The following is a 288,358-nucleotide window of genomic DNA, read 5'->3' as shown; positions in this document are numbered from 1 at the left end:
GTACGATCTTCAGGTCATCACATGGGCGCAACGGGCAGGCGGGTAGGAGAAATTTGTTTAAACCTCATCCACGGTCAGGATAAGAGGAGTCAGTGGGGTTGCGAATGTGCTCAGTCAGATATTTATTTTTGAAAGTTAATGATACTTGCCTGTGTGAGCAGAAGTACTTCAAACCTCATACGAGCTGCTTGGACAGGACTCACAACCTTCAAGTCAGGACTCTACAGTGAAGATCCTTTTTGGGCCCTGCAGGTTTCGGGAAGCCTTCCCTTAGCCTGGGAATGGGAGTTGTGCTTTCCACTGGAGGCACCTCTGAGGAGGAGGAAGGGAGGGCCAGAAGTGCACATTCAGCCTCCAGGGGAGCCACCTTTGGGAGGAGAAGCATAGGCTCAAGGGGCACAGGGTGAACAGGAAGTCCAAGGTGGAAGGGGCCACAGAAGACAGAAGACTGCTGCCATGGTTTACAGGCAGCGAAGTAGCTACCTCAATATGTCTGAGGTGCAGTGCCGAAGGAGTTTCCATCTCTCAAGGGATACAGTCGACTCTATCTGTCAGATGATAGATCCTGAGATCTCTGCAAACTGTGTGGGTAGACATCCCATGCCAGTGGCTCTTAAGGTCACAGCTGCCCTCAACTTCTATGCCTCGGGCTCTCTGCAGGGGTTGGTGGGTGATCTTTGTGGTGTCTTCCAATCAGCTGTCCACAATTGTGTCAAGCAGGTTACAGACACTCTGTTCAGGTGTGCATTGACTTTCATCCACTACTGTTGGGACCAGGCAAGCCAGATACAGTGAGCCAGAAGCTTTGCGGCCGTTGTTGGCTTCCCCCGCATCCAGGGTACAATAGACTGCACACATGTGGCCATCAAGGTGCCAGCAGGTGAGCCCGGTGCCTTCATCAACAGGAAGGGCTTCCACTCCATGAACGTGCAGATAGTGTGTGATCACAGGATGCTGATTCTGCAAGTCTGTGCAAAGTACCCAAGCAGCTCCCACAACGCCTACATCCTCAGACACTCCCAGGTGCTGGGGCTCTTCAGTGCTCCAGCCCGGCTGGATGGATGGCTGCTGGGTGATAAGGGCTATCCCTTCAGAAGGTGGCTTATGACGCCTCTCCGCTATCCAAGAACAGAAGCTGAGCAGCACTACAATAGGAGCCACACCTCCACAAGGTCTGTGGGGGAGAGAGTCATCGGTCTTCTCAAGATGCACTTCCGATGCCTCGAACATTCATGGGGCGCATTCCGGTACCCCCCTAGATTGTGTGCCGCTGATAGTGGTTGCATGCTGCGCTCTCCACAATCTTGCGCTGGGAAGGGGGGATGCTGAGAATGAAGAAGATGTAGTTGGAGTGGCTACAACTGCACATAATGAGCCCAGCAGTGAGTCTGAGGTTGAGCATGCATTGACCCGGGCATACTCCAGGGAGGCAGGGACACCCAGGAGGCTTTAATCCAACGAACCTTCAGCTAGCACAACACAGATGGACCTCCAACAAAAGCCTATGCTGCAGGCTCCATACTCGATACCTGAGTGTTAAATCTGCCTGGATAGGAGCATTAAGCTTTATTGACTTGGCCCTTAGTTAATGTAACAGAACCCACTCATAACATTATGGGTAACTATCCAACTGCAGAGGAAAGGAGGCACCCTCAGCCATGGTCAAGTGTATAAATTTAATGATATCACAAAATGATCTTAAGTAAACAAAATGCCAAAGGTATTAAGCTGCACATCAACTAATCATGACCGCATTGAGGGTCAACACAAAAGCACCAGTGAGAAACCTGTGGTGTGCCTAAGGTGCCTTAAATTTAGGCTTTTTGGTGCTATGTCTAGGTGCTGTCCCCTTGCTGACACTGGCATCTGAGACAGCCTGCCCACTGTGCTGTCCTGTTGGCCGCAATGACCTCTGGCCTGTGGAGCCTATGCTGGCCCTGCCTGGGAGGGAGCGGCGGCCAGTTCCACAGCTGGCATCCCCCCAGTTTTGCAGCCTCATCAGATGCAACAGTCACTGGCAGAGGAGCAGAGGAGCTTCTGCCCTCACCTGGAGCACCCTGAGAGGACCATGCAGAGATGATAGGCAACTGCTGCACCAACGTGAGGTCGCTTCGGACCTCCCTGCTCACCATAGATGGATGAGCACCGAGCTGGGAAGCTTGGTGCCCAGACCATCTCCCACACTGGCATGGACCAGCTGAAGTCAATGCTGATTTGAGGGCTTGCTGGTCCGCATGCATCCCCAGGAAGCCCTGACTGGTCTCCAGGAGGAGCCTCTCCATGAGAGTCACCACTCTCTCCATGGAGGAGGAATGGCGCTCGGTCATGAGGATCATTGCATTGGCGGGGGTCCGCATTCACTCCTGCACCACGGTGACCAAGCCAAACATAGCCTCATGTATCTCCACCAGATCTTCCCGCACACCCTGCTGGACTTCCAGCGTTTGCTGCCTCATGGACGACTCCAGATGTACATCACCAGCCATCGATTGATGTGCCTGTGCCTGGTCCCCTGCAGTCCTCCGACTGCTTGTACTATGGGCAGTCTCTGTCTCCACCAGCTCCTGCAACGACTGTGAAGTGCCCTCACCGCTGTGCACCAGGACACAAGCTGATATCTAATTCCCACCGAGATGCTCATATCTGCGCTGGTGCCTGCCTGGCAGAGATAGTTTGACGCTGGTGGGTCAGAGACTTCAGGACCCTCAGGTGTGAGAAGGGGCCTCTGCTGCTTCTCCTCCCAGCCCTGCTCCACTGATGCTGAAAGGAAGAACAGGACAGTGGATCAGTTAATGTGGAGACAATGTCAATCTTCATCCCTGTCCCCCGGATCATTATGCGCTCATCCTTTCATAAGCAATGGTCAAGCCATGTTGCAAACTTCAAACACTGAACATTCAGCAGTGCCAAGGCTACTGAGACACTGATGGTGACCTCAGTGCTGGGCTAACATACCTGCCCGTGGCACCCCAGCCTCACTGACACAGATGGACCTTGGCGCATGGCGCCTCTCCAGACTGAGGGCCTCCTGCTCGAACCTGGAAATAATGGCCAACTGTGCCGGCCTTCTGCCAGCCCTCACATGCTCAGTGGTACTATGTGCATTCTCCTGGAAAGGAGAGAAGAGCATTGATTAGTGCTACTTATAACTGAAATCTCTTCGCTGCCGTCCCACCCCAGCCAGAGTGGGACATTGCAGGCTCTAGTGCCTCCTCACCCTGCAGCTGTCACACAATCAAACAAAGATGCCAGGCATGTTCCCCCACCCACCCAGCCATATTTCTAGAACCAGGGGACATAGATTCAAGATAAGTGGCAGAAGTTGTAGGGGAAATGAGGAAGAACGTTTTTACACAGAGGGTAGTGGGTGTCTGAAATTCACTGCTCAAGTTGGTGGTAGAGGCAGAAACTTTAAACTCTTAAAAAATACCTGGATCTGCACCTAAAGAGCTGTAAGCTGCAGGGCTATGGGCCGGGTGCAGGAAGGTGAGATTAGAAAGTGCACCTGGTTGTCCTCGGGTTGGCATGGACAAGATGGGCCGAATGGCCTCCTTCTGTGCTTTAACTTTCCTATGACAAAAACAAAAACAGAATTACCTGGAAAAACTCAGCAGGTCTGGTAGCATCGGCGGAGAAGAAAAGAGTTGACGTTTCGAGTCCTCATGACCCTTCGACAGAACTTGAGTTCGAGTCCAAGAAAGACTTGACATATAAGCTGGTTTAAGGTGTGTGTGTGGGGGGCGGAGAGAGAGAGAGAGAGAGAGGTGGAGTGGGGGTGTGGTTGTAGGGACAAACAAGCAGTGATAGAAGCAGATCATCAAAAGATGTCAACAACAATAGTACAAAAGAACACATAGGTGTTAAAGTTAAAGTTGGTGATATTATCTAAATGAATGTGCTAATTAGGAATGGATGGTAGGGCACTCAAGGTATAGCTCTAGTGGGGGTGGGGAAAGCATAAAAGATTTAAAAAAAAAAAAATTTTTATTTTTAAAAATTTTTTTTTTAAAAATAATGGAAATAGGTGGGAAAAGGAAAATCTTTATAATTTATTGGAAAAGAAAAGGAAGGGGGAAACAGAAAGGGGGTGGGGATGGGGGAGGGAGCTCACGACCTAAAGTTGTTGAATTCAATATTCAGTCCGGATGGCTGTAAAGTGCCTAGTCGGAAGATGAGGTGTTGTTCCTCCAGTTTGCATTGGGCTTCACTGGAACAATGCAGCAAGCCAAGGACAGACATGTGAGCAAGAGAGCAGGGTGGAGTGTTAAAATGGCAAGCGACAGGGAGGTTTGGGTCATTCTTGCGGACAGACCGCAGGTGTTCTGCAAAGCGGTCGCCCAGTTTACGTTTGGTCTCTCCAATGTAGAGGAGACCACATTGGGAGCAACGAATGCAGTAGACTAAGTTGGGGGAAATGCAAGTGAAATGCTGCTTCACTTGAAAGGATTGTTTGGGTCCTTGGACAGTGAGGAGAGAGGAAGTGAAGGGGCAGGTGTTGCATCTTTTGCGTGGGCATGGGGTGGTGCCATAGGAGGGGGTTGAGGAGTAGGGGGTGATGGAGGAGTGGACCAGGGTGTCCCGGAGGGAGCGATCCCTACGGAATGCCGATGGGGGGGTGAAGGGAAGATGTGTTTGGTGGTGGCATCATGCTGGAGTTGGCGGAAATGGCAGAGGATGATCCTTTGAATGTGGAGGCTGGTGGGGTGATAAGTGAAGACAAGGGGGACCCTATCATGTTTCTGGGAGGGAGGAGAAGGCATGAGGGCGGATGCGCGGGAGATGGGCCGGACACGGTTGAGGGCCCTGTCAACGACCGTGGGTGGAAAACCTCGGTTAAGGAAGAAGGAGGACATGTCAGAGGAACTGTTTTTGAAGGTAGCATCATCGGAACAGATGCGACGGAGGCGAAGGAACTGAGAGAATGGGATGGAGTCCTTACAGGAAGCGGGGTGCCTTCGCCTCCGTCGCATCTGTTCCGATGATGCTACCTTCAAAAACAGTTCCTCTGACATGTCCTCCTTCTTCCTTAACCGAGGTTTTCCACCCAAGGTCGTTGACAGGGCCCTCAACTGTGTCCGGCCCATCTCCCGCGCATCCGCCCTCACGCCTTCTCCTCCCTCCCAGAAACATGATAGGGTTCCCCTTGTCCTCACTTATCACCCCACCAGCCTCCACATTCAAAGGATCATCTTCCGCCATTTCCGCCAACTCCAGCATGATGCCACCACCAAACACATCTTCCCTTCACCCCCCCCTATCGGCATTCCGTAGGGATCGCTCCCTCCGGGACACCCTGGTCCACTCCTCCATCACCCCCTACTCCTCAACCCCCTCCTATGGCACCACCCCATGCCCACGCAAAAGATGCAACACCTGCCCCTTCACTTCCTCTCTCCTCACCGTCCAAGGACCCAAACACTCCTTTCAAGTGAAGCAGCATTTCACTTGCATTTCCCTCAACTTATCTACTGCATTCGTTGTTCCCAATGTGGTCTCCTCTACATTGGAGAGACCAAACGTAAACTGGGCGACCGCTTTGCAGAACACCTGCGGTCTGTCCGCAAGAATGACCCAAACCTCCCTGTCGCTTGCCATTTTAACACTCCACCCTGCTCTCTTGCCCACATGTCTGTCCTTGGCTTGCTGCATTGTTCCAGTGAAGCCCAACGCAAACTGGAGGAACAACACCTCATCTTCTGACCAGGCACTTTACAGCTTTCCGGACTGAATATTGAATTCAACAACTTTAGGTCGTGAGCTCCCTTCCCCATCCCCACCCCCTTTCTGTTTCCCCCTTCCTTTTTTTTTCCAATAAATTATAAAGATTTTCCTTTTCCCACCTATTTCCATTATTTTTTTTAAATTAAAAAAAAAATTTAAAAAAAATTTTTTTTTAAAAATCTTTTATGCTCTCCCCACCCCCACTAGAGCTATTCCTTGAGTGCCCTACCATCCATTCTTAATTAGCACATTCATTTAGATAATATCATCAACTTTAACTTTAACACCTATGTGTTCTTTTGTACTATTGTTGTTGACATCTTTTGATGATCTGCTTCTATCACTGCTTGTTTGTCCCTACAACCACACCCCCACTCCACCTCTCTCTCTCTCTCTCTCTCTCTCCGCCTCCCACACACACACCTTAAACCAGCTTATATTTCAAGTCTTTCTTGGACTCGAACTCAAGTTCTGTCGAAGGGTCATGAGGACTCGAAACGTCAACTCTTTTCTTCTCCGCCGATGCTGCCAGACCTGCTGAGTTTTTCCAGGTAATTCTGTTTTTGTTTCTGTTTTGGATTTCCAGCATCCGCAGTTTTTTTTTGTTTTTAACTTTCCTATGGTTCTTTATGCTGCCTACATCACATCTGGCACCACACAGTCCAACCTTGCAAAGCAAGGAGGCGCAAGCATGTGGAACGCTAAGGGCAGCAGATGGATCGGTGCCACATCACATGGAAGCTCCCCTTCCAGCATGTCAGCACCCTGACTTTGACATGTTTTGCCGTTCAAGCACTGCGCCTAGTGCAGATCCTCCAGGTTGCCTCCAAAACAGTCATGTGGGTGTCACTGTACCACATGCTGCAGGTGCAGAACCCATCTCATCACCACCCTCTCAGGGTGACCTTGGCAAGGCCAATACCTGCTGGCCCACCCAGCGAAGGACACATGCTGTCAATGATTCAATGCAGTAACTGCACTCAGAGTTGGGGGGTGGGGCGGCGAGGGGGTGAATGCCTACCTGCTGGGTTCACTGACCAATGGCAACATGGTACTCAGCTTTCCAGAGTGCAAAATGCCATTAAAGCGAGTGTGGCACTAGATCCAGGTGCGCCGCACCACGTCACGGGAGCTCACCACCTCTGCCACCTCCTCTCAGGCACGTTTGGTCGTGTGGAGGGGCCTCCTCCTCCCGCCCCTCAGAACAAGGACCCCTCTCCATACTGACACTTCCTCAAGGAGCTTCGCCAGGCAATTATCTGAGAAATGAGGGGCGCAGTGCCTCCCTGCCCTATTATCCTACCTGGCCTGCTCACCAGTAGTGCTCTGGGGAGCCCTTCTGTTGGCCATATTTCACAGCCTTTGCAAGGCTGCAGGAGGACTACTAAACAGGCAGCCGGGTCGTCATTGGACCCACCGGTCATAACAGTCCTGTCACCGCCCGCCCACTCCTGCTGTCCTCGGGAGCCACGTTTCATGCTGGGCAAGTCTTAATTGGCCAGCCCACATAAAATGGCACGGACCTGATTGCGGGCAGTGATTGGACTCACGCCTGGTCCCGCACAGCCCACCTGACAGGCAGAAAATCCTGCCCCAGATGCTGCGTGACAAATTAATTTACATTGGAATAAGATTAAAACAAGTTCAGTTAAAGAAAAGAATCAATTGCCCAACACTAACAAAATTTTGCACTGCATATGCCAAACATACACAGGAAATATTAGTGCAGACCTTTACTGCTGCATTTTAAATACTGACAGAGTAGAGAAAGAAAGGAGGAAGAAATCAAAAATTCATTTTACAAAAGCTTTGAATAGAGGTTACTGCTGCTCTCTGCACTTTTCTCAGACTGTCTTGCTGTGAAGATCGTGTCCACTGTGCCTCTTGATGGATGGAATCCACATTGTGACTTTGGTAGGAGCTCTTCAGCCAGAAGGCGATTGAGAATGACTCTTGCAATGACCTTTCCTGTGGTGGTTCAGCAAGCGATACCCCTCTATAGTTACCACAGTCAGTCTTGTCTCCTTTTTGGGCCACAATTACAGTATCTAGGAGACCCCCTGGCATACTCTCCTCCTTCCAGATGGGGGAGATTAGGTCATGTATTCATGTCAAGAATACTTCGCCGCAGTAATTTAATGCTTTGGCAGGGATTAATCTGAGCCGGCGGCCTTGTTGCTTCTTAGCTGTCGAATGGCCTTTTCAACCTTATACTGGGCTGGGATTGAAACAATGACATGCACAATAACATGCAGGCGGCTACCAGGAGGGCAGAGGAAATGTTTCAAGGATGCCCTCAAAGCCTCTCAAAAAAATGCAACATCCCCATCAATTTGTGGGAATCTCTTGTTTGAGAAACCCCAAACTGGAGAAGAAGTATCCACAAAGGTGCCAATCATTTTTAATGGAGGCCCAGCACAAACAGCTGAAGGAGCGTACCAAAATCCGAGCATCCCACCCAACTGCCTCATCACACACTACCTGCCCCAACTGTAGCAGTGTGTCTGGATCCAGCTTTGGACTTTTTAGTCACCTCAGGACAGCCCTGGAGTGGAAGAAAGTCATCCTCCATCTCGAGAGACTGCCTAAGAAGAAGCAGTAAAGGTGAGTTGCTCTTGGAAAGAGCCGGCATGGGCATAGTGGGCTGAAAGTCCTCCTCCTGTGCTGTAACCGTTCTATGATTTCCTGATAGTAGACTAAATCCTAGAGGCAGTCTCACATTTTCTTGCTTCAGTATTTTCAGAAGTCGGAGCACCTCCTGACAACAAGTCTCACTGCCTGTTTCATTGTGATTTGTATCAGTTGGAAGCTTCGTTTTTTGGATGAAATGTAAAGTTGAGCCCCAGTCTGCTCTCTCAGGTGAATGTGAAATTTTGAAGAAGGGCAGGTGAGTCATTGGTCCTCTCTGGGTTTATTGAAGGCTTGGGGCTTGCAGGAGGCTTCAAGGGGGCTCAGACCAGATCTCAATGGGCAGATTGGCTCCTGTGGGAACTGAAGATTTATTAGAAAACTGCTCTTTGGGCCTTAGGATGGACTGCGAGTATCATTGATGAAACTTCTTGGGAACTAATTCTGTGCTTTTGACAAAGTAACATCAGCAAAAGAGGAGCAGTTCTGAGGAATTTCCTGGCCTATGATTTTATCATTTAGAATTTCATAATCCACTATCAGAATGTAAGTGGTAGCAGAATACCAAACTTATTCTACCTCCAACTTTGGTTGGGACTTCACAATGGAGGTTTTCTCGCTCTTGTTGGAAGCTGGATTGTTTGCTGTTGTCCATTTTGTTATCAGCTGTTCAGCTGGTTTTGTTGTCGATGTTGATAATGTCTCTGTGTGAGTTCCCCAGCTGTTGCTGTAGTTGATGGCCCTGCCTGCCAGATTTAGATCTTTATCTGGAAATTTCCAGTTCACGGGTTATTGGCTGAATCATATATCCAAGAACTTCACAGCTGTCTTGTGAAGATTGCCAGTGGCTTGATAGCTATAAAACAAAAATGATCAAAAAGCATTTGCAGCCCATTCTCAGCTGTGAGAAAGAGATGGCTTTATGATTGAGTAATGGAATAATGATACCCTGGATTTGATGCATCTTAGTGAGAAATTTGAAAGTTGTGTGTTTAAAAACCCATGATTCCATGACAATTGAAGGATGTTTCTTAAAATGTTGAAATATTTTTTGTTGGCATGTCACGATCAGAGTAAGGGTTCAATGAAGTAGTTCTATAAAACCCAAAACACTGGTTGTCATGGAATCATGGGTTTTCAAACATACAACTTTCAAAGTCCCTACATGCATTTGTAACATACATACCAGCATGGTCAGACATAGCAGAACTGAATAATAATTAGTGACCCCAGAGAGGATAATTTTTGGGCTGCTGTAAAATTGTCTCAAAAGCCTATCACAGCCTATATCGATCAAAATGTCAGCTGCTACAGTCATTTTTACCTGGGTATGCAATTGCAGAAAGTCAATGGGATGGGATCCTGCCAAACTAATTAGATCAACTATACATTCAATGTTGTTAATAACAATCATATATGAATTTTGTTTTGTAATTCATATTAGCCAGCAGTAATAAAGAAACTGAGTGATTGACAGAAGAGAACATTCACCATAATAAATTTAACTTTGAGATTCTGACAGTAACATTTGAAAACATTCTCACAAATTGAAATATACTTCTCAACAAACTGCAGGGATACAAAATAATGTGCCATATTCACTCTTTTTTGAAGTGCAGCAAATAGCTCCTTAACATGTTTACTGTCTCAGCCCTTCCCTGTCCACTACAACCAGACTCTCAGGTGTTTTCTTTTTGTCCAGTTTTCATTCACATGGCACAATACCATAATATATGGAAATTCAGGAGGAAAATGTAAGAACCTCTGGATGTCAGGAAATAGCAAAATAATAATCAAATTATTAAAGAAATGCAGAGTACAGAACTAATGTTCTTTTTTTTTGCAAAATGGCTTCATTACCAGGCTCAATTAACAAATTCTCATGAAATTTTCAGAAACTCTGGTTTTCAAATGTGCAACATTGTGACTTTAGTAGTAATGGTGAAAAAATAAAAATACTACCCAGTCATGATGTGCACATAATAATGACCCTTTAGCTATTCTCCAAATGATAATAAGCTATTTTCTCCCTATAAATAACTTAATAAGTGGTGGAGAGTGTAATTGTTGGAGAAAATAGACTAGAGACCATATTTTCCCAGTGCCGGGACGATTCCAGAAAACTTTAAAAATGCCTGGCAAGACCTGGATATGGGAGTACCGTTCCTATTTCTGTCCAATACAATTTTCACCGGTAAGGGAAAGGGAATGAGATGTGAATTGCACAGGTGTGAAACACAAATCTGCTGGGTCATTTGAAAATGGTGCTGAGTTTAAACAGACCCAATTTTCACTGTTCCTTACCCCACAGTATGGGAATCATAAATTTATGGAGGAGGCATATGCACTGTTGAAGGGCTGGTAAGGTTTGTTTAAGTGTCATAATCTGAAGTTATTTAAATCCCTAGCCCTTTAAAACTGAAAAAAAAAATACTAGGCTGGAGCTGTTAAGAGTAAGCAAAAACATGCTGCTGGAGTGCATTGATTGACAGGTCTTTGGATGTAGGCTAAGGAAACAACATTACCACCCATCCCTGAAGTCGCAATAGATTTCACTGTTGTCATTTCACAAAGGCTGTTATTACAGCTGAACCCATTATGAATGCATGGCTGAATTTCAAAAGCTCCAAAACCACTTATCTCAGCAGAGGGGCTGTGTTTGCATTTTGATTGACAGGTTTGATAGGCTATTAAAGGATTCGCTGTCTTTGATATGATTAATGAATGGAAATATATTTGTTTTTATAACAGATTGATCACTTGAGGTGATTTAAAATATTTTAGCAGGTTTTATGAATGAGAAATTTTTTTCTGCATCAAGTGTGTATGAATGAGACCTCTAGTATATTGTTGGAAGTTTAATTCCTTTTCATCTCCAATTGGCTCCCGAGGTCTGCCTTAATGGATACAGGGTATGTGGCTATGGAGGTGAAACAGGGAGTATGAGTTGGCATGGAAGGGGCATGAGAGTTGTGAGCATGGGTAGTGGGTGCGGGGATTGTTGAGGGCAAGAGGGCCTAACAGCTTCTGGAGGTGGCAGGCCACACTTGGTCATGCCCCCCACCTCCCCAGCGTACAAATTGCCTGTGGCGGGGCTCTTTATATTGAGCTGGGTCTGCCAAGTTGGGAAATTCCCCAACTTAAGCTGTCTACCTCGGTAGCGAAAATCTGGCCGAAGGATTTCTGTGCTGGCCGCACCTGCACACAGAGTGAACCACCACAACACAAACCATTGTCTCACAACATGGAAGGTTACCATAAATGCACTTTCACTAAGATTAATGTAGGGAGTCATTCACCCAATGCACTGCACAATCCTCTCTGAATTTCTAATTTACACCACCCATTCTACAAAGCTTTCATCTATGGTGTGAGCTGCCTATGAGGGAGTCATGAGGAAATATTGTAGAAAATCCTCTGGTACAGCTTTTTAAAGATATGCAGCAGCAATTTAAAGGGAAGATGCTTTGAAGGGAATAACATGCTAACTTCAAAATGTTGTCCAAATACCGTTTTAACTTGCTCCGAACATGGCCAGCACCTTACTGCTGCTAAAGGTACCCAAGTGTTTAGCTAACGTTTTCCTCCACCTACCCAGGTGTAGAGCTGCTTGCACAGGCAATGGCCTACCTAGAGCTTGTCATATAAGCTGAGAGCTAGCAACATCTTTTGTTTTCTGCCCACAATCATTGGGTGGAATCATCCCAGATTTGCACTAAGTGTGGTAGTGGGCGGGAAAAAGAACATTTTATCTGCTAGCTGCAATGGTGGCTTTTCACGCTGTATCATCCCAAACCTTGTTAATCACACATTCCTGTAAAATATGCTGAGTCACTGGAGGGCAGCCTCTCATTCACCTGCCATGCTGTGACCTCATTGCTTCCTCACTCCAGGTGCCATAGTTAAAGTGCAGCCATATGCACACCTCTCAGTGCTTCCAGCCCAGTGCTGCTACAAAGAAGACATGGCCCTGAAAGACAAGAAGGCTGCAGCCCCTCCCCTGATTCAGTCTCACATCTCTGGAATACCTTTTGGATGCCTTGGGGACCTGTTGTGATGTCCAGTACCCCCTGCTCTGGCCACAGGAGGGACAGCAACATCACCAATTTAGCTTGGGAGGCAGTGGCAGTGGTGGTCAGTGCCAATGCCCTGCAAAAGAGGACAGCCACCCGGTGCCACAAGAGGATGAATGATCTCCATTCTGTCAGGGTAAGTCATTCTTCTCATCACTTCCAAATCACACACTTACTAACCCATCACACATCCACAGGGCCCTCACTCACTGCCAGTTCAAGAGGTATCACCATTCACTCTCTCACACACACATTCATTGTCCTCATCCTGTTCATGGAACCACTCACCACCCACACATGCCAGGCATACTTATCATCTGTGTGCCATGCTTCCTGCTTACACTCTCTCCATCTCTATTCATGCAGGACAAGCTGGCACACAACAAGAGGGAGAGGTTGCAGACAGGTAGAGGAATGCCTGAAATCAAGGTCTTCACCTTGCCAGCGATGACCGGGACCGGTCCTGTCCTTACAGTGAGGTTGGCGCTGCTCAACCAAGTGAGGATCCAGCAGTGCAACATCCATCAGACAACCATGCTGTGAGGGATGTGTCCTGTTTCACAGTCTACTGCCATGCAACAATTAGCACTCCTTCCTTTCATAGACACATCTGGTATGTCCTTGACTCAAGCCCCAAAGACATCTCAGAAGAGGAATCTGTTGAAACCCTAACTGAAGGCCCATCACAGTGCTCACCAAGACTCTCCACCAGCACAGAGACACACATCTCAGTGGGACCTAGCTTTAGAATAGCTTCGGGGTTACAAGACGATGAGCACATCACACTGTCTGATCCACAGCAGGTGGCAGCGGGTTTACAGTTTCTAAGGTCTACGGCACTTGGAGGACAGCTGGAGGTCAGAGCATTACTGAGTCCAAGTCAGGGCTTGGTCAATTGGTGGAGCTGCATAGGCAAGCTCAGGAACATCAGAGGGGATGTCCGCTGCACTCCTCAGATTGCAAGGTACAATGGAAGAGTCCGTCCACCTTCAGTCCAAGGTGATAGCGCCAGCATGCCAATGCACCAATGTCAACACTGGTAGGATGGTGGCTGCTATGGAAACCTTGATCCAGAACATTAGTGAGTCTTGCCCACATCCCACCATTGCCTCAAGGAGGGGAAGCCTCCCCGCTTCCTTCTCCAGCCAGCCCAGAAACGATGGATCGAGTCCAGGAAGCATTCACTGTCGAGGCGCAGGTTATTAAAGTGCCAGTACGCAGACCCCGTCCGAGCGCAGAACGGAGCGAGCTCTGCTCACACCAGACGGTGGTCCATGCACGGAACCTGCTGCACAGAAGCTGACAGAATGCAGGACACAAATGCCTTGGAAACATAAAGGGTGTCGAGTCTAGACCATCCGACTCCAGGTGACATGAAAGTGAAAACACCGGGCCAGGATTTTATTTATGGCGGGCTGGTGGAGCGCATGCGGGTGCGGAGCCAATTGCCACCCGCAACCGGCTGCACGCCGCCATTTTACGTGGGTGTGCCAGTTAAGGTCCTCCCAGCATAAGACTCAGCGCTACCTGTGTGGGCAGGGGTAGGAGGGAGAGTGAAAGAGCGCAGCAATCTCCCGGAGACATGAGCTGCCTCGTGGAGATTGAACAGAGAATGCAACGTTTTAATAAATGATGTAAAAATTGATTTGAACATGTCTCCTCATGCGACAGTGTCACATCGGTTGGGAAATGTTTGTGAAGGTGGGAAAATTAATTTATTGATTTTATAAAAGCTTCCAGGAAACCTCATCTCGTCCATGGATGAGGTTTCCTGAAAAAACGTGAAGGACGCTTTGGCTTTTCAGCTGCCCGCCAACCTTAAGGTTGGACAGGCAGCGTTCTTAACTAGTTTAATTAGTTTCGTAATGACCTTAATAGGCTGTTGACATTTCAGCAGGCGTGGAGCTGCCTCTGGCACATGCCCACCAAACGAAAATTCGAAACAACGCATCATTTTATGCATCAACATGTCGGGCCCACTCCCACATGCCAACTGGAAGATTTAGCCGCTGGAGTCAGGATGGCAATGTCATCAGACGCCACCAAGTCAAAGGACCCAACCAGGTCCCTCAACTTACTCATACCTAGCAAGCAGTGCTGGGCACCATGACAGTCACTGGCCTCCAGGGTGCAGTTGAAATCCCCCCCGAGGATGATGCACTCACCCGCATCAATGGAGTCGAGATGAGTGGACACTTCCTCAAAGATGCTCGCTTGCTGCTGCGAGCCCAGAGGAGCGTACACATTCACAAAGTGAAGCGCCGCGCCCCCCAGGCGCACAGTAAGGTGCAGCAACCGGCCTGGCACCGACTCCTTGAACCCCAAAATCTCCAGCTGAAAATGTGGGACCAACAAGATAGCCACCCTGCCTGAATTGGAGTCTAGGTGACTCATGTGGATCCCCCATCCCCACCCCAGGAGCCACGTAGCTTTGTCTCCCAGAGCAGTATGGGTTTCCTGCAGGAAGCACACCGCCTACTTCCCATCCCGGAGGACCGAGGAGCTCTGGAGTCTGCGCTGTGTGTCCCCGCTGCCAATGATGTTGAGGCTAGCTTTGGTAGTCTTCATTGTCAGAAGTATGTGCTACCATCACCATACCTAGTGTGAGAAGCAGAGGACTATTTTAATCCTTCCTCTCCTTCAGGAGCTCAGCGGGAAATGTGTGGACCCTCCTCTTAGCATTCCGGTCCAGCCCAGGGGCCTTGAGGACCTTATGGGTGGATCAGAATACAAGAAGAATGGAATGCCATTGGTCCAGACCCATCTCGGGGACCGCTAAAAAATCCTGGAGCTCCCGTAAGGGGATGAGAGGAGAATCGGTGGGGGGCACCAGGGGATCCACCACCTAACCTGACCTGACAACCACTCTAAGTCTTCCCCGGTGCTCACCACAGAAACTCCGTCCTCCTCCAGGTCTTCGCCTCCAGCTTGCAACCCCTCCCCTGAATTGAGCACAGGGGCTGGTGTGGAGCTGCCAGCCAGCTCCACCTCCACATTCACCTCGATCCCACGCCCAAGAATCAAGGGCAGAGGGGTCTTCTCTGGCCTCCTCTTGGCGATGTTGGCCTGTTGGCCAAAGGGTGGCAGCAGCAACCCGGATCTAACCTCCCCCGGTTGGTGAAGGTGGTGGAGGAGGAGTTCACTGGGAATGAAGCCCAGTAAAACAAGCCTCTCTGCGGTGGCCTCAAGAGGATCCACCGCCAGATCGGTCCCACCTATAATGAGCCCCTTGGCCAGGGCCAGGTACACCACCTGCTCAGACCTCAGGAAGAACACGCCTTCCCATACATGCACGAGGCTGCAACAACAGCCCAGGGGCCAACAACCCTGGCCAAAGCCTTCACGCATGTTCCTACAGTCATCTCGGGGTGAGTGTAGCTCTTTACCCCTGTGGCCCTGGTCAGGAGGTGGGACAGTGACGAGGCCGCGGGAGCAGCGGAGGCCACGGAAGCAGTCACTCCCACATAGGTCCTCTTGGCGTGCCTCCGCCCTGGTGATAGCTCTGCCTCCACAGCTGCCCTGGAAGGCCCAGCCGCCGGTGACTGCGCGGCAGCCATTGGGGGATGAGCCAGACCCACCTCGAGCTCTGTTGGTGGTAGCAACAGCATTTATAAAGGGGGAGAGGGGGAAAAGAAGGACTACCCTCTCCCTCCCGATGGTGTGTACAGACAGAGGGCAAGGAAAGAGAGAGGGAAAAAGGATAGGGAGGCACCGACAGGGAAAGGGTAATGGATGCAGGGTGGGTGGAGGAGTGGAGCAGGCTGGTGGGGGCCTAGCTGTTCTTCTCATAGTGGGAGGGTGACGTCTTCACCAGGCAGCCGGCACTGCCTGGCACATGGAAGTCAGGTCCATCCCTGTTCACCAGGCAGCACCTGCGACCTGCACTTGAACACGGGTGGGGCAAGAAGGCTGGAGCGGGTGGCAAGATGTTAAATAGACACATGCACACATCCCTCCTCCCTGAGTTCCCTCAGCAGTCGTCTTCCTCCCCCTACAAAGCAACAAGGTCTTCACAGCCCCCACCAAACACAAGTCCAGACACCCACCGCAAATGTAATAAAAAAAATCCTTTCCTCCCGGCATCCCTGTCTTGCAGCACCTCCTCTCTCACTCTCTCTCTCCTCCAGTTCTTCAGGCTTCAGGCCTTGCAAGCTCCAGGCCCCTGCAGTCCCAGCAACAATACCAGCAGTCGGCTTCTAGTGTCCTTTGGGCAGCAGCAAAACCAGAGCAGCTTGTAAAAGTCCAGAGGATTATGTTGGAAAAACAATAGTAGCAGCAGGGTGTACCTCTCCCAGTCGCCGCAGCACATTGCAGACAGCAACAGCTCCAACTTGGGCAGGAATGAGCTGCTCCTGAGACCAATCAGGAAGCACAGCCTGGGCACGGATGTTGATCACTTGTACACACTGTTCATTATTGTCAATAAACTCCCGAGAATGTCTCCTTGCCTGTGGCTCCTTTTTTTGATGAGCAGTGTTTGTGTCGCTCAGATGTGAAACCTTGATCCCTGCATGATAAAGGTAGATGTCTCAGTCCAGGGCCTCCTCCCTGTGCTGTGTACCACCTTCCCAGCACACTGATGGCGCACCTTCACACTCACTGGACACATCAGTCATGCCTGAACCTCGGTGGGGCTTATCATTGCTGCCAGAATGTCATTGACCGGTGGGACAGAATTCTTTCATTTTCTCTGTGCACTCCCAGCATCTTTGAGGTGCAGCTGGCCCCCGATCCCATCAGCATCTGTGTCCGGTGACAGTGTGGTCCTGAAGGGTTCAGCTGACGGAGGATACCAGAGGATCAGGAGAAGTTAAAGTTTCCCCACTGCATCTCCATGATATGACCCTGTTTACAGAGCGCAAGCGAGCTGCCATCAGCCAGACAGAATTCAGGCATTCACGTATGCTGTGTGAGGATCTATGGAGTGTCCCCACTCCATGTCGTCATCATCCACATGGAATGTAGGGACTATGGGCATCTGCTTCGTTTCCATGACGGGAGTCTTACCACGACAGAGAGTGTGTGCGCTGCCATCAGCCAGACTGGAGTCAAACGTTCAAAGATGCAATGTGACGATCTATGGTGTCTCCTCCACAGACATGTCTTCATCATCCTTCATGAATCTAGCAGCTGTGAGGGTCTCCCGAGCACATCTGCCGCATCTGGCCAGTGCAATGGCCTCTTTGCCATCATTGTCACCTTCGAGAACCTCCCCACACACATCCTAATCGATGTCCTCCTCATTGAAGGAGGTGTGCAGCTCTTCCACTCCCTCTCAGCCAGCTCCTCCCCCCATTTCAGCACCGGTTTGTGAAGGGCGCAGCAGGCGACGATGATGCGTGACACCCTCTGCGGATTGTATTGAAGGACTCCACCAGACTGGTCCGGGCAACGGAAGCGTATTTTCAACATCCCAATGGTCTGCTCCACCAAGTTGTGAGCTGCTGCATGAGCCTCATTATACCTTCACCGTGCTGCAGTCTGAGGCCACCTCACAGGTGTCATCAGCCACGGCCTCTGTGGGTAGCCCTTGTCCCTGAGGAGCCATCCCTGCAGTCTCTGTGAACCCTAGAATACATCAGGGATCTGAGGCCTACTGAGAATGTAAGAGCCACGGACAGTCCCTGGGAACTGTGCACAAACCTGCAGGATGCACTTGTGATGGCCGCACACCAGCTGCGCGTTCAGCAAATGGAAGCCTTTGCGGTGACATAGTCGACAGTTTGTTGCCACGGAGATCTGAGCGCCACATGAGTGCAGTCGATGGCACCCTGCACCTGTGGGAAATCTGAGATCTGGGCAAATTCCCGCCCGCTTGCTTCCTGGCATTCCTGATTGCGGGAGAAATGCACAAAGCTGGGTGCCTTCACAAGGATAACATCCATGACCTCATGGATGCATTTGTGGGTGGAGGCTTGCAATTTCCCACAGAGATCACCTATGGAGCCCTGGAAGGAGCCACTGGCATAAAAATTCAGCGCCATGGTCACTTTCACAGCCACTGGCAGTGGATGCCCTCCATGTCCCTCTGGTGCCAAACCTTGCAGCAGGTGGCAGATGCGACCAGTTCCCTGGGCATGCTTAGTCTTCGGTGACACTGGTTCTCGATCATCTGCAGGAATGACAAGCACCATCTATAGACCCTGGGTCTAGCTAGGCACTGACCAGCGATGGCTTACTGTGGCTCTTCAGTAGTAGGTCCGGGTCCCCATGTTGACCCTTCTTCCTGAGCATGCTACTCTTTCTTTTACCCAGCCAGACACCTCCATCACTCTCCTCTCCTTCGTCTCTGCCCTCTGTATGCCATAAGGCATACAGTTAGGTCACCAGGCTCCATGCTCTTGATGTGCTCCTCCTGAAGACATGTGGGTTAACTTGGGTGTACTAATAAACTCTCTTTATTAAGCCTGAAGGCCCCTTAACACATCTCAGAGACTATTGGTCACCACTTGGATGGCCAGAGTTTAATGTACTGCATGGCTGCCCGAAATCACCCACCCCCACCCCACCTCCACCTTACTCCACCTGACCGATTGGCAGCAGCTTTGCCCACTGGACTGCATGCTGTGCTCTCAGCTCAGGCACAAGCATTCTCCTAACCCGCGCTGCAAGCCTGCACTGTTAGCTTGAACTACAGGGAGACTGGTCCAAACCTGAATGATGACATTGCAAGGAGCTGTGAGCACCTCTGCCAGTGGCTGCTCCATGGTCAGCTTTAGCAAGGAGTTTGTACAATGTGTCCAATTGTTCTGCAGTCCACTAAAATGCTCATTATTTTGAAGTCTGTGCCCGAGGGGTGAAAAGCTCTGGAGCACTTGGTGGCACTTTTATGTCTCTGTGATGCTTGAGTGGGCAGATAAACTAGAGGCCCAATTCCATGCATGTCAATGTGGCTGCACTTGAACTGTCTCAGCTGCTGAGGAGTGGTCACTTTATACAAGGTTTCCCTGATGCGTGGCTGCTACTGACCCATGCCCCCCCTGCCACCCCACACGTGCTTGTGCTCTACCAAAAACTGCAGTGCAGCCCTTGCTACATCCAAACCGCCTCAGCCGCAGTACAGCCCTTGTCCCGGCACCGCACTGTCAGCTGGTCAGGAAAATGCGACTTGCCTGTGCCATCACCTGAACACGTGGCGCCTCAACTTTGTGGTCCAACAGGCAACTCTCACGAGCACTGCACAACGTTACTGTGCAGTGACCTCCGAGTCCCCCTTGATGTGCAGCCCGCCAAGTGCACATGTTATATATACTGTTGTGAAACACACCGATGTGCTCAGATGATCCAGTGTGGGGGATGATTCCGATGAGCAGAGCTTATAATGATATGTAAATGTATTACAGTGAAGTTCCTAATGTGTAGTGGCAGGAAATGCGGCCCGCCATTGAAGGGTGGAGCGGACAATTGCAAACTGGTTTCAGAATGTTGTGAAATTTTTGGCTTTCCTGCCATATCGTCCACTCACATTTGCTATGACACCCTATGCCAGTGGGCACGGAAAATTCCGCCCGTAGTATCATAGAATGTAACAGCACAGAAGGAGATAATTAGGCCATTGTGCCAGTGTCAGCTGTTTGATAGAGCTATCCACTTGGTCCCACATCTCTACTCATTCCCTAAAGCTCTTTGAATCTTTTTCCTTCAACAAACCTGGCACCATGAGGCAAAAGACCACACAGGGGCTACAGCAAGGTATAGGAAAGCATTAATAATTGGGGTTTGATAGTCAGAGGAGAAAGACATGTCGTGTTGTTACTACTGACATGAGACGCGTATGGTATTTTATGTCCCTGATAAGGGGCATCATGGGGAGGGTGCAGAACATTTTGTGAAGGAAAGAGGAAGGACCAGAAGTCATAATCCATGTCAGAACTAACAACACAGGGAGGAAGAGGGCTGAGGTTGTACAGTCAGTGTTAAGTTTGCTAAGGATGTAAAAAGCTGAACCTCAAATGTTGTAATCTCTGGTTTATACCCTGTGCATGTGCAAATGAGAGTAGAAATAGGAAAATATGGCAGCTTGAGGCATGACTACAGATATGAAGCAGGAGGGAGGGCTTCAAATTCATGGCAGGTGGGATCTGTTTGATGTGGATGGATTGCACCTGAACAGAGCTGGGAGTATTATTCAAGTGGGCAGATTAACTAGTGATTGGGGACAGTTAAACTAATTCAGCAATGGGAGGTGGTGGCATAGTGGTATTGTCACTGGACTAGCAATCCAGAGAGCCAGGGTAATGTTCTGGGGGCCCGGATTCAAATCACACCATGGCAGATGGTGAAAGTTGAATTCAATAAAAATCCCGAACTAAAAGTGATGACCATGAATCCATTGTTGATTGGAAAGAAATCTGCCATCCTTACCTGCCCTGGCCTAAATGTGACTCCAGATCCATTCCATAGCAATGTGGTTGAATCTTAAATGCCACTCAGTTGAATCAAACCGCTAAAAACAAATCTAAAAGGAATGAAATTGGACGACCACCTGGCATCAACCTAGGCACCAGAAATGGCAATGGCAAAGTCTTCCTTACTAAGATGTGGGAGAGCTGTCACACAGACTAGTCAAGCAACAACCTAACATAGTCATACTCACAGAATCATACCTTACAGATAATGTCCCAGACACCAGCATCACCATCCCAGGGTATGTCCTGTCCCACTGGCAGGTTAGATCTAGCAGAGGTGGTGGCACAGTGGTAGACTGTTGGGAGGGAGTTGCCCTGGGAGTCCTCAACATCGACTCCGGATCCCACAAAGTCTCATGTCATCAGGCTAAAAATGGGCAAGGAAACGTCTTGCTGATTATGTACTGCACGTACTGCATCCCCACTACCCCTCTCAGCTGATGAATCAGTGCTCCTCCATTTTGAACAGCACTTGGAGGAAACACTGAGGGTGGCAAGGGCACAGAATGTACTCTGGGTGGGGACTTCAATGTCCAGCATCAAGAGTGGCTTGGCAGCACCACCACTGACCAAGCTGGCTGAGTCCTGAGGGACATAGCTGCTAGACTGGGTCTGTGGCAGGGGGCTGCGGAAACCAATAAAGAGAAAAATACATGACATCGTCCTCACCTACCTGCCTGCCGCAGATGCATCAGTCCATAACAGTATCGGTAGGTGTGAGCACTGCACTGTGTTTGTGGAGACGAAGGCCCCTCTTCACATTGAGGATACCCTCCATCGTGTTGTGTGGCACTACCACCATGCTGAATGGGGTAGATTTCAAACAGATCTAGCAACTCAAGATTGGGCATCCATAAGGCACTGTGGGTCATCAGCAGCAGCAGAATTGTACTCAAACACAATCTGTAACCTCATAGCACAGCATACCCCCCACTCTACCATTACCATCAAGCCAGAGGATCAACCTTGGTTCAATGAAGAGTCCAGGAGGGCATACCAGGAGCAGCAAATTACACTTAATTTTTAGCACCACTAAAAATGAGGTGCCAACCTGGTGAAGTTACCACACAGGACTGCTTGCGTGCCAAACAGTGTAAGCCGCAAGTGGTAGCCAGAACTAAACGATTCCATAACCAACGGATCAGGTCTAAGCTCTGCAGTCCTGCCACATCCAGTCATGAATGATGGTGGACAATTAAGCAACTTGTTGAATGAAGAAGCTCCACAAATATCCCCATCCTCAATGATGGAGGAGCCCAGCAGATCAGTGCAAAAGATAAGGCTGAAGCATTTGCAATAACTTTCAGCCAGGAGTGCTGAGTGGATGATTTATCTTGGCCTCCTCCGGAGGTCCCCAGTATCACAGATGTTAATCTTCAGCCAATTCGATTCACTCCACGTGATACCAAGACATGGCTGAAGGCACTGGATACTGCAAAGTCTATGAGCTACGACAATATTCTGGCAATAGTACTGACATGTGCAGCAGAACTTGCAGCACCCCTAGCCAAACTGTTCATGTACAGCTACAACGCTGGCATCTATCTGGCAATGTGGAAAATTGCCCAGTTATGTCCTGTACACAAAAAGCAGGACAAATCCAACTCAGCTAATTACCGCCCCATCAGTCTACTCTTCATCAACAATAAAGAGATCGAAGAAGGTCAGCAACAGTGCCATCAAGCAGCACTTGCTTAGCAATAACCTGCTCACTGATGCTCAGTTTGGGTTCTGCCAGGGCTACTCAGCTCCTAACTTCATTACAGCCTTGGTTCAAACATGGACAAAAGAGCTGGACTCCAGAGGTGAGGTGAGAGTGACTGCCCTTGACAGCAAGGCAGCGTTTGACTGAGCGTGGCATCATGGAGCCCAAGCAAAACTGAAGTCAATGGGAATCAGGGGCGAAACTCTCTGGTGGTTGGTGTCATTCCTAATGTAAAGGAAGGTGGTTGTGGCTGCTGGAGATCAATCAGCTCAGTTCCAGGAAATCACTGCAGGAGTTCCTCAGGGTAGTGTCCTAGGCCCAACCATCTTCCACTGCTTCATCAATGACTTTCCTCCCATCATAAGGTCAGAAGTGGGGATGTTCGCTGATGATTGCACAATGTTCAGCACCATTTGCGACTCCTCAAATACTGGAGCAGTCCATGCCCAAATGCAGCAAGACCTGGACAATATCCAGGCTTGGGCTGACAAGTGGCAAGTAACATTTGCGCCACACAAGTGCCAGGCAATGACCATCCCCAGCAAGAGATAATCTAACCATCGCTCCTTGATGTTCAATGGCATTATCATTACTGAATAGTCCACTATCAACATCCTGGGGGTTACCATTGATCAGAAACTGAACTGGACTAGTCATATAAATACTGTGGCTACAAGAGCAGGTCAGAGGCTAGGAATCCTGTGCCAAGTAACTCACCTCCTGACACCCCAAAACTTGCCCACAACCTACAAGACGCAAGTCAGGAGTGTGATGGTATACTCTACACTTGCCTGGATGAGTGCAGCTCCAACAACACTCAAGAAGCCTGACACCATTCAGGACAAAGCAGTCTGCTTGACTGGTATCTCATATCACAAATATTGAGCTCCTCCACCACTGAAGCACAGTGGCAGCAGTATGTGCTATCTATAAGATGCACTGGAGCAACTCACCAAGGCTCCTTAGACAGCACCTTCCAAACCTATAACTGCTAACACCTAGAAGGACAAGGGCAGCAGACACATGGGAACACTGCCATTTGGACACTCCCCGCCAAGCCACTCACCATCCTGACTTGGAATTATATTGCTATTCCTTCACTGTTGCTGGGTCAAAATCCTGGAACTGCCTCCCAGACAGCACTGTGGGTGTCCTTACACCACATGGACTGCAGCGGTTCAAGAAGGCAGTTTACCACCACCTTCTTATGGGCAATTAGGGATGGGCAATAAATGCTGGCCTAGCCAGAGATGCCCACATCGCAGGTGGTTGGGCACCGAGATGTAGTATTAAAAGTGGAATCAAGGTGCACAGCAGACTTGGAGAGACTGTTAGCATTAGAAATAATACATAATTAGGCGGGATCATAGAAAATACAGAGTTAGGTTTGTAGTGATGTGGGTAACTGCAAAGCATGTGCTTAATAAGTTTCAGTTATTGATAGCCACATGAGAAGATGATGCGGAAGTGATAATTAAGTCTGGGATTTTCCAGCCCCGTTGGCGTTGGGCATCATGGTAGGAGCGAGTTCATAGTGGGGGTCAATATGGCGAGACGGCCAAAAATCAGTTTCACACTGTCATGAAACCAGTCTGTGATCGTCTGTTCCACCTGTCAATAGCAGACCGAGTTTCCTGCCACTGCATGCCGGGAACCTAATTTCAATACTTTAGCATCTCATTATAAGCCCTGCTCACTGGAACCATCACCCCCCACCGCCCCACACTGGATCATCCGGGCATTTTGGTGTGATTGTACACTGACACGTTTCACAACTGTACTTAAGTGACGTACACCTGGCGAGCTGCACTTCACTCAGGACTTTGAGATTTGTTTGCCTACCTGCTTCAGGCAGCACTTGCAGCCATCTCTGCCATTGCCTCCCAAGCTGGAGTGGTGAGGCTGATGGGCGTCCAGCCACAGCATCCAGAATGCATCCCAGGGATGAGTCACTGAATCGGGCGCTGTACTCTTCTTGGCTTTTGGCGGCCATGCCTTCACTGGAGCAGCCCTGGGCTGCAAGCATTGAGAAGTGCCCGTGCAGCTGCAGTTTAAATATGGGGCCCTGTGTGAGGAAGTGGCAAAATAATGGCTTGGCAGCCAAACTGGAGGCCAACTGCCAGTGGGATGGTGTATTTCCTGTGGCTGCATACTCAATGAGACAGAAATGGGATGATACGACGTGCAAGCCTGCCATTGAGGCCAGTGGGTAAAATTATATTTTTCACACCCGCTACCGCACTTTGTGCAAATCTGGGATGGGGTTCTGCCCTAAGACTGGCTGAAAAAAGGTGAGGGTTTGATTCCTAACATTTAACATTCCTGGGTGCAAGGTATTCAAGAAATATAGTGAAGGAAAGAAAAAGAGAGGGCAGCAGTGTTCAAAAAGGAAAAATAGCATGAACTGCATTTTGTAGTCAGTGGAGAAGAGATATCATTCATCGCTGATCTCAAAGAAAGCTGCTCGCGAGGATTTAGCGAGCTCTGTGCTCTGAGTTTCATCTCTCCTGATGTTAATTTCATTCCCGTATAAGCTGTAGATCTCCAGACTCCAGCAACAATGATGTCATCAACAGACTAAGCAGCCAATCACTTTGAAGAATTCTCATAGCGCCAGGGAAATTGACAGGCCAAATGACGGTAGGTGTCTAAGGTAAGTAGATAGGATTTGGTGGTTGGAGGTGTCCCATTCGGGGGTTGGGGGGTAGGGGGGAGGAGTCCCCTGGTAGGGGGGAGTCCTGTTGGGGTGTGTGGAGCCCTGGAGAGGGAGGTGACATGCCATGGGGGGGATTTCCGGTGGAGGGGTGTGTCCCATGGGAGGTGTGTCCCGTGGGAGGGGAGTCCCATTGGGGGGAGGAGGGACTCCCGTTAGGGAGAGAGGGGACTCCCATTGAGGGTGCGCAGTGCTGTGGGGGCAGTCGGGATTGGGGTCAGGGTCCGGGGTGTGGAGGACTCCCGTGTGGCTGGCCTGGACCTTTACAATAATTACTCAGAAGTTACAAGAGGTTTTAATTCTTCTAACTTTGTCTGGGTAACTATTGGTATAACCCCGGCGGAACCATCCGAAGTTTGTGATTTAAATTGCAATTTCAGATGGTTCCCAGAGGAAGTGTGCACTTCTGGGCAATTGTCATGCAAACCCTTACCAGGGAACTTTCCAGATTGATTCCCCAGCGCATCTTTAGGGTACCCCCCCAAATCCGATGCTAGGGCGTATGGAAGTTACGGGCCAATAAAGATTGGGGAATGCACATGGGATTAATGTGGAAGTTAAACAGGGCCAAAGGGGTTGTTCAGCAATAATTATGTCAGTGCACTGTTAAAACACAGTTACACTTATTCAACAAGGAGTAATTTTTTCAATTGTTTTTACAGTGAGACTTAGTAGAAATTTGCATTTGTTCAGTGATATCAAAGAGGTCAACTGTGACTCAGTTGGTAGCACACTTGCCTCTGAATCACAAGGTTCTGGGTTCAAGTTCCACTCCGGATCTTGAGCACAGCAATTCAGGCTAACACTCCGGTGCAGTACAAAGGGAATACGGCACTGTTGGAGGTGTTGTCTTTCAGGTGAGATGTTAAACAAGGTCCCATCTGCCTGCTTGGTGGATGTAAAAGAATCCTTGATGCTATTTCAAAGAAGAGCAAGGGAGTTGTCCTTGGTGTCCTGAGCAATATTTATTCCTCAATCAACATCACAAAAGCAGGTTATCAGATTCGCCTTCAAGGAGCCCTTAAACCTTAATCTTGACACAGGCAGTGTCTAAGTTTAAATTCTGAATAAATGACCACCTTAGGGATTTTATCATCAGTCATATGTACTTCATGTCCATCCTATCTGAGCTGGGCTCTGATGACGAGTGTTTCAATTCCAGGCATTTCTGCTCTTTTAAGTATCTCATAATCCTCCCATTTGTTGCCCATGTTGTTCCGAATGCATCTCGTGGGACTGTCCAACTGCTTAATATGGCTGGAGTAGGTAGTCTATTTCTCACAGGCATTTGGAGGGTAGGCATTACCACAATTTTGTACACAGCAAGTTTTGTTGTAAGTTTGATACTTTATTTCCTCCAGAGTCTCTTGCATAAACAGGCAAATGCTGAGTTTGTTCTGGCAATTCTATGTTCCATTTTGTTTTCATACAGATCTTTCTGGAAATTGTGCATCTGAGATAGGTGAAAGTATCTACAGCCTTCCAGTTTGTGTCATTGATAATTATAGTAGCTGGGGTAAAGTCAGAATGTGGTGGTGATTGGTGGGGTGTCTCTGTCTTTCTTAGGGTTGCCAAGTCCAACTTAATGTATAAAAGCAAAAACTGCGGATGCTGGAAATCCAAAACAAAAATAAAAATACCTGGAAAAACTCAGCAGGTCTGGCAGCATCTGCGGAGAGGAACACAGTTAATGTTCCAAGTCCATATGACTCTTCAATAGAACTTAGTAAGTTACTTATTTCTGCTGAAGAGTCATACGGACTCGAAACATTAACTGTGTTCCTCTCCGCAGAGGCAGTCTGACCTGCCAACTTAATGTATTCCTGGAGGTTTCATCACATGACTTTCCACCGCACTTTTCCAAGACCAAGCTTCCACCAAGACTTATTCAATGGCCAACACATCCATTCTTGTGATGTTGTGATGCACTGCCTTCCTGTGCCAATTGGGAAGCAAAAAGACTCATTACCTAATTTCAGTATTTTTATATCTGTTAAAGAGAAGAAAATGAAAAGAAAACAATTTTTTTATAGTCCTGATGATTTTTCTTCAGGATTGCACACATCAGTGTCCTGGAGATTGATCTTCAATTCCTGGAATCTCCAGGCCAATCTTGGAGGGTTGGCAAACTTAGTCTTTCTTAAGCTGATGGTTAGCCTATAGTCATCAGCTGCTTTTGAAAAACAGTCCATGGATCCTTTGAAGGTCATGCACACAGTGTGACATGAGGGTACAGTAATCAGCGAACAGCAATTCTCGCATCATCATCTTTGATACTTTAGTTGAGGATTTTAGTTGTCTGAAGTTAAAGAGATTTCCATCTGGTCTGAATTGGATATATATTCCATCAACATATCCATCAAATGCCCTAGAAAGCATGGCAGCAAAGAATACACTGAATAGCACAGGGGCCATGTACACACCCTTTCTTCATACCACTTGTTATGCCAAAAGAATGAATCAGTGTATTGTTGTGAAAATTTAGCTTATAACTTGTATGTTTTAGAATATAACTTTTGTTTTAGGAATATAACTTTAAGGTTCAAGGTGGATGCACTTGGATTTCCAAAAGGAAATTGATAAGGTGCCACATCAAAGGTTGTTACACATAATAAGAACTCATGGTGTAAGGGGTAACATATTAGCATGAATAGAGAATTGGTTAGCTAACAGGAATCAAAAAGTAGGAATAAATGGGCAATGGGCAATTTTCAAGTTGGCAAGCTGGTGGTGTGGGCTTCACTGTTAATCGCTGACCAATAGCAGAAATTAACAGGGGGACAATTCTTGGTTAAGTATCTGGATAAGTATCAGGTAACATGCCTAAGCCTTTGACACTGACCTCAGTGTCAGAGACATTTTCAGAGGTGCCCGGGCAGACGTTTTAACTTCCTAGGCAATCACTGCGCATGCGTATGAGTCAGGACTTCCAAAAAATCCCGATGGGCAACAGTCATCGACATTCACCGCTGTTGGCATTGGAAGATCAGCTCCAACATCTTTCACAACCTCAAGATTTCTCAAAGCACTTTACAGACAATGATGTACTTGTGAAATACTGTTGCAGTGTAGGAAAGCTAGCAGCTAATTTGTGCGCAGCAAAACTTCCACAAACAGCAAGATGATAATGACCAGATTGTCTGTTTTCTTGTGATGTTGAGTGAGGGATGAATATAGGCAAGGACACTTGGGATAATTCCTCTGCTTTTGTTCGAGATATTGCCATGGGATCTTTTAAGTTTACCTGAGAGGACAGGCAGGGCCTTGGATATCTGGGAGAAAATTAACAGCCACTTGGACAAGAATGAACTAATAAAGGAGAGGCAGCTTGGATTTGTTAAAGGCACAGCTCCTGTTTGATTAGCTTCATTCAGTTTTTTGATGAGTAACCTAGAGGGTTGATGTTGTGTATGTAAACTTTCAAAAGGTCTTTGATGAAGTAACACCTGTAGACTTATTAGCAAAATTGAAGTCATCAGATAGAAAGGGCAGTAACAGCATGGATGCATAGGATAAGGGATAGAAAACAATGGCAGGGAATGGTTGTGAATGGCTATTTTTTTCAGACTGAAGGGAGGTCCACATTGGAGTTCCCAAAGTTTAGAATTAGGACCATGGTTGTTGTACCTTAAATGACTTGGACTTGACGGTACAGAGCATAGTTTAAAAATCTGCTTGTGACATGAAACTTGAATTTGTAGTAAACAGTGAAGAGGGTAGAGTGTAAAACACGACTATAAAAAGGACATATGTTTTGCTGTTGTCTGTTTTGTCACCACTCCAGCTGAATCTTTAGATATGAGATATGGTAGATTTCACTAATTGTCATACCAAGGTTACGTCTTATAGGTAATACTCGGAAAGTAAATATCAATTATCCAAAGTTGATAACCTGATCAGTTTAACATTGGCAGAACTTTACATCTTGCAGGCGGGCACGCGCCAGACCTGATCAAGTGTAAAATAGCACAGGAAGGCATCGGGCGAGCGCCCTGACGTCATCTCACACACGCACAAACTTCAGGTCAGCGGACACATGCGGGTGTGTCAAGCTGGTGACAGAAGCTCTGTTCAGGAAATTACTGACATTTAATCATTTCCGTACAGACGAGGCCGGCCAGGCTGAGTGAGCTAGAGGGTTTGCAGCGATCGCTGGGTTCCCCCGCATCCAGGGTGCCATCGACTGCAATGTGGCCAGGTCAGCCAGGTGCCTTTGTCAACAGTAAGGGATTCCACTCGATGAACATCCAGATAGTTTGTGATCACAGGATGCAGATTCTACAAGTCTGTGCAAGATACCCTGGCAGCTCCCATGACACTTACAGCAGACACTCCCAGGTGCTGAGGCTATTCAGTGCTCCAGTCTAACTGGATGGATGACTGCTGGGTGACCAGGGCTATCCCCTGTAAAGGTGGCTATTGAAGACTCTCTGCCACCCAAAAACAGAAGCAGAGCAGCGTTATAATAGGAGTCATGCCTCCACAAGGGTGGATTTGGAGAGGACCATAGGTCTTCTGAAGATGTGCTTCTGATGCCTGGACCATTCAGGAGAAGCACTACAATACCCCCCAGAGCAGGTGTTACTGATAGTGGTTGCAGGCTGCACCCTCCACAATCTGGCACTGGCAAGGGGGGAACCATAGGAGGAAGAGGATCTTGTTGCAGTTCCTCAGGCCACAGAGGATGAACTGTAGTGAGTCAGAAGAGGAGCATGGTGAGGAGAATGCTGAGGGCATGGAAGCAGATCTCTGTATCCTTCAGGGAGGGAGGGACACCAGAGACACTTTGATCCAACGCTCCTTCAGCTAGGCTGCCAAAGATCTGCTTCCACCTTATGCCAGGGCTGCCTCCTCCATCCCAGATGTCTGAAATGACCCTTTCCTTTGAGCCCAAAGCCTGTGCAATAAAGTTTAAAGCTACCCACATCCAGCATTACATACTGGAGCACCCAGCACCAAAAAAAAGGTGAAGCATACTCAAACCATTCTGACAAAAACTAACTTTTTGCAATTTTCACAGTCAAAACAAATTAACATCACCATCTCTGGTGTTCATTTCCACACCAGTAAACATATAAACAAAACATTACAGAATAGAGGATCAGCCATGACCAGTCCCTTTTGTGCACATGGTTCCTTAAACTTACGTTTATGGGTGCTACGTCTTGGTGCTGGCAGCAGTATTGGAGACAGCCTGCTCACTCTGCTGTCTCGTTGGCCTTGATGACCCTGGTGGTTGTCCTCTGGCCAGTGGAGCCTGTGCTGGCTCCGCCTGGGAGGGAGCGGCCAGTGACACGCTGGCATCTCCCCAAACACCACAGCCTCATCAGATGAGATGGTCACCGACAGAGGGCAGAGGAGCTGTTGCCCTCATCCGGAGCACAAGCAGCTCGTGCGTCAACATGAAGTCACTCTGGGCATCCCTGCTCGCCATTGATGGACGGGCACCTAGGCGGGATACTGGGTACCTCATCCATCTCCCACACTGGCACTGACCACCTGAGGTTATTGCCTGTGTGAGGGCTTGCAGGTCCAAACACAACCCCAGGAGCCCCTGATTCTGCCCCTTGATTTGCCTCCATGAGATTCGCCACTGTCTCAGTGGAGGAGGCACTGTGCTTGACCATGAGGGTTAACACAGTACTTATGCTCTGCATGGACCCCTCCACAATGGAGACCATAGCACACAGACCCTCATGGATCTCCGCCAGATCCTCCTGCACATCCTGCTAGGCATCCAGCATCTGCCGCCTATTGGACGGCTCCAGACGTTCATCATCTGCCTTCGATTTAGCATGATCATTGCTGTAATTATGGTTTATTTAGTGTGCAATGCACTTTTAAGAATAATGCTTGTTAAGGAAGATCACATGATCTATAGTAATGAATCGGAGAGTAGCACGGGTTACCTCAGCAGTCAGTGCAGAGATGGGGTTGATGTTTAAAGCACACGTATAGTTGCTGCTGAGTATATTGTAAATAAATGTATTGTTTCCACCCAAGAAGTGTCTGCAGATCAACTCTACCACCAATAGAACAACTCGGCCACCCCACAACAAATTGGCGATGAGTATAAAAAAATTTTGAACAGAAGAAATCAAGTTAAAAAGAAAGCTGTCGCTTTAGGTTAAAGAAGAAACAGTCCCCAATCCAAATGGCTGAGAAATCTCCTGGAGCACTCCTGACATTGAAAAAATAGTACAGGGGGTTGTAGGACCCCTAGGTGAGCAAAACATTGGAAAAGGGAGAGGATCTGTACTTGTAGATTGTAAAATAGGCGGCAGCCCCGTAGGTTAAAGAATCTGGCACACAGCTTGCAAGTGTTTTTTTAAAAAGCAGCAATCAGAGCAGAAAACAGTGTTCCTGTTTTTAATTTAAAAAAAACGGGCCGATTGGACCATGAGGCCGCTGGGCCTCCCGAAGTGAGGGACATCCAACATCAAAAGAGCTTGCGGAGTAAAAGGGAAAAACCCTGCAGAATCACCCAGAAAAAGGAGAGGAAAACGCTGCTGTGTTTTTTTTTCTGAACGAGAGCAAAGTCTTATAAAGTTAAAAGAGGAGAAGACTCACAATCACGGGGATACCATCAAGACTGGAAAAGCACGGAAAACACAACACAGAAAAGTGGAGAGCCGCAGAGACAGCCTGAATTAACAAAACACAGTGACTGCTCTTAAAGTGGCAACACATTTAAAGTGGTAAATATAAGGAAAATGGCTGTGGACAGAAAATTAGAAGAGACCCCAGAGTGGGGGCAACTCTGCCAAAGGGAATAAGACCCCGGAGAGAGGGCAACTCTGCAGAAGGCAACAAGAGACCCAGAGAGAGGGCAACTCCACCAAGGGTAACATATGACCCCAGATGGATGGCAACAAGAAATTTAACAGTTGAAAGAACAGATGATTATCCTTCAAGATCAAATGTAAAAGGAATGCGTAACCATTCAATATAATAAAACAATAGAATGGAAGCATGGCAGAAGAAATGCAAAGAGGGCTCAGGGGAAGCCATGGTGTTTGGAGAGGGCTCAGGAGAAGCCATGGTAATTGGAGAGGGTTCAAGGAAAGCCTTGGTGATTGAAAGGGCTTAGAGGAATCCCTAGTGATTGAAGAGGGCCCAGGAGAAGCCCTGGTAATCAGAGAGGGCCCAGGAGAAGCCTGGTAATCAGACAGGGCCCAGGAGAAGCCCTGGTGATTGGAGAGGGCCCAGGAGAAGCCTGGTAATCAGAGAGGGCCCAGGAGAAGCCTGGTAATCAGAGAGGGCTCAGGAGAAGCCTGGTAATCAGACAGGGCCCAGGAGAAGCCCTGGTGATTGGAGAGGGCCCAGGAGAAGCCCTGGTGATTGAAGAGGGCCCAGGAGAAGCCCTGGTAATCAGAGAGGGCCCAGGAGAAGCCCTGGTGATTGGAGAGAGCCCAGGAGAAGCCCTGGTAATCAGAGAGGGCCCGGCCCAGGAGAAGCCCTGGTGATTGGAGAGGGCCCAGGAGAAGCCCTGGTAATCAGCGAGGGCCCAGGAGAAGCCCTGGTAATCAGAGAGGGCCCGGCCCAGGAGAAGCCCTGGTGATTGGAGAGGGCCCAGGAGAAGCCCTGGTAATCAGAGAGGGCCCAGGAGAAGCCCTGGTAATCAGAGAGGGCCCAGGAGAAGCCCTGGTGATTGGAGAGGGCCCAGGAGAAGCCCTGGTGATTGAAGAGGGCCCAGGAGAAGCCCTGGTAATCAGACAGGGCCCAGTAGAAGCCCTGGTGATTGGACCCAGGAGAAGCCCTGGTAATTGGAGAGGGCCCAGGAGAAGCCCTGGTGATTGGAGAGGGCCCAGGAGAAGCCCTGGAATTAGAGAGGGCCCAGGAGAAGCCCTGGAATTAGAGAGGGCCCAGGAGAAGCCCTGGTGATTGAAGAGGGCCCAGGAGAAGCCCTGGTAATCGGAGAGGGCCCAGGAGAAGTCTAGTAATCAGAGAGGGCCCAGGAGAAGCCCTGGTAATCAGAGAGGGCCCAGGAGAAGCCCTGGTGATTGAAGAGGGCCCAGGAGAGGTCTAGTAATCAGAGAGGGCCCAGGAGAAGCCCAGGTAATCAGACAGGGCCCAGGAGAAGCCCAGGTAATCAGAGAGGGCCCAGGAGAAGCCCTGGTGATTGAAGAGGGCCCAGGAGAGGTCTAGTAATCAGAGAGGGCCCAGGAGAAGCCCAGGTAATCAGACAGGGCCCAGGAGAAGCCCAGGTAATCAGAGAGGGCCCAGGAGAAGCCCAGGTAATCAGAGAGGGCCCAGGAGAAGCCCTGGTAATCAGAGAGGGCCCAGGAGAAGCCTGGTAATCAGACAGGGCCCAAGAGAAGCCCTGGTGATTGAAGAGGGCCCAGGAGAAGCCCTGGTAATCAGAGAGGGCCCAGGAGAAGCCTGGTAATCAGACAGGGCCCAGGAGAAGCCCTGGTGATTGAAGAGGGCCCAGGAGAAGCCTGGTAATCAGAGAGGGCCCAGGAGAAGCCCAGGTAATCAGAGAGGGCCCAGGAGAAGCCCAGGTAATCAGACAGGGCCCAGGAGAAGCCCTGGTGATTGGAGAGGGCCCAGGAGAAGCCCTGGTGATTGAAGAGGGCCCAGGAGAAGCCCTGGTAATCAGAGAGGGCCCAGGAGAAGCCCTGGTGATTGAAGAGGGCCCAGGAGAAGCCTGGTAATCAGAGAGGGCCCAGGAGAAGCCCTGGTAATCAGAGAGGGCCCGGCCCAGGAGAAGCCCTGGTGATTGGAGAGGGCCCAGGAGAAGCCCTGGTAATCAGAGAGGGCCCAGGAGAAGCCCTGGTAATCAGAGAGGGCCCAGGAGAAGCCCTGGTGATTGAAGAGGGCCCAGGAGAAGCCCTGGTAATCGGAGAGGGCCCAGGAGAAGTCTAGTAATCAGAGAGGGCCCAGGAGAAGCCCTGGTAATCAGAGAGGGCCCAGGAGAAGCCCTGGTGATTGAAGAGGGCCCAGGAGAGGTCTAGTAATCAGAGAGGGCCCAGGAGAAGCCCAGGTAATCAGACAGGGCCCAGGAGAAGCCCAGGTAATCAGAGAGGGCCCAGGAGAAGCCCAGGTAATCAGAGAGGGCCCAGGAGAAGCCCTGGTAATCAGAGAGGGCCCAGGAGAAGCCTGGTAATCAGACAGGGCCCAAGAGAAGCCCTGGTGATTGAAGAGGGCCCAGGAGAAGCCATGGTAATCAGAGAGGGCCCAGGAGAAGCCTGGTAATCAGACAGGGCCCAGGAGAAGCCCTGGTGATTGAAGAGGGCCCAGGAGAAGCCTGGTAATCAGAGAGGGCCCAGGAGAAGCCCAGGTAATCAGAGAGGGCCCAGGAGAAGCCCAGGTAATCAGACAGGGCCCAGGAGAAGCCCTGGTGATTGGAGAGGGCCCAGGAGAAGCCCTGGTGATTGAAGAGGGCCCAGGAGAAGCCCTGGTAATCAGAGAGGGCCCAGGAGAAGCCCTGGTGATTGAAGAGGGCCCAGGAGAAGCCCTGGTAATCAGAGAGGGCCCAGGAGAAGCCCTGGTGATTGAAGAGGGCCCAGGAGAAGCCCTGGTAATCAGAGAGGGCCCAGGAGAAGCCTGGTAATCAGAGAGGGCCCAGGAGAAGCCCTGGTAATCAGAGAGGGCCCGGCCCAGGAGAAGCCCTGGTGATTGGAGAGGGCCCAGGAGAAGCCCTGGTAATCAGAGAGGGCCCAGGAGAAGCCCTGGTAATCAGAGAGGGCCCAGGAGAAGCCCTGGTGATTGAAGAGGGCCCAGGAGAAGCCTGGTAATCAGAGAGGGCCCAGGAGAAGCCCTGGTAATCAGAGAGGGCCCGGCCCAGGAGAAGCCCTGGTGATTGGAGAGGGCCCAGGAGAAGCCCTGGTAATCAGAGAGGGCCCAGGAGAAGCCCTGGTAATCAGAGAGGGCCCAGGAGAAGCCCTGGTGATTGGAGAGGGCCCAGGAGAAGCCCTGGTGATTGAAGAGGGCCCAGGAGAAGCCCTGGTAATCAGACAGGGCCCAGTAGAAGCCCTGGTGATTGGACCCAGGAGAAGCCCTGGTAATTGGAGAGGGCCCAGGAGAAGCCCTGGTGATTGGAGAGGGCCCAGGAGAAGCCCTGGTAATTAGAAAGGGCCCAGGAGAAGCCCTGGTGATTGAAGAGGGCCCAGGAGAAGCCCTGGTAATCAGAGAGGGCCCAAGAGAAGCCCTGGTGATTGAAGAGGGCCCAGGAGAAGTCTAGTAATCAGAGAGGGCCCAGGAGAAGCCCTGGTAATCAGAGAGGGCCCAGGAGAAGCCCTGGTGATTGAAGAGGGCCCAGGAGAAGTCTAGTAATCAGAGAGGGCCCAGGAGAAGCCCTGGTAATCAGGGAGGGCCCAGTAGAAGCCCAGGTAATCAGAGAGGGCCCAGGAGAAGCCCAGGTAATCGGAGAGGGCTCAGGGGAAGCCCTGGTAATCAGAGAGGGCTCAGGGGAAGCCCTGGTAATCAGAGAGGGCCCAGGAGAAGTCCTGGTAATCAGAGAGGGCTCAAGAGAAGCCCTGGTGATTGAAGAGGGCCCAGGAGAAGTCTAGTAATCAGAGACGGCCCAGGAGAAGTCCAGGTGATCAGAGAGGGCCCAGGAGAAGCCCTGGTGATTGGAGAGGGCCCAGGAGAAGCCCACGTAATCAGAGAGGGCCCAGGAGAAGCCCTGGTAATCAGAGAGGGCCCAGGAGAAGCCCAGGTAATCAGAGAGGGCTCAGGGGAAGCCCTGGTAATCAGAGAGGGCCCAGGAGAAGCCCTGGTAATCAGAGAGGGCCCAGGAGAAGCCCTGGTAATCAGAGAGGGCCCAGGAGAAGTCCTGGTAATCAGAGAGGGCTCAAGAGAAGCCCTGGTGATTGAAGAGGGCCCAGGAGAAGTCTAGTAATCAGAGACGGCCCAGGAGAAGCCCAGGTAATCAGAGAGGGCCCAGGAGAAGCCCTGGTGATTGGAGAGGGCCCAGGAGAAGCCCAGGTAATCAGAGAGGGCCCAGGAGAAGCCCAGGTAATCAGAGAGGGCTCAGGGGAAGCCCTGGTAATCAGAGAGGGCTCAGGGGAAGCCCTGGTAATCAGAGAGGGCCCAGGAGAAGTCCTGGTAATCAGAGAGGGCTCAAGAGAAGCCCTGGTGATTGAAGAGGGCACAGGAGAAGTCTAGTAATCAGAGACGGCCCAGGAGAAGCCCAGGTAATCAGAGAGGGCCCAGGAGAAGCCCTGGTGATTGGAGAGGGCCCAGGAGAAGCCCACGTAATCAGAGAGGGCCCAGGAGAAGCCCAGGTAATCAGAGAGGGCCCAGGAGAAGCCCAGGTAATCAGAGAGGGCTCAGGGGAAGCCCTGGTAATCAGAGAGGGCCCAGGAGAAGCCCTGGTAATCGGAGAGGGTCCAGGAGAAGCCCTGGTGATTGGAGAGGGCTCAGGGGAAGCCCCGGTAATCAGTGAGGGCCCAGGAAAAGTCCTGGTGATTGAAGAGGGGCCAGGAGAAGCCCTGGGAGTCATGTGTAGTTGGATACAGCCAGGAGATAGGATAAACTCCAAGGCAGTGCCAGCTCAGTGAACCTGGCTGTCTTACAAAGAGCTGAAGAATCAGCTAACTGAAACCAAAGAGGCTTTGGGAGCAAAAGTTGCAGAATTTCCCAAGAAGAAGACAGATAATGTAATTTTGGGAGACTCAGACAAGTTGAGCTTGCATTTGAAAGAAGCCTGACAAACAGTGAAGTCAGAACGAAGGCCAAGATTAAAGTCTGTTCTTGAAAGAATAAGGCACAAAGAAAGAATATACAGAAATACTAATAGGGCCTTCACCCAGTTGAGGAGGAAGTGAGGGCCATAAGAGAGGGACCTGTGCCAAAGAACACCTCAGATCTCAAATCATTCCTAGGAATGATCAACTATTATGGGCGATTCTTATCCACTTTGCCTACAGTACTGGTCCCCCTGCAATCCTTCTCAAAAAGAACCAACATTGGCCTTGGGAGACACCCCAGAAAGAAGCTTTCATAGCAGTGAAATAATTGTTGCACTCATCCAATCTATTAGCGCATTATGACCAGACGAAGGAATTGGTGTTGACATGTGACGCACCTCCCCATGGAATGGAAGCACTGCTTTCTCATCAGATAGATGATGACACGGAATGGCCAATAGGTTACGTATCAAGAATGCTCACAACAGCGGAAAAAGGCTACGCACAGATAGAAAAAGGAGGCCTGTCCATCATCTTTGATGTCAAGAAATTTCACAGTATGTACACGGCTATCATTTTACAGTCATTTCAGACCACAAACCATTACGAGGGTTATTTAGTGACGGCAAGGCTACACCACCCATAGTCTCAGCAATAATACAATGATGGGCTTTAATTCTGGCAGCATATGAATATACTTTCCAACATAGGTCTGGCAATCAAATCGCAAATGCCGATGCGCTTAGTCGATTGCCTTTACAAGAAAATGATGAACAGATCTCAGTTCCACAGGAACTTGTTTTGCTGTTAAATTTCTTAGATCCCTCACCGGTATGTGCTCGACAGATCAGAGACTGGACAAGTCGTGACCCAGTCCTATCTCAGGTATGAGAACAAGCGCTTCATGGTTGGTCACAGGAGCCCGTATCTGATGAAATGAAACTACTTCAACAGAAGTCATGAAATAGCCAGCCAGGATGACCTCTTATTGTGGGGGGATGAGTGATAGTTCCTCCAAAGGGAAGAGAGCCACTTTTAATTGAACTACACTGTACCCATCCAGGAATTTCCTGAAGGAAGACCATAGCACACAGCTATCTAGGGTGGCCTGGGATGGATGGCAAAATAGAGAGTTTAGTAAAGCACTGTGTGCAATGTCAGCAACTGCAAAAGTTTCAGTGACAGCTCCGCTACACCCATGGGAGTGGCCAGGTAGACCCTGGGTGCGGTTACACATTGACTATGTTGGACCTTTCCTGGGAACAATGTCTCTGCTCCTTGTTGATGCCCTTTCAAAATGTTTGGACATATATGAGGTGAAGTCAACAACATCAGCTGCTACAGCTGAGAAACTACGTCAGAGTTTTGCCATTCATGGACTACCAGAAGTAGCTGTTTCCATTAACAGTACGGCATTTATGAGTGCTGAGTTTCAACGATTTATCATCCTCAACAGTATCGCTCATGTGAAAACTGCACCGTACCACCCATCGTCAAACGGACTGGCCGAAAGGGTGGTTCAAACATTCAAGGCAGGCATGAAGAAGCTTACTGGCAATTCCTTGCCAACCAAGCTAGCAGACTTTCTTTTTCATTACAAGATTACCCCTCACACAACAACAGGTATCACACCTGTGGAGTTATTGTTGAAACGCTGTCTCAGGGTGAGACTGAGCTTAATAATGCCAAATGTAGAGGGGAAGGTGGAAAGGACTCAGGGAAACCAGAAAACTAGATACGACTGGCATAGCTGCAAGAGAATATTTACCATGGGAGAGCCAGTATATGTGAAAAATTTCCGGGAAGGACCAAAGTGGTTACCAGGTGACCTCTATCTTACTACGTAGAGGTGGAAGGCTGGATCATCCGTAAACATGTGGACCATTTAAAGAAGAGAGAGACAAATCACCAAGATTTGATTCCACCAGTGATCATGACTGGATGAGTTTCCTGTTGAGGATACTCAGCCCAGGACAGACACGTCTGATGTTCCTGTGAGAGTTGAGGACACAGAACTGCAAGACCCCACTGGAGCACCTGATGTTCAGGCAACTCTGGAAAAGGAGGTTCCTGACAAAGAATCTATAGTTGTGGAGCTGAGGCATTCCACATGAATCAGGAAACCACCTGAAATAATGAACTTGTAAATTCCTTACCCAGTGTAAATATTATGTTGCCTTGAGAAATATGTAATTGTAAATATATGTGTATCTGAATTAAAGGGGGAGGAATGTAGTAATTATGGTTTTGTGTAGTTTGCAATGTACCTTTAAGAATAATACTTGTTAAGGAAGATCACATGATCTGTAATAACCAATAGGAGAGTAGCGAGGGCTCCCTCAGCAGTCAGTACAGAGATGAAGTTGAAAACACATGTGTAATTGCTGCTGAGTATATTGTAAATAAACTTAATGTTGCCACCCAAGAATTACCTGTGGATCAACTCTATCATTAATAGTACAACTTGGCCACGCCACAACAGCCCTGGTCTCCAGCAGTCCTCTGACTACTGGTGCCCTGGATACCCTCTGCTTTCACCTGCACCTCAATCAAGTGTGAAGTGCCCTCACCACTATGCACCAAAATTCTATCTGAAGATCTACCACCCACCAACGTGCTGATATCTGCACTGGTGCCTGGTTCAGAGAGCAGGTGTGATGCAGGTGCAGCTGAAACCCAGCGGTCCTTTGCTTTCAGGGGTGGTTCTTCAGGGTCCTGTGAATGAGTGTGTGCTGGCGAATCTAAGGCAGAACAACGACTTGTCATTAGTTAAAGTCATAACACTGTCACTGTGTGTGCCAGGCACCTCATGAGACAATAGAGATCTGCATCATGGTGCCATCGTCTTTCAATGGTCAATGGGGACTCCAGTTTTGAGGTTCCCATCCATGAAGAGACTACACAAGAATGTTTGCACCATCTGAAACACTCACCTCTGTACACTGCACTCTTACCTTCATCTGATACCTCAGCCTCTCCACGACCGGCTGAATGAGGTGCATGTCTCCTCTTCAGCTCCAAGGCGTCCTGCTCAAATCTGGCCATGCCTGTCCATGACCTCTCAATGTTGTTGTGGGTTGTCTGCTCCTGAAAAAACACAGCAGCATTGATTAGTCCACTCTCTACCTGCAGCACCATTTCAGTCTGGAAAACCCCAGCTGAGGAGCCCTTTGCTGGGCACATCTGAGTCATGCCCCTCAAGCCGCAAGGCACTCAGCCCAAGCAGCCAAGGCTGACCCCCTTGGCCAGCACCGGCATCATTGACAGTTGATACTCAGACTCTCATACCCCTGAGCTATATGGGGGTACAGCCAGCCATGGTGATCCATGCCAACATGGTACTCACCTTTCTCAAATACAAGAGGTTGTTGAAACTTTTGCAACACTGCACCCATGTTTTTTTATTCATTCACCGGATGTGGGCTTCACTTGCTGGGCCAGCATTTATTGCCCATCCCTGGTTGCCCTTGAGAAGGTGGTGGTGAGCTGCCTTCTTGAACCACTGCAGTCCATGAGGTATAGGTACACCCACAGTGCTGTTAGGAAGGGAGTACCTTTTGACCCAGCAACAGTGAAGGAACGGCGAAATATCTCCAAGTCAGGATGGTGAGTGACTTGGAGGGGAACTTTCAGGTGGTGGTGTTCCCATGTATCTGCTGCCCTTGTCCTTCTAGATAGTAGTGGTTATGAGTTTGGAAGATTCTGTCTAAGGAGCCTTGGTGAATTCCTGCAGTGCATCTTGTAGATGGGACACGCTGCTGCTACTGTGCGTTGGTGGTGGAGGATGTGAATGTTTGTGGATGTGGTGCCAATCAAGCAGACTGCCTTGTCCTAGACGGTGTCAAGCTTCTGAGTGTTGTGGGAACTGCACTCATCCAGGCAAGTGGAGAGTATTCCATCGCACTTCTGACTTGTACCTTGTAGATGGTGGGCAGGCTTTGGGGAGTCAGGAGGTGAGTTACGTGTCGCAGGATTCCAAGCCTCTGACCTGCTCTTGTAGCCATAGTGTTTATATGGCCAGTCCAGTTCAATTTGTGGTCAATGGTGAGCCCCAGGATGTTGATAATGGGGGATTTAGTGATGGTAATGCCATTCAACATCAAGGGGCGATGGTTGGATTCTCTCTTGTTGGAGATTGTCATTGCCTGGCACTTGTAAAGTGTGAATGTTACTTTCCACTTGCCACTTGCCATCCCAAGCCTGGGTGTTGTCCAGGTCTTGCTACATTTGGACATAGAAATCTAGAAAATAGGAGCAGAAGTAGGCCATTTGGCCCTTCAAACCTGCTCCACCATTCATCATGATCATGGCTGATCATCCAACTCAATAGACTGTTCCTGCTTTCTCCCAATATCCTTTGATACCTTTTGCCCCAAGAGCTATTTCTAACTCCTTCTTGAAAGCATACAATGTTTTGGCCTCAGCTACTTTCTGTGGTAACGAATTCCACAGGCTCACCACTCTCTGGGTGAAGAAAGTTCTCCTCATCTCAGTCCTAAATGGTCTACCCCGTATCCTCATACTGTGACTCCTGGTTCTGGACTCCCCCACCATCGGAAACATCCTTGCTGTATCTACCCTGTCTAGTCCTGTTAGAATTTTATTGGTTTCTTTGAGATCCCCCCTCATTCTTCTGAACTCCAGCGAATATAATCCTAACTGACTCAATCTCTCCTCATACATCAGTCCCACCATCCCTGGAATCAGTCTGGTAAAGCTTTGCTGCACTCCCTCTATAGCAAGAACATCCTTTCTCAGATAAGGAGACCAAAACTGCACACAATATTCCAGGTGTGGTCTCACCAAGGCCCTGTACAGTTGCAGCAAGACATTCCTGCTCTTGCACTCAAATCCTCTCACTATGAAGGCCAACATACCATTTGCCTTCTTTAACACCTGCTGCACTTGCATGCTTACATTCAGCGACTGGTATATGAGGACACCCAGGTCTCATTGCACATTCTCCTCTCTCAATTTATAGCCATTCAGATGATAATCTGCCTTCCTGTTTTTGCTACCAAAGTGGATAACCTCACATTTATCCACGTTATACTGCATCTGCCATGCATTTGCCCACTCACTCAGCTTGTCCAAGTCACACTGAAGCATCTCTGCATCCTCCTCACAGCTCACCCTCCCACCCAGCTTTGCATCATCTGCAAATTTGGAGATATTACATTTAGTTCCCTCATCTAAATCATTAATATATATTGCGAATAGCTGGGGTCCCAGCACCAATCCCTGCAGCACCCCACTGGTCACTGTCTGCCATTCAGAAAAAAGACCTGTTTGTTCCTACTCTTTGTTTCCTGTTTACCAACCAGTTTTCTATCCATCTCAATACACTAACCCCAATCCCATGCACTTTAATTTTACACACTAATCTCTTATGTGGGACTTTATTGAAAGCTTCCTGAAAGTCCAAATGAACCACATCCACTGGCTCCCCCTCATCAACTCTACTAGTTACATCCTTGAAAAGTTCCAGTAGATTTGTCAAGCATGATTTCCCTTTCGTAAATCCATGCTGACTCTAACCGATTCTGCCACTGTTTCCCAAGTGCTCAGCTATTAAATCTTTTATAATGGACTCTAGAATTTTCCCCACTACCGACATCAGGCTGATTGGTTTATAATTCTTTGTTTTCTCTTTACCTCCCTTTTTATATAGTAGGGTTACATTAGCTACCTTCCAATCTGTAGGAACTGTTCCAGAGCCTATAGAATCTTGGAAGATGACTACCAATGCATCCACTATTTCGAGGGCCACTTCCTTAAGTACGCTGGAATGTAGATTATCAGACCCTGGGGATTTATTGGCCTTCAATCCCATCAGTTTGGCCAATACCATTTCCCTACTAATACTGATTTCTTTTAGTTCCTCCCTCTCACTAAACCCTGTGTTCCCCAACATTTCTGGTATGTTATTTGTGTCCTCCTTTGTAAAGACAGAACCAAAGTATGTATTTAGTTGGTCAGCCATTTCTTTGTTCCCCATTATAAATTACCCTGTTTCTGACTGGAAGGGACCTACATTTGTCTTCACCAATCTTTTTCTCTTCACATACCTATAGAAATTTTTACAGTCAGTTTTTATGTTCCCCAAAAGCTTACTCTCGTACTCTATTTTCCCCTTCTTAATCAATCCCTTGGTCCTCCTTGGACTGCTTCAGTGTCTGAGGAGTCACAAATGATGCTGAACATTGTGCAATCACTAGCGAACATCCCCACCTTTGACCCTATGATGGAGGGAAAGTCATTGATGAAGCAGCTGAAGATGGTTGGGCCAAGGACACTACCCTCAGGAACTCCTGCGGTGTTGTCCTAGAGCTGAGATGACTGACTTACAACAACCACAACCATTTTCCTTTGTGCTAGGTATTACTCTGCCACCTATCTTCCCACTCCACCAATTTGTCTATGTCCTCTTGAAGTCCACACTGTCAACCTCACAGTTTACAATGCTTCCAAGTTTTGTATCATACCCAAACTTTCAAATTGTACCCTGCACACCAAGATCTAGATAATTAATATATATCAGGAAAAGCACGAGCCCCAAAATAGACCCCTGGGGAACTCCCCAACCTGCTCTTAATTGTCCTACCAATGGTGGCCATGCCTTCAGCTCCCTAGGTCCTAAGCTCTGGAATTCCCTCCCTAACCCTCTCCACCTCTTTACCTCACTTTCCTCTTTTAAGATCCTCCTTAAGACTTATTTCATTGACCAAGTTTTTAGCTGTCTTCCCTCAAATTGCCTTATGTGGTTCAGTGTCTAATGTTGTTTTACAATGTTCCTGTGAAGTTTCTTATGATATTTTATTACATTAGAGGCACCTGTAGTAGAAAACTTGAATATTGCTGAAAAACGAGACGTGTTGCCAAAGGTTTTCCCCTTGCGCTCATCAGGACAATTCATCATCAGGCTCATCAATCAGGATGGAATATTACTTCATGAACCTATCATTCCATTTTCCAATGTAACTTGGCTGGGGAGGTGAAAAGTTGGACAGGAAGCTTTCCTTTTGGGTTTGCAGACATTTCTGCTCAACAATGGGTTGGTCTCATTCAATTACGGTATTAATAATGAAGTGATATTATATTTTAATTATACAAACAGTTGCTTGGTAGTATAGACTTGAATATTGCTGAAAAGGGAGACATGTTGCCGAAACGTTTTGTCTCGCGCTCATCAGGACAAATGCAAGAATGTTCAATTTCAAACAATCACAACAATTTATACTACAGGAGAAAAGGTGCTGATTGTGACTTTGATTGGCTGAGGCATTGCCATGGAGAAAGCAACGGGGAACTATAGGCTCCCAAACTCCCGAGTAATTCAAATAAGGCACAAGACTTGAATGTATTCCTTTCTTTCACAGAGAATAGGTCCCTGCAGATAAATGTATGTTATTTCTAGCAAGTGTAAATGAGCCACATAAGATGGCTAAACATGAGCAATGAGATTCAGGACCACATCAGCCAGTGTAGTACTTGTAATGAAAATCAAACTAAGCAAGTTAAAGAACTGTCATGATTCAAAGCATCCCAGACAGGCCATGGATGAAGCTTGGTGTAGACCTCTTCACTCTCACTGGATCTGATTACCTCATCACAATTGACTACTATTCCGACTACTGGGAGTTAGATCAGCTGGTGTCAACAACAACCAGTGAAATTTTAGAATTCCTGAAAGCACATTTCAGTTGTCACGGCATTCCAGACATTGTGATGAGTGACAATGGCCCTCAATTCATGAGCGAGGGATTCAGACAATTCATGAATGATTGGGAAATTCAACACCACACATAATCTGTGCATTATCCCCAGTCAAATGGGAAGGCTGAGGCAGTAGTGAAAATTGCCAATGGGATCATCAAAGGGTTGACTAGGTCCAGCACAGATGTGGAACACAAGGTGTGGAGAAGCACATAGCTGAAGACATGGAAAAGAGTCCAGTCCAGCAGCTAATGTCACACTGCACCGAGACTACCTACACTTCCAACACCTAAAAAAACTACAGAGGTCAGAAGCAGTAACAGGAGCAAATTCCTTTGACAAGGTCAAAGTGAAATGACAGAAAACCAAAGGCCTGAATTTCTGTGGAGCAGCAATTGTCATTCCTCTCCTAGTTTCTTACCTGGAAAGCCAGCCATTCCTCTCTCGCCCGACCTTCCAACACAGGCCAGGCAAGAGCTGTGTAGTGCAGTGAGTTCCTGAGGCCTTCAGTGGAGGGGTGGAGAGTCAAAGGTATGGAAGCCATGCCCCCTTTTTTACAGCACTACCTCCCATAATGCAGGTAAGTTTAAAGTCCAGCCACTTTCAGAAGCCAGGGAGAAGGAAGGTTTGTAAGGTAAATGGTTAGGAATTGGGGTTGCAGTGGGGGTGGAGGGACAGAGTGGTGGGTGAGTAGAGGGGGTGGGGTCAGCTGGCCGGCAGGTGTGGGTTGGTCGGAGTTGGAGGATGGTGGTGGGAGGATGGGTGGGGGGCGGGGTTGTCTGTTGGTTGGTCGGAGAAGTCACATGGTCAGTGAGGGGATGGGAGTTGGGTGGTCAGTTGGGGGGCATCAGGAGGTCAGGGATGTTGGGTGGTCAGTGGGGGTGAGAGTTGGTCATTGGGGGAGTCAGGTGGTCAGTGGAGGGCATTGGATGGTTGTTGTGGGTGTGGGGTCGGGTGGTTGATGGGGGTGGTCAATGGCGGGGGTTGGTTAATGGGGGTGTCAAGTGGCCTCATGGGGAGGTTGGAGGGTGTCTCGTGGGGGTTAGAAGTGGTTCTAATTTTTCTAACTTTTTCTGAGTAGCTATAACTTTAAGACAGTCGGAACCATTCAAAGTTTGCAATTTATATTGCTTATATCACAATTTATATGGCTCTCAATGCAGGACAATTGTCCAATGGAAGTTTGAACTTCCTGGGCAATTGCCAGGAAATCCTTAACTGGGGACTCCTGTGGGATGTTCCCTGGCACACCCTTGAGGTACCTCCCAGTTACAAAACCCCGGAAGTTATGACAGAAACCTCACTTTGATAAAGCTGCCAAACCATTGCCAGAGGTCTTAATGCACCCCACCCTCCCTTCCCAGTGCTGTGTCTCTTGAGGATTACCTCCACTACCCCACACCCAGGAGCCTGTAAGTGACCCTGTATCAGTTTGTTTGTGATGTTCCCTATTAACTGGGTTAATACCAGTTAACTTAAGTGCCTCAACTGCTGAACAGGAAGTCTGTCCATGGGTCTTCCTGCCATGGACATAATCAGGGTGAAGGTGGTGGGGTCCCCACCCGCCATCCTCCCACCTGATTAACTGCCTCCCTGCCACCAAACTCGCCATGGGGGAGGGCATTAAATACCACCCGATGGGTGTAATGCATGTGTTTGGACAGAAAGAATTGGAACAGATTAGAAAGGACAAGCAGTTTGTTTGCTCAAACGTGTTTTTTTGAATAAATTATGTATGTGGAAGAACTTTCAAATGATGATGCATGCAATTTTTTTCTATTTTATAAGAAGGGGAATATTTGGATAAATACCTTTGTAGTTGCCATATTCATGCAACCTCTAAGGTCATGGTACATAAATAAAGGCTTAAAGTTGTAGCCATTTTAGATACCACATGGAACACAGCCTCCAATCTGTACTAGTCCATCATTTCTTCAGCATCCTCTCCCAAGTCATCAGGCCCAGCATTGAGGTGTTAATCGCTCCAAACCAGTTCCGCTGGGCAGGACATGTCAGTCGTATGACTGACACCAGACTCCTGAAGCTACTGCTCTAGTTAGAACTCAGTCATGGCAGGAAACCCCCAGGAGGACAGCAGAAACACTTCTGGGATGTTCTCAAAGCAATCCCGTTGACTCACAGAAATGCCCGGCCTGTGACTGTTCAAAATGGAGAAGGCTCCTTTGGAAAGGCAATGAGAACATCAGGAGACTTTATCAGGAATATGCAGAGGTTTGAAGTGGAGGTATTAGAGACAGCAAGCAAACCTTCAAACAACTCATCTACCCGGCCCTTCAAGCACCAACTGCCCCTAGTGTGGCAAAGTCTGCAGATCACATATTGGACTTATCGGCTATCTCTGAACCCATCAAACTGGAGTGGAAGAAAGTCATCGTTGACCCCAAGGGACGGCCTAAGAAGAAACAGAGCTCACGTCCATTATTGTTCATTTTAATGTAAAGAATGATCATCTGATCCAATGAGACATGGTGGATGTATTTTTAACAGGGACAAATTGCACAATAGAAAATAGCTTCTCATATATTTACCATATGCTCAACATGATCAAAACACTTTATTCTATAGGAACATAAGAACAAAAATGTTGTTTGAGGGGATAAAGGTCAAGGTCCATGTAGTTCACCTTCTACCATCCTTGTAGTTGCATGACACAACAATAATGGAACTGTTGATTAATCATAGCAATTAATCTCTATCAATTAGTCTACAACAGAGCCAGATATAGCTCTAAAGTCACCTGTTCCTCCCAAGTCAACCACACTTCCCATATGCTGTGTCTCAAATTACTTAGATATTGCACCCCAAAATATAATATTGTGAAAGAAACGTGCCTTTTGTAAGAATACTATGGGGATCTGATTACCTCACCTGGCTAGGCAGCTAACATGTGGATCTGATTTAAGCCAACAGCATGGATTTTGATCCCCGTTCCAGCTGAAGTAAACTCAGGGCCTGCCTCGTCACCCTACCCATAAATAAAAGCCACAAAACTTTGCCGTGTTTTGTCGAATAATCGTCAAGGACCTGCCTTTAGCAGAGAACTCAAGCAGAAGAAGTACCAAAACTATCTATTTCCACCATTTCCCCTGTTCCAGAGATTGGCCACTCAATCACTGAAATAGTTTCTGCAAACCAGTTTTGAATTTACCCTCCCTGCACCCACCCCACCCCACCCCACCTCACCCCACCTCACCTCACCCCACCCCAAACCAAACCAAACCAAATCTTCTGCTGCAAGAATAAAGGCAAGTATCCTCAAAAAAGGGGTCCAATTTAACTCATTCTTTCATGGGATGTGAGGATCACTGACAAGGCAAGCATTTGTTTCCCATCCCTAATTGCCCTTGAACTGAGGGGCTTCCAAGGCCATTTCAGAGGGCAGTTAAGAGTCAACCACACTGCTGTGGGTCTGGAGTAATATGTAGGCCAGACCAGGTAAGGACAGCAGATTTCCCACTCTAAAGGGCAGTGGTGAACTAGATGGGTTTTTATGACAACCATGGTCACTAGCTTTCAATGCTAGATTATGAATTGGATTTAAATTCTGCTAGCTACCACAATGGGATTTGAACCTACATTTCGGGACCATTAGCCTCAGCTATTTTGTACGAGTCTAGTGATGTTACCACTATGCCATTGTCTCCCCACAATGAGTGCAATATTAATGAATACACAATGAATCCATCAAGAGCAAATGAAACATCCCAAGATATTTGTATCAGAGTCCCAGATAGATGAACACTTTCTAACATGCAGCCAAAACTAAGGATAAACAGGACCACTCGTTCTTTAGTAGAGGGCACACTCTTCAAGGCTGGATGTTTGAGCTGTTAGAATAGAACAATTAGCATTATATTCAAGTGCTTAAAATCAAAGGGAATGCATGAATAAAGGTAAGGTTTTCTTTTGGAAAATACAGTTCATCCAACAAACTATTCCTTTAAAATATTTTGTATGAAGCTGAATGAAGAAATTATTTCCATACGATTGCAAAACCGTTTGATGCACCTGTGTTTATGATTTGTACTCATAAACAATCTTCTGAGGACACAGATACACTGTAATACATGTACCTCTAAGGAGGGCAATGTAGGCTTCCTTAGTATAAATATCACTGTGAGTGTGTTTATACAACTGAAATACATTTTCAAACTCACATCTATCATCAAGCCTTTGAGAGCAGAGAATCCGTTAATCATCAGGATTTATGACAACATTGGATTAGCCAAAAATAGTTAATTTCTCCTTAGAAGCATGTATTTCTGTGATTCAATAGAATTTTTGTTGAAAATTGAAAAGGCTCTGCAGAATACGAGGTCAGAGAAAGGTGAAGTTATTATGTGGAAACAATTCCCGGACTAAGGAATTCACTCATAATACAGAATTAATTACCAGGATTACCATAATAAAAGCTGTGAGTTCAACAAAATTATGGGGATCTAGGAGGTAATGGGAACCATCCAAACCAACTGAGTGTCTTTGGTAGTGCTCTAAGATGTAATCCCTGTCACTGAGGCTATAAGTTCTGATGACTTAGAAAAACAGACAGGGTGTTAGCAGCCTAGCCATCTGGTAATGTTTCTCAAGCACAGCTGTGTTAATAAAACATTTTCAAATGCAAGATAAGGAGCTTCTAAATTTTATAATTTAGAATTCTTCCTGAATAATTTGTTAGATAAAAGCACAAAAAAGTCAAGTTAATTTTTTTTTGAAGGCATTAAATAAATGGCTTCTAAAGAAGTGTGTTTGGAAAAATTCCAGTGCCTGCCAGTATGATTGTTTTAGTCTCAGTTTATTGTTGGAAACCTGAATGGTCAAATTTTAAATGTTATCATTAAAAAATGGAGATTCCACTTGATTGCACCATTTTTGTCAGTTCCATTTGCCCAAAATTAGCCAACCAAGCACACTTTGTAGTGTTTTTAGAGGTGTTGTGGTTCATTGCTGGATTTGATAGAGAGTGTTGCTGCCTCTACAGCGGGAGGGCAGGAAATTTGGTTGTCTGTCCACACAAAGGTTACATCACTTATGGGAGTTGCAGGTACAGTGCTTCTGGGTCAACAACACTGCAGGATATGGAGGAGAAAGGGAAAGCTCTATGCTTGCCCTCTATCATCTTGAAGCCAGACTTATCCAAGCACTTTGATAGTGACAGGAGGCTGTCTGTCGGTCAATGCACCCGACATCTTACTGTACAGGCTCATCAGTGTTCTCCTGTATGCCACCCCATTGAGTTTTTCATCTGAATCCCCTGTCACAGAACTCATCTGCAACCTCGCCCTCTGATGAGCTGAAAAATAAATCACCCTTCAACCCTGGATTGGTTGCAGCCCACTCATACCTGAATGCCTCACCATGTGTTGATCCCAACTCTCCACTTGCCTTTAAGATACATGCAGTACCAATATCTGAGCTGGTGGCAGTGAGTGTCAGATCAAATGACGCCGGGCGGAATTTTTGCAGAATTGCACTAAGTCCTGTAGAGGGGGAGTAAAACGATGTTTTACCTGCTGGCCACAATGGCAGACTTTCAGCCATATTGTCCCCAATCCGCTTCATTGTTTATGCATTCCTGGGAAACACACCGTTTCCATGGCTGGTGGGCTGTCATTTGCCCACTGGCCATCACCTGATGGCACATCAATTGGTGGAGGGGCCATGTTTATAGTTCAGGTGCAAGCACAGTGCTCATTGCTTCCAGGTCACTACCACTGCCTGGGAGACACGGCCAGGAAAGGGAAAAAGACCACAGCTCCCCGCTTCAACAACAGGTTCCTTGAGTGACTGCTGGCTGCTGTGGAGGCAGGAGGGGCAGCAACATAACCAAGCCGCTTGGGAGGTGGTGGCAGCGGTGGTCAGTGCCAATGCCCTTCAGAAGAGGACAGCCACCCAGTGCCGCAAGGGGAACAATGATCTCCTCCATTCTGCTAAGGTAAGTCACCCCTCTCATCACTCTCAACTCTCACACTCACAAACTCATCACACATCCACAGAGCCCTCAATCACTGCCGGTTCAAGGGACATCACCATTCACTCTCACACACACTTTCATTGTCCTCATACCGTCCATGGGACCACTCACTACCCACACAGTCCAGATATACTTATCATCTGGCCTGGCAGGCATCTTGCTTACACTTTCTCCATCTCTATCCATGCAGGACAGGCTGGCACTCAACAAGAGGGAGAGATTGCAGACCGGTAGAGGAATGCCTGAAATCAAGGTCCTCAGGGACTTTGAAAACGGAGCCATTCAGCTGGCCAACCATGATCTGGACCGGTCATGTGCTGACAGTGAGTTCAATGCTGCTCTACCAAGTGAGAATCCAGCAGCAACATCCATCAGACAACCATGCCGTGAGTGATGTTTCACAGGCCACTGCCATGCACTAATTATGTCCCCTTGCTTTCACAGGCATATCTGCCAAACAGCTGACAGAGTCCATGACCAAGAGCCTCCAATCAAGTCCCAAAGAAAGCTCTGAAGAGGGATCTGGAGGCTCCCTCCCTGAAGTCCCATCACAGCGCTCACCCACATCCTCCACCAGCGCAGAGACACACATCTTGGTGGGACCTAGCTTTAGAGTAGCCTCGGGACCAGAGTCTGGTGAGCACATCGCACAGTCTGATCCAAAGCAGGTGGAGGCAGGGACTTCCCAGGCACTCAGAGGACTTCTGGAGCCAGAACACTTCTGAGTCCAAGTCAGGTGACAAGCCTCTGGCATCGGTTATGTCACAGTTGCTGGAGCTGCAAAGGCAAGCTGGGGAACATCAGGAAGCGAGGTCCGCTGCACTCCTCAGATTGCAGGGCACGACGGAGGAGTCTGTCTGCCTTCAGGCTGAGGTGATATTGCCATCATGCCAACACATCGAAGTTGACACTGGCAGAATGGCAGCTGCCATAAAGACCTTGGTCCAGGATGTCATTCCTGCACTGCTGCGTAGGCTGAACTCCATCGCTGATACCATAGTTGGCCTCCAACAGTGTGTACATGAGAGGAGTGCCAGGCAGCTCAATCTCACTCCAGCTACCCCTGCTTCTCAAGGACACCTGGAACCCATAGGGAACAGGATCAGCAGGTGCGCACTCCAGGCCCATCCATCCAGGTGACACAGAGAGTGTCCAGCCAATCCAACTCCCCTATCCTTGTGAGTTCAGCAGCCCCAGCTCTACAGGTTGAGGAGGATGCCACTGCCACACAGCAGGACCCTGAAAGCCAGGTGGGGCCTCCAAGTCTGGGTCCTCCAGAGGAGGCCCACCAAAGTCATCACAGACAGGTTGTCACAGTCAGCAGGCTGCCTCCATCTCCGCTGTGGATGTCCAGGGAGCACCAAAGCATAGCAGCAGGGTCAGGAAAATTAACGGGAATTAGTTGCACAGCCTGAGCATGGTTGTTAATCACTTGTACATACTGTTCACTATTGTCAATAAACTCCCAAGAATGTCTCCCTGCCTGTGGCTCCTTGTTCCGATGAGCAATGTTCTTGTCACTCAGACGTGAAACCTTTCTGCACAAGATAAAGGCAGGTGTCTCATTCCAGGGCCTCTTCCCTGTGCTCTGTGCAGCCTTCAGACCAAAGTGATGGTCTGCCCTCACACTCCCTGGAAACATTACTGATGCCTACACCTTGGCCATGCTGGTCATTGCTGCCAGAATGTAGTGGGCAGGTGCCGCAGTGTTCTCTCATTCTTCTGTGTGCTTTCAGTACCTTTAAGGAGGGGCTGACTCACATCTCTTCAGTGTCTGTGGCCACTGATGCTGTGCTCTGGCTCCTGAAGGGCTGAGTGGGGAAGGCGGACACAGCATCAGAACATCTACAATTTCATGGTTGTGTCTCTATGATATGACCCTGATCACAGAATGCAATCACACTGCCCCTGGCCAGACAGGAGTCAGACATTCTCATCTGCTATGTGTAGATTTATGGTGTGTCCTCACTGCATGTCATCATCATCCTCCTGCAATTAAGCAACTATTAGGGCCTCCACTGCATCTCCATAACAGGAGCATTCTCACAGAGGGTATTCATGCTGCCATAAGCCAAGCTGAATCAAACGTTCACAATTCGATGTGAGGATCTATGGGATCACCTCACTGCATGTGGTCATCATCGTCCACAAATCTAGAAGCTATGAGGGCCTCCTGAGGTCGCATAGCAGCTGCACATTCAGCCCTTGTGGTTGATGAAGTTCAGCAAGTGCAGCGACGGAGACCTGAGCGCCAAATGGGTGCAGTCAATCACACCCTGCAACAGCGGGAAGCCCGAGATCCGGGAGAATCCAATTGCTCTGGCATCCTGGCTTTCACAGTACCGGGCAAAATGCACAAAGTTGTGTGTCCTCGAGAAGATGGCATCCATGATTCATGGGTGTATTTGTGGGTGGCAGTTTACATTATCCCACAGAGGTTACCTGTAGAGCCCTGAAAGGAGTCACTGGCATAGAAATTGAGTGCTGCGGTCACTTTCACAGTTGCGAGCAGTGTCCTTCATGTCCCCTTGGCGCCAAGTCCTGCAGCAAGTGGCAGATGTGAGTGACCAGGTCCCCAGACATGTGCAGTCGTCAGTGACACTGGTTCTCAATCATCTGCAGGTGTGGCAGGTGGTGTCTATAGACCCTGGGTGTCGCTGGGCACCAACCAGCCATGGCTCACTGTCGCTCTTGGGCAGTGTGTGCGGGAACCCCTGTTGCCCCTTCCTCCCGAAGTTGCTGCTCCTGCCTTTGTGCGGCCAGGAGTCTCAGTCACTCTCCCCTCCATCTTCTCCACTCTCTGTAAGCCATCAGGCATCCAGCTAGGTCACCAGGCTCCATGATCCTGATGTGTCCCTCCTGCGACATGAAAGAGAAACAGAGACGTGGTTAGCGTGGGTGTACTTGGCACCTTTCCTGGCCCTGGGTGGTGGCCCCTTAACACTTCCCAGAGAGTGCTGGCCACCCCTCGGATGGCCACAGGTGAGTGCGCTATATGGCTGCTCCTAACCGGGATTCTGAGATTGCAAGTGGCTGTGAGAGTCTCCAGCAGTGACTACTACATGGCCAGCATTGGTGAGGAGATTGTACAATGGTGCAGTCCAACTGCTCTGTAGTCCAGTAAAGTGATTGCGGACTTGCAGTCTGTGCCATGCAGCAGGGGGGTGGTGGTGGGGGATGGAGTGGGGGGTATTGGGGCTGGGGGATGCAGTGGCTGGGGGGTGTAAGGTCTGGAGCAGTTGTTGGCACTTTGCTTGCATGGGAGGGCAGACCCCAATCATATCACTATGGCTGCGCCTGAAGTGCCTCAGTTGCAGAGGAATGGTCAGTTTATACAGTGTATAACTGGCCACTTCCCTCACCTATCCTGCCCCCCACCTCGATTTCTTGTGCACGGGATCCAATGCCAGGGCAGCAGTTGCCCCTTTGCCCCTGCCGACAACAGTTGGCCCCAGACACCCTCCGACAACAGTGGCTTCAGCGGCTGGACAGGAGTTTTCCCTGGAAACCACCCCCCCAACAACAGTGGCCTCTGTGGCAGGCTGGCACTTCACCCCACCGCCCCTCTCCTCCCCACCACACACACCACCACCACCACCAACCCCGCCCCCTGCACCCCCCCCCCCCCCCCACCGCCCCCCACCCCAGATGCTCCTGAAGCCTGCAAAGCAACAGGCGATCCTGACGAACTCTGCAGGACGATGCCGTTCACTCACCTTCAGTTCCCCCAAAGTGAAGGCCACCAAGTGCATGTCACCTGTGTGCTGTTTGCTGTTGTGAAACATGTGGACATGCTTTCCCGCCGACGTGGACAGATGATCCAGTGGTGATCCAAGGGCCTGGCCTTTTAATGATATGCTGAAGTATTACAATGAGCTCCCTGACGACCGTTGGTGGGAAATGCAGCCCCTCGTTGGCGGACTGAGCAGATGATCACGACCAGCCTTCCCACCATCGTGAAACCGATTGCGCCATATTGTCTGAGCATGCCGCCTATCCCCAGTGGGCACAGAAAATTCAGCCCAATGTCTCTTCATCAGTATGAATAAAATATTCTCAAAAATGGTGCTATAGTTGTTTGCCAAACAGACTCCTACCTTGCTGAGGTTGAACAGCAAATCTCTGACATTTCCTCCTACCTCTATCTTTACAATGACCCTACCACTAAACATCACACCATCATTTTTGTGACCATCATTGACCTAATCTACTCAGAAGATCATCGCTCCACAGCCTCCACCACAAAGACCCCAAACCCTGCACAACCTACTTCTACTATCTTTCAAGATCCACAAATTGGACTGCACTGGTAAGATGCATTATTTCAACATGTTCTTGCCCCACAGGACAGGTCTTCCTGATTTGACCCTATTTTTCCTTTGTCCAGTTTCCCTTCCCACCTACAACCATGACTCTTCCAATACCCACAGACCACTTTAGCAGTTTATGTCTTTGCTCTATCCATCTCCACCTCCCTCCCTCATCTGGGTGGTGTGAGGACTTGCCATTCCTTCCTTGAATAAAGACCCAAGCAGTCCCCATCCACCACCATCCTCTGTCAGCTGGCTGAACATGTACTCACATTTGTCATAATCTCAGTTAGAGACCAGTAACTTTTAAAATAAAAAGTAGAAGAAATCCAAAATCTCAGTTATTTACAAAAAGAATGAAGCTTCAACATTTCATGGTTTGAAACAGAAGATTTTTTACTGTACAGGAGTCAAACAAAGCAAACACTAAATACCATTTAAAACTTAAAGTCAACATTAGTTAAACATCAATTAACAGACAAATTATGATCACTTTTAAACTATAAATTACACATTAAATAGCAGATACAACTAAGACAGGTCTTACGAATTGGCTTGGCAGTCTACTCAGCATATAGGTCATTAAGCTCAGTCACAAAGTCCTTCAAAACTCCGTCTTCCTTCCAAAGAATTTCAGCTCTTCTTCTCCTAGGAACCAGTTTGATCCCCAGCCAACAGCAGTGCACAACCAACTTGAGTTCCATGGGTATGAGCTTCACCAAAAATGGCACACGCCTGCAGAACTCCTGATCTCAGTCTGGATGGTGCAGATCCACCAATGTTATCTTCAAGTAATAGAAACAGCTGCAGTAACTGTGTACTTGTTTATTCTCAGCTTCTGGGTCTAGAGGGTTTAGACTAGGTTGAGAGAGGTGTGGAAACCTGAGGGCAGGTTCAGATAGGACAAATTCAGAGCAGGGAATGGGCGATAGAAAATTAACAAGTGACTCTAAAATAAAGAAGAAGCAAAGGTCAAAAGGTTTACAGCACAGAAATTTGGCAATGTCAAAAGGTATTTAATTAAATGCAAGGAGTCTAGCAAACAAAGCCAATGAGCTGAGGGCACAGATAGACACATGGAAGCATGAAATAATTTCTATAATGGAAACATGGCTTAAAGAGGGGCAAAAATGGCAGCTCAAAATCCCTGGATATAGGCTTTTCAGGCAGGATAGAGAGGGGGATATAAAAGATGTGGGTGTAGCCTCACTGGTTAACAGAACAATTACAGCTGTGAGGAGGAATGATATGCCAAATGAATCATCAAATGAGGCTACATGGGTTGAGCTCAGGAATAAAACGGGGGCAACCAGACTACTAGGAGCGTACCATAGACCCCCAAATAGTGAGAGGGAGATAGAAGACCAAACATGTAGGCAAATCTCTGAGTGCAAAAACAATAGGGCAATAATAGTTGGGGACTTCAACTACCCTAATATCAACTGGGATACGAACTGTGTAATAGGCTCTCACGGCACAAAATTCTGGAATTGCATTCAAGAAAACTTTTTTAGCCAACATGTAAGAGGGAGTGCAATTGTAGATTTAGTCTTAGGAAATGAAACTGGGCAACTGGATCAAGTAGCAGTGGGTGGCCATTTTTGAAGATTGTAACCATAATACGGTTGGATTTAATATAATCATGGAAAAGGATAAAGATATAATAAAAGTTCTAAATTGTGGAAAGATAAATTTTATCAAGCTGAGAGGTGATCTGGCAAAAGTGGGCTGGTTGCAGCTACTTGAAGTGACACTAGTGGGAGGCATTCAAAAGCGAGATTCTACGGACACAGTGTAAACATGCCCTCACAAGGAAAAAGGGCGATACTAGAGCCCCTGGTAATCCAGAAGCATACAAGGTAAGATAAAACAGAAAAAGAAAGCTTATGACAGTCACAAAAAACTTAATACTGTAGAAATCCTAGAGGAGTGTAGAAAGTACAGGGATGAAGTAAAAAAGGTAACTAGGAAAGCAAAGAGGATACAAAAAAATATTGGCAGGTAAGTTCGAAGAAAACCCAAAGATGTTTTACCAGTGCGTTAAGAGCAAGAGAATAGCTAAGGAAACATAGGGCCTATCAGAGATGTTCATAATAACTTGTGGGTTGATGCAGGAGATGTGAGCAGGGTTCTCAATGAGTACTTTGTCTCTGTCTTCACTAAGGAGAGGGATGATGCAGAAATATTAGATACAGTAAGCATTGTGAGAGAGGATGTACTGGAGGGACTGACATCCTTGAAGGTGGATAAATCACCAGGGCCAGATGGATTGTATCCCAGACTGTTAAAGGAAGCCAGGGAGGAAATAACGAATGATCTGGGGATCAGTTTCCAATCCTCACTAGATACAGGTAAGGTACCAGAGGATTGGAAGTCTGCAAACATTGTACCATTATTTAAAAGGGGTGTGAGGGATAGGCAAAATAATTATAGGCTGGTTAGCCTGACTTCTGTGGTGAACAAATTATTAGAATCAGTTCTGAGAGACACGATAAACTGCCACTTAGAAACTGTTTGATCAGGGATAGTCAGTATGGTTTTGTTAGGTCATGTCTTACTAATTCAATCAATTTTTTTGAAGAAGTAACAGGAAGGATTGATAAGGGTAGTGTAGTGGATGTTGTCTACATGGGGCATTTGACAAAGTCCCACATGGCAGGCTTGTCAGAAAGTTAAAAGCCCATGGCGAGTTGGATTCAAAAAATGGCTCAGCGACAGGAAACAAAGGGTAATGGTTGATGGATGTTTTTTGCAAACGGAAAACAGTTTCCAGTGGTGTTCCACAGGGCTCAGTGTTGGGTCCCTTGCTGCCTGTTGTATATATTAATGATTTGCCCGTAAATGTGGGTGGCATGATTGGGAAATTTGCAGATGACAGAAAAATTGGCCATGTAAAGGATAGCTGTTGTCTGCAGAGAGATATCAATGGTTTAATTGAGTGGGCAGAAAAGCAGTGGGTGGAAACCAATCCAGAGAAGTGTCAGGTAATGTATTTGGGGAGGGCAAACAAAGCAAGGGAATACACAATAAATGGGAGGACATTGGGAGGGGTAGAGGAAATGAGAGACCTTGGTACACATGTCCAAGGTCCTTGAATGTGGCAGGACAGGCAAATAAGGTGGTAATGAAAGTATGCGGAATGTTTTTCTGTATTGCACGAGGAATAGAATACAAAAGCAGGGATGTAATGATGGAACTGCATAAAACGCTGGTTAGGCTACAGCTGGAGTTTTGTGTATAGTTCTGGTCACCACATGACAAGAAGAACATAATTGCTCTGGAGAGAGTACATAGGAGATCTACAAGAATGTTGTCAGGACTTGAAAACTGCAGCTATGATGAAAGATTGGATAGGCTGGGGTTTCCCTTGGAGCTGAAGAGGCTGAGGGGTGACCTGATTGAGGGGTACAAGATCTTGAGGGGCCTAGATAGAGCAGAGAGGTCAATTACCAGGAGGCACAGATTTAAGGTGATTGATAGAAGGGCTAGAGAGGACATGAGGAAAAACTTCTTCATCCAGAGGGTGGTGGGTGGAATTCACTGCCTGGTTTGGTGGTGGAAGCAGAAACACTCAGTTCATTTAAAAGGCACCTCAATCTGCACCTGAAGTGTTGCAACCTATAAGGCTACAGACTGGAAGCTGGGCATTGGGATTAAAATGGGCAGCTATTTTTTCTTTCTTTCTCAGGCTGTGCAGATACTATGGGCTGAATGGCCTCTTTCTGTGCTGTAACTTTTCTATAGCCTATGGTTCTATGGTAGACTGTTGCCTTTAGCCTGCCTGTACTGCACCACTGGACTCATCAACTTCTCCAGAGCTTGGTTTGACCTATGTCCGTTGATATGTCTGAACCAGTTTCAGGCTCCCCAGGAATTTTAGTTTCAAATCTCAGTTACAGATTTTGTTCCCTTAGAAACTGGGAGGGTCAGTTTCCTTTCTCTATTTCCTTTTTCAATTTCCCTTTTCAGTCCCAAAAAATTAAGCTTTGTCCGCAGTTACCTTCACACATTGAACAATACCTGTCAACCAGTCATTTCAATTTTCCAACCTACTTGCACCCTGACCTCTTTGGCCTCAGCCTTCTGCAATGTTCCAATGAAACTGACATAAACTCAAGGGAAAGCATCCCAGGGCTGGGGTTGGTCTATGCCAGCAGCATGAAACAAGCCCAAAGTGAATTGGCAGCTGATTTTGCACCGTGCCTAATCTTTCCACTGAAGTTCACAGAATGATAGTTCAAACACTTTTTGGAAACTTGTTTCTAAGTCTCACTATTGCTCTTACTTGGCAATATTTTCTAAGTCAGTGTAAAATAAAAACAGGTGCAGTGTATAACAAGCTGCCAATTCATTATGAGCCCGCTTTCTGTTGCTGACATAGACTCATTTTACCATCCTCACTTTTTGATTAGTCACTTTGCAGTCTTTCAAACTCAAAATTAAATTCAGTAACCTCTGGTCATAATCCCTGCTCCTATTTCTCAGAAAGCAGTTATTGGTCATGGTTTTGCCATGATCAGTTACAGCTCCTATTTGTTTCCTTACTTGTCCCTTTACAATTCCATTTTGCCTTGCACCATCATGCCTTTTGCCATCAAAGCAATCCAGCTTTCAGCCCTATCACAAATCTTTTTATTCTTTCCTCCCTTCCTCTCCCCACCACTTTTATAATTTGTTAAAAAAAACTGTTTCATCTCTAAATTCTTCTGGTTTCTCATTTTGAATGTTCCCAGCATGTTTCCTCCGTCAATGTGGCGAGCTCCCACATGCATGCATCCTGCCAGCAATATTCGGAACTCGGTCCATTGGTTAGAGCCAAAACACAAGCAGTATGTGATTGTATTGTTTATAGGCCAGAGATTGGCAGTGAAAGGGGTGATAGTGAGTGGGACTGAACGTCATGAGGACATGAATCAGGGGAGACATTTTTAGGTCGGTGGACGGGTGCGATCATTGGCTGGGATTGACCAGGGAATGGAACGCCAACCACGATCGGCCCCGACCACAATTTCATGCTCACGGGCCAATTAACAGGTAGCCAGCACGAAAAGCATGCTGAGAAGCTGGGGACAGGAGGAGGGCAGGTGTTGATGTCATCGTGGGTGTGGGCATATGCGCAGTGAAAGCTCCCTGCAGGCAGAGAACTGCCTCAGGCAGCTGAAGACCTGAAAAGCATTAAATAAATGTTTTAAAATCAGAAAAAAATGTGCAAGCATCAAAATCAGTCACCTGAATACACACATGATAAAATTTCAGTCCATAGATTTTTCTTTTTCTTTCATTTAATAAAGTAAACTATACTGGGTGAGGTTTCATGAAAAATACAAATTCCGCCTGACCAATTTGCTCATCTGCCAACTGTAAGGTTGGACGGACCATGAAAAATCAGAGACAATTGCACCTTTAATTACCTTAATTGTCCTCTTAATTGTCAGCGGGCACCCATCCGACTTTTGCACGTGCCCGCTGACCGAAATATCGCGTGAGCGTTAGATGACATCGGGACGCTCGTCCAACGTCACCTTGTGCGATTTCGCTTACCATCAAGCTGGGCATGTGTCCACACCCACACGCCGACCTAAAAATTCTGCTCAGAGTTTCTAATGGCAATGAAAACCGATGCAAACATGATGGGCCAAATAGCCTCCTTCTGCACCATAACAATTCTGTGATTCTGTAAAATGAGATAAGGACCAAGGGTAGAAATGTAGATGTGGCAATAGGCAGTCTGTATTTGGATATAGGGTTTCTAACATGGGTCCAACAAGGCACCAAAGTTGCACACTGTCAGATTAAGGCTGATTAGCAACCAGCTGAGAAGGGGAATGGAATTGAGAGAGCTTCTACCACTCAGAATACTCAGCTGGTATTCATCTGCTTTATCCTCAGCAAATAGTCACAGAGGAGTTGCACATTAATGGAGTGAAAGCCCTCGCAGTTCATGACACCTCCACTAGTATATGTAGCAACATTCAGAATTGTATCTGTGCAATGAATGACACTCCAGACTTCGGCAAATCCAGCAATCTGGACTAAAGCCAGAGCTCTGTTATGCTATTTTCAGTTTAACTGGTGAACTTATTGCTCTGGCACAGTCACATGCTTTAAACCAGGGACAGCATCTTCCCGCTTGCCGATGCGTAAAATGACGCGGGGTACGTCGGGTGTGCATCTCGATGTCACCCTGCATCATTTAGATTTGCAGTACGGCGGGCGCGCAGCCGATTCAGCTGCGCAATCGCTGAACCATCAACAGCCTATTAAGGCCATTAAAAAACTAATTAAAATGATTAATGGATCTGCCAGTCCAACCTTAAGGTCGGCGGGCAGGCCGGGAGCTCTGGCTGGCTTCAGAAAATACATGAAACCTCATCCACGGTGGGATGAGGTTTCATGAGTGTATTTAAATTTTTATGAAATGTTTCAATAAAAGTTATGGACATGTCCCAACTCATGTGACAGTGTCACATAAGGGGACATGGCAGGGAAATTTTTTTATCGCCTTTATTTGAAGTTTTCAATCGAAGCCAATCTCCTTGAGGTAGCATTTGCCTCAGGGAGATCTGTGCACTTCCAGCTGAGGGAATCCACACCCCCCACCCCCCAACCGCCGCTCACACAGGGAGCGCAGACGTCGCGCTGGGTGGGCCGTAATTGGCCCACCCACATAAAATGGCAGCGCCCTCCTGACCGGAAACGCCGATCGGAAGGCCACCCGCCTGCACCTGCACACCTCCCACTCTTCCCCCCGATGGGGGGGGAAATGTTGCCCCAGATAAATGCACATAGGCTGGTGTGACTGTTATCCCCAGGATAGTCTGAAGGTGGAGGCAAAGACAAAAACATTTGAAGGATTCAATGATCTTTACAGCAACAGGCAGTGTTTTTGCTCTGGAGGTGGACAAGTCACCCCTTCGGGTGTTATGTAACTCCAACACTGCCTCCCTGATGAAGCATAACCTCCTCATGTATTGCTCTGTTAATGTCCATAAATGTCCTCCTTTTCCCATATACCTACATACTCAGTTACTCATTTTCAAGAAAAGGGCAGGTAACAGCAGACCTTCTACTACTGAGTTAAGTTACCAGAATCCTTGCATTCTTCATTTTAATTAAGCCAGGAGGGATTTCCATTGAGACCACTGTATTCCAAGGGTCTAGAAGTAGGGTCACCAAAAATAGTTCCTACAAACCCCCCCCCCCCACTCACATGCACAGTGCAGAAAACTCAAATGTATTCATATGAACACGAAACACCATTTAATGGGAGCTTGTACCTATAAATTCTTTGGTGCTCAAATGATAGGCCATGCAGTTATGTTTATATGGTCATTTGATTGTGAAAAGCAACAAGTGTAAATAAGCTATAAATGACCTGCTCATTTCCATGTCATTGTGAAATTGGCACCCATTTTGAATGAGAATTCCTGCTGACCCACCAGAAACTTGAGTGGCTGAACTGCTGATTCCACCCATTTTCACATTCCATTGGCATCTATTTCTTGGGTGGGGGCATGGATTATTGGCCTTGTTCAGTGCTAAGGCAGCTTATTTGGTTACCAACAAGACAGCTTTTCAAAAGGGATATTTACATTTGGAGGGCTGGGCTACGTGAGAACTGTTCACTGTCTTCCATTTGATTCCGATGTTTAACTCCATCTGTTTGTGCAAATTAGATTTTCTACTTTACAGCAGGTGTTTTCCAGTTCAAATCCTTTGACTTGCATTTACATTTGGGATGGAGATGCACCATGGCCTTTTTTTGGACACAGTCAATGGTGTGCTTTCAGCGCACCCATGGACAAAGATCAAGATTCAAAATTTGTCTGAATTCAGTCTCAGGTCTTTTGTAATGATTGAAGTGAGTGACTTGTGCCACAGAAGCAACTTACTCATTTCCATCCCTCCAATTTAGGCTGCTTACCTCACCAGCAGCAGCCCTTACATAAGTCCCAGGTAGGAGGAGAAAAGGAGAATATGATGAAGCCATTCACAGCTTGCACAGGTTGTCAGGGGTGCCTGTAGAGCCAGAAGGAGCATTTCTGTTCCTCTTGGCTCCACAGAAAGTTTATTTAAGTTTACCTCTTGTTGGTTGCTGCATCGACAAAAGCCAAGCTGAATAGGCTGGAATCCAATATGCTGAGTGCCATCTGTTTTCAGGAAGGGGTCCTAAAAAATACATTATGCTTCCCATTTACATAAGCTAAAGGTCTAAAGTCTGTTTTAGGTGGCTGCTGGGGATGCACAGTGAACAGTGTAATATTTGGCCACTGTGATAAATGTTTAATCCAGTTTGTCATAAATGGACTGGACTGGAATAACGTAATAATGTTAAAAAGTGAAGTTTCAGTAACATTTTTCTATAATGTTATATTTTTGTCTATAGTCCCCTGGTATCACTGCCAGGTATTGCAGCAATATCCTAACAATTCATTTTTAAAAGCATTTTTTGCTTAATCTCATCATCTTTGTAACTAAAGGAAAATATTATGACAAGCATTTTGTAAGATTGACTAAGCAATGGGTATTTAAAAAGAAAATGAACTTCAGTGAAAGCTAGGAAAAGCTTTAATTTTTGAACTGTCAGGGTGCCAGCATTCTGAGCCATATATTGTTTCTCATAAACTGAGTACATGCCCTATAAATTGTCTTTATTCCAAGTTTCTTCCTGTGTTTTGTGTTGGTTTTGCAGTTCTGCAAGAATTAATGTGACATTTATACTGGTGCATTGCCTTTGGAGAAGATCCACTCCGTGTGAGGTAAGAATGGAGGTGAACATAATTGTTGACAAGATTATAAACTCTCCTGGACAGTTTGCCAGTAACGCATTCCAGAATCAGCACAGGCTTTGAGTGGATCTGCAACTTCTCAATATCAACTTCTTCACTTTCAAAATTATTTAGGAACCCAATATTAAACATACATATTGCACACAGAGAAACCAAAATGCAAGAACCATATAAAACACAATAACAGTACAACATAAAATCAGAATTATAGCTGGAAAAATAGGGGTCTCGCAGTTGACAGTGGGATTCATTTTAACCCCTTATCATAGTCCATAAAGTAAATTCAAACCTATAATTATATTTTATTGATATCAAGTTATTTTCTTTTTATTCATGCTTTGATCTACACTGAAAAACAAGGTGACAGTTACAAATAAAAATGAAACAACAACTTATTTAGCACCTTTAATGTAATGAAACCAACTCAAAGTGCTTCACATGAGCATTATAAAGCAAAATTAAACATCTAGCCACATAGGGCAGATGGCCAAAATCTTGGTCAAGGAGGTATGCTTTAAGGAGCATCTTAAAGGAAGAAAGAGAGGTATAAAAATTTAGGGAGGAAATTCTAGAGCTTAAGGCCTACATAACTAAAGGCATGAGCGCCAATGGTGGAGCAATTAAGATCAGGGATGTTCAAGATGCCAACAAACATGACCCCAGATATCTTGTAGGGTTGTGGGACTGGAAGAGATTACAGAGAGAGGGAGAGGAAAAACCATGACAGTGTGATGCCAGGTACATAGGCCATGCTTCCCAATGAATAGTGGTTTATATTAAACAGTAGGTTCTTCAGCTATTCACAATAGACAGTGCACTGATTATGCTCACATGCTTGCAAAATTCAGAGCATAATGTCTAACATTAGATGTGATTCTTGGATAGCAATTGCTGAACAATCCTGAATGTGCTAAGATTTACACTAACAACCAACTTAAGATTATCAGTTAGGCTTGCAACATAACTCACTTACGCTTGCTAGAAGCTACACATATTTAGATACAGAGACCTATCCTCTGCAGTCAAAAGCAATATGTCCAGGTATTGCATCTTTTTTGAATAAACAGAAGCATGGGGGTCAATAGCTCTCTGGTGCATTCACCATGGCAGCATCTCGACTGATGAGAGCTGATTTGCCAACCAATCAGCATCCCTTGTCTCTTGCAGTATAAATTGTTGTTCCCTTTAAAATTTGACATTGTAACATCTGTTCTGATGAGTGAAGGATGAAAAGCTTTAACAATGTGTCTCTTTTTTCAGCAATACTTGGGGTCTGTTTGCTGTCCAACCTGTACTCAGTTAAATAATTTCAATCAAGGTGGCAGCAGAGATACATTCAACCTCATCGCACTCAAACTAGGAGGGAAAAAAAAACACCTAAGACTTCCCATTCCTAATTGTTCTTCATAGAGCTCCTGCTGGGAAATGCCCAAACATGTATATTGGATCAGGACAAGGTCCCACTCAGCAGTGATACCCCTCAAAGGTAAATTGCCTGGAAAATTTCACTATCAGTGCACCATATGAAAAATAAACATATGATCTAGCTATTGTGAGACTGTTGATGCCTGTTGAACAATGAATCAAGCACTTTTGGGATAAGGCAGGGAGTAGGGATAAAGGATTTGTTTTCTGATTGGTGAGATGTGTGAAGTAATATTCTCCAGGGATAAAAACAGCCCCCTCAACTTTTCATCATTATTAATGATTCAAATGAAATTAAGTGAGTTTTACAACTAAATTTGCAGATGATACCAGAATAGGAGGAACAGCAAGCTGGACTGATAGTTACAAAGAAACATAAATAACCTAAGTGAGTGGAAAAAACTATGATAGATGGAATTCAATGTGGGATACAATAAGGTCCATGGAAGACAATTGAAATATCTTCATAACGGTGAGAACCTAGGAATGATGGAGGAGCAAAGGCTTTTAGGTGCCCATGTATACAAATCACAAAGTCATGACATGTACAATGGGCCTAGAATACAAAAGTGAATAAGCAACGCTTCAGTTGTGCAGAGCCTTGGTCAAACCCCACCTGAAATACTGCATTCAGTTCTGGACACCAAACCTCAGGAATGATAAATTGGCCTTGAAGGGGTATAGTCCAGATTTACCAGATTTAAAGAGCTAAATTATGATAACAGGTTGCATAAACTTGATTTGTATTACATAGAGTACAGAAGGTCAAGCAGTGATCTAATCGAAATATTTAAAATGATTAAGGAATTCAGGAGGATACATTAAAAAAAATGATTCCTTTGATGGAAGAATCCAGAACAAAAAGACACAATCTCAAAGGTAGAGTGAGGCTATTTACAAGTGAAATCAGGAAGCACTTACTCCATGTAAATGGTAGAGAAAATCTGGAACGTGCTCTCCCAAAATCCTGTGGATTTGGGGCCAATTGAAATTTTCAAGACTGAGATTGACAGGTATTTGTTAGGTAAGGTATCAAGGGATGTGGATCAAAAGCAGGTAAATGGAGTTTAGGCACAGTATAGGTCAACTATGACTTAGTTGAGTTACTTTACAAGCTACATGGCCATCTGCTTCTATGTTTCTCAACTAGATAATGCTACAAAGTTTAAGGTATAGTATAGTGCGAGCACCTATTTTGTGTAAAAGATAGGACCAGATAAGCCATATGAAATGCCTCTATGGAGTACATACATTTATTTGGTTGAACAATCTTTAATTGCATCTATTTCCTCATTTAAAGATATGTAGTGACGACTAACAATATTTCTTATGTTGGCCTCATTGAGACGTACTGATAGATCCTCTGCACTGTCAGATCCCCTCAAACTTTCCTTTTGACACTACTTTTGACTAATAAATTAATAATGTGCTGCAGTTCTAGGATTTTCTACAATCAGTGCTGATGATATTCAGGGTGATTTTCAGTTTACACTGTTATTTCACAATTTCAAAGCCTCTTGCGGAAAAGCTACAATCAACAAGTAGAAGAACGTCCAAGAAAATTCACCCCTCCCTTTCTGCTCTTTATATTTCTCCTAGATCCCTAGTTACAGCTGAATGAAAATCAGTACCATACTGCAATGAAAGACCAAATTACAGTTCCTGTAAAGAATACGTATACCATAGCACAGACAGAATTTACATCACTGGGTCATTACCCCCAATAATACATTTAGCATATTGTCAAGTAATTCTATACAATCTTAATTGTTATTTCTGAATAATTGCACTTACTTGAGAGCTATAATGCTAGAATCCAAGCACACAATGCCTAATGCAGATTCATAAAACCTGGTCGACATTACAACAGTTAAAGTAAATACAGCTTAGCATGTACACATTTGATGTTGAATATAGCAACACTTCTGCATTATTGTGCTTTAAATAACTTTTCTTGCATTTTTACTCAGTTATGATGGATGTAGAACCACTAAGCAGGTCAATTTAAACTGAAATTTAGACAGAAACACTGCACTTTTGCATTACTCATCAAATATGTGTAGTATTATTTGAAGACCATCCTATACGGTACATTTATGCTCAGCTTCATCATGGGAAGTGTCTGTACTATGAACTTATTCTGTCTGGTTGAACAACATCTGCTTAAACCCTTGATCCCAGTTTCCACCCACCCCGGCCCCATTTTCTCTTGTTGCCTTTTGACTGTTGACTGTTTTATTGAGAGAACTCTTCCTGGTCCTGCTGTTCTGTCTCAGAATGAATTCCCATTTTTTGACCAATGAGCATAAGAAGCTCATGCTGCTTCTGCATTGTTGCTGAAATATCCCTCAACCTGCAGATTTAACAAGATGAAATGAATCAGCATAGCAAAGTAAGATTTCAATTAAATATATTCTGAATTTAGTATAGGTGATTATGGACCTGTGCTTCTGTTTCTCCAGTTGTAATTCGAGCTTTTTGTGATCAATTCCACTATTCTTCACGTCAGAGGCTGTGTTAGGGATTTGTGATCCTGAAAAACTCCAGACCAAATTCTGCAATGAGAAGCAAGTTTGAACAATATTTTCCCACTGCACTTCACTTTACAATAACAATAAAAACTACAAGTCACATTGCCACTCAAGTTGCATTCCCATTTGGTTTGCAAGCCACAAACTACTTTCACCCAGGTGAACATTACAAAACATTAATACCAGTCATGTTATTTGAACAGAATTGTGCACCATTATATTAGGCAAATAAATTCAGTGAAACTTGATTGTAATAGATAACAATGGACAAAAATTGTGCATAGAACTTGAAGCTTTATGTTAATGAATGATGACTTTATGCATAATTGCTGAGAAAGTGTGCAAACTGCTCTATAAAAGTATTTCATTCATGATAAGCAGCAGTTTCTGCTTAACTGATGATGAAATTCTCTTCCTACGCACAGTCATAGGAGAGAGATAATTATGAATGCAGGCTCAGACAAAATTTGACACCAAACCACAACAGCAGATAGTAGGACTGCTAATCAAAGACTTGATCTAAAAGGCAGGTGTTAAGGAATATATGAAAGAGAGGTAGGGGGGAGGTTTACGGTGAAAATCCCAGAGCATAGGAGCCTTAAAGCCACAACCACATGTAATGAACCAAAGATAATTGGGTTGCACAACAGGCCAGATTTGAAGGATGCAGAGTTCTCAATGGGTTTGGAGGTTGGAGGGGTTACAGAGATAAGGGGTGGAATTTTTCATGCCTGCTGGCATTGGGCATGATCAATAGCATGAGCAGACAATATGGCGTGATCGGTTTTACAATAGCGGGAAACCATTTGGCGATCGCCCGCTCAGCCCGTCAATGGCAGGCCATGTTTCCTGCCATCAGACATTGGGAATCACATTGTAATACATCAGCATATCATTATCAGGCCAGCCCGCCGGAATCGTTCCCCTCCCCACACCGTTGGTCGTCTGTCCACGTCAGTGGGAAAGCACGCTGACGTGTTTCACAACAGCACATAAAAGGCGTGCGCGTGGCAGCTTGCACTTTGAGGGGAGCTCAGAGGTGAGTACACAGTGATGTCGTGCAGTGCTCGCCAGGGTCGCCTGATAGACTTCAAGCTTCAGGGGCATCGGGGGATCGGGGTTAAGGGCAGCCCTGCCACTGAGGCGACTGGTGGCGGGGGAGAGATAGTGTTAAGGCAGCCCTACCATTGAGGTGACTCATGGCGGCGGGGGTGGGCAAGGGCAGCCTTGCTGTTGAAAGTAGCGCACAGGCATTCAGGGTGGGGCGGTAGGGTGGACGAGGGAAGTGCCCATGTATTAGGGAAATAAAGTGACCTTTCCTCTGCAGCTGAGACAGTTCAGGCGCAGCCACATGGATATGATTTGGGTTGGGCTCCTAGCTTATCTGGCCCTCAGCACAGAGGCAGCAAAACGCCACCAAGTGCTCCAGAGCTTTTCACCTCCCCCCATCCAACCGCCAGCACCCCCCTTCCACCCACCCGCACCCCCCATTCCCCACTACCACCCCCCCACCCTGCCCTCCACCCTGCCTCAAACTGCAAATGCATGAGCATTTTAGCGGACTGCAGAATAGTTGGACGACTGCACATGTTGTACAATCTCCTTGCTAAAGCGGCCATGGGGCAGTCACTGCTGGAGGTGCTCACAGCCTCTTGCAATGTCAGCATCCCGGTTTGGGCCAGTCGCCCCCATGGTTCAAGCTAACAGGACAGCCATGCAATGCACTAATCTCTGGCCAGCACTCTCCGGGAAGCATTAAGGGGCCATCACACTGAACCAGGACAGGTTCTTAGTACACCCGTGCTAACCATGTGTCTCTCTCTTTCATCCTGCAGGAGGAGTACATCAGGATCATGGAGCCTGGTGAACTAGCTGTATGCCTGATGGCCTACAGAGCACAAAGATAGAGGAGAGAGCGAATGAGACTCCTGGCTGTGCAGAGGCAAGAGCAGCAACTTTAGGAAGAAGAGGCGACTGGGCTCCTGCACACATTGCCCAAGAGCCACAGAGAGCCATCACAGGCCGGTACCTAGCTAGACCCAGAGTCTATAGATGCTGCCTTTCATTCCTGCAGATGACCGAGAACCAGTGTCGCTGAAGACTGCGCAGGTCTAGGGAACTGGTCACTCACATCTGCCACCTGCTGCAGGATTTGGCACCACAGGGACATGGAGGGCATCCACTGCCAGTGGCTGTGAAAGTGACCGTAGCGCTCAATTTCTATACCAGTGGCTCCATTCAGGGCTCCACAGGTGACCTCTGTGGGATATCACAAGCCGCCACCCACAAATACATCCATGAAGTCATGGATGCTTTCGTTGTGAGGGTACACAACTGTGTGCATTTTGCCTGGGACCAGGACAGGCAGGGTGCAAGGACGTTTGGATTCACCCTGATCTCGGGTTTCCCCTCAGCTGCTAGGTGCCATCAACTGAACTCATGTGGCACTCAGACCTCCATCGCAACACATTGTGGATGACATAAACCACAAGGGGTTCCACTCACTGAATGTGCAGCTGATATGCGACCACCAGAAATGCATCTTGCCGGTCTGCGCACGGTTTCCAGGGAGTGTGTATGATGCCTACATCCACAGTCGGTCACAGATCCTTGGAGTCTTCCAGGGTCCACAGAAACTGCAGCATTGGATCCTTAGGGACAAGGGCTACCTGCAGAGGACGTGGCTGATGACAGCCCTGCGGCAGCGTCAGACTGCAACAGAGTGACACTATAATGAGGCTCATGCTGCAGCTCACAACTTGGTGGAGCAGACCATCGGGATGCTGATGATGCGGTTCCGGTGCCTGGACCAGTCTGGTGGAGCCCTGCAATACAATCCGCAGAGAGTGACATGCATCATCGGCATCTGCTGCTCCCTTTATAACCTGGCTCTGCAACAGGGAGACGAGTTGGCTGAGGAGGAAATGGAGGAGCTGGAGGTCTCCTCATCTAATGGAGGGTAAGGAGGTCCTCGGAGGCGACGATGATGGCGATGAGGCCCTCGCACTGGCAGGCACGCCCGGGAGGCCCTCATAGCTGCAAGATTTGTGGGGGATGACGATGACATGCAGTGAGGTGACCCCCATAGATCCTCACATCGCATCTGTGAACATTTGAATCTAGGTTGGCTGATGGCAGCACAAATATCCTCTGTGAGAATGCTCCTGTCATGGGGTGCAATGGAAGCCCTGATAGTCACTCGATTGCAGGAGGATGATGATGACATGCAGTGAGGACACTCCATAGATCTTCGCATAGCCTCTGTGAATGACTGACTCCTGCCTGGCTGAGGGCAGCTCACTTGTGCTCTGTGATCTGGGTCATATCATAGAGACGCAGCCATGAAACTTTAGAAGCATCTAATCCTTTATCTACCTTCAGCATCTGAGCCCTTCAGGAGCACAGCATCAGTGGTCACAGCTGCTGAAGAGATGGGGGCCAGCCCCTCCTTAAAGGTGCTGAGAACACACAGAGAGATGAGAGAACACTCTGTGGTGCCTGCCCATTACATTCTGGCAACAAAGACCAGCACTGCCGAGGTGCAGGCATCAGTAATGTTTCCAGTGAGTGTGAGGCTGGACCATCACTTTGGTCTGAAAGCTGTACAAAGCACAGGGAAGAGGCCCTGGATTGAGACACCTGCCTTTATCTTGTGCAGAAAGGTTTCACATCTGAGTGACAAGAACACTGCTCATCAGAACAACAAGCCATAGGCAGGGAGACAATCTTGGGAGTTTATTGACTATAGTGAACATTATGTACAAGTGATTAACACTATTGCTCAGGCTGTGCAACTAATTCCTAACTTTCCTAACCCTGCTGCTACATCTTGGTGCTACCCAGACATCCACAGCGGAGGTGAAGGCAACCTGCTGACTGCAACATCCTGTTTGTGATGGCAATAGTGGGCATCGTAGAGTCATAGAGTTTTACAGCATAGAAAGAGGCCCTTCAGCCCATTGTGTCTGTGCCGGTCATCAAGTCCCTATCTACTCTAATCCATTGTTCCAGCACTTGGCCTGTAGTCTTGTATGCTATAGCATTTCAAGTGATCATCTAAATACTTCTTAAATTCCGTCCTCCATCACCCTTTCAGGCAGTGAGTTCCAGATAACCCCAACCCTCTGGGTGAAAAAAATATTTCCTCAAATCTCCTCTAAACCTCCTGCCCCTTATCTTAAATTTATGCCCCTGGTTATTAACCCCTCCACTAAGGGGAAAAGTTTTATCCTATCTACCCCATCTATGCCCCTCATGACTTTGTAAATCTCAATCAGGTCCCCCCTCAGCCTTCTCTCCTCTAAGGAAAAGAACCCCAACCTATCTTGTCTCTTTTCATGGCTGAAATGGTGGGTTTTCACAGCATATTGTCCCAAACCTGTCACATTATTTATGCACTCCCAGCAAGCACACCATTTCCATGGTGGATGGACTCTCAGTCAGCCATGAAAATGCTCATGAAAATTTCAAAAGTAAGCAATGACTTTCCATTGTTATTATAGGGCTCACCAGTTCTCCTCATAGCGGATACAGGAAAAGTGCTTCAAAGACTCAACAGATCTCTGGATTTTAAATGAATCTGAAGATGAAAGCATAGTGTCCACTTGACACAATAAAGTCAGACTCTCAATAATGTTAAGTGCATAAAGCACTTTATGCACTGGTAATATACGCTCATGCAAATGAACACTTATACAATGCTAGTCAGTTTAATGGCCATTTACCTTTAAAGGACAGAGGCCCGTTATCAATCATTGCATTAAAACATGTTTAACTTAAACAGCATCTAATAATGACAGTTGAAGTGAGCAATACTTTTTGAACTTACCTGTTAAAAGATTCCCAAATCTATAACAGGCTCCACCCATGGTCCATGACACCTCTGAGGTGCCATGAATCATGTCTTCTAACAAAATGAGCCCAGATCCATGGAAATAGTGGGGTGTCTAAAATGCCTACTGCCGAAATGGAGTAGGCAAGGGAAGAAGGATTGCTTAGTGCAGCCTCGCTACCTTCACCCTTATCCCAGGGCCATAAAAATACCACAAGGTGGGAATGAGGGCAGGAATCCTAGAATCAGGTCCGGTCTGCCATTCTTAAACCCCCCATTTCTGTTCCAACATGGACAGATGCATGAAAATCTGGCCCATTGACTTTAGGCTTCCTAATAATTAATTGGAGGAAATTTCTGTTTGCCAACACTGGATTCCAGCCAAGGAGCATCTTATCATTTCTCTCTGAAATGTCTAAAAGCATTTGTACTACGTTAAAATGCAATAACTGTTGTTTCATGGACTAATTATTTAGTGCTAATTCTTCACAAAGTGATGATGAGTTTGTGTGCTAATTCAACCAAATCCAATGTCTATCAGAATCATTAATGCTTGTAAACTCATAACTTACCCAGATGCACCTCAGTGGCAAAAACCAATTCCTCGACAGTGCATCAGCTCTGTTTCTGAATTGGTCACTAGTCTCTAAACAGCTCCAACTATCATGCACCAGTGATGTTTACTGTGCATACAAAAGCCAGTTCCCAGGTCCAGATCTATCTTCCTCCCAGCCTGGTTCGGCTCTAAATTTTGAACAGGCTGGTTGCTGTGGGATGCCCATCCATGACATGGCAATGAACCAGGCATCCCACCAGCACCATCAACCAGCTGGCCAGTGTCTTCCACCAGTCAGTCACCCAATAATTAATAGCTACCCTCATTTGCTTTGATGTGGTCCTTCTATCTATGTGCAAACAATGGAATATTGCAAAGTTCAGACTGTAGTTTCTCTCATCCTCACTTTAAAAATATGCTTATAGTTTAGTAGGATGCAGCAGAATTCAAGTGATCCTGTCCTGGGACTCAAATTGACATTTGAGGCAAATTAGGGTTACATTATATCATGTAATAAGTGGAACATTTTAATGAAGTATTAGTGTATGTGCTCACTCTATATAGTTTCCATAGCCTCTGGCTTGCATGGTCAGAAATATTTGCATGGAAAGAACAACCAGTTTGAAGAAACAAAGAAATGCAAATCTTTTGTTTAATTTTATACAACATAAATTTTGCTTAAGAATTTCCTTTTTGGATTTCAGCTGTGCAATTATTAAAATTTACAGTAAATTTTCAAATTGTACATCTTCTGGTATTTCATTGCAATCTACTGTCTGTTGATTTCTCTTGTGTTGTGCACCATAGAAATGAGCATACTGCAAAAATATCGAATGAGTTATTCATTGTGTGTGAAAAGCACAGTACAAATGCATCAATGCACTGATTAACATCATCAGAAAGTATAGTGTTATGTTATAATGCTGAAGACACCAGCTCTACCTCCCCATCGCTTCACTCAACTCTTCTACCGCTGCTAAATTATCAGACTACATTTCTGGCATTTCTGATGGGCAGAAATGTACTCCAGTTAGATATTGGGAAAAATTAAGTAATTTGTCTTTGGACCCTAATCCAAACTCTAACCCCCAGCTACTGACTCCATAAGAATATACGAACACGAACATATGAATTAGGAGCAGGAGTAGGCCACTTGGCCCCTCGAGCCTGCTCTGCCATTCAATAAACCATGGCTGATCTGAATGTAACCTCACCCCCACATTCCTGCCTACCCCCGATAATCTTTCACCCCTTGTTAATCAAGAATCTATCTAGCTCTGCCTTAAAAATATTCAAAGGCTCTGCTTCCACTGCCTTTTAAGGAAGAAAGTTCCAAAGGCTCCGTTCCCCTCTCTGGCACCTGCCTTGGACTAAACGAGGCTGTGTGTAATCTTGGGTCCATATCTGTCCCCAAGATGAGCTTCTGGCCACATATCAATGCCATCTCTAAGAATGTCTATTTCCACCTCCATACCATCACCTGACTTCACAACTGCCTCAGCTGATCCAAGGCTGAAACCCTCATCATGCCTTTGTTACCTTTAGACTTGATTATTCAAACCCACTGGTCTCCCATATTCTACCCTCCATAAACTTGAGGGCATTCAAAACTCTGCTGCCCATGTCCTTATTTGCATCAGGTTTCGTTCTCCTATCACCCCTTTGATTGCTGACCTAAATTTATTCCGGGTCAAGGAACGTCTCAATTTTAAAATTCTCATCCATATTTTCAGATTCCTCCATGTAATTGTTTTCTCTCCCAATCCATGTAATCTACTCCAGTCCCTCAATCCTCCAAGGTATCTACACTCATCTAACTCTGGCCTTTTGAACATCCATGATTTTAATTGCTCCAGCATTGATTGCCATGCCTTCAGCTGTCCAAAGGCCCTAAGTTCTGGAATTCTTTGCCTAAATCTCTCTGACTTGCTACCTCTTTTTTCTTTAAGATACTTCTTAAAATCTGTCTCTTTGACCAAACTTTTGGTCATCTGGCCCAATATCACTTCCTGTGGTTTGATGTCTAATTTCACTTCATAATGCTCCTGTGAATGCCTTGGGACATTTGATTATATTAAAGGCACTATATAAATTCTTGTTGTTGATAATCCTGAAATACTCACGTGCTCCTTTCTCGGAATATGCACAAAATCAACAAGTATTTAATTAATAATATTATCAAATGGAGTTAATGGATTTTTGCTGGATAAGTTTTATATTAGTTGTGACAAAAGCAGCATCTTCATCTTGAGTCAAATAGGGAAAGATGTTATATTTTTTGTACTGCATTCCTGAAATGATTAGGATTTAAATGAAACAGTCATTTCTTAGTAAACTTCAAGATAGAGGATGGGCTCAAGGCTGGGTGATATTGGTCTTAGGTTGTGGGGGGGGTAAAGTGAGTAATTCTGAATTGGCAGCTCGTATTACCCCCCACCTGATTTTCTTTTCTATTTGCTTCAAAAGGAAGTCAATTCATTTGAATGAAAATTGGCAAGTTCTGCCAGATTATCTCTGATGCAGACAAAAATTTATGCCAAAGTCATTGGCTGCAGCGTTTAGAATATTTGCATCTTCAGGAATAAAATTAAGCACATTTAACCACCTCCACACTTTCTCTCAATTCTTTCACCTGTCCCGTGTAAGATCAATTAATTAGTTGTAGTTTTTCACATGCTTACCTCAATGACAGAACCACTTGTCTTGTTAGGGTAAACTATTATTTTGTTTTGGTCAACCCGATTAAGAAACCAGTAGGGAAGTTTCTCCTCCAAACTGGTATGAAGAGAAATCTGCAGAAACAAAATTTATTCAGTAGAAATATTTGCATCATAGGCTTGAATTTTTCGGTCGTTAGGCTCGGACAATCGACGGGCCGGGGACTGGATGGGAAATGGGCCACCAGCCGCGATCAGCCCCCAACCACGATTTCATGCTGGCCTGCCAATTAATGGCCAGCCAGTGTGAAACACGTGCTGAAATTCTCAGCACAGCCGGGGTGGGGGGCGGGAAGAGGCCGGGTGATGATGTAACCTCTTCCAGCCCCTACTGGCAGTGCTGGGCCCTTCTCAGCACGTGTTTCATGCTGGCTGGCCATTAATTAGCCAGCCAGTATGAAATTGTGGTCAGGTTTCAATTACGGTTAGGGGCCCGTTTCCCGTCTGCTCCCAGGCACCTGACCAGCGAGAAACTCAGACCTGGGAGAATGGCCCGTCTGCCAGCCCTAAATGTGGATAGGCCATGTAAAATTGCTGTTGATTACATAATTAATGGGCATAATTGCCCACTTCATTATCGGCGGGCGTGCTTCCGACTGCTGCACACGCCTGCTGAGCAAAATATCATGCAAGTGCGCATTGACGTCGGGACACTCGCCCAACATCATCTTGCACTACTTCAAGTCCATGGAGGTCAGGCACCTGCCCGCAGGACGTACAACGTTGGCCATAATTGCATTCTTCAGAAAGATTGAACAACTTCACTGAATCATAAAGACTAACCTGCATTGCAATCCTTTTTAAGGATGCAGTTTTCTGGACTTCAGCTATGTCTCCCACTGCTAAACCAATCTATATTCAAAATAAAAGATACATCAGAAGTTGTGCGGACTCTCTTATCAATATTTGTTTTCCAAACATGGACTGTGCATCAACTTTCCTACTTTTGGTAGCAGTTTCAATTATACGATTATAACTTAAAATCATTACTGGCTTCATAATGTCTCCTTTGTTTTCGCTGCAGAGTGAGAAAAATCAAAATGATAGATTTGCAGAATTGACACCACAGAAGGTCCCTGTGATCGTGCTAATTGGAGTTATTTACTTTGCTCCCATTTACCTGCTCGTGTGTCATATTCTTTTATATTCTTCATTTTCAAATACTTGTCCAATTCCCTTGTAAATGATATTACAGTCTTTAGGGAAGAGTTTCACCTAGGTTGCTTCGGTTTTTCCCAGCATGATTTGCCCTAACTCAGCTAAACCAGTGCAAAAGATCAAGGAATTTCATGTCCAGCTTTTATTCAAACAGCGATTTTAAAAAATCACACTGGAAATCGGCCCTTATTTTTAAAATGGGCATAACCCCCAGTTTGAGCTGAGTTTCTATTAATTGAACCCAATTGTAGGTACTTGTTGAAGCTCTTAAAATTAAGTTAGATTTTAGGTACAAGGATATTAATAGGCCTTTGAAACACTCAAAAATTTATAAGAATAATTTACTAAAAAACTGACTAGTGTATACCAATAAATCAATAAATGATTCGGTATAGCTTTCCAAAGTTATTTTCAGTTATTTAAAATCAGGTTACTCGTAGGCGGCAGACTAGGCACTCTGATTAAAAATAAGCATGCTTATATTTTGTGATAAACCCATTTACAGCTATATTAATAAAACTACACTGGATCATCACTCATAATTACATTAAGGAACATTACTTAAGTAAAAAAAAATACATAGCTTGGCATGGGGGACCATAGAGGATGGGAGGGGGGCATGAGGTGGCATGGATGGGGCTTGGGAAGTGTCTGAAGGTTGAGAGATGTGATGGATGAGGGCTGGGAGACCTTCCTGTTTTTATTATAACTGGGATGAAATCCCACAGCATCGAGGTGGGCCTTTTAAAAAGCCCCTGGCAGACGCTGTGGCTGTCTCCGAACTTTCTCCAGGGTTAACTGGTCTGATGGCAGCCTTGTAGGGTTGCCCTCTTTTCCCTCAGAGACCCTTCTACACCCAAGTTTGTGAAACCAGATTCACGTGTGTGTGTATGGCTTAAACAGAATAACCAGTGAGGCAAATTTCTTCTGATAATTCACAATTACTGAATCACTCGCAACCCCACAGTACAAAACCACAAAATTTAAAACAACCTGTTCCCTGTACCCAACACGGAGTCACCACAACTCTGGCTTAAACTTATTAAAACACCATGTTTTTTTCCGGAAGCTTAAGAAAAAACACTCAGACCAATATTGCCAGGTTATAGCTGAAACACGTTACCGGCACAAAACACTAAGCTTTTGCCCCAAACCTTCACAAAACCCAATGTTGACTGTAGGCTTGAGTCAAGGTTACCAAACTCAACCCTTCTTCTTACTGCAACCCAAAACCTTCAGGCCAATTTCACCACGATATGGCTAAAAACACTTACAATCCCCAAGACAGATGGTCTGTCTGGTGTAGAATGTAGGCCTGAGTCAAGGTGAGCACCCCTGACCCTCCTTCCAACTGTAGCCCAGATACTCAGATCTGCTCTTATTTTATAGCAATTTAACACAGACATGTCAAAACATATTTTCTGTTGTTCCAATGTCCATTTAGTTGATTCCATGCAAAGTTGAGACAAACGTCATCAGCTCCTGCTGGTTGAAACAATATGGGATTTTCCATGGAAGATATATTCAGATGGATATAATCAGCTCTCATTGCATGAACAATTCTCCTGCTATTTGAGGTGGCACAGTAATATCATCCTGGCTCCAAAGTTAATGAGGGTTTGAATGACCCTTTTTCCAGTACTATTGCCTGTGGTACAGACCTTAGTTGCCTAATTCCTTGAGTATATTGTATTGATGATGTGCCCTTTGTGCCATTGTATTGGGTAATTAGACTCCTGATTGCATTAGTCAAGGGCAGGTAATGGTAGTCAGTCAATGTGCAAATCCTTTTGATGAGTCATTGGGCAGAATTTTTCATCCCATGGGCAGGCACACACCCAACCCGGTCGGGAGTAAAATAGTGTGCAATGACATTGGGCGAGTGTCCTGACGTCATCACGCATTCGCATGATATTTTGGTCAGCGGACTCGCGCAAGAGTCTGCAGTGCGCCTACCAACAATTAAGAGGCTTATTAAGGCCCTTAAGCGCATAATTGAAAGCTATTATGTGCTACTTGTCCAACCTTATGGTTGCCAGGCTGGCGAATAGGCCAAGTGGCCTTTGCATTTTTTATGAAACCTCATCCACGGGTGGGGTGAGATCTCCAACAGTAATTAAAAAGACAATAACATTTTTTAACATAATTTTTAACATGTCCCTCTTCATATGACTGAGTCACATGTGGGGACATGTTTATGTCATTTGTAAAATCTTTATTTTTGCATACACAACCTTCAGTGTTTACCCTCTTCCTGCCCCACCCCGGCAGTGCAGAGTTCTTCAGCACGCTTTCACTCTGGCTGGCCACTAATTGGCCAATCAGCGTGAATTTGCGGTTGTGGGCTGATCATGGGCAGCAGAGCTTTTCCTGGCTGTTCCCAGGCCTGCCTGATGAAGGGAAAATTCTACCCACTGTTTTTTAACTACAAGTCCAAATTAACCCCTTGCTGCCTAGCTGTGTACAGCTAACTGCAGCTTGCCTTTTGTAATTTATAGTTCCATTCATGAGGTCAAAACAGGGTCATGGATTTCCCAGTTGGAGGGGATTCTGATCCTAAAGCCTGCACCTGTGCCCTCACACTTCTAATGATGGGCTAGCTAATGGGGCTCACTATTGAAACTAAAAGTTATAAACCTGTCACTGAGAGCTGGATTCCTCCCATTTGTCACAGATAACCACATAAATCAATGCTGCAATGGGCAATGTTGTCATGGTTGGATCTGTAGTGGGGAAGTTATCAGTGCTCCATTTGGCAATGTTGCAGGGGTTTCACTGGCCAACTTGCAGCAGTATCTCTGTGCACACTCGGCAGTTCCTAAGCCTTGGTTCTGCCAACCTGTACTCAAGCTGTCTTGGCCTTGGTATGTGGAATATATCCTTATATTCTCCTTATAGGGAGAACACGTGCAGTCCATATTAGCCAAACAAATCCTAAAGTTGATGTAGATTTTTAAACAGGTTAGAAACTCATAAACAAAGGGATGGACTTCTTTTTTACCAGATACCCAGTAGTCAAAAAACACATATGAAATTTGGATTTTATACACAGGAACACTAAAAAACTTGATGTTAAATTTGTGTAAGACATTGGTCAGGCCACATCCCTAGTATTGGTTAAGCCAAAATTGTGTACAGGCCTGGGCATTCCAGTGTGGAGATAATATTAGAACAAAGATTGTATAGCCTGGTGTATCAGGGATAAAAGTTATTAATGAAGGCTCAAAAATTGGGGCTTTAATTGTGGGAAAGGAAAAGGTTGAGAACGTTGGATAGTGGTTTGAAAATTGAAAGATTTTGATGGGCTTAGCAGTGAAACAAGATGAAATTTTAACCTCCATGCATGGCCAAAAACAGGCAGAGGTCTGTTTAAATAGATTGGGGAGCTTAGCCCACTTTTACCTAGATTTCTCAGCAAGGACACCCGCTCAATGCTGGCAAGGTTCTTAGTAAATATGCCGTTTGAGCTGATGACAAAGTTGGTGCTTGACTGATATTTTTACACACTGCCTTTGCAGGGGAGCAATGGTAGATGCCCTGCCAAGCCAACCGTGCTAGGAACAGGAGCCAGGGCCAGGACACAAGCTTCAAAATATTGTTCCTTTGTGCTCCTTTGGGTCCCTCCAGGATACCTGGATTAGGATTTTACTGGCCATGAGGTGATGGGCTGAGAGGCTGGTGGGTCATTAAAATGCTGGGGGGCTATGTCGGGACTGCTCCATGGCTGCAGTTGTAGCTGCAGCAGGAGGCAGATTTCAGTGAGGCTGTGCTTAGTGAAAACCAGAATGGTCTGACAGACTATTGTGTGCTCAGGTTGAGGCAGGGGGATTGGTCCTTGAATATCTGGGTGGATATGGCATTTTGATGACAGCGCTTCTGCCCCTCCTGCTTCTCCCTCTTCCAGCAGTTTGTCCTGCACTGTCAACTCTGCTAATTTTCCCTATCATGCTGCTGACCAAGGCAGGTGAAAATTACTGCATCCTTGTCTGGGAGCAAGCGGTTTGTGCAGAATCCTTGAAGTCAGGAAATAGTCCTGCTCTATGTGCCACGGCAACCGTAAGCAATTTAAGAGACAACCAACACTTTTACAATCGCAGCAAGAACTAGTAGCAATCAATCAGCAAATAAACTGAAATTAGCTGATGGTCCCTTTAACTAGTGCTGTTGGGGGTGTTCTTCCTGTTGCTGAATTCACATTCGGCTGTGCAAGATTGAGACATGGGCAGAATTTCACCCGTGTCGGGCAGGCTTGGCGGGGGCAGACGGCAGTGGTTGGGAAGCCTACCGCTGCCCGTGATCGGGACCAGAGGTTTCATGCTGGCTGGCCAATTAAGGCCAAACCAGCATGAAACATGAGCGGCAGCGCTCAGCACTGTCTGTGCGGGTGGGGGGAGGAGTGCAAGCGGAGCGAGCACAACCTTTGCACACGCAAGCAAGTAAGCGCTTCATAATCTCCCTGAGATACAGAGCCGCCTCAGGGAGATGAAGAGTTATAAAAAAGACATGAAGAAAATAAAAATATAATAAAACATGTCCCCTCATGTGACTCTGTCACATGAGCAAGGACATGTTACTAAGTTTTAAAAATTTTATTTTATTTTTATTTGCTTTAGGAAACCTCATCCTGCCCGTGGTCTTTTCTATCTCCTGGGCTAAGGCCTCCAGAGCCACATCAAAGAAGCAGGAACCCTATCTCTGACCGAATGCTACATTGGTTCTCTTATTCGCCAACCAATACACCTTTGGAGATGGTTCCACTAGTTGCTGCAGCCTGAATCACCTCCCATTTAAGAGGTGCAGACAATATTTAAGAAGTAGAGGCTAGCTGTAACTCAAGCTGGGCCTGCTGCTGAGTGTGCAACCATTCAGCAGCATGTTTAGCAGTGATCTGCACACTCTAATTTTAAATGAGCAGGTAGCATGAAGTTTACATTCTGCCTGTATCACTTCCACCAGGTGCGGGGTAATAATGCCTCATGTTCCCCATGCCTGAAAACCGGTACCAATGAATTGTCAGTTTCATGTGCTTTAGTTTTTATAGGCCAAAATTTTCCGTTTGGTGGGCAGAGCAGGTGCTGACGCCGGGGGGACACGGTTCCAGGCCCGATCGCCACCCATGATCGGGGCCGTGCCGCCATTTTGCGTGGGCAGACCAATTAAGGCCCACCCAGCATATTTCCGACTCCCATGGAGAGCGGGAGTGTGAAGTTTGCGGCGGGCGTGCACAGACAACCGGATCCAATGGCGACCTGGCAGTCCATTTAACAGAAGTCCTGGCAGCCTCCTGTAGGCTGTTCGCTACGGCCAGCTGCAGGTCCTGCCACAGGGGGTCAATGTTGAGGGAAGGGCAGAGGAGGAGGGAAGCTGCAGGGTCTGCCCCAGGAGTATACCAGGCTGCAGGTTAGGCCAGCGGGGGGGCCCCTCGCTTTTTGGATGATTGCCTTGCTGCCCTCCTCGAGGAGGTGGCAGCATGGCAGGAGGTGCTGGTTCCCCAGGATGGGAGGAAGAGGCCCCCCCCACATGATGAAACGTGCCTGGAAGGAGATGGCGGAGGTGGTGAGCTCCTGCGACGTGGTGCGGCACACCTGGATCCAGTGCCTTAAGTGCTTCAATGATCTGTTGCCCTCTGGAAGAGTGAGTGCCATGTTGGTGTTGGACATTTAACCCAGCAGGTAGCCTTAGCCTTTGAGGGCTAACCCCACCCAAGTCTTACTGTCATGACTGCATTGAATCATGTTGGGCATTTCTCGTACACTGGGTGGGCAAGCAGATAGTGACGATGCTTACATCAGCCTCAGTGGCTCATGAGGAGATGGGTTCTCCCCCGCACCATGTGTTGCTCTTTGTCACACATGTCTAGTCTGGGGGCAACCTGCAGGAGATGCAGCTAGGCGCATACTCAGAACCCCAACGCATGTCCTATTCACAATGATGAGATTGTGGAAGGGGAGCCTCAAGGTCTCGTGGCCAAGAGCCATCTGCTGCCCTTGGCGCTGCACCTAGTTGTGCCTCCTTGCATTGGGAATGATGACCATGTGTTTCTTAAAGTGATAGATGCAGAATGTGTCCAAGGTGGCATTGCGGGGGAGCAGGGTTGGGAGCAGGCATACAAAGGTAGCATGGAGAGAAGGCACTGGAGGTCTGAGATGGGCCACTGTGGTTGGGGTGCAGTGTGCGTGTGCAGAGTCCATGTGCAATTAGCCCCAATGAATGGTCTTCTCTGTTTTGCAGGAGAAAAATGCGCACAATGCCTCTGAGCATTTGTGCACTGGAGGCGGCCAGGCCCAGTTGCTGATTTTGAGCCATTTTGAGCAGGAGGCCCTGGAGCCTAAGAGGCATCATGCACCCAGGTCCACAGTTGTCGGTGAGGCTGGGGTGGTGCGGCCAGGTATTTGAGGTCCAGAGTGACATCCGCTCTGTCTTCCCACCATCCAAAGCACTGATGATTGTTGGAATTGTTATTGTAGCAACACTGCTCATTCACAGACTGATAGAGTCAGAGGTGTGGGTCATAGACAAAGATCCCGCGGCTGTTCGAAGATGCACGTGTTCAACACCTTCTAAAGTCACCTTATCCCATTTCTGACCACTATCCCCATAGCCTTGTGCAACTGCACATCCAAATACTTATTACATGTTAGGAGGGTTTCTGCATCCACCACCCTTTCAGGCAGTGCATCCCACATTACTGTGTGCAAAAGTTCCTCATCACCTGACCTGTCAACCGCATGCCCCTTGCCTTAAATCAATACCACCAGGTTACTCATCCCTCTGCCAAGGGGAAAAGTTCCTTTCTGTCGACCCTATCTATGCCCCTCATAATGTTATAAAGCTCATTAATGTCACCCCTCAATCTCCTCTGCTCCAGGGGAAATATCCCCAGTTTATGCTATGACTCCTCATAACTCCAACTCTCCAAGCCAGCCAGCATCATGGTCAGTGACCTCTGCACTCTCTCCACTCCAATCACATCCCTCCCATGAAGCACTGATCACAACTGCACGCAGAACTATAGCTGTGGCCTAGGCAGCATTTACTGCACTTGCAACATGACCTCCCTGTTTCTACATTCTATTCCTCGGCTAATAAAGGCAAGTATGGCATTTACCTTCTTAAACGCCTTATGTAACTGTCCTGCTACCTTCACGGGCCTGTCGGCATGCCCAGTACGGTCCCTCTGATCCTCCTTACTTTCCACAGTCCTACCATTCCTCGTGTATTCCCGTACTTTGTTTGTCCTGCCCAAGTGCATCACCTCACACTTATCCACATAACATTCCATTTGGTATTCCTTAGGCCAAATGACCAGACGGTCTGTATCCACCTGTATTTTGGGCCTCCTCCTGACTATTTGCCACCCCACCAATATTCATTACTTTAGGTTCTGGAAGGTTGAGCGCATAATAAGACTGGGGGAAAGCGATGAAGTGTGTCAGGGTGAATGCTAACTGATCCACTGTCCTGGTTGTTATTTTCAGCATCATCAGAGGCTGGTAACCAGACTCGATTGCAGATGCCCCTCTCACACCTGAGGGCCCTGAACTGTCACCTATGTCACACCATTTCTGCAAGGCAGGCACCAGGGCAGATACTAACACATCGGTGGGAATGCAACATCAGCTAGTGTCCCGGGACACAGTGGAGTGGGAACTTCACAATCGCTGGAGGAGATGGCACAGACAGAGAGTGCCGGTGGTGCCAGCAGCCGGAGGACTGCAGGGGACCAGGCACATGCTGAGTCGGGGCGTGATGATGTGCCTCTGGAGTTGTCCGAGACGCAGCAGCTGTAGGAAATGCGGCTGGGTGTGCGGAAGCATCTGGGAGTGTTTCATGAGACTATGCTTTGCTTGGTGTCCATGGTGGAGAAGTCCACGCGGACTATGAGTAATGCCATGTGCCTCATGTCAGAGCGTCATGCTTCCTCTATGGGGAGAGTGGCGACTCTCATGGAGAGGCGCTTCCAGAACAAGCAGCTTCTCCTGGGGTTACGCTTGGACCTGCGAGCCCTCACAGCGCCAGTGACCACAGTTAGTCATTGGCAATGTGGGAGATGGTCTGGGCACCAAGTTTCTCAGCTCGGTGCCCATCCATCCACGGTGAGCAGGGAGGTCCGAAGCAACCTCACATTGGCGCAGCAGCTGCCTGTTGTCTCTGCGGGCACCTCTCAGGGCACTCTGGATGAGGGCAGCAGCTCCTCCGCCCCTCTGCCAGTAACTATTGCATCCGTTGAGGCTGCGACGACAGGGGAGATGCCAGTTGTAGAACTGGCAGCTCCCTCCCAGGCGGGGCCAGCACAGGCTCCACGGGCCAGAGGACATCCGCCAAGGTCATCGAGGCCAACAGGACAGCAGAGTCAGCAGGCTGTCTCACAAGCCACTCTCAGCAATGGGGCTGCACCTAAACGTAGCACCCATAAATGTAATCATAAGGCACCTTAGGCACACCACAGGTTTATCACTGGTGCTTTTGTGTTGGCCCGAGATTAGGGAATTATTATTTCTTGCTGCTGTAAAAATGTTTTGATTTCATTTTGTTGGACCATATAATGAATAAAATTAAATCCAGATTTGTTACCATGGCTGAGGGTGGCTCCTTTGTGCTGCATTTATATGTTTTACAGACATGTCATGAGTGTTTGAGTGGACATTGAGGTTTATGCCCAAAGCCCTTAGTTGCAGCTGATGAAGTAGCAGATGTAGCATTTAAGTACCGCGTATGGATACGCCAGGCAATGCTGGTCCTCCTGATCCATTTGTGTGGAGCTAGCCGAAGGTTCATTTGATTAAAGTATCCCTGACTCCTTGGTGTAGTCCCGGATCAGCGTTCAGCCCCTCATCATTCCCCTGTGCTTCCTCATCCTCCGAATCTCTGCTGGACTCATTGTGTGCAGCCGCATCCACTGCATCAATGTCTTCATCGTCCACTGCATCCCCCCTTTCCAGTGCAGGATTGTGCAGGGTGCAGCATGCTACCACTATCAGAGAGACGCGATCTGGGGGTACTGGAGTGCACCCCCTGAGTAGTTCAGGCATCTGAAGCACATCTTGAGAACACCAAAGGCTCCCTCCACCACAGCCCTTGTGGCAGTGTGGTTCCTATTGTACCGCTGCTCAGCTTCTGTTCTTGGATGGCAGAGAGGTGTCATGAGCCATCTTCTGAGGGGATAGCCCCGGTCACCCAGCAGCCATCCATCCAGCCAGCTTGGAGCACTGAAGAGCCCCAGCACCTGGGAGTCTCTCAGGATGTAGGCATTGTGGGAGCTGCCTGGGTACCTTGCACATACTTGTAGAATCAGCATCCTGTGATCACACACTATCTGCACATTCATGGAGTGGAAGCCCTTCCTGTTGATGAAGGCACCAGGCTCACCTGCTGGCACCTTGATGGCCACACGTGTACAATCTATTGCACCCTGGACGTGAGGGAAGCCAGCAATGGCCACAAAGCCTCTGGTTCACTGTGTCTGACTTGCCAGGTCGCAACAGTAGTGGATGAAGGTCAATGCACACCTGAACAGAGCATCTGTAACCTGCTTGATACAAGTGTGGACAGCTGATTGGGAGACATCGCAAAGATCACTCACCAACCCCTGGAAGGAGCCAGAGGCATAGAAGTTGAGGGCAGCTGTGACCTTCAGAGCTGCTGGCATGGGGTGTCCACCCACACAGTTAGGGGAGATCTCAGGGCCAATCATCTGAAAGATGCAGTGTACTGTCTTCCTTGACAGCAGAGCCTCCTTCGGCATTGCACCTCGTTCATATTGAGGTAACAGCTTCTCTGCCTGTATACCCTGGCAGCAGGATAGTGGCATCTTCTGCAGCCCCTCCCACCTTAGACTATCTCTTGGCCCAGCGCCCCTTGTGCCTGCGCCTGTACTCCCAAAGGTGGCTCCCATGGAGACTGATTGTGCACACTTGGCCTCTTCCTTATTCTAGCCTTCCCTTCCTCCTCAGATGAGCTGCCTCCAGTGGACATGTCAGAAGCCATACCCAGGCTAAAGAGAGGCCTTCAGAAAGCTGCAGGCCCGATAAAGATTCCTGACTGAAGAATCCTGAGCTGAAGGTTCAAAGGACAGAGAAAGCTGCTGGAATTCGTTCTGAACTGCTACAGATCACACAGGCAATTTTAAAAAGCTTTTTGCAATAAATACTCACTGACTAGATTGACTACTCCACTGAGCCCTCTTATCCCGCAGGTGGATGAGTTTTATTATAAAGTCGCTTACCAGCCTGCCCACTGCACCTGTGCACCGAGCCGAGGATCGCATGGGTGCCTGAAAATCGGCCTCGATTGCCGATTGAAGGGCCTTAACAAGCCCATTAAGTAATGGCGAACATGCATTGCACTTCATCGCGTGCCCGCCCAGTGAAATATCGCCATGGCGCGCAGTGCGAGTGTCCTGACGTCACCGCGCCTCATTTTACACGCTGCCCGCCCCCCGCCCCATACGTCACCCAGGAAATTCTGCCCATAATATCTTTTAGGTATAATACCTATCAAACATCATCTAAAAAGTCATATATAAATATCTATTTTCCCATGCATTCTGATACCTTGAAAAATGATCAATTAGTCAAGCTAGATCTGCCCTTTCCAAAACCATGCTGACTGTCTCTGATGAAGTAAACATTTCTAAGTATTTACTGTTTTAGCTCATATCATGGACTCAAGAGATGTAACTTTACAAAGCTGCATTCTCAAAATGGAGCCTTACAAATGGAGAGCGCATATTGGGAATTAAAATATATGTGTCAAAGATTTGCAGTAGGTGAATCTTCTTCCACAAAAATGGTTTTATAAAATTATTCTTTAGAGGTTTACTGACAACTGAGGGAAGATTAACTGATATATAATTTTGCTGACATTTATGGGTTTGTTGTAGGCTAATTGATAGAGAGTGCTCTGATTAGCCATCAACTCCATTATCATTGCATGGCAGAAGGCGAACTAAATGAACTTTGGTCTTTTCTCATCTAGCTATTTATGTTCCTATGTCATTCTGTTCCTCATTATTGGATAGGGATGTAATGTTTGTCACCTTCCAGCCCCTTAAGCTCAATTTCTATTTTAGACTGGAGGTGATTGAAGGCCCTTTATTTGGCTTGAGCCAGGATGTCCACCCTTCAACAAGAGAAAGTGCCACCTCAGAGAGCTGCTGGCCAATCAGAGGGATCTCTTGTTCCAGCAGTGCCATCACGGGTGGTGTCCACTGCTGGGACTGCAGTCTGTCCCAGAGGAAGGCGCTTCAGCTTTGGATTCAGAGGGTGAGATAAGTGCTAGGTTTTGCTCAGGCCAGGCTGGCAGGCCATGATGAGACGGTGGGTGGGGGGGGGCGGTTTGGGGGGGGAGAGAGAGCAGGGGCATGGTGTGAAAGGGCAAGAGGGAACGTGCGAGGGGTTCACACCTTTTGTGAAGAGCTCTAATGGGCAGGAGGTGCATTCTTTAATTATGAATTAGCAGTTATTTTTATGATGTCTTGGATGTATTGAACTGATGGGCCCACTGGGAGTAATTTTAACTTATATTACCGGACAATAAACAAATGATAGTGAATTTAAATTAAATTTATTTAATGTCCTATCACATATTTGAGCAGCAAATCAAAGTACTTCATTCAAGTGACTTTTGTCATACAATCACTGTTGCAATAATTGTGTTTTCATCAGCAGATTTACACATAAAACCTACCAGTAAATTCATGAGGAGCAGTGGTATCAGCAACAAAAAGATAATTAGCATTGCAAAAGTCATCACAGGGTACCGCATCTTGTCTGTGCTATATGGAACCAAAAAATTCTCATTGTAGTTAATATCCCCTAACATCATTGCAAGCGTCTTCATCAGGGAAAGAATAGGAGTTCCATATGCCATCTGAAAGGAGAAAATGGAACATCACAGTGTCTTGTCAATCAATTTTAAACAAATACATCAAATAATCTTGGTTCAAAAGTGTATTTTCTTCATATCTATTTGAAATGCCTTGGGACAGTTCTCTACATTACAGGCAGTATTATATATTTCTTTTGCACCTAAGACCGGCAAATTTTAACAAATATTACTTAACAGGTATTATGCCATATGCATATATCTCAGTATATCTAGAAATTCCTCCCCATCCAAATTCTGATCATGCTTTACTATTTACAGAAGGAATTATTGTAAATTACTGCTTAGCAAATGGTAAAATTTTGGATAATGTTTCTAAACCCAAAGATGCATATGTTTTCAAATTTTCATTAATAGATCAGCATATAAACTTTGTAATCATTGTTCATGAGTTGTAAGTACCTGATCCATGAAACTTTTTACAGCAAAAGTTGTCATACGTGTTGTACAAATTAGGAAAAGATACACTTATGTTTTGAAAATAAATGGAAAGAAAATTGAAATTTATGCATCGGTATTTATGTTCTCAATGGCAAAGTCAGCAGTTATTGCCTATCCCTAATTTCACTTGAACTGAATGGCTTGCTAGGCCATTTCAGAGGGTAGTTAAGAGTCAACCACATTGCTGTGGGTCTGGAGTCACATGTAGGCCAGACCAGGTAAGGACAGCAGATTTCATAGAATCACAGAATCACACAGTGCAGAAGAGGCCCTTCGGCCCATCGAGTCTGCACCGACATGTGAGAAACACCTGACCTACCTAGCCTAATCCCATTTACCAGCACTTGGCCCATAGCCTTGAATGTTATGACATGCCAAGTGCTCATCCAGGTCCTTTTTAAAGGATGTGAGGCAACCCTAAAGGACATTAGTGAACCAGATGGGTTTTTACAACAATTAATGATAGCTTCACGGTCACCATTACTGTGACTAGCTTTCCATTCCAGATTTGTTGATTGAATTTAAAGTCCATCAGCTGCCATGGTGGGATTTGAACCCATGTCCCCAAAACATTAGCCTCTGGATTATTAGTTCAGTGACATCATCACTATACCATCATCTCTAAAGCATCAAGCTTTATTTTCATCAGCAATTAGAATATTGAGCTAAGGTCAAACAGGAGCTTCTCATCTCCCATAAAGAAAATAATATTTCAAAAAAAATCCAGCTGTGCTTAACCTCACTTATTTTAGTTTTAATATAAAAGTTCTATTGTTTCACCAGTAGTATTTAAAAAGTATACTTGTGTTACATTTTCTCTGCGGAATTCACGGTATTCCTTTGTAATATGGAAAATTTTTTAAAAATCTGTCACTGATGATGAAGAAGGTAAAATCTAATCCAAAATGGCAGGTCATGTCCAACAGAATATTTTAAACAATTTCTCAAACTACACTAGTGCATGCTGCACCAAGTAATAAGATTGTGGGGGTGGAGCAGGGAGCTTACTGGATATCAAAATACCCTGTTGGTGTAATTACATTCATCTATTTGTAGTTCAAAGCCCACTGCCACTCAGGTGCTCAAAAGTACTGTTTTCATATATTTGATTATGAATTCCTAACAGTGGCCACACCTACCTGCTCATATAAAAGAATGTAGAAGGTCAATCCAAAAGCCAGGATAAGGAAGAAAAACAGGACCATAATATGAAACAAGGTTTTCAGAATCTCCCCAAACATTACGACATAGATTCCACAAATATCGAATCTGAAGGACAGGCACAAACATAGCCATAAAACTTGCACCAAGGCTAAATGAAAATTTGCATAATTTTAACTTTGTCCATTTTATTTGTAAATCACACTACACTAAACAATGCTTCCAGAGTACAAACAGAAATAAACAACTTTCTGCTACTGAGAGCTACTGGGTTTCATTTCGCCTTGAATTCCAGCACTGAAGAAAAATATTTACAGAAATGTAAAAGTTGGTCTTGGCTTTCCAGCGTGTGTATTAGATTTCTCATGGAAAGACAGGGACAACATCTGGAGAAAAGAGGAGTTGTTTCATTGGGAAGGCTCATACTTAAACCCGGCTGGGAACAATGTCCTGGCAAATCACATAACTAGGAATGTAAATAAAGCTTTATACTAAAAAGGGATTGGGGTTGGGAGTCTTCTAGTAAGGGGAGATTTATAAATATAAAAAAAGTCAAGGCCACAGACCAGTGTACTTTTTGGGTAAAGATAAGCAGAATGTGGTAGGAAGAGACATAAATTTAGTGGTAATAGTTATCAATGAATAAGGTCAAAAAGTTAAAATTCAAGGTGCTTTATCTAAATGTACAAAGCATTTATGACAAGTTAGATGAATTAATTGCAGAAATAAAGATAAAAGGTTTCAATCTAATTAGGGTACAGATCTATGTGGGCCAGGATTTTGCCTCCAGGATCAAAAACTGAAATCTGTACCATTTCCAGTTCCCAACTCTGGCCCTGGGGGGATGTAGCCACAGCCCACAATTTCTGCAGAGGTGGGCTACTAATTGGCTAGAGGGTGGGTTGGGCAACCAATTAGCGGCTGTGGATGCAGGCTGGAGACAGGACTCTGAAAGCATGGGCCCAATTTAAAGGCATCACAGCAGCCATTTGAAAGAAAAAAGCCTAGAACCTGGGGACAGGAGGAGAGGCAGAACCTTGGCACCTGGTACAGGGTCACCCCTCACTTCTCCGATACTGAACTCAAACTCCTCCAGGAGACTGCGAGGGTGAGGAGGGTGGTCCCCTTGCTGGAGGGTCACTGGAGAAGGTTAAATGAAGCTGGCATTGCTGTAGGTGGCTGAGACCATCAGAAGCAGAAGTGCATAGGAACTGGGTCCAGTGCCGTAAAAGGTTCAATAACCTTCTTTGCTCTGGCAAGGTTAGTGCAATGCCAGACCATCAGAACAGGCCTCTGGATATTCAATGTCCAGCAGAGACTTCAGGTGAGGAGCCTGAGGGTGCATGCTGCTCCTGAATATGGGAGAAGTGTGTGCCCATGGTTCTTACTGATCCCTCAGCAAGGCTCAGAGCCATAGAACTGTTGAGAACTTAACAAACAGATATATGCAACTGCCATGTCAATGAGCCACTGGCATTGGTCTCAGAGCACATCAGAGACTTACCTCTCTCCCCATTTTGTCCTTGCAGGAGAAAAGGGATAATGGCAGAGACAGGGCTCTGACTGTGGGAGGGAGCCATGAAAATCGGCGGGGTTACCCTGCAGGACCATATGGGGGGTGGTGAGATGGGACTACCTGGAGGAGAGGGTAAAAAGATATTGCAATCTGTAGATAAAGGGGGTGGGGTGCACTACTCCCTGCTGGACAACATGCCAAAGACTCAGCTACATTGGGAAGCCTCAGCACTGCACAGGCTTCTGCTGTCAAAGGCTAGCTCCCAATATCTCCTTCATGTGTCTTCCAAAGGTCCTAGTGATGGATGAAAATACCTGTGTCCTGTCGAAACACTGAGACTATCACAAGAGACTGAGACAGCAGAGCCAGCACTGTCACATCTTACAAGCACATCCTCCATAGATGCACTCACATCGGTGGGTCCTGGCATGCTTAGAAAGGGTAGCACTGGATAGGACTACCCTAGTGAGCAGGTGGTGGTGAAAGGGGAAGAGGGAACTGTGGATAGCCCCTGCCCCACCACCCCCCACCCCCCCACCTCTCAGAGAACAGAGGATAGACACAGCCAAGGTCAGCTGGGTCCAGATGCAGGGCCTCAGGAGTCACAAGAAAGAAGGTTCTACTTAAAACAGCAGAAGAAGCGTGCACCCACATATCAGAGTTCCCTGAGGCAATGCAGGGTCATGGCCTATGAATGGTGGAATCCATTCAGCTCATGTATGCCACCCTAACTCAAAAGCATTGAGCACATGAGCTCCTCCTTTAAGAGAGTGGCCAACCTCATGGGGAACCATATGTGGCAGCACTCAGAGTGGATGCAGGAGCAGCTCGCTGAAATGAACTGAATGCATGCAACACTGTAGCATTGACCAAGCAGTGGCACTGCTAGTGCAAAGATGGATGCCAGTGGCACCTCACCTAGTCCCGTCCAACCATTCGGAAGGCCATCCAAGGGCTGAGACATTCACTTATGAGGATAAGAGTGCTCCCCTCGCAGAATGCCATCATCATCATTGGCCTCTTTGCATCAATGACCATCAATGTATCAGGACCCAGTGACGTGGGCTACCCCTAGATTGATTCCAGTGCGGCAGCCTCTGGAGATGCCCCCCTGCACCTCCATGATGTGGATGATGAACACATATACCTTAGCTAGAAGCTGAGACAAATAAGCAGGCTGTCTCCGTCTCATCTGGGGCCATAAGGGGGAGCACAATGCAGAAGTGGCCACAAGCAGAGGCCACCACTTCGGGCAGAGTGCTGAGTGGGTCACTGGTGTTTGCTTCATTTGTGCACGTGCAGTTTGTAACTTTTGGAACACAAAAGTAAATATTTGACACATGACCCCAGATATATGAGTTTCCATTCTTTAATGGTAAAACTGGAAATGATAATAGTAATGGAGAACCCCGGAACTAAAAGTTGACAAATCCCCAGGACCTGATCGTAGGGCTCTAAAAAAGGTAGTTGCAGAGATAGTGGATGCACTGGTCATGATTTTCCAAAATTCCCTAGATTCCAGAACTGCCTCAGTGGATTGGAAGGTAGCAAATGTAACACCACTATTAATGAAAGGAGGGAGAGAGAAAACAGGCAAGTTAGCCTGCCAATGGTCAGTGAAAAAATGCTGGAATCCATTATTAAGGAAATGATAAAAGGCACTTAGAAAATCAGAATATGATTAGGCAGAATCAAGATTCGTTCGATGAAAACAATGAGGTAAACCAGAAACTAATGGAGGAGAAACATCAAACGGGATTTTCCGGCCCTGCCAATGTCAATGGACTTTGGGCTTGGCCTCTGAACATCCCATGGCGGGCCCTGCCATGACTGGGCTGGAAAATCCCAGCCATTCTCTCTACAGAGTTTACCTCAAAGACAAGTCATCATTATCCAAGCAGGACACAGAGCCAAACATCCACAGGGTGGTCCATTGCAAACTCAGAATGATGCAAGACATTTTGCTGAATCAGAAAGCAGACAAACTTCAGTCATATGCAAGGACAAAGACTGGTAAAGATTCAATGGGCACCAGTCCAGCAGTTCTTCACCAGACCTCAGAGCTGACAGTCAACCTGCTTCCAGAAAAAGCCCAAATTCTAGAAAGATGGTTAGATCACATTAACCATATTCTCAATCTGCCTTCATTCATCACTGAAGAAGCAATCAACTGCTCTCCTGATGACCTGTCCATGGTGTTACAAACGCCAATCAAACTCCTATCCAGCGACAAAGCTCCAGGAGCTGATGCTATCCCTGCTGTGGTCTACAAGGCTGGAGGATAATGCCTTGTCAAGAAGCTCACTGAACTCTTTCAGTCTATATAGGAGCCAGGAACTATTCTGCAAGAACACAAAGTTGCCTCCATTGTCCAACTGTACAAGTGGAAAAGAACTTACTAATCTTGCCAGAATCATAGAGGAATCTCACTCCTCTCCATCGCCAGCAAAATCTTTGTCAGAATGCTTCTGAATTGCATAGTACATACGAACATATGAATTAGGAACAGAAGTAGGTCACTCAGCCCTTCAAGCCTGCTCTGCCATTCAACAAGATCATGGCAGATCTGATTGTAATCTCAATCCCACATTCCTGCCTCCCCCAGATAATTTTTCACTCCTTGCTTATCAAAAATCTATCTAACTCTGCCTTATAAATATTCAAGGACTCTTCTTGCACCGCCTTTTGAGGTAGAGAGGTCCAAAGACTCACAACCCTTTGAGAGAAAAAAATTCTCCTCATCTCTGTCCTAAATGGATGACCCCTTATTCTTAAACAATGGTCCCTTATTGCAAAATCTTGACCAGAATCTGATGTGAGAAAGTCAGTGTGGTTTCAGAAAAAGTCAAAGAGCCACCAATATGGTATTTTGCAGTTAGACAGTGGTTTGTTGACTTGTCAGCACGAGGGCCTTTGGAAGGTACTGGAGAAATTCAGCTACCCTAAGAAATTCATCACAATAGTTTGACAGTTCCATGACAGCATGCTCACGTGTGTCCCAGATGATGGTGAGCCTTCTGACCCATTCCCAGTCATTAATGGACTTAAGCAGGGCTGTATGCTAGTGCCAACTTTCTTCAGCATGTTTTTCTCTGTCATGCTCTCAATGATTTCCATAATGGTGATTCTGGAATCAAAATCAGATATTGTATGGATGGGAAACTTCTCAATCTGTGATGACTCCAGGCAAAGGCCAAGGTCTCTGAGGACACACTTTCTGGTTTCCTGTTTCTGATGACTGTGCATCAGCTGCTGATTCAGAGCTGGACATGCATAGACTTGTTCTCCAAAGCATATGACAACTTCAGTCTTATGATCAGCACACAGAGTAATGTACCAACCTGCCCCAGGAAAACCCTTTCTCAAGCCCAAAGTTCCTGTCCATGATCAAAACCTGTCAGTAGTGGATAAGTTCACTTCCCTCAGCAGCACACTTCCTCAAGCTGTCTCTATTGACAACGAGACACATGCATGAATTGTCAAAGCAAATATAGCCTTTAGCAGACTTTGAACATCAGTCTGGGAATGAAGAGGAGGAAGTCTACCTACCAAACTGAAAGTCTATAGAGCAATAATCCTGCCCACTCTGCTCTGTGCATGCGAGACTTGGTCTGGGTACCTGCAACATGCCAAGAAGCTCAACCACTTTTACTTGAGCTGCCTTTGGAAGCACCTGAACATAAGATTGCAGGACAAAATACTGGTCAAGCATCCACATCATATTGAGACAGTCACAACTGAATTGGGCTGGTCAAGGGCAATTGCCCTGAACAAGGGCAATTTGGGATGGGCAATAAATGCTGGCATTGCCAGAGATGCCCACATCCCATGAATGAATAAAATAAAATGTAGCCAGAATGCCTGACACTCACTTACTAAAGTGAATCTTCCATAGAAAGCTTGAGTCTGGGGTGTGCTCTCATGTGGTCAAGGAAAGCGCGACAGGGACACTGAAAGCTTCACTCAGGAATTTTGATATTGACTTTGAGTCCTAGGAGAAGCTCGCCAGGGATTGTTGCATCTGATGCAACCAAATAAAAAACAATGCGCCCTCCTTCAAAAACAGAACAGGTCAAGGTCGAAGCACATATCAGAGGAAGAGAGAAAATGCAAGGAGAGGAAATCCTGAGCCAGCAACTCATCCAAAGTTCAATCCTCTGCAGTATCCTGTCTTGTTTACTGTAGAACCTTTTGGGCATAGATTAACCTTAGCAGTCACCTATGTACCCACCAGAACTTTGCCACCTACCCCAGATGATGAACATGATCATCTTCACCTTGAAGGAGGAACAAGGCAAGATCCTCATTCCCATTTTGAACAATATCTATGCTTGTCTCAGGCGGGGACCTGGCAGGTTTAGCAGTGGCCTGTGCACATGTGTAAATATGGATATGGTCTTCCCATTGTCGAATTTATTGTTCTTCTGCTCGTTTTACACTGATGAAGTGGACAGAACGATATTGAATTTCAACCCCATAGTTCCTAAAAATGATAAAGAGCTGCATACATATGTGTTCAGAAAGCATGCTCTCTATACCAGTACTGATCAGCCAAATGAAATAACAGCAAAAAACTGTGGATGCTGGAAATCCGAAACAAAAACAAAAACAAAAATACCTGGAAAAACTCAGCAGGTCTGACAGCATCTGCGGAGAGGAACACAGTTAACGTTTCGAGCCTGTATGATTCTTCACCAGAACCTTGCCGTTCTTAAGTGCAACATGAGGTGTCAAGGATTGAGGTAAGTAATTCCTTAAAGCTAGATTATAGTTTCTATTGTTATATCCCTGTATGAGCCAAGGACATAACAATAATAAATTAAAATAATGTTAAAATGTTTAATTACCTTACCTTTGGAGGTATAGCAGAAAATTCAACCATGTTGCAAATGCACAAAAAGTACCACACTCCCATTGTATTGGAATTCTGACATGGAAAATCCAGGGAATTACGAAGAGAATGGATGCCACATATATAAGCCAGTCTAGCAGATTGGTTGAATCAAGCAGGTACTGCCACCTCTGTTTGTTCAGACAAAAAGAAAGTTAACTTAGTGGCAATTAATGCAATCAGAGTAACAGTTACAATATTATTTTATTCTTTCTTAATTACTGTAGGGATTGATCAACATGAGATGTGTTGCCATCTATAGTACTGTCTTCCAAATGAACTCTTTTCTTAATCTAGCCAGGTGGGTACTGTTTCAAATTTTCAAATACTTTGGTTTGTTTTAAATTCTATTGAGCTGTTTTGGGTAATTCCTCACCAGGAGTCAGTGAAAATGTATCTTTAGAAACTGTTTAGGACCCTTCTTGCACTGCCTTTCCTGACTGTATTCGTGTTTCTTTAGTAAGTTTAGCAAAATCTCACTAATTAAGATAAAATGGCTCAACTTAAAGACAATTTATAAACATTTTGCCAACCATTTGTTGTATGCAAAAGTGGCATGCAAAAATGTAGTAACTCACACTCTTCAATTTAAATAGCAAATTGATCTGAACCATTGTTCATGATAGGAAGGAACCATAAGAAGAAGTATGTTACACCTAGATTGACTTGTTAGTCTCATCTCTGATTAAGCCAGCCTAACCCTGAAAAGAAGACATTGGGGCTGATCAGAAACCAGCATAGTTTATCTCCTTCACTTTGTCCTTACCAACATATCTCATCTTTTTATTTGTACATGGAATGTGGGCGTCACTGGCAAGGCTAGTGTTTATTGTCCATCCCTAATTGCCCCTAAGAAGGTGGTAATTTCTTGTTTAGCTCTGTATGGTGATGATGCTCCCACATTGCTTTTAGGGAGGGTGTTCCAGGGTTTTGACTGAGCAATGGTGAAGGAACTGTGATATAGTTCCAAGTCAGAGTGCTGTGTGACTTGGAGGAAAACTTGTGGGTGGTGGTGTTCCCATTCACCTGTCTTCCCTGTTCTTCTAGGCATCAGAAATTATGAGTTTGGAAGATTCTGTCAAAGAAGCCTAGGCAAGTTGCGGCTGTGCATCTTGTAGCAATAGTGTGTGCAGGTGATGGATGGGGCTCCAACCATTCAGGCTGCTTTGTCCTGAATGATGTCAAGCTTCTTGAGTATTGTTGGAGCTGCACTCGTCCAAGTAGATGGAGAGTATTCCATCACACTCCTGAAATGTACCTTGTAGAAAGTGGGCAGGCTTTTGGGACTCAGGAGATTAGTTACTTGCTGCAGAATTCTCAGCCCAATCTGCTCTTGTAGCTACAGTATTTATGTGGCTGGTCCAGTTCAGTTTCTGGTCAATGGTAACCCCCAGGATATTGATAGTGTGGGATTCTGCAATGGTAATGCCATTGATTGCCAAAGGGAGAATGTTAGACTCTGGTGGATCATTTACACTGGTGTGACATGAACGTTATCTGCCACTTATCAGCTGTAGCCTGGGTCTTATTCAGGTCTTTCTGCAGAGACAGCTTCAGTATCTGAAGAATTGTGAATGGAAGTCAACATTGCAGTTATCAGGAAACATCCCCATTTCTGACCTAATGTTGGAGGGAAAGTCATTAAGGTAGGTGAAAATGGTTGGGCCGAGGACACTACCCTGAGGAACTCCTGCAGTGATGTCCTGGTGCTCAGGTGATTGACTTCCAATAACCACAGTATCTTCCTTTGTGCTAGGTATGACTCCAACCAGCAGAGATTTTTCCCCCTGAATCCCATTGATTTCAATTTTGCGAAGGCATCTTGATGGCACACTTAGTCAAATGCTGTCTTGATGTCAAGGGCAGTGATTCTCTGGAATTCAGACCTTTTATCCATGCTTAGGCCAAGGTTTTAATGAGGCCTGGAGCCGAGTGGTCCTGGCAGAAACCAGAGTGAATATCAGTGAGCAGGTTATTGCTGAGTAAGCGCTGCTTGATAGCACTGTTGACAACACCTTCGATCACTTTCCTAATGATTGAAAGTAGACTGATGGGCTGTTAATTGGCTGACGTGGATTTGTCCTGCTTTTTGTGGAAAGGATATACCTGAGCACTTTTGCTCTTTGTTAGGTAGATACTTGACACAGAGACATCTATTCATGATAGCATTGTAGGTGCAACTGCTACATAGACCTTGTGAAGCAAAAATCTCAACTACACTTCGAAGACACCCTCTGTTATATAATGTGGTATTACTAACATACTACATTAGATAGAAGACAGAATGATCTTATGCTCAAAAGTGGGCATCCATGAGGTGTGGGCCATCAGCAGAAGCAGGATTGTATATTACCAAAATCTGTTATCTCACAACTCTGCATTACCCTCACTCTTCTATCACCATCAAGCCTTGAGACCAACTCTGGTTAAATGGACAGTGTCAAAGGGTGTGCCAGGAGCAGCATGTCATTGTATGAGACAGCAACTTGGTGAAAGCACAACAGATGGATAACTGTATAAACACCAAAAACATCAGGCTATAGACATATCTATGCTGTCCACAGCAAACAGATCAGTGCAAAAGTTCTACAACCCAACCACATACTGTTGAGACTGATAATGGACAACTAGGCAACTAACAGAAGAAGGTAGTTCTAGCAACACAAACACCTCAATTATGACAGATCCCAGTACATGAATGCAAGAGACTGGCTGAAGTATTTGAAATTGTCTTAGTGCCAAGTGAATTACTGTTCTCTTCCTGAGGTCCTCATCTTCATCAATTCCAGTGTCTAGTTAATTTAGTTCATTCCATGTGATATTAAGAAGTGGCTAAATGCACTTGGCACATTGAATGCCAGGGGTCATGACTATATCCTGGCATTCGTGCTGAAGACTAGCACAACAGAACTATTTACACCACTAACCAAGTTAGTCGAGCACAGTTACAGCATGAGGATCTGATTGACAATGAGGAAAAGTGCCTAAATATGTCCTAGGAACATAGGATCATAGAAGCAGGAATAGGCCATTCAGCCCCTCTCCCTGCTCTGCCATTCAATCACACCATGGCTGATTTTCCACCTCAATACCATCTTCTTGCATTATTCCTGAATCCCTTGATCATTGATACATAGAAATCTATCAACCTTTGCCTTGAACATATTCAATGACTGAGCCTGCACCTTCTGTACCCTCTGGGGTACAGAATTCCAAAGATTGAACACCCTCTGACTGAAGAAATTCCTCCTCATCTCCGTTTAAATGGCCTACCTCTTATTCTGAGAATGTGTCCCTTAGTTCTTGACCCACCAACCAGGGGAAACAACCTTCCTGCATCTACTCTGTCAAGCCTTGTAAGAAGTTTATACACTTCAATGAGGTCACCTCTCATTCTTCTAAACTCTGGAGAATACAGGCCCAGTCTCCTCAATATCTCCTTAGGGGACAATCCTGCCATTCCAGGGATTATCTGGTGAACATTCGTTGCACTCCCTCTATGCCCAGTATATCCTTCCTCAGGTAAGGAGAGCAAAACTATACACAATACTCCAGGTGAAGTCTCACCAAGGCTCTGTACAACTACAAGATCCCTTGCTTCTGTATTCAAATCCCCTTGCGATAAAGACTAACATACCATTTGCCTTCCTAATTGCTTGTTGCACCTGCATGTCAGCTTTCAGTGACTTAGAAAAAAGAAAACCCATGTCCCTTAGGACATCAACTCTTCCCAATCTCTCCCAATTTAAGAAAAACTCTGAATTTCTGTTTTTCTTACCAAAGTTGATAACTTCACATTTTTCCATATTATATTCCAACTTACATGATCTTGCCCATTCACTTGACCTGTCTAAATCTCCTTGAAGCCACTTTGCATCCTCCTTTCAACTCACATTCCCACCAAGTTTTGTATCATTAGCAAATCTGGAAATATTACATTTGGCCCCCACACCCAAATCATTGATATATATTGTGAACAACTAGGGTCTAAGCACTGATCCTTGCGGTACCCCACTAGTCACAGCCTGCCAACCTAAGAATGATCCATTTATCCCTACTCTCTGTTTTCTGTCTGTTAACCAATCCTCAGTCCATGCCAGTATATTACCTACTATCCTATGTGCTCTAATTTTGCTCTTGTAGAACCTTATCGAAAGCCTTCTGAAAATCCAAATGCACCACATCCACTGGTTCTCCCTTATTTATCCTGCCAGTAATATCCTAAAAAACTCCAACTGGTTTGTCAAACATGATTTCATTTTCATAAATCAATGTTGACTCTGCCTAATCCTAGCATTATTTTCTAAATGCCCAGTTATCACACCCTTTATAATAGATTCTAGCATTTCCCTAGTATTGATATCAGGCTTAAAGGTCTGTAGTTCTCTGTGTTCAATCTCCCTCCTTCCTTAAATAGTGGGGTTACATTTGCCACCTTCCAATCTGCAGGCACCATTCCAGAATCCATAGAATTTTGCAAAACGGTCACCAATGCATCAACTATCCCCACAGCGACTGCTATCAACATTCTGAGATGTAGATCAACAGGTCCAGGAGATTTATCAAATTTCAGTCCCATTAACTTTTCCAGCATATCTTTTTTCACTAATTTCTTTCAAGTCCTCAGTCTCACTACTCCCTTGGCTCCCCAATATTTCAGGGAGGTTTTCGTATTTTGCTTTGTGAAAACAGACACAAAAGGGGAAGTTTTTCCAGATTTGCATTAAGTGCGGTAGCGGGTAGGTCCCAAACCCGCCACATTATTTATGCACTCCCAGGAAATGCACCGTTTCCCATGGTGGGCAGAGCTCTTTTACCTGCCTGCCATCACCCAGCCGCTGCATCATGCTGGGTGCCATATTTAAAGTCTAGCCACAAGCTTCCAGACCACCACTGCTGCACGGAAGACATGGCCCAGAAACTGAAGAAGACTGTAGCCCCAAGGTTCAGTGATGCACCCTCGAGCACCTTTTGGATGCCATGGAGGCCTACCGGGATGTCCTCTACACCTGCTCTGGCCGCAGGATAGGCAGCAACAGCACTAACCCAGCTTGGGAGGCGGTGGCAGCGGTGGTCAGTGCCTATGCCCTTCAAAAGAGGACAGCCACCCAGTGCCACAAGAGGATGAATGATTTCAGTTCCACCAGAGTAAGTCACTCTTCTCATCACTCTCAACTCACAAAGTCACAAACCCATCACACATCCATAGGGCCCTCACTCACTGCCAGTTCAAAGGACATCACCATTCACTCTCTTACACTCACCTTATTCACACAGGCCAGGCATACTTATCATCTGGCCTGGCAGGCATCCTGCTTACATTTTCTAAATCTCTATTCATGCAGAACACGCTGGCACACAAGAGGGAGAGCTCACAGACCAGTGGTGGAATGCCGAATCAAGATCTTTGAAAACAGAGCCATCCAGCTGGCTGGTGACAATCTGGACCGTTCCTGTGCTGATGGTGAGGTAGGCGCTGCTCTACCAAGTGAGGATCCAGCTGTGCAACATCCATCAGACAACCATACTGTGAGTGATGCGTCCTCTTTTACAGGCCACTGCCATGCACTAATTATCTCTCCTTGCTTTCACAGGCACATCTGCCAAACAGCCGACAGGGTCCACAACCCAGAGCCTCCAATGAAGACCGAAGAAGCCTCTGAAGAGGAACCTGGAGGCAGTCTCCCTAAAGTCCCAGCACAGCACTCACCCACACCTTCCACCAGCGCACAGACACACACATCGGTGGGACCTAGCTTCAGAATAGTCCCGGGATCACAATCTGGTGAATGCATTGCAGCGTCTGATTCATAGCAGGTGGAGGCAGAGACTTCACAGGTCCCCGGGACTCAGAGGGCTGCTGGAGGCCAGAAAGTTGCTGAGTCCGAGTCAGATGACACGTCTCTGGACTTGGTCATGTCACAGTTGCTGGAGCTGCAAAGGCAAGCTTTAGGACATCAGGAGGGGATGACACTGCATTCCACCCCTGGGCACCCATTGGGAGGAGGATCAGCAGGTGCACACTTTAGGTCCCATGCATCCAGTTGACTCTGGGAGGGTCTGGCCCATCCGAATCCCCTCTTCCTGTGACCTCAGCAGATCCAGCCCCACAGGCCAAGGAGGTTGCCACTGGCACACCGCAGGACCCCAAATGCAGGCCGGGATCTTCCAAGTCTCGACTCTTCAGAGGACGCCCGCCAAGGTCATCACAGGCAGTGTGTTGCAGTTAGTAGGCTGCCTCCACCTCTGCTGTGGATGTTTGGGGAACACCAAGAAGCAGCAGCAGGGTTAGGAAGGTTAAGGAGAATTTGTTGCACAACTTGGGCACGGGTGTTAATCACTTGTACATACTGTTCACTATTGTCAATAAATTCCCAAGAATGTCTCTCTGTCTATGGCTCCTTGTTCTGATGTGCAGTGTTCTTGTCACTCAGATGTGAACTCAGATCCTGCACAAGATAAAAGCAGGTGTCTCAGTCTAGGGCCTCTTCCCTGTGATCTGTGCAGCTTTCAGACCAAGGTGATGGTCTGGCTTCACACTCCCTGAAAACATTACTGATACCTGCACCTTGGTGGCACTTAACATTGCTGCCAGAATGTAGTGGGCAGGCACTACTGAGTTCTTTAATTCTTTCGGCATGGACTCAGCACCTTTATGGAAGGACTGGCTCCCATCTCTTCAGAATCTGTGTCCACTGATGCTGTGCTCCAGCTCCTGAAGGGCTCAGGTACTGAAGGCGGACAAAGGGCCAAATGCTTCTGAAGTTTCAGAGCTGCATCTCTATGATATAACCCTAATCACAGAGCGCAAGCAATCTGTCTTTGGCCAGACAGGAGTCAGACATTCTCAGAGGCTATTTGAAGATTTATGGAGTGTCCTCACTGCATTTCGCCATCATCCTCCTGCAATTGAGCGACTATTAGGGCCTCCACCATGACAGGAGCATTCTCACAGAGGGTATTCATGCTGTCATAAGCCAGACTGGAGTCAATTGTTCACAGATGCAACGTGAGGATCTATGGGGGTCACCTCACTACATGTGGTCATCATCCTCCACAAATCTAGCAGCTATGAGGGCCTCCCGAGTGTGCCTGCTTCGTCTAGACAGTGCGAGGGCCTCATCCCCGACATCGTCGCCTCCGAGGACCTTCTCACTCTCATCCCCATCGGCATCCTCCTCATTGGAAGAGACCTTCAGCTCCTCCTCAGCCAGCTCATCTCCCCGTTGCAGCGCCAGGTTGTAAAGGGCGCAAAAGGCGACAACAACGTGTGACACCTTCTGTAGACTATATTGCAGGGCTTCACCAGACTGGTCCAGGCACTGGAACCTCATTTTCAACATCCCAATGGTCTGCTCCACCAAGTTGCGAGTTATAGCATGAGCCTCAGTATACCATCACTCTGCTGCACTCTGAGGCCGCCGCACAGGTGTCATCAGCCACGGCCTCTGCGGGTAGCACTTGTCCCTGAGGATCCATCCCTGCAGCTTCTGTGGACCCTGGAAGACTCCAGGGACCTGTGACCAACTGAGGATGGAACGTACACGCTCCCTGGAAACCGTGTGCAAACCTGCAGGATGTGTTTCTGCTGGGCGTACACCAGCTGCATGTTCAGCAGGTGGAACCCCTTGTGGTTCGCCGTACGTTGTGACAAAGATCTGAGCGCCACATGATGGCACCATGCATCTGTGGGAAACCCGAGATCTGGGCAAATCTCTGATGCTCCTTCATCCAAGCTATCCTGGTCCTGGGCAAAATGCACAAAGGTTTGTGCCCTCGTGAAGTTGAAGCTGATCTCATGGATGTATTTGTGGGTGGCAGATTGTGATATCCCACAGAGGTCACCTGTGGAACACTGAAAGGAGCATAGAAATTGAGTGCCGCAGTCACTTTCACGGCCACTGGCAGTGGATGCCCTCCATGTCCCTGTGGTGCCAAATTCTGCAGATGTGAGCAACCAGTTCCCAAGACATAAGCAGTCTTTGGCGACTGGTTCTTGGTCATCTGCATGTATGAAAGGTGCCGTCTATAGACCCTGGGTGTCACTAGGCACAAGCCTTTGATGGCTCACTGTGGCTCTTGAGCAGCATGTGTGGGAGCCCCAGCCACCCCTTCTTCCTGAGGTTGCTGCTCCTGCCTCTGCGCAGCCAGGAATCTCAGTCGCTCTCTCCTCCATTGTCTTTGTGCTCTGTAGGCCATCAGGCATACAGCTAGTTTACCAGGCTCCATGATCCTGATGTACCCCTCCTGCAGGATGAAAGAGAGAGACATGTGGGTTAGCTTGGGTGTACTAAGAACCTGTCCCACCTTAAACCAGCTTATATTTCACCCGTCTCCTTGGATTCACCCAGTTCTACTGAAGGGTCATGAGGACTCGAAACGTCAACTCTTTTCTTCTCCGCCGATGCTGCCAGACCTGCTGAGTTTTTCCAGGTAATTATGTTTTTGTTTTGGATTTCCAGCATCCGCAGTTTTTTGTTTTTATCGCATGGTTGTCCTATTAGTTGCAACCATGGGGGAGATTGGTCCAAACCAGGACATTGCAAGAGACTGTGAGCACCTCCAGCAGTGACTGCCCCATGGCCGCTTTAATGAGGAGATGGTATAACATGTGCAGTCGTCCAACTGTTCTACAGTTCACTAAGATGCTCAGGCATTTGCAATTTGTGCCAGGGGGTGGGCGTGGGGGGGAGGTCTGGAGCACTTGGTGCCCTTTGATGCCTCTGCATTGCTTGATTGGGCAGATAAGCTAGGAGACCAGCCCCAATCATATCACTGTGACTGTGTCTGAACTGCCTCAGTTGCAGAGAAATGGTCACTTTATACAGGTTTCCCAAATACGTGGCCAATTCCCTCACCCACCCTACCCCCCACCCTGAATGCTTGTGGCTATGTTCAACAGCAGGGCTGCCCCTACCCCTCCACAAGTCATCTCAATGACAGTGCTCCCCTTAACCTTGACCCCCGACACCCCTGAAGCTTGAAGTCCAACAGGTGACCCTGGCGAGCACTGCACAATGTTACTGTGCAGTCACCTCTGAGCTCCCCTCAAAGTGCAAGCCACCAAGTAGGCGTCTTTTATGTGCTGTTGTGAAGCACGTTGGTGTGCTTTCCTGCCAATGTGGATGGACGATCCAGCAGGAGTGGGATGATTCTGGTCAGCTGGACTAATAATGATATGCTGATGAATTACAATGAGGTTCCCAAGGTCCAATGGCTGGAAACGTGGCCTGCCGCTGCGGGCTGAGCGGATGATCGCCAACTGGTTTCCCACCGTCGTAAAACTGATTGTGCCATATTGTCCGTACATACCACGGATGACTCCTGACACCAACCGGTATTGAAAGGGCGGAATTGTCCCAGATTTGCACAAAGTGTGGTAGCGGGTGGGAAAAAAATAATTTTACCCACTGGCCACAATGGCAGGTTTTTGCACTGTATCATCCGATTCCCACCTCATTAATTATGCAGCTGCAGGAAACACGCCCTCTCGCTGGTGGACAGCCTCCAATTTGCCCACCACCATGTTACCTTGCTGCTTCCTCAAGCAGGGCACCATATTTAAACTGCAGCCATGTGCATACTTCTCAATGCTGAAGCCCAAGGCTGCTCTGGTGAAGACATAGCCTTAAAATTCAAGAAGAGTGCAGCCCCCCCAACCCACTCACCCCTGATTCAGTGATGCATCCCTGGGATGCCTTCTGGACACGGTGGAGGCTCACCATGATGTCAACTACTCCCCTTCTGGCTGCAGGAGGCCCAACAGTCTCACCACTCCGGCTTAGGTGGCAGTGGCAGAGGTGGTCAGTGCCAGTGCTGCACATAAGAGGTCAGCCATCCAGTGCAGAAAAAGGATGAATGATCTCATCCGTGCCGCCAGGGTAAGGCAACCATTTCATCACTGTAAACTCACACATTCACAAGGTAATCAGAGATTCACTGGCATCTCACTCACTGCCAGCTCAAGGGACATTACCACTCACTGTCTCACACACCCTCATGTGTCCATCTGGCCTCATCTCCTCTGGAGATTGTCTCCTCAGCTCTCACCCTCTTGAGGCACTTTGCATAGATCAACATATGCCCCCCACACACCCTGGGATACCCTCCTTCTCCGGTACAGCCCTCACCCTGCTGCCTCTTCCCTTGCCTGAGGCCATTTCTCCCCACTTCCCCAAGAAAGGCATAGCCCTGCAGCTGTTGAAAAGCCACCACTGCCTCACGCCTGGTCTGGAGACCTACCTGTGAGTCCCCTTAAAAGTGATGTGGTGCGCCTGCTAAGCCTGGTGCTGATGGCCATGAGTACTGCCTGAAGCAAGGTAGGCAAACAAATCTCGAAGGCGTGGGGGGGATGATTCCAGTGAGCAGGGCTTATAAAGAGATTTTAAAGTACTGAAGTTAGGTTCCCAACATGCAGCGGCAGGAAACACAGCCCACCATTGACGGGCGGAGCAGATGATTGCAAACTGGTTTCACAATGGCCTGAAACCGATTTTTGGCCGTCTCGCCATATTGTCCCCCGTGCCCGCCATGACCCCTGATGCCAACGGGGCCAGAAAATTCTGGTCAAAGTATTCAGCCGGGATTTTCCAGCCCTGCCAGCTGCCAGGTTCTTCCAGTCCTGCCAAAAGTCGATGGACTTTTGGCAGGCCCACCACATCCCCCACGGCGGGTCCCACCATGGCATGGCCAGAAAATCCTGGCCTTTGTTTAGTTTCTCTGCCATTTCCTTGTTATCCGTTATCAATTATCCATTCTCTGCCTGTATTGGGCTTACATTTGTCTTTACTAACTTTTCCTTTTTATAAACCAATAGAAGTGTTTACAGTCCATTTTTATGTTCCTCGCTACTTTACCTCCATATTCTATTTTCTCTTTCTTTACCAATTTCTTGGTTCTCCTTTGCTGAATTTTAAAATGCTCCCATTCCTCAGGCTTATTACTCTTTTTGCCTCTTATATGTCTCTTCCTCTGATCTAATAGAATCTTTAACTTTTCTTGTTAGCCATGGTTGGATCACTTTTCTTGCTGGTATTTTGTGCCTTCAAGGAATGTAAATATGTTACAAACTGTGTATTAATTCTTTAAGTGCTAGCCATTACCTGTCTACCATCAAACCTTTTAAAGTAGTTCCCCAATTTACTTCAGTCAACTTGCCTCACATATCTTCATAGTTTCCTTTGTTTAGATTAAAGACCTTAGTTTTGGATTGAACTACATCACTTTCAAACTTCATGTAAAATTCAATCATGATATCGTCACTCCTCCCTAAAGGCTCCCATATAACAAGGTTATTAATTAGCCCTTTCTTATTGCACAATACTAGATCTAAAATAGCCCATTCCCTAGTTAGTTCCTCAACATACCGTTCTAGAAAACCATCACATAATTCCAGGAATTCATCCTCTTCAGCATTAATATTAATTAGATTACCCCAATCTGTATGTAGATTGACCTGTCCAGAAAAAGCACAATTTAACCTGGTCAACTTCCAACATATCAGACTCTGCTTGGTCATAAGCAAAGCGATTGAAGTAGTCATAAATTGTACCATCAACCTACTTATAACCTTCTTTGTGGTGCTCAGTTTGGGCTTCACCAAACCACTTATCTCTAGACCTCATCACAGTATTGATCTGGACATAGATTTGAGAGCTAAATGCTGATAAAGGGTTGAGAGCATCAGTGCTCAATATCAAAGCAGCATTTAACCAAGTATGACCAAGGAACTCAAACAAAGCTGAGGTTAATGGGGTCAGTAGGAAAATCCTCCAGTGCTTAGAGTCATACCTAACACAAATAAAGGTTATTCCCTTTAATTTTATAAGCGATTCAGCACGGTCCGAAGACATCACTGACAAGCTTCCTCAAGGTAGCATATTTGGCCTTGTCTTCTTTAGTTATTTAAACAATGGCCCTCCTTCTGCTAAAAGGTCAATTTGTTGATGATTCTAGTGTTCTGCTCCATTCACAACTTCACCAATAGCGAAGTAGTTCATATCTCGAGCAGGACTTGGTCAACATTTAGAATTGAGTTAACAAGTTGCAGATAACATTCATGCTTTGCAAGTGGCAGGAAATTATCATCTCCAATTTGGAAAGGCCCTACCACCACCCTCTGACTTTCAGTCATAGCAACATTACCAACTTGACTGAAACATGTAAGATCCTGATGGATCATGACAGAGTCAATATGGAGAGGATGTTTCCTCTTGTGGGAGAATCTAGTACTAGGAGCCACTGTTTAAAAATAAGGGGTCACCCATTTAGGACAAAGATGAGGAGATTTTTTTACTCTCAGAGGTTTGTGACTCTTTGGAAATCTATTCCTCAAAAGGTGGTGGAAGGACAGTCTTTGAATATTTTTAAGGCAGAGGTAGATAGATTCTTGAAAAGCAAGGGAATGAAAGGTTATGGGGGTAAGCAGAAATGTGGAGTTGAAGTTACAATCAGATTAGCCATGATCTTATTGAATGGCAAAGCAGGCTTGAAGGGGGCGAGTTCAGGCCTCAGGGGGAAGGGAGGATGGGGTGTTTCTGTCACCAGTCCCATTTTAACGTCGGGCGGCCCCCACAAGCAGGTCTGCAGATCTTCCCTCCCATGCCCCCACCCACATCCCCACCCACCACCCCCCCCACCCCATCCCAGCCTCTCTACCAACACCCCCAGCACCCTCTGCCCACTTCCCTGGGTCTCACCTCTCCTCCCGGCCCTCAGACCTCCCAAAACTTATTGGTCCTGAACTATTGGGACTTATGCTCCAGGGACTGCACACAGTTCCAGCTGTGTCCAATGCAGCTTCTGGCACTGCAGGGTTTAGAGAGCTGCTGGCCAATCAGATTTGCTGGCAGCTCTCTGAGGCGGGACTTCCTCTCGACTAAGGGGCAGAAGTCCTGCCTTTAGCCAATTAACGCTTGTTGGAGTGTTAAATGACTGTAGGGCAGGCAGTATCATCAGGGGTGTGTTCCCTGCTGACTACTTGTATGGTGGGAAGGGATACCCCACCATCCTAAAAATCCTGTTCATGGGACTCTACACTTTTAGACAACACAAAATGTGGAAATGATTTGATCGAATTTATCAGATGATGATAGGATGGATTGGTGCTTATGTTGAAAGTTTGCTTCACTGAAAAACGGAAGGGAGATTCAGGGGTCACAATCTCAATTACAAAGAGGCAGAGCTAGGTGAAGTTTCATTGCACACCTTCTGTAACTGTCTTATGTAAAACTTCTGGTATTACTTCTCTGCCATTCTTAAACATAGGCTTTCTTTACAAAGCAACCATTCATCTCCCAGAAACAGCACAAATACAACTTTGCAGTCTTACTTTTTAAAAGGAACATTTAGGGGGAGATGGTTGTGTAGCAGTACTATCACTAGACTAGTAATTGAGAGGCCCAGACTTAATGCTTTGGGGACATAGGTACAAATCCCACCACAGCAGCTGGTGGAATTTAAATTCAATTAATAATCTGGAATTGAAAGCTAGTCTCAGTAATGGAGATGACATTGTTGATTTTCATACAAACCCAGCTGGTTTGCTAATGTCCTTTAGGGAAGGAAATCTGCACTCTTACCTGGCCTGTCCTATATGTAACTCCAGACCCACAATGATATGGCTGACTCTTAACTGACCTCCAAAACTCAGTTCAAGGGAAATTAGGGATGCTGGCCTTGCCAGTGATGCCCACAACCCATGCAAAAATAAAGAAAAAAAAATAAGTAAAAAACAGTAATTTCTTACTGGTTTCTGAGAATCTTCCCAAGGAACAGAAGTACTATTAAATTAACTTCAAGGTTTGTTTATTTCTGCTGATAAAATCTGGTCATATTCAAAGGTCAGATGATGGTATATTGTGAGCTAAAGCACAGGGGATACTTTCATTTAATAAGGACAATTGAAACAAGAAAGACTTAAATTTTCACTGGCTTGGCCTGATTTATAAGAATCAACTAGTTCATTCCAGTTAATTGCTAAAAATTGAAAGTCAGTATGTAGAAGAGAACTGTGCTCCAAATTTCCTTTATGCACATCTTACCTGTTGTAAAAGTTGATAAACCTCCTTACAAACACCAAGAAGGCTCATGACAAATACAGCATATGTGCATAGTTTATATAAAAGCGATTCCTGTGGAAGAAACCAGAAGTTGAAAATAGGCAACTATTCTATTCCAACTGACACGTATGAATAACGCTCATGTATTTAAAAAGGGTTTAGAAATCCCACCCAATTTACAGTAGGAAATTATCATATGTTGGGTGGGAGTGGACGGATTTGGGTTGGAACCTGTTTCTGCCCTGTTGTGAGGGATTTTGACTGCCATTAGGAGTAAGGCACAGGAAGAATAGAAGAGTGTGTATTCAAAATTCTGAACTATAGAGTCTTAATCAGCCCAACAGTGTCCCAATGTTCTCCCTCAGCAAGCTGTTGTTTTGAAATCTCAGTGCCCCATTGGTGCAGGCACCCAAGTAATGCTGCCATTTTATAAATGCTTCCATTTCCTGGATTTGGCGTGCTCGAGGCCTTGGCAGACAAGTAGATAGAAGATTCATCCACTACACTTCATAAGTGCAACAAGGTTTCCAGAATTTCTAGATTAGTTTTATTTGCATTTTTCACTCAGAGGGCAAACTTTTCCAAGGAAACAAAATTTGGCATGATGGCAAAAGTCAGTTTTCCACCGGCAGGAAAATAATTTGTAATTTTTCCCTCCCGATCTTCATGGCGGGACGGGTATCCCACTGCTCCATGTCGGGAACCACATTTGCATCTCATGAATGCTCATTAAAAACCCAGCTTGCTGGAATCAGGTTCTCAATCCAAATCTGATTGTCCTGCCACTGGATAATTAGTCTGGTTTGATTCACGCCAGATATAAGTGGATTGCACCTGGTGACCTGTGCCTCACTCATGATTTCAAGGTTTATATGTGCAGCATTTACCTACCTTTCAATATGCTGCTCTCTTGGCTGTGCCAATTCAGTGCCAAGGCTGCTCAGTGTCACCCAAGACCAGTAGGAAGGGAAGGGGTGGAAGGCAGGTGCAAGACTGTTGGTTGTGGGGGTGGGGAGCAGTGAGAGCCCAGGAGGGAAGGGGTGGACAGAGACACATGAGTAGGGGGGATTTGAAGAAAGAGGTTGGAGAAGTGTGAGTCAGTCCTGGGGCAGTGTGCAGCACAGTGTCGGAGCCAGGATTTAAAGGCATTTCTGGGGCAGTGCGGACCATGCTACGCCTGGCACACATGCCTTGGTCCCAGTCCAGGGGGAGGGAAGGGCTGTCTATGCAGTCTCAGTCATGCACAGCATGTTGTTTAGGGCATGGTCAGTCATTCACGAATGTGGGTCCTGGGGGTTGGTGGCTTGGTACTAGGTTGCAGATAGCACAGTCACAGTCAGGGAAGGCATTTACAGCCTGTAAATGGAGAAATGGTAAGTCAGAGGGGGTAAAGGATGGTCTCATGGCGGGGTGTGTTGAGGAAGGGTGCCCTGTAGGTTGTGCATATGGCCTCAAGATGGGGAGGAGTGAGGTCGACATGGGGCATGGGGACATCGACAGAAAACGTTTGCGGGGGGAGGACAGGAATAGTGGCTACAATGACAATGGGCTCCATGGTTAAAGGGAGAATCAGGAGAGTGATTGGAGAAACAGAAATTTGCACATGATGAGCATGAGGAGGATAAAACAAATTTGGACAGCAACAAGAGGGGATTGGAAGCTGGTCTTGAAATAGAATCAAAGCAGCAGCATCTTGACAGCCCGATGGAATGACGTGGTAGAAAAACAACCTTGGGAAAAAATCACCGGGGAGGAATCTGAGGGCCCATGGGAGGAGTTGATTTTGGGCTGATTGAAGGGGCACCCTCATACTTACTGGTACAGGACATCAAGACTCAGCTGAGGAATGTTAGGAAGAGTCAAATGCCAACTGAAGGATTTTGGGCACCTTAATTCATTATGTGCATTCTTGCGAGAATCCATTAGGGCTTGGGACAAATGTAGGTTTGGTCTGATTGACCATTTGTCTGTCACAGAGGGATGTTAAAATGTCAGAGGATCAAACTACTAAGGGGCTATGGCTGCAGTACATATGCAACATGCTCCAGACAATCCTACACATTGCAGTTGGGATGTTCAAGGCTTAAAGGCGTCAACGCTTGCAGTCATTAAATTAGTGCAAGGCTGGGCTCTAGTCTGCTCCAGAGGAGACAGCCTGACAGGGCTTATACTTGGCTCACATGGCTCTTACATTTTGAGTCACTCATAGGTGGCACAGATCTTTGAAGGCCCTCAGCATATTTAGGGGTGGTTCACTGGTGATAAAGGCTACCCACAGAAGACATGGCTAATGATGCCCCTTTGGCAGGAACAGAGTGCTTCAGAGGGGTAATACAATGTGCTGAGATTGTTAGCACATGGCTGTAATCACCCAGATCCAATTCTCTTTGTAAATACACTGTCATGCCTGGGGCGGTGGGGGAGTTGGTTGGGATGGTGGAGGTTGGGGGGAGTGTGGGGTTGGGAGCTCAGCTGCCTGTGATCCTTCAGGATGTTCTTCGGCTGCAAAGGAAGGAACGCCTAGAATGAGGCCAGCCTAAGGGCTTCACAATGACTCCCTAGCTTGGTGATGGAAGGTATTCCTTGCAAGGTGAGGTGCAGTCATGTCTCTCATCTATTTTTCCACAGATCCAAGGAGGAGTGCAGAATGCAGGCTGCAGGTAACGCTGCCTTCTTGATGGCTTTGATGCAACTGAGGAGGAGGAGGGCCCATCACTGTCTGGCAGGGTTAAGGGAAGAGTCTCATCCTGAGGAACATGGGCCAGTGGGGGACCCATGAAGACTCAGAAGCTGAGGAGAGACCAATAACACGGAGGCATTTGGCATAACCCAGGATGTGCCGAAGATGCGCCTCAACCTTGGAGATGAGCAAGAGGCAATGCCATAGGTGTCTTTGCTTATCAAGGGATGCGGTGGCTTACATCTTCCACATTCTTCAGCAGGAACTTCAGGAACTGGGAGGCCATCCATTGTCAGTGGCTTTAAAGGTGGCTGCCTCACTCAACAATTTTACAAGCAGCTCATTCCAGAGCTCCACTGGGGATCTCGATGGAATATCACAATACTCCATTCATAAATGCATAAGGGAGGGCACTGATGCCCTTTTCAATAAGGCACACAATTACGTCCAGTTCTCCCTGGATGGAACCAGCCAGGCTGCCACAGCAGCGAGATTTGCAACAGCCTCTGGATTCCCACAACTGCAAGATGCCAATGTCTGTGCACATGTGGCCTTAAGAGCTCCCTGGCAGCAGCCAGTGAGATTTATCAATAGAAAAGACTTCCACTCTCTCAACGTGATCTGTGATTATCAAAAGCAGATTATGCAGGGCTTATGCTTGGCTCACATGGCTCTTACATTTTGAGTCACTCATAGGTGGCACAGATCTTTGAAGGCCCTCAGCATATTTAGGGGTGGCTCACTGGTGATAAAGGCTACCCACAGAAGACATGGCTAATGATGCCCATTTGGCAGGAACAGAGTGCTTCAGAGGGGTAATACAATGTGGGTCAATATGCAACAAGCTCCTTAATTGTGCAGGCTATTGGCATGTTGAGGATGCAGTTCAGATGTCTGGATCAATCAGGCAGAGGGTGAGTGTCCCACATCATCATGGCTTGCTGCACAGCCAGATGGAGAGATGGAGGACTGGATGTCTCCTCCAATGAAGAGGACACCAAAAGGGATGACATAGAAATGGGTGAGGATGATGATGCCCCACAGGTAGAAGCCATTACCAGGGCAGACATGGCAAACATACCTGTGAGGCCCTTATGGCGACAAGGTTCCAAGATGATGAAGAAGACTAGCTCATACGAGTGCATTTCTCTTGTCTCTTTGATGCAGGGTGGACACAAGCATCTTCTTTGTTATACTCAACATGTCAATGAAGGACATCAATCTCAGAATGAGTAGTCACAATCGTGCATAACAATGGCCTCATCTGAGAAGGCTAGGCAGCCTATGGAGCATGTGGACATTCTGTAATGGGATAAAAACTTCACCAGAGCTCAATCTGCAGCAAGTAGACATGCTGAAGTCCTTCCAAGCACCAAACAGACATTTCACTGCCTATGGCAGCCTTCAAGAGACAGGAGCAGCACTGCAAACATCACTGCACTCATGGTATATTGCCTGGAGCATTGCAAGGTGCCTCAAGGAGAACAATTATCAGTCACTGGTTATCACTTGACCGTCTGAGGACTGATCTAAATCCAGATAGTGGCATCTCTCCAAATGCCATCTCTCACGCAAGAATAATGTTCAGGCCTCATCCTGATACTCAGCCCCAGGATGAGATTGCTCCTCAGCATGCTGTGATCTGTCACTCTACAGCATGGAAGTGAGCCTGTGAGTCAGGTTACCTTTGTGTGTACAGAGAGTGCTTCAGCAGGACCATCGTGCGATTATTGACAAGTACTCATGACCCTGCGTTCTTCAGGAGCTTCCCAAGTTCACGTCCAGCATTGCCATGGACTCTGAGAGCAGCATGGCTTAGTCAGTCTCGACACAGATTTAAGAATTACTTAGTGTCTTCATTTATACTAGAGACCACACAACAGATGTACTGCAGCTCACTCTGATTCCCATTACAGTCCCCACATATGTATCAGGAAGCCCAAAACACTGATGGCACTGTCACAATCAGAGAACTTATGAGAGCAAGCACAGGGATTATGTCGTCAGGCTTGCCAGACCTTCAGGTGCGAACTAACATCCTCACACAGAATAGACTGGCATCATGAGACTAGGCACACACCTATAACATCACATAGTCATGACTGTCCAGCAAACATTTCAAGAGTCGTCAAGTGCACCATGCAGGTGGAGAGTGAGAACTAATATAGGGGCAATCTTTAAACATGGTCACAAGTTAACGCTGCAGGCTGGCAGGAAAGGCTAAGATTCCCAATGATTACTTAAACTGTGGCCCACACCAAAACCTACCAGTAATTACATGGAGGCCATTGAAAGTGCGATTGGTTGGAATGACTCCAAGGTGGGTCACCATTAAAACCTCTAACATCCACAGAGAACAGACTACAGTGCAACAGCATCAGGAGAATAAAAAACTTTCCCAGATCTATACTTATGAGGCCACATTACATGATCATCTGACACAAGGCTTATGCATGCATTGCCCAACCACCATGTTTACACAGGAACTGGCTTTTGATGTCTCTTCTGTAGACATAAAGGTGACTGACTGAGCTGAGATTGAGTGAGACACCATAGACCTGAGGGACACGATGGGGGATACTTGAGGAAATGGGGGGGCAGGGTGGAAGGGAGCATCTGCTACACTTGGATGACCTTGGAACATTTCATCACATGAAGGAGCCATTCACTAGCTGAGGCTTTAAGATAGAAAAGTAAAATAGATTTACACATGCGCAGAGTATATACAGTGACTGATCACCTGTGCCAACCATTGTGCTCTCAGAATTTCTTAATTTTTCTTATCCTCCCACTATGTCTAGGTGCATCCCAGACAGCCACAAGAGGTGGAGGCAGCCTGCTGACTGCTACGCCCTGTTGTCTGAGGTGATCTTCACCTCTGGAGGCCTAAGGCCTGGAGAGCCCCATCTGCTAACAATCTCCTGCTGTGAGGTGCGTCTTCCTCAGCCTGACCTGTTGGAGTGGATAGGGTCACAGGCAGAGGGCATTTGGAGTGGCTGGACACCTTTGGAGTGTCCTGTGTAGAGGCCCCTGGAGTAATGCTTCTGCTCCCTGTGGTTGCCCCAGGATCTCTCTTTGATTCCTTAAGGAGAAGGGGGAAACTGGAGGGAGGTCAAATTGCCCTGTTCCCCTCTTGCTTAGGCATCAATGGATCTCACTCATGGCTAAGGCAAAGCTGTGTAGGTTCAAGCATATATCCAGCAGAAACTGCTGCACCAGGGTCTCCATGGTGGATGCCACCCTTCCAGTTGTGACTTTGAAACACTCACAGCTCGGAGATATGACATTAGACAGAATGTGGGTGAGCCCCTCTATCCTTTGTTCTAATCTGGTGACAGCCTCTGACAATCCTGCCTGCTGTTCCCCTGCCTGTCTTTGGAGCTGCAACATTTCTCTGAGGGCTGATTCCAGAGGCTCGTCATTGGCCTTGGACTGAGCAGGGGCCTGGCCTCCAGCCATCCTCCGAGTGTCAGAGAGCTTGGCTGTCATTGCCCCTACCTTCAGTGGACCCGCTTCTGTGCTGTGCTCACCTGATAGTGACCCCAAACCTGCTGTAGAACCCGGTCTCACTGAGATGTGTGTCTCTGCGCTGGTGGAGGGTACGGGTGAACGCAGTGATGGGTCTTCCTCAGATGCTTCCTCAGGATCCCCATCTGAGGTGCTCCAGGGGCCGGGGCTGATGGGCTTACTGGTGGTGTCCCTCCACTGTTTCTTGCTGGTGGCTGTAATAGAGAGAAGAGATAATTAGTGATTGGCTAGACAGTCACCTACATTAAAGAACACTCACAGTGTCTGTGGGTGGCTGATGACTACTGCATGAATGCTTACTGGTTTGTTGGGAGCTGCCAATCTCACCTTCCGCCCAGGACCTGCCCTCAACAGCCAGCTCTGCTGCCTGCTCTTTGCAGTGGGCGAGTGGCCTCAACTCCAACATTCCCTCTCCGGCCTGGGATTTCTCCCTCTTGTTGTGGGTGATCTTGTCCTGCATAGGTACAGATGGACAAACTGTGAGCACCATGGATGAAAGAGCAGGTCATACCTACTGTATGTGCTGAGTGGTCCCCAGCCAGGGCTGAAGATATGACTTGTGCAGGATGTCACAGGAGATGGTAATGTTACAGTGTGTGTGAGAAAATCAGTGGTGATGTCCCTTCTGCTGGTAGTGTGCGAGATCCCTGTGGACTATAACCTTTTGCATACCTGATGGCCTTATGAGAGTGTAAGTTGTGAATGAGGAGAAGGTTGACTTACTCTGGTGGAGCAGATGAGATCATTCATCCTCTTCCTGCACTGCACGGCGATCCTCTTCTGTGTCCTACATGTGCTGACCTCTCCAGCGACCTCCTCACAAGGCAGTGAGGTGAGCTTGGAATATCTGGGATAGAGGACCTCCCGCCAGTCCTGGATTGCCTGGAGGATTCTCTCCATGGAACTGTCACAGAGCTTCAGGGCAGAGAACTTGTTTCTTCTGGGTGCCATCACTTGTCACAACAAGCCCTGGGCTGCAGAAAGTGGATGTGTGTGTGGGTGCTATTTAAATTGGCGCCCAGACCTTTGACCCCATGAGGTAATGGCAAGGTTGACGAATCCCAGCCCAGCCTGCCACGAGATTTGATGAGCTGCTCATTGATGCATAAATAATGAGCTGAAAAATGGACGATCTGACATGAGAACCCACCCCGCCGCCCACCAGGAATAACACCGATTTTCCAGACACACTTAGTCTTCAGAACAGAAAATTCTGTGCACCTTACCCAACTTTTCCAGAGGTCGAAGGTCCAAAATTGAGAGCTACAGAAGCCAGAGGTCCTCCCAGGGAGACACACATGCCTCCATCTGCTCTGAAATAATGTCATGCATGTCATGCATGTTCCAGAAACTTTCCAATCGGAAGATCAGGACATTGAACAGCTGTACTGGCTGATTTGACACACAATTTACAAACTTGGACCACACAGGTCCACTCAACATATTTGCTTGTCACTCGTCTAAGAACATGCACACGGCTGCAAGAGGATATCCAGCAACGAATTTATTTAAAGGGCCAGGCACTCAACTTGCAGGTCAGGTGATCTACATGAACATCTGCTGTTGCAAAGTCCTCTGGAATGGAGTGTTTTTGGAGGTGTTGTGGTGAGATGTGAGATTTGGTAGAGAGTATTACTGCATCCTCACAAGGAGGTCAGAGGAGTTGATGACCCTTCCACACAAAGGCTGCAACATGTATGAGAGCAGCAGTGCCTCTGCATCTACAACACAACATGGAGATAAAGCAAAGGCTATGGAGAGGAAAAACTCTATGCCTTCTGCCAATGTGGAACCAGCCTCCTCTGTGCTCCTTAACAGGAGGCTGTCTGGTAGGCCATCCAATGCACCAAGCGTCTCAGTGTGTGCCCTCATCAGCATTCACCTCAATGTCACCCCATCAAAGCCATCATCAGAATTCTCTGCAGAAGAACTTGTCTGTGACTTCATCCTCCAGTGGCTGTTAATTAGACCATTCTTTCCCCCTGGCCTGACTGCTGCCCACACTTGTCTGCTGATTCACCACATGCAGATCCCAATACAAGCCTCCAAGGTATGTCCAATGCCGTATCTGACCTGGTGTCTGTGAGTGTCACATCAAGTGATGGGGCAGGAAGTATGCATTGATGCCCATGAGGTCCATGAGAAGCTGGGTCACATGGAGTAGTCAGTGTTGCTGGTGGTGGAAATCCTTGGAGCAGATGCCAGCCCCGCCCCAACTGATGTCCTCTACCAGGCACCCAGCACACCCTGCAAGGGCCAAGAATGTCATGGAGATCAGCATGGATGCCCCTCCTTATGGTGCATTCTCATCATCCTTGGCCTCCTTCACCCCTCTGATTGAGGGACCAGATGTGCAGCAGTGTCCACTGACAGGGACAGGAGCAGCAGCCCCTCGAGGTGCCCTCAAGAGAACATCCATGAAGCAGATGACCGCCAAATGCATCTCAGCCACAAGATTTGCAGCAGCTGTTTAATAGTCTTGTTCAGTTTTAGAGGTATTGACTGAAAGTTCATAATATACTGGGGCATGACATGTGTTAATGAACAAATCAAGGTTTGCAAATCTACAACATTTAATATCCTTACCTAAGGGGATTTGCGCACATCTAATTATTCGCAAAAGCCGAACACTGTAATCTTGACTTGGAATAAATAAGCCACAATCACCACTCTATGAATGGCACAGTGAATGTTACTAAAATGAAATATTGAGGCTGTTATTTTTTCCATATGCTATGTCTTAATGTGTCTCAGGGTGAAACCATTATACTCCGTTGTGTATGGTCTTGAACATTAAACCGCCACCCAACATGTGATTGTCTTAGAAGATCAAACTTACATTGCTCTTACACTAGTAAATGCATTTCTTAAGCTGGAACTGAATCTAATGGATGTGGGAAACATGAAATTCCAACCCCAGCCAATGCTGATTTAGATGATCCCAGTGAGTCAATACTTCAATTGACTAGAGAGGGGAGAAATCATCCAGGATTCCTTTCTATTTGCTATCTATCCAATGGCACTTGATGGAAAGTATATATATGTGTGGAGGTCATATAATGATAGAATCATCCATGGCTGTGGTGCCTACTCACTACTTAGGCTCACACATCTGAATGGCAACTTGACCAAGATATCAGCAGGCAGAGCCAATGGGAACTCATCCCAGTATGTGTCACTGAGGTAACTTTCAACTTTGGTGGGGGAAGAAAGCTAATAGTATTGGATCAGCTTCTCAGAATACACCCAACCCAATTTCCAAATACATTATTGGGTGAGAGGGCAGGGAGGGGGCAAACTGTGATCTCAGCAGTCATCTGCCCATGCTAATGTCAAAACTGTCCTCAGAATAGGAGAATAGAAAATTGGACATATTTTCCTTCAACAAGGAGCAGGTTATACAATCAAATAGTATTTATCACAATATGCTAAAAGAGGAGTAAATTAGTAAGGCATTGGGAACTGAGGAGGTAACCTGTACACTGGAAAATTTGGAAAAGTCTAATGTGGTGCTCATGATCAGAAATAGTGACAAAATAGACACAAGCTGCTACAAACTCACTCGACTCAATTTCATGCCATGTAAAATAATGGAAAAGATGATCAGCAGTAAACTTGAGATTTACTCACACAACAATAACCTACTGCAACATCTACTTATTAGAAAAATGTCATAGTGGGAGGAAGAACTGGGATCACAACTAGTTCTAATTTCATTAAATGACTTGGATTCAGGAAGTCAATGCAAAGTGAGCAAATTTGAAGACGATACTAAACTTGGAGAGGGTGTTGAATCAAAGAGGCAATGAAGAAAATACAGAATAAGCTGGGCAAAATATGCAGATATTTATGAATTATATCATATTGTTGACTCATCAGGGCCTGGGAAAAATTAAATGATACATTAACAATCTCTATCTTGCATAAAGAACTAAAGAATGGCTTTCCCATGTACAGACCTGATATTCCTTCCAGGGCCCTATCACTGTTTGAGTAAAATTGAAGGTATTCGGTTCTTCATTGTCAAAAGCATGTCCTCGTGAAACAATAATGAGGAACGTTAATGATAGAAGTAATACTGAATAGAGAGCCATGTTAATGACATGTGCTCTAAGTCCATATGCCTGCCTATTAAGGAAAGAAGTCAAATACATTAGTCTTTTGTAAATATCAAAACTAACCACAGAAACAAAACCATCCTTTCCCTCGAATGGAGATTACTAGGTAACACATTTATATATGTGCATGAGGAATTAAACTATGATATTTGTAATTCATTTTGTAATTAGACAATAATTGTGATCAAAACTGTGAAAAGGACATTCAACTCTAATGGTATTGGTCTGATCAGCAGACTAATGTACCAGAAGATTATTGGAAAAACAACAATCTGTTAGCAAGACATGTTGTTATTAATGAGCTAAACATCCAGCAAGTTCAGAAGATTGAGAGATACGCTAGGATTTGTGAATTTCCAAAACCTTGTTTATGCCACTCTACCATTTGCTAATTGCACAAACTGCATTCAATCTTAGCCTCCCCATTATTTCCATATTCATTGTCCATTAAACTTGTCACAGATTGTTAAATCTGGCAATTAATAAAGTGTCTTTTTAACAATGTGATGATTAGTCACTTGGTAGTACAGAACTTAAGTATTGCTGAAAAGAGAGACTTGTTTGTCAAAGCTGTCTATCATCAGGACAATTCACAAGAATACCAAATGTAAATGGAACAACAATTTATACTTATGAGAAGAGAGTGCAAATTGGTTGGCAAGCGGACTTGATTGGTAGAGGCGTTGCCATGGAGAATGCATCAGTTGATGGTAACTGACAGTTCACTGCCAGACATTGTTTGAAATTTAAACCAGGCAGCCTGACTCTGATTGGTCAAGGCATTGCCCTGAGGAATGAACAAGCGAATGGCTATCACTCATTTTGTTTAGCTGAAACAGGCACAATGTGTTTATATGTTCTTTCTGTCTACAAAGAACAGGGCCTTGTGTATTAATACCTGTAGCTTACAGTATACACAAACACACCACAGAGTGAACCTGAGTGACAATATTAAATTGGTTGTCAGCATAATTCACTGAGGATTATTTAGAAAATGTATTCCAATCTTAGAATAACATCTAATGTTGGACACTGTGGTGGAATTGTCCCAGATTTGCAATAAGTGTAATAATGGGCAGAAAAAAAAAGATGTTTCACCTGCCGGCCGCAATGGTGGCATTTCATGCCGTATCGTCCCAATCCCACCTCATTAATTATACATTCCTGGGAAACACGCCATTTCAATCTCAATCGCCCACCACACCATACCTCGCTGCTTCATCACGCCAGGCCCCATATTTAAAGTACAGGCACATGAATACTTCTCAGTGCTTCCAGCCTAGGACTACTGCAAAGGAGACATGGCCCTGAAAGGCAAGAATACTGCAGCCTCCCCCACCACCTCACCAAGTTTAATGACGTGTCCCTCAAGCACATTTTTGGATGCAGCGGAGGCCCTCTGTGATGTCCTCTACACCCGCTCTGACCACAGGATAGGCAGCAACATCACTAATCCAGCTTGGGAGGTGATGGAAGCGGTGGTCAGTGCCAATGCCCTACAAATGAGGACAGCCACCCAGGGCCCAAAAAAGAATGAATGATCTCCCCCATTCTGCCAGGGTAAGTCACTCTTCTCATCACTCTCAACTCACACACTCACAAACCCATCACACATTCAGAGGGATCTCACTCACTGCCAGTTCAGGGGACATCACCACTCACTCTCTCAAGCACACCTTTATTGTCCGCACCCCGTTTATATGGGACCATTCACCACCCACACATGCCAGGCATACTTATCATCTGGCCTGGCAGGCATCCTGCTTACACTCCCTCCATCTCTATTCATGCTGGACAAGATAGCACACAACAAGAGGGAGAGGTCAGAGACTGGTGGAGGAACGCCTGAAATCAAGATCCTCACAGACTTTGAAAATAGAGCCATCCAGCTGGCTGGCGAGGATCTGGACCTTTCCTGTGCTGATGGTGAGGTCAGCTGTGCTCTACCAAGTGAGGGTCCAGCAGTGCAACATCCATCAGACAGCCATGATGTGAGTGATGTCTCCTGTTGCGCAGTCCCCTGCCTTGCACTAATTATCTCTCCTTGCTTTTGTAAGCAAACCTGGGAAACAGCCAACAGAGTCCTCGACCCAGGGCCTCCAGTCAAGCTCTGAAGAAACATCTGAAGAGGAATCTGAAGGCACCTTCATTGAAAACCCATCACAACGCTCACCCACACCCTCCACCAACGCAGAGACACACACCCCGGTGGGACCTAGCTTTAGAGTAGCCTCAGGATCACAATCTGGTGAGCACATTGCTCTGTCTGATCTATAGCAGGTGGTGGTAGGAACCTCCCAGGTCTCCGGCACTCAGAGGATTGATGGAGGCTAGGAATCTAGCTGAGTCCGAGTCAGATGACGAGCCTCTGGACTTGGTCACACATTAGTTGCTGGAGCCGCAAAGACAAGTTCGGGAAGATCAGGAAGGGATGTCCATTGCACTCCTCAGGTTGCAAAGCATGATGGAGAAGTTCGTCCACCTTCAGACTGAGGTGATAGTGCTGGCATGCCAATGCACCAAGGTCAAGGTAGGATGGCGGCTGCCATGGAGACTTTGGTCCAGAACATTGTCCCTGCACTGCTGTGCGATCTGAACTCTATGCTAACACCATAGTTGGCCTCCAACAGTGTATACGCAAGAGGCAACCCAATCTCACTTCAGCCACCCCTTCTCCCAAAAGAGTCAGCCAGGTGCCCTCAGTCACCCATTGGTGGGAGGATCAGTGGGTGCACATCTTAGGGCCATCCACCCAGGTGACTCTGGAAGTATCCGGCCCATCCAAATCTCCTCTTCCTGTACCCCAGCAGCTCCAGCTCCACAGGCCGAGGAGGGTGCCACAGCCAAACAGCAGGACCCCAAAAACAGGCCGGAGCCCTGCTGGTCTCGGCCCTCCAGAGGACACCCGCCAAGACCATCACAGACAGGGTGTGACAGTCAGCAGGCTGCCTCCAGCTCCGCTGTGGTTTTCTGGGAAAGCATCAAGATGTAGTGGCAGGGTTAGGCAGGTTAAGAAGATGTAATTACACAGCCTGGGCATGGGTCTTAATCACTTGTACGTGATGCTCACTATTGTAAATAAATTCCTAAGAATGTCTCGCTACCTATGGCTCCTTGTTCTGATGAGCAGTGTTTGTGTCACTCAGATGTGAAACCTTGGTTCCTGCACAAAATAAAGGCAGGTGGCTCAGGACCTCCTCACCCTCATCCCCACCAACGGCCTCCTCATTGGAGAAGCCCTCCAGCTCCCCCATCTCCTCCTCAGCCAGCTCCTCTCCCTGTTGAAGTGCCAGGTTGTAAAGGACACAGCAGGCATCGACAATGCATGACACCATCTGCGAGCTATATTGCAGGGCACTGCCAGACCAGTCCAGGAACCGGAACTTCATTTTCAGCATCCAGATGGTTCACTCCACCAAGTTACGAGTAGCAGCATGAGCCTTATTATACCTTCACTCGGCTGCAGTCTGAGGCCATCGCAGGGGTGACATTAGCCACATCCTCTGCGGGTAGCTCTTGTACCTGAAGAGCCATTCTCTGCAGCCTCTGTGGATCCTGGAAGATGTCAGAGATCTGTGACTGACTAAGAATGTAGGAGTCATGGACACTCCCAGGGAAATGTGCGAACACCTGCAGGGTGCATTTGTTGTGGTCGCACACCAGCTGCACATTCAACCAGTGTCCACTTGCCAACAAATCAGTGCTCTCTTCTCATACAGCATAAAGTTGTTGCTTCCTCTGACGTTGGTATTCTTGTGATTGTCCTGATGAGTGCAAAACAAAAATCTTTGACAAAATGTCTTTTATTAGCAACACTCAATTTTGTGTTTAATGATAGTTCTAAGCTTCAGTTAAGAACCTCCAATGCATACATGCTAAAGAATTATACCAGGACACCTTGATAAGCTGTTCTTAATCCAACCCCCTGCATACCATTTCATTTTAAGAAACTGTGTACAAACTGGATGATTCAAAAGTTCTCCTCGATTGAAGTGTATCATAGCCTAAAAAATAAAACAGAAGCACCTCAACAAAATCAATTTTAAAAATTAATAACCAGCAGTTACCAAAATGGCTGTTTAAATAATTAGATGAACCGATGCAATTATTCTCTATGATTCATGCCCTGTTTGCCATGAAAGATATGAAGTGTTTACATATGTGACCCATAAGATAAACCTCATATGTTATGCTTGAACTTGCTACCATTACAGATGTAACAGTTATATTAAGTTTGTACTTTCAGAGTTGATTATCAATGATGATGTGATAAAGAAAAAATTAGATTTCTTGCATGTTTGAAATTTTTACGTAAGATGTGATTTGGTATATTCTCCAGGTTTACCTGCGAGGATCTTGGGCCAACTGCACCAGCTGTGAAATTCTGGTATGATGTTATGACAGCACAGTTCCAGGTGAGGCAATGCCACAGCGCAGTCGTAAAGTTTGGTTTTAACATCATGAGCTGAACTTTCAGGCCCCCCCACCAATGTCAGAAATGGAGGCAGATGCGGACTGAAAATTGTAAGGCCGGTTGGTGTACTGGCTTCCTTACTGTATTCACTATGTCAAGTGTTTGGGTCCCAGGAAATCCATCCATGTCCAGGCAAGCAATTAGGCTCATTATGAGCCTTTTTGAGCAGCGATTGAAAAGGCTGACTGGAGTTTTTACAATCGGCCTCCAATTTCCCAATGTGTCAAGGGGCCCAATTAACTGCCTTGAGGCGGGCACCTAGGGATAAGCTGGAATGTCAGTGCTCCTGGCAGGCCTCCAGAACCTACTCGCAGTAATTAGGACCTATTCAGGTGAAAACCTACAATTGATTGGCACAGCCAGTTGTGGGACAACACTAGTAACTAGCTTGTAAGCAGATCTACAGCCATGAATAACAACTTTTTGCCTACGGGAATTCAGCTAAGTCTTAACCCATTGTAGCATCTCCCCCACCTCCATCCCCCCCATCTCCGCACCCCTCTGATTCGATAAGATTTTCTAACTTGTAGCGAAAACAATTGTAAGGCACCTTATCAAGTTTTGCTGAAATCTAACTAGACAATTTTTACTGGGGTGCACTCATTCACTAATTATTATACCTAACTACCAGATACAAAAAGGCACACTTACATTTAAAGCTGTTAGTGGGGTGTATTGAATATTTCTTTCCTCTTTTCGCTGTTTTTTGTATTTAAGTGGACATTGTAAATATCTGAAATCGTATTCAATCTGTATAATAAAATAATATGAAGTCAAAGGTATGTCATGACGATGGGAAATTGTGACTGAGTGAGATCTACCTATATCTTCACCAGCTAACCAAATACACATTGAACTGTTTAAGAAGGGCCTGTTTTTTTTTCAATAAATCCAAGAAGTCACAAAAATAGCTGCCACAAGTCACCTGATGTCTGAAATTATAAGTTGACGTTTTCTGGAAAGTTACTATATGGATTGCACTGCTGACATGTTGCTCGTGAAATTCCACACCTAGGGGTGTAAAGGTCCATTTCAAAAAGGGACTCTTGAAAAGAAGGTATTAAAAATGCAAAGTGCTGGATTTTAATCAATTGTAATTCAAGACAATGGGAACTGCTAACCAGCTTAACTTAACAGACATACAAAAGCCCCTGTGGAAGAAGAAATAACCCCATCTCCTGTTGGTTCCTACTATGTTGAAATGTGTCAAAAGTTTCTGAGATGAAAAATCAAAAATGTGATTACTTGTTCTACAGCAATGACTGTAGGACATGTTAATCAAATTTTTTTCTGGGAGTATACAGACAGAAGTTTTAAGAACTGGTTTTGCCAAGCCAGAAACGGAGAGAAAAGAAAAGTCATCTGGAAAATCTGCTGAAGAGAGCAGTAAGGACTCTCTCTATCTTTTTCTCTCTCTCTCTTCCTCTAAAGCCAATATTGTCTCCAGTGAAGAGCAGTTATCTGACCTTCAATCCAACTCTAGGATTTTAAAGGAAATCAGCTTACTTCAATAGCTACAATGTTCAACAATCTACGCCTCAAGGACAAGCACAAGACTTATTCATATATTCTTTTACCTTCTATTTGGACTCTAACATTTCTTACTTCTGAGATCTGTGTGTGTCGTCACATTTTTAATTATATTTTCTCGACTCAAGAAAACCTGGTTTGCTTGGCATATTATTAACAAGCAAATACATTTGGATTGGAAAAGGAATTTATGGGGAAAATAATTAAAAAAAAAACCTTTGTTGCAACCAACTGAGGGAGCTGAATAAAGAGGAACCAGTTCACTGCTCCTTACCCGATATGGCATCATAATATAGCTGGCCATAGATTCAGGTAAGATGCACACTTACTGAGAAGTTTTTGCTTTTCCTGTCTTCTGATGATTCTGTCATGCATCTGTCCAAAAGGCCCTTAAAATAAATGCAAAAGTCTCCTAAAAAAACTGTAAAAATTTCAAGGTAGCAGCATACAATTATACATGCCATGAGTAACTAAACTGTTAGAAAGATTAGAGCAATTAGTTTATAAATGAAAGCAATATAAAGAAAGAATTCTAAACACGTGTGATTTTGGGGGAGGAAGACAGTTCAATAGGGTGGATAATAAAATAGGAACCTTAGACAATGTTGAAGTTGAGTAAGAAGAAGAGAAAGGAATGATTAGAATATTATATATCTCAGATAGAGTCAATTGTGTCAATGTCACAGAACCACAAAATAGTTTTAATAGTTTGTATTTGATTCATCTTCAGCTGCTTCAAATATTCAAAACTCAATTATGTAGCACAAAATCAAAATATGTATCAAATATGTCCATGATGGTTCGCAAATTAACCTTGAAGCTAATCTTTGTGAAATAAACTAATTTGATAATTTAAAATATTTTAAAACACACTTTCTATACAATAATTGTAATTGAATTGGAACACAGAACATATCCCAATACAGAAATGTTTCCTTATCAAGTCCATTCATGTGTCAAATCGATACCATTCTTTGATTCCTGGTTCGTCAATGCATTAAATTTAAAATTTGTGTTCAAATCCCCCCATGGCCTCACTCCTCCCTATGTCCATAACCTCTTCCAGCCCTACATTCCTCTGTGATCTCTATACCCTTCCACTTCTGGCTTCTTGTGCATCCCCAATTTCCAAAAACCCATCATTGGTGGTTGTACCTTCAGCCGTTTAGGCTGTAAACTGGAATTTCCTTCCTCTGTTGCTTTACATCCCCTTTCTCCTTTAAGACATTATTCAAACCCTAATGCTTTGACCAAGCTTCTGGTCACCTGAGATAATATTACTTTAGTAGCTTGGTGTCAAATTTTGTTTGATAACACTCCTGTGCAACACCTTGGGACATTTTACTACTTTAGAGGCACTATATAAATGCAAGTTGTTGTTCTTATCAGCAAGATTCCTGCCAGACATAGACCCCACTGAGAATCCAGCCCTGAGAATCCTGGGTTGGGGTTAATTACATATGCTACGTTAGGACACAGTGGTCACAAGTCTGTTGTGCAGCACTGTATCAAACTCCTTTTGGAAGCCCAGGTATACCACATCAATAGCATTTCCATCATCAGCCCTCTCTGTTACCTCTTCAAAAGACTCCAGCAAATTAGTTAAACATAATTTTCCCTTAACAAATTTATGCTGGCCTTCCTTAATTAATCCAAATTTGTCCATGTGACTATTAACTTTGTCCAACCTATTGTTTCTAAAAACACCCTTTTTTGAACAAGGGTGTAACATCTTCAATTCTCCAGTCCTCTGGCACCATCCCTGAGTATAAGGAAGACTGAAAAATTATGGTCTGTGCCTCTACAATTCCCACTGTCACTTTCCTCTGTATCCTTGGGTGCATCTCATCTTGTCCAGGTGCCCTATCAACTTTAAATACAGATAACCTATTCAATACCTCCTCCTTTTCAATGTTAATCTCTTCTAGTGGGTGCCTGGACCTGTACCCAGGTGCCATGGGGCAGCTTGATTTGAGTCTTTACCTTATGATATGCCGCTTCTCCAACAGTGCAGAGGAAGTAACATTGATGTGTGTTCCTTCTGAAATCCCAACAGAGAGGAACAAGAAGCAGCAGAACTTGGCAAACAGTAACAACTAGCTAACCCTGGCATACATACTATCCAACTTCCAAAAAGAAAGAATGTTGCATTTCTTCCATCAAAACAATGTCCCAGAAAACAGTGGAAAGAATGAATGGAAGGAAATGTGAGATTGCATTAATTCCTGCATGTTGTGTTTTTATAATGATATAAGCCACAAGCACTCATGAAGGATTGGGTAAACACATTGTGGATTCATTTATTAAGACTAGGCACATGTAAACAGAAATACAAGGAGAGAAAACTTGACAACATCAGAACTGTGTATTGTGATGTACTGAAAGCAAAAGTGAAACCAAGGTCAATATTCTCCCCCCATTGGGGGTGAAGTGCAGGAACGGGCACGAGCTGGCACACTTCTGATCAGTACTCCCGACCGATAGCATGCCACCATTTTACGTGGGCTGGCCAATTAAGGCCCGCCCAGTGTGACATGCGCCAGGAAGTGCTATGCCTTCCCTGTGCGGGTTGGGGAGATTCCCTCATCCGGGAGTGCGCTCTTTCACACAGGTGCACGAAAGAGCATACAGATCTCCCTGAGGCAAAGTGCTGCCTCATGGAGATCGGCACTGATTCAAACCTTTCAATAAAGATTAGAAAAAAATTTCCTTGCCATGTCTCCTCCTGTGACACTGTCACATGAGCTGGGACATGTCCATAACTTATATTGTAAAAATATTCTGCATTTTTTAAAATCACTCCTGAAACCTCATCCCGCCCCTGGATGAGGTTTCATGTTTTCTGATAAGCCCACCTGGGCAGGCCCATTAATGAGTTTAATTTGTTTTTTAATGACCTCAGTAGGCCGAGTCAGATGCGTGCCCACCAAACTGACAATCTAAATGACGCGGGCTGATGTCGGGATGCACGCCTGATGTCAACCCGCGTCGGTGAGTGGGCCCCGGCCATGCTTGCTGACCAGAAGATGCTTGCCCAAGACTGGATTGCATGACACACTTCCTTTCTAGTGATGTAATGCTGCAATCCCTTAAACGCTTATTACAACACTGCACACACCCTGCCATGCACACATAGAGGAGAAGGCCAAAAACATATGGTGCTATCCAGTCACAAGTGGATGTGGAAGGTAAATGGAACATTTCCAATAATTTAGTGGATGGCCATTCCATGCCTTTTCTATCCTTTACAAACCAAGACTTTATATAAATGGACATAGTCCCATAGACCAATGCACTGAAGGGAGAAGTGACATATCATAAGGTAAAGTCTCAAATCAAGTTGACCTCTTGGCACTGGGGTACAGGTCCAGGCACCCACTAGAAGGGTTAAAAATTGAAAAGGAGGAGGTATTGAATAGGTTATCTACTTAAAGTTGATAGGGCACCTGGACAAGATGAGATGCACCCAAGGATACAGAGGAAAGTAACAGTGGGAATTGTAGAGGCACTGGCCATAATTTTTCAGTCTTCCTTATACTCAGGGATGGTGCCAGAGGACTGGAGAATTGAAGATGTTACACCCTTGTTCAAAAAAGGGTGCTTTTAGAAACAATAGTTTGGACAAAGTTAATTGTCACATGGACAAACATAGATTAATTAAGGATGGCCAGCATGGATTTCTTAAGGGGAAATCATGTTTAACTAATTTGCTGGAGTTTTTTGAAGAGGAGCAGAGAGGGTTGATGATGGAAATGCTGTTGATGTGGTATACATGGACCTCCAAAAGGAGTTTGATACAGTGCTGCACAACAGACTTGTGAGCAAAGTTATAGTTCAGGGAGTAAAAGGGACAGTAGCAACAGAGATACGGAATTGGCTGAGCAGCAGAAAACAGAGAGTAGTGGTTAATGGAAGTTTTTCGAGCTAAAGAAAAGCTTGTAGTGAAGATCCCCAGGGCGCAGTGTTGGATCCTTGCTCTTCCTGATATATATTAATGGCATAGACCTTGGTGCATAGGGCACAATTTCAAAGTTTGAAGATGATACAAAATTCTGAAACATTGGCCAGAGTTTTGACGTCAGGATGCGGGGACAGGCCCGACACGTAAGTGCGTAAAATGATGTGTATGCGCATGAAAGAGCACAGCCCCCGACTCTCCCTCCTCCCCCCACCTGCACAGGTAGCACTGATCGCTACTGGCCATGCCCACCCACATAAAATGGCAGCACGCAGCCAAACGCAGGCAGGGATCGGCTCCATGCCCCCCCACCCCCCACCCCCCCCACCCCCCCGCCCCGTCCACTCCTGCCAGCCCGCCCGACACGGGTAAGTTTCTGGCCATTGTGAACTGTAAGGAGAATAGTGTAAAACTTCAACAGAACAATGACAAATTGGTGGGGTGACCGAGCAGGTATTAGATGAAGTTATATGCAGAGAAATGTGAAGTGATTCACGAAGAAACATAGGCAGACAGTATAAGATAGGGGTACAACTTTAAAGGAGGTGCAAGAGCAGAGGGACCTGGGTGTATATGTGTATAAGTCATTGAAAGCAGCAGGATAGGTTGAGAGCGCGGTGAATAAAGCAAATAGTATCCTGAGATTTATTAATAGGGGCATATAATACAAAAGCAAGGGGATTGTGTTGAACTTGTATTAGTCACTAGTTCGGCCTTAGCTGGAATATTGCATCCAATTCTGGGAGCTGCACTTTAGGAAAGATGTGAAGGCATTGGAGAGAGTGCAGAAAACGTTCACGAGAATGGTTCCAGGAATGAGGAACTTCAGTTATGAAGATAGATTGAAGAAGTTAGGCCTATTTTTCTTGGATTAAAGAAGACTGAGAGGAGATCTGAAAGAGGTGTTCAAAATTATGAGGGATCTGGATAGTAGATGAATAGATAGGGAAAAACTGTTTCCCCTTGTTCAAGGATTGAGAGTGAAAGGGCACAAATTTAAAGTAATTAGTAAAAGAAGCAAAAGCGACATGAGCAAAAACTTATCCATGCAGCGAGAGGCTAAGGTCTGGAATGAAATGCCTGCATCTGTGATGGGGGCAGGTTCAACTGAAGCATTCAAAAAGGAATTGGACTTATTTGAAAAGAAAGAATGTACAGGGTTACTGGGAGAAGGTGGGAGCATACAGCTAGGTAAGTTGTTAATTCAGAGAGCTTGTGCTGACACGGTGGGCTGCATGTCCTCCTGCATCGTAACAGTTCTGCGATTCTGTGATACTTAGTCCGTTCACATGGTGACAACCCCAATGACCCTGCATAATCTTTCATGGTCATTGACCAAGATCAAGGCTCTGCATAACCTTAACACAATGGCGGGACTCCAGCTCCCAAGCAATCTCACACTCATTAATCTTGTGAATATTGTAAGGCATGGAAGAATTTAGCATTGAGATACGCATGCAAATTTTTAGCATGCATTTTATTAACTAACTAAAACAATTTGGTACTTACAGAAGAAAACCATGCTCCACCTTTGGGGAACCAAAAGCAGCAACAAAGCTATCTGAAATTCTTTGTTAAAATCATTACAAACAGCCTAACCCATATACATTGTATTTCTTAAAACCATTACAGAAATTAACTTACTCTGAAAGCTTCTGGGAGGTGTTCAATCAACTCCAATACTGGGCATTGCATGGGGGAGCCATGAAGAAAGACTGCCGTAGCCTCAGCTAGTCTAAACACAAAGGGTTAGAACATTAATAGTTAAGTCCCTGGCAGAATGTTAGGTGTTTTATGCGCACCTTTGAGTTTATTTATCAGAGGATGGTTTTGCTTCACCTGCCTGGAGGGACATATCTCATGAGACTCCTGTATAAGTTCTTGTAGCATCTTAGTTTAGCCTCGGTGCTATCAATTATCCTTCCCTCTCCTCCCAATGCTCTCTTCCAGTCACAATGAAATACTTTACTGCACTACATTCTACTTGCAAGATTTTCAGCCCCATATGGGACAAGCACAGAGACTGGTGAGAGCAAAATTAAGGGCCACTGGCTAGCATGCTAGTTTGTTAGCTCTATCCTGCCCCTGGGTTATTTTCCTACTGACAGGGCTACTTACCTGCAAGTGATGGGTAGCCAATTAAGGATAGTTCAAGCCTAAAGAGGCCTATTGTCAGAGACCGACTGGACTAGGCCAGCCCCTTTTACCTAAAATGGCAGGCTGCTGGTTCTTCCAAGCTGGAGGGCCTCCTATTAGTCCCCCAGCTTCAGAACCTGTCCACCATCCTTAATTGGGCAGGGGACCCACCCTCTGGTCAATTCTAGAAAATCACTGCTGGGTGACATTTTCCCCACACAGTGCAGAGTTGTGAACTCCATTTGACACTGAACCGGAACCCTGACACAAAGGGCAAAGTCCTGCCTATAGCTTCTATGCCTCTTCATGCACTCTCTGATAAACTGCTTCATATGTTTTCAAAACCCTTCAACTGGGTACGCACTAAACTGCTTCGTTTTTCTTGCAGAAAATGCTGGCACGGGATCAGAGAGAGGCCTCAAATAGAGGAGGAGGACCTCCCACAGCACTACTAAGTCTGGAGGACATGGCCATCAACATCATAACAGCGAAAGAAAAACAGCACTATATACACTGAGGTTGGCACAATACCATCATTGTGTTAATTGTTTATTAAATTGAATGTTTAATTGTATTCAGGTATTGGGCAAGAACTGAGGATTCGCATAGGAACAGACTAAAACTATGGATGCTGGGTTTATTTTCTACTTTGTTTTCTCTGTTACTGTGAGGTGCAAATTCGTAATGTGTGTCCCTGAAAATAAAAGCTTATGAACTATGTAAAGATTATAGTCCAGTCCTATCCTTCATCACCTGGCTTTCTAGAATAGAACATGGCAGCAGAGGATGGCTGCCTGAAGGTGAAGATTGGAAACTAGGTAACATATTTTTCTGCTCTCTCGATCATCAACGAAGTGATGGAAGGTGTCATTGACAGTGCTAGCAAGTGGTATTTACTCTACAATAACCAGCTCACTGATGTTCAGTTTGGGTTCTGAAGGACCATTCAGTTCCTGACCTCATTACAGCCTTGGTTCAAACGTGGACAAAACAGCTGAACTCAAAAAGTGAGGTGAAAGTGACCCCCTTGACATCAAGGCACCACTCGACCAAGTGTGGCATCAAGGAGCCCTAGTAATACTGAGGTCCATTGGAATCAGGGGCAAAACTCTCCATTGGTTGGAGTCATACCTAGCACAAGGGAAGATGGTTGTGGTTGTTGGAGGTTAATCATCTCAGTCCCAGGACGTCACTACAGGAATTTCTCAGGGTAGTGTCCTGTAGGCCCAACTATTTTCAACTGCTTCATCAATGACCTTCCTTCCATCAAAAGGACAGAAGTGGGGATCTTCTCTGATCATTGCACCAAGTTCAGCACCATTCGTGACTCTGCAGATACTGAAACAGTCCATGTCCATATGCAGCAAGATCTGGATGACATTCAGACATGGGATGGTAAGTGGCGAGTACCATTTGTGCCACACAAGTGACCATATCCAGTAACAGAGAATCTAACTATCTCCCCTTGACATTCAATGGTATTACCATCGCTGAATCCCCCATTATCAATGTTATCATTGACCAGAAAATGAACTGGGCCAATCATATAAATACTGTGGCTTACAACAGCAGGTCAGAGGTGGGTAGCTCACGTCATGCCCCTCAAAGCTGCCCACCATATACAAGGCACAAGTTAGGTGTGTGATGTTATACTCTCCATTTTCCTGGATGCGTGCAGCTCCAACTGGAAGCTCGACACCATCCAGGACAAGCAGCCCACTAGATTGGCATCCCATCCACAAACATTCACTCCCTCCATCACCAACACATAGTGGCAACAGTGTGTACCATCTACAAGATGCACTGCAGCACTAACCAAGGCTCCTTAGACAGCACCTTACAAACCTGTGTCCTCTAACACCTAGAAGGACAAGGGCAGCAGATGGATGGGAACACCATTACCCGCAAGTTCCCCTCCAAAACACATACCATCCTAATCTGGAACTATATCACTGTTCCTTCACTGTCATTGAGTCAAAATCCTGGAACCCCCGCCCTAATAGTACTATGGGTGTACCTTTCCACATGGACTGCAGCGGTTCAAGAAGGCAACTCACCATCATCTTCTCAAAGCTAATTAGAGATGGGCAAAAAATCTGGCCTAGCCCACATACTGTGAATAAATAAATTTTAAAAATTTTAAATCAATGAACAGTCATCAGCCTGAAACTTTAACTCCTTCAAAGTCCTTCAAGCACCAGCAAAAATGTTTATTATTTGGTATGGATAGTGTGTTCGAGTGATCAACACACTGATTCACAGAGCACAAGTGAACAGAAACAGACACAGGTGGAAAAATAAACCAAAAAATAATTCACCAGGTGACATGCTCACATCCTAGCTCTGCTAAAGAGGACAGAGGTGTACTCTTTACGGAGTCATTTTTTAAGAGAAAGGTGCTTTCTGGACATTGCCATTTATGCAATGTATTCCGGGAGCTGCACGATATGTGAGACAATGTGGAAGAGTCAAGTATCAACTTGTGATGGCTTTGCACTCTTAGCATTAAAACTCTGGAGTCAACCATTGAGTGTGTAGGTACTTCAATAGATGCTGCATTCTGATCTTCTTTGCAGCAATCACTGGCCCTAGGGGAGCCATGCATGCTATGGACTCCACACTCCACCTTTAACAGGCTGGGAGACTGAATAGATCTGAGTTTCAGGTCTAATCATGGATGTTATGGAGTTTTTCTGTGGCTCAGATGTGTTGAACCAAAGGGTAGTCATGTAATAGAAGGGAACGTGTTGCTCTTTCTCAGGATAATAGATACCCTGCTTAACTAATGTCCACCCTGGTGTCAAATATGACAACTGGCCCAGAATGATCCGTCTGATGGCAAGTTACTACAGTTTGCAGCCAAATTCTCCCAGGTCTGAGGTCCTTGCGGTTGCCAACCTTGTGCATCTCAAGAGCCCTCAAATGAACTACAGCAGCACTTCCATCTTCCATGGTTCAGCTACTGAGAAATCACCTCATTGGTGCATTAGAATATGTAAAGAGCACTTAAGATGGGCACTAGAGCTTCATGCCAGGCTGTTGAAAAATGCGTAAGTAAAATTATTCTGCTTTTTAAAATCTGTGTTTGTCGAGTGTTCCAGTAGTAGCAGGTAGCATTGCAATATCAAAGAAAGAAAGACTATCAGATGACATGAATATAATACTGATCTCTGACTGTTAATGAGGAGGACCAGCAATTGTTCAGCTTCCCAAGAGCTCCAGTCACAGGCAATCATTGGAGCCTTTCTCCTTCCTTGCTATTGTTTTATTTTCATCTCTCTCACGATTTGAAGGTCCTTCTTGAAGGTGGCTCCATGTGTTAGTTCCTCAACAAAGCAAAGTTATGCAGCACACTGCAATGTCATGGTGCAGCCTGTATTTCTGGGAAGCCACCAGTCTGTCCATGGAGTGCCATTGTTGCTAGAGGGCTCAACTAATCTGCTCAAAGAGGACTCTAGCGGACCCTTGCATCTGATTGTAGTCCTTTTCAACTACTTAAGCAGGTTCCTATGAGGAGTCATGAACCAAATATGCAAAGAATAGCCCTTGTCCTCAACTAGTTAACCTGTCACAGCTGTGCAGAGGCAGAGAGGGAGGATGGCACAATATAAAGATGTCATGACAAATGTTGGGAAGGTATCTAACAAAACTGCATGACACACTGCTAGTGACCATACAACACTTGTACAGTAATGGAGTGGAAGCCCTGGCAATTCATGAAGTCAATATGGGTGCAGTCATTAAGATCCTAGCCCGCAACTTGAATGAAAACCACTGCCTTAATCTTGGTCATCTGCTTAATGGGAACATGGACTACAGCCTGATTGATGTTACTGATCCCCAGTGACAGCCTGGAAAGAGCTTGAGGCAAAGAAATTCAAGAAGTGATGTTGACTGCAACAGGAAAATGAGTACTCTGCCAACTGGCTTCAGGTTTGTTGCAGAAGGAGACACACCTCCCAGCACCACAACTTTTACCACTGAGAATAACAGTAGAAATATCATAGGAGTACCATCTTCATTATTCCTCATCATCCTGATGGACACATGTTACTATTCCTTCATTATCACCCTGAAATTCCCTCTTTATAACCATAACAGAAGCACTGGAAATGCTACATCAGTTCAAGGAGAAGGCTCACCACCACCTTCAAGGTGATTAGAGATGGAAAACAAATGCAGCTTTGTTTATATCACCCACATCCCACATAAAAACTTTAAAAATTTAAGGATGGGCATTCATTAAAGAATTCTGAAACAGAATTCAGAAGTGTTTGATTGGCTAACAGATACTTTTTTAAATGTATCGAAGAATAAAATAAACATCAAGCAATATTTCAAGCACTGCATAACTTAAGCACATTTGTCAATAAATAAATAAATAATGTACTGCTTCAGTATCTGAGGAATCATGAATAGTGCTGAACATCGTGCAATCAACAACTGAACATCCCCACTTCTGACTTTATGATAGAAGGAAGATCATTGATAAAGCAGCTGAAAATGGTTGGGCCTAGGACACTACCCTGAGGAAGTCCTACAGCAATGTCAAGGGGCTGAGATAATTAACCTCCAACAACTACAACCATATTTCTTCTGTGCTAGCTATGACTCCAATTCGTGGAGAATTTATCCCCTAATTCCCACAGACTTCAGTTTTACTCAGGCTCTTTGATGCCATACTCAGCGAAATGCTACCTCACTGTCACCTGCCCAAATTACTGCAACCATTACTTTTCTGTAGGTACTATTTCAAAAGTGCCTTAGTGCAGGCATATGTTCTGGTTCTATCAAAATTACAAAATGACGCTGAGCATGAAGTTACAACTTGACAATATTGTTGAGTTTGTTGATGTTGATAGAGTTAGCATTTAAATCCATCTCTCATTTTGTGCATGCAGCGCGTTGATAATGCTGATTTGTGACTAGTGTCTATAGACTATTTCAACTCATAGCAGGCAGGTCAACAAGATAGGTGACCAAATAGTTTGACTGTGCTGACGATACCATTCCACTCAAAACGTCACTTGTGTTGCTACATGACTGGAATAGACTGTGAGGAAAAGTAAAAGGTAGTCTGCATAGTAAGGTAAATAGAAGGTACACAGTCAAGCTCAGCCTGTACCCACTACAGCCAGAGTTACTTGATAATGATGAAGCTCAAGTTAAGTTAGGAGACTGGTGTCTTATCTGCTGAACAAAGACCTGCAGGCAAATGAAACATTAATGCAGCAGCTCCACCACAAGAATTATCAATGACCATGAAGCAATGCTTCAGTTATTTTGCCTAAGCAAAGGTTCCTTATTTCATCATCTCAATATTTAGAACGATCGCAATCTGGTACGTTCTAAACAAATTTTGTCTTCAAAGAGGTTTGACCATGGAGAAAAAAAGAGTAGAATCCAGAACGCATGATAGAGGAGAAGGTCAAAGTGAGGAAATTCAACTATGGGGACGTCAGTGTTCTTCAGGTCAACCCCATGAACTCCGTGAAGAGAAAATCTTCAAATTCAATTAATTTTCAAGTGTTATCTGACCTGAGCAATAGCCTCATGCATACTATTACTCAGGAGGCAATGTCTTCTTTGTCTGACATTCCACATTGCCCACAAGAAATAAAGAAGAAATGTTGGCTGGAGGTTTCTTAGTTGAATAGAGCTGAACCCGTGCTTCGATGGCTGTTGATCCCATTGAGAAATGTCATAACATCAGACAGCATCTAGGCCTGGATGTCAGAATCTGTTCTCTGTAACTTATCTGTCACTGCCAACTTCAAAATAATGCATCATAAAAGACTGTGCACAACCTTTTCCAAACAATGTTTGAAACGGCACCTTGTGGAGGGGACTAAGTTCTCAACTTACATTTGTGCCATGCATGACAAACCCTTCAAGGAAAATGAATAAAATTAAAGAGTGCCATTACTTTTGGCATCCTCCTGATGTCAACAGTCTTGTTCCTCCTATGCAAATAGGTAAGGAATAAGGTGATTCCATTGGCTCAGTAAGTGAACTCCTTCCATGCAACTTGGACCTTGAAATTTTACTGGATGATGGCCTTCCTACCTAAATAGAATGAACATTATTTGTTTCACAACACAAAAACAAAAACAGAATTACCTGGAAAAACTCAGCAGGTCTGGCAGCATCGGCGGAGAAGAAAAGAGTTGACGTTTTGAGTCCTCATGACCCTTCGACAGAACTTGAGTTCGAGTCCAAGAAAGAGTTGAAATATAAGCTGGTTTAAGGTGTGTGTGTGGGGGGCGGAGAGAGAGAGAGAGAGAGGTGGAGTGGGGGTGTGGTTGTAGGGACAAACAAGCAGTGATAGAAGCAGATCATCAAAAGATGTCGACAACAATAGTACAAAAGAACACATAGGTGTTAAAGTTAAAGTTGGTGATATTATCTAAATGAATGTGTTAATTAGGAATGGATGGTAGGGCACTCAAGGTTTAGCACTAGTGGGGGTGTTTTTTTTAATTTGTTTTTTTTTAAATAATGGAAATAGGTGGGAAAAGGAAAATCTTTATAATTTATTGGAAAAAAAAAGGAAGGGGGAAACAGAAAGGGGGTGGGGATGGGGGAGGGAGCTCACGACCTAAAGTTGTTGAATTCAATATTCAGTCCGGAAGGCTGTAAAGTGCCTAGTCGGAAGATGAGGTGTTGGTCCTCCAGTTTGCGTTGGGCTTCACTGGAACAATGCAGCAAGCCAAGGACAGACATGTGGGCAAGAGAGCAGGGTGGAGTGTTAAAATGGCAAGCGACAGGGAGGTTTGGGTCATTCTTGCGGACAGACCGCAGGTGTTCTGCAAAGCGGTCGCCCAGTTTACGTTTGGTCTCTCCAATGTAGAGGAGACCACATTGGGAGCAACGAATGTAGTAGACTAAGTTGGGGGAAATGCAAGTGAAATGATGCTTCACTTGAAAGGAGTGTTTGGGTCCTTGGACGGTGAGGAGAGAGGAAGTGAAGGGGCAGGTGTTGCATCTTTTGCGTGGGCATGGGGTGGTGCCATAGGAGGGGGTTGAGGAGTAGGGGGTGATGGAGGAGTGGACCAGGGTGTCCCGGAGGGAGCGATCCCTACGGAATGCCGATAGGGGGGGTGAAGGGAAGATGTGTTTGGTGGTGGCATCATGCTGGAGTTGGCGGAAATGGCAGAGGATGATCCTTTGAATGCGGAGGCTGGTGGGGTGATAAGTGAGGACAAGGGGGACCCTATCATGTTTCTGGGAGGGAGGAGAAGGCGTGAGGGCGGATGCGTGGGAGATGGGCTGGACACGGTTGAGGGCCCTGTCAACGACCGTGGGTGGAAAACCTCGGTTAAGGAAGAAGGAGGACATGTCAGAGGAACTGTTTTTGAAGGTAGCATCATCGGAACAGATGCGACGGAGGCGAAGGAACTGAGAGAATGGGATGGAGTCCTTACAGGAAGTGGGGTGTGAGGTGCTGTAGTCGAGATTTCTGTGGGAGTCGGTGGGTTTGTAATGGATATTGGTTGACAGTCTATCACCAGAGATTGAGACAGAGAGGTCAAGGAAGGGAAGGGAAGTGTCAGAGATGGACCACGTGAAAATGATGGAGGGGTGGAGATTGGAAGCAAAATTAATACATTTTTCCAAGTCCCGACGAGAGCATGAAGCGGCACTGAAGTAATCATCGATGTACCGGAGAAAGAGTTGTGGAAGGGGGCCGGAGTAGGACTGGAACAAGGAATGTTCCACATACCCCATAAAGAGACAGGTATAGCTGTTTCACTCAGAAGGAGCCGGTGTTATCTACAGGTCTGCATTATGGTACTGTGAACATTCAAGCAATTGTCAGTCACCACCACAACTTTCCTTTTAATGGCAGGCTGTGTCCTTTAACAGCCATTCTACTGCTGGATTTAGTGAGCCCCAGCCAAGTGAGCTACAGTTAAGCTCTCTGGAAAAGCTTTTTCTGTACTTGCAGGCCCATTCATAATAGAGAGAAGAGCATATAATGGAAAGATTAGTGTGTCTTGCTCTCTGCTCCATGGCTACAGATCTACCCAAAAGTCTGGTCAGCTGTCATGAAAGTATAATATTTTTCATAATATTTTGCTGGTTTATTGTAAAGTAGGTTTATGAGGTATACTTGGGTCTGTCTGTCTATGACTTAATTACATTTGGAGTCAAGTGGACTGCAAGCTTTAAAATCATCAAAAGAATCTAGGTGCTTGACATGCTAATGAGTAAACATGGATGCTGGCTTAGCATATAAGGTATGAAGGGAATTTGCATTTTTAGATAGATGAAGGGATATTTGGATTTCAAAGGAATTTTAATTTGTTTACAACTAGCCAGATAAGCAGGGCTAAGGAATGTGTTCATTTTCCCAAGGGTTACTGACAATATATAGCGGCAACATTAAAGTTTTTATGTTATGAGGGAGATATGGTTTCAAAGACATATGGAACAATATAATTTACATATTAAAAGAGAGGGAAACAGATGTAAAGGAAAATGAGGCAGTGTGTCAGGAGAAGGCTTTGTGAGATCTAACAGAAGTGTGTGAAGTAGCCTTAATGAAGCCTCCAGTGTTTGTGCATAAGGCTGCTGTCTACCTAAACTAAAGCTAGAGAGAAGCATTTGGAATTCCATTGTCCAGGGTGTTGTGTTAATTTGCTGAATCTGTTTAAAATCTAAAATCTATTTTTGGGCTGTTGTCTTAAAGGGGTATAACTGGGAGTGAGGTTAATTAGGAATTCTAGGAATTATTTTAGTAGTAATTGTAATCTTATGTATGTGCTTGATAACTTTTATCTTGTTAATAAATGTTTTAATTTATTTTTTTAAATCTCCTTAAGTCTTGGTGGACTTGTTGCTTCTGAATTCAGTGCATGCATCTGGAAATAAATACAAATTGCAAAACCATTGTGGTGGCAGGATCAAGTTTCCCTCGTTGATTTGGTCCACCTGGCACACGTCATCTGCCACGTCATAACATCAGCTCAAGTTCATTTTTTGGAGGATTACTTTGGTCTACAGAGTCTGCCGTGCATGGAAAAATGCTTATCAAAAAAAGGTACAAGTAGAGTTCCCGGGGCCATAAATGTCAACAACCCCTGCAGGGACGGGAGCCCCCACAGCAAATAATTAGCTGTTGGATGGGCCTAAAATGTGATCAGAGTCCCCCCAAATGGCCGAGATGGGACTGTCTCAGGCTTTCAGGCCAGTAATCGTAGCTCCCAGTACCCTAATAAATTCCAGCCCTGGAAAGCTGAGCCTTTCTACAATTATCTAGTCCCAGTAAGTACTGTATGTTTGTTTCATGCAGATATATTATCTGCTGGGTTCAACATGGCAAGAATTTTTTTAAAGTTCATTCTCCGAATGCATGTCTTGTTTGCAAAACCAGCATTTACTGCCCATCCCTAGTTTCCCATGAGAGGTGAGTCTTCTTCTTGATCCATTACAGAGAAAACATTCCCATCATGCTTTCTTCAGCTGAGGTTTTATTGTAAATATGTAAATAACTTGCAAGTTTTTATATGGACAACTGTAGACATTCCCTCTAACTGTGGCAGATAATATCATGTGACAGCATCTTACATATTGCAGAACATAAAGGGACCTATATTTGCACTTCAACTTGCTAACAAAAACATAATGCAACAAATCTTTGTGTGTGATATTGGGTTGAATTTTCACTTTGGGGCAGGAAACAGGCATCTGAGCAGTTTTCTGGTCTCAAACCCGTACCTGGGGAGAAACTGTTACTCTTTAGGATGTTGATGGAAGTCTCCCCCCACCTTCCCCCCAACCCCACCCAATCCCACAGTTTAATTGGCATGGATACCATTCATTTAAGGGTGTTGATGGGCAGGCCTTCGAAGCTGGAAGGCCAATTAGAAGCCTTCGCCAGTTTAAGAGGGGCAGTAGCCTACAGTAAAATATAAGTAAATGAGAGGGTTCTTCAATACCATGGTGCCTTCTCACCAACTTTTTAAAAATTTTAATTATAAAGCAGAAAAAACAGCCAGGCCCCCACAATGAGATGTGGGGTGGGGGAGCCACTCTTACAGGAAAATCTTTGACCCGCACCCAGGCAGGAAGGGAAGACCTCTATAACTGCCTGGAACACTGCCCCCTCCCCATTCTGCTGCAGGGTGCATACCTTCAGACACTTAAACTGCCCCCTTCACTCACCCCCATTGCATTGAGAAACTGGATTGCCACCTGGAAAATCCCATTCGGCCAAGGTTCTTAATGAGCTTAATTGGCTACCTGCCTCCTGAGGGTGGGTAAGGCTGCTGGTCCCAAATCCAGCTCAGCAAAAATGGCCAACACTGGCAACATGGTCAGCAGGAGGGCATTCTGGCAGCATCGGCATTTTGAGGCCTCTTCCACCTCCATTCCAGGCCTCAGCAAGCACTGAAAATTCAGCCAACCATCCAGATTTCCCATCATTCCCTGTTGGCATACAGCCTAAAATCTGTCTGGATTGATTCATGATTTAACATTTAAGAGATTTTCACATAATTAATTTGTTGACAATTTTACATTTGTCTTTTTTATGTATGGTCAATATATTGTGAGTTTAATCCTACAGACCTTTTAAGTAGTAAAGCCTCTTCCAGAAAATATATCAGAGCTCACTTAAGTACAGTAATAGTTGCAACATGCTAATCATACCTGTCACTTTGAATAATAGCTAAAATAGCATCCTTTCTTTTATTGTGAATTGCCTCATGGAAAAAGGAAGCTTCATTCTTATTCAGTGTTAGAGCAGCTCCCTGGGATAGCAGTAGGCATACAACATCACTGTGTCCTTCTCTTGCAGCCAGATGGAGGGCAGTGTTCTTTGGAATAAATTACAAAAGAAACTTCTGACAGACAGTTCACCAAACATGAGAAAAACTCAGACCTACATTTCATAACTTGAATGAATAACTGCTTTGGGTTTATAAAATGCTTAAGGCTTTTATTTGATGTACCATAAATTGAAAGCCTTATGTTGTTTTCTCCCCAAGTCTCAATAATAGCTACTGATGGTCAAACTTGAAATAATTGCATCCTGCAGGTTTATTGCTAATAAAATCACGTTAACTCCATTTGTGACAGCACTACTTTGACTCAGCAGTACACAGAATACTTGTGTATTTTTTTAGCGCCTAGACTTAATGTTGGGGCTGAAACTGACCCTTCTGTGAATCATTAACCACATTGGCAGAGGGAATAAACTGTATGGCTAAAATTATTGTCAGATTGATTCAGTAGAAAAGGAACAGTAAGAAATCCACAGAGATTTTAATCACACTTTCAGCCTGTTGCATTAAGAGGGCTGTGTTAAAATCGCCTGTTGTATCTCAACATGCAGGGGATTTAAATATAATTTAACTCTTTTATTTAAATTAAAGCAACACCTTTGGTTAAATACCCAACATACCGAAACAAAAATAATCACAAATCAGTTTATCTTTTTTACATGAGATGTAAATAAATTATAACTGGATGCATTAAGAACAAAGAAACTGTGCTGGAGTTAGAGTTCTGCCATAAGCACTGTGATATTTATATCCACAGCGACACGGTTCCATTCTTCAATTAAAAATCTGGTTACTTTGACCACTTGCTGATTTTATTTTACCCCTACTTAATCAGTCAATAACTGAACACACTGCTAACAACATTAATGTAAGTTTAGTTCATTTAGATTACATTTCTTTGTTAGCCAAACAAGTGGTTATTTATGCTGTTTGTGCTAGTATTTAAATAACTAACAAAGCAATGTCAGATGAAGTCATTAAGTGGTTCTTAATAGCGCCAATACTAATTCTGGCCTCATGCCACCTTGTAAGAATAATACCATCTTATTATTTGCTTCATCTCCTTTGAGGTATTGGCGGCATTGTGAATGAAAAATGAAGGCTGTGATGCCAGATGCAACACAGGAAGAGGAATAGGAGGAGGGATTGCATCTAGAAACATAGAAAATAGGAGCAGGAGTAGGCCATTCGGCCCTTCAAGCCTGCTCCACCATTCAGTGTGATCATGGCTGATCCTCTATCTCAACGCCATATTCCCGCATTCTCTCCATACCCCTTGACACCTTTAGAGTCCAGAAATCTACCTATTTCTTTATTAAACATATTCAGTGACTTGGCCTCCACAGCCTTCTGTGGTAGACAATTCCACAGGTTCACCACCCTGAGTCAGGAATTTTCTCCTCATCTCAGTCCAACATGGCCTACTCCAAATCCTAAGACTGTGACTCCTTGTTCTAGGCCACCCCCCAGCCAAAGGAACCATCATCCCTGCATCTTGTCCAGCCCTGTCAGAACTTCATATGTTTCAATGAGATCTTATTTTATTCTTCTAAACTCCAGTGAATACGGGCCGAGTTGACCCAAGCTCTCCTCTTACGACAGTCCTGCCGTCCCAGGAATCAGTCTGGTGAACCTTCACTGCACTTCCTCTATGGCAAGTATATCCTTTCTTAGGTAAGGAGACCAAAGCTGCACACAGTACTCCAGGTGTGGTCTCACCAAGGGCCTGTACAGCTGCAGTAAGGCATCCTAACTCCTGTACTCAAATTCTCGTGCAATGAAGGCCAACATACCATTTGCCTTCCTAACTGCTTGCTGCACCTGCATGTTTGCTTTCAGTGACGGGTGTACAATGACACCCAGGTCCCTTTGTATGTCAATGTTTCCTGTCTTCCACCATTTAAATAATACTGTCATTCAGTTTTTCCTACTGAAGTGGATAACTTGACACTTATCCACATCATACTGCATCTGCCATGTATTTGTCCACTCACTCAACTTGCCTACATCACTTTGAAGCCTCTTAACATCCTCCTCACCACTCACATTCCCACCTAGTTTTGTGTTGTCAGCAAACTTTGAAATATTACATTTGGTTCCCTCACCCAAATCATTGATATATATTAGGAATAGCCAGTGCCCAAGTACTGATCCCTGCAGTACACCACTAGTCACCACCTGCCACGCCGAAAAAGATCCATTTATTCCTACTCTCTGTTTTCTGTCTGCTAACCAATTCTCAATCCATGCCAATATATTACCCTCACTCCCATGTGTTTCAATTTTTCCCACTAACCTCTTATGCGGGACTTTAACAAAAGCTTTCTGATAATCCCAATACACCACATCCACTGGTTCTCCTATTCTACTAGTTACATCCTCAAAAAATTCTAGCAGGTTTGTCAAACATGGTTTCCCTTTCATAAATCCATGTTGACTTTGTCTAATCCTGTTGATATTTTCCAAGTGTCCTGTTATCACATCCTTCATAATAGACTCTAGCATTTTCCAGACTACTGACGTTCAGCTAACCGGTCTGTGATTCTTTGTTTTCTCCCTTCCTCCTTTTTTGAATAGTGGGGTTACATTTGCCACCTTCCAATCTGCCAGGACTATTTAGAATCCATAGGGCTGAATTTTCTGCCTACTGGGCTGACGGGCCCGACCCAATCTTCAGCGGGTGGGGAGCCGATCCCCGCCAGAGAAGCGGGCCCCGCCGCCATTTTAAGTGAGCGGTTCCGTGAGGGTGGGGGGGCTGATTCCCCAAGTGCGAGAGTGTGCTCTTTCGCACATGAGCATGAAAGATCTACCTGAGGCTAGGTGCTGCCTCAGGGAAATCGCTGAAAGTTGTACAAACATTAAAAATAGAAAAAACAATCCTTAATCAGCTATGCCCCCACCTTCCTGAAAATTTAAAAGGGGCGGGATGACATCGGGGTTCCCCCCGACGTCATCCCGCGTCATTTTGCGTGTTGGCGAGCAAGCCCCGCCCCCTACTCGCCGATGGTAAAATTTAGCCCATAGGATTTTGGAAGATTACATCCAAAGCATCCACTATTTCCCATGGATACCTCTTTTGGTACCCTGAGATGTAGATTATCAGGCCCTGGGAATTTATCGGCTTTCAGTCCCATTAATTTCTCCAGCACCATTGTTTTACTAATACTAATTTCCTTAAATTCCTCCTTCTCCCTAGATCTTTGGTTCCCCAGTATTTCTAGGAAGATATTTGTGTCTTATGCCATGAAGACAGAACTAACGTAGCTATTTAATTGCTCTGCCATTTCCTTGTTCTTCCATTGCAGACTATAAGGGACCTACATTTGTCTTCACTAATCTATATCTTTTTACATACTTATGGAAGCTTTTACAGTCTGCTTTTATGTTCCTTGCAAGTTTACTCTCATACTCTATTTTTCCCATCTTGATCAACCTTTTTGTGCCTCTTTGCTTAATTCTAAACTGTTCTTAATCCTCAGGCTTGCTGCTTTTCCTAGCAACTTTATATGACCTCTCTTTGGATCTAACACTTTCCTTAAATTAGAGATAAAAACAAAAAACTGCAAAAGCTGGAAATCCAAAACAAAAACAGAATTACCTGGAAAAACTCAGCAGGTGTGGCAGCATCGGCGGAGAAGAAAAGAGTTGACATTTCGAGTCCTCATGACCCTTCGACAGAACTAGTTCTGTCGAAGGGTCATGAGGACTCAAAACATCAACACTTTCCTTAAATTCTTTTGTTAACCATGGTTGGGCAACTTTGCCTGTTGTATTTTTGAGCCAGGAAGGAACGTATAATGTTGCAATGCTTGCATTTGTTCCTGAAATGTTAGCCATTGCCTATCTACTGCCATGCCTTTTAATGAAGTTCCCCAATCTATCAGAACCTCCTCACCTCTCATATCTTCGTGGTTTCCTTTGTTTAAATTTCAGATTGGACGACTTCACTTTTCATCCTAATGAAGAATTCTATCATGTTATGGTCACTTTTCCCTAAGAACTCCGTACAACAAGAGCATTAATTAACCCCTTCTCATTGCACAATACCAAATCTATGATAGCTTGTTCTCTAGTTGGTTCCTCAACATACTTGTCTAAAAAACCATCTCGTGCACAACTCCAGGAATTCATCTGCCACAGTGTTATTGTTAATTTGGTTTGCCCAGTCTATATGTAGATTGCTGTAGCACCCTTGTTACATGTATCTCTAATTTCTTGTTTAATGCCACCCCCTACCTTATCTCTACTGTTTGGAGGCCAGTAGACAACACCCACTAATGTTTTCCACAACTTGTTGCTTTTTAGCTCCACCCAGACTGATTCTACGTCTTGATTTTCTGGGCCAATATCCTCTCTCTCTATTGCACCAACTTTATCCTTATCTAACAGCGCCACATTACCTCCTTTTCCTTTTTGCTTGTCCATCCTAAATATCGAGTACCCTTGGATATTCAGTTCCCAGCCTTGGTCACCTTGCAGCCACGTCTCCATAATTGCAATCACATCATACCCGTTTACATCTATTTGGACTGTTAATTCATCTATCTTATTGCAAATGCTCCCTGCATTCAGATACAGTGCCTTTAGACTTATCTTTTTAACATTTTTACACATTTTTTATATTATGGCCCTATTGCTGCTCGCCCTTGTTTCCTCTGTCTTCCACTTTTGCTACTTACTTTTCTAACTTCATTTTGTTTCACCCTCTTGTGTCTCCCTGCTTAGGTTCCCATCCCCCTGCCACTCTAGTTTAAACCCTCCCGCACAGTACTAGCAAATACCCCTGCAAGGGTATTGGTCCCAGTCCTGCTGGGGTGCAATCCACACAGCTTGTACAGGTCCCACCTTCAGCAGATCCAGTCCCAATGCCTCAGGAATAGAAATTCCTCCCTCCTACACCATCTCTCCAGCCACATCTCTTCTCCTATTCCTGATCTCGCTACTATGCGGCACTGGGAGTAATCCTGACAGGTAATCTTTTGAGGTCCTGATTTTTAATTTATTTCCTAGCTCGCCATATTCTGCTTTCAGGACCTCATCCTTCTTTTTACCTATGTCGTTGGTACCGATATGAACCATGGCCTCTGGCTTTCACCCTCCCCCTTCAGAATGTCCTGCAGCAGTTCAGTGACATCCTTGACCCTGGTGCCAGGGAGGCAACACACCATCCTGAAGTCACATCTGTGGCTGCAGAAATCTCCAATTGTTTCCTTTACGATAGAATCTCCTATCACTATTGCTTTCCCACTCTTTTTTTCTCCTCCATTGTGCAGCTGAACCACGCATGGTGCCACAGACTTGGCTGTTGCTGCATGTCCTTGAGAAACCATTTCCCTCAGCAGTATCCAAAATGGAAAATCTGTTAGATAGGGAGATGGATCCAGGGGACTCCTGCACTACCTGCCTAGTGGTGGTCACCCATTCTCTTTCCGCCTATGCACTCTTTACCTCAGGTGTGGCCACCTCAGAACCTAACTTGTTGAACAGGAGATTCAGGTCAATGTCAGCTTGGACTATGTAGACAAGGAATTCAATAACTGAAGAACTATTGGTTTTACAGAGCACAGGCAATGGTCAAATAACCCACCTGTTGAAATGAAATGTATTCACCTACCCCATTCTCGTCCACCCTATCAAGCAGTGTTACATTAGTTTGTAATAATACTTCCATTGTCTGAGTGTGTCCTCCAGAAGCAGCGTAATGTAAACTTGTCCAACACTTATAATCCCTTCAAAGATTAAAATGAAAAGTGAAAGACTAATTTTGGAAAACTCCTGGACTGAATTTATATCCATGTAACATATTGACCTCAATATTTACAGGGAGGTGCAGGTGAAGCCGGGGACTCTGAAATCCTGTAAATTTTAAATGGCAGGACATCACTAACATCTTGTGGCTCTACCTTCCACTCAGCAGCCAGCCAATTAGACAGCCTGGCCAGAGGGTGTGAGCAACACCAGGGACAGGAGACCATGGTCGGTGACTATTGGTGGTGGGGAGCTATGAGCAATTGGGTGGGGGCACGGGGAGTTCCAGTCAGAAACTGGGAAGTGGGGAGGTAGGCAAGTTCCAATTGGTGATCAGAAGTCAGGAAGGCCTGCAACAGGGAAGTCTGGAGGGTAAGGCTCCAGTTCAGGTTTGGGGGCGGCGATGGCTGCCATAAGGGAGCTGTGGGGAGCACTCTTGCACCTCCCGGCCCACGAGGCTGAAAGAGCCACTCAACTTAATTCTTAGCCAGACTGCCAGTTGAACTGTGGGAGCCAATACAAATCTTTTAGCAAGTGCCCTATCTCTCTATGGTGGCACATTTAGACAGGCCAATACCCTGCACAGTATAGATGGTGAAGAGTGCAAAGGAGATGGGGTCCACAAATTTAATTTTTTAATCCTCGTGCCCCAGCTCTCTCCTACTCATCATGGGGATATCAAAACACCTTTGTCAGAAAACAAGGGAATTACTGTAAATTACTTTCTTCCTGATGATGGAAAGTGACCTATTCCTCCACAAAGACATCTTTTACTGAGTTCAACAAAAAAACAAGTAAATAAATGATAGGCCCTTCTGTGATCCTTTCTACAAGTAGTAAGCGATTGCTTGCCTAAGCTACAGAAGAAGTTACATAAGCAAATAACAGTGAACAATCAGAAAGGCTTAAATAATCCATGCAAAAACATTCTTGGTGCTCATACCGCATAAAGAGAGCTCCTTTTCTGAGGAGCAATTGAACCACTTTAGTGTAACCGTTCTGTGCTGCCAGATGTAGTGGAGTCATTCCTTTCTCATCTCCTTCATTCAGCAGCTTTGTCTCATTTATGTTCTGCAGCAGTAGCTTGCATGTTTTGAGTCTGCCGTACCTGTGGTTAAAAATAAATTGGTTCCCAGTTTCCATCACATTAAATTTAGAATTCTCAACCTTGTGTATAAAACCCTCATGACCTTGTCCAATCCTGTGTATGTATCTAGTGGAATGCCACAGGGATCAGTGCTGGGGCTTCAACTATTTACAATATATACCAATGACTTGGCTGAAGGGACTGAGTGTATTACAGCTAAATTTGCTAACAATACAAAGATAGATAGGAAACCAAGTTGTGAGGAGTACAAAAATAGTCTGCAAAAGCATATTAAGTGAGTGGGCAAATATTTGGCAGATGGAATGTAATGCAGGAAAATGTGAGGTTGTCCACTTTGGCATGAAGAATAGAAAAACAGAATATTATTTAAATGGAAAGAAACTGCAGATTGCTGCAGCACAGAGGAATCTAGGTGCCTTTGTAAATGGATCACAAAATGTTAGCATGCAAGTACAGCAAATAATTGGGAAGGCAAATAAACTGTTGGCCTTAATTGCAAGGGGGATGGACTATAAAAGTAGGGAAGTCTTGCTACAAATGTACAGGGCATTGGTGAGACCACACCTAGAGTACTGTGTACAAGTTCGGGATGCTTAATTAAAGAGAGTTAAACCTGCATTAGTTGCAGTTCAAAGAAGGCTCACAAGGCTAGGGATTTGTCTTATGAGGAGAGAATGAGCATTGGGCCTATACTCATTGGAGTTTAAAAGAAATATATAGGATTCTGAGGGGGCTTGAAAGGGTAGACGCTGAGAGAACATTTCCCCTCATGGGGGATTCTAAAACTTGGGGACACAGTTTGGAAATAATGGGCAGAATATTCCACGGGCGGGATGAGGTTTCCTGAAGGTTTTATAAAATTAATAATTAAACTTTACTTACTGCACAAACATGTCCCAGCTCATGTGCCACTGTCACATGTGGGGACATGTTCAAATAAATTTTCACTTTATTTATTAAAAAGTTTTCACAACCATTCAATCTCCCTGAGGCAGCTCCGTGTGCGCGATAGAGCTTAGGCACCGACTCTCCCTCCTCCCCCGCTCGCACAGGTAGCACTGAGCGCTACTGGCCATGCATTAAGCTGGGCGGGCATTAATTTGCCCACTCATGTAAAATGGCGGTGATCGTCTCCACACCCGTCCCTGCCCGCTCCCGCCCAGCCCTTGCCATAGGAAAAATTCTCCCCAATGGGTCCCCCATTTAAGATTGACATGAGGAGGAATTTTCTTCTCTTAGAGGGTTGTTATTCATTGGAATTCACTAGCCCAGAGAGCAGTGGAGGCTGGGTTATTAAATATATTAAAGGCTGAGTTAGAATTTTGAGCTATAAGGATTAAGGAAGGGGAGGTGAGGGAGGGCCAGGGGCAATCTGGAAAGTGGAGTTAAAGTCATCGTCAGGTCAGCCATGAACTTATTAAATGATGGAGCAGCCACCTCTGCTCCTATTTCTTACGTACTAACATTCTTATATTCTTAGATGCTCAAAGGAAGAGAAAGTACCAGAAGGTAAGGGGATCATCATAAAGTGGGATCTGTTGATAACAGCCACACAGTCACTGCAATGTTCTTGGTGGGCAAGTGGTGGGAGATGTAGCCAGGCAGGGAGGCCTGGGAAAAAGCTTGGAAAAGGGGGAAAGCAGCATTAATCCTCAGTCAGATTTACATTAAGGCAATGATATCCAATGCAATCATGGATGGCCAGGGCCTTGTCCAGAAGTGAATGGACATTCTGGAGAGAAAACAAAACAACAAAAAAAAGTAAACAATGAGCAGGATAGTAACAAGCCGGTGAATTGGGCAGAGGCATGACAAATGCAATTTAGCACAGAGAAGCATGTAGTGATATATTTTTGGCAGAGGGATGAGGAGAGGCAATATAAACTGAATGGTACAAAGTTAAAGGGGGCGTATGAACAGGGAGACTTGAAGATGTATCTACACAAACGTTTGAAGGTGGCAGGGTAAGTGGGGAAGGCCATTAAAAATGACATTTCAGTTATCTGGTTAATGTGGGGAAATACCTGAAGTCAGTACAGAATGTCCGTCAGGGGCTTTTTAACCATGCCATTGCATTACCATACCATTTCCAGGTTTCCCAATCAATTAGGGCCAATGACCTGCATGATAGGAACAGTAGCACTGTAATAGTAAAGTTACTGCATTTGCAATCTGAAATAAATAAAAACAAAAAAATGCTGGAAATACTCAGCAAGTCTGGCAGCACCAGTGAGGAGAGAAACAGAGTTAACGTTTCAGGTCATGAGTTTTCAAAATTTTTGTATTGATAATCCAAAGGCCTTGATCAATGTTCCAGAAACATAAGTTCAAATTGCGCCAGGCTGCTGGAGGAATTTTAATTAAATTAACTAAATACATTTGGAATAAAATGCTAGTCTCAATCATGGCCTAGCAAGCCACTCAGAGATATCAAAACGCTGTGGAAAAGACAAATAAGAGTAAAGCCCAATGAACTATATACGTCAATCTAGCCTTCGGGTATGACATAGGCACAACTAGCCCAGCCGACTCTGCAAAGTATTAAATCCTCTTCCCAAAAACTGGGACATGTGGCAAAATTGGGAGAACTGTCCCACAGACTAGTCAAGAAACAGTCTGATAACATGGTCACCGATCATACCTAACAGCCTAAGTCCTTGACACCTCCATTGAAGAATTCTGCTTTGGACAGCATGAAGTAGGCATTGTAGTCTTGAGTATATGAACAGCAAGTCCTTACTGACAGCTCATGACTATGTACACATTTACAGTAGAGGGTACAGGTGTGAAGCTGACTCCATTCTAGGTCTTTGCCCTTCTTTGTCCATCTCTAGACTGACCCTGGCTCTGGGTCATATCTTCTTATATCACTGTGTGGGTGGAACAGTCCTGAGTCCCAAATTAGCCTTTTATATACCAGACCCCACCTCTACACCTCCCCAAAGTCTTTATCCCATGGATATAATTACTTTAGTTTACTTCCTAGTCTTACATTGGAAGATTCAATTATGTCTTGTGCATTAACTATATTGTTACAACATTAATAGCATTCTAACATTTTTGCTACTACAGTATTAACATTAACAACATTAACAGCATTCTCACTACCCCATTTCCCCCCTTCAAGTCCTTTAAGTTAGAGGTTCAGGAGGTCCACATCTCATTACCATTTTGTCGAGCAGTGGTAGGCTCTGTAATTGAGCTTGTAATTAGCTTGACTGACATCGGGTATGGTTTCATCCGTTTCTGCCATTGTTTGGCTGGTGTGGCTGGTTTGGTGGTGTATGGTTGTTGTTACTCTTGATCTTTTCTTGCAGGGTGGACAGGGTATTTGTCTACTTGGCAGTGTTTTTTCTTCTTTTTTTTTCAGTTTGGACCATTGGGAAGCTCTCTGAGGCTGAGGAAGAGCGCTGCTGTGGCAGGAAGAAAATTAGTAGCATACTCGCCTCTTGGGCAGGTTTTTCCAGTTGGCGAGTGGGGGTGGGGCTCACTCGCCGACATGTAAAATAACGCGGGGGTATGTCGGGCATGCGTCCCGACGTCACCCCGCATCATTTCGGCTACGCGCCCGCCGAACTGTCAACGGCCTATTAAGGCCATTAAAAAACAAATTAACCTCATTGATGGACCTACCCGTCCAACCTTAAGGTTGGTGGGCAGGCCGGGAGCCCTGGCAGGCTTCAGAAAAAGCATGAAACCTCATCCACGGGTGGGATGATGTTTCATGAGCGTTTTTAAAATTTTAGCAAATGTTTCAATAAAAGTTATGGACATGTCCCAACTCATGTGACAGTGTCTCATAAATGGACATGGCGGGGAATTTTTTTATTACCTGAAATTCAACTTTTACATTGGAGCTGATCTCCCCCTCTCTGCCTGCACAGGGAGCGCATAGTGCTTCCCGATGGACGTCACGCCAATTAAGGCCCGCCCATGCAAAATGGTGGCGCACCCCCGACTGGGGGGAAGATGTTGGCCCATGTTTTTTTGCTATTAATGGTGCGAGACTGCTATGAGATTCCAACATTCCTTGTGGTTCTGGCACACTGGCAGGAGGTTGTTGGGTGTGTACAGCTGTTGGTGTGACTACCAACTGTACCATCATCATAGCTGGAGGTAGAGGCTCCTCAGACTGTTGATCTTTCTTTGGTACCGCTGGTGCAGGAAGTGCAATTGTAATCTCGTGTATGGGAGGTTGGTCTGACCATTGAGGACTTTCTGGGATCTGGGATGATGATGGGCAAGCCTGCTCTGCAAAAAGAGATCACAGGCGAAATCAGAGTCTGAATACTCTTTAGTGTCTGTGGACTCAGGATTGTGCTGTGCTGGCCAGCTAATGACTGCGGTAGTCTTGACATCTTCTGCCGGCTGGAGAAGGTCGAGAGCTACGCAGGCATCTCGATTCAGAAGAGAAAAAGGCTGATTGTGAACGACCTACATCAGCTCAAAGATTTGTTCGTCACCATACCTCAGTGGCTCAAGATCATGCTGATAACTGCGAGTTAGGCTCCCCCTGCTCCTTACAGTGGAGTGTCTATTGTCTGAATCCAAAGGCCTTGGAGCCATGGTTCCTCGTCTGACAGGACTGTCACATTGGCACCTGAATCTAATTTAAAATTTGTTAGATGACCAATTTACAGGATATCAGCATTCCAAAACGAAGAAGTGCATTCTCTAATGTCCCTCAAGAAGATGGCTGCTCATCTTCTGGGTCTTTAGTCTCGACCTCGTGGATTACCTTTGGGAAGTATGTGCAGTGCTGGACTTTCACAGTTTACCAAAGTGTTCCTGGCAGTTGCAGTGGAAGCACTGGGCAGTGCTTGCAGGACACTGATCTTCCTTGTGAGGATGCTTCGCACCACAGTGCTGGCAAGGTAGCTCTGCTGGGTGGTTCAGAGATTGTTTCCCCGGGCTTGGGTGGTTCCTGTGTTTTTGTGACCTGATTTGGAGGACTGAGGGTTGGTTTCTATCCCATGAAGCGTTCTCTTTCCTCAGGATGGTCCTGTGTGGTTCACATAGCTCAGACAGTGTGGCTAGCTGCATAGCCTTGTCGAGGGTAAGGTCATCTTTAACTGGTAGGAGGTCAGAAAGTGAATCTACTGCAACACCCACCATAATTCTGTCTCGGATGAGCTCAGACTTTAAATTGCCATATTCACATCTTTCTGCCCTCCTATAGAGATCGTTCATGAAGGAATCAACAGGTTCCGCAGGAAGCTGGATGCCTTTGTTAAATTTAGTTCTCTTCAGTATTTCATTGGATCTCAAGTTGAAATAGATGTCAAAAGATTTCAAAACATCAAATTTGGAAGATAATTCATTAACAGCTTGTCGTGCCAAGATGTCATCTGTTATCAGCCCAATCGAGTAAAGAAGCATACTAACTTGCATTTAGGACTGCAGCAACGCTATATCTTAAAAATCTTCTTCTCCAAAGGCTCCAGTTCTGTTACTGGGCTGGGCCGTGGGTGACTCTGGTGGAGTTGGAAGTGTAGAATTGCACTCCATCTTTGATGATTTTAAAAAGAGTGGGTACAGCTTTAAGAGACTACAGGCTTCCAAGATGGCAACACCGGTTACTGCTGAGCAAAGGATCTTCCTGTATTTGGCAGGCTTTTCAAAATGTAGGGGCGCACTTCTGTCTGAAGAAGAAGGGACATCAATGGCAGTGTTAAGTCGGCTGGCTTAAGTCAATTCAATGATATCATGTTACAAGTCTGGACTCTTGGAAAAGAACCACGGGCTTGCTGTTTCTGAACTTGGACAGTCGTGAGGTACCCAGAGTGGAGGAAACTAATTATTAATAATGATTTTTTTTTGCTGGACTCGGAAGCCATGTTTTGAGACTTGGGGTCTGGGATCTGGTTTAGGGATGGATTGCTTTCAAATGATGCTTCTGACTGAATGACTTAAACGGGTGTCTCAGGACTAGCTGTCCTGGAATTTAAAAATTTCAGGCACAATGGGATATATGACTTCTTTCTATATTATTCAATGATTAGTGTTTTAAAATGGTGCCACCAAGTGGTCAAATTGTACAATTACAGACTGATAAATTTATTATCAGCTGTTTTGATTATAAACGTAGACATAAGAATTTACATGAAAATATCTGACAGAAATGTTTGATAAGAGATTGGCAACAGGAAATAAGGTTTTGTAGATAAATATTGAATACACGTGTAAGATTATTAAGAAAGATAAATAAAGAAAAGGCTTGCATTTAGATAGTACCTTTTTTGTCCACAGAATTTTCCAAACATTTTACAGCAAATTTTGAAGTATAGTCATTGTTGTAGGAAACACGGCAGCCAACTTACATACAGCCAGGTCTCAAAAATAGCAACCAGATAATGGTCAGACAATCGGATCTGTTATTGATGTTGGCCCTGATGCCAGGAAGAACGCCTATCTTACACAAAAGATGCCATGCTTTTTTTACGACCATTTGAGGGAGCAGAAAGGGACTCAGGTTACTGTCTCATTCAAAAGCCCACGTTCAGTTAATGTGACACTCCCTCAGCACTGTAACAAAAACAGTACTGTACAGGTAAAAAGGGGTAAACAGATTGAGACAAAATATTCCCTTAAGAAAGGTGCCGCAGAGTTGCTGTTATAGATTTTTACTCTGCAAATCCAGAACATTACAGCATTCTTTCAGGTTTGAATATTCAGATGTGACCTATAGTGCTTAAACTGAAAAATATCATTTTGAAAAATCTGAACAAATCAGCTACCAGACAGCTAAAGTGTCAGCCGAGCTCACTTGCTCACTGTACGAGAGTGGGACTTGAGCTAAGATGACAGAATGCTGCCACTGAGCCTTGGCAACAGATAGAAACAACATTTTCTTACATAGGTCTGTCACGCTGAAAAGTATAGCACATACAAAATATATACCATGCTGTATGCTATCTTGTTGCTGATTAGTTTAAATATCTTCAGAAAATATGACAAATTACAAAACATCAACTTCCCTTAACGTTACATATAAACTGCTTGAACTTTATTGCTCTCATTGATAACATCTTTTGAATCAGTTCAATATAATATTGCAATGTTTGGCCTCCTAGTTAATATCTATGAAATAATTTACTATTTTGCATGATATACCACTTTAGTGTCATGCCAGACACTGATTTCCCTTCAAGCGCACTTGCAGTGCCAAACCCTAGACAAGCAATTGTTTCCAATAATTTTAAATGTATCCTGACCTACATTTGAGCAAAACTAATCTCAACATGTACCAAAAGCCAAAAGTCCAAAGCTCAATCACCAGCTTATTAGTGACAAACTGCAGATACCCATTTAGCATATGAGGCAGCTCCCCCACTATGGGAGCACCTCCTCAAGAGCAGTTGGGGATGGGCAACAAATGCTTGCTTTGCCAGGCATAATCTCGAGATGAATTGAAGATGAGAAATTCCTTACCCTGCTGCAAAATGCAGTGATGATTTCTTGTCCACTGTTTTCAAATATGGGGATGCTTTTAAGGTCAACATTTTCTCCGCAGAGTCTGTTAGTCCCTGTCTACACACATAGTGCAGTGGAGTACTTCCATTAATATCTTTGTCATTCAACAGTCCCTGTATTTTTACAGACTGAAAAATATACTCATAAATGTTAAAGAACAGACAAGTAAAAAGGGGTAAACAGATCAAGACAAAATACTTCCTTAAGAAAGATGCCGTAGAATTGCTGTTATAATTTTTTGCTCCGAAAATCTATAACATTACAGCATTGAAGTTTCAGGTTTGAATATTCAGATGTGATCCGTAGTGCTTAAACTGAAAAATATTATTTTGAAAAATCTGAATAAATCAGTTACTAGACCTCTTTTATGCTAAGTCTGACAATGTTACTTGTTAATCATTAACAATTAATAAGATGCCTGAAAAGACTGTCAAGTAGAAACTTAAATAAGGATGTACCTGAAGAATTTCTTCACTGAGGTTTGTTAATCCTTTGGGCTGCAGGACAGTTAGATGAAGGAAGTTACATTCCGTAGAATTCTTTATATAGATATTAGCACCTAAGAAAATCATATTATCAAGTATTTTATTGGTTTGATAAGGGAAACTGATCTGCCTTGGTTCTTAAGAGAAAGCGACCGTAAAAAACCCGATGATCTGCTACATCCAGACTTCCAAAGAGCTTTTGACTATGTTCTATATGAAAATGCATTTGGCCTGCTGGGAATGTGTACCGAAAACTAGAAGCCCAAAGCTCAATCACCGGCATATTACTGGCAAACTGCAGATACCCATTTGGCATATGAGGCAGCTCCCCCACCACAGGCGCACTTTCTCAAGGGCAATTAGGGATGGGCAACAAATGTTTGCTTTGCCAGGAATACTCACATCCCATGAAAGATTATTTTTTTTTTAAAAATGGCCTTCGGGTAGGTCCTGGGCAGGGGAGTGGCAGGAGTGGGGTGATCGAAAGGAGAACAGGAGGGGACAACAACTTGCGGCTAGCAGATGTGTTTTGGAGACTTGAGAAACAGACAATATCTAGGCTTACAAACACCTTTCACATTTATGCATCAGTAAGTGCTGTAAGTGTATGTGAATTGATGCCAGTTAAAGATGAGTTTGGCTGAATTCTGTTGGCCCCACAACTGATAAGTCATCGGCCATGTGGATGAGGAAAGCCCATTTGGGTGAGCTACTAGAGGACCATTGTTTCACATGGAACTATAGGGCAAATTTATTAATTCCAAATTTCTTGTAAGAAACCATGCAGGACAAAAGTACAAGCCAGAGATTGGAAAGCAAAGATTGGTATGCCTTGGACCCTGTTTTTCAGGGGTAACACGGGTTCAAAACAGTGGGCCTATCTCGCTCAGGACACATCAGTGACCCAAGCAGCCACCAACTTCAGGTAAGTTAAAAAATAATCCGATGGAGCCAGGAGGAGGAGAAATGCTCCATTGGAAACAGGACCATTGCCAGCAACTCATGTCAAATGTGATGAGGTGTTTGGAGGACTGATCTCCATCAATTCTTGGGATTCTCTGTTCAAGTTTGGCCTGGTCACATGGTGCCAAGTCTAAGCCAAGGCCTCAGCATTTTAGCATGAATTTTTGACCTATTAGCATAGAGCTCCACATATCCAGGTGCAAGATTAGTGTACCTGCTGTTATTGCAAAGATACAAAGCTTTGCATAAAATGTTGATAAACAAAGGGAGAATTGCAGACTTAACAAATCTGCTGTTGAAGTACAATAGGTGTAGCAGAGAGCAGAATCATCCCAGATTTGCATTAAGTGCAGTAGCTGGCACGAAAAGAACATTTTCACGGTCGGCAGCAATGGCAGCTTCTCATGCCGTATTGTCCCAATCCTCCTCATTAATCATGCATTCCCGGGAAACACGCCGTTTCGATGGTGGGTGGGGTCTCATTCACCCACCACGCCATCACCTCACCGCTTCTTCATGCCGGCGCCATCTGAATTGCAGCCACTGCCATGCACTAATTATCTCTCCTTGCTTGTGCAGGCACACCCAGAAAACAGCTGAGGGAGTCCACAACCCAGGGCCTCCAATCAAACCCCAAAGACACCTCGGAAGAAGAATCTGACGACATCCTAATTGAAGTCCCGTCAGAGCGCTCATCCCCACCCTCCACCAGCGCAGAGTCACACACCTTGGTGGGACCGAGCTTTAGAGTACCCTCAGGATCACAATCTGGTGAGCACATCGCACTGTCTGATCCACAGCAGGCAGCCGGGGCTTCCCAGGAGTCCGGCACTCAGAGGAATACTGGAGGCCAGAAATCTGCTCAGTCTGAGTCAGATGACAAGCCTCTGGATTCAGTCAAACCTCAGTTGCGGGAGCTGCAAAGGAAAGCTCGGGAACGTTAGGAAGGAAAGTCCGCTGCACTCCTCAGATTGCAAGGCACGATGGAGGAATCCATTTGCTTTCAGGCTGGGGTGATAGCACCGGCATGCCAATGTACTGAGGTCAACACTGGTAGGATGGTGGCAGCAATCTTGGTCCAGGACTTCGCTCCTACACTGCTGCATGGGCTGAATTCCATCGCTGACGCCATAGTTGGCCTCCAACAGTGTGTACACGAGAGAGATCCATGGCATCTCGATCTCACTCCACCTATTCCTTCTCCTCATGGAGTCAGCTAGAGGCACTCAGGCACCCAGAGGGAGGAGGAGCAGCAGGTGCACACCCTGGGGCCATCCATCCAGGAGACCCCAGGAGAGTCTGGCCTACCCAAATCTGCTCTTCCCAGAAGAGAAAAACAGTTCACACCAATATTCTTATTTCCCAGTTTATATATTTTTTTCCCCTTCTGGGTTCCTGCGACCCCAGCAGCTCCAGATCCACAGGCCGAGAAGGGTGCCACTGCCACACAGTAGGACCCCGAAAGCAGACCAGGGCCCTCCAGGTCTTGGCTCTCCAGAGGACGCCTACCAAGGTCATCAGAGCCAGGGCATAGCAGTCAGCAGGCTGCCTCCACCTCCACTGAGAAAAGTTATTGCTCATGGGATAAAAGAGACAGAAGTGGGAACAACTTCTCCCTATCTACTCTGTCCAGCCCCTTCACGCTTTTCACTTTCAAATGCCTGTAGAAACTCTTGCTATCCATTTTTACATTTCTAGCTAGCTTCCTCTCATGCATTAATTTATTTCTCCTGATTAACCTTTTAGTCCTTCTCTGCCGTTCTTTATATTCTGCCACCCATCTTTGCACAGTTTTGTGCTTTTTCCTTAAGTTTGATGCTTTCCTTAACTTCTTTAGTTAACCAAGGGTGGTGCATCCTCCCCATTGGATATTCCTTCATAGTAAGAATATACTTTTTCTGAATATTCTAAAATATCCCCTGAAATGTGTCCCATTGTTCCTCTATTGATCTATCCTCTTGCCTAGTCTCCCAGTTCACTTCAGCTAACTCAGCTTTCATGCCCACATAGTTGCTCCTATTTAAGTTTAAAATACTAGTCTTAGACCCATTGTTTTCTCTTTCAAATTGGATGTAAAATCCAATCACATTGTGATCACTGATACCTAGGGGTGTCTTTCCTGTGAGGTCATTAATTCATCCTGTCACATTACACAATACCAAACCTAATATAACCTGCTCTCTGGTTGGTTCCAGAACATGCTGCTCTAAGAAACTGTCTCAAGTACATTCTATGAAAACCTCGTCCAGGCTACTACTGATAATCAGATTTTCCAATTTATATGTAGATTAAAATGACCCATGATTATGGCTGTCCCTTTATCACAAGCACACAATATTTCTTCTTGTATATTTTGTCCTATCTTGTGGTTACTGTTAGTGGGGGCTGTAGTCCACTCCTACCAGTGATTTCTTTCCCTTACTATTCCCCACCTCCACCCAAACCAATTCTACATCCTGATCTCCTGAACCAAGGTCATCTCTAACTATTGCATCAATGCCCTCTTTGATTAAAAGTGCTACTCCTCCACCTTTACCTAGCTTCCTATTCTTCTTGAATATCATATATCCCTCAATATTCAGGACCCAATCCTTGTCATCCTACAGCCACGTCTCCATAATGGCTATCAGATCATAGTTGTTTACTTCAATGTACAATATCAATTCATTTACTTTATTGTAAATGCTATGCACATTCAGATACAGAGCCCTTAGTTTTCGCTTTTTATTACCTTGTAACATCTAGTCTTGACTATTGGTGCATTCTTAGGTTTTTTTCTCTCTTTCCCTCCTTGTCATTCTCTGAGCCTCATTTTCCATATTAATATTTTGCTCTTTTGCTTTGACTGTACCCCATGATTTGCAACATCTACCCAAATTTGATCCCTCACCTCCCACCCCCACCCCCCCTTGTTTAGTTTAAAGCCCTTTCTACTTCCCTAGTTATGCGGCTCACTGGAACACGGGTCCCAGCCCAGTTCAGGTGTAGACCATCCTGATGGTACAACCCCCACTTTCTCCAGCACTGATGCCAATGCCCCATGAATCGGAACCCATTTCTCACACACCAGTCTTTGAGCTACGCATTCAGCTCTCTAGTTTATATGCCTTATGCCGCTTTGCTGTTCGCTGAGATAATAATCCAGACATTACCTTTGAGTTTCTGCTTCTTAATTCCTAGCTCCCCATACTGACTATGCAGAACCTCTTTCCTATTTCTAATTATGTCATTGGTACCTACATGGACCACAACAACTAGTTCCTACCCTTCCCATTGCAAGTTCCTCTCCAGCTCTGAACAGATGTCCTGAACCCTGGCACTGGGCAAGCAACACAGCCATTTGGACTCTCATTCTTTGCTGCAGAGAATAGTGTCAATCTCCCTCACTATACTGTCCCTTACTACCACTACATTCCTCTTTGCTCCCCCCTCTTGTATTATGATGCCATGACAAGCCTGCTCATCCACCTTGCAGATCTTGCCTTCATCTACAGAAGTTTTGAGCAGCTCAACCTATTGACAATTGCGAAGTCTGAGGTTCTTCCACTCCTGTCTGCTCAGCCCCATTACCTGCCTTACTCATGGTCACATCTTACTGTCACTCGCTGCTGGCCAAAACAGATAAACCTATTCTAAGAGGTGTGACTGTCTTCTGGATAAAAGTATCCAGGTATTTCCCCCCCTTCCCTTATGTTGCACAATGTCTGCAGTTAGGCTTCCAGATCAGTAACCCTGATCTGGAATTCCTCTAGCTGCTTGGACTTTCTACAGCTCTATTTGCCCTGGATGACCAGAAGACCCTCATTCCACAGCTGCAACTTAGCACCTGGCCTGTCATTTTTACTTACGTTATTTAGTTAATTTAGTTCCTCTCTTAATTAATTCAGAATAATTCTTATGTATACTGCAATTTACTGTGCTTACTAAGTGCTAGTATCACCCACGTATAAAACTAAAAGTTACACAATACTTGATTGCACTGGTATGTGTTTTAGGTATTTATTTTAATTATTTCATTTTAACACTTTCATTTTAACTATTTTATTTTTTATTTATTTTAATTTTACTTTAGTTTTAGTTCTTCTTATTTATAGATCTACCTTAACTCCTGTGTCCTAACTTGGCTATTAACACACTGTCCCTTACAACAAGCACTTACTGGCCACTCAACTTACTAGTTTCTTGTGATGTTACAGTTGTTTTGTTTTACTCAGTTTCTTCAGCAGCTGGAGATGCTGCTCTCGACTCCCAGCTGCCTCCCAGGTAGGAAAGGAAGGAAGGAAGGCTTCCCCTCTATGAAGACAATGAAGAACCAGAACCCAGTGGGAACACCTTCACCCAATGGAGTGCAGTGGTTCAGGGAGAGGCCAACTAGTGGTGGACAATAAATACTAACCTTGCCAAAGGCACTCACTCCCCAAGAATTAAAACTATGTAAACTATCAGAGTTAAAGTAAACGTTGAGAAACAGCTGGGTCTTCAATGATGGCATGAGAACATTACCATAAAGCAACAGGGAGTCTGCACAAATGTACTACCTCGTCTCACAGCGACATAAGAACAGTGAAGGGGCCTGACCTCTTTTCACCAGAATTTCCACAGTATTCCATGCTCCATGTGAAGCAGCCCACAGAAGGGGAGTACGGGATTCACAGTCAATCATATTCATGTCTGCTCCCTGTTACACAACAAAAAAATACTGAAAATTACTCACACATAAATTAAGTAGAATTGTTTACCCCTTACAAATTAATCAATTTACATATAAGTTCTAGTTCTCTTTCATGTTAAGGCATGCCTCTCCTGCTGCAAACCAGCTGGTATAAAGTGGTCAAAGGCCTTGAGGACAGAAAAGAAGGAAGGGAGATAGGAAAGAAAGAAAGAAAAGAAGAAGGAATGAAAGAAAGAAAGGAAAGGATGAAGGAAAGAGAAGAAGAAGGAAGAGAAGGGAAGAAAGAAAGGAAGGGAGGAGGGAAGGAATGAAAGAAATACTTTTGATGTGCAGTCACTGCTGTAATGTAGGAAATGTGCCAATTTGCTCACAAGCTCCCACGAACAGCACTGTGGTAACAGCCAAATAATCTGTTTTTATTATGTGGATTGAGAGTTAAAGATTTCTGCCCTACTCTGAAACTATTGCCATGAGGTTTTTTAAGACCTCCTGAGAGGGCAGGCGGGTCCTTGGTTCAACAAATCAGTCAAAAGACGGGATCAAACATCAAAGGTACCATATATGTGCAAAGTTCTGTTATGTACATAGTGATATAGTAAGATGGAGAAGTAGAAAGAATCTATGAGGTTAAGTCTGATTCTATTCTCACCTAATCTTCATATGCATTCATATCGAGGGTAGTAGAGACTATTTGTAATATCCCTATCATCTCTACAGATGAGATCAGCAAATTCAACACCAACTAGAAATTAATTGTTGGTCCTTCCCTGTCTTTATGGCCAAGGTATTCATTGGATAAGTGTGCTCAGGCATTGGGGGAGCTTCCTATCCTAAAAATCAATCTTTTTTATGGTCACTTTTACTTTATTCTCCACCTAGGAAAAGCTGGTCAAATTTAACATCTATAACAGTTTATAAGAGTTGTGTGCGAATACCTGTTCAATTAAGTATTCCACTAGTTCTGAGTAGTCATATGTTGCAGCCCTGTATGTAAAAATTACAAATTATACATTAAATTTTACCACCACAAATAGATTTTAAATTCTTCTACTGAAAACAGTTTTAAATAAACCTTACTTGTGCAGTGGTGTTTGTCTAATGCCATCTAGAAGGTGCAGTATATCATTTTCTCCCTTGTATTTAGACAGCATGAGTTTGACAGCTTCAACTGCCCCCTGCATGCAGGCAAAGTGAAGGGCCGTAGACTTATCCTTCTGTCAATAGTAAACAAAACACAAATATATTCAGATAGTGACTCTGATGCTAGTAAGCTGCAAGGTTTAAAAGTTTTAAACCCAGAAATTATCATTTGAAATGATAGTGGATTTTAATCTAAGAGCTAAATTTCCTCGCTGTCTTTGGTACACTTATGTTGCTGGAACAATGTAAGATCAATTTCAAACAATTTCCTCCCTTGTTTCTTTGAGCTCCAAGTGCAGACCAAATGTGCTTTTCCTCCTTTTTGCATCTTCACTGTCATCAAGACACACCAGGCAGGCCTGGCATGTCCTTGGAGCTGTCCTTAACCAGTTGGTTTAACATTGCCAGCAGTACAGCATAAACTCAGTGTACTTGTGAAAGTGGGGTTTCGGCCACATTTCCAACAAAGTTACAGCACAGGAGCGACAGCAGTTATGAGGGAATTTCGGGTCCTAACCTTGAGCTTTCACATAGGACTTCAATCTTACAATTGTGAGACTTCAAACCTTAACTTAGGGTGGAGAGGAGGAGAGGGTAACATAATCACTAATCCCTGATTTATCTTGCGTTCCCTTACGCTTTTGAATCTTAATGCTTGCACTTCAGATCTCAACCCTTTAAAGAATATAGAATTCAACATTGTTCCAGCATTGCATTATTCGTAAGCAATGAGTATGATAATACACAATTAACAACTAAGCAGCACTTACCACTAACTTGCTCATTTTATAACAAGCCAGTTCCTAATAAAGCAGTATTCTGTTTTTATTTCATTTGCTCAGCTGTCCATTTGCAAGATTTTCTGTTTTATTTTAGATTTTCTAACATTTACTTTCTTTCTCCTTTTTCTTTCATCTTATTATTGCTCTGTAAAAACATACCTCAGGTAAATCAATTTTTGCTCCATTGTCAATGCAAATTTTAATTGTCTCAATTTTTCCACCAAGTAAAGCCAAATGAAGAGGAGTGTGGAGTCCTTCATCGAGATAATTTACATGTTTTTCACGAGAGTGGCCCAGTTCCTCACCTTGAAAAACAAATACTGTTGTAATTCACTGTTTGCAGGAAGTAAATAGAGACATAAAGACAGGCTTTCTCTTCAGTCAACAATATTTTAATTTGTACCAACCTTTCTGGAGTATTATTTCCAATGCCTTCTCTGCACCTGAAAAAGCAGCTTCATGAATAGTAAAACGCCCCAGGCTATTCTGTTTGCATAATAATGCCCCATGCTCCAGCTAAAAAGAGTTAACCAAAGGGCAACATTAATATAGATCTAGAAAAACAGACGTAGTAAGATAATTCTGAACATTGCTGTTAACTTCTCCCAGAAGGAAAAAACAGGTTGAACATAAGAAGGTGAAAAATTGGAGCAGGAATAGGCCATTTGGCCCCTCAAGTCTGCCCCGCCATTCAATAATCTGATCTGCCCCAGGACCAGTACTCTTATTTCCTAGTTTTACTGGTGTTCCATTTTAAGCTATACAAGACCAGTTCGGACCAGTATTCTTATTTCCCAGTGTTTACTGTTTTTTCTTTCTGGGCTACAACTACTAAAACAATTATTATGTACACTTCATAAAGTGTCACATGGCATTGAGTTTTAAATAGCTCAGAGCAAGCCATTCACAAGCAGTTTAATCCAAATTAGGTTCCTTATAATCTATTCATTTAAAATGGAACCCACGGTTTATTGACCACCAATCATCAGCAAAACAATTTAATCATTTTCTGCTATGGTGTTCATATTTGATGAATCCAATTTTTGACATATAATGCAATCTAATTAGCACTTATAGGAGCACAGGGAGAGAAGTAGGCCATTCAGCCATCATTCAATTATATCATGCCTGATCTGCATCTGAACTCCATTTACCCACCTTAGTAGCAAGTCCCTTGATATCCTTACCTAATCATGGGTAAAAGAGCTGAATTCAAGAGGTGGGGCAGAATTTTACAGCCCCATCGCGGTGGGGACAGGGCCAGAAAATGTGGCGAGCCTTTCAAAAGTCTATTGGCTTCCATAGGACTAGGAAATCCTGCTGGCGGGAGGGGCCATAAAATTCTGCCCGTAAATTGTCAGTGACAGCATTTGACCAAGTGAGACATCAAGGAGCCCTAGCAAAAGGAGCCAATGCGAATCAGGGGGAAAACTTTCCACTAGTTGGATTCATACCCAGGACAAAGATGGTTGTGGTTTTTGGAGGCCAATCATCTCAGTCCCAGGGTATCACTGCAGGAGTTCCTCATGGTAGTATCCTAAGCCTAACTATCTTCAGCTGCTTCATCCAGGGCCTCCCTTCCATCATTAGATTAGAAGTGGGGATGTTTGCTGATTCTTGCACAATGTTCCAACCATCTCCCCTTGACATTCAATGGCACTAACATTGCTAAAATCCCTGTTATCAACATCCTACGGGTTACCATTGACCAGATGAGTGGCTGGCAGTTGACAGTAAAGTGTTTGCATTCACCGCCCTTACCCAACTGAAACCAATCACGCTTCAGGATATCAGACAGGTTAGCGTGGAAATCCGGAAGTTATGGTCTGTCACTCAGGATTCCAACACAGGCTGCACTGCAGCTCCTCCCTGAATCAGCAACCAAGAAATCAGTGACAATTTCAACTTTCCCACCTCCCCATGTGACTGTTTGAAACTCCTTAAAATGTTCCACCCTGTTTAACCAAGAATAGCTAGGTTTTTAAAGACCTGTGATTAATAACAAAATTTGATACGTGACAGAACTGGCTCTGAAAAAATAACTTTATAATCATGGAATACTGTTAAATGATTAATCGATAGTTTTTAAGCTAAGGTGTTTTAATATTTTTTCAAAGTTTTTTCAAAATATTTCACCTTCTACCTTCATTGCATGTGTATGCTCCGATCTTTAATATGCTCTACTTTTTTAAAAAAGTGACTTTAATTTTGTGCCTTTTGATTTCTATATATGGGTCTATGAAATTCCTTTAATGTGATTGACCACTTGGATAGCTTGATGACTTCACTCTAGCTCCACACTGTGAATGCCCAGAAGAGTACTGCAATAACTGCAGTACCACTGCACAGTGATAGAGGGAAAATTTTTGCCAGAGAGATCAGCAAAACATACTTGACAGTCAGCAGCGAGGGCTGATGGACAGAATTTTACGCCTGCAGGATTTTAGGGTCCCGCCGAAGTCCATGGAGTTAGCAATGGCTCGCAGCATTATAGGGCCTCATTCACACCCTGACAGGGCCGTAAAATTCCGGCCAATATGTTAATTGAACTTTTCTCATTTCATACTTACTTTCATTCTTTTTATCAATTGCCATGGTAAACTGCAGCCCTTTTTTAACAGTTAGGGTGCTTGCCTGGTGTACTCTTTGAGAACTATACAATTGGAAAATGCACTTTTTGAACAAGCAGTAAAATTCCTTCTTTGTGGATCATCCTGTCTCAAAAAAAGAATGAAAGGAAGTATAAAATAAGAAAAAAAATCAACCTATCAAGTCTGTCAACAATAACAGACAATGAAGATAAACGATCATAAATAAGATTTCTTTAAATTATTACTGTGTTTTAAAACACTGGATTCTGCAAAAGGAAGAGTCAATTCTGCAGGCTGGCACAATAATTTTATTCTGTAACTCCCAAATCAGATCTACTTTTGTTTCAGGAGCAAGACTCCCTACAAAACTTTCACTCTAACAAAACTCCAAACTCTAAGCTGATTAATTGTGTAAATACACTGAGGTAAGATTCAGGAAAAGGTGAAAAGATTTATACGCTGCCATTTATATGGCGCCTTTCATAACTTCAGAATGTTCCAAAAGCATAACAGCCAATGAAGCACTTTTGAAGCATAGTCACTGTTGGAATGTAAGAAACGAAGCAACCAATTTGTGCACAGCAAGCTCCCACAAACAGCAACGTGATACTGATCAGATTATCTGTTCTTCTTGTGATGTTGATTGAGGGATGAATATTGGTTCTAAAAGGAGGGATAACTCTCCTGCTCTTTTTCAAAATAGTGTCAAGGGACATTTTATGATCACTTGAGAGAACGTATGGAGTCTGGGTTTAACATCTTATCCCAAAGGCAGATCCTCCAACAGTGCAGTAGTCTCTTAGTGCAGCACTGTAATGTCAGCCTAAATATTTATCCTCAAGTCTCTGGAGTGTGACTTGAACCCACAACCTTCTGACTGAGAGGCCAGAGAGCTACCCATGGAGTTATTGCTGAGAAATGCCAATGACACTTTTTTTTATTCATTCACAGGATGTTGGCTTCATTGGCTGGGCCAGTATTTATTGCCCTTCCCTAGTTGCCCTTGAGAAGGTGGTGGTGAGATGCCTTCTTGAATTGCTGCAGTCCATGTGGTATAGGTACACCCACAGTGCTGTTAGGAAGGGAGTTCCAGGGTTTTGACCCAGCGACAGTGAAGGAATATGTTTCCAAGTCAGGATGGTGAGTGACTTGGAGGGGAATTTCCAGCTGGTGGTGTTCCCATCTATCTACTGCCTTAGTCCTTCTAAATAGTAATGGTTGTGAGTTTTGAAGCCGCTGTCTAAAGGAGTCTTGGTGAATTCCTCAATATGCCACAATTGTCTACCTGGTAGGCCTCACTTTCAGTACAATGTTGAAAAATCATAAGATTTGATCTGGAAGACCCATAACAGAGAAAATCCTAGAAATGGTTGAAAATTTTAAGTCCTGTCCTCAAACTCGGCATTTCCCATCTTCACGGAGGCGGAACTGGAGTCAGGCCAGGGTTTGCGCATGCACAATTCAGCAGCAGCTGCTGGCCATTTAAATCACCAGCTGCCTCCAATGAAATGGGAACTTGGAAGAACAGGACTGTGGAATCCGGAGTGTGCAGATTAGAATAGGTAAGAGGAATTCTGAACTTGGTGTATTTGTTTGGGTAGCCCTTTGGAGGAGTAAGATACCTCTTTGGATGGAGTCTTGAGACACCTTTGGGAGAGGTAAGGCAATATTTTGGAGAGATAAGGTACCATTTGGGGTTGTTATAAGTGAACATGATTGTGCACTTTTTAAAAGAGCTGTCCAACTGTCAAGGGACTGTTAAAGAGTTGTCCATCTGTCACAGAACTTTCCAGCTGTCAAGGAACTGTAAAAGAGCTGTCCAACTATCAAAGCTGTAAAACCTGTCCAGGTATTGTCAAAGCTGTCAAAGCATCCAGGAACTGTCAAAGCTGTCAAGGAACTGTCCATGGATACTGGGTGAGTTGGTATGGTGAGGGTAAGGGAAAATGATGGTGGGGGCATGTGTTGGCATGAATTGGCACTAAATTGGTATAGGGAAATGGGGGAGGGTAAATGGTCATGTGTTTGCATAGAGGGTATGGTGAATGGGTGGAGGGGCATAGGTTGGCATGGATGGGACACAGGGAGCCCATGGGGTTGAGGGGACGAGTGTTGAGGACTGGAAGAAACGTTTTGTTTTATTACTTATTTATTTAAACATAATGCCACAACACAGAGGCAGGCCTTGCTCTCAGCCTGCCTCTGCACCCAGCAGCTTGCATATTCATTTCTGGGGTTGCCGCCCCAACTTAAAATCTGACCTGCAGGTGAACATTTATAAAGGTTGGTTCACTGAGATGGGAAATCTCCTCACCTGGCAAACCCGACCCAGGGACAAAAATCTGGCCAAGGTGTCTATATCATGTTCATGTATGAAGAAAATGTTGGCTGTCTGATAAACTGACTCTTGAAGACAACTGCTGTTGTGAATACTTAGTTTATAATTCATATGCTTTAAGATATAACTTTTTGTTTTCGGAACTAAAGGTTTAACTGAAGAAAATGGGGATACATGATTGAGAAACCAATAAGCAACACTGAAGTAAATGCAGTTCAAACAAGCTTGGGGTTTATTACACGTAAAAGGTTGAGGCCATGGTGTCCTAAGAGGTCAGAGTGAGCAATTCTGGGAAAGAAGGTAGTAAAACTCCATATGAGATAGAAATTATTCATAAGATTTCCCAGAATCAAGGAAAACTTTGGAATAAAAAGGGAATTCATTTATATTTCTACCTGGGAACAAGTATGTCACATTGCCAAAGTGATGGTGATTCAGGGTGGAGTCTTGGTTAGAAGGTTCTTTTGTTTCATTTATTTACCCATGTGTGTTTGCTGACGGAAGCAAGCAGTTCAGTTTTAAAATAGACAGAAGCAAGCAGTTCAGTTTGGAAACAAACAGAGGCATTTGTAGCTCTGCATTGGTGAAGACTGCTTCTCACCAGATTGAGAGGACTTACAGGAGATGATAGTCAGTTAGGCCTGCATTTCAAACAGAGAATAATTTCATCATTCACTGCAGGGAATGGCAGCTGGAAGATATGTTCTAGCTTATAGCTGGTGGAAGAAATCTACAGTGGTCATGACAGAGCCTTGTGGCAGAAAGCAGTCAGTACTTTGGGAAACTGTGGGAAGGTAGTGGTAGGCCAGAGAGTTGAGAATTGTTTAGGAACCAGCAGCGGATCACTAAAAAGCTAATAAAGAGGGAGAAAATTGATTATGAAAGTAAATTGGCAAGAAATATAAAAACAAACAGCAAGAGCTTCTACTGGTATATGAAAAGAAAGAGAGTGGCAAAAATGAGTATGGGGCCCTTGGAGGATCTGCTAGCAAGCTGAATAAGGAGATGAAGCATCCACAGTCACGAGGTCTGTAAAGAACAGGTGGAGGGTCATGTAGCCAAAAAGCTAATGGAAGGACCCCCATGGAAACTTACTTCAAAGAAGATCTGTAATACTAAGGAGAATTAGAGTAAACTCTGGAAGACTGTGATATATCTTCTGGGTTAGTTCCAGGAAAGTGAATGAACCTTCAAGATTTCCTAAATAAATGGAACCCTTGGGATGAAATAAAAAAGTAGAACTGAGTTTAGAACATAAGTCTTTATAAGCTATTGCGTTGTTAACAGTGCTCATTTTGTTTAATTTTTCTTTATATGTACAATAAAGTTTGTTTTTGTTAAAAAACATGAAATCTTATCATGTAGTTCTATTGGTTAATTGCTGTTCGGATCTCTTCTTTAAACATTAATGGTCCCTAAGAGGACCTACACTACATTATAACATAGTGCCAGTTTCCAAAGCTCATGTTAAGCAAGTGAACAAGTGTATCTTTGAGACAAAATATTGAAGAACAGTTATAACAGCTTATATTAGATAGAGATGCAGGAAGACCTAATAATAAAAATAGGTTAAATAGATAACAAGGAGAATGCAGAGAGAAGGAGAAAACAGAAGAGAAGAAAAGCAGCAGGGAAATGGTTAATTTTGCTCATTTTAAATGTAAAATTACCTTTTAAGCGTTCAGTTTATTTTCATAGGGTTAATAAACATTCAGAAAGCTTACAATTGGGCAACTGTTTTATGACAATGGCTTTGTCATTAAGTATTTGTTGTGGAGGATTTATTATTCTCGATTTGAATTCCACAATATGTCGGGTGCAGGTGAGCCTAATAGTGCACATGAAGCCTGGAAATAAGTGCAGCATGTCTGTGAGTGAGCTTTTAACTTAGTCACCTCATTTGCACTTTACTCCTGGGTTTCCCATCCAATCATCAGTCGCAGGCATAATGTGGGCCCACATGACACAACCTCAACTCAAGTATTTAAAGTGAGACTCCAAAGATTCAATTTGAAGGAGTTGGGAACTGAAGAGAAGCAAGTGGCACATGTGCAAAGTTCTTGGGGCTGTAAGGAGTAGATAGCAATTGGAGGAAGAAACCACATTTCTTAATTCAGAACAGAAAATGTTTTCATAGTCTAAGCAGGTCAGGGAAAGTGAGTACAGTTACACATTCACAACTAGGTAAAACTAGTGGTAGGCCAGAGGGTTGAGAATTTTTTAGGAACCAGCAGCGAGTGACTAAAAAGCTAATAAAGAGGGGGAACATTGATTATGAAAGTAAATTGGCAAGAAATATAAAAACAAACAGCAAAGAGCTTCTATGGGCAAATAAAAAGAAAGGGAGTAGCTAAAGTGAGCTTGGTACCCTTGGAGGATGCGACTGGAGAATTGACAACGGGGACAGGGAAATGGCAGATAATTTAGACCAATATTTTGCATCAGTTTTCACGGTGGAGGATAGTATAAACATCCCAAAAGTATCAGATAAGCAAGGAGCTAATGGGAGGAAAGATCTTATGACAGTCTCTATCACAAGGGATAAGATATTTGACAAACTGAGACTAAAGGCAGACAAATCGCCAGGACCTGATGGCCTGTATCCTAGAGTTTTAAAGGAAGTGGCTGCAGAGATAGTGGAGGCATTGGTTGAAATATTCCAGAACTCACTGAATTCCTGGAGGTTCCCAGCAAATCGGAAAACCATTAATGTGTTGCCCCGGTTCAAGAAGGGAAGGAGACAAAAAGCAGGAAACTATAGGCTGGTCAACCTAACGTCTGTCATTTGGAAAATGCTAGAGTCCATTATTAAGCAACAAATAGCAGGACATTTGTAAAAACTTAACGCAGTCAAACAGAGTCAACATGGTTTTGTGAAAGGAAAATCATGTTTGACAAATTTGCTAGAGGTCTTTGAGGATATAACAAGCTGAGTTGATTAAGGGGAACCGGTAGATGTAGTGTATTTGGATTTCCAGAAGGCATTTGATAAGGTGCCACATAAAAGGTTATTTCACAACATAGGAGCTCACGGTATTGGGGGTAAGGTACTAGCGTGGCTTGATGATTGAGTAACACAGAGAAGACAGAGGGCAAAATTTTCTGGCTGGCAGGAGGGCAAAGCTGGAGCAGGCAAAGGCATGGGCATGGGCATGGGCGTGGACCCGAACGCCACCTGTGATCAGGTCTGCATCGCCATTTTATGCAAATAAGGCCCGCCCAGCATGAGTCGCGGCTCCCGAGGGCAGTGGGAGGGGGTGGGCGCAGCAGGACTACAATGACCGCTGGGACCAATGGCGAACCGGCAGCCTGTTTTAAAAAGCTGCTGCAGCCTTTCAAAGGCTGTCAAACGTGACAAGTGGAAGGGCTCCCCAGAGCATTGCTGGTGAGCAGACCAAGCAGGAGGGTAGGGCAGGGGGGCACTGACAATTGCCATGCTGCCCTCCTCGAGGAGATGGCAGCACAGCGAGAGGTCCTTGTACCTCAGGATGAGAGGAGGAGGTGCCCCCACTTGACAAAACGTGCCTGGGAGGAGTTGGTGGAGATGGTGAGCTCCAGCAAAGTGGTGCGATGCATCTGGATCCAGTGTCACAAGCTCCTCAACAACCTGTTGCGCTCGGGAAGGATGAGTACCATGTTGGCATTGGTCACAACCCAGCAGGTAGGATTTCCCCCTTGGCGCCCCCCCCTGCAAGTCTGCAAGTCTGAGTGTAGTGACTGCATTGAATCATTGATGGTATGTGTCCTTCGCTGGGTGGGCCAGCAGATATCGCCCATGCCTAAGTCACCCTGAGAGGGTGGTGAAGAGATGGGTTCTACCCTCGCGGCATGTGGTACACTGAGACCCACATGACTGTTTTGGGGGCAACCTGGAGGAGCTGCACCTAGGTGCAGTGCTGGAACTCCAGGACATGTCAAAGTCAGGGTGATGACATGCTGGGAGGGGAGCTTCAAGGTGGCGTGGCACCGATCGATCTGCTGTCCTCTGTGCTCCACGTGTTCGCGCCTCCTTGTTATGGAAGGTTAGACCATGTGGTGCCAAATGTGATGTAGGCAACATTTGACCAAGGTGGAGGGGACAGGCCTAGCATCTTTTTCTGAGTGTTCAACAGCAGCGGGGTGAGGAGGCACTGGAGCCCTGATATGTCCCACTCTAGTTGGGGTGGGCCATCCGTGAATAAAGTCCAGTTGCAGTTTTCAGGAGAAGAATGCATATAATGCTGCTGAGCGGGTGGAGGGCCAGCCCAGATGGCGATGCTTACCTGGTTAGAGCAAGAGGCCCTAGATTTGGAGAGCCACCATGTGCCCAGATCCACCGGTGTCGGTGAGGCTGGGGTGCCACGGGCAGGTATGTATGCCCAGCAGTGAGGTCACCATTGTTCTCCCAACAGCCATGGCAGTGCTAAATGTCCAGCGATTGAAATTTACAACATGGCTTGACCATTGCTTATGGAAGGATGAGCGCATAATGATCCAGGGGACAGGGATGCACTTTGACATTTTCTCCACGTTAACTGATCCACTGTCCTTGTTCTTCCTTTCAGCAGCAGCAGAGCAGGGCCGGGAGGAGGAGCAGCAGGGGCCCCCTCTCACACCTGAGGGCCCTGAAGTCACGGACTCACCAGCGTCACACCATCTCTGCCAGGCAGGCACCAGCGCAGATACTAGCACCTCGGTGGGAATTTGAACATCGGCTACCGGGGCACAGTGGTGAGGGCACTTAACACTCGCTGGAGGAGCTGGCAGAGACAGAGAGTAACCATGCTGCCAGCAGTCAGAGTATTGCAGGGGACCAGGTACAAACTCAGTCAGTGGCTGATGATGTGCCTTTGGAGTCGACACAGCAGGTACAGGAAATGCGGCCGGCTATGCAGGAGCATCTGGTGGGGATACATGAGGCTATGTGTGGCTTGGTGTCTGTGTGGAGGAGTCTACGCAGACTATTGCCAATGCAACCAGCCTCATGGCCGAGCACCATGAGTCCTCCATGGAGAGAGTGGCGACTCTTGTGGAGAGGCTCCTCCAGGAGACCAATCAGGGCTTCTTGGGGATGCGCTCTGACCAGCAAGTCCTCACATCAGCATTGACCTCAGCTGGTCAGTGCCAGTGCGAGAGAAGGTCTGGGCACCAAGTTTCCCAGATTAGTGCCCATCCATCCACGGTGAAGAAGGAGGTCCGAAGCAACCTCTCATCGGTGCAGCAGCTGCCTGTCGTCTCTACGGGCTCCTCTCAGGGCGCTCCGAATGTGGACAGCAGCTCCTCCGCTCCTCTGCCAGTGACCGTTGCATCCGATGAGGCTGCGACAACTGGGGAGACGCCAGCTGTGGAATTGGCAGCTCCCTCTCAGGCAGGGCCAGCACAGGCTCCACGGGCCAGAGGACAACCGCCAAGGTCATCAAGGCCAACAGGACAGTAGGGTGAGCAGGGGGCACCCGGAAATGTAAACATATGCCATTTTAGACACACCACAGGTTTATCACTGCATTTGTGTTGGCCCGAGATGAGGTCTTTATGAGTTAGTGTGATGTTTAACACCTTTGTCATTTTGTTCTCTTAAGTTCTTTTTTTTATACCATTAAATTCAGACATGTCACCATGGCTGAGGGTGTCTCTTTTCTTCTGCAGGTGGATTGTTACGGATAATGTTATGAGTGATTTGTGGGACATTCAGCTTTATTGACAGGGCTCTTAATTAATGCTCCTATCCAGGCAGATTTTGCACTCAATATCAAGAATAGAGCCTGCAGCCCAGGCTTGTCCTGGAGGCCCATAGATGGTGTGCTAGCTGAGGGTTCATTGGATTAAAGCCTGCTGGGTGTCCCTGCCTCACTGCAGTCAGCATCTACCCCCCTCAGCATTTCCCCGTGCATGCTCATCCTCGGACTCACTGCTGGACTCATCGTGTGCAGCCGCAGCCACTGCATCTACATCTTCGTCATCCACAGCATTCCCCCCTTTCCAGCGCAAGATTGTGGAGAGTGCAGCATGCAACCACTATTAGCAACACACGACCTGGGGGGTACTGGAGTGTGCCCCATGAGCAGTGCAGGCATTGGAAGCACATTTTGAGAAGACTGATGGTTCTCTCCACCACAGCCCTTGAGGAGGCGTGTCTCCTATTGTACCGCTGCTCAGCCTCTGTTCTTGGATGACGGAGAGGGGTCATGAGCCACCTTCTGAGATGGTAGCCCTTGTCACCCAGCAGCCACCCATCCAGCTGGGCTGGAGCACTGAAGAGCCCCGGCACCTGGCAGTGTCTGAGGATGTAGGCGTCGTGGGAGCTGCCTGGGTACCTTGCACAGACTTGTAGAATCTGCATCCTGTGATCACACACGATCTGCATGTTCATGGAGTGGAAGCCCTTCCTGTTGACAAAGGCACCGGGCTCATCTGCTGGTGCCTTGATAGCCACATGTGTGCAGTCTATTGCACCCTGGACACGAGGGAAGCCAGCAAAGGCTGCAAAGCCTCTGGCTCGCTGTGTCTGGCTGGCCTGGCCCCAATGGTAGTGGATAAGGTCTGTGCATGTCTGAACAGAGTGTCTGTAACCTGCTTGACACAAGTATAGAGAGCTGATTGGGAGACACTGCAAAGATCACCCACTGAGCCCTGGAAGAAGCCAGAGGCATAGAAGTTGAGGGCAGCTGTGAACTTAAGAGCCACTGACATGGGGTGTCCGCCCACACAGTTAGTGGAGATCTAGGCCCAATCATCTGACAGATATAGTTGACCGTCTCCCTTGAGTGATGGAGCATCCTTCGGCACTACACCTCAGACAGATTGAGGTAGCTGCTTCACCGCCTGTATACCCTGGCAGCAGGATAGCGGCATCTTTTGTGGCCCCTTCCACCTTGGACTACCTCTTGGCCCTGCGTCCCTTGTGCCTGCCCCTGTCCTCCCAAAGGTGGCTCCCCTGGAGGCTGAAAGTGTACTCCTGGCCTCCTCCCCCTTCTAGCCCTCCCTTCCTTCTTAGAGGTGGTGCCTCCAGTGGAGAGTTCAACTCCCATTCCCAGGCTAAGGGATGGCTTCCTGAAACCTGCAGGCCCAAAAAAAGATTCTTCACTGCAGACTGTTGACCTCAAGGTTGTGAGTCCAGTCCAAGCAGCTGGAATGTGTTTTGAAGTATTGCAGATCACAAAGGCACTATCAGTAACTTTGAAAAATAAATATTTGACAGAACACACTCACGACTCCATTGAGCCCACTTATCCTGCCCGTGGATGAGGTTTATATAAATGTGTCCTACCCACCTGCTCATTGCGCCCGTGCAACGACCCAAAGATTACACAGGCACCAAAAAATCGCCGTCAATTGGCACCTCGAGGGCCCTAAATGGCCCAATAATTAATGGTGGGCACGCATCGGAGATCATCGCAAGCCCGCCCACCGAAATATCACGATGGCACGCAGTGACATCGAGACGCTTGCCAGATGTCACCGCGCATCATTTTACGTGTCGGCATGGGGGGCCTGCTCCCACACACCAATGAGAAATTCAGCCCAGAGAGTCGGGATTAATCGGTCTTTTTCAGGTTGGAAAGACGTAACTAGTGGACTCCCACATGGATCAGTCCTGGGCCTCAATTATTTATGATCTACATTAATGACTTGGAGGAGGGGGCAGAGTGTAATGTATCCAAATTTTCTGACAATACAAAAATAGCTGGGAGGGCATGTTGTGATGAAGAGATAAGGAATCTGCAAGCAGATAAAGATAGGTTGAGTAAATGGGTAAAAACTTGGCAGATGAGTTTAATGTAAGAAATTGTGAGGTCATGCACTTTGGTAGAAAGAATAAAAAGGCAGACTATTATTTAAATGGAGAGAGACTCCAGGTAAGTACAGCACGGAGGGATCTGGGTGTTCTTGTGCATGAAACACAAAAGGTTAGCATGCAGGTTCAGCAAGTAATTAAGAAGGCAAATGGAATTTTGGCCTGTATTGCTAGGGGGGGTTGGAGTTTAAAAATAGGGAATTCTTGTTACAACTGGGCAGGGTATACTGAGGCCGCACCTGGAGTACTGTGCACAGTTTTGGTCCCCATATTTAAGAAAGGATATATTGGCATTGGAGGCAGTTCAAGAGAGATTCACTAGCCTGATTCCTGAGATGAAGGGGTTGACTTATCAGGAACGGCTAAACAGGTTAGACCTTTATTCATTGGAATTTAGAAGAATGAGGGGTGATCTTATTGAAATGTACAAGATTCTGAGGGGGCTTGACAGGGTAGATGTTGAGAAGATGTTTCCACTAATGGGGGAATCTCGAACTGGGGCACATAGTTTCAGAATAAGGAGACACTCATTTAAAACTGAGCTGCAAAGGAATTTCTTCTCTCAGAGGGTAGTGAATATCTGGAATTCTCTACCCCAGAGAGTTGTGGGTGCTAGATTACTGAAAGTATTTAAAGAGGTAACAGATTTTTGAAATATCGTGGAGTTGAGGGCCATGAGGAGCTGGCATGAAAGAGGAGTTGAGGCCTGGGGCAGATCAGCCATGATCTTATTGAATGGTGGGGCAGACTTGAGGGGCCAAATGGCCTACTCCTGCTCCTATTTCTTATGTGGTAACATTCCTGAATCTACTTTTCAAGCCTACACCAACACATCACTCCTCACATTCACTTAACTTGTAGTTGGATGTCCTCTTTCAATGCATTTCCCACATCCCCTCCTCCTTTTGCAATATCATGCCTCTCCTTCATAGTTACCTTCACTAAGTGCATTCAGAGCAGGGATATGAGCAGCCTGCCTCTCCCACTGCTCAAGCCACACAAATTGCACCACTCAGGAATAGCATAAAAAGGAAAGATAAGGTTTTGCAGATGTGTGAAGGTGGGCACATGTGAGTATGTTAAAATGCTGTTGGTAAGTTTTTGCTATTATTTCAGATCACACAAATGTTCTTTATCAACACTCTTCCATCTTGTCATTCTTGGATGCTTGGTGATAAGTGGCCGTTCAGCTTGTTTGATGTGAATGTGAGACCTATCATCCTGAATTCATGGGGACCAATGAGAGGAGGTGGTGGAATGGTGGGGGGAGGATGGGGGCTGGTGGGGAGAGTGACAGCATGCAGAGGGTGAAAAGTGAGTGTTATATTTTCTGGTGACTTGGATGCATTGGTGCAACCTAAATGAACCTTGCATTAATAAGGACAGCCCTGGCATCCCAGGCAGCAGTGCAAGCGACTGGGGGTGCATTTTCCTCATCACTCTCCTCCTCTTCTTCCTCACATTCTAGGGGGATCTGAGCTCTTCGGCTCGTTCCTCGTGCAGGTCCAAACCACGCTGTTGCTCAATGTTGTGTAGAGCAAATCAAACCACAACCATTCTGGAGACCTTGCTTAGTGTACACTGAAGGGCACCTCCAGATCTGTCTAGGGTCCTGCAGTGCATCTTCAGCATTCCAATAACTTGTTCAATCCCACATGTAGTGGTGATATGGCATTTGTTGATGTGCTGTTGGGCTTCAGTGATGGGGTTTCTGGCGTGTGCCATGAGCCAAGTTTGTAGTGGGAATCCTTTGTCCCTTAGCAGCCATCCCATAAGTCTGTTTCTAGGTGCAGATCTGGAAGATTAGGGAGGGTGAGCAGCTGCAGGATGGAAGCATCATGACAATTATCCAGGAATATTGTGCACACTTGCAGAAAGATCTTTTTGTTGCTGTGCAGCAGCTGCATAATGATGGAGTGGAAGGCCTTGTGGTTAATGAGTACTCCTGGTTATTCTACGGGTACCCGATTGCCATGCGTGTGCAATTGATAGAGCACTGCACTTTTCGGAAACTAAGCAGAGTCAGAAAGTTAAGCACCAGCTCATTCTGGCTGCCATTATTGATGGCAAAGTTAGCGTAATTGCTGGCCCTGGCAAACAACCCATCAGTTGCCTCTCTTATGCATTTGTGCCTGACCAACTTGGAGATCTTGCATTTGGCTGCAGCAGAGCCCTGGAAGGATCCAAGGTAAAAAATGTGAGAGCAAAGCTGACTTTAGCAGCTACCGGGTACTTTGTGGCCACCAGGTCTAGCAGGCAGAAGGTCTTCCTCTAGGAGGCTGCAGATGTCTGCAGATATCCTGAGTTCCTGAAACACTGGTGTTCAGACAAGTCAAGGAAACTGATTTTCTGCCTCTGGACCCCGTTTTGTGGGCAGTGTCCCCTGTAAGATGAACCTTTCTGCCGGTCCCCTCTCTGCCCTGCAGCTACAGGTTTGTGAATAGTAAACTGTTAGGGACACTGTCATTGCTGGTAACGTTGGTCCTCATCTAAGGTCAAATCTAAGGTAGCCTAAGTGAGACCCATCCTGACATGATAGAGAAAACCTCCTAATTGTAGAAAGTTACCTCCAAATTGTACAAAGTAACTTTTGATCAAACTTCCTGTAGATAAGCCCTAGGAGGTAAAAAAGCAGCTGTGAGTACTGATTATTGGCATCTTTGATTGAGATTTTTTCAGCCTCTTCAATCACAGCTATGGCTTCACTGATGACTTTTTGAAGACTGGGAAACACATGGAGCTGACATTAAAGTGAAAACACCGTGCCAATATCACCCTAATTGAACAATTAGCATTTGGAAATTGGCAACGTGTCTCTCCCGAGGGGGTTGCACGGTGGCAATAGTTGGTGGGTTGGAGCCAACTTCCCAACGCACTATCAATTTCTCCAGTTTTAACCCCTTCCCACTCGAACACAATCCCACACATTTTTATACATCAACATCCAATGGCTGGGATTTTCCAGCCCCACCCACTGCCAGGATCTTCCTGTCCCGCCGAAAGTCAATGGACTTTTGGCTGGGATGTGGCAGGTCGCGCCAAGGTGGGGCTGGAAAATCCTGGCCAATGCTTTGTGCCTAAGTTGTGCGCACGTGTTCCCATACTATCTTTAGGTTTTCTCTTTAGATAATCCAGCCAAATTCTTGGTATGGTTTCTGCTAGTCACAGCAAATTGACTGATTTTGGGGTGATGTATTTGTCACTGCAGCAAACATTTAAAGGGCTGCAGCAGTCCTTTGGAGAAATGGGACATTTTTTTGGACAAATATTGAGGATTGATTTCCAACTAAAATAGAATTCTGTCGATTTCATAATTTACAGTCACAACAAGAGAGATGCTATCACATTTTTGTCTTAGATAAAACTAGTGCATGATTTGGACTTGGGCACAAGAAACATTATGTTAAAATTTGCTGACAACATAAAAGTTGGAAAATTGGCAGTGAGGTACACTGTAAAGCATCAGGAGGTTAGCAGAATGAGCAGTTTAGGGCAGAGAATTGATCATATTTTTAAGGCTCATTCATATTAAGGCAGAGGTAGATAGATTGTCAACTAAGAAGGGAGTCAAAGAGTATAAAGGATAGGCAGAAAGGCTGCAATGATGCCACAATCAGAACAGCCATGATCTTATTGAATAGCTCATGGGGCACAGTGGCCTATTCCTGCTGCTAATTCGAATGTTCGTAGAAGTGTGACACCATACATTTTTGGAAGAAAAACAAGCAACTCAGTGGAAAGACAATAAAGTGTGTGTATGTGTGACTTAGAAGTTCAAGTACATAATTCTAATGAAAATGCCAGTATGGGAATTAAAGTTATTTAAAAATATAGCATTAGGGTTTATAAATAAAAACATAGAGGTCAAAGTCAAAGAGCTAATAATACATTTCTACAAAGCAACATAAGTCTGTGGTTTGAGTTTTGTGTGCATCTTGTATATGGTATAACATTATTCATATAACGAATGGATGTTAAAGTCCTCAAGTAAATTTACAGGATGACACCAAGGTGGGAAAGATAGTTATTAGGAGAATCTTGAGATAATTAAGCTATTTCTACTGAAGCAAAGAAAACTAGGACAAGATTTAATGAAAGGTTTTATTTTAGAAATTATAAAGTGTTCTGATAGGGTGAATAGGGAAGACCACTTTCTTTGGTTTGAGTATCAGTGACATTGGTCATCAATTTATAATAGTCATTGAAAGAGGAAGGAGGTCAAGAGGAATTTCTCTGAGCAAAACATTATAGAGCAGCGAATGCTTTGCTACAGGGAGTTGTCAGTGTAGAAACCCAAAATCATTTTAAAAGGAAAGTGGGTCAATAATTGAAGCAGAAAAAAAAACACAGGTATAAGGGGAAGAAGCATAGTGGAATTTGTTTCAAATTGTTCTAACAAAGAACCCATTGGTCATGTAGAGTTTAGGATACTACATTATAGAAAAGGTATAGAAGCAATGAATGTAGCACAACACAGTTATACTAGTGTGTGACCAGACACGAGGACTCACTGAGAAGCTTGAAAAGTCAGGAGCTTCTGCACTGGAGCTGTGAAAGTAAAGAGTGACCTTCAAGATTATGAAGCATTAAGGTAAATTGAGTAGCAATAGATCAGTTTCACTGGTAGAAAAAATAGTCACAAATTTAGTTACTCTCAAAAAGAATTAATGGAAGGATTAGAAACAAAAATCTTTACACAGAGAAATGTGAAAGTTGCAGAAACAAATCATTACTAAAGCAGAGTCCATAAATTCATTTAAAAAGTCATTAGTCCTTGAAAAGGAGGAAGCGTACATAGGAATTGAGCAGTGGAGTAGGATATAGATTAGATGGCTCATGGGAAGAAAATCAGCAGGACAAATGTCACGGTCATGTCTCTTGTTTCTGTGCTGTAACATTCTATTAAAGGGCCAATTTTAACTGGTCCCACCCAACCCGACCACCCCACCCCACAGGCCCATCCCAACCCAATGAAACCCCACCTCACCCCACCCTCCCGGAGGTCCAACCCCACCCAACCCCCACCCAACCCCACACCACCCCGCCCCACCATGGTCCGACACCACCCCAGACCCAACCCCCAACCCTAAGCGAGAACAGGGCTACGCGAAGTGGGGAGCCCGAGCGAGGGCTGGGTCGGAGTGGGGGGGACCCAAAGCGAGAGTGGGGTCAGGGGGGAAGCCCAAGTGAGAGCGGGGCCAGAGGGAGTCCGAGCAAGACTGGGGATTCCAGAACAGGTGCAGGGCCCAGAACTGGAGCCGGCCTGGGGGCCCGGACTGTGAGCAGGAGTGGGGCCCACCAGAATGATAGAGAGAGAGAGAGAGAGAAAGAGAGAGAGAGAGAGAGAGAGAAAAAAAGGATTGCATGTTTATGTGTGTCTGTGCATGCATGTGTATGTATGTGTGTGCGCACACGCGCGCACAAGCGTGCAAAGTGAGGGAGAGTGTGTGTGTGAGACACAGAGAGGGCAAGTGAGTGTAAGGGAGAGGGGAGCATGTGGTGTGAAAGAGAGGGAGGAAGAGTGTGTTTGTGTGTGTGCGTGTGTGTGAGAGAGGGAAGAGTGTGTTTGATAGAGAGAAAGGAGAGAGTGTGTGTGGTAACTGCGTGTATTGCCCCTCCCTCCTAGCAATCACGGGTCACATGACATACTGTGGGGGCTTCAACCAGTGAGCTTCCAGCGCAGGCAAATCCATGGGGTGAAGTTTTTCGGACAAGTGATCGAGTCTAGCATGCAAGCACTCCTAAATGTCTCTGTAATAAAGTTTTACTGTTTCTTTACGAAACCTGTCTGCTCCAACCAAAGCCATCCATAATAATGCAGAGGTTTATGTTTACTTCCAGAGTTAGGGCCCCGGGAGAGTCCATCGCAACCTATATAGAGAAGTTGAAGCAGTTGACTGAACACTGCGACTTTGGAGACACACTCAATGATATGCTGTGGGACCAATTAGTTTGTGGAGTTCACAACACCATTTAGCGGCGTTTACTTGCAGAAGTCAACATCAATTTGACATGCACCATGGAAATAGTGCTCGCCATTGAAAATGCTGTGAGAGACGCACAGGCTTTACAGCACGTACAACATGGCGCTGTTCTTCATGTGGAATGGGAACCTACCGCTGGGCATGGCGCGAAAACAAGAGATACAGCAGTGAAGCGAGAGACAATGCCCGCTGTTAGAAAAATGAAAAGGACTAGTAGAAACACTTCAGCAATAACTCCAAGGTTAATCTGATATAGATATGGGAGTGACCATGTACCAGACCCTGCAGATTCAAGGAGGCAGAATATCATTACTACCATAAGAAAGGTCACGTAATAAAGCAATGCAGGGCAAAGTCAAAAGAGCCTAAAAGGCAGAAAACCAATTTAATTGAATTGAATAATACAACAGAACCTGAAGCTGCCGATATCGACTTTTCTTCCCTGTACAATGTCACAGCTGTAAAAACCAAACCTATTACTATACCAATCCAAGTTAATGGGAAGCCACTAATAATGGAGGTAGATATGGGAGCCTCAACCACAGTGGTGGGAGAGTACACATTTAAATACCTAAATGAAGGTACCCAGCCACTGAATCTGGAGTGAACAATGGCTCAATTGAAGACATAAACTGGAGAATTCATACAGGCAAAGGACATCGCCACGGTACTGGTGACCCATAGGTAACAGACAGCCCAGCTTCCTGTGATCATAGTGAAGATAAAGGACCTAGTCTTCTGGGCCGAGACTGGTTACAAAAAATCAAGCTCAACTTATCTGAAGTATTTCACTTGAGAACAAGAGGAGTTCCTGAACTGCTAAGGAAATATGACAGTGTATTTCATGACAAATTGGGGAAGTTAAAAGGTTTGCAAGCAAAAATATATATGGATTCTCAGGTGACACCTCCTTTCTTTAAGGCCAGACCTGTGCCTTAAAGAAGAAGGTGGATGCCAAACTGTGCCGGTTAAAAAAGCTAGGTATCATCCAACCTGTCCAATTTTTGGAATGGGCAGCTCCCATAGTCCCAGTGATGAAACCTGACCAAACTATACACATTTGTGGAGACTATAAATTGACCATGAACAAGGCAGCCAAACTAGATAAATATCCTATCCCGAGGATAGCCAACTTATACAAAATGCTAGCTGGAGGCAAATCCTATAAAAAACTGGACATGAGCCATGCTTGCCACCAATTAGAACTGAATAGCATGTCTAGAGGATAAGTAACCATCAACACTCACAATGGTCTTTATCAATATACTCGTCTACCCTTTGGAGTATTGTCTGCAGGTTCGGTCTTCCAAAGGGCAATGGAGAGTCTTTTGCAAAGACTTCCCTGAGTAGTAGTATACCTAGATGATGTTCTGATCACACGGTCAACTGAGACCGAACACTTGGCCAATCTGGAAGAAGTGCTAAGAAGATCCATGGAGTATGATTAAAGAAAGAGAAAAATACATTCCAAGCGCCAGTAGTTACTTACCTGGGTCACAAGGTGGATGCTATGGGTTTGCATCCAGTAGAAGAGAAAGTTAGGGCAATAAAAGATGCACCCTCTCCATCCAATGTAAACGAACTCAAGTCTTTTCTGGGCATGGTCAACTACTATGGCCAATTCTTGCCAAACTTGTCAACTGTGTTGGCACCATTACACTTGTTGTTAAAAAAAGAATTATTGTTGGTCGTGGAATTCACTACAAGAAGAGGCCTCTGTGAAAGTAAAGAAACTGTTGCATTTGTCATGTTTATTGATATTCTACAAATTTGTATTAACATGTGATGCCTCTCCTTATGGTGTAGGAGCCATATTATCACATAGAATGGAAGATGGATCAGAAAGGCCCATAGGCTGTGTCTCGAGAACTCTCTCCACAGCCAAGAAAGGTTATTCCCAACTAGAAAAGGAAGGTTTATTGGTGATATTTGTAGTGAATAATGTCCACCAGTATCTACATGGAAGACATTTCATGATTGTGTCGGACCATAAACCATTAATGGGTTTATTCAGTGAGGATAAGGCCATTCCACCAATAGCATCAGCAAGAATTCAATGTTGGGCTTTGATATTATCTATGTATGAGTATACCTTTATGTACCAGCCTGGCTTGCATATTGCAAATGTGAATGCATTCAGTCATCTCCCGTAACTAGATAGCATTGCACATGCTCCAGTGCCACAAGAAGTTGTGTTTGTACTGAATTTCTTGGATTCTTCACCTGTGTGTGTGAAGAAAATTAGGAATTGGATGAACAGAGATCCAATTTTGTTGAAAGTCAGAAACCATGTATTGCAAGGGTGGTCAAATTCACCTTTATCTGAAGAGATGAGGCCATTCCATGACCGGAAAACAGAGTTAAGCTGTCAAGATGGAATCTTGTTGTGGGGAACAAGAGCTGTCGTCCCTTCACAAGAAAGAGAACCACTCTTGACAGTGCTTCACGGTGCGCATCCAGGCACAACAAAGATGAAAATGCTTGCACGAAGCTACATCTGGTGGCCAGGCATTGACAGTGGCATTGAAAGCATGGTCAACCACTGTCCCCATTGTCAGCAACAACAGAAGTTGCCTGTTTTAGCTCCACTGCATCTGGTCGACCCTGGGTTAGACTACATATTAATTATGTAGGACCATTCCTAGGTGCCATGCTTTTATTGATCATAGATGCGTATTCTAAATGGATGGATGTAGACTCACAGATTCATGGATGTTTACAGCACAGAAGGAGGCCATTCGGCCCTTCATGTCCTCGCTGGTCAACAAAAATCTGACTACACTAATCCCATTTTCCAGCGCTTGGCCCTTAGCCCTGGAGGCTATGGCAATGCAAGTGAATATCTAAATATTCCTTGAATGTTACGAGAGTTTCTGACTCAAATACCCTTTCAAGCAGCGAGTTCCAGACTCCCACCGCACTCTGGGTGAAAAAAATTTTCCTCAACTGCCCTCTTAGCCTTCTACCTCTTACCTTAAATCTATACCCCCTGGTTATTGATCCCTCTACTAATGGAAAAAGTGCCAACCTTTCCACCCTATCTATGCCCCCCATAGTCTTGTACATCTCTATCAGGTCCCCTCTCAACCTTCGCTGCTCCAAGGAAAACAACCCCAACCTATCCAATCTTTCCTCATGGCGCAGACACTCCAACCCAGGCAGCATCCTGGTGAATCTCCTATGCACCCTCTCCAGTGCAATCACATTCTTCCTATAATGTGGTGACCAGAACTGCATGCAGTACTCCAGCTGTGGCCTAACCAGCGTTTTATACAATTCCAGCATAACCTCCCTGCTCTTGTATTCTATTCCTCGGCTGATAAATGCGAGAATCCCGTATGCCTTCTTAACCACCTTAGCTACATACCATGCTGCCTTCAGGGATCTATGGATATGCACACCAAGGTCCCTCTGATCTTCAGTACTTTCTAGGGTCCTGCCATTCATGTATAATCCCTTGCCTTGATAGCCCTCTCCAAGTGCATTACCTCACACTTTTCCAGGTTGAATTCCATTTGCCACTGCTCTGCCCACCTGACCAGTCCATTGATATCCTCCTGAAGTTTATGGCTATCCTTCTCACTATTTACCACACTACCAATTCTCATGTCATCTGTGAACTCCTTGATCATACCCCTATGTTTAAGCCTAAATCATTTACTTACACCACAAACAGCAAGAGCCCCAGCAGCAAGCCCTGCGGTACCCCACTGGAAAGAGAATTCCAGTCACAGAAACATCCCTCTACCATCGCCCTCTGCTCCCTGCACCCTCAATCAGTTCTGCCACCTCAATGACCTATGTACGTATACACCCAGGTCCCTCTGCTCCTGCACCCTTTTAATTTATTTGTGCTTTTATATCATTAAGGTTAGGGCAGTGGAGTGAAAAACTTCAAATTTTATCAGCATCTAGCACTTCAAGGTCTGATCCAGCATGAAGCTGAACTAAGTAATACGCCCTTCATTAAAAGGAGTCTTTAACCCCAATTTCAGAACAGCGCTCTCTTGTGCACCACTATGACATTTTTCAACTCTCACTACGGTTATGTTATGGTCTGTAATGGAGATTACCACTTTTGTGCCAAATTAAGGACACTTTTGGTCAATTGGTCTGGGATAGATTCAAACTTATTTTTGAATACTTTTAAGCAATAATGATCCAGATAACCACAGAATGTCAAACAGAGAAATACTTATTCTTTTGTTGTAAATTTATGTTTATGTATCAAACGAGTAAGACAAATGCAGTGCTTATAAGAAATAGAATACATACCAATATAGACAGTCCTTCAGCATTATCTCTGGAGCATGCTAACATCAATGGTGTGTTTCTAAGGTCACCTTCCAGGTTCAGCTCCGTAGATTTGTGGGAGGCTAGTACCTAGGGGAATTGATAATATCGCAAAAGGCAATTAAGATATTATATACCAAAATACTTAGTGCAATTCATGGAAAATTCCACCCTAAGTGTAGTAGTGGATGTGAAAAAAAGACGTTTTCCCCACCTGCCGCAATGGTGGGTTTTTGTGCTGTATCATTCACTTCCCAGCGTGTCCCACCTCATTAATAATGCATCACAGGAAACCTGCTGGATCACTGGTGGGTGGACTCAGATTTGCCCACCATTCTGTAAACTCAGTGCTTCCTCAGACTGGGCACTATATTTAAAGTGCACCAGAGCACAGCCTACTTCGTGTCTACAAACCAGGACTGCTCCAGGCCACAGATGGCCTTGAAAGCAAAGAAGATGCCAATTCTCAAATTTAGTAATGCCTCTCTGGGGCACCTTCTGGCCGCAGTGGAAGCCCGCCAAGAACTCTTCTAGCCCCGGTCTGGGCAAAGACCAGCCACCAAGCTCACCAATCCAGCATGGGAGGTGACGCTGTGAGTGAGCGCCAAGACTTCCAAAAGAGAACAACCACTCAATGCCGTAAGAGGGTTAATGATCTTCTCCATTCCACCAGGGTAAGTCATTCTTCTCAACACTCTCAACTCACACTCATAATCCCATCACACACCCACAGGGGTCTTACTCACTGCCAACTCAAGGGACATCACCACTCACTATCTCACAAACACCCTCATCTCCCCTGCCCATTATGTCCTCATGCCATCCATGGAACCACTCACATTCCACACATGCCAGGCATCTTTCTCACGTGGCCTGGCAGACATCTTGCTTACACTCTCTCCATCAGTCTCCATGCAGGATAAGCTAACCCGCAACAACAGGGAGATGTCCCAACCTGGTGGGGGAATGTCTGACATCAAGGTCCTCACAGCCTTTGAAAATAGAGCCATCCAGCTGCTTGGCGAGGATCTGGACCGCTCCTGTGCTGACAGTGAGGTTAGCGGCACTCAACCAAGCGAGGATCCTGCACTGCAACATCCATCAGACAACCACACTGTAAGTGATGGCTCCTGTTTCACAGACCCCTGCCATACACTAATCACCTCTCTTTTCTCTCCCAGGCACATCCAAGGAAGCAGTGGAGAGCTGCCACGAGCCAAGTTGTCATCTCCAGTCCCCAGAAACCCGGAAAAGGAATCCGCTGGCACCAACATTGAAGACCCATCACAGTGCTCAACCACACCCTCCACCTGCACAGAGACACACACCTCAGTGCGACCCAGTTCTAGATTAGCCTCGGGGTCAGTTTGGTGTGCACACTGCACTGTCAGAAAGCAGGCAGAAGCAGAAAAATTGAAGGGTGCCGGCACTTAGTGGGCAGCTAGAGGCCAGGAATCTGCTGAGTCCGAGTCAGATGATGAACCTCTGGACTTGGTTCCACCTCAGTTGCTGGAGATGCAAAGACCAGCACTGGAACATTACAAAGGGATGTCTGCTGCTCTCTTCAGATTGCAAGGCATGATGGAGGATTCCATCTGCATTCAAACTGAGGTAATAGTGCCAGCTTGCCAACGCACTAAGGTCAATACTGGTAGGATGGTGGCTGTCATGCAGACTTTGATCCAGGACATTGGTCTTGCACTGCTACAGGAGCTGCACTCCATCGTTGAGGCATCTATCAGTGTCAAAGCGACAGGGGGTGAGGCATCTCAAACTCATTCCAGTTGCCCCTTCTTCTCAAGGAGTCAGTCAGTGGCCCTTGGGCACCCATAGGGAGGATGATCAGCAGGTGCACATCCCGGGGCCATCCACCCAGGTGACTCCGCCAAGGTAATCACACATAAGGAATAACAGTCAGCAGGCTGCCTCCACCTCCTACTGCGGCTGTGGGGAGTGTCAAGGTGTAGCAGCAGGTTTACGAAGGTTGCACACTACGGGCACAGGTGTTACTTGTACGTAATGTTCACGACTGTAATAAACTCCAAGAATATCTCCTTGTCTATGGCTCCTTGTTTTGATAAGCAGCATTTTTATCATTCAGATGTAAAACCTTGGTTCCTGCACAAGATGATGGCAAGTATCTCAGTCCAGGGCCCTTTCCTGTGCAATGTGTAACCTTCAGAGCAAAGTGATTGTCCGGCTTCACAGCCACTCGACACATCAGTGATGCCCGCACCTCGATGTGGCAATGTGTCATTGCTGCCAGAATGTCGTGGGCAGGCATCACAGAGTCCTGTCACTCTATCCGTGTGCTCTTAGCACCTTTGAGGCGGGCTGGCCGCCCCCCCAGCTCTTCAGCACCTGTGTCCCATGATGGTGTAGTCCTGAAGTGGACAGGTGCTGACATCTGTGAAAGGATCAGATGCATTTAAAGTTTCATGGTTGCATCTTCATGATATGGCCCTGTTCAAAATATGGAAGTGAGCTGCCCTCAATCAGACATTCACAGATACAATGTGAAGGTCTATGGAGTGACTTCACTGCATGTCGTCATCATCCTCCAGGAATTTCACGTCATTAGGGCCTCAAGTCTGGCCAGTGCGATGGCCTCATCGTTGGCATCCTCGCCTTCAGGACTTCATCACCCTCATCGCCCTTGATGTCCTCCTCATTGGTGGAGATGTGCAGCTCTTCCATCTTCTACTCAGCCAGGTCCTCCCCTCATTGCGATGCCAAGTAATGTAGCGTGCAGCAAGCTACGATAATGTGTGACACCCTATGATGATGTGTGATAGAAGTTTTTTTCACTGGAGTAGAATGAAACAATATCGTGAGAACAGAATATTTGTAAATGTCCTATCTGAAAGTTTAAGGGGCTATTAACCCAGAATTATAATGCAGTGTGTCTGGATGTGCAGCAATTTGTGTGAAGTTGAATATGTTCCAATAATACTACCTCCTGTTACATGGCTGAAAACATTAAACCAAGCCTTCTACATGCCTTCATGGCCTTCTAGAGTTTGGCCGACAACTTGATGGCATTCAGGGCTGAAATTATGAAGTGCTTGAAAATAAGGTGCATTCTCCAAACTATATTTATTTGGTTTCTTTGTAACTACTGTAGATCTAAACTCATTTATATTTGCAATACTGTCAAAGTCTAATGATCATATTTGCTAAATTGTTGATCTAATTTCTGACCTCACCTGAATGCATAAGGATAAATTAAATTTAAATTACTTGCTGAAATAAGATTTCTTGTGAGGTTGTATCTCTGGCCATGTGTACATACTATGAGAAGTTGTAATCAAAGACCTGACCATCATTGATCATTTCTTTATACCTCTCACCATTCAAATCCTTCCAATGTCATTTATTTCTGCATCCAACGCTGGGAAAAACTTTTGCCCCAGTCATTTACAACAGCACCTTCAAATTCCTTATTCTCTGGCCCTGAGGCTCCCCTTGCCTGGTTGTGTAATCACTTACCCAGAAGCTGCCAGAGAGCCTCTTGCTTCTCTTCCTATCCCATATACCATTATCTCTAGAATCCTGCAAAAATCTACGCTTGGCTCCCTCTTAATTTGAATCTATTTATTGCCCCTTGATAATACCATCCAAAGAGATGTCACATTTATGCTGATGACATCCGCTCCTATTTAACCACTACCTTTCTCAAACCTGCCTCTGTGTCATGAGCCTGCCTGTCTAACATTAAAAGTTCTACATAAATGAAACTTGCATTTGTTGATAGGTTTGTATAAGGCAATGGTTAGAGTCCTGCATGCAGTTTTAGACTGGAGATACAATGAAACAAAATAGCAGAGCAAAGGGAAAAGGGGTTTGATCACTCTGCACTAGAGTGATGAATGTTGTCAATCCTTACACCCTCAGTACAGAGGAGATTCACAAGAAAGAATCCCGGGATGAAGAGCTCTAGCTTGAGGGTAGACTGAAGAGGTTGCAACTGTTTTCCTTGGAGAAAAGAAGGCTGAGAGGAGACTTGATAAAGGTGTTCAAGATCCTGAGGAGTATGGACAGGGTAAATACTGAGACACTGGTCCCACTCAAGTGAGCATCAAGAACTAAAGGGCACAGATTCAAATTAATTGGCAAAAGGAGTAAATGTGACATGAGGAGAATTTTTTTCACCCAGAGGGTGGTTGGAGTCTGGAACGAACTTCCTGAAAGGGTGGTGGAGGTAGGTTTAATCAAGGTATTCTATAGGGAATTGGATTGCTATCTGAAAAGAGAGAATGTGCAAGGTTACAAGGGTAAGCCAGGGGGGTGGGACTAGGTAGAATGCTCTTTCAGAGAGCCAGTGCAGACTTGATGGGCTGAATGGCCTCCTCTGCACTGTAAAGATACTGTGATACTTTCTAGCTATCAAACTGGATATAAAAGGAGATGCAAACACAATGCATGAGTCACACCAAGTGACTTTTGCGTTCTTCTGAAATGAACAGTAACATGGTGGTACAGGCAGACAGATGGCTGAGGACAGATCATCCCTGCATGTTTTCTCACCTGAGAAACTGTGTAGGACACTTGGAGAATTACAAGATAAGGAAAACTAGTTGCAACATTGAAGAGAATCATTAACAGAATATGGCATAATAATAATTTTTATATGATAGTAAAAATGATTAACTTCTTACCTTCACCACTGCATTGTGATTTAAAAGCACAGCCAGATGAAGGGGTGACATCAGTGCATTATTCAGAATATTGGCGTTCGCCCCTTTGTCAAGTAGAGATTGGGCACAATGTGTTTGATTTTTTTCTGCAGCCCAGTGCAAAGGTGTGTTTCCATTGCAATCAACCACATTTAAAACTGGAAATGGAAGCAAAACACAATGTTCTCTGAGACCAAACACATTTCCTTCTTTAAGCAACAGATGATGAAATTCTTCCTCAGATGATACGGGACCATTAATGAGCTCTGAATTTTCTCACGTCACTCATTGAGATTTGTTTCAATTTGTGGTACAACATTAATTCTTTACATAAAAAGTATTTCATCTGCATGAAATAACGGCGGGATAGTGTGCACAAATTGCACATGCACATTTAGGGCAGGAGTTTCCATTAGGTTGTGCTAGGATTCCCAGTGGTGACTAGTTAGTTCAGTTGGTTAGATGGCTAGCATGTGGTTCAGAATAATGCCAGCAGTGTTGTCTTCAATTCCCATTCTGGCTAAGGTAGACTTAGGATCGGCCTCCTCAACTGCCCCATACTTGATGCAGAGTGGTGTCCCTCAAACTTTTTGGCCAATTGTCTCTTTCTCTCTAATAGAGAGAGATGCCCAGGGCCCCTCGTGCGCTATGGCTAAACACCTATCTAGTATTTTCAGCACAACTTGCCTGAAATTTGTCAGCACACGAAATCATGAAATTTTCAACACAAATTACATACAGCACAATTCAAGTTATGATATTTAGCACTAGCTCAAAAATCATTGAGCTGGAAGCTGGCCCCACACATGAACCTGGCCACACCCCCCAGATTATTAATCAATTCATTACATTAACCAAATCAATTGCATTACATGTATCCACTAATCATAGAATGGAAACATAGATGTTTGTAGCATAGAAGCATAGAGTCAAGACATATTGACTCTCTGCAAGAGCCAATTAGCTAGTCCTTCAATGCTGGACCCATTCTCATGATTTTTTTCTGCACCCTCTCTAAATCCTTTATCTTCTCTCTAAAGTGCACTGCCCAGAATTGGACATAATGCTCCAGTTAAGGGTAAACAAGTGTTTTGTAAAAGTTTATCATAGCTTCCTTGCTTTGTACTCTAATGCCTCCATTGATAAATCCCAGGATCTTGCATGTCTTTTTTAACAGCTTTCACAGCGCCCATGGCCAACTGTTCCAGTACAGCTACAACATTAGCATCTACCTGGCTATGTGGAAAGTTGCCCAGATATGTCCTGTACACAAAAAGCAGGATGAATCTAACCTGGTCAATAACCACCTCATCAGTCTACTCTTGAATGTCAGTACAGTGATGGAAAGGGTCATCAATAGTGATATCAAGCAACACTTCCTTAGCAATAACCTGCTCACTGCGCTCAGTTTGGGTTCTGCCTGGGTCACTCAGATCCTGACCTCATTACAGTTTTGGTTCAAACATGGGCAAAAGAGCTGAACTCCAGAGGTATATGAGAGTGACAGCACTTGACATCAAGGCAGCATTCGACCAAATGTGGCATCAAGGAGCCCTAGCAAAACTAGAGTTAACGGTAATCAGGGGTAAACCCTCTATTAGTTGGAGTTATACTTAGCACAAAGGAAGTTGGTTGTGGTTGGTGGAGGTCAATCAACTCATTTCCAGGATATCACTGCAGGAGTTCCTCAGGGTAGTGTCCTAGACCCAACCATCTTCATCAACGGCCTTCCTTCTATCATAAGGTCAGAAATTGGGATGTTTGATTATGTTTGCACAATGTTCAGCAACATTCACAACTCTTCAGATACTAAAGCAGTTCATGTCCAAATGCAGCAAGACTTGGACAATATCCAGGCTTGGGCTGACAAGTAGCAAGTAACATTCATGCCACAAAAGTGCCAGGCAATGACCAGCTCCAACAAGAGAGAATCTAAGCATCACCCCTTGATGTTCAATGGCTTTACCATCACTGAATCCCCCACTAACACTACCCTGGGGGTTACCATTGACCAGAAACTGAACCGGACTAGCCATATAAATACTGTGGCTACAAGGGTAGATCTGGGGCTAGGAATCCTATGGCAAGTAACTCACCTCCTGATTCTCCAAAGCATGTCCACCATCTACAAGGCACAAGTCAGGAGAGTCATGGAATACTGCCCACTTGCCTGGATGAGTGCACCTTCAACAACACCCAAGGAGACACTATCCAGGACAAAGCAGCCTGTTTGATTGGCACCCCATCCACATACATTCACTTCCTCCACCACCGATGCACAATGACAGCAGTATGTACCATCTATAAGGCGCACTTAGGCTCCTTAGACAGCACCTTCCAAACCCACAATCACTACCACCTAGAAGGACAAGTGCAGCAGACAAATGGGAACACCACCACCTGAAAGCTCCCCTCCAAGCAACTCACCATCCTGACTTGGAAACATTTTGCCGTTCCTTCACTGTCACTGGGACAAAATCCTGAAACTCCCTCCCTAATAGCACTGTGGGTATACCTACATGATATACTTCAAGAGGGCAGCTCACTACCACCTTCTCAAGGGCACTTAGGGCTGGGCAATAAATGCTGGCCCAGCCAGCGAAGACCATATCCCATGAATTAATTTAAAAATACACCTGCCTTTCTACCTTCTACGATTTATGCACATATACCCACAGGTCTCACTGTTTCTGCATCCCTTTTAGAATTGCACCCTTTGATTTATATTGCCTCTCCTCATCCTTCCTACAAAAATGTATCATTTTGCACTTCTCTGCAATAAATTTCATCTGCCATATGCCTGGCCATTCCACCAGCTTGACTATCAATGTCCTCCTCACTGTTAACTACACTTCCAGGTTTTGTGTCATTTGTAAATTTTGAAACCGTGCGCTGTACACCCAGTACATGTCAAGGAAGTAATGGTCCTAGTACTGACCCTTGGGAATCCCACCGTAAACCTTCCTGCAATCTGAAAGATAACCAGTCACCACTAGTCACTGTTTCCTGCCATTTAACCAATTTCATATCCATATTGCCATTTTCCCTTTTAATCCATGGGTTTAATTTCACCTAGATAGCTGGGTTGTTCCAAAGTGGAAACTCTATCCAAAACTGTAAGCATCTTGTAAAAGAATGTTATTAATACAATGGCTAGACTTAGTGTAAATGAGTGCCCATGAGCTTTATTCCAACAAAACAACAGAACCAAAGATGTTTGGAAGTCTACACCGAGCTTCTGTGATATAAAATAAATCCATAGTCATGCTTCTGATGTAAGGATTAGCCTTATTGTCATTTTCAAAATAAAGGGACCATCATGTTACAGCAAATCAGCTTGTGCTTGCATGCTTCAAAAATTGCAGCATTGGGGGCAACCAATGTCTGGCATTCCTCCTCTACTGAAAAAAATAATAAATGCCTTTTCTTTGCTTCACAGTTAATGAACTGTAATAAATTGTGTGAAGTGCAGCTTTGAGCCATGCAATTTCTGAGACTATAATTTCATCATTGCGGCAATGATATGTAGCAGACAACCACTATGCACCTCCTGTGGTAATGATTTTCAATTTGCTGATGAATTACATAATTAGAATAATTTTCAAAAGTTTGCCAATGCTCTGACAAAATATTCCTCTGTCTGATTTAGTTTCTTCACAGTTAGGGAAATGCTTTAGACTCTTGCCTTCATTTAACACACTAACCCCAGGTCTGACCCACAGTAAAATTCATAGATTTTAATTTGCTTCTCCAGCTGTGAAATGCTGCACAATTTTAGAATTAATGATCCCAAAAAATTTTGAATGCACTCAGAAGCAAACCACTTTTCTCTTTACCTATTCACCCATTTTCAGGAGTATGAATGCTTAGATCAGCATTAAAAGTGGATAACTGGTTTGTTAATATTTAAGATAATTATAAGGGAAACATTTTATCAACATCTACTAACAGATATATTAAAAGCCTAAAACTACCACTACACCTGTCTAAGAACAATAAAAGGGACTGCTTAGTCCATGGACATTCAACAAGATTTTGTCAACAAATGTCTTTTGACATTTTACTATTTCATATATTCTACACCTGGTAAACAAAGGATTGTCAGGTGATAATGTTGGAAATTAAAATCAGGACTTATTATTATTGAAAAGATATCGGTGTTTTACATTATCACCTGGAGTGAAAATTACTGTCTGACAAAGAAGACAGTGAGAAGAAAATAGGAAATTTGATTGTTAAAACAATTGCAAATGACTAATTTGGCGCATGCAATTATGAGAGAAACTCACTAATGGAACAACAATACAAAATTGTTAACAGTCAAAACAGCCTCTAAAATGCAACTAAAACTTAACTAAAGTTATCTAAAACTCAGAGCCTTTTTAAGTGCCATAGTTCAGCTAAATTTAAATACTATTCTAGGTAATTAAAGCTCATGTGTTAGATAAATGGGGATGGCTGATTAGATCAGTTGGCTAGACAGATGATTTGTGTTCAAAATGATGCCAAAAGCACAGGGTTTGAACCCCATTCCAGCTGAGGTAGACTTTGGGCCTGCATCCGCACCCTGTCCCATAATAAAGTCATGGTATAAGCTCAAAGTTCAGCCACCCTCAAATAGTTGAGGATGCCACCTGGAGAGAAAAGAAAATCGTGTTGGAAGCTAAGACATGGAGCAGAATTTTGCCCTCATCAGGCAGCTGCAGCAGGTGAGCTCAGTAGTGGTCATGAAGCCGACTGCCGCCTGCGATCGGGCCCCAACATGGATTTCACGCTTGCTGGCCAACTAACGGCCAGCCAGCATGAAACATGCACTGCAGTGCTCAGCGCTGTCACGGTGGGGGTGGGACGAGCACAAGGGCAGACGTACGTGCATGTGCATGCACACAGTAAAAGCTCCCCGAGGCACAGAGCTGAAGATTAGTAACAATAAAAATAAAGATATTAAAAATAATGAAAACATGTCCCCTTATATGACCCTGTCACATGAGCAAGGACATGTTAAATATGTGTTAAAAGTTATTAGTTTTTTTTTAAATCACTGGTCGCGGATGAGGTTTTCCCAAAAATGCAAAGGCCATTTGGCCTTTTCGCCCTCCCGCCAACCGAACAGTTAAATCATTAACTGAAAATATATGATGACACTTCTACAAGGTGGCATTCATGGCACCTACTTTGTCAGTAACAACTGCATCTGTAAGGAATAAGCTTACCTCCTGTTCACTTGGTGGTAGATTACCACCAAGTCTGTTATCTTTCTCTTCTCTCTAATCTTTTCCTATCCAGCTGCCTGACTGGTCTATTGTGGTTGATTTTTAAATTGGAGCAAGATCAGTATGTGGTGGTCGGGTCTCGGGGCGCGTTCGTGAGGTCACGGATCCGGTTCCTCAAGGAGATGGACCGCGGCTCCCCCTTCTTCTACTCGCTGGAAAAAAGGCACGGGGTCCGTAAGCAGCTCTTTACGCTGCTGGCCGACGACGGATCCCTTGTCTCGGATCCGGAGGGCATCAGGGCCATCGCCCGAGATTACTACACTGCCCTGTTCTCTCCGGATCCGTCCAGTGAGGACGCTTGCAGAGTTTTGTGGGAGGACCTGCCGCAGGTCGGCCCGGAGTGCGCCGGAAAGCTCGACTCCCCTATAAGTCTGGGGGAGCTGACCAGCACACTCGACGGCCTTTCTAGGGGCAAAACCCCGGGACTAGACGGGCTGACCGTGGAGTTCTTCAGGGCGTTCTGGGACGTCTTGGGGAGCGACTTCGCGGGGGTCCTGGGGGAGAGCATTGCTACCGGGGAGATGCCCCTTTCGTGGCGCAGGGCCATGATTGCCCTGCTGCCAAAGAAGGGGGATCTCCGCCTTCTAAAAAACTGGCGCCCGGTCTCCCTCCTCAGCACGGACTACAAAATCTTCGCCCGAGCCATGTCTTCTCGGCTCGGCACCGTGCTGGACCACATGATCCACCCTGACCAGTCCTACACCGTCCCGAACCGAACCATTTATGATAACATCCATCTGGTCTGGGACATCATCCAGCATTCCCAGAGGGCTGGTCTGTCGAGCGCCTTCCTGTCTCTCGATCAGGAGAAGGCGTTCGACAGGGTGGATCACGAATACTTACTCGGAACTCTGCGAGCTTTCGGGTTCGGGACGCATTTTGTCGCCCGGATCCGACTTCTGTACACTGCCGCGGAGTGTCTAGTGAAGGTTAACGGGTCCCTGACGGCGCCCCTTCGCTTTGGGAGAGGGGTACGTCAGGTCTGCCCCCTGTCTCGCCAGTTGTATTCTATTTGCGTGGAGCCTTTCCTGCGCCTCTTGCGGAGGAGGTTGTCGGGATTGGTTCTGCGCGGGCCGGGCATCGGGGTGGTCCTTTCAGCTTACGCCGATGACGTGCTCCTTATGTTTAGTGACCCGGCTGACCTGCGGAGGATGCACGAGTGCCAGGAGGTCTACTCTGCCGCTTCTTCTGCCAGGATCAACTGGGGTAAATGTTCTGGACTCCTGGTTGGTCAGTGGCTGATGGATCCCCTACCCGAGGAGCTCAGGCCTTTCACCTGGAGCAGGACCAGCCTCCTCTACCTGGGGGTCCACCTCTGCCCCGCTGAGGAATCCTGGCCGGCAAACCGGCAGGAACTGGAGACGAAAGTCACCGCTCGCCTGCGGCGCTGGACAGGACTGCTCCGAGTGCTATCTTACCGAGGTCGAGTTCTGGTCATAAACCAGCTGATCGCCGCCATGTTGTGGTATCGGCTGGTCACTTTGACTCCTCCCCCGGACTTTGTCACAAGAATCCAGAGATTGTTAGTCGACTTCTTCTGGGACAAAAGACTGCACTGGGTCGCTGCCGAGGTTCTGAGTCTCCCGCTTAGGGAGGGTGGTCAGGCGCTAGTGTGCCTACGCACACAGGTGGCGACTTTCCGCCTTCAGACCCTGCAGCGATACCTCTACGTCGAGCCTCCTCCTAGATGGTGTGCCCTGATGATGTATTTCTTCCGTCAGGTGCACGGCCTGAATTATGACGTGCAGCTCCTGTTTATAGAACAGCTGGGCCTCGGTGGCTCCTTGCAGGTGTTGCCCGTCTTTTACCAGGACCTGATCAAAGTCTGGAAAGTGGTCGCCTCACGACGCAGCTCTCCCCCGTCAGGAGTAGCGGCTATCGTCAGAGAGCCGCTGCTCAGGAATCCGCCCCTCCGTCCTTTTCAGTGGTTGGCGGAGAGGAGGGCTGTGGCCGCAGGGGTGACCAGGATCGGGGACGTGCTGGGTGGCGGAGGACTGGGCTGGATGCTCCCGCAGGAGTTGGCGCAACGCGCGTCTGTGAGTGTCCAGGTCGCAACCGATGCCATCCAAGACCTGAGAACGGTCGTGCTCGGACCCGACGTTATTTTGGGTCTTGAGGTGGCCCAGGTGCGCGGTGGTCTTCCGTCTGAGCGTTCCCCTGTTCGGACGGAATTCCACATTGGCCCCAAGCCCCGAACCCTCCCTCGGGTGCTGGTGCCCCGCAATATGAGCCGCCTCGGGGACATGCCCTCTGTGCCTTTTGGCACGGCAAAGAGGGGCTTTTTGTACGGACTGCTGCTGCACACCTTCCATTTTCTCGCCCTTGTCCGGCGCCCGGACACGCCCTGGCGTGCCTTGTTGCCATCCGGCGGCGGAGGCCCCCGATGGGAGGCCCTTTATGGAGGTGTCCTCCCCCTTTCTATCGGGGACCTGGGTTGGAGGGTGTTGCATGCAGCAGTCCCTTATAATAAGAGGATGCATAGGTTCACGGACTCTCAGGACACGTGCTCTTTTTGCGGTCTTGTGGAGTCCGTGGACCATATATACGTAGGGTGTTGTAGGCTGCACTCCCTTTTTAGTTATTTGAAAAACCTTTTATTGATGTTTTGTTTGCACTTCAGCCCCACGCTCCTGATCTATGGGCACCCGGTGCGGAAGGGGGTCGGGAAGGAGGAGGACCTCCTCGTGAACCTGCTCCTGGGCATGGCCAAGTTGGCCATTAACAGGTCTAGGCAGCGGGCGATCGACGGGGGAGTCCCGCCCGATTGTTTGTCCCTCTTCCATGGCTACGTTCGCTGCCGGATGTCCCTGGAGAAGGAGCACGCGGTGTCTGCTGGCACTCTCGAGGCCTTCCGTGCTCGGTGGGCACCGCGGGGACTGGGATGTTTTGTTGACCCCTTTAACCACATTTTGATTTAAAGTTTGTAAGTTTCCTTTAAACTTTGTTCTTGGTTTTACAGCTGACCTGAATTAGGGGCTGTGCCTGATTTATCCCAATTTTGTTGATTTGGTTTTCATTTAAAAGATTATCAGTATGTGGGGAGTTCTAAGTGGACCCAAAAGGAAGAGAATGGGGTGAATCCAGGCTGATTTTAATGGCTAAGCCTCATTTTAATATTGGACACCCATCTCCCGCTGAAATCAGGCAAAAACCACATCAATAACATCATTGGCTGTGACTTTTTCATTTCATAGAAACATAGAAACTAGGAGCAGGAGTAGGCCATTCGGCCCTACGAGCCTGCTCCGCCATTCATTATGATCATGGCTGATAATCCAACTCAATAGCCTGCTCCCGCTTTCCCCACATACCCTTTGATCCCTTTCATCCCAAGATCTAACTCCTTCTTGAAATCCATACAATGTTTTGGTCTCAACTACTTTCTGTGGTAATGAATTCCACAGGCTCACCACTCTCTGGGTGAAGAAATTTCTCCTCATCTCAATCCTAAACGGTCTACCCCATATCCTCATACTGTGAACCCTGGTTCTCGACTCCCCCACCATCGGGAACATCTTTCCTGCATCTACCCTGTCTAGTCCTGTTAGAATTTTATAGGTTCCTATGAGATCCCCCCTCATTCTTCTGAACTCCAGCGAATACAATCCTAATCAGTTAGGCCTCAGCCTGTCTAATGTGAGAGCCCTGGCAGGCTAGAAAGCTGGTGAAGAGAAAATGACTTTGGGCAGGAAAGGGAGTAAACTCAACCCAATAAACAAACTTGCCTAATTTTAACCTCTCCTGTGCTTTGTTCCTCATGAGCAGAGAAGAGTTAAAATCCACTCCATTGTTTCACCAAGGAGCAATACTTTCATCAATACTTCCATCAAATGGTGTTAATATGTGTGACATTCTACAGTGAGTGCAATTCAGGTAGTTACACACCTGTACACTCAGTAAGGGCCACTGAGCAGGAGCACGATCCCTAAATGATCTTCATTTCACGTGCCCTGAAGCACAATAGCCAATGATGCTTCCCCGCCTAAAGTCAGCACGGAGTGGGGATTGAATTCTTGAGGTTGAATTATCGTTTTGGGAGCCGACAATAGTGAATGTTGACTCTTTTGGTCTTGATACACTAGTATCATATTTCCTAAAGATTATTATACATTTTTTGGCAGATTGATTCCAATGCCTTGTGATTTATAATGTAAACTATGCAAAGGAGGATCTCAGCTCAAAATTTGACTTAATGTGTTAATTAGAGAATATTTCAGTCTCAAAGATACCTGGAATGCTGAGGACAAGGCAAGCGGGGTACCTTTTCCTTTTCTTGACCTCTGAAATTTAAGTGTTCCTGTGACACTAAGGGAAGGCAAATCCAAAATCAATTGGTAGAAGTCTTAAGTTTCCAATCATTAATTCCATGGCCTCTGCATTCAAATCTCCAATTCTTCCTCCAACCACACAAGGTGAGAGTAGAGCCACCTAAAATTGTCCTTATTAACACTTTACAGGCTGAAACCAGTGGCAAGTGTGGTTAATGTCTTTATAGATTAAACCTGTTGACCGACGGTTCCTCTTCTAGCTTTTTGAGGAATGTTCATTTCCCAGCCACAAAGCAGGGTCAAAGTGAAGGATACCTTGGCACTTCCTGGAACGTCCAGGTTTCCAGCCACCAGGATGCTGATTATCACTAGCTTTTGCTGGCAGATCTGAAACTGTGCAACCTTTAGTCTGCATACAGCTAAACCGCCATTTAAATTAGGTCTCCACTCACCTGGGACAGGTGGTCTTTCCATGATTGGCTTTGAGTATGCCAAGACAATGAGCGACAGGTTGAAATATTAAAATACCCCCTTACAAACTGGTGCACTTTATATTGTATTCACATGTAAAAAGTGCACACTTCCTTCCAGTTTATCATCTAATTAACATTTACCTTCAAAGTTGGCATGCTCAGTGATCAATGTCAAAATGTCAAGGTGACCTGCTCCAGCAGCGTAGTGTAGTGGGGTTGATTTATGTTCATCCATTCTGCTGAGGCAGTCAAGGTCTTCCTCCATTAACTTTTCAATCTGTGTTATATCACCATCATCAACCAGCTAAGATATAAAATTAAATTTCAAAATAATGTATTTCCATATGAATAGCTAACATTTTTCATCTCTTGTGGTGTCAAAAATCTATTATGCTTGAGTTCTATCAAATGTATTTATGTTTTATTTTAGCAAAAATTAATTCTCTTATTTTACATGGACAATAATTTAGTATTTTTTTCTTCAAATACTACATTTCATACACTTACCTTAAATATGTTTCTGTTTTTCTGTGGAGTTAATGAGGACACACTTTCAACTGACGAATAAGCACAATTATTTCTCCTCACGCTTTTGAAAAGATTTTTCATTGCACCTTTTTTCATCATTTTTCTGCTAATAATTTACTTTGGCTTTCCCCAAGCGCAGCTTGATTTTCTTTTAAACCTATATTTACACAGCCATGATCCTGAAAAGCAACAGAAAATATTCGAAATTATCACTAAGGCACACAGAAGTATGTTAATTTGATAGTAATTATGACGAACATTAGTAGAAGTACTATCATCAATTTGTATCCTGCAAAATATATCTTGGGAAATCTGTTGAAATAATAGCCCAAAAATTGCTTTTAGAGGCCAATGAACAATGCCTGCTGTTAGTTAGACTTGCCTTTGTCCATTTAATTTCCATGATATTTTGTCATGCAACTTGCTTTAAGTTCAAAATGGAACTGCTGCAGCAAAATCTTGAACCTGAGTGTACAGGGAAAGCAACGGCATATCTCCTTAATCAGTCATAATGAAGGATTGTGAAGTTAGCAGCACAAAATCTGAATGAGGAAGTATAAATTAAAATGGTAAATTCAATGCAAAATCAGTTACAGAAAGAGGAAAAGAGAGGGAAAGGAAAATTGGACTGAGAGATAAAGAGGCAGGAAGAAAAAGTTGACGAGATTAAATTTTAAACTTTTTAAATCTCAAACAACAATTAAAACCAAAAGGAATGAGATTCCACATTTCTAATAGCTAATTTTCAGTGTAAAAGAACTTGACTGGCAGTAATTAACACTCATCATGACTTTGAAAGGGTTTTTAGACCTGAAATGACTTGATTTAACTTTCTGTGGCAAGTTTACTTTCTTTCTACTAGAGCTTCACGCTATTTAAAAAATTTGTTTAATGTGCCAGACAACAAGATGCTGTTTTTGCAAAGCTACAGCAGAGTGCACATCTCCGGCAACAACTTTTTGATTCTTACATTCAATCACATGTTTGCTCTTGCCTGAATAAATAGTGGCAAGTGCTATTCACCTCACTGAATTTTGACAATTCTTAAGCTAATATTTATGCGTGCAATAAAAATTACCATTCGTCCTTCTCTTGATGTTTATCTGGACCATTTTATTTCAGGGAATTGATAAGATAAGCTTTGTTTTGAGGGGAAAATGAGGCAAAGCATTGTTCATGTACTTCCAAGATACGAGGTGATCAGATCTCATGCATCAAATATGTTTGTCCTTCCTACTCCCGTACTTTCCAAATATCATATACTTTCTCATCCAGCAATAGGTATAAGCATAGAATTTATTTTTGTTAAACTTATTCTGTGCTTCTTTGTCTTTTGATTCTCTGCTTCTTTACCTTTCTGTATGGATAAAGAACCTGAATTCCAGAGTTAAGTTGAAAGTGACTGCTCTTGATATCAAAGCAGAATTTGACTGAATAAGGCACCAAGGAATCCTAGTAAAACTGAAACAAATAGGGATCATAGAACCATAGAACAATAGAAAAGTTACAGCACAGAAGGAAGCCATTTAGCCCATCTTGTTCATGCCAGCCCAAGGACACCCAGGTGCCCTTTCTAATCCCACCTTCCTGCACCCAGCCCATATCCCTGCAGCTTACAGCACTTAAGGTGCAGATCCAGGTACTTTTTAAAAGAGTAGAGTTTCTGCCTCTACCACCAACTTGGGCAGCGAATTCCAGACACACACCACCCTCTGCGTAAAAAAAGTTCTTCCTCATGTCTCCCCTACACCTTCTGCCACTTATCATGTCCCCTGGTTCTAGAGTTCTCCACCAAGGGAAACAATTTTATCCTGTCTACTCTATCTATTCCCCTCATAATTTTGTACATCTCAATCAAGTCACCAATCAAGAGGAAAATTCTCCAGTGGCTGGATTCAAACAAAGCACAAAGTAAAATGGGGGAGAATTTTTTCCCTGTCGAGGGCGTTGGGCGCGGGTGGGCATGCAACCGATTGCCACCCGCGTTCAGCTGCACACCGCTATTTTACGTGGGCGGGCCTAGCGTGACGCGCACCTGGAAGCTCCATTTAATTTGGAGGGCCTCTTTGTCCTTCTGATAGTTGTTTTACTGGATAGTAAAGGCCTGTTAGCTTTCCAGCTGAAGCCTGTTATGTTCGTCTATTCAATGTAAACATACCAATCACACGACAAGGGTTGGTGAAAAAATAATGTTGGTTCTTTATTTGAAGATAAGACTGTTAACTAGGATGTTAAGTACACATGTCTGACTCCTACCATCTGCTGCTGTAGACAGAATAAATTCATGGGCCTAATAGATCACATCCTGTGCAGGTGGTAGTGATTAGCAGTTTAAGATATGCTCTCTTAGAGTACATACAGAGCAATTCACAATATTCCCCCTGTTTTCTAACCAAAGATTTACTCTTAGAGAGTCGACTATTTACATAGCAGCAAAAGAAAATAGCATTGGGCAGAATTTTTAGGTTGGCGGGCGGGCGCAATCGGCAGGTCCGGAATCAGCCGGGGAACAGACTGCCCATCACAATCGGCCCCCGGACACAATTTCACACTGGCTGGCCAATTAGCTGCCCGCCAGCCTGAAGCACGCTGAGAAGCTCAATGCAGCCGAGGTGGGGGAAGGTGGGGGGCGGGCACTGATGTAAGTGCGGGCGAGTGCTGACAGGGAGCTCCCTGAAGGCAGAGAGCAGTCTCAGGGAGCTGAAGACCTGAAAAGCATCAAATAGAGATTTTAAAATCAGTAAAATAATGTTCAAGCATCACAATCAGTCACCTGAGCATATACATGATAAAACTGCTGTCCATAGATTTTTATTTTTCTGTCATTCAATAACGGACACCTCATCCCGCCCTTGGATGAGCTTTCATGAAAAACACAAAGTCCGCCTAGCCAATTTGCCTGTCCGCCAACCATGAGGTTGGATGGACCATGAACAATCAGAGACAATTGCACCTTTAATAACTTTAATTGGCCTCTTAATTGTCGGTGGGCGGGCGGGCTTCCGACTTGCACGCTCCCGCTGACTGAAATATCGCACAATTTCACATCCAGCTGGGTCAGGCACGCGCCCGCCCGATCAGGGTAAAATTCTGCACCTTTTGCCTGAATAAACCATGCGACAAAGCAACAAATTGATATCTCTCTGAAACATATTGGCTGTTTGCTTATCCATCCAGATTTAGTTATGGTGATCTTGGCTGGAGTTTGTTCTACATTTTCAGAATTCTGGTTAGGGGTTCTTTGCTAGTGTTGTATCCTAGACAATGTTCTGTTTGCAAAAGGTTTGTTTGTTTTTTCTGGTTGTAATATTGTTCTGATTTGGCATCTGTTTTGTCACACTGCAAAGCCATTTGGTGTTCGTACGTAATATCTTGGTTCTGGACATTTATTAATTATTTTGCTGAAATCCATGTGACATCATTTAAGTGTACGCTCAAACTTTTTGTCCGATGTTCAGATTGGGTAAATCGTAACCCACATGCTGGTCATGGGCACCTGTCATCTTGCCCTCTTTTTCGAGTAATGCATCTTTTACTCCTGTGAGTATCAACAAGTGATTACTCAGGAGGTTTGTCCGCACTTGTCTGCCTAATAGAATTCCGCATTGGTTCCACAGTACAATGAAATGTGAACCTTCAGAATGGATATATATATTCGGTTACAATTGTGCCGCTCAAATTATGCCACTCAGCCTGTTGGCTGATGATCTACATTGCAGAGTTAGGTGATCTTCTCTACTTACCTGGGAGTTGGAGAGGTGGTGGACCTGCAAGAAAGCAATGCAGAGTGGGACAATATAAATCGGGACCGAGGCTTGAGGTCTACACCACATACCTGGGAGTTGGAGGGGCGGTGGACTTGCGAGGAAGCAACCAGGAGCGAGAGATTGTAAATCGGGACTGAGGCTTGAGGCCTACACTTAACTGAGAGTCAGAGTGACACACCAGTCAGCTGCTCGGAACCAGCCCATTTTGAGTTTGAAAGGAGAGTGAGAGAAAACAAATAGTGATATCAAAGGAAAACCGTAAGTTCATTGATTGGTTAGAAACTGCTGTTAGGGATTGTCTTTAAATTGCTGTAAATTAGAAAAATGCATTTAAAAAAAAAACTGGCTATACTTAGGTTTAAGTGAGAAATACCAGAAATACTAGGAAATTCAGGACAAGTATAATAAGGTAATATAAATAAACCAAAATAAAATAAAGCTAAGACATGGCAGGGTAGCTCGGTCGAGTGGAATGCATGTTCTGCAATATGTGGGAATTCATGGACGCTACCGGTGTCATGATTGACAAGATGTGCAGGAAGTGCTGCTAGTGGCAGAAACTTGAGCACCAGGTTTCAGAGCTTGAATGGCGGCTGGAGTCACTGTGGCAAATCTGTGAGGTTGAGAGCTATATGAATAGCACATTTAGATAGGTGGTCACACCTCAGCTTAGGAGCCTGGAGGCAGAAAGGGAATGGGTGACCACCAGGCAATCCAAGAGAACTAGGCAGGTAGTGCAGGAGTCCACTGGGATCCTGCTCACAAATTGGTTTTCCATTGTCAATGCTGATGAGGGCCCTGGTTCCTCAGAGGAGTGCAGTCAGAGCTACGTTTGTGGCACCACGAGCAGCTTGGCTATACAGGAGGGGAGGAAGAAGGAAGGAAGGGCAACAGTGATAGGGGATGCATTAGTTAAGGGAAAAGACAGGTGTTTCTGCAACTGTGGACATTATTCCAAGAATGGTATGTTGCCTTCCTGGTGCCAGAATCAAGGATGTCACTGAGCGGCTGCAGGACATTCTTCTGGGGAAGGGTGATCGGCCAAAGGTCGTGCTCCACATTGATACCGATGAATTAAGTAGAAAGGGAGATATGTTCCTGCGATCAGAATTTAGGGAACTGGGTTAAGAATTAGCAAGCAGGACCTCAAATGTAATAATCTCCGGATTACTTCCAGTGCTACATGCAAGTGAGTACAAAAATAGGAGAATAAGGCAGATGAATGCATGGCTGGAAAGTGGTGCAGGAGGGAGGGCTTTAAATTGCTGGGACACTGGGATTGGCTCAGGGAAAGATGGCACCTGTACAAGCAGGACAGGCTGCACTTGAACAGAGTCGGGACTGATTTCCTTGCAGGCTGTTTTGGTAGTGCTGTTGGGAGGGCTTTAAACTAACTTGGCAAGGTTGTGGGAACCAGGGGAGAATATTAGAGAGGAATACCAATGTGCACAAAATACTGGGAGGAAAAGATAGCACTAGTACAGAGAATAGTAAACTACTGGAGTCAGAGTGAAGGAGAAGGTCGTGAATTCTAAATCAGGGTTACTGTGCATGTATGTGAATGCACGGAGTATTGTAAATAAGATTGGGGAGTTATAAATGCAGATTGCCAAGTAGAAATACAATGTTGTGGTGATAGCAGAGACCTGGCTCAAGGAAGAGCAGAACAGGGTGTTAAATATTCCTGCGTACAAAGTGTTTAGAAAAGATAGGAGAGGAAGAAAAGGAGAAGAGGTGGCAGTATTGGTTAAGGAGATTATTGCAGTGCTGGAGAAAAGGAATGCCCCAGAGAGTTCAAGGACAGAATCAATTTGGCTGGAGCTAAGGAACAAAAAGGGTGCAGTTACATTGCCCGGTGTAGTCTATAGACCACCAAATAGTGGGAAGGATTTAGAGGAACAAATCTGAGGGAAATTACTGAGATATGCAGACATTATAGAGTAGTTATAATGGGGGACTTTAGTTACAGTGCTAATGTAAAGGGTGGAGAGGGGCAAGAGTTCCTAGATTGTTTTCAGGAGAATTTTCTACAGCAGTATGTGTCTGATCCAACAAGAAAGGATGCATTGTTGGACCTGGTTCTTGGAAATGAGGTTGGCCAAGTAAATCAAGTGTCAGTGGGGGAACGTTTAGGAGACAATGATCATTGTATTGTAAGGTTTAGGATGATGGTAGAAAAGGACAATGTACAACCCAGAGTAAGAATAATTAACTGGGGGAGAGCCAACTTCAATGGGACAAGAACGGAGCTGGGCTGGATAGACTGGAACTAAAGGTTGATGGAAAAACTGTAGCTGAACAATGAGCTACTTTCAAAGAGGAAATTGTTCAGGCACAATCAAGGTATATCCCCTCAAAGGAGAAAGATAGGGCAAAGAAATCCAGAGCTCCCTGGAAGTATACATATCTGACTCCTACCAACTGCTGCTGTAGACGAAATGGAAGTCATGAGACTAATACATCACATCCTGTTGAGGTGGTTGTGATTGACAACAGCTTAAGATACATTTCCTTTTAAGATACATATGCATCATATCACAAGGCCCAGGTTAAGATGCATCAGGTGTCATATGATGTCATGAGCCCCTGATCTGCATTAATTTACAAGGCACTCGCATGAGTTCAGTTGCATTAAAATCCAAAATTGGTGTAAATGAATCCATTCCATTTTAAGAAGCCCCCAAGCCCATGCCAAGCTGGCTGTGTTATCTTTTCTCCCTCATCCCTTTCCCTTGATTTTACTTTAATGTGTAGTTTTATCACTTTGTTTTCTCTCTTGTGTTCCTTGGGCAAGTACTGCTAATCAGCAAAAGCACAGGTCAACTTCTAAATAAATGCTAATGACATCTAGCTCTACCTTTCCACAACTCTCATAATCTTTTAACTCACTCTATGCTCTCAAATTGCTTGCCCAACACCTATTTTGAATGAGATATAACTTTCACCAGCTAAACTCTTGGACGACCAGAGACTTTATCTTCAGCCTCCACCACATACAACATATCCCTGTCACTGACTCCAGGCTGAACCAAACCATTCACAAATCCAGCAATATTTAACTGTGAACCTTCAAGCTCACATCCCCTCCATCACAGCGATCATATAATTCAACTTTTGTTTCATCAGCACTACTTCAGGTCATCTGTTGCAAAAATCTTTTTTATGCTTTTGTTACCTTCAGACTTGATTACTGCAATTCTTCTCTGGCTAACCTACCATTCTCCACCTCTCATTAACAACAGATCATCCAACACTCTAGCTGTTCACACCATCTTACTTACCACCTGTCCTCACTGACCTGCATTGGCTCCTGATTTGCCAAATTCAAATTTTAAAGTTTCATCCTTGTGTTTTACTTCCTCCATGAGTTAAGCTCCTCTGTCTCTGTAAGTTCCTCTAGATGCTACTATCTGTTCTTCAGATCTGGCGCACTGCAAGCCCTCCATCCTTCACCTTACCTTCAGTAACCCAGGTCCCACCTTCTGGAACTGCCTTCCTAAACCTTCCGCTTTTCCACCTCCTTAAACTCCCATCCATAACCAAGGTTTTGGTCACCCCTGCTATTGTCTTCTTTTATTCAACATGCATTTTTTTCACTGACACCTCTGTGAAGTGCCTCACTACCTTAAAGATACTATACTTGTGGAAACTGTTGTTCTTTCACCAAATTGCCTTTACCCCTTCCCAACATTACTGTTTATTTTTATTTTGAACTCACGTGTGACGGATTTCCTTTGCAGTAACTAATAAGCTACATAATGGAACCAATTTATTTTTTTAGGGACAGCATATGTATGAGGTGGTATTTTTGAATAGTTGTGATTGAAGAGAGGTATATCAGCTAAAAAGTTCTTAAAGAAGCCTCATAGAGTTGCTAAGCTCAGGTCGGCCCTGGTGTGGTGTTTTGTTTATGGGTAAGGCTCATACTGTATCTGACCCAAATTCATAAAATTGGACCCAGGCTGTGTAAAGTGTCATTTCATGGGAGATCAAGGTGTCTCTGAAGTGCTGGACTGAAAGTAGCCTCCAAAATGGTTCTCTCTCAGTTATGTGCACAAGGATAAACTTCATCTTGAGCCCAATTTTATGAACCTCACTGATTAGATGCAAGGCCTTGCTTATGTTGTATATTCATTAGGTCTCATGAAGAGGCTTTGAGTCTCGTTTGGTTGAACAGTAGGGGGAGAATTTTCTCCCCGTCGGGGGGGGGTTGGGTGGAAGTGGGCGCAGGTGGGCACACAGCTAATCGCTGCCCACGATCAGCTGGGCGTTGCCATTTTATGTTGGCCCGCCCAGCGTGATGCGCGCCCAGAGGTTGCCTGAGTTGGGGAGTGCGCTTTTCCACGCATATGTGCGAAAGAGTGCAGAAATCACCCTGAGGCACAAAGCTGCCTCAGGAAGATTAGTTGAAGTTTTGAAAATTTTAATAAAGAAGAAAAAAAAATTAAGGCATGACCCCTCATGTGAAAATGTCACATGAACTGTGACATGTCTATGAATGTTATTAAAAAATTTTATAAAACTTTAAAAATCTTCATGAAACCTCATTCCGCCTGGGGATGAGGTTCCATGATAAATGCGAAGGCCGCCTGGACTCTTCACCTGCCTGCCAACCTTAAGGTTGGATGGGCAGCTCAGTTAAGTGTTTTAATTGATATTTAAATGGCCTTAATAGGCCTTTCACAGTTTGGTAGGCATGCAGTCAACTCGGCTCCATGTCTGCAGAAGTGAAAATCTGAATGACGCGTGGTGATGTCGGGGCGCACACCCAATGTCACCGCAGTCATTTTGCATGTCAGCGAGCGGGCCCACCAACCTGAAATCTCAGGCCTCATTGTTCATCGATAACACATAACTTTGTACATAAATACAGGGTATGACTCGCTCCTGCACAAGTCTCTTCCCAGTCCACAACTGACTCTCGTCTTCGGTCATATGTCTCTTTACATCCTGCTTCTCAGTCCTACATTAACCCTTGTTATGCCAGATACCCTTATGCTACAGATCTCATTGTCAGCATAAGGCCTCACAAAAGTAAAGCTATAAAACCCAGCAAACCAGCATTTGATATAAAAATAGTCAAGGACTCAGAAGAATGCTGCATTTCCCATTTTTTTACATTGAGAGTACAGATTTGTTCTATAGTCACAGCCCCTCTGTACAGAAGCAGGCACTTACCTTCAGGGCCAGCAATAAGATTCTGCAAACAAGAAAGCCAGTACACCAGAAAAATTTACTGACAGCTACAAAAAAGCATGCCCAAAATACTGGAATTCAAAAACCAGCCTGAAGGTAACTTAATGAGATATAAAGACAGAAGGGCTGACTTCGTATTTTGCTGCATGGATCTTCTGTGGGGTGGGACTTGCCACCCATTCCTTGCCTCCAGTCATGAAACCCATTTCCTAGGTCAGAATCATTTTCTTATGGAGGCTGGTGTCAGGGTCACTGGGGACCTGCTCAGCCGTGGGAGGATGGGTGTTGTGGGTGGTGGGGGTGGGGGCATGGTAATTGCTGAAGTACCTTGCTGCATTATCCATGAGGGTTGATCAAACTTTTCTCTAATTTTAATTTTTAAGCTTTTAAATAATTGCCTGAGGAAAAAAACAGCCATTTCAATTCTGAAGAGACACAAGCCTGTCATAATTCAAGTCGTAGCTGCACATCAAAATGCACATTGCAAGAATGACAGATTTTTAAATCACCGAAGGGCAATATAAGTGCTGAAGGCAGGAGATTTATTTTCCAGGGGAGGGGGTTGGGGGATGATGGAAATCCTTAGAAATTTTAAAAGTTTGACACTTTACAGGTGGAATCCTTCCAGATTTGCACTGAGTGCGAAAATAGGCTTGAGAAAAGTCATTTTACCCTCAGGCTGCAATGGCGGGTTCTCACGTCATATCGTCCCATTCTCAGCACATCCCGCCTCATTGAAAATGCATTCATGAGAAACACTCAAGATCACTGGCGGGCGGGCTCAGATTTGCCCACCAGGCCTTGTCCTCAGCGTTTCCTTGCTCCAGATGCCTTATTTAAAGCGCACCAGAGTGCAGGCTACTTCATGTCCCCAAAAGCAAAGAAGACGGCAGCCCCCAAATTTAGCGAAGCCTCTCTGGAGCACCTGCTGGACACAGTGGAAGGCCGCCACAATGTTCTCTAACTCCGCTCTGGTCGCAGGAAGTCCACCAGAGTCACCAATCTGGCCTGGGAGATGGTGGCAGCAGCAGGCAGTGCCACCGGAACACAGAGGAGATCAGCTGTCCAGTACAGGAAGAGGGTGAATGCTCTCATCCGTTCCGCCAGGGTAACTCACTCTTCTCAGCATTCTCAACTCACACACCCACAAACCCATCAGACATCCACAGAGATCTCACATCTCTATGGACAACACCACTAACTCTCACACACACCCTCACATCTCCATCAAGCTCATATCCTCTGGACCTTGCGTCCTCATGCTGTCCATCCTCACCACACAAACATTCTACACAGTGCCATGCATCCTGCTCACACTCTCTCCATCTGTTTTCATGCAAGAGAAGCCTGCTCACAACAGCAGGGAGAGGTCCCAGACCGGGGATGGACTGGCCCACATTAGGCCCCTCATTGACTTTGAGCATTGTGCCAATGGGCTGACTGGTGAAGAAGTGGACTGTGCCTGCAGCAACGGTGAGGTTGGCAGTGAACACCCACATGAGGATCCTACACAACATCATCCCTCGCTCAACGTAGCTGTTAATGCTCTCTCTCCTGCTTTTGACTCTGATGCCATGCACTAATTATCTCTACTTTGGTTCACAGGGAGCTCTGCCAAGCGACTGGCACCTTCAGCCAGCCAATCCCTCAGCTCCATCCAGATCCTCACCTCCAGCCAAGAGGACAACTCCTCCATTGAAGAGCTGGAAATAAGCAGCCTGGAAGACCCATTACAGCGCTTACCCACACCCTGCACCAGTGCAGAGACAGACACCTCAGTGGGACCTAGATCTAGAGCAGTTTCATGTTCACAATCTGGTGGTTGCATGGTGGACACGTGTCCTTAGCAAGAGGAGGCAGGTTTAGCCTAGCTCTCCAGCACTTGGAGCTCTGCTGGGAACAAGACTCTGTATTCAACCTTCCAACGCATCCTGGAGAGTCTGCAGAAGGCGAGGGAACATCATGCAGAGCTGTTGGAAGCCTCAACATAGTGGCATGTGAGTCGGAGGAGTGTGTCCTCCTGCTGTCTGATGAAGTGGTACCCATATGTGTGCATATGGACATCTCCAAAGGTAGGACAGCAGACACCATGGAGACCCTGGTCTAGCAGAACATGGAGATGCATGCAGACCTGCACCCCATTTGCAGTGGCCATGAGTGAGTTACCGCAGTGGCAATGAGAGAGGGAAACGAGGCACCTTGACGTTCATCCAGGTGCTCCTTTCCCTCAAGAAGTAAGGCCGGGGCCCTCAATCACCGGATGGGAGGACGAGCAGCGGCTGGACACCCCTGGGTTATCCAATCAGGGATCTCAGAGGCTGTCCTCTCTCTCCGAATCCCCTTTGCCTGTGACCCCCTCAACCTTGTTCTCTGTCACAGGAGAGGGAACAGCTGGCTCACAGGAGGACAGCCAAAGCAAGCCGGAGCCCTCAAGGCTTCGGCTCTCCAGAGGACACACGCCAAAGTCATCAGAGGCAACAGGGCCAACCATTGCACAGACTGTCTCCACCCCTGCTGCCGATGTCAGGGCAGCACCTAGAAGAAGTGGCAGACCTGGAACAGTTAAGAAATTCCAATCCAAAGTGGTTGCATAGGTGAATACATTTTGTCACTTCATACTCTGAAAATATACACTGAATAATAGGTAATGTTGCCTTGCAGCTTTATTGACAGGCTTCATGAGTCCTCCCACTTCACAAGTCCTCCCAGGTGAACGTGCAGATTCCCATTCCCCACCTTCCTGTCTGCCTCCGAGTCCCCCCCAAACACCCTTGCCGTCATTCTACCGATGCACCCACACCCTATCGGCTCCTTCTGCCACTCTCATACTCACCATTCCGTCCTACCATACCCACCCTCAATTCACTCTTCAGGAGGCAGTCATTAATTCCACAGACCAATCCCCCCCCACCCCACCCACCCCACCCTCCGCATTCACCTGGGCATTCCCCCCCACCTTTTTTTTTATTCATTTATGGGATGTGGGCATCGCTGGCTAGGCCAATCCTTAATTTCCCTTGAGGAGACGATGGTGAGCTGCTTTCTTGAACCAGTGCAGTCCATGTGGTGCAGGTACACCCAAACTGCTGTTAGGAAGGGCGTTCCAGGGTTTTGACCTGGCAAAGGTGAAGGAACGGCAATATATTTCCAAGTCAGGATGGTGAGTAGCTTGGGGGGAAATAATTTTTTTTGTTTGTTTGTGGGTGTTACTGGCTGGGCCACCACTTATTGCCCTTGAGAACTGAGTGGCTTATTAGGCCATTTCACAGGACAAGAGTCATGTAGGCCAGACCAGGTAAGGGCAGGAGATTTGTTTCCCTAAAGATCATTACTATGACTTTTAATTCCAGATTTTTTACTGAATTCAAATTTTGCTATGTGCCGTGATGGGATTTGAACCCAGGTTCCCGCCTGGGTTTCTGGGGTACTATCCCAATGCCAATACCATTACGTATCTGTTGCCCTTGTCCTTCTAGATGGTAGTCATCGTGGATTTGGAAGGTGAGTTTCTGCTGTGCATCTTGGAGATGGTACACACTGCTGCCACTGTTGGTCGGTGGTGGAGGGGGTGAATGTTTGTCGAAGAGGTGCCAATCAAGTGGGCTGCTTTGTCCTGGATGGAGTAAAGCTTCTTGAGTGTTGTTGGAGCTGCACTCATCCAGGCAAGTGGAGAGTATTCTGACTTGTGTCTTGGAGGTGGTGGACAGGCTTTAGGGATTCAGAAGGTGAGTTACTCACCACAGGATTCCTGCCTCTGACCTGCTTTTGTAGCCACAGTAGTTATATGGCTAGTCCAGTTCAGTTTCTGGTCAATGGTAACCCCCAGTGATGTTGATAGTGGGGGATTCAGTCATGGTAATGTCATTTATCGTCAAGGGCCGATGGTTAGAGTCTCTTTTGTTGGTCATTGCCTGGCACTTGTGTGGTGCAAATGTTACTTGCCACTTTCAGCCCAAGCCTGGGTATCGTCCAGGTCCTGCTGCATTTGGACATGGACTGCATCAAGTCCTGAGCAGTCGTGAATGGTGCTGAACATTGTGCAATCATCAGTGAACATCCCCGTTTCTGACCTTATGATGGAAGGAAGGTCATTGATAAAGCAGCTGAAAATGATTGGGCCTAGCACACTACCCTGAGGAATTCCTGCAGTGATGTCCTGGAAATGAGAAGTGTGAGCTCCAACACCATTTTCGAACAAAAGCTGTAATGAGGTGATAATATGAGTGACCCTGGCAGAACCCAAACTGAGCGTCAGTGAGCAGATTATTGCTAAGCAAGTGCCACTTGATAGCATTATTGATGACTCCTTCCATCACTTGACTGATGATCAAGAGTAGACTGATGGGGCTGTAATTGGCCGGGTTGGATTTGCCTTGCTTTTTGTGTACAGGATATACCTGAGCAATTTTCCACAATGCCAGGTATATGCCAATATTGTAGCTGTACTGGAACAGCTTGGCTAGGGGCATGGCAAGTTCCGGAGCACAATTCTTCAGTACTATTACCAACATGTTCTCAGGGGTCATAGCCTTTGCAGTATCCAGTGCCTTCAGCCAAATAGTAATTATAGTAATTTTCATAATATTATTGTGATTTGTTGAAAAGGTAGGTTAATAGTGGAGCTTTGATTAATTTCTCTGAGCAGAATTTTCAGGTCGGCGAACGGGCCCCACCCCCGCTCGCTGAGACGTAAAATGACGCGCGGTGACATCGGGCATGTGTCCCGACATCACCGCGTGTCAGTTAGATTTCCAGTTCGGCCTTTTAAGAACTTTAAATAATCGCCCTGAGGCACAGAGGTGCCACAGGGAGATTTCTGCACTATTTCGCATGCATGCACGAAAGAGTGCAGGGTCCGACTCAGGGAATCCCCCACGTTCGCAGAGGGAGCGCTCAGCACTTCTGGGCAAGCTGGATGGGCCTTAATTGGCCCACCCACGTAAAATGATGGCATGGACCCGATCGGGGACACTGATCGGGTTTGCCCCCACTCCTGCACAATGGTGGGGGGTACATTCTGCCCTCTGAGTGTAGGTGTATGTGTGTGGGTTTTAACTGAAATGCAGACAGCTGGTCTGGAGCTTTTGAGTTATCAACAGAGAAGCTAGGTTTGAAATGCTAAATATGTAAACATGGCTGAAGTTTTAGAATGTGAGGTGTGAGGAACATTTGTATTTTTAGATAAACTCAGGTTGTGAATTTCAAAGAGATGGTAAGGTGTTACACCTAGCCAACAGACGCTAAGCCAAACGGTATGTTTATTTTTCCCAAAGATGACTGATAATATGAGTACTATGGAAGATTTATATTATGGAAAAAGTAAAGTTTCATTGAATTATTGGAACAATGGGATTTACATTAAAAAGGGATAAACCTGTATAAAGGAGATGAGGTTATGTGTAAGGAAGAAGGAATTCTAAAATCTAACAAGTGGGAAAAGCCTCCAGCCTCAAGGTATCAAGTTGCTTTCTACAGGAACCAAAGCTAAGAAAACCCACTGTGAATATTGAGATAAAAACAAAAAAACTGCGGATGCTGGAAATCCAAAACAAAAAATAAAAATGCCTGGAAAAACTCAGCAGGTCTGGCAGCATCAGAAGAGTACAGTTGACGTTTCGAGACCTGCTGAGTTTTTCCAGGTATTTTTTTTTTGTCACTGTGAATATCACTGGCCAGGGTATTGTGTGCCTTGCTTGGGTCTGTTGAAATTTATTTGTTTATTACTGTTCCCTTAACGGGGAAGTCAGTAACTGGGAGTCAGATTAATTAGGGGCATTAGGAGTTATCATAGTGGTAATTTGTAGCCCTGTTTATGTGCTTAAAATCATTTATTTTAATAATAAATGTTTAATTTAGTTTTGTAAAAATTCTCTGAGACTCGGTGGAATTATTACTGCTGAATTCAAGGCACGCATCTCAAAATACAAATTGCAAAACAGTTGTGGCAGCTGTTTCAAGTTCCCCTTCTGAGATTTGTGCAGCTCAGCATTTACCATCTGCTGCGCCATAACACGGGGAGTGAATTGAATTGGCAGAAGACTGGCATCTGTGATGCTGGGGACCTCCGGAGGAGGTCGAGATGGATCATCCACTTGGCACTTCTGGCTAAAGATTGTTGTGAAGCTTCAGCCATATCTTTTACACTGATGTGCTGGGCTCCTCCATCATTGAGGATGGGGTTATTTGTGGAGTTTCCTTCCCCAGTGAGTTGTTTAATTGCCCACCACTATTCATGACTGGATGTGGCATGACTGTAGAGCTTAGATCTGATCCGTTGGTTGTGAATCACTTAGTTCTGCCTATCACTTGCTGCTTATGCTGTTTGGCACATAAGTAGTCCTGTGTTGTAGCTTCACCAGTTTGACACCTCATTTTTAGGTATGCCTGGTGCTGCTCCTGGCATGCCCTCCTGAACTCTTCATTGAACCAGGGTTGATCCCCTGGCTTGATGGTAATGGTAGACTGGGGGATATGCCAGGCTATGAGTTACAGATTGTGATTGAGTACAATTCTGCTGCTGCTGATGGCCCACAGCACTTCATGGATGCCCAGTTTTGAGTTGCAAGATCTATCCCATTTAGTGCAGTGTTAGTGCCACACAACACAATGGAAGGTATCCTCAATGTGAAGATGGGACTTCATCTCCACAAGGATTGTGCAGTGGTCACTCCTAATGATACAGTCATGGACAGATGCCTCTGCAGCAGGCAGGTTGGTCAGGGTATGGTCAGGTATGTTTTTCCCTCTTGTTGGTTCCCTCTCCACATGCCTTAGACCCAGTCTAGCAGTTATATCATTTAGCACTTAGCCAGCTCGGTCGGTAGTGGTGCTCCCGAGCCACTCGTGGTGATGGACATTGAAGTCCCCCACCCAGAGTACAAAATGCACCCTTGCCACCCTCAGTGCTTCCTCCAAGTGGTGTTCAACATGGAGGAGAACTGATTCATCAGCTGAGGGGGGATGGTACATGATAATCAGCTGGAGGTTTGACCTGATGCCCATGAGATTTCATGGGGGCCAGAAAGAACTTGAGAACAGGAGCAAGGATGTCTTACTGCAGCTGTACAGGGCCTTGGTGAGATCACACCTGGAGCACTGTGTGGAGTTTTGGTCTCTTTACCTAAGAAAGGATATACTTGCCATAGAGGGGTTGCAGCGAAGGTTCACCAGACTGATTCCTGGGATGGCAGGGTTGTCGCATGAGGAAAGATTGGTCCAACTTGGCCTGTATTCACTGGAGTTTAGAAGAATGAGAATGGATCTCATTGAAACATATAAAATTCTGACAGGGATGCAGGGATGATGTTTCCTCTGGCTGGGGGGTCTAGAACAAGGGGTCACAATCTCAGGATACAAGGTAGGCCACTTGGGACTGAGATGCGGAGGAATGTCTTCACTCAGAGGGTGGTGAACCTGTCACGCTTGTCCAGACGTGTTCTGGGCTGGTGTGTTTTCTCGCTAGTGTAACAGTAAATCTGGCGTGGGGGGACGATTCCAGTCAGACTTTACTTGGCATCCCATTACGGGGATGCAAATCTGGTTCACGCCGGCCTTCAGCGGGATTCGTGTTCTGCCAATGACGGATACCATCGGATGATCCGCTGTGCTTTCACGCTGGCATTAAACCGATTTCTGTCCCTTTCACTGAATTGTACCCCTCCCAGCCTGCCATGATGCCCGACACCAATGGGACTGAACGATTCCACCATACATGTTACATTTTCAAAACATTTTAGAACTCATTATCATTTTATCTTTCAAATCCTGAAATACTTTACCTTGTAAATGGTACAAATAATTTAAAAATGAAAATAAAACAAATTGTAGAAACTCCAATACAACTTTACTCAGCCAAGTCCCTTTTATTGGGAACCAAACCTCAATCATATCATGTTAATTTGTCAATTTAAATCTTTCACAACATGCACATCCACTAATCCCAATCAATCTACCTTCAAATATGCCTCACTATAACATCTTTTCCTGTTGCCATAGCTTAATATAGGAAAGTGGAGATTAGGTGAAATAGGAATATGTCAATTTAATTACCTTTGTTTTTCTAAATGGAATAAGGTGGATTGATTGTGTCAACAACATCAAAACAAAGCCTTACAACTGAATTCTGATGATAAGGACACAACCAAACATTAAACCTCTCATTTTCTCATTCAAATGTGTTTAAACATTTTTGTGATTTAAAATCTTAATTATGCTTGCTGCTAGGTACTGAATTCTTAAAGACATTCAAACATCATTCCTTTACTCACTATTTTACCAAATGTGCTAACCCATTTAACAATAAACAGGTCACCTGTAACTTTTCTTTCTCAATCGTGTTTGCAATTAACAGTAAGAGAAAATAAGGCCTGATCAAATGGTTAGCAATCCTCAGTTCCACCTCCAATTAAGTGCATTATGTCTGACAACTTCCAACCTCAACCTTGAATTTATTTGGTTGGTTGGTCTTCAATCGTTTTAGAAGAAAAAGTTATTTTTTCTTGTGGAGATCTGGAAAGCTGACACATGGGTTGAAATACTGGCTAAAAATCAGCTTAAAATATTGGTTATTACACCACACCTGGATTTTTCTCTGGAAACCTATCCGTTTTTGGCCCATGTGCCGAGGAAAATGGGGAAGAAACATCTGCTATTGAATCTCTCTTCTTCAATAGGTCTTCAAAGATTCCCTGCACACTATTACCCCCATCCCCACAACTAACAGGAACATGAGCCACCGATCCATTAGCTGTCCCACGTAAACAACAGTTCTGGCTGATTCCTTCACATACCATATCTGCATTGATGTTGCCAAAGAAGAATAGAAGAAAGGAGGCAGTGGGAGGAAAATAGCAATGGGAGACATGAAGTTTGACTGGCACAAAAGAAATGGCTGCCTCTGCGTCCCATCCAATGCAAATAGTTAAAAGAATGATTCAGGACTCTGAAATGCAGAACAAAGAAAAACAAGAGCAAAAATACTAAGACGAAGAATAAAGCAAAAGAAAGTAGCAATAACTGGTTTACTACAACCAATTATCATCATATTGCAAACAAATACAAATTTCACTTCTTATGTTCATTGCCTCCCTTTGTTTGCACCACTGGATCTATATAGAAGATAGTAAGATATTAAGAGGTAGCTTTAAGGCATTGATCAGGCTTCATCAGGATGATTGTATGCAACTCTAATCACATAGTCATATGAAGGACATTGCTGCATTTGAGAAAATATTCAGTTGAAAATAGACTAAGTTGTCCGCCCTCTGAAGTGCATGAGGTCTTGAGCTGCAAAGCCAGTTTAACCCATGTTTAGTACAAGATGCTATCTTGATAAAGGATTTGAAGTCCCCGGCTGTCCCAAGGAAAGTTAAGGCTCTGATTGACAATTAAATTGCCTGTCAGCCCTCAGTTAAGAGGCAGCACACCATTTTTTTGGGTAGTGCTGCAATTGCTGAGCTTGAACAACAGCCAGCTGAACAGAAGTACAGAACTTATTGGTACAATGCTGTGAGCACAGTTAAAACAATGCTCATCTATCACTATTTACTTGCTGCTGGAGATTGACTGACTACACTACATTAGAGTTTGGCCTAAATAGCCAAGTGGTTATGGTACTGGGTTTGTAACCCCAAGATCAAGAGTTCAAATCTCACAATGGTAAACTATGAAACAATGTAACTTCATCTGAAACAGATAGAAATGTGCTTGTACTCAAAAGAGTTACATCTTAGATTCGAAAGAGTTACACTACAGAGTTTGGCCTAAATAGCCAAGTGGTTATGGTACTGGGCTTGTAACCCCAAGATCAAGAGTTCAAATCTCACAATGGCAAATCATGAAACAATGTAATTTCATCTGAAAAACAGATGGAAACATGTTTGTACTTGAAAGAGTTACACTATGTTAGAAGAGGACTTTTAAAATACATCGGAGATGCACACTTCCTCGGACATTTTGTCAAGACTTCACCAGCAACCTGACAACATTTTTCATAAAAATTCTCTGAGGGCTTCACCTAAAGAGAGTGAGTGCTGTGCTCTTCAACCTTATTGGAGACCTTATAGGAGTCACTAGGAGGAAGGGATTGTTTGGTCATTGGCAACTTGCTTGGATTTGACAGGATTCCTCATAGTCCAGGGAACCATTGATTGCACCCATGTTGCCATGCAATCCCCTCATTTAAACCTGGAACAGGGAGGGATCCTTTTCCCTCAGTGTGTAGTTTCTCTGTTACCACCACAGTGCATCTTCTAAGTGATGCTTGCTATCCAGGGACCTGCTGTAACACTTTTGTAATGAGATGGTCAACCATCCCATTATCTGTGAGCTCCAATTCAATGTGCATGGCTGGCTACTAGGTGATAATGAACACCCTCTAATGCCATGGTGCATGATTCCCCACTTAATTCCCACTTAAAGGCCTCATCCAGCTGCCACTGGTATAACCCAGCAGTGGGTGGTGGGGAGGCGTGGCTGCAAGGGATACTCACTGCAAACTTGGCTCATGGTACTAGTCAGAAACCACAACACTGAAGCCCAACAGCACCATGCTGAATGCCACATCACCATTAGATGAGTGATTGAACAGGCAATCAGCATGTTGAAAATGCACTTCAGGTGCCTGGATAGATCTGGAGTTGTCCTTCAGTGTGCACTAACCAAGGTCTCCAGAATGATTGTGGTTTGATTTGAGGAGGAGAGTGATGAGGAAAATTCACTCCCAGCTCCCTGCACTGCTGCCTGGGATGCCAGGGCTGCCCTCATTACTGCAAGGTTCATTTAGTTGCACAAGTGCATCCATGTCACCAGAAATGCAACAGCTATTCTTTTCATCTGCCCTCCACCCTTACCATTGCCACTAATACTAACAAAATAAACTTGCATTTATATAGTGTTTTTCGTGACAATTAGGTGTCCCTAAGCCTTTGCAGTCAATGAGGTATTTTTGAATTGTATTCACTGTTGTAATGGAGGAAACCAGAAATCAAAAGATGCACAGCAAAGGTCCCAGAAACAGCAATGTGATAATGATCAGATAATATGTTTTTGTGATGTTTATGGAGGGATAATATTAACCAAGGTACCGGGAGTAACTCCCCTGCTCCTCTTTGAAATAATGCCATGGGATCTTTTATATCCACTGAGGGGGAAGGCAGAGGAGGTTTCATATGGCATCTCCAGCAGCATGGCCCTGGCATTTCAGTATTGATTTTCTATGCTCAAATCTTGGAGTTGCATGTGTAATGGAAGTATAATAATTTTCCGAATATTTTTCTGGTTTATTGTGAAGTAGGTTTATGGGGTAAGTATGATAGGCTCTGTCTGTGGTTTAATTACATTTTGTAGTCAAGTAGACTGCAAGCTTTAAATCATCAAAAGAAGCTAGGTGCTTGACATGCTAATGAATAAACATGGATGCTAGCTTAGCACGTAAGGTGTGAAGGGAATTTGCATTTTTAGATAAATGAAGGGATATTTGGACTTCAAAGGGATCATAGTCTGTTTACAACAAGCCAGATAAGCAAGGCTAAGGAATGTGCTTATTTTTCCGAAAGGTTGCTAGCAATAGCGGCAACATGAAAATGTTTATATTATGAGGAAGATATTGGTTAAAAGACATATGGAAAAATAGAATTTACAACTTTAAAAATAAAGAAACATATATAAATGAGACTGAAAGGCTATGGCTAGGATTTTCTGGCCCTGTCACTGGCAGGACCTGCTACAGGTGAGGTGGCGCCCCAGCCAGATGTCCATTGACTTGCAGCAGGACTGGAAGAGCACGGCAGAGGACGGGTGCAGAAAATCCCACCATATGTGCCAGAAGGCCATGTAAAATTTAACAGGAGTGTGTGAAATAGCCTTAATGAAGCCTCCAGCATTTGTGCATAAGTCTGCTGGCTAACAAAACTGAAGTTGGGGAAAAGCCATTTGGAATTCCACTGTCCAGGGTATTGTGCTAACTGCTGAGTTTGTTTTAAATCTAAAATCTATTTTGGAATGTTGCCTTAAAGGGAGTGTAACTGTGAGTCTGGTTAATTAGGAATTTTAGGAGTTATTATGGTAGTAAGTAATTTGTAGTCTTATGTATACGCTTGAAATCTTTTATATTTTGTTAATAAATATTTTTATTTAATTCCTGAAATCTCTAAAGGTCTTGGTGGACTTATTACTTCTGAATTTAGTGTGCACATCTCTTAATAAATACAAATTGCAAAACCGTTATACTAGCGCAGCCAAATTTCCCTCATGGATTTGGTTCACCTGGCACACTTCATCTGCTACGTCATAATACATGTGTTATTAGAGTGTTTCAGAGTGAGAGTGCCACCAGCTGAGCCACAGCTGACAAAGCAGTCCTGTAACCAACCAACCATCCATTTAATACCATCCCATTTGTCCCATTAATTCAGGACCTCAAATTCATCATCAAAAAAGTTAGAAAACCACTTATCGTCAAGCACACAAGAATGAACAAGACTGGAAAATGTTGAAAAAGAGCTACATTTATGTGATTTGAATGAATAAGAAAAACTTATCACATCTCATTTTATCAGACACCATGTCCAAACCCCTGTGTAATTATACAACCTTACCTCTTCCTTTTTCAACTACTCCTCCATGGTACAACCTCTGTTGCTACAACAGAGGCTGAGGTAGGCTGTTCAGATCCCTGGCCTGACTGCTGTGACACCTTAACTTTCATTGTTTGCATTTTGGAGCCACAGTGGGCTCCAGCAAAGATTGCTGTAAGTGCTACTGTGCAGGGGCAGACTTGACTATCAGGACATTAGGCCAAATGTTGGGTCACGACTGAGGGGTGCCCCTTGAGTGAGAAGTTGAAATGCTTTATGAATAGAGTCTCTGCTTCTACGATCCTTCCCACTATCATCCCTCTAAAGGCCCAGCTACGTTTCACTGCTACCACTGTGCTGGTGGATACGCTTGGTGCACCTCAGTATGACCCCGTTCAGCCAAGGCTAGGGTATCTGCCATCCTATTTGAGGTGACTAACATGTTGGCATCTAGAGTTTGCACAGTAGTAGCGCATGGACTTATTTGATTGCCAAGATTGATATTCCATGACACTAGCCACTCTATCCATTGAAGAACACATTCAGCTCATTTGCCTATGACATCTCTGAAGCTTGAGGTGGACTCCTCCAATCTCCCTGCAATTGTGTGAATTCCACTTTGAAAGTCTATCACTCGTTGTCCGCTGCTGCTCAATACTTCTTCCTTTTATCAAAGTCCAGCTGAGCAGAGCTCCAATGTGGACTTTCCACTGCTGTCCCATTCTCCACCATCTGTACTTGTTCACTTGTGAAGTGTGTGTCACCAGGTGCAAACCCAGCTATCTGCCTTACTGTGAGTGTGAGTATCTGAGGTGGTGCATGGTCTGCATCCTCAGAAGGACTCAACGCCTCTGAGTAATTGTCGTCAGCAATGTTCACTGTCTGCTACTGAACATGTAAAGGCCTTGTGGGAGATAAAAGTCCTGGCAGGGTAATAATTTTGTGCAAGTTATCATTATGAAGTTGATTATCTCTCAGTTGCTGTTGAAAGTGAGTCAACTTGACAGAGTGCCATGTGACATGTGGGTGGCTTTTGTTTAATTTTGTCACCAGCTAGCTGGGAGTTCTCTACTTCTCCATCTCCAACAGCCAAGGATGCCAAATCTCCATTAAACTCCAGTGCCTCGTCCTCAGCATCTATCCACTGCAAGATGTTTGGAGGGTCCCCCACCCCCACCCCTGGTCCCTCCATCTTACTCATGTGCTGTGTTCTCTTCTTCAAGAAAAAGAAGAGATGTATGTGTCTGTGCAATATCACATGTTATCCAGTGGGTGGAGTACATTTGGTGAGAGTGAATATGAAGGAGAAGCATGACGTTGTGTAAGGACGGAGGTGAGTGCCTGTGGTGGATGGATAGATGGGGATATTACAAAGTGCATAGACAGAGAAGGAGGGATGAGTGCACCTGCAAGAAAATTGAGTGTGAGGAGTAATGTGATAGAGTAGGCTTGCAAAGGCAGAGTGAAGGAGTGGAGTCATGTATACAGCAGCATGTAGATGCATGTGCAACTGTACTCATCTTTCCTGACCTGGTTAGGTCTTTAAAGCACTTTCTATACTGAATTCAGGCATGTGGCACCACAATTCTATTGCTGACCTCCTCTACAACCTCCAACCATGCCTTCTTGGTGTCAGCAGTAAGATCCCTCCTTCCTTTCATAGCAGGAAGTAGCTCTCTCTGACTCCTTACAGCCCTAGCAGCATATCCAGGGAGGCATCACAAAAATGAAGAGCAGTCTTTGCCTGTCTAGACTCGCTTCTGCCACTTCCTTCTTTGGTTCCTAGCTACAAACTGCTTGCAAATTTGGAGCGTCCCTTTAAATACTGGAGTTGAGATTGTGTCACATGGACCACATCACATCCATTTTGTTGTGTGTTTGGGGTCTAGATGGGGTTCTTTGGGATTTGTCTATTTCCCAAAATAAGCTACTCAAGACTGTAAAACAAAAATAAAAATACCTGGAAAATCTCAGCAGGCCTGGCAGCATCTGCGGAGAGGAACACAGTTAACGTTTTGAGTCCGTATGACTCTTCAACAGATGAGTTAAAAAGCCACTGACAGGGGCACTTACTTTTGAGATTCCCAGCTGCTGGTTAATGGACGTGTCCCTTCCCCCATCCATACCACCATACCCCACTTCCCCTGCTCCCAGCACATCATGGAATTAAAATTGAGCCACTGTGTTTGTGTCAATGGCTGAACCATATTCTTAAAAACAGGAAATCTTATATTATGTAACTTAGAGCAAACTATTATCTTATTTGGCAGAAATACTGGAGCACAAATTTGCATATTTCATATTTCATAATTGCAAATTCAGCAGATTTCTTATTAGTCCAAAAGGTGAAAATATCAAAGGGAGACCTACTTCATCTAAGCAAAAACAACTGCTCGAATTTATTAGCAATTAGATGATTCACAGATGTACAGGTATAGACAAACACCCTGAAATTCTGTGGGGCTGCTATTAATCTCCTGTCATAATCCCAGTGGTAGATCAGCAGAACGCCTGGGGAAATCATGAAAAAAATCCATTTCTATTTTTTCCCCCTGATAACCAGCCAGAGGTGTAGTGGGAGGATAGTAGAACGCTGCCAAAATTCAGGACCAACAACTTGACAGTAATTCATAATATACAACCAAAATGGCTGCTTAAATTGTTCACTTAACCCCTCACAAATTCTTGCAATGGTCCATTAGTTTATTGTCAGGAGAAAAAGCAGCTACATTGAAAACTTAAATAATATTCTGAAGATCCTCCCTGTGAATGACAGTTTTACTGTACCGCCTGGCCATTATCGCGACAAGATTTCCGTTCCTCTCTTTTGCCCTGCTCACCTTCCTTGCTTTCCATTTCCCTCCTGGTGTTTGACAAGGTGTTTACTAAAACCCGCTTTCACAGCCACATCTCCTTTCTCAGTGGCTGTCTCCATCTCCGACTTACCCCACGTGGATTTCAACTGAAATTCCACCCCTCATGTTTCGAACCCACCCAGGATTACAGGTATCTCCGGGACATAAAACGTTTCTCGGACTGCTGTTCCCGTCACATTCTGAAATCCACACTCAGTGCCATGCGCCACCATATGAACACACTCGACTTCTCCCTCCAGCAGCACCGCCGTACCCCTTTTTCAAAGCTGCGCGTGCCCCCAGTTTCATTTTATCCTTCGGCTCATCCGACGCCTCAACAAGAAACTTTTTCTCTTTCTCTCAAGTGCTAAGGAACGCAAGCTCCAACAACTCATCGACACCAACACCCATCTAGGACCCTCCACCCCGGCCTGTCCCTCCGTCCCCACCCCACCTTCCAATCCCAACCCCAGCCATGTATTCACTATACCCCCTGACCTTCCCCTCTCTGATGCTGAATGTTCAGTGCTCAGCAAAGGACTTAGTTTCATACCCTTACGCCCTCACCTCAATGAATTTCGGGCTCGACATGATGCTGAACTCTTCTTCCGCCGTCTTCATCTCTGGGCTCACTTCTTTGGGCAGGAGTCCTCTCCCAGTTCAACGGATCCTTTTGCCCATCTCCAATATCCTCCCTCCACCTGGACCCCTCCCTCTGGATTCTTACCTTCTCTTGATCTTTTCATTGAGAACTGTCGGCGCGACATTAGTCGTCTCAATTTCTCTGCTCCTCTCATCCATTCTAACCTGTCTCTCTCTGAACTTACTGCACTCCATTCTCTCAGGTCCAACCCTGACATTGTCATCAAACCCGCTGACAAGGGTGGTGCTGTTGTTGTCTGGCGCACTGACCTCTACCTCGCGGAGGCTGAGCGTCAACTCGCAGACACTTCCTCCTACCTCTCCCTGGACCATGACCCCACCACTGAACATCAAGCCATTGTTTCCAGGACTGTCACTGACCTCATCTCCTCTGGGGATCTCCCTCCCACAGCTTCCAACCTGATAGTCGCCCAACCTCGGACGGCCCGCTTCTATCTCCTACCCAAAATCCACAAACAGAACTGCCCCGGTAGACCAATCGTCTCAGCTTGCTCCTGCCCCACAGAACTCATTTCTCATTATCTTGACTCCCTTCTCTCTCCCCTTGTCCAGTCCCTTCCCACCTACATCCGTGATTCCTCTGACACCTTACGTCACATCAACAATTTCCAGTTCCCTGGCCCCAACCGCTTCCTCTTCACTATGGACGTCCAATCCCTCTACACCTCCATCCCCCACCAGGATGGTCTGAGGGCCCTGAGCTTCTTCCTCGAACACAGGCCCGAACAATCCCCATCCACCACTACTCTCCTCCGTCTGGCTGAACTTGTTCTCACGCTGAACAATTTCTCCTTCAACTCCTCTCACTTCCTCCAAATAAAAGGTGTAGCTATGGGTACCCGCATGGGCCCCAGCTATGCCTGTCTCTTTATGGGGTATGTGGAACATTCCTTGTTCCAGTCTTACTCCGGCCCCCTTCCACAACTCTTTCTCCGGTACATCGATGATTACTTGGGTGCCGCTTCATGCTCTCGTCGGGACTTGGAAAAATGTAGTAATTTTGCTTCCAATCTCCACCCCTCCATCATTTTCACGTGGTCCATCTCTGACACTTCCCTTCCCTTCCTTGACCTCTCTGTCTCAATCTCTGGTCATAGACTGTCCACCAATATCCATTACAAACCCACCGACTCCCACAGCTATCTCGACTACAGCTCCTCGCACCCCGCTTCCTGTAAGGACTCCATCCCATTCTCTCAGTTCCTTCGCCTCCGTCGCATCTGTTCTGATGATGCTACCTTCAAAAACAGTTCCTCTGACATGTCCTCCTTCTTCCTTAACCGAGGTTTTCCACCCACGGTCGTTGACAGGGCCCTCAACCGTGTCCGGCCCATCTACCGCGCATCCGCCCTCACACCTTCTCCTCCCTCCCAGAAACATGATAGGGTCCCCCTTGTCCTCATTTATCACCCCACCAGCCTCCGCATTCAAAGGATCATCCTCCGCCATTTCCACCAACTCCAGCATGATGCCACCACCAAACACATCTTCCCTTCACCCCCCCCTATCGGCATTCCGTAGGGATCGCTCCCTCCAGGACACCCTGGTCCACTCCTCCATCACCCCCTACTCCTCAACCCCCTCCTATGGCACCACCCCATGCCCACGCAAAAGATGCAACACCTGCCCCTTCACTTCCTCTCTCCTCACCGTCCAAGGACCCAAACACTCCTTTCAAGTGAAGCATCATTTCACTTGCATTTCCCCCAACTTAGTCTACTGCATTCGTTGTTCCCAATGTGTCTCCTCTACCTTGGAGAGACCAAACGTAAACTGGGCGCCCGCTTTGCAGAACACCTGCGGTCTGTCCACAAGAATGACCCAAACCTCCCTGTCGCTTGCCATTTTAACACTCCACCCTGCTCTCTTGCCCACATGTCTGTCCTTGGCTTGTTGCATTGTTCCAGTGAAGCCCAACGCAAACTGGAGGAACAACACCTCATCTTCCGACTAGGCACTTTACAGCCATCTGGACTGAATATTGAATTCGACAACTTTAGGTCGTGAGCTCCCTACCCCATCCCCACCGCCTTTCTGTTTCCCCCTTCCTTTTCTTTTTTTTCCAATAAATTATATAGATTTTCCTTTTCCCACCTATTTCCAGTATAAAATTAAAAAAAATAAATTTTTTTTTTACATCTTTTATGCTCTCCCCACCCCCACTAGAGCTATACCTTGAGTGCCCTACCATCCATTCTTAATTAGCACATTTGTTTAGATAATATCACCAACTTTAACTTTAACACCTATGTGTTCTTTAGTACTATTGTTGTTGACATCTTTTGATGATCTGCTTTTGTCACTGTTTGTTTGTCCCTACAACCACACCCCCACTCCACCTCTCTCTCTCTCTCTCTCTCCGCCCCCCACACACACACCTTAAACCAGCTTATATTTCAACTCTTTCTTGGACTCGAACTCAAGTTCTGTCGAAGGGTCATGAGGACTCGAAACGTCAACTCTTTTCTTCTCCGCCGATGCTGCCAGACCTGCTGAGTTTTTCCAGGTAATTCTGTCTTCATTATTACACATAGTCACTCGATCTGATCAATATGGAACAACCCAATCCATTTTACACAGTCTCATTGTATCATATAACATTGGTCACATGCAGCAAAAAAGTCTCATGATTGTTTCCTTGATAGTTTCTCACCCAACGCAGTGTATATCTCTAAAATTAAAATCACATAGCATATAAAGGATTCACTCCAAAACTTACAGACATGTATAGGTTGTTTCAATAACTTTCTTTCCTCTTACACAAGCAACATAATGCAACCTGCCAGACCTCTAAACATCCTAGGCTCTGGATAAATTCCTCCTCCCCAGCAACTCAACCATCTATTGTCTCATGTATGGAAGCATGGTTCAAGGGTCTGCAGCAAGAAAGATTGAGGATACATTTCCTTAAACTTGGGCATTAAGCATCCCCTGTGTGTAGTGCAGTGAGAAAAATCAAAGTGTGGGTGATTGCATTTCATGGATAAAATTTTCTTTGCTTTTAATTTGTTGGAAGCAAGATCAGATAGGTTCCATCGGGTGTATGTAATCCTCCCCCACCTGATTTTCTTTTCCACACCCTGCAGTCCAGATGAAAATCTAACCCTACAATTCCAACAAATCATCACAGTGTAACTCCTGCATTAGACGCTAAGTAATCGGTAGAGATTAGCAAGCCTGAGGTGAGAAGTGCCAGTAGAGGCATAACCTGTACAGGAGGAAAGATCTGGGTATGTGAGTAGTTTATATACTTCAGCCATTTAGTTTGCAGTTGATGATCCCAGTTGTCAACGTTTCAGTCTAAGGTTCAGTTCAATCTTTCACTAAAATCTTTATCAGCCTTGATCAATGTCTATACGTGCCTTAGCTGATAATGACAGAAAAAGCAACAGGCTTCAGAAGGAATGGAACTGATCCTCAAAGCAGTCCCATGAGGGTTTGCAGGAATTGCAGCAGGAGCAGAGATAAATAATAAAAGAGAAAAAGAATGCCAAGAGAGGGTAATACACTGAAAGAACAAGAGAGAATTAAATACTGCAAAATAGGAAGATAGAAAAACTGAGAAGATGTACTAAGGAGAAGAGAAAAATAATTAAATTGTGAGAAGAAAAATTAAATATTATAAAAAGAGAGAGAAATAACTATTATTAAATAGAAATAAATGTTGAAATACAAATATAGAGAGAGCATTGAATTACTGAGAAATGGAGAAATTCAATCTAAATTGAGAAATAGGCAGTATGACACAAAGAGAAAATTTGGTTTTGAAGGTAGATTGATAAACAGATTATTTTATAAACCTATCAGTGCAAATTTGCATGGGTGGGAGGGCTGAAATACTAAAAAAAAACAAAAAACTGCGGATGCTGGAAATCCAAAACAAAAACAATTACCTAGAAAAACTCAGCAGGTCTGGCAGCATCGGCGGAGAAGAAAAGAGTGGACGTTTCGAGTCCTCATGACTCTGTGGAAGGGTCACGAGGACTTGAAACGTCAACTCTTTTCTTCTCCGCCGATGCTGCCAGACCTGCTGAGTTTTTCCAGGTAATTCTGTTTGGGCTGAAGATACTATTTTTTTTAATGAACTCTAGTTGAGAATACTAATAGTACCATCAACAACCAAATGTCCACGTGCACTGGATTCCATTTTGTTCTGAGATGGGTTCTTCTACCTTGGACTCTAAGCATGGTACTTCATTCTTAGACAGACAGTAGACATACTCTGATATCTATTTAACATTTGTTTATTAGTTCTACATCTAAACAGGTTACAGAGTCGGCAAGTTGCTCCGATAGAGTCTAAAACATGACTGACTAATATCAGTGATATATCATCATCTATGTCAGTAATCAGTGCTCATAGAATATTAACCCAACAGGCTCAGCTCCATCAGAATGGAAAAGAAAATTGGAATCCAAGCTTTTTTCCTCATTTGAGTGTTTGGATATAATGCAAGCTTTAGGTTTGCAAATAATGACATCACGAAATGCAAGACAATGTATACAGACTCCAAAGCTGCTGTTTTTAGTAACATATTTATTAAATACCAAATTAAAATCTTCCCCTTAGCCTCCAAAGTGAAGCACTATCTCGATGCAGCTTCTGAGACTAGCTATACTGAACATTCTTTCATAGAGCGACAGGAGTTAAGTTACTTTCCAGCAGCTGCACTGGAAAGCTTATGACAGCTCTGATAAGACCAACCACCAGAGTGACAAATTTTAAAATTCTGAGCTTAGAAAATTTTGCTCATTAATAAATACACATTCATCCGAGAAAATTCTTGAACAAATGATTGTTCAGTAGCTGTGCAATGTTGATTATTCGATGCCATGCATTACTACAGATCGAGTATCGTTTACCTCTAAATCTGAAAACCAAACACATCCATAAACAGCCCTTCTTTTGAACCTCATTGACCTTTAGCATGGGAAGACTGTGACCTGAGCAGCCATGACCCAAGCCGACACAAACCTCACTGACTGCACCCAACCTTTAGCGCGGGAAGTCTCTGACCCGAGCTGTCAGGAACCTTGGCGACTGTACCTGACCTTTAGCGTGACAGGTCTAGTTGTTTGTCAGCACTACTTACCTTGCAATTTTTGCCTGCACCATTTACCTTGTGAACCCTCTCCTACAAGCAGAATCGCAGATGGCACCACGTTTGGGAACTTATTACAGGTACCCTGTATTTATTACTCAGTACATCATACTTTTCTAGCCATTTTGTTTACTTTAGACTATAGTGAGTCTAGGCTTCGGCCACTGTAATGTAAGCAGACCTAGGCCTTAATGCGCTATTCGCAAGCCAAGATTATCTGAAATCGGCCCCGAGGGTTTTGGATAAAGGATATCAGCCTGTATTTACATCAGTTCGTCAGTACACTTTGCTTTCATTTTCTTTAAACACTTCTGTTTATTAGTTGAAGTATTGTAAGAGAGAAAAAAAGGTCTGTTTGAGTGGGCAGGACAGAATTGGAGCTCAGATGTTTTATGATGAAATCTCCAAAAATATGTACAACCAAAGATATAAAATCATAAATAGTTACAGCAGAAAACAAGGCTATTTGGCTCGTCATGTCCATGCTGGCCCTCTGCAAGACCTATCTAGCTAGTTTCACCCCCCTATCCATTCACCATGCACCTGCAGTTTTTTTTCTCTTCAGGTGCTTATACAATTTCCTTTTGAAATACACAATTGAATCTGTCTCCTCCACCCTCTCAGGCAGCACATTCCAGATCCTAACCACACGCTGCATTAAAATGTATTTCCTTATGTTGTCTTTCTTTCTTTCTTTGGACATCCACCTTAAATTGGTGTCCACTGGTTCTCAACGCTTCCACTGATGACAATTTCTCTCTATGTTGCCTAGGCGTTTCCCCCCGCCCCAAACTTCCCCATGATTTTGAACACCTCTATCAAATCCCCTCACATACCCTCTCTTCTCAAAGGAGAACAACTCCAGTTTCTCCAATCTATCTATGTCACTGAGGCTGCTCATCCCTGAAACCATTCTCGTGAATGTTTTCTGAACCCCCGCTAAAGCCTTCGCATCCTTCCTGAAGTGCAGTGCCCAGAATTGGACACAGTGCTCCAGCTGAGGCTGAACCAGTGTTTTATAAAGTTTCATCATAATTTCCTTTCTTCTAATACTTTACGCCTCTATTTATAAAGCTCAGGCATCGCATGCCCTTTAAACTATATTCTCAACCTGCCCTTCACTGATTTATATACATATACACATATACACGATCTCTCTGTTTTCACCACCCAGTTTAGAACGGTATTCTTTAGTTTACATTGCCTCTCCTCATACTTCCCACTAAAATGTATCACTTCACACTTCTCAGCATAAAATCTCATCTGCCACATGTCCCTATATTCCACCAGCCATCTCTGTCCTCTTGAAGTCTATCACTATTTTCATACAAGTAGCACACATGGGGCACATAATGAATTGGCAGCCTGTTTTACACTACATCTAATTTCCTTCATCATTATGTTTGATTCACAATACACTTCTTTCACACTACTGGCAAATGCCAATCTTAACCCCAAGGGTGGATGCCCCTTCAAACAGTTTAGCTGAGAAACAGCAAAACCAACCCACCAGGGATTAAATTTACACATCAGTCAAGATCCGTCACTAATCTCATCAGCCTGCTACTGCTGGAAAATGATAACACAATGTTCAAAATCATTTTATTCATGCTTTAGACTCTTCAAGACCAAGCTAGCAGTTACTTGGCGCTACCTGTCAGCTATGCAACAAGTAAGGAAATCCCAGGAAGGAAAAAAAATCAAATGAACAATTCTGTCAGTTTTACTGATAAAGCTTCTTCTTCAGTTACAAAGATTTATCAGTTTTTTTCATTCTAATTGTTATTATGAGGATGCAATGTATTCTTTACTTACACTAAAATCTTTAAAGTATTCAAAACCCTCCCAATTTTCTCCTGACATAACCGTGTATTTTTCTTTTGCTCATCCTTCTATTGAATGTGCTAGTTTGTTAAACAAGGGTCTTTTTCAATGTAGTACAATAAAGAAAATCACTGGGTGGCTAATCTGTTTAGTTTAAAAATTGCATTGAATTTGACAGGTGGATCATAGTAAGAGACAGTCTACAAATACATACACTAAAATAATTTACCCTTTTCAATTAATTATAATGGCTATTCAGAAAACCAAGATTAGAAATGTACTTTAAACATTAGGGATCAATTTTTTCCAAAGTAATTAGCATCCTGCACCAATAACTGAACCAACACTCACCTAATCAGAATTCTCCAAGCAGCGTATGTAATTCTGTGGTGTTGAAGATCTAAGGTAGAGCAAGTCTGTTTGTGTACAGCCGTAACAGCACTCTTGTTAGATCTCAACCATTTTTGTTTGCAGAAGGTGGACCTACTCAATACGAGTGGGTGGTGCTAGAGTGTGTTTGCACATTGGGCCCTGCCTCCTTGCTATCCCAATGATATCAAGTGCTATTGTCAAACGATATTAGTAATATAATTTTTCAGCATTCAAAAATGGTCAAAAGGGGGAAAAATAAAATGAATGTGAACAATACCAAAATACCTTCTAAAATTCAGTATATTTACATAATTGAAGTTACCTTAAAGGCTTACACCGGTACTCTTTCTCTTTCCAGTGCTTGTATGTATCAATAAAAATACGATTGCAAGAATCATAACTGAGAAAGACAAATGTTATTTGAAATGGGAACAAAATATACAGCCACCACCAGTAAATGCAGATGTAAATGTAGAGGATGCTGATGACATAATGAATCAGGAAGAAGCAAACATTTCTTGCAGCCAGAGCAGCACCAGCTTGTTAGAGTGCTTTGGGCTGAATGATCCCAAATTCCCCTGATAAGCCCAACATTTCTCCAATTCCTCAAATAAACTGCATATGGTCAAAAAGCAGTATTGATATACATGTCAACTAACATTGCAAAGTCACCAGTTGTTCTTGGGACACCATCTGCAAACAAAGCTTCAAAACATATATATGAACATACAAATATAAGAATTAGGAGCACAAGTAGGTCACTCAGCCCCTCAAGTCTTCTCTGCCATTCAATAAGATCATGGCTGATCTGAATGTAACGCCACATTCCTGCCTACATCCAATAACCTTTCACCCCCTTGTTAATCAAGAATCTATCTAGCTGTGCCTTAAAGATATTCAAAGACTCTGCTTCCACTGCCTTTTGAGGAAGAGAGTTCCAAAGACTCAACCCTCTGAGAGAAAAAAAAATTCTCCTCATCTCTGTCTTAAATGAGTGACCCCTTATTTTTAAACACTGACACCTAGTTTTAGATTCTCCCACAAGAGGAAACATCCTCTCCACATCCACCCTGTCAAGATCCCTCAGGATATTAAAGTTTTCAATTAAGTCACCTCTTACTCTTCTAAATTCCAGTGGATATAAGCCTAACCTGTCCAGCCTTTCCTCATAAGACAACCCGTCCATTCTTGGAATTAGTCTAGTAAATCTTGTCTGAACTGCTTCTAATGCATTTACATCTTTCTTTAAATAAAGAGACCAGTACTTACACAATACTCCAGATGTGGTCTCACCAGTGTCCTGTATAACTGAAGCATAACCTCCTTACTTTTGAAATCAATTCACCTCACAATAAATTATGACATTCTATTAGCTTTCTTAATTAACTGCTGTACCTGCATACTAACCTTTTGTGATTCATGCGCTAGGACACCCAGATCCTTCTGAATCTCAGAGCTCTGCAGTCTCTCACCATTTAGACAGTAAGCTTCCTTTTTCTTCCTCCTGCCAAAATGAACGATTTCACATTTGCCCATATTGACTGCATTTGCCAGATCTTTGCCTACTCACTTAAACTTTTTATGTCACTTTGTAGCCTCCTTACATCCTCTTCACAATTTACTTTCCTACCTACCTTTGTGTTATCAGCAAATATAACCACCATTCCTTGGGTCCCTTCATCCAAGTCATTTATATAAATTGTCAAAAGTTGAGGCCCCAGCACTGATCCCTGTGACACCACTTGATACATCCTGTCAAGTAGAAAAAGACCCATTTATGCCAACTTTCTGCTTTCTGTTCGCTAACCAATCTTCTATCCATGCTAATAAGATATCCCTTACACCATGAGCTTTTATTTACTGCAATAACCTTTGATGTGACACTTTATCAATTGCCTTCTAGAAATCTAAGTATTGTACATCCACCAGTTCCCCTTTATCCACAGCACATGTAACTCCATCAAAGGACTCCAATAAATTTCCCTTTTACAAATCTATGTTGACTCTGCCTGATTGCCTTGAATTTCTCTAAGTGCCCTGCTATAACATCTTTAATAATAGCTTCTAACATTTTCCCTATGACAGATGTTAGGCTAACTGGCCTATAGTTTCCTGCTTTCTGGCTCCCGCCCTTTTTGAATAAAGAAGTTAAATCCAATGGAACCTTCCCCGAATCTAGGGAATTTTGGAAAATTAAAACCAGTGCATCAACGCTCTCACTGGATACTTCTTTCAAGACCTTTAGGTGAAGTCCATCTGGACCTGAGGATTTGTCAGTCCACAAGCCCGAATAATTTGCTCAATACCACTTACCTGGTGATTGTAATTTTCCTGAGTCCCTCCCTCACTTCCATTTCCTGATTTACATTTATTTCCATGCTGTCCTTGTTTTCTCTACAGTGAATACTGAAGCAAAATACCTGTTTAATTCATCTGCCATCTCCCTACTTTCTATTATCAATTCCCTAGATGGACTCTCTATAGGACCAATGCTCATTTTGCTAACTCTTTTCTTATTTAAATATCTACAGAAACTCTTACTATTTGTCTTTATATTACTAGCTAGCTTTCTCTCATACTCTAATTTTTTCCTTCTTATTAATCTTTTGATCATTATTTGCTGTTCTTTATATTCTTTCCAATCTTCTGACCCATCTTTGTGTAATTATATGCTTCTTCCTTAAGTTTGATACTGTAATTTTTTTAGTTAACCACAGATGGTGGGTCCTCCCCATGGCATTTTTCTTTCTCACTGGAATATACCTATTCTGTGTATTCTGAAATATCCCTTTACATTACTGTCACTGAAATTCTATTAACATATCCCTTAACCCCATTTGCCATTCACTTTAGCTAACTCTGCTTTCATGCCCTCATAATTGCCCTTATTTAAGTTTAAAATACTAGTCTGGGATGCACTCATTTCCCCCTCAAAATGAATGTAAAATTAAATCATATTATAATCACTGCTACCTAGGGGTGTCTTCACAAGGAGGTTATCAATTAATCCTATCTCGTTGCTCAATACCAGGTATAGTAAAGCCTGCTTTCTGGTTGGCTCTGGAATGTGCTGTTCTAAGAAACAATCCAAAAACATTCGATGAACTCCTCAGCTATGCTACCTTTGCCCATCTGATTTTTCCAGTCTATATGTAGATTAAAATCCCCCATGATTATTGCTGTACCTTTCTGGCAAGCTCCCATTATCTGTTTTATATCCTGTCCTACTGTGTAGTCACAATTAGGGGGCCTGTACACCACTGCTATTTATCATTCCTCATCTCAACCCAAACCACTTCTACATCCTAGTTTCCTGAATTTAGGCCATCCCTTTCCAATATGTTAGTACCATCATTAATTAACAAGCCACCCTTCACCTTTTCCTAACTTCCTGTCCTTCCTAAATGTCATGTACCCTTCAATATTCAAGTCCCAATCTATGTCATCCTGTAGCCATGTCTCCATAATGGCTATCAAATCATAATTCCTTATTTCTATTTGCGCTATCAGTTTATCTGATTTGTTTTGAATGCTATGTGTGTTTACCTACAGAGCCTTTAGTTGTGTCTTTATTATTTTTGTAGTGTCTAGCCTTATCTGCTGAGTTACCCTTAGAATTGTACTCTCTGCATCTTTCTGTCACAGTCTGTTTATCATTTCCCATATTAACCTGGTTAATAGGTATTAACCTGTCTTTCTTGTCTTGTCTCTACTCTTTGGTTTACAACTGCTTCCCAAATTTGATCCCTTGCCCCCACTATTCAGTTTAAAACCCTCTCTACTTCCCAACGATACAGATCTCACTTCCCCCAATATTGGTGCCGGTGCCCAACAAGCCGGAACCCACTTCTCCCACACTAATCTTTCAGCCAGGCATTCATTTCTCTAATCTTATTAGTCCTATGCCAATCTGCACGTGGCTCAGTTGATAATCCAGAAATTATTACTTTTGAGTTTCTGCATCTTAATTTGGTGCCTAGTTCCTCCTGACTATGCAGAGCCTCCTTCCCCATCCTACATGTACCTACATGGACACGAACAGTGGATCCTCCCCCTCCTACTGCAAGTTCCTCTCCAGCCCTGAGCAGATGTCCTGAACCCTGGCACCGGACAGGCAAGAAAGCCACCTGGACTTTCGCTCTTTGCTGCAGAGAACAGTGTCAACCCCACTCACTATACTGTCCTCTACTACCACTACATTCCTTTTATGCCCCCCTCACTTGGATGGCTTCCTGTACCACCGTGCCATGGTCAGTTTGCTCATCCACCCTGCAGGCCCCACTCTAGTCCAAACAAGCTGAGAGAACTTCAAACCTGTTGGACAATTGCAGAGGCTCACACTCCTGCGCTCCTGCCCTCTGAGTCCCCTTACCTGCCTCACTCACTGACATGCCCTCCTTTCCCTGACTAAATCAGAAGACCTTATCCTAAACGGTGTGACTGCCTCCTGGTATAAAGCATCCAGGTAACATTCCGCATCCCTGATGTGTCGCAGAGTCTGTAGCTCAGCCTCCAGGTCAATGATTCTGAGCTGAACTTCCTCAAGTCACAAACACTTACTGCAGATGTATTTGCCCTGGATCACAATGTTATCCAGGAGCTCCCACACGCTGCAGCCTTGACACATCGCCTGTCCTGCCATCTCTAATGTGTTTTAAATAATTATTTAATTATATTAATCACTTATTTTATGATGCTTTCTTATATGTTTTATTAACTTTACCACAAAATATGTACTATTTTAAACCTTTAGGATAGAATAGAACTTACCCATTTACCAGATTTTCTTTCATTCATCCAAGGGATCTGGGCATCGCTAGCTAGGCCAGCATTTATTGCCCTTCCCTAGTTGACCTTGAGAAGGTGGTGGTGAGCTGCCTTCTTGAACTGCTGCAGTCCCTGTGGTTAGGTACACCCACAGTGCTGTTAGGAGGGGAGTTCCAGGATTTTGACCCGGCAACAGTGAAGGAACGGCGATATATTTCTAAGTCAGGATGCTGAGTGACTTGGAGGGGAACTTCCAGGTGGTGGTGTTCCCATCTATCTGTTGTCCTTGTCCTTCTAGATGGTAGTGGTCGTGTGTTTAGAAGGTGCTGTTGAAGGAGCCTTGGTGAATTCCTGCAGTGCATTTTGTAGATGGTATACTCTGCTGCTACTGTGCACCAGTGGTGGTGGAATTGAATGTTTGTGGGTGTGGTGCCAATCAAGCGGACTGCTTTGTCCTGGACAGTGTTAAGCTTCTTGAGTGTTGTTGGAGCTGCATTCATCCAGACAAGTGGGAGTATTCCATCACACTCCTTACTTGTGCATTGTAGATGGCAGACATGAGGTGAGTTATTCGTTGCACAATTCCTAGCCTCTGATCTGCTCCTGTAGCTACAGTATTTATATGGCTAGTCCCCCCAGGATGTTGATAGTGGGGAATTCAGTGATAGTAATGTTATTGAACATCAAGGGGCGATGTTTTGATTCTGTCTTGCTGGAGATGGTCATTGCCTGGCACTTGTGTGTGCGAATGTGCCCAAGCCTGGATATGGTCCAGGTCTTGCTGCATTTGGACATGGACTGCTTCAGTATTTGCGGAGTCGCGAATGGTGCTGAACATTGTGCAGTCATCAGTGAACATCCCCACTTATGAACTTATGATGGAAGGAAGATCATTGATGAAGCAGCTGAAGATGGTTGGGCCAAGGACACTACCCTCGGGAACTCCTGCAGTGATGGCCTGGAGCTGAAATGACTGATCTCCAACAACCACAACCATCTTCCTTTGAGCTATTTATGACTCGAACCAGTGGAAAGTTTTCTCCCCAGTTCCCATTAACTCCAGTTTTGCTAGGGCTCCTTGATGTCAAATGCTGCCTTGATATCAAGGACAGTGACTCTCACTTCAACTCCTGAGTTCAGCTTTTTACTTCATGTTTGAACTGAGGCTGTAATGAGGTCAGAAGCTGAGTGGCCCTGGCAGCACCCAATCTGGGCTTCAGTGAGCAGGTTTTTGTTAAGCAAGAGCTACTTGATAGCACTGTTGATGACCCCTTCCTTTACTTTACTGATGGTCAAGAGTAGACAGATGGGGCGGTAATTGGCCGGGTTAGATTTGTCCTGCTTTTTGTGTACAGGACATACTTGGGCCATTTTCCACATAGCTGGGTAGATGTCAGCATTGTAGTTGCACTGGAACAGCTTGGCTAGGGGCACGGCAAGTTCTGGAGCATAAATCTTCAGTACTATTGCTGGAATGTTGTCAAGGTTCATAGCCTTTGCAGTATCCAGTGCCTTCAGCCGTTTGTTGATATCACATAAAATGAATTGAATTGATTGGCATCTGTGATGCTGGGGACCTCCAGAGGAGGCCGAGATGGATCATCCACTTGGCACTTCTGGCTGAAGATTGTCGCAAATGCTTCAGCCATATCTTTTGCACTGCTGTGCTAGTTTCCTCCATCATTGAGGATGGGGATATTTGTGGAGTCTCCTCCAGTGAGTTGTTTAATTGTCCGCCACCATTCACGACTAGATGTGGCAGGACTGCAGAGCTTAGATCTGATCCATTGGTTGTAGGATTGCTTAGCCCTGTCTATCACTTGCTGCTTATGCTGTTTGGCATGCAGGTAGTCCTATGTTATAACTTCACCAGGTAGACACCTCATTTTTAGGTATGCCTGATGTTACTCCTGGCATGCCCCTCTGCATTCTTCACTGAACCAGGGTTGGTCCCCTGGCTTGATGGTAATGGTAGAGTGGGGGATATGCGAGGCCATGAGGTTACAGATTGTGTTTGAGTACAATTCTGCTGCTGCGGTTGGCCCATATTGCCCCATGGATGCCCAGTCTTGAGTTGCCAGATCTGTTCAAAATCTATCCCATTTAACACAGTGATAGTGCCACACAACACGATGGAAGGTATCTTCAATGTGAAGGTGTGCCTTCGTCTCCACAACGGCTGTGCGGTGGTCACTCCTACCGACACTGTCATGGACAGATGCATCTGTGGTAGGCAGGTTGGTGAGGATGAGATCAACTATGTTTTTCCCTCTTTTTGGTTCCCTCACCACCTCCTGCAGACACAGTCTAGCAGCTATGTCATTTAGGACTCGGCCAGGTCGGTCAGTGGTGTTGCTACCAAGTCACTCTCGGTGATGGACATTGAAGTCCCCCACCAGAGTACATTCTGCATCCTTTTCACCCTCAGTGCTTCTTCCAAGGGATTCTCAACATGGAGAAGCACTGATTCATCAGCTGAGGGAGGGTGCTACATGGTAATCAGCAGGAGGTTTCCTTGTGCATGTTTGACCTGATGCCATGAGACTTCATGGGGTCTGGAGTTGATGTTGAGGACTCAGAGGGCAACTCCCTCCTGACTGTATCCCACTGTGCCGCCACCTCTGCTGGGCCTGTTCTGCCAGTGGGCATGGTGATGGTGGCTGGGACATTCTCTGTAAGGTATGATTTTGTAAGGCTCACTATGTCAGACGGTTGCTTGACTAGTCTGTGAGACAGCTCTCCCACTTTCAGCACTAGCCCCTAGATGGTCTGCCACATTTCCTGAAGCTAGAAAAATGGCATGGCAATGGGGAGGTGCTTGGCACGCCACCTTTCAGTACCATTTTGCCAGCCTTCCTGCCTCCAAATGCATCCCCAAAAGATCTGGAAAATTCTGGCCACCCTTATTGTTATAGTTACAGCAACTGGAAATATATCAGCTTAAATTTTTGACCCAAGACCTGCAAAATTAACTTGGCAAAAGAAGAGGAGCCTAAATGACCAGTTACCAGAAATAGATACTGAGACAGCAATTTCACTGTTCAATAATTCATAATCACCATTGTCTCTTTAGCTGCTGTCTTTCCATCAGCACAGAATGGCTTCCTCCAATACCCAATTTATGAGGGTTAGATGAACACACAGTAAGTTCCCACAGGGAATGACAGGAACTTACATAGAAGCTTAATGAAGTGGACAATTGTTTGTCATGTTTGTTATAGGAGCACAGGCCGGGATTTCCTGGTCCTGCCCATTGCGTACCAGAAATTCCCACCCAAAGTCAACAGACCTTCTGCTGTCCATTAAATTTTCTGACCCACCTGCGACAACTCCCACTGTGGGTGGGACTAGAAAATCCCAGCCACAGGATCTTACAGCCCAAAATTAGACCATTTGACCCATCATGCCTGTGTCAGCTCTCTGAAAGAACCATCTAATTAGTCCAACCTTATGTTCTATCTCCATAGCCCTGCAATTTTCTTCCCTTCAAGTATTTATCTTTTGAAAGCTACTTTTGAATCTGTTTCCATTAGCCTTTCAGGCAGTGCGTTCCAGACCATAATAACTTGCTGCATAAAACAATTTCTCTTTTCCTCACTTCTGACTCTCTCTCAATCTCCTTCAATCTATGTCTTTTCAACCCTCCTGCCAATGGAAACAGTTTTACCTTATTTACTCTATCCAAACATTTCAAAATTTTGAATGCCTCTATTAAATCTCCCCTTAACCAACATCTCAGTCTCTCCATATAACTGAAGCTGCTCATGCATGGTGCCATACTTGTAAATTTCCTCTGCACACTCTCCCAAGCCTTGACAAACTTCCTAAATTACAATGCCCAGAATGATACAAAACACTTCAGCTGAGATTAAACCAATCATTTATAAACATTTAGTGTAGCTGCCTGCTTTTGCTCTCCTCTATGGCTCTGATATCAATCTAAAGGTAGCTTTGAAGCAGGAGGGTTTGGATTGTCTGGGAGCAACTTGGAAGTCAACCCAGTGAATCGGAATCTCTAATTGCAACTGAGTTAAAGCGATTAATGTATTCTTCTGGGTTTCATGTTCCAAACTGCACCTATATGACACAATATCAGTTGTATTTAAGAACGTAGGAACATTGGAAAGGGACAATTTACAGGTATAGCTTGGCAGTTTTCAGAATGGATGATGCATGTAGTGAAAGGGCAGCACCCAGATTCATTGATGCATCACCGGGACTACTGCTGGGTACAGTCAGGAGCAGGAGGGACATACTTTTCTCTAGCAATAAGAGGAAGAAACCTGTGGCGCTCACCAAATGGGTGTGGGTGGAAGTAGCTGAGGACATAAGCAGCAGGACCATTGTGCCCCAGTCATGGATACAATGCAGGGAAGTGGTTTAATGACCTAAGCAGGTCAGGAAAGGTGAATACTTTTCCTGATTCAACTACATCCTGTGGTTTAAGTTCCCATTCCCTTTCACTATGCATTCTCCATCATCTCACTGCTTAAACCCATCCAGCTTTCTGCAGTAGCCAGCCGCCATTTTTAATATGCTTGATTGCATCATCTTAATCCTTACACAATGTGACGCATCTGTCTCATTCTAAACCTGCCTTACTGATTTTCTCCCCTCTTCTGATCTTCTCTCTCTTTGTCTTCCCCATTTTGGTCATATCTCTCCCTCTTCTGCCCCCACCCATCCCCAATCTCATCTACGATACTCCCCCTTTCTTCTATTTCTCATCTCTTCTGTTTACCTTTCTCTGCTTTCTTTTCAGTTCGAGGCTTACATCCATGAGGAAACTACATTAGAATGGTTGCACAAGCTGAAATTCTCAGCTCGGTGCACTGCACTCTTACCTCTGTCTGACACCCCAGCCTCACCGTAGCCGCTTGACCGAGGTGCATGACTCCTCTCAAGCTCCAAAGCCTCCTGCTCATAGCGGGAGAGGCTGGGGAGGTGTGGGGTTCCTCTGCCAGTTCGTGACCTCTCAGTATTGTTATGGGATGAATTCTCCTGAAAGGCCAGAGGAGCATTGATCAGTACACTCACTGCCTGCAGCGCCATTGCAGCCTGGCCAACCCCAGCTGAAGAGCATTTTGCAGGGCAGATCTGAGTCGTGGCCCTCGAGGCACAAGGCACTCAGTCAAAGCAGCCAGGGCTCACCCCCGTGGCCAGCCCCGGTGTGATTGACAATTGGCCCCTGAGCTCTATGGGAGGATGGCCAGCCGAAAACAATTGAACACACTCACCTATGCCTTGATGAGTACAGCAGGCCTGTGACAAACTTCCAGCCGTGACTGCTCACCCGGGTTGCCACCTCCTCCCATGTCTTCTTGGTGAAGTGCAGTGGCCTCTTCCTCCCATCTCTGGGGACAAGGGTGTCCTTTCTGGCAGTCACCTCCTCCAGGAGGGCAGCGAGGCACACGTCAGAAAAATGGGGTGCCAAGTGCTCCCCCCCACCGCGCCTAGTGTTTGCTTACACTCTGGACTCCATCCTTACAGCAGTAGACAGGTGTCCTTCCCTGGCAGCCTTTTTGGGGCTGCCTGGGCTGTTTTTAAACAGGCCGCTGGGCCGCTATTGGATCCAGTGGCCGATAAGACCTGCTCTGCTCTTTCTGGCCAATGAAAAGCCGCGATTCACACTGGATGGGCCTTAATTAGCCTGCCCAGCATGAAATCGTGGTTTGGTCCCAATTGTGGGTAGCGGTTTGCTTCCCAGACGCATACGCCCGCACCCACCAAGCCTTTTATTCTTTTAATAAATGTTTACTATAAAGTCATCGCAAGTAATCGGGGGAATCATTTCCTGATTTCAGGATTGCTCCTCATACTGTACAAATTGCAAAAACCGTTATGGCAGCTGTTTCAAGTTTCCTTCTGGGATTTGGGCAGCTCAGCATTTACCATCCACTGTGCCATAACAGTATCAAATTTAAAGAGAAAGCATATAATGAGGCAAAGATAGGTGGCAGGTCAGAAGGTTGGAAAGGCTATAAAGAACAGCAAAGAATGATTAATAAGGAGGAAAAAATTAGAGTATGAGAGAAAGCTGGCTCGTAATATAAAGACAGATAGCAAGACATTCCATAGATATTTAAATAAGAAAAGAATTAATAAAGTGAGCATTGGTCAGGTAAAAAGTGCATCTGGGGAATTGATAATGGAAAGTAGAAAGCTGGAGGATGAATTAAATAGGTATTTTGCTTCGGTCTTCACAAAAGAGGACACAACTAACACCCCAGAAATAGCTGTAAATCAGGAAATGCAAGGGAGGGAGGAACATGGGAAAATTATAATCACCAGGGTACTGGTATTGAGCAAATTGTTGGGACTGCAGCCTAACAAAGCCCCAGCTCCAGATGGACTTCACCCTAAGGTCTTGAAATAGTGGCTAATAAGATAGTTGATGCATTGGTTCTATTTTTCAAAATTCCCTAGACTCGGGAAGATTCCATTAGATTAGAAAATAGCAAATGCAACTCCTTTATTCAAAAAGGGAGACAGAAAGCAGGAACCTACAGACCAGTTGGCCAACATCTGTCATAGGGAAAATGTTAGAAGCTATTATTAAAGCTATTATAGCAGGGCACTTAGAAAAATTCAAGGTAATCAGGCAGAGTCTACATGGTTTTGTAAAAGGCAAATCATGTTTAACTAATTTATTCGAGTTCTTTGAAGGAGTCACATGTGTTATGGATAAGGGGGAACAAGTGGATGTACTATACTTAGATTTCTAGAAGGCATTCAATAAAGTGCCACGTCAAAGGTCATCGCAAAAAGTAAAGGAGAGGTGGTGGCGTAGTGGTATTATAACCAGGCTAGTACTCCTGATACCCAGGATAATGCCCTGGGGATCTGGGTTCAATTTGTACCACTGTAGATGGTGAATTTGAATGTATTTTTTTTTAAACCTGGAATTAAAAGTCTCATCATGAAACCACTGTTGATTGTGGTAAAAACCCATCTGGTTCACTAATGTCCTTTAGGGAAGGAAACATGCTGTCCTTAACTGGTCTGGCCTACATGTGATCCCAGAAGCACAGCAATGTGGCTGACTCTTAAATGGCCTAGTAAGCCACTGTCAGGACAATTAGGGATGGGCAATAAATGCTGGCCCAACCAATGGTGCCCACATCCCATGAAAAAAATTCAAAAAACATTTTTTAAAAAAAGCTCATGGTGTGGAGGGTAACACATTGGCATGGATAGAAGATTGGTTAGCTAACAGGAAGCAGAGAGTTGGCATAAATGGGTCTTTTTCTGGTGACACGATGTGATGAGTGATATGCCACAGGGATCAGTGCTGGGGCCTCAACTTTTTACAATATATATAAATGACTTGGATGAAGGAACCAAAGGTATGGTTGCTACATTCGCACAAAGATACGTAGGAAAGTAAACTGTGAAGAGGACGTAAGGAGGCTACAAAGTGACATAGATAGATTAAATGAGTGGGCAAAGATTTGGCAAATGGAGTATAAAGTGGGCAAATGTGCAATTGTTCATTTCAGCAGGAAGGATAAAAAAGAGGCTTATTATTTAAATGGTGAGAGGTTGTAGAGCTCTGAGATTCAGAGGGATCTGGGTGTCCTAGTGCATGAATCACAAATGGTTAATATGCAGGTACAGTAGGTAATTAAGAAAGCTAATAGAATATTATCATTTATTTTGAGGGGAATTGATTACAAAAGTAAGGAGGTTATGCTCACAGGGCAATGGTGAGACCACATATGGAATATTGTGTACAGTACTAGTCTCCTTATTTAAGGAAGGATGTAAATGCATTAGAAGCAGTTCAGAGAGGGTTTACTAAACTAATACCAAGAATGGGTGGATTGTCTTATGGGGAAAGGCTGGACAGATTAGACTTGTATCCACTGGAATTTAGAAAAGTAAGAGGTGACTTAATTGAAACTTTTAATATCCTGAGGGATCTTGACAGGGTGGATGTGGAGAGGATGTTTCCTCTTGTGGGAGAGGTTAGAACTAGGGGTCACTGTTTAAAAATAATGGGTCGCTCATTTAAGGCAGAGACGAGAATTTTTTTCTCTCAAAGGGTTGTGAGTCTTTGGGCCTCGCTTCCTCAAAAGGTGGTGGAAACAGAATCTTTGAATATTTTTAAGGCAGAATTAGATAGATTCTTGATTAACAAGGGAGTGAAAGGTTATCGGGTGTAGGCTGGAATATGGGGTTACATTCAGATCAGCCATGATCTTATTGAATGGCAGAGTAGGCTTGAGGGCCTGCGTGGCCGTCCCTCGCTCCTAGTTCGTATGACTCCTTATTTTTAAACTGTGTTCCCTAGTTCTAGACTCCCCCAAAGGGGGAAAAATCCTCTCAGTGTCCACCCTGTCAAGACCCCTCAAGATCTTATATTTTTCAATAAGATCACCTCTGATTCTTCTAAACTCCAATGTGGATAGGCCCACCCTGCTCAATCTTTTCTCATATTCTGATATAACAACCCACTACAAAGGATATTTGCTCCCTGAATAAATGCATCAGGAGAAATCTGACTAGGGCCATTAAAGCAGCCCAGTAAGTGGAAGAGAAATCTTCAGCTCTATAATTTCTAGCTTGGACAACTGTTTCCTGATTGGTCAGTTCCACCTGAGAGAAAACCTTTCCCAGGTCTTTGTGCAGCTTGAAGGTGCTGAAGGCAGCGTTGCATACAAACAGAAAGAGAAAAGAAACTGATTGGAATTTTGTGTGTTGAATCAAAGTAGCTTGTAATGCATTTAGCTGTTCCTATAGGGCTTCCACTGATCTTCAACTGTGTTACAGCAGGAGATTATGAAAATTGAGCTCCATAACTTTTAGAGACATTTGGGGCCCAAGAACTTGGCAGAAGTCTGGCAGGAGTACAGTGGAGAAAACCATAGCTGGCATATTGAGGTTGAAGTCTTCCTTGTTGGCTTCTTCAAGGCTATGTTTGGGCTGAAGCTTCCACTTGCTTCAAACAAAGTCATTAATTTCAGGTAAGCATGGCCAGGCTGATTCGATTCCAAGGCTTAGCTTGGCTCATACATCTGCCAGCACATCAGCTTGCCCTGGGAGAAGAGGTCTACCTCCTCAGGTTTATGTTCTTCTGTTCAGAACTCTACCAGCTTTGATGATTGCTGTTCTGCATTTAGCCAACAAGTTTTCCTGTTTAGAGCTCAGGAAGGCCTCATATGATGTGGCGAGTTACTGAAGGGTCATCGACCTGAAACATTAACTTTGTTTCTCTCCTCACAGATGCTGCCAGACCTGCTGAGTGTTTCCAGCATCTTCAGTCTCTATTTCAAATTTCCACATATGCAGTATTTTGCTCTTGTATTAAGATCAGGGTCTCTGTTCTTGGATCAGGGCAGATGGGGGTCCATTGTGACACACCAATGCCAATGGAACAGGACTACAGACATTTCTAGGTCACTATGTACGGAGACAGGGCAATGCTAGTTGAAATATAATGCAAATAAATATATAGGAACTGGTAAATTCAGAAAACTACTTTAAATTTAAGACTGATGCTAGACAGTATTTCACTTAAAAAAAATACTTTGTATCTCTTTTCACAGTTGAGGAATAAGTTAAAACTCCAGTGGTACAAATCATCCTAAATACAAGTCAAGTGGAGGAACTTAGAAAATTTAACATAAGCAACAAAAAAAATGGCAATGGAGAAAATAATGGGACTTAAGATAACCAAACTTCCAGTGATAAATTGAACATGCATTCGTCATAATTTTTGAAAGCTCTCCAGGTTCAGGATTTGTTGCTTTGGTTTAGAATACTGCAAATATTATTCCATGGGGTGGAATTTTACAGTCCCATCGTGGCAGGGGCAGGGCTGTAAAATGCAGCAAGCTGTTCAAAAGTCCACTGACTTTGGTGGGACCAGAAAATCCCACCAGAGGGAGGGGCCATAAAATTCTGCCCATTATTTGAGAAGGAGTGATAACCCATATAACTGCAGACCCATCAGTTTAACTACCTGTGAACATGATACTGGAATTTATCATCACAGATCAGATTACTGAGCATTTGGATAAGCATTAACTGGTTGAAGTGAGTCAGCATGAATTTGGGAAGGGGGATTATGTCTGGCTAAACTAGTTTAGTTTTTGAGAAGAAGGTCACTAGCATTGTAGATCAGGGAGTGTGTATGGATGCTGTCTATATGGACTTCCAAACTTTTGTAAGCTCTTGACATGAGATTGTTAGAAAAATTGAAACTGCACTTGATTGGAGGTCACCTTGTGACATAGGCTATCAAATGTTTGGAGGTAGGAGACAGAGTAGGAATAAAGGGGATATTCACTCATCGGAGGAATGCGACTATGGATTTCTCCACTCATCCACTTAAGGCCTCAGTTTTTAGCCATATATATTATTAATGACATGGGCAGAGGAATTGAAAGTTGTATAATCCAAGTTTGCAAATGTGAAAAGTTGACACTAAGGCCGGAATTTTCCACGCCCTTTGACAGAGAGCATCATGGCGGGTGATAGTGGACAATATTGCGAGAAGGCCAAAAATCAGGTTTACACCATCGTGAAACTAGCTTGTGATTGTCCACTCTGCCCATCAATGGTGGGCTGCATTTCTTGCCGCCGCACATTGGGAACCTAATTTCAATACTTTAGCATCCCATACAAGACCTGCTCGCCGGAATCAACCCCCCACACTAAATCATGCAGCACTTCAGTGTGATTGCAAACTGAAATGTTTCACAACTGTACATAAGCGGTGTGCACCTGGCGGCTGCACTTCATGCAGGACTTCAAGGTTTGTTTGCCCACCTTGTTTTGGGTGGCACTTGTGTTCATCAGCACCAGGCTTCGCAGGCAGCACCGCATAACATTTAGGAGGGCTCACGGGCAGTTCTCTACCTACCAGACCAGCGGTAAGGCAGGGATGGCTTTTCAAATACTGCAGGGCTCGGCCTTGCTTGGGAGAGGGGGAGAAGTGGCCTCAGGTAAGGGAAGAGGCTGCAGGGTGAGGGCTATACTGGTGAAGGAGGGTATCCCAGGGTGTGTGTGGGGACACATGTTGATCAATGCAAATGGCCTCATGAGTTGAGGGCTAAGGAGGCAATGTCCAGAGGAGATAAGGCTAGATGGTGATGTGATAGTGTGTGTGAGAGAGTGAGTGTTGATGTCCCTTGAACTGGCAGAGTGAGATGCCAATGAATGTGTGATAGGCTTGTAAGTGTGTGAGTTTAGAGTGATGAGATGGTTGCCTTACCAGATGGCACAGATGAGATTATTCATTCTCTTTCTGCACTGAATGGCAAACATCTTCTGTGCAGCATTGGCACTGACCATCACTGCCACCACCTTCCAAGACGGGGTGGTGAGATTGCTGAACCTTCTGCGGCCAGAGCGGAGGTGGAGGACATCACGGTGGGCCTCCAAAAGACATTCTTTCAGGCCATGTCTTCACCGGAGCAGTCATGGGCTGCAAGCATTGAGAGCCATGCGCGCGGCTGCAGTTTAGATTTGGCACCCGGAGTGAGGAAACCGTGAGGTAACAGTGTAGCGGGCAATTCAGAGGCCACCCACCAGTGAGACAGCGTGTTTCCTGTGGCTGCATAATTAATGAGGGAGGTAGTGGGTGATACAGTTCGAAAACCCGCCATTGCAGCCGGCGGGTAAAACGTCTTTTTTCACGACAACTACGGCACTTAGTGCAAATCTGGGATGATTCTGCCCTAAGTGGAGTCATAGTAAGTTGCCTAGATGGGAACAGAGATTTGCAAAGGGGCGCAGAGAGATAAAGTGAGTGGGAAAACTTGTGGAAAATTGTGTTCAATTTTATCATCCACATTGGAATTGAGAAGGCACATCGTAAAATGTTCTTAATGGTGAGAAACTAGTTGCTGTGGAGGAGAAAAGAAATATGTCTGTCCAAATACACAGATCAAAAAATCTAGTGCACAGGTACAAAATGTCATCAAAAACTGTAATGGAATGTTGGCCTTTATTTCAACAAGGTTAGAATTTAAAATTGAGAAATGCTTCAATTGTACGGAACTTTGATCAGTTCCCATCTGGAGTATTGTGTTTAGGAAAGATATATTGGCCTTGAGAGCGGACCACTGCAGATTCATTAGAATGATACTAGGGAATAACTACCTTAAAATAGATCTCACTAAGCCACTAACCCATTAAAATTAGTCCAGGTGTCATTGTATAAAATGAAAATATTGGATTTAAGGCACCCATACCTTTCCTGTCGCTCCATTCCTTCTCAATGCTCTGTACCTTGTAAGTTTTCATCATTCTGAATTAACTATCCCCCTGTGATTGCCAAAATATTTTAATTCATGGTTATCACTTTTTTTCAAATACTTCTGACACAATTTTGTCTTTATCACCTTAATCTCCTAACCCGATGTTTGGTCTTACTGACTGAAACTTTGATATTCTTTATATGATTCTGCATTTTTTGGCCCCTTTATGATGCCATAATGAAGGTTTGGAGTCAATTGCGAAGGATCAGAGGGGTCATGAGGAAAAACCTTTTCACCCAGAGGGCGGTGGGTGTCTGGAATTCACTGCCTAAGTTGGTGGTTGAGGCTGAAACACTCAACTCCTTTAAAAGGTTCCTGGATCTGCATATGAAGTGTTACAACCTGCAAGGCTACAGACCAGGGGATGGGAAGTGGGATTAAAATGAGCAGCTGGTTTCTTTTTTTTCTTTTTGGCCAGCACAGACACGATGAGCTATATTGTCTCTTTCAACATCCATATCTTTTCTATGATTCTAATGTCCAAATCCCATTCTGAAGGAATGTTAAAAGGATAAGTGGAGGCATCCCACTCTGCCCCCACCAGCCCAGTCTAATTTAAAGGCTGCCCCATGGTTAACTATTTGTTCTTCATGGGCCTCCTGCCTTATTTAGGTACAACACAAACTCTCTTTATCCCAAATACAAATCTACTTATTCGCAAACTCTGCTTTAGTTATGATCCATTATTCAACTAACCAATTATCAATTTCTTCATTTTGCTTATCAGTCTCATCTACTGCTTGCCTCTACTGAAAGAATGCTTGAGAATTTGTCTCACGTGCTTCCTCTTTCAATTTGTTATCTATGCCCACCTCTTTAAGCCCCCCAGTTTAATTTCTTTGTAGATCATTTATACCTGCATCAAAAAAGAAATATATTGGGCCTGTATCCATGCCTCCAGATATGTTTCTAACCTTCCTTCAGTGTTGTCAGAACTGGCTTCAGATAGGCAACTTGTTATTCTGTTTCAATTGTCAGCTTGGCTCTGTAATAGCAATCATCTTAGAGTTAGGAGGTTATAGTTTCAATTCCCATTCTAAAATTTAAGCACATAATCTAGGTTGACAATGAATTAATTACTGAGAGCTCTCAGATAGATAATAAAAACACTGTAAGAGGGACCTCCAACTATCGCCTGAAATGGGCGCAAGATTTGTCAAGTGGCCATGTTGCCCACTGAAAGCCACTATCAGCAACCCTGAACCACCAAATAGATGCTCCACTGAAACCTACCGCTTGTGAAAGGGCAAGAAATAGCCTCACTCCCTTTCTGAGTGAGGTAGAACTAGGCAGAGCATCTCCAGCATGTGCTCCACCCACTTGTACACAAAATTTACAATTGGGAGTCCCACAATTTGCAGCAGAATGCAGTTTGTGAAATTAAGCATCATTAAACCTGTTTCAAGGAAACAGGATGCTCACCCACTTATAGATTAGTGCCAATCAGGTGGGCCTTGGGTAACCATGGGGCTGCTGAGATGGTCTAATCAATTTCTCATTTTTCAAATGTTGGTCACTTGATTTTCCTGCAAGCAAGGAGCAGCCACAAGTCAAACATTTTCCCCAGTATTTTCCTTGCATAGGAAAGAAGAACTGAAATCAACAGAAAGAAACAGAATTTTAATTAGTTTTAAATTCAGATATATGATCTTTCTTGCCTCATAAAGCCTGGGAATTGCATAAGGAGCATGTGGTGCATTTATATCAAAAGCCTCAGTTGCTTTTTTAACAGATGCATAAAATTATTTTTTAGAAATGGGTTAATACTATCATTAAGATGCCAAAAACAGAAGTAGCAGCATAGGGATTTGTTAAAAGCATGGCAAGTATTCAGACATTAATATTAAACAGCATTGTTTCCAAGAGGCATTCCAAATATTAACCAAGCCAAAGGCATAACCGATGACTATAATTTTATTAAAGATGCGTTTTTTCCCAAAAGCAGCATTACCATATATTTAATATTATTCTAAATAGCTGTGATTAGTTAATGATTAAAGATAATGGTGGAAAGCTCTGTATGAAATGAAATTGCTAGAAATCTGAATTACAAACAAGAAGTGCTAGAAATGCTAGGCAGGCTATTATCATTGAAGGGTCCATGCCCAAAGTGATAACCTATCTTGTCTATTTACAGTTGCAGACAGACCAATTGGAAGGATATGTTCTTTCAAAATACTCATCACCACACAGGTTTTCTTTCAGTAGGTAAATATGACATTTTTTTATTCATCAGATTAATTTACTAAAGTTGTTCTCCTATAATATTCTCCTACAATCTAACACTTTTCATTATTCTTTCCCAGTATTCTAACACTATGAAAAGAGTAGTTCTCTATCTTCACTGAGGAACTCTGCTACTAACTGTGCCACTTCGGAGGATCTCCTTGTGCCTGCTGGTCACCGAATGAAAGCTCAAACTGCATTTGCGAATTATCTAATGACCGACCAATGAATATCCTCATTGCGGACAAGTGATTCCAAGATGACAGATGATGGAGGTTCAGAATCAGGATAACCTTTTTTATCAGATTCAATCATCTGAAATCTGAACCAGCCAGATTCAACATACTCCTGAGGATAGCCTTGTCACTTATGGAAGGCTGGACCTGTCATTTAAGTCTAGGATTTCTCCCTCGTGACAGCAAAGATTTGCTCCCTTAATGTAATAAATATCTGTAAAAAATGTGCTTTACATAGAAAATAACAGATAATAAGCTGGTGTAGAAGAGGTGACTCTTGTCGCTAGATAACTACAGGCCAATTTCCTACTCAGTAGGATGATTCTGACTGGATTAGTAACAGGAAATTTACCTGTGTTCTGTGTGCAGCTTTAGCTTGTTAAGCTTCAGCAATATCCTTGTGAAAACTTGCAAGATAAGCACTGCCTCTGTTCACATGCACCTAAGCTCTCTGGTTGGGTGTTACCATATAAGGCTGACGTATGCACTCATTATTAGAAAAACAGAAACTCAATCTGTGTAAATTTCTCAGTAGTTTAATTTGAGACTTTTAAAATATGACAATGGGTTTTAGTGTGTCAGACATCCAGCTGACCACACAAAGTGACTGAGTGCACAAAACCCAAAATGGCCACTTTCAACTTCACTGACATGAAGGCTGTCAACTCAAAAATCCAGAATCCTTGAGAAAAGCCTTCATGTGAAATATATCTGGATGTTATTTTTAGTAAACTGGGTTGAATGTATCCATAGGGGAACAGATGGGGGGTGTGGGGATGGGATGGGGGTGTAATTTTAACCTGAAAGAACATTTGGGTTTGAATGGGAGTGAGAGGTTAAAACTGAGAGAAATGTTAACACATCGGGAAGTCAATTCGAACCCGCCAACCTCCGCATTTAAATGGAACACAATAGACTGCTTGTGTGCACCCCCTTGGGAGAGGTTGGTTGCCTCTTAACAGGGTCATTGCTCAATCAGAATGATATTTCAAATCTCTTTTAAATTTAATGGTACATGCAAATGTTTCCAGGGCTTCCTGGAACTTGTCAATGAAGACAAGCCGAGAACACAGGAACAATTGAGGGGCTGAATCAGACTCATGAATATTGCTGTAAATATTCAGTAACTCAGCTGCTTTCCTAACTATAAGTGGGATAGGATTTCATTCACAGTACTTTTGCTGAGAGGTTACTTTCTGCACTTTGGAAGTTTTCTCAATCACATCGGGATCAATGGCACATTATCTGCCTTAGATTAAAACTTAGATCGTTATGATCAACAGCACCAGAGAAAGCCTGCTGTTCAGAGACATGTACCTGGACAGCAGAGAGAGCAGCAGCAGAGAGGGAAGTTGCAGATGAGCAGCTGAGAGGGGAACTGCACCAAGGGCAACTGCACAACGGGCAACTGCAGAGATGTGAACAGTAGACAGTTGCAGCTGTTATGATTCCCAGCAGAGGTTCCCACTGGTCAAGCTTGATCCCAGGGTGGAACCCAACTTGATAGATCCTAACTTTGTTTGTTTGTTTAGGTATGTGGAGAGGGACTACTGAAGAAAGTCAGCTAATGAACTTTTAACAAAAACATAAAGTATTTATTAAACAAGAAAACATGAATTATATTACAATACTCCTTCACCCAAAACTATATCTTTTACAGATATATACAGATTTGTAATGACAACACAAGTTACAAAGCTACCTTATATACTAATGTTCACAGTAAGCACACAGTCCACGTAAACCAGTAGGCACCCTGTGGTAAGACACACCGAACTCTGAAACCAAGTGACGGATGTTACCTCAATCAGATGCTATGGATCTCTCCTTCAAATGCTAGTCACACCATGAGCCAACCGGTCTCCCTGCACTCCATCTTTCAAACGAAGATTTCCAATCTCGACTTTCCAAGAACTCGCCTTGGAATCTTCTACCAAACCAACACTTTCTCTCAAGTGCCTTCCATAAGGGTTCACTTCCAGGGTTTCAAACTCTCCTTCTGATGTTCCTCTCCCCTGGGTCACCACATGCATTCAAGCTGTCATCCATGCACTTAACAGTACACCATCACTTCACATACCCATAGCAAAGAGTTACAGACCTTCAGCTGTCTCTTTGGACCCTGCCTCTTGCAAGCCATTCTTGCTTTAAATCTGCTTTTTGCAGCTTTAGTCTCTTTAAATCTGAAGCTTGGACTCTTTCTCTCTGCCCCTCACTCTTAACTTCATTAACAGGATCTTTTTCCAGGTTCCTGTCCTTCCTTTGACTAAAAGGTCTGCTTAGGACTTTCCCCTGTTTCTATCTCACTCTTTTGGCTTTGGGACCTTTTTGTTCTTTTGAAAAATCTGCTCTCGCTCTGCAGTTCCTTCGCACAGTGTCCAGTCTCTCTGGAGCCCTGCTTCAAACTGAACTCAAAACTGCTGTTTCTTTTGTTTTCCTGTGTGTGTCTGTGGGAGGGACCTGCCTCTCTGGACCCCTGTTGCTAGGCAACAGCCCAGTTTCTCTACTCTTGTTTGTTTAACTTAGCTGTAACAGTTGTAAACCTCTCACTAGAAATGCAGGCACCTCTTAAAGTGAAACTAAAACTCAATTTGACCTTTTCTTAATACACACATACAGAAATACAAATCAAAGTTTAATATTAAAGCTAAAACTCATTCCTAACACCCACAAATACAAAAATAACTTACTTAAACTATTTCCTAACACAGCTCACAGGAGGCATTACCTGCGATGAAGAGTGTCCAGGCAGGGACTAAATTTCCTTGAAAGTCAGACTAGCAGTGTTTCAGGGGCCTCAGATTGTTACTTCCAACTGTAACAAATGCCTGCTGTGGCTTGGAAGAAGACTTGGCTAATAACACTTGCCAGAGACACAACTAATAAAGCCCAACAGTAGGTCAAGTACCTTGAAAGATCTGGAGGCATCATTCCGTCCTTACCAATCAAGATCTGCAGGAATCATCCAGGACAAAGCAGCCACTTGATTGCCACCCCATCCACCACATTCAACATTCATTCCCTCCACCAGTGATGCACAGTAGCAGCAGTGTGTACCGCCTATAAGATGCACTGCAGCAACTCACCAAGGCTTCTTCAATAGCTCCTTCTAAACATACAACCTCTACCACCTAGAAAGACAAGGGCAGCAGTTGCATGGGAACACCATCTGCCAATTCCCTTCCAAGCCACTCACCATCCTGACTTGGAATTATATCGACGTTCCTTCACTGTTGCTTGGTCAAAATTCTGGAACTCCATTCCTAACAGAATGGTGGGTACCTACACCACATGGACTTCAGCAACTCAAGGCAGCTCACCACCACCTTCTCAAGGGCAATTAGGGCTGGACAGTAAATGCTGGCCTAGCCAGCAATGCCCACATCCTGTGAAAGAATTTAAAATGTTGTGATATGCTGCTCTCTGTACAACATTGCGCAGAAGCAACATTTGGATCTGGAGGGTGAACAAGGCACAGAGTTCAGAGCTTCTTTGGACAGCTCTGAGGAGGAGGAGGAAGACAATGAGGAGGAAGGTGTTGAATGTAATGCACCATTAGATGCTCACACTGCTGCCTGTAATGCACAGACACACCCTTGTTAATACAAAGTTCACTACTAGTTTTCACCGCAGATCTATGTCACAAGTGACATGTAATGGTCACTGCTCCTCCATCCCCCACAATGCCACTGACACAAAGCAGCCCTGCAAACAACCAACAATGTCTTGCACATCCCCCCATTCAACAATGTCAATTCATCTCTTTCCTTTCATCAGCAAACAACTTAGAAACAATTTGCTATCCAGCAACCAAGAATAGACAAGGCAGGAAAGTGGTACAGAATAATATTTCTGTGTTTTACTACTCGGCAACATTTTGATGAACATATCTGCATACCTTTTTACAACTGCAAAGTTTTACTCCTCCTTTTCGCCCTATTCCTATATGGTGCAAACTGTAACTTGAACAGAGTTGGAGGCAGAATGCTCACATCCCTCCACTGACAGCTGAAATGTTCCATGACCTTTGGGTTTTGGACTCTTGTGAGGATCTGTCCATAGTCAGCTCCACCTGCACCTGTACAGGTACAGACTCAGTCACTAGGGGACAAGGCAGCATGTCAGCTACTGACAGGAAGTGGGCACTTTGATTGGAGTCCTCACTTGCATGACCTCTTTTGCCATCATTACTCTCATGGATCAGACATATTTCACTGCTACTGTTTAGCTGAAGAGCGATTTGGTGCAGAGCTAGAGCAGGCCTGTGCCCTCTAAAGTGAACTCTTCAAAGCTGACCCTACCACCACCATGTACCTCTTGTTCATATGTGAGTTGTGAGTCACCAGGTGAACCCCAACTGTCTGCCTTACTGATCTCACTGAAGTGGGCATTGTAATATTAGTGTATTCAGAGCTGAAGGAGTTCATGTGTGGGACTGAAGAAACAGTACCACCCACATAATGATGTAAGCAAGAATCACATGACTAGGAGTCTAGAAGGAAAAAGCTCATGGCTTAGACTCAGTAATACCTGTGGTCTTGTATATCTGTAAACACTTATATTCATACAATCAACCAGTTATTGTTCAGACATATCTTTGCCTCTGTAACCATTCCTTAGCCAGTTACAACCAACATACAACATGGTGGCAGCAGTGAAGGACCACAGAATTTCCAAAACATTGACTTTAAAAAAAAGATTTGCAAGTCTGATCTGAAAAGAAGGTGCCAAAACTGAAAGCTTTGGTAAGACAGTTGAAAAATCACCAAAAGAACTCCATAGAAAATGTGGGGGCTGAGAGGCTGAGAAGTAATCAATGTTTCAGCTTACTAAGAGCTACATCATAGCACGTGGCAGTCCGTGAAAAATCCCGATCCAGCAGAAGAGTCAAAGAACCTGGCAACAGTTGAGGAAGGGTGAGCAAACATTGAAAAAGGCTTAAAAGCTTCAAACTAATGGCACAGTAAGCAGGCAGCACTGGGAGAATTCCAGTTTAATGAGTATGGGTTTCAATATGCCTCGTAGCCCAGGTCCGAGATCGGCATCATTACACACGGTGACTGCGTGACAGTAATTGAAAAAAAATTGACTGCTTAAAAATGGTTCCCCAAAGGGAGGAAAACAGAGAACTGGCTTTAATAATTACTTCCAGTGATTAATTTCAAAGTTCTGCAAAGTTTAGGAATGACTACCAAAGAGGGTCAGCGACCAAAGCAGGAATCAGAGAAAGCCTGATCATCACAGGAAAACTCTATTACTGTTACAGCAGTTTAAAAAAATCCAGGCAAACATCTAAGAGTTTAAGATAGCGATGGATTCTGAATTCACCTTGCCAGACCGATTTGGGCACATGGAAGGGCCAGATCAGACACATAATTGGGCACTATGGAGGAAGAGATTTTTAAGACTCAGAATTGCATATGGATTAAACAATAAGTCAGAAATTGAACAAGTCAGTGCATTATTATATTCGACTAGAGCATTTGCTGATGATGTGATAGCAAGACAAGGCATCAATGAAATATCAGCCAAGTTCAAAGAGGTCTTAAAAGATTTTGACATTTATTTTAATTTACAGCGTGACATTGGCTGGAATTTTCCGGCCCTGTTGGCATCGGGTGTATTGGTGGGGGGTGGGGGGGGGGGGTGGTGGGGATGGGGGCCGGGAGGGGGGGCAACTGCGGAAATAATTTGACAAGAAGGCCAAAAATCAGTTTTATGCCATTGTCAAACCAGTTTGCAATCCTCCGCTTCACCTGTCAATGGCGAGCCACGTTTCCCATTGCTGCACATTGGGAACGGCATTTTAATACATTTGTATCTAATTATAATCCCTGCTCACCGGAATCATCCCTCCATGTCAAATTTACTACCCACGTTGGCCTAACTTCGGGACTTCAAAAGGCGAGCACCTGGCAACCTGAACTTCGAGGGGAACTCGGAGGTGAGTGCACATAACCTTGTGCAGTGCTCACGAACATTGCGTGTAGGACATCAAGGAAGAGGCACCACACATTCGCGGGGTAAGGGGGGCAGGTCGTTTTTTCCCAGCTGGCTTTCAGTGCGGTGCCAGGGCAAGGGCTCCAATGCGCATCAGGCTGGGGTTAGGGGTTGGGGGGAAAGATGACAGAGGCTGAAGAAAATATTCAGGCACATGCCGAGGATTTGGGGTGAGGAGGGGCTGGTGAGTGAAGCGGCCACGCACTTGGAAAAGCTTGTCAAAAGTGAACATTCTTCCACAGATGAGACCTTTCAGTAGCAACTCCACTGACATTCTTGGAGTAGGGCCTCTGAACTGTACTGCCCATTCAAGCAATGCAGAAGTATGGAAGTGACACCAAATGCTCCAGAACTTATCACTTCTTGGGTGCAAACTGCAAATTAATGTGCCTTTTAGGGGGTAGCAGAAAAATTGAGAGATGTGCTGGCCCCATGGGAGGCAGTGGCTCGGTGGTATTGTCACCAGACTAGTATTCCAGACACCCAGCATAATGCTCTAGGGACCCAGGTTCAAATCCTATGATGGCAGATGGTGACCTTTGAACTCAATAAAAATATGGAATTAAACGTCTGGTGAACACCATGAAACCGATTGTTGTAAAAATCCATCTGGTTCAATAATGTCCTTTAGGGAAGGAAATCTGCTGTCCTTACCTGATCTGGCCTACAAGTGACTCCAGACCTACACAATGTGCTTGACTCTTAAATGCCCCCCGAACCAGGGCAATTTGGGATGGGCAATAAATGCTAGCCTAGCCACAGTGATGCCTACATCCCTTGAATGAATTTTAAAAATTGGCCAACTGAGTTGTACATCCCCTTGTGAAAATTAGCCATGGTGCAGGTGCTGTTGGAGGTGCTCAGCCCCTTGTAATGCCTTTATTAGGGTTTGGACCAATATCCATCATGGTTCAAGCTGACAGGGCAGCCTTGCAGAGTGGGTTAGGAGAATGCATGTGCCTGAGCTGAGAGCACATTGTGCAGTCAGGTGGCCAAAGCTACCATTGATCAGTCAAGTGGAGTGGGACTGAGGTGGGTGGGGTTTTGGACAGCACTGGCCATCCAAGTGGTGGCCGGCCCCAGAAGGGAAAAACAGCAAAAACTGGGAAATAAGAATACTGGTCCGAACTGGTCTTGTATACCTTAAAATGGAAAACCAGTAAAACTGGGAAATAAGAGTACTGGCCTGAAGTGTCTTTTACCTTCTGGGGCACTCTCCTGCATGCGTAAAGGGGCCTTCAGATTTTGCCAAGAGAGGTTCTTAGTACACCTATGCAAACCCACCCATCCCTCTCTTTGATCTTGTAGGAGGAGAACATCAGGATCATGGAGCCTTGTGATTTAACGGTATGCCTCATGGCTTACAGAGACCAGAGAAGAAGAGAGCGGCAGAGACACTTGGCTTAGCAAAGAGAGGAGCACCTCCCTCAGGATAAAGGAGTGGCAGGGCCTGCTGCACATGCAGCTGAAGATCCACAGTAAGCCATCACTTGTAAGTGCCTCAATAGATGCAGGGTCTATGGACGGCACCTAATATTTCTGCAGATGACTGAGAACCAGTGTTGCTGAAGACTGTGCATGTCTAGGGAACTGGTCAGTTACATATGCCACCTGCTGCAGGATTTGGCACCACGGAGACATGTAAGGCATCTGCCAGTGGCCGTGAAAGTGAACACAGAGCTCAATTTTTACACCAGTGTTCCTCAGGTGACCTGTGTAGGATCTCGCAAGTCTCCACGCACAAGTGTATCCAGGAGGTCATGGATGCCATCTTCGCAAAAGCACACAATTTTGTGCATTTCACCAAGGATCAGGAAGCAAGAGCACCAGGATTTGAGCAAATCTCTGGTTTTCCACAGGTGCAGGCTGCCATCGACTGCACTCACCTGGTGCTTAGATCTCCGTGGCAACAAGCAGTCAACTATGTCAACCGCATGAGCTTCCATTTGCTGAATGCTCAGCTGGTGTGTGACCGCCACAAACACATCCTGCAGGTCTGCGCACGATTCCCAGGAAGCATCCATGACACCTACATGCTTAGCAGGTCTCAGATCCTTGATGTCTTCCAGGGTTAAGAGAGCTTTAGGGATGGCTGTTTGGGGACAAGGGCTACCCACAGAGGACGTGGCTGATGATACCCGTGCAGTGGCCTCAGACTGCAGCAGAGAGACGGTATAACGAGGCTTGTGGTGCGACCTGGATTTTGGTGGAACAAACGATAGTCATCTTGAAAATCTGATTCTGATGCCTCGACAAGTCCGGTGGAGCACTGCAATACAATCCCTAAAGAGTGTTGTGTATCATTGTCACCTGCTGCAGACTCCACAACCTAGCACTGCAATGGGGGAGGACCTAGCTGAAGAGGAGATGGAGGAGCTGCAAGTATCCTCCAATGAGGAGGACTTCGAAGGGGATGAGGATGAGGCCCTCGAAGATAAGGATGCTGGTGATGAGGCCTTCGCACTGGCCAGCCGAGGCAGGTGTGCTCGGGAGGCCCTCATAGCCACAAGGTTAATGGAGGATGATGACAAGATGCAGTGAGGAGAGTCCTGACATCCTCACTTTGCATCTGTGAACATATGACTCCTGTGTGGCTGATGGCAGTGCACATATCCTCAGTGCTCAGGCTCATGTCATGCAAATGCAGTGGAGTTGTGATCCCGAGTCTACTCTAAAACTAGGTCCCACAAAGTGTGTGTCTCTGCACAGGTGGAGGGTGTGTGTGAGCACTGTGATGGGACTTCAGTGAAGGTGTCATCAAATTCTTCTTATGGGTTGTCTTTGGAGCTTGAGTCGAGGACCTGGGTCATGGACCCCTTTCGGCTGATATCCTGATGTACCTACGAAGGAAGGAGAGATAATTAGTGCATGGCAGGGGACTACAGAACAAGGGAACTGACTCACAGCATGGATGGATCCTCACTTGGTTGAGCATCACTGGCCTCACCGTCAGTGCAGAAGCAGTCCAGATCATTGTGGTCAATGAGGACCTTGATGTCAGGCATTCCTCCATCAGCCTGCGACCTCTCTCTTTTGTTATGTGCCAACTTGTCCTGCTTGAAGGCAGATGGAGAGAGTGTAAGCAGGACACCTGCAGGCCAGGTGAAAAGGATGCCTGGCATGTGTGGGTGGTGAGTGGTGCTATAGATGGGATGTGGACATGATATGCAGGGCAGGTGAATGTGTGTGTGAGAGATTGAATGGTGATGTCCCTTGAACTGGCAGTGAGTGCGATACCTGTGGATGTATAATGGGTTTGTAAGTCTGTGAGTTGAGAGTGATGAGAAGAGTGACTTACCCTAGCAGAATGGAAGAGATCATTCATCCTCTTTCAGCACTGGGTGGCTGTCTTCTTTTGCAGGGCATTGGCGCTGACCACCGCTGCCACCACCTCCCATGCTCCCATGCTGGATTGGTGTCCTTGTTTGCAGGTCTTCACCCAGAGCAGGGGCCTCCTCATGGCGGGCCTCCACTGCGTCCAATAAGCACCAGAGGGAGGCATCGCTAAATTTGGGGGCAGCATGTTTCCTCCCTTTGGCAGCCATGACTGCAGCAGCTTCCGATCCCTTAGAGAGTGCTAGCTGTGTGCAGGGACCCTCTTTAAATATGGCGCCCGGATTTCTGAAGGCCTGAAGTGACAGCAGGGCAGATGAATCTGAGGCTGCCCTGCCAACAACCAGGAGTGTTTCCAGGGAATACATTATTAATGAGGCGAGACGCGCCGGGAATGCAATCATATGGTGTGAAAACCCCCCATTGCAGCCGGCAGGTAAAACGTCCTTTTTTCCCACCCGCTACCTCACTTTGTGCAAATCTGGGATGATTCCATCCAAGATCGTAGGCCAAGCCAAATTTAACAAAAGGGTCCATTAACCTGGTGAACCTGTTGTTATCTTTATCAATGGCCTGTATTGATTGCCTGAAGATTGTGAATATGGTGATCTTAAGTCTGAGCTGATATGAGACCCTATCATAGTCGGGCTGAGTGGTGACGCCCAACCTGACCTACTGCAATCCAAAGAAGACTTAACTTTGGAGAAGGAGATACAGTTAGTCAGACAATTAGGAGTCTGTCAGCAAAACAGAGCCATGCTAAGAGGGGAGGACAAACCATGGTTCAGAAAATCCCCCCAGAGATGGCACTGCTTATTAAACAAAAGAATGCCAAAGACACTCCAGGGCAAAAAAGACTTTTTGGAGTTAAAGCTCAAGACACCAATAAACCATGCCAACACTGTGGTGTCAAAAAGCCTCACACAAACAGTGTCCTGCAAGCCCTGTAGAATGGTTTCATTGTAAAAGGTTGGGGCACTTTGGAAAGATGTGCAGAACGAAAACCTCTAGACACACAGAGGATCATGAGAGAATCTTTGTACACAAGACCATCTCCTCTACACTGCGGAGGCTAAACGTAGACTGGGTGACCGCCTTGCAAAATACTTGCGCTCAGTCTGCAAGCATTACCCCGACCTTCTTGTCACTTGTGATCTCAATTCACCACCCTGCTCTCGTGCTCGTATTTCTGTCCGTGGCCTGCTGCAATGTTCCAGTGAAACCCAACGCAAACTAGAGGAACAGCACCTCATCTTCCCATCAGGCATTTTAGAGCTTTCTGGACTTAACATTGAGTTCAACAACTTCAGACTATGAATTCAGTCCTCCTCTTTGATTTTATTTTTCTTATATTTCCTCACCCCCCACCCCCTTGTACCAATATGTATCTTGTTCTCATGTTTTGCTTTCAGAAAACACTGACCCTTGTTCTGCTATTAACACATTCTGCTATCTGATCTTTATGTGACTATCAACACCTGCTTTAGTCTTTCCACAATCATTTACTCCCTTTGTCTTGTGTCCATGACAACTTTGCCATTTTCATCTCTCCTGACCCCCAACCTATGTGCCCTATTTTGCTCCACCTGCTCTACTACCACCCCCACTGTCAACAGCACTTCTACCTCTCGTCAGCTCTGTAGAAGTCATGTGGATTCGAAATGTTAACTGTTTCTCGCTCGACAGATGCTGCTAGACCCGCTGAGTTTTATTAATAATTAAAGAGAGAAGCCTCACCAAAAATAGGAACAACAATGCTTCCTAGGTGAGATCAAAGATACAAGATATACTTACTGGAACGCAGACATTTGTGTCAAAGGACACATCACTGATTTCAAATTGTATACAGGAGCAAGTGTAACAATCTTGTCCAATAAAGAACCGTGGCTAGTAAAACAATGCCTGAAGCCATCTACAACCCAGTTATATGGCCCCGGAGGAACCACGGGGCCGTGGTGGCATAGTGGTATTGTCACTGACTAGTATTTCAGAGACCCAGGATAATCCTCTGGGGACCTGGGTTTGAATCCCACCAAGGCAGATGGTGAAATTTGAATTCAATAATAAAGAATCTGGAATTCAAAGTCTGATGACGACCATGAAACCATTGCCGATTGTTGTAAAAATCCATCTGGTTCACTAATGTCCTTTAGGGAAGGAAATCTGCTGTCCTTACCTGGTCTGGCCTACATGTGACTCCTAGACCCACAGGAATGTGGTTGAATCTGAAATGCCTTCTGAACAAAGGCAATTAGAGATGGGCAATGAATGCTGGCCTAGCCAGCTATGCTCATATCCCATGAATGAATAATAAAAAAAGCTCCAAGTCAAAGTTAAATCGCAAGCAACTCTCCAATATAAGAACAAACAGACATGGAAATGTGTTTCACAACCAAGAATTCTCTCTTCTGAGTTGAAAAGCCTGTGACGATCTAAAAGCTCAAGGCAATCAACCAGCAAGGACCTGGATCTGACTTCTATTCACTGGGCTGGGGCAACTGAAGATGAAAAGTTGTGTGTCTTTTCACCCTGAGGAAGGTGTCACATCCACTCATGAAACAGGTCCAACTGCAGCTTGAAGAGATGGCCAAGATGTGACTCATCTCCCCCTTCACTAAGCCAACAGACTGGTGGTCCGGTTCACATCTGTGTCGACCAGACTCAAATCAACAAGACTGTGGGGAGGCGACAACAGCTTGACCAAGCTCTCCAAGAGTAAAGTGTTCTCAAAACTCAAAGCCAACAGCAGTTTTTGGCAGGTGTCGTTAGATGAAAAATCTGAAGTATTGACAACTTTTATTAACCCATTTGGCAGATTTTGCTTTAATCCTTTGCCTTTTGGCATAACTGCAGCACCTGAAATTTTTCAGTAGACAACATCTACCATCTTGCAAGGCCTGAAAGGCGTAATCTGCCATATGAATGACATCCTAGTTTGCGGAGAAAATGTCAAGGAACTCGACATGAGACTTAAAACCATCTTGAACCACTTGCAGGAAGCAGGGCTAACACTTAACAAAATAAATGAATTTTCTAAAATGTCCATTCTATTTTTAAGCTAATAATGGTAGCCCAGCAAAAAACAAGGGCCATCAGCGAACTTCTGACCACATCACCCATTTTGGATCTTCAGCAGTTACTGGGTACGGTGAATCAGATGGAAAATTTCTGCTGAACCTTGGGCAAGTCATGGAGCCCCTGAGCCACCTATTGAAGAAGACCCAAGCATGGTGTTAGGATCAGGACCCAGGAGAGGGGGGTGCAGACAGTGCTAATCACCAAGGCCCATAGTCTGAAGGCCTGGGCTCAGCATCCAAAGCAGCCAATCCAGTGGATAGAGTATCCTGATTGACAGTATACTCGGCCAATGATTGCTGCTGCTCTGAATAATAGAAATCATTGGTTGAGTAGGATGTGGCAGTTACCCAGTTCCTCCTTTCTTACTTCATGTTGGATCCCATGTGAGGACTGTTCTATTGGAGCATCATTTCAGATCGCAAGATAAGATAACCCCAGAAAGTCCTTCCTGATCTCCTCCCACTCAATGGTGTGTATCCCTGGGCTGGCCCTTCCCAACCTCATTGCCTGCATCCCCTCTGACACTGTGCATGTTCTGCAACCCCCACCCCCAGACCTCCCTAACCCCCATCCTCAACAATTGAATCCCTGGATAGTCCTTGGGTCACCCAGTTTTCCTGCAAAATTTGTTTGAAGAGCAACTGGCCCTGAAGCCAGAGTGTCTGGGTAATGAGACCACCAGCAAACACTAAACAGATTAATATGGGCGATTGGAGTACTCAAGGCTGGGATAGACAAATTTTTAATCAGTAAGGGAATCAAGGGTTATGGGGGAAAGGCAGGAAAGTGGAGTTGAGGATTATCAGATCAGCCACGATCTGATTGAATAGCGGAGCAGACTAGACAGGCCGAATGGCCTAAGTATGCTCCTACGTCTTATGTGGATGTCCCAGAGCATGTGCATTGACCTCAAATGGTGCAAATGAGTTTTGAGCTGTGTATCCTCGGATTCGGTTTAGAAAATATGGGTACACTACCTCAGACAGATAGGCAGCAATGCAATGCTGATTAGAAAATCTCCAACTTTTCTCTCAGAAGACCAGGAAGGCAAGATTTATGGAGGTAGACATCATTGGTGAGGTGGGTGGTGGCCCTCAGCATGAGAACATATTCCCTTTCCCCATTGCTCCCAATCCACATCCGAGTAAACAGATCAAGAGGAAATCAGTTTGATACTCAATTCAGAAAACAGTTTAACGATATCAAGGAGACAAGGAAACTTCATGTTTAAGTGTCAGGTCAGAAAAAAGAAGGAAATTTGTAGCTACTGAAAACTCTACAGGAGTTGAGAAAAGCGTGGGAGTGAATGAGTAAGTGTGAGAGAGTGAATGTGTAAGAGAGAACCCTGAAACTGGGAGAGAGTTGGAGACTCACACACACATACAAACACACACACACATACACAGACACACATACACACAGAGGCTGCTCATTGTGGGGTCACACACACAACCTTCCCCTCCACCCCTGAAAACCTAACCATATAGGCTAAAAGACAAACTGTTATTGACCCTCACTTTCATATGAATTCCATTGAGGCCAGCTCTGAGTGTGCACCCGCAGAGTCAATGTTAATTCAATCCAACTCCTTTTCTCAGCCCCTCTCCCGCTCCCCCTTCTCTGGTGTTCAGGGCTTGAAGCATAGCCTGTTTCTCTCCAGCTCTGCTACTTAAATGAAAAGACAAAAATGTTTTATTAGTCAGCTCTACTGCTTGGCACTTGTTAATGGTCAATTTTATTTTTTAACTTTTTTTTAAATGAACAATTTATTGCTTTAACAATTATTTTTTTTTGCTCGGCAAGTTGTTTATGTTTTCTTCACACCTTAACATTTTTAAAAAATTCATGTTTAATGGTGTGTCAAACAATCTTAAGCAACTGCTGTTGGGTTTCTTTCTGAAGGGGAATGAGAGGCTTACAAGAAGTCTGATTGTTTTTGGAGGGCTTGAAATTTTGCCACAGTAGAAATGGAAAGTGTTGAAAAAGTTCAGCACATCTGGCAGCATCTGTGCAAAGAGAAACAGAAGTCAATGACCCTTTGTCATAATTAGTGCAGATCATGGACCTGAAGTGTTGACTCTGTTTTTCTCTCTTCACAGATGCTGCCTGGCCAGCTGAGTATTTCCAGCATTTTCTGTTTATATGTCAGATTTCCAGCACCTGCAGTACTTTGGTCTCCTATTATATGCTCAGCATTTGTAAGTGTGGTTAGTTTCAATTTAAAATTAGAAAATATTTATCACACAATGCAATGTGCAAAAGTTCCATTAACAAAGCCCACTTGAGTGGACAGAAATAGTACATTATTGCAGGTGAATTATTTGGTGCTAATTTATTGGAAGGTTTTGCAATTTTGAAAGTTGAAACCAAGAGTCATGCGCCAATAGAGTATGTCACTGTTAGTTCAATATATTCTCATTTGTACATACGGTGCTTATGAGGTTCAACTCCTCTGGACATTGCAGTCTGGATATTGCTTAGGGCCAGGTCCAAAGAAGCAGAGCTGGTTGCATAATACGAATGACCAAGTTGTGTGTAATTGTCTAAAAAATCCATGGTAATAAAGTGCATCAAACTGAAACCTTAGCTTTTGATGGGTTTTATTAGTAGAGGCAGACAGTACAAAAGCCAAGAAGTTTTGCTCAGCCTATATAAACCAGTTTGACTCCACTGTGACAATGGTTCCCAATTCTGGGCACCTGAAGGATGTGAGGGGAGAGTTATATGAAGCGAGGGTGGAGGAAGGGGGAGGGAAGAGGATAAGGGTCCCAGAAACAGGCAAAGCACCAGGGCCCATGTTTACTCTCCCTGGCACTGGTTGGGATGCACAACAGGAGAAGAATTCCGCCAGATTAAGGACATGCTGCTCTCACCAATCACCTTAGCTCATTACAACATGTCCCTACTGGCCATAATCGCAGCTGATGCCTCAACTACAGGGCTGGGGGCAGTCCTGTTTCAAGAGCAACTGGATGGGTGCTGTGGATCAGTCTATTACCTGTCTTGGGCTCTATCCAACACAGACATGAGTCATGTGGTTTGAGAGAAAGAGGTCACCAGTCACGTGGGCTTGTGAGAACTTCTCCAACAATGTCATCGGACTAAAAGTCATCATTGAGACAGACCACAAACCATTAGTCTCATTACTAGACAAAAGGAACTCATCAGAATGCCCCCGGGAATCCAGAGATTCCACTTACAACTAATGCACCTCACTTAAAAGAGGATGCATGTTCAGGGCAAGCTACAAAGTGCTGCAGATATGTTGTCCAGGGCCACAGTCGACCATCCCATGACACAAGATCTTAACCTGGTTACATGGTCGAGTTCTATTCTCAGTTTGTGACCACAGAATTGCCGGTGAGCTCCAAAAAGCTACAACAGGGCAGATGCAGGATGAAGACTGTACCCATCAATACTGCATGCAAGGTTGGCCACAGCAGTGTATTGGTGGAGCGGTTCTGAAAATATACTTCGAATATTGGAAACACTTCACTATAATTGGTGATCTGTGGGTGTACGATGAATGGTTGGTAATTACTGTCTCACTTTGACCAGGAATTCTGCAATGAATCCACATGGACATCACAAAGTGCAGATCACAAGTCTGCAGTGTAGTGGCCGGGAATATCAAGAGCGATTGAAGAGATGATTTCACACTGCCAGGTGTGCGTCCTGGCAGTCCAGTCCAAAACCAGTCCAGAGGGAGACCCTTATTCCTGCCTGGTTCCCTACCAGATGATGGGAACACCTGGGAATAGATCTATTTATGTTCAGCAGTAAATCCTTCCTCATCATTGTTCACTGCTTCTCCACATGGATCGAAGTGAAGCGTTTACATGCAATAATCATAGATTCGGCTATTGAAAAGAGTCTTTGCAACTCATGGCATTCTGGACTAGGTGGTGTCTGACAACAGTCTGCAATTTGCTAATGACTACTTCACCCATTGTGCTGAGAACTACAGATTCCAGCACCTCGCCAGTCCCCAAGATATCCCCAATCCAACGGTGAGGTGGAAAGGGTCATCCACACTATTAAAATCTTCTTGAAGAAGAATGGGGATTTTCCAATGGCACTTTTAGACATTCAGGTCTACTCTACTACAATGTGGATTGGCACTGTCTAAACAGTTGATGGGCAGAAAGTTTTGTATTCAGCTTCCCATGCTGCCCAAGAAACTAATCCCATGGTTAGTAGCCCAGGACTATCAGAAGATTCAGGACTAAGAACGGTCCTACAAGAAACAACAAGCTTCCACTTACAATCGAAGGTACCATTCCAGAAACCTGCCCAGGCTGAATGAAGAAGGCAAGGTTTAAATCAAAGGCCTGGGCAGAGAAGGTGTCATCATCCAAAGGGATAATGATCAACAACGGTCTTACTTGATACATACCCCAGAAGGTACAATAAGAAGGAACAGGAGAAATCTTATCCTCATTCCTCAAGGAGGATATCCCATTATACAGTTGGGAGAGCCAAATGCTGAGAGTCAATTTGACAAGGCATCAGATACTTCAACTCTTACCAAAGAGCAACCAAATCAAAGCAAAGAAGTCCTGAGGGAGACTATCGATCTTCCAAACCTCACAAGGACATGATCAGGGAGAGTCCTAAAACTCCAGACTTCTTAAACCTAAAATGTCAGAGACTTGGGGGGAGTACGGCCAGTATGTAAATAAAAATATAAAAAATATTGGGACAAAGGCTTGGGGAAGATATAGTATTAGAGGGTGTTCAGGGTTGAAAGGGTTCATGTGTGGGACTGGAGAAACAGTACTGCTCACATGATGATGTAAGAGGAGTCATCTGACTAGGAGTCTAGAAGGAGAACGCTCATGGCTTGGACTGAGTAATACCTGTAGTCTTGAATATATATAGCTAGTTACATTCATACAATAAACCAGCTATTGCTCAGACATAGCTATGCCAATGTTCCTTAGCCAGTCACAACCAACATACTGCACGCATATCTGAGCTGGTGCAGGGCAAACATGATGGGACACCCTCAGAAGGCATCAGTTACTCTGTGGAATCATGAGCAGCAAACTTTGCCAATTCTGCTGCACACATGAGCGGCTTGTCATAGACAAGGTAAAAATATAACATAACTTTGATGGTCCAGATTGCCAAAACTTCACTAATCTCCATTGCCTCCTCTCTGCGCTTCTGAGCTGGGAAATGTGTGGAACCTTCAGTTCTCTGCCTCTCCCTGATATTCTGTGATCTATTCTCCTGCAACAAGGGAAAGAACAGGCACTTAAATGTAAAATGTCATATGTTCAGACGATGGATAGACTGCAGTTAGTGATGGAAGCTATTAGGGTGAGGTACACAATTGCACAAGGAAACATGTGAGTGCCATTTTTGGATGTATAGTAAATGCATAGAAAGAAAAGGGTGGGTGGGTATGCAAGGTAATTGGGTGTCAGAATGATGCGATGAAGTAAGCTTGAAAGGCAAAGTGAGGAGTTGGGGTGATGCACACGCTGGATCTAGGTGAATCTAAAATTGTACTCATGTTTCCTGACCTGGTTAGGTCATTAAAGCTCTTTCTGCCCTAAATTCATGAATTGGGCACCTTGATCCTGTTGCTCACCTCCAGGACCACTTCCAGCCAGGTCTTCTTCGTTTCGCCAGCAGTTGCTTGAATAGCCATAGGAATACAGGGACATAGGAATATAGGAACAGGAATAGACCCCTTGAGCGTGTTCTGCCTGTCATTCAATGACACCATGACTGACCTGCGTTCTAAGTCCATGTACCCCACTTTGTCCCAAATCCTTTAATGCCATTGGCTAACAAAAAATTATCATCTCAGTTTTAAAATTAATGATTAACAAGCTTCAAAAGCCAATGTTGAAGAGAGTCCCAAACTTCTAACAGCCTTTCTGCGAAGGAGTCTCTTAATTTCCCTCCTGAAAGATCTGTCTCTAATCTTTAGACTATGTCCTGTAGTTCTAGACTTTCCAAATAGCAAAAATAGCTTATCCCATCTACCCTATTTCCCTTAATATCTTGAAAGCACCAATGAATTCTAGAGACTACAACCCTAGTTTGCCCTCAGAGTCCACCAGTAAATCTAAGCTGCATTCCCTCCAAGACCCATATATCCTTTCTAAGGTGTAATTTCCAGAACTACACACAGTGCTCCAGGTGTGGTATAACCAGAGCTGAAGTATGACTTCTATGCCATTGTATTCTATTCCTCTAGATATTGTCATGTCAGCAGATCACAGCCCCGAATTACTTATGGACATATTGAACATTTTTTTAAGTAAAACACGTTTTGTTTTTAAAAAGACATACAAGCAAAATCTGGCTGAGAATGTAAAGTAGCCACTTTCTAGAAAATTCCTATATGGATTATTCTTGACTGACTCCAGAGTCCAGAGAGAGAACATGGAATGTTGCACCTAAAAAAGTTGTCAAGGCCTACTATAGGCAGAGAAACTTGAAAGGAAGAGATGAAATGTAAAAGACTGAGCTCTAATTTCCTGTGGTTTGCAGAGATAATGGAGACTGATTACCACATCTCAGAAGAAACTATCTCCCGTTGAGTTATATCTCAGGAAATGGTCTGAGTTGAAAGAAAGTAGATTCTGGATGAAATATATATTTGTTTTTACCCTACCAGGAATACACAAGGAAATGGGTTAAAAAGCCAACTGCAAACCTGATTTGTGTGTTCTAGTTCTGTTGTGTGCTGTGAAGGTCACAGCAGAAGAACATCAATTAGACATCCCTGCAGCTTGCAGGTAAAAGTCTATCTTTCTCTCTCTCTCTCTTTCTGGCTAGAGGCAAGTCAGCAAAGCCACAGTCAAAAAGGAAACAGGACAACTCCTTTAGCTAACTGCAGAGCCAAGTGTCTCTAAACCAACTGCTCAACTGCAAAAGTCAGCTCTACTAGAATCACCCAACTTAACTGCTACAACGTTTTGCCATCTACTCCTCATGGACAAGCCAAAGACTAATTTGTATATCTTTTTTAACTTTTACTCTTGGACTCAACTGCTCATTTCTGATCTGTGTGTATGTGCGTTGCATTTTTATTATTATTTTCTTGGGGGTTTTAGTAACTAATGAACTTACTCTTTCCTTGACTCAAGAAAGCCTGGTTAAATTGGCTCCTGCTAAAACATTTAGCCTGGGAAAAGGTATCCATGAGGGAAGGGATCCTTTTTAAATTAACCTTGTTGTGACCAACCAAGAGACTTGAATAAAAAAGGGGAGTCAGCTCATTCCTCCTCATCCAGGAGCATAACAAAATTAGGGCCCCATTCAGGAAGTTAACAATTTGGGGGAGCTCATTCGGGATCATAATAAATTGGGGGACCTCGCCCGGTGACCGATCATAACAATATTAAGGTGAGCATTCCAGTAGCCTTTTCAATTATTTTCATGGCATTTGTCCTTGGTCTCTTTGGACTGCTGTTTCTAGCAATTCCCCATTTAGGAAATGGCCTGCTCTATCATTTTTTCATCTAAATTAGATAATCTCTCATTTGCCTGCATCAAATACATTTGCCACGGTTTTTGTCCATTCACTTAACCTATCAAGATTTCTTTTAATTTTATGGTTCCATATAGATTGCTTATTCTGAAGTTATGTAATTGTATAAGGCGATGGTGAGTGATACTGGTGATAGATAAATGCCACCGGTCTTTGAGTCATCAGCAAATTTGTCCATGTAGCTATATACCCCACCAGTTGGGGTAAAAAGAAATAGAAATAAAAGATAGATAATGAATGACTTCATGAAATCGTTAATGAATACAATGAATAGTTGCAGCTCCAACACAGATCCTTGCAGGACACAATGGCTTGAATCTTTTGATATGGGGTGACTATTGTAGGGGTGGGGTGAACATTGTTAGTGGGGCGGGATATAGGGAGTGGTGAGTGACTCAACTTAAGTCACTGATGTGCCTCAGGAGCCTGAGGAAGTCAGGACATGCACACATGCACAGCTCTTAAGAAGGAAACTTCCAATTGCTGGTTTTACCTTGCCAGTTTGCTGCATGATTCCCTCCAAAAGTGGGATCACAACCATGGAAACTTGGGCTGTTTGTGTTATTCTTACCCTGGTTTTTACACAGATTTACCTGAGAGCTTTTCCTAGCAGGTGTAAAGCTAGATGAGGACCGCAGCTCAAAGTAAATCAGCTGAAGTGTCAAAGTTTCCAGCAACACAACAACACCAATAATGCTCACCCACCTTCCAGCAATGTTCACCCACCACCCCCTCCCCCCCCCCCCCGCCTTGCCCAGCAATATTTGCCCCCTCCAGGAAATATTCATCCTCCTGACGATATTCACTTCTCCTGGCAATGTTCACCACCCCTCCAACAATATTCCCCCCCCTCCCAGAAAATATTCACCCACCTCCCGACAATATTCACCCCCACCTGGCAATGTTCACCCCCACTTCAACAGTCTTTACCCCTCCCCAATAATGTTCACCCAGCCCCCCACCCCCAAAAATGCTCAGGCCCCCCTTTCAGCAATATTCATCCTCCTCACCAGAATATCCAGCCCCTGACAATATTCACATTCCCTCACTGCATTGTTCACCTGCCCTCCCAACAATGCTCACCAGCCCGTCCCTCGATTCATCACAAAAAAGGGGGTGTGGCTGCACTGGAATTATGCTCACCACTTGGCTTACCAAATCATTGGTTTCAAACTTTGAACTGTTCTGAAGAAGAGTCATACAGACTCAAAACATTAACTCTGTTTCTCTCTCCACAGATGCTGCCAGGCCTGCTGAGTTTTCCCAGCACTTTCCATTTGTATGCTGAACCTACATCTGTGTTTCCCACACGATGTTGAGTCTCCCAAACCCCCACTCCCAACATGTCTGCAAGTTAATCTGCACCTTTGTGGCTATCAGCACTGAAGGAGTTACAGTTAAATATTGAGTGTAGCTGTGTCAGTTTGCATGCTGATCCTTGGGATTAGTTCACATTTGCAGCAGGAAGAATTCAGTTACTAAAAGCTTTTAAATTATAAAATAAATGTACCACGAAAGAAAGTGTTCTCAGCTTTCAAGTTAATTCCCTGTACTGGCCTCCATCAATACTGTGAATTATTAAATATTCCAACTTTTGAATTAACGTGTGTTTATTTCATGACTTAACCTGACAGATGTCAGCAGATACCTGCCAATCTTAGACTTGTTCTCCAGAGAAGAATGTCAGAAAAAAATGTACCAGCAGCCAATGACCATCAACTCTTTTCATAATTTTGCTTGAATTTTCAAAAACACTTTCTTCGAATAAATAAATAATGCCATGTCAAGGAATAGTACCTTTATGAAAAGCCTCTGGCATACTCCATTGTTTACAAACAATGTCAGAATTCACCAGATTCAAATCTGGATGATATCACCGCCACATAAACGAGGCTCATTGCATACCTCTCCCTCACTCAAAAAACATTTCCTAAGACTTTGACATGATGATTGTGTTTCTTTAGAACATCTTAACTACAGCAATAAATGTTCATTTTTAGTAAGTATGCTCTATCCTATCTCAAAGTATTCTTTAAATGAAGTAGCGTTAGAAGGTAGAGCATAATAAGAACAGGGTTACACATTTTAAGTTCATGCAATCTGAGCTCATTTTCATAGCTATAGATTCACAATGGAAACTGCCTATAGCCTGGAATTTCCTCAAAGCTGGTCCAACCTGTTCTAACTTTGCAAAAGTGTAAATTTGTCATGCTGTAATTGCATCTTCCCACTAGTAATAGCACTACAGAGGAGGGTATTTATAAAGTGCAATAATTTTAACAGGAAGTTTCGATTATAACTATGGACATAAATATTTATAATAGAAAACGATGACAAGAAGTGAATATAGGCCTGACATTTTCAATGTTGATAATTTACCAAAGTTCTTTTAAAAAATAAGGACTTGTATTTAGAGAGAGCATTTCATGACCTTTGGACTTCTCAAAGTGCTTTACAGCCAAAGAAATATTTTTGAAGTGTAGTCACTGTTGAAATGTAGGAAACATGGTAGCCAATGTTCACACAGCAAACTCCCAAAAACAATATTGTGTTAATGACCAGATAATCTGATGTTTTTTTTGTGGGATGTTTATTGAGGGAAAAATATTGGCCAGGACATCAGGGATAGCTTCCCTGTTCTTCTTCAAAATAGTGCCATAGGATCTTTTACATCTATCCATACAGACAGGTGGAGATTCGATTTAATGTCTCACCCAAAAGATAGCACCTCCAACAGTACAGTATTCCCTCAGTATTGCGTTGGAGTGTCAGCCTCAAGCACTAGAATGGTTGAATCATGACTCATAGTTATACTTTGGTCATGAGTTTATGTAATAGGAATATACAGATACTGTACACTAGATCAAGCATGTATTCATCCTGAAATGATATATAAAAAACATTTCAATCAAATGAACTGTGCAAAGGAAAAGTGAGCAGAACAGTCTGCCTCTTCTGTGTCTGTTATTGATTTTTTTTTTGGGAGGGATTCTTTAAGTTATCATTTTTGCATCAGTCAAAGCAGTTTTGAAAAGCACACCAATGTGAAAGTGGTGGTGTAATTTCTGATTTTTTTTGAGTATAACTGAAGTCAAGTAAACAATCTAATTTCTGAATGCACTGATATGAAAAATGTGAGCTCACCTGTGGTAGGTAGTCACATTTTGCTTGGACTTCACAATGCGTAAGACTCCAGGCTGGTACAAAGATACATTTAAAAAGGGCAAAGGGAACTTTTCAACCTGTTATGGAATATTTTAAATCAGAAAGATTTGTGCTTTTCATGACCTCAAGATGTTACAAAGTGCTTTACAGCCAATGAAATGCTTTTGAAGTGTAGTCACTATTATAAACTAGGAAACATGGCAGCTAACTTGAACTCAGCAAGCTTCCACAAACAGCGTGACAATGACCTGATAGCTTGTTTCAGTGATGTTGTTGAACATACATACCAGGACACTGGGGGGAATTCTCTGAAACAGGTTATGAGCAGGTTGACTTGATGCTGAGAGAGTAAGTGTGATCTTCTTTCACTCTTTCATAGGATGTGGGTGCCATTGGCCAGGCCAGCATTTATTGCCCATCCCTAATTGCCCTTGAAGAAAGTGGCTTGTTAGGCCATTTCAGTGCTCAGTTAAGAGTCAACAACATTGCTGCGGATCTCGAGTCTTATGTAGACCAAACAGATGAAAATTTTCTCCCTGAAAGGACACTAGTAACCCAGATAGATTTTTATGACAATCAATTATCATAATGGTAACCATGAAACAGATAGATTTCAATTTCAGATTTTATTAATTGGATTTAAATTCCACCAACTGCCAGGATGAACCAATGTCCCCAGAGCAATAACTTGGGCCTCTGGATTACTCATCCAGTGACATTACCACTATGCCACCATCTCCCCCAGTATTAAGATACAGCTAGCAATGCAGCTAGGGTCTGTAGTGTACAGAGCATAAATGCAACTTTAATTGCCAATCAGGTCTGCTCAATGTTCACCATCTTTTCCAATACCATCTTCAGAGAATTTCTAGAGAAATTAAACCAAAAACATAGGAGGTTAAATTCAAAGGCCCTCAAAAACAGATGCAACAATTCCGATGATCTAATAACCTGAGCCTGCTCAATGTAATACAGACAGCAAGAGAACTTTTTACTCCCTGCTCTTTCAAATGATTTTAGCCTCCAGCCAGCATTAACTTCATTGTTGATTGGCAGGACACCTCAACAGGAATCCAATATCAGGAATAGCAAGAACCCCTTAAAGCTAGCCTTTATTGTTTAAAGTGAACCTCCATCTCTTAAGGCAGGGGGGGGGGGGGTGCTTTGTGGCTGGAACAGGTCCTGAAACTCAGGAAGTGAATCTAACCTGTGAAATATTGAATAATGGCACAACATACAAAAGTGCTATCCAAAGTGTTTGAATGATGCACTGACAGCCTTAGTGAACGAGGAGGAAAAGAGAACAGATGTCCAGTATCTGCAGAGGCACAGCAGATCCTCCAGATACACATTCAGAAGGCAGTGAGAACAGATAGCTGTGGAGGTTATTGACAGAAATCAAACACTGAGGACCTGGATGCGTGCTTCAACATCTGCCAGTTCACCCCGCAGAACTTTTGTAATTTAGCAACAAAAGGAAGTACCAACACGGAAGGAAAAAAACATTTCAGACCAGTACTCTTATTTCCCAATTTTTACTGTTTTTTTCCCTTCTGGTAAGCATTTGTAGAATTGAATCAACCAGCAACTAATCTGAATATAGTTGACAATCCCTTTAAATAGAATTGGTGGGGTGTACTTCCTTTTACTAAATACATGTACAGCTGTGCAAGGTTAAGAAAGGTCGTTATCGGGAGCATTAAGCTTCAAAAAGGCCCAAATGGTATCAAATCAGTCTTACACACTGGCTGATGTTGTGATGTGCCTGCTCCACAGGCACCATGGCAGGTGTTTATTGTTCTGCATTAAAGTTCTTTGAGGATGTAATAGGCAGAGTGGATAAAGGGGAACCGGTAGATGTAGTGTATTTGGATTTCCAAATGATGTATTCTCTATACCACATTACTACACAAGATAAGAGCTCATGATGTTGGTGGTAACATGGTTAGAGAATTGGCTAACTAACAGGAAACAGAGGCCAACATTTTCCCCCCATTGGGGAGGATTTGCGGGAGCGGGCATGGGCGGGCGCATTCCCGATCGACTCCCCTGGTCGGCGGCGCACTGCCATTTCACGTGGGCAGGCTAATTAAAGCCCGCCCAGCATGATGTCCACCAGGAAGCACTATGCACTCCCTGTGCGGGGTTGGGGGGGGGCGGGTGGGGGGTGGAATTCCCTCAGCGTGGAGTGCGCATTTTCATGCACACAGTCAAAGTGCTGCCTCAGGGAGATCGGCTCAAATTTGAAACTACAAATTAAGATGAAAGAAAAATTTTGCTGCCATGTTCCCTCATGTGACAATGTCACATGGTTGGGACATGTCCATAACTTTTATTTTGAAATGTTCTGAGATTTTTAAATCACTTGTGAAACCTCATCCCGCCCATGAATGAGGTTTCCTGCTTTTTCAGAAGCCCGCCAGGGCTCCCGGCCTGCCCGCCAACCTTAAGGTCGGACGGGAAGGTCCATTAATGGTTTCAATTAGTTTTTAAATGGACTTAATAGGCCATTGACAGGTCGGCGGGCATGCAGCCCAACATCACCCCGCTTCATTTTACACATTAGCTAGCAGGCCTTGCCCCTGCTTGCCGAACAGAAGATTCTGCCCAGAGAGTTGGGATAAATAGGTCATTTTCAGGTTTGCAAACAGTACCTAGGGGAGTGCCATAGAGATCAGTGCTTGGGCCTCAACTATTTAGGACCTATATGGATGAAAGGACCAATTGTATTGTAACCAAATTTGCTAATAATACAAAGATATTTATGAAAGCAAGTTGTGAGGAGGACACAAAGAGTCTACAAAGGTTTATAGACAGGTTAAGTGTATGGACAAAAATTTGGCAGATAGAGTATAATGAGAGAAAATGTGAGGTTGTCCACTTTGACAAGAGAAATAGAAAAGCAGAATATTATTTAAATGGAGGGAAACTGCAGAATGCTGCAGTGCAGAGGGACCAGGGTGTACTTGAATCACAAAGTTAGCATGCAAGTAAAGCTAGTAATTAGGAATGCAAATGCAACAATAGCCTTTATTTCAAGGCAGCTGGAGTATAAAAGTAGGGAAGGTTTACCGCAACTCTACAGGGCATTGGTGAGACTGCACCTAGTTTTGGTTTCCTTACTTAAGGAGAGATATACTTGCATTGGAAGCAGTTCAGAAAAGGTTCACTAGGCTGATTCCTGGATGAAGGGAGGAAAGATTGAGCAAGTCTAGATCTTGGGGCACAATTTCAAAATAAAGGATCTCCCATTTAAGACGGAGGTGAGGAGGAGTTTCCTTCTCTCAGAGAGTCAATAATCTTTGGAATTCTCTTCCCCAGAGAGCAGTGGAAGTGGTACAGTTAGAACGTTTCTAAAAGTCAAACAACTTAGAATCAAATGATTTGTCCTTCTTGCTTCTATTTTTAAAAAGTATACATCTTTAACTTTCAAAATATAGCTCATTAGGTAAGAGTCTGAAATGAGATATTTATATTATGCTAAGCTTCCTCTCCTTAAGTAACTAATCCTGCCATTAATGGGGACTTCCATTACGCAATTAAAAAGCACAGATATTACCAGAAACTGAAATATCATGCTTGGTACCTTAATAATCTCTTAATGGTGGTTTACCTTTTCCAATATATATAATTCTGGTAGGTTTTATGAAATGAAAATCTTCAATAATTTGACTTTACCACATTAATCTTTCAGAATATGCTGATAACTCATATCATGGGTCTGCTGAGTAGCTGAATATATTTCTAACTAAATAATCTATTAAATGTGATATTGTGTCATGGAATTGTCTGAAAAAAGGTCCTATTTTAAATTCAGAAATAAAACATTGATTATTTTATTATACATTATACTGTTATACAGTATGAAGCATTTTACCATGGCTTACATTTACATAAGTAGGCAAGGAAGAACATTAAGATTTAGCCAAGATGCCTGGTGCAAGAATTCCAATTTATTAGAGAGGAAACTATCTCTGAATAAATGTTTTATCATAGAAACGTGAGAACATCTAGATTTATTTATAAAAATCATAGCGTTTTATTTAACATGTATTTCTTATGATACCATTATAGGGTTTTAAGAAACATTGAAGAGCTGATTTGTTTTATATTCTTCTTCAGGTTCCCAGATGTTTGACCATATCTGGTGTTCTTCCCTCATATAGTTCAATGGGGAGTTAAACTGGCTGGAGTGTGAAACTCACATTCTATCAAGTTTCATGGCTTCCCATCCAATGGATCAGGTTAAAATGACCCCATTTTGTTTTATGAATGATGGATCATCATCAGGTAATTGAAACTTGTCCTCCCTGATGGGAAACTGACAAGTCAGATTTGAAACCCACTTTACCCTCCATTGGAAAGTACAATTGGGCAGACTGTAGAATGGGCACAAAATACAATCCTGTCGGTTTCCTCTGATTAGGTTGAAATTACCCCCATAAATTAGTAGAGTAGTAACATTCATTTCACATAGGACATTTTTCTACTGCACAAAATATAATTTGATGTATAGATTTAAAACTGTTCATATTGTCAAGTGCAACTGGAATGCTGAACATAGGTGTAGCACCACATTAGGACTACAATTCTGGAAGTTTCTGAAGGTATATTAACCCGTTACTAACTTATAAAAAAAAAGAGAGGAATATATCATTCCTTCATGGTCTGTTGTTGCCTTCATTTTTTCAGAGGGTCCTCTAAAACATAAGTTTTGATTATTTTGTTTCTTTATCCAAGCTAATTCTCCCACGTCAATATTAATGCCCACTTGAAACTGTGCCACATATTCTACCTGTGACTACAACAGTCTGAAATGTTCTTGTGCAATCTACTGAATTCCTTCACATTTTGAAATGAAATGTTTGAAATTATACAGCTATGAGGCAGTAACCACAATTATGGGTTCATATGATTCCATAAACACCAATATACAAACATCAGCCATTTGAACTGTAACTTGAATTCACTGCCATCTATAGCGTGCATAGGGGGAGCTTTAGTTCATTTGGAATTCCTATTTTTTTTTGCAGCAGTGGGAACTTATGGCAGATGTCAGTAGATGCTATACAATAAACACAAAAGCAAAATACTGCACATACTTGAAATCTGAATTATAAGCAGAAAATGGTAGAAATTAGTTGATCAGGCAATATCTACAGAGACAAAAACAGAGCTAATGTTTCAGCTTAATGACTGTTCATGAGAACAATAAAAGGTTGGAGAGGTGATAGGTTGCAAGCAAGTACAGAGGCAGGGAAGGGGAAAAGAGAGGAAAGAACAAAAGGAGAGGTCTTTCAAAGGGTGAAAGACAGGAGGAATTAAATCACAAAAGGGATGTTAGTGCAAGGAAAAAGAGGGTGGTAATGGGAAACAAAAGATGGGTCCAGAGAAAGTGTAAATGGCAACAGTAGAATTATTTACGGTTACACTATGTAATATTTGCTCTGAAAAGAGCAGTTCTTAACCTAAAAGAGTTCCTTAGGAGAACTGATAGTCTCGATGTTTTGGGCTGTATAAGCTGCTCATTGCCTGAAGGAATGACTGCTAGATTGCCCAAGAAGGCATAAGGAATCCTTTCCTTTATTAGCCGAGGTATAGAATGTTAGAGCAGGGAGGTTATGCTGGAACTGTATAAATCATTATCTAGGCCATAACTTGAGTACTATGTGCGGCTCTGTTTACCTCATTACAGAAAGGATGTGATTGCATTAGCGAGGAGACAGAGGGGATTTACGAGGATGTTACCAGTAATGGGAAATTGCAGCTATGAGGAAAGATCAGATAGGCTGGGATTGTTCCCCTTGTAACAGAGGAGGCTGAGAGGAGATTTGATTAAGGTGTACAGAATTGTGAGCGGCTTGGACAGAGTGGATGTGAAGGGCCTAATTACCTTTGCAGAGAGGGCAGTGAGTATGTGGCACAGATTTAAAGTAATTCGTAGAAAGACTAGAGGAGAGATGAGGAAAGAGTTTTTCACCCAGAGGGTAGTAGGGGTCTGGAACTCACTGCGTGAAAGAGTAGTAGAGGCTGAAACCATCAATTCATTTAAAATGTGTTCGGATATGCACCTCAAGTGCCCTAACCTGCAGGACCAATGACCTAATGCTAAAAAGTGGGATTAGACTGGGTGACTCATTTATCGGCCAGCACAGATGCGATTGGCCAAGTGACCTCTTTCTGTGCAGTAAACTTTCAATGATTTCTATGAATAGGTGAAAGGGATAGTTACATATATTCCCCTAACTGTTCCAGTCATTCTTGACAGGCAGAATACACTGCCCAAAACGGCAAGGCCTGTCAGCTCTTTTAGGAACTCTTTGATGTACCAACTGCTCTTCTCAGAGCAAATTTTACATGGTGTAACCATAAAATCGTCTCACTCAATGGACTGAAACTTCTGGCTGATGTGCGGGTGGTAGAGTCTGCACGCCAGTGCTGAAAATGTTGGACATTAACGTCGTGCGAGCGTCCCAACGTCAACGCGTGGCATTGCGATAGTTAGGTCGGCGGGAGCGCTATGCAGTGCGACATGCGCCTGCCATTAATTAACGGCCTTGTTAAGGCCATTAACTCACCAATCGACCAGGATTTTGAGGGGCCTGTGGGAACTTTGGGTTGGCCCCCGAGCCCAACGGGCAGGCGGGTAAGTGATATTTTTTAAAAACCATGTCCAGTGGCGGGACGAGGTTTGATATTGGATTTAAAAACATTTATTAAAGGTTTTGTGTACTTCATAAACATGTCCCATCTCGTGTGACATTTTCACATGAGGGAGATGTGTTAATGAATTTTTTACTGTTCTATTTTTAATCTTTGACAGCCTTTCAGTGATCTCCCTGAGGCAACAATTTGAGGCACTCTCGCAGTCGGGGAGGCGGCCCACTGGGCGGGCCTTAATTGGCCCACCCACATAAAATGGCGGCAGGGCCCGTTTCAGCGGTGGCGATCGGCTGCCCGCCCACCAACAAGTCGGCCAGGCCTGCCTGCCCATCAAGGGCAAAATTCTGCCCAATGTTTTTGCTCTCACTGTGAAAACCTTCAAACAACCTTTAAGTAGAATTATTACCAGCAGCTGCTACCCAGAAAAATGGAAGCTGTGGTTAAGATCCAAAATTGCTGAACTCAATGTTGAGTTCAGAGGGCTGTAAAGTAGCTAATCGAAAGAGTGTGTGTTGTTGCTCAAGTTTCCTTTGAGCTTCATGAGAACAGTGTGGGAGCCTGAGGAGTGGATTGTTCACTGCTAATGATGTCTGCTCAAAGGAATTATTGTCATGAGAAAATCATGGTCCACGATTGACATGTATTACAGGTTTCTAATTGGCTGCTGCTTGGTGATCAAACTTAGATGTTAGCAATTGTACTACCAATTACTGAAATTGCAGAATATTGCTCCTTTAAATGTAACAATACTCTTAGAGATAAATAATTTAAAAGCAAATATCTACAATAAATGTCTGTAAAGTTGTAATGGTAAAAAGAATATAATTGGGAATAGTCTTTAAATTAAATAATACACATTAGCAGGAGACTCAGAGAATAGAACAATATGTTTACAAACCACATAATGTTATTACTGGCTATGGTGATAACTTACAGTAAATACTCTGCATATGGTTTCCCAGAAACAGTTTTAAAAGCAACAATATATAAATCTTGCAAATTGAAAGCATTATGGTTTAATTATTGTTACTATAAATATTAAGGGCTGAATTTTCAGGTCCTCCCACTCCCAAAGTTGGGCCAGAGGTGGGTGAGACCTGAAAATATTGGTTCCAACAAGCGTGTCAGTTCCGAGATGTAGTTCCTGGAACCACTCTGTTCACTAGGATGGGGGGGCGCGGGGGGTGGGGGGCGGGGGGGGGGGAATGGAGGGCAACGATCCCATCTGCCTCCAGATTGATGCCAATTAAAGTACTTAAATGGCTCGTTAAGAGTTTGTTCAAGGGGAAGGTTTGAATTTTGAAGGGGGTGCACAGGTTTCAAGCACTGTCTGTTGTAGATCAGCTGAAGAGAGGGGCACAGAGTGGGGAGCCTCAGGAAATCACCCCAGCCCCATTAGGTGGTCACTAGGGCAAAAGGGGACTCAGCATTTGGCAAGGGGGTGCCCTTGACACTACATTGGTGATGGAGAGTGTGCCCAGGAATTGAATGAGGTGATCACCCTCCCCACAGCATCACAGGGGCCTTTGACTAGTGGGCAAAGCTGCCTTTCAGAAGAGGAACTGCACCAAAAATGGAGCTACCTGGAGATGACTAGGACCCAGAGCCACAGGAGACTGTGAATCTCAAGGCAGATGGTCACAGAAATGTGTGGCATTGTTGCCGAGGACCTCACAGCTTGCAGCCCTGCTTGCCATGCCCTGCCAATAACCAGCAAAGCCGCTGTGACCTTGAACCCTTTTGCCTCTGGCTCCTTTCAAAGATTAACTGCAGACTGTGGGGGCATCTTGCTAATGGGAACACACCACAGCATCTCATAGATCACTGGTGACCTCTTTGCCAGAGCTGGACAGCACATTCATTTCACAAAAAGTGTGGCCTCCCAGGGTCAGAGGACATTAGATTTTGCCACCAACACTGGATTCGTCCAGGTGAAGGACATCATCCATTGCACCCATGTGGCCAGCAACACCCCACTCAGATTCAACAAATGGAGAAGCCTCCACTCCTCCAATGCCTAACTGATCTGTGACTACAATAAGAGCTTCTCCCATGTGTGTGTGGTTACTTTCCTGGCAGCTGCTATGACTCCTTCATCCTCCAGCAATCCAGG

General features: G+C 44.8%; 1 protein-coding gene across 1 annotated transcript; it reads right to left on the bottom strand.

The window, feature by feature from the left end:
- Nucleotides 1-67,338: 67,338 nt before the first annotated feature.
- On the bottom strand, nucleotides 67,339-265,498 carry trpa1b (transient receptor potential cation channel, subfamily A, member 1b). Its single transcript, XM_041189261.1, has 33 exons — nucleotides 265,398-265,498; nucleotides 237,321-237,398; nucleotides 213,590-213,611; nucleotides 208,388-208,411; nucleotides 205,998-206,096; nucleotides 204,624-204,644; nucleotides 204,258-204,420; nucleotides 194,085-194,260; nucleotides 189,409-189,516; nucleotides 166,854-166,962; nucleotides 166,606-166,751; nucleotides 165,602-165,738; nucleotides 165,460-165,508; nucleotides 164,431-164,530; nucleotides 158,863-158,963; nucleotides 158,363-158,532; nucleotides 150,767-150,931; nucleotides 149,690-149,804; nucleotides 143,942-144,108; nucleotides 132,797-132,887; nucleotides 127,524-127,583; nucleotides 126,316-126,414; nucleotides 125,124-125,194; nucleotides 121,032-121,200; nucleotides 110,847-110,936; nucleotides 96,766-96,935; nucleotides 90,376-90,505; nucleotides 88,598-88,780; nucleotides 76,535-76,603; nucleotides 75,716-75,826; nucleotides 73,781-73,852; nucleotides 67,559-67,671; nucleotides 67,339-67,469 (listed from the first exon to the last, which is right to left on the bottom strand). Exons 1-33 carry the CDS (start codon nucleotides 265,496-265,498, stop codon nucleotides 67,352-67,354), a joined length of 3,597 nt encoding a protein of 1,198 aa, XP_041045195.1. The 3' UTR covers nucleotides 67,339-67,351.
- Nucleotides 265,499-288,358: the final 22,860 nt, after the last annotated feature.

This window comes from Carcharodon carcharias, chromosome 6 (assembly GCF_017639515.1).
Source record: "Carcharodon carcharias isolate sCarCar2 chromosome 6, sCarCar2.pri, whole genome shotgun sequence".
Classification (NCBI taxonomy): Eukaryota; Metazoa; Chordata; class Chondrichthyes; order Lamniformes; family Lamnidae; genus Carcharodon; species Carcharodon carcharias.
The sequence above is the reverse complement of the archived record's forward strand: the minus strand, read 5'-3'. Positions and strand labels throughout refer to the sequence as shown.

Bases quoted from the DNA above. Each gene is read 5' to 3' on its own strand.
- trpa1b (XM_041189261.1), bottom strand. From the start codon at position 265,498: ATGCCTGACATCAAGGTCCTCATTGACCACAATGATCTGGACTGCTTC. The intron at 165,739-166,605 runs GTATGTTTTTAC...TACTATTGACAG, and splicing joins CAAAAATTGATTTACCTGAG to AAGGATAAGTCTACGGCCCT. The intron at 158,964-164,430 runs GTCAGGCCCCTT...TGATTTTCTTAG, and splicing joins GGAAATTCTGGTGAAAAGAG to GTGCTAATATCTATATAAAG.